At 43.2% G+C, this 260864-nt stretch overlaps 3 protein-coding genes across 16 annotated transcripts; 2 read left to right on the top strand and 1 right to left on the bottom strand.

Moving 5' to 3' along the window:
* The first annotated feature begins 18619 nt into the window (after positions 1 to 18619).
* ksr1 (kinase suppressor of ras 1) lies at positions 18620 to 174728 on the top strand. 10 transcript variants are annotated; one of them, XM_033045676.1, is made up of 21 exons: positions 18621 to 19186; positions 99441 to 99581; positions 124409 to 124556; positions 126219 to 126678; positions 129878 to 130059; positions 135369 to 135438; positions 137979 to 138062; positions 140034 to 140095; positions 141696 to 141802; positions 145891 to 146044; positions 148284 to 148325; positions 148553 to 148610; positions 151172 to 151220; positions 152858 to 153252; positions 154787 to 154883; positions 155880 to 156013; positions 162378 to 162509; positions 163533 to 163668; positions 166416 to 166549; positions 170858 to 170892; positions 173459 to 174728. In XM_033045676.1, the coding sequence occupies exons 1-20, from the start codon at positions 18899 to 18901 to the stop codon at positions 170868 to 170870; spliced, it is 2886 nt and encodes a 961-aa protein (XP_032901567.1). In that variant the 5' UTR covers positions 18621 to 18898; the 3' UTR covers positions 170871 to 170892; positions 173459 to 174728. The 10 variants fall into 10 exon arrangements, with proteins under 10 accessions (XP_032901570.1, XP_032901567.1, XP_032901566.1 ...); XM_033045675.1 differs by lacking the exon at positions 173459 to 174728 and adding an exon at positions 172912 to 173176; XM_033045677.1 differs by lacking the exons at positions 170858 to 170892; positions 173459 to 174728 and adding an exon at positions 172912 to 173176.
* Positions 174729 to 187546: 12818 nt separating this feature from the next.
* lgals9 (galectin 9) lies at positions 187547 to 218074 on the top strand. 5 transcript variants are annotated; one of them, XM_033045673.1, is made up of 12 exons: positions 187547 to 187657; positions 190066 to 190154; positions 193529 to 193736; positions 194971 to 195090; positions 196912 to 196947; positions 211009 to 211044; positions 211951 to 211986; positions 213156 to 213182; positions 213272 to 213316; positions 214024 to 214112; positions 215972 to 216140; positions 217459 to 218074. In XM_033045673.1, exons 1-12 carry the CDS (start codon positions 187619 to 187621, stop codon positions 217603 to 217605), a joined length of 1041 nt encoding a protein of 346 aa, XP_032901564.1. In that variant the 5' UTR covers positions 187547 to 187618; the 3' UTR covers positions 217606 to 218074. The 5 variants fall into 5 exon arrangements, with proteins under 5 accessions (XP_032901564.1, XP_032901558.1, XP_032901560.1 ...); XM_033045667.1 differs by lacking the exon at positions 211951 to 211986 and adding an exon at positions 211138 to 211173 and having other exon boundaries at positions 187572 to 187657; XM_033045669.1 differs by lacking the exon at positions 211951 to 211986 and having other exon boundaries at positions 187572 to 187657.
* A 2684-nt stretch (positions 218075 to 220758) lies between these two features.
* On the bottom strand, positions 220759 to 246958 carry nos2 (nitric oxide synthase 2). Its single transcript, XM_033045666.1, has 26 exons — positions 246673 to 246958; positions 245420 to 245468; positions 244348 to 244470; positions 243569 to 243717; positions 241988 to 242150; positions 241769 to 241860; positions 239587 to 239728; positions 238816 to 238955; positions 238052 to 238226; positions 237191 to 237292; positions 235631 to 235825; positions 234544 to 234626; positions 233612 to 233756; positions 232519 to 232623; positions 231646 to 231698; positions 230733 to 230907; positions 229929 to 230058; positions 229734 to 229812; positions 228676 to 228866; positions 228405 to 228562; positions 226695 to 226905; positions 225225 to 225312; positions 224993 to 225114; positions 223627 to 223775; positions 222233 to 222427; positions 220759 to 221298 (listed from the first exon to the last, which is right to left on the bottom strand). The coding sequence occupies exons 1-26, from the start codon at positions 246771 to 246773 to the stop codon at positions 221248 to 221250; spliced, it is 3366 nt and encodes a 1121-aa protein (XP_032901557.1). The 5' UTR covers positions 246774 to 246958; the 3' UTR covers positions 220759 to 221247.
* Between the last annotated feature and the right edge of the window lie 13906 nt (positions 246959 to 260864).

Below are 260864 nucleotides of genomic sequence, written 5' to 3'. Positions count from 1 at the left end.
GCCCTTTGGCCCACCAAGTCCATATTGACTATTGATCACCTGTTGACACAAGTTCTATATTATCCCACTTTCTCATCCACTCCCGACACACTGGGGGCAATTTCACACAGGCCAAACCTGCACGTCTTTGGATGTAGGAGGAAACTGGAGCACCCGGAGGAAATTCACACAGTCATAGGGAGAACATGCAAACTCTGTAGGAAAGAACTGCAGATGCTGGTTTAATTCGAAGATAGACACAAAATGCTGGAGTAACTCAGTGGGACAGGCAGCATCTCAGGGAGGAATGGGTGACGTTTCGGGTCGAGAAGAAGGGTGTGAAGAAGGGTCTCGACTCGAAACGCCACCCATTCATTATCTCTAGAGATGCTGCCAGTCCCACTGAGTTACTCCAGCATATTGTGTCTATCTACGTGCAAACTCTGCACAGACAGCACCTTAGTTCAGGATCGAACCCAGGTGTCTGGCGCTGAGAGGCAGCAGCTCTGCAAGCTCTGCCACTGGGCTGAACTTAATGTGTGCTTCATGAAAGGAAAGGTGTGACTATTTGGAAAGCCAGGTAGCGTTGGCCAATATTCAGTTAGTTTTAATACCAGTGATTTAACATTTATTTAATGTTGTGTCTAATCTTTATCTGTGTGCTACATGGCAAGACAAATTTCACTACACCATTTGGTGTATGTGACAATAAATGTCCTTTGTCCTTTGTCCTTTAACACAGAACAGTACAGCACAGGAACAGGCCCTTCAGCCCTCTATGTCTGTGCTGAACATGATGGCAAGATAGACTAACACTCATCTGCCTGCAAGTGATCCATATCTCCGACCAAAAGTGAACACTGAGAAAAATTAAGCAGCTGAAAGGTGTTAGTGATCCCACTGGAGAGACCTATGTAGTTCACCGTGTGAACAGTTGCTCACTTGGTATCCCTCCGGCCACCGAAGCAGAACATCTGAAGAAGGGTCTCGACCCCAAATATCATCATTCTGAAGAAGGGTCTCGACCCGAAATGTCACCCATACCTTCTCTCCAGAGATGCTGCCTGTTCCGCTGAGTTACTCCAGCATTTTGTGTCTTTTTCACCCAGAGAGTTGTGAATTTGTGGAATTCTCTGCCACAGAAGGCAGTCAAGGCCAATTCACTGGATGATTTTAAAAGGGAGTTAGATAGAGTTCTAGGGGCTAGCGGAATCAAGGGATATGGGGAGAAGGCAGGCACGGATTACTGATTGTGGATGAACAGCCATGATCACAATGAATGGCGGTGCAGGCTCGAAGGACCAAATGGCCTCCTCCTGCACCTATTTCCTATATTTCTATGTTTCTATCTTTGGTTGAAACCAACATTTAAAGTTCCTTCCTACACATTCCGTTTCAAGCCACACTTAACGAGAACTGTAAGGCATTCACCCCAGTGCAATAATGAGCGACTACTCATTGTGTCAAAGAGCAGGGATATATGCCCTTCGGCCCATCGTGCCCATGCTGACTATCAAATACCATTCTAAACTGTTCCCATTTACCAGTACGTGGTGCAAATATCAACCAACCTGTCTGTCTTTTGACCCAAAACGTCACCTATTCCTTTTCTCCAGAGATGCTGCCTGACCCGCTGAATTACTCCAGCTTTTTGTGTCTATCATTGGTGTAAACCAGCAACTGCAGTTCCTTCTTACACATTTTGACTGTTCTTTCAGGTAGACTGAGTCAAACAGCACGGAAACTGGTCCAGGCCAACCAAGATGCCCCGTCTAAACTAATCCCATTTGCTAGTGTTTGGTCCATATCCCTCTAAACCTTTCCTATCCATGTACCTGCCCAAGTGTCTGTTAAATGTTATTATAGTACCTGCCTGAACTACCCGCTCTGGCAACTTGTTCCATATACCCACCATGTGTAAAATATAACGTAACACGACTTTGAATGAACTCAGAGTTCTCCTTCCTATCCTCAGTCAATATTTTTATTTCAGCTGATATCAGTAAACAATATTATTTGCTAGTTATCACACTGTTTGAGGGTCCGCGCAGTGTGCAAACTGGCTGCACAATTTCCTGTGTTATAATCATCACTGCACTTGAAAAGTATATTGATACAATCAGACCTTGCTGTAGCACAAAAATGGGCACTTTCATCTGACTTAATCCTTGCTAACTGCGATCCCATCTATGCCAATCCCATTTACCGGCATTAGGCCATGTATCCAATACATTTATTTGTCACATGTGCCAGTTGGTACAGTGAAACGTGATCACCATAGAGCCGTACAATAAAATAAAGAACACACCACACGATAGAGTTCAACATAAAACATCCCCACACAGCAGAAACAAACGTTTCTCACTGTGAGGGAAGGCACTAAAGTCAGTCTCTTCCTCTGGATGTTCACCCATAGTCGGGGCCTCCGGAGCCCTCCGCAGTCGCCGCTACGGGCAGCCCGCCGCTCAGGCCCGCTCGCCGGGATGTTGGCACTCCGACGTTGGAACGGGAGGCCAACCTCAGCGGCTTGGACCTCCAAATCGGCCGCTTCCCGCCAGAGTCCGCAATAATGCCTTTCCTATCCATTTCCTTTCCAAATACCTGTTAATGGTGTCATTGTATCTGCCTCCACCACCTCCTTTGGCAGTCATTCCAGATACCCATCACTCCTCAAAATCTCCATTCAATTTCTCCCATCTCTGCCTTTTATTTCTAGATTTAACTGTGCTGGATAAAGATTCAATCACTCCCAACCATGCCCATTATAATGTTATAAATCCCTATAAAATCAATCCAGCTATCCAATCTCTCCATATCACTACAGCCCTCCATTCTAGACACCATCCTGGTGAACGTCCAAGATCATAGAACAGTACAGTTCAAGAACGGGCCCTTCGGCCCACTACGTCTGTGCTGAATATGGTGCCAAGACCATCTTTTATCGAAATGTGTCGGAAGGAACTGCAGATGCCGCTTTAGATGCACCAAAGATGGACACAAATGCTGGAGTAACAGCGGGGCAGGCAGCATCTCTGGAGAAAAGGAATGGGTGACGTTTCAGGTTGAGACATTTCTTCAGTCTCTTTTGTGACCATCTCTGACCTGTCAGTGCGTAATCCGTATTGCTCCATTCCCTGCATATCCCCACTCCTATCTAAAAGCCTCTTAAATGCCACCATCATATCTGCCTCAACCATCAAACCTAGCTGTGCGTTCCAGGCATTCACCACCATCTGTGTAAAAAATCTGCTCCGCACATCTCCCTTCAACTTTGAACCCCCCCCAACCCCCAGCTTAAAACGATGACCTCTAGAATTTGATATTTCCATCCTACACTCTGCACTCTGCTTTCTGCACTCTCTCGACTGCGACCACATCCTTTCTGTGGTGTGGTGACCAGAACTGCACGCAATACTCCAGTGCAGTCTAGGTACTGTTTTGTATAGCTGCAACATGACATCCCAACTCTAACATTCAATAATTTAACCTATGAAGGCTAGCATACAGAATGAAGTGGATAGGCGACATGTTTGGTTGCGACCATTCTTCAGAATGTCACGTATCCATATCCTCCAGAGATGCTGTCTAGCCCATTGAGTTACTCCAGTTTTTTTTGTAAACCAGCATCTGCAGTTCCTTGTGGCTATAGACTAAAGGACCTATTTGTTATAGCATCCACCTCTGTTGCCACTCTCAGTAAGCCATAGACCTGCACCCCCAACATGACTCTGTCCATCGATGTCTACGATCTGTGCTATTTGCTCTGTATGTCCTGCCAGAATTGGACTTCCCAAAGTGCGTTAGCTAACACTAGTCAGGGTTAAATTCCATCTGCCACTGCTCCGCTCAACTCTCCAGCTGACCTGCGTCTCACGAACAACCTACTTCACTTAGCTACAAATCCTCCCATTTTTGTGTCGTCTGTAAACTTACTCAATCAGGCCACTGACATTCACTTCCAAGCAAACAACAAAGGTTGCAGCGCTGATCCCTGTGGTGAACCACTTGTTACAGACTTCCAGTCAGAAAAACACCCATCTACCACAACCCTCTTCCTCTAATCACCCAGCCAATTCCGGATTCAGTTTGCCTTGGATCTCTTGTGCAATAACCTCCTGGATCGGCCTTCCATGTGCGACCTTGTCGAAGGGACGGCTTGGTGGCGCAGCGGTAGAGTTGCTGCTTTACAGCACCAGAGACCCTGGAGTGATCCTGACCACGGGTGCTGTCTATACGGAGTTTGTTCGTTCTACCCTTGACCTGTGTGGGTTTTTCTCCGGGTGCTCCCGTTTCCTCCCACACACCAAACACATACAGGTTTGTAGGTTAATTGGCTTCAGTAAAGTTGTAAATTGTCCCTAGTGTGTGCAGGATAGTGTTAGTGTGCAGGGATCGCTGGTCGGCGCAGACTCGATGGGCCGAAGTGCCTGTTTCTGTGCTCTATCTCCAAACTAAACTAAAAGCCTGACGGAATTAGATATAAAGCACTTGTGGCATTAAGAATGAGGTGAAATTGTATTGTGTTAGTTTAGTTTAGTTCATTATTGTCACGTGTACTGAGATACACTGAAAAGTTTTATTTGTGTGCTATCCAGTCAAAGAAAAGACTGTACATAAATACAATCAAGCCGTCCACAGTGCACAGATAAAGGGTTGAAAAGTGTTTTGGTTCTTTCCTCAAGGAAATGTGCTCCAAGTTGAATGGTATTAAAATAGTTGTGTAGGAAGGACCTGCAGATGCTGGTTTATACTAAAGATAGACTCAAAATGCTGGTGTAACTCAGCGGGTCAGGCAGCATCTCTGGGGAAAAGCAATAGGTGACGTTTCGGGTCGAGATCCTTCTTCAAACGAAGGGTCACATATTCCTGTTCTCCACAGAAGCTGCCTGACCCGCTGTGTATACTCCAGCATTTTGTGCCGACCTTCGGTGCTTTATTATCGTGGAGGAAACTTGCCATGTTGTTTACACAAGAAAAATACCAACTTATTAACCAGCTCATATCGTAGAGGCAGAGTTTTGTCATGTGGATTTTTAAATATCGATTGTCATTGTATCTAAAATCTTTTGTTTTAAAGGCGGCCACAGTGGCGTAACGGTGTCCCCAAACGAAAGAGCAAACTAAACACGTTCAGCTGACACAGATAACAATCTCCAGATTGGAGGAAAAGAATCTGGAATGTGGTTTTGGGTGGACACATTTATTGCAGAATACTTCCAGTAATTTCTGCAGGCAATTAAAAGGTTTGGCAAATGTCTGCTATTTTAGAATGATTTTCTTTCAGAGGATTTGTGTCAGCAAATTGTTAAAAGTACTTTAGAAATATGTTGTGCGACATTGGGCGATTTAAACAGTTTTAATTCTTAGAATTATTCATGTGACATTCATTGTAAGCGAAGACTCAGTTCTTTGAACCGAGAAACATCCAGCTCCAACCCCCAGATTCCAGATCACACCACAGTGAATTTATCTTTTAGTTTTAGTTTTAGCGATTCAGTGCGGAAACAGACCCTTCGGCCCAACGAGTCCGCGTTGACCAGCAATCCCCGCACATTAACACTCTCCTACACACACTAGGGACAATTTACATTTATATCAAGCCAATTAACCTGCAAACCTGTACGTCTTTGGAGTGTGGGAGGAAACCGAAGGTCTCGGAGAAAACCCACGCGGTCACGTGGGAGAACGTACAAACTCCGTACAGACAGCACCCGTAGCCAGGATCGAACTCAGGTCTCTGGCACTGCAAGCTCTGTAAGACAGCAACTCTACCACTGGTACACAAAAATGCTGGAGAAACTCAGCTGCTACACCCACTGAGTTTCTCCAGCATTTTTGTGTACCTTCGATTTTCCAGCATCTGCAGTTCCTTCTTAAACTCTACCACTGCGCCACTGTGCTGCCCAAATCTGCTATATCCTTATCTGCCCCATTCTCTGGGTAAAGGCGACCTTTGTATGATAGTGTAAGATTTGTATTTCATGGAAAAAAGTTACCCTTTCAACTCAGAAACTGCTAAAGGCTTTTTGCGTAAGATTGTGGAACGCCCATTCAATTTACTTTTGGGCTTGTATGGTTGGGCTTGTAGGATGGAACAGTAATGCAATAAGCAAGAGAATTTGTGTTATTCCACATAAATGATGAGGTGAGACCACATTTGGAATACTGTGTTCAGTTTTGGTCACCCTGCTATAGGAAGGATGTCGTGAAGCTGGAAAGAGTGCAGAAAAGATTTACAAGGATGTTGCTAGGACTAGGTTCTAGCGAGGGGTTGGGCAGGCTAGGACTTTATTCCTTGGAGCAAAGGAGGCTGAGGGGTGATCTTATAGAGGTGTATAAGATCATGAGGGGAATAGAAACATAGAAACATAGAAACATAGAAATTAGGTGCAGGAGTAGGCCATTCGGCCCTTCGAGCCTGCACCGCCATTCAATATGATCATGGCTGATCATCCAACTCAGTATCTCATACCTGCCTTCTCTCCATACCCTCTGATCCCCTTAGCCACAAGGGCCACATCTAACTCCCTCTTAAATATAGCCAATGAACTGGCCTCGACTACCCTCTGTGGCAGAGAGTTCCAGAGATTCACCACTCTCTGTGTGAAAAAAGTTCTTCTCATCTCGGTTTTAAAGGATTTCCCCCTTATCCTTAAGCTGTGACCCCTTGTCCTGGACTTCCCCAACATCGGGAGCAATCTTCCTGCATCTAGCCTGTCCAACCCCTTAAGAATTTTATAAGTTTCTATAAGATCCCCTCTCAATCTCCTAAATTCTAGAGAGTATAAACCAAGTCTATCCAGTCTTTCTTCATAAAACAGTCCTGACATCCCAGAAATCAGTCTGGTGAACCTTCTCTGCACTCCCTCTAGGGCAATAATGTCCTTCCTCAGATTTGGAGACCAAAACTGTACGCAATACTCCAGGTGTGGTCTCACCAAGACCCTGTACAACTGCAGTAGAACCTCCCTGCTCCTATACTCAAATCAGGTTGAATGCACAGATTATTTTACCCAGAGTATGGGGTATCAAGAATCAGGGGACATCGTTTTAAGGTGTGAGGGGAAAGATTTAAAAGGTACTTGAGGGGCAATTTTGTTCATGCAGGGGGTGGTGGGTATGGAATGAGCTGCCAGAAGAGGTAGTTGAGGCAGGTACCATGACAACATTAAAATAACATTTTGATAGGTATATCAAATTAGGATTGGGAAAGGTTTAGAGGCTATATTTAAGAGGGAGTTAGATGTGGCCCTTGTGGCTAAAGGGATCAGGGGGTATGGAGAGAAGGCAGGTACGGGATACTGAGTTGGATGATCAGCCATGATCATATTGAATGGCAGTGCAGGCTCGAAGGGCCGAATGGCCTACTCCTGCACCTATTTTCTATGTGTCAATGTGTCTATGTGTATGGACCAAATGCGGGCAGGTGGGACTAGTGTGGATAAGGCATCTTGGTCAGCATGGGAAAGTTGGGCTGAAGGGCCTGGTTCCGTGCTGTATGACTCTGTGACACTATTTGATTTTCTTGATATTTTACACGGCCATTTCCTGCTTTTTAAAATTACCGATAACATTTTAAAATCTGCAAGAGCATTCGCAATACCTGTCACATATGCTCCTCTGTAGAATATGATCATCAAACGCTGAATTTATGTTCCCGGGTGATAATGAATTAAACAGGCAGTTCGCCTTCATGGAACATTAAGCCAACAAACGTTGAATAAAATTATTTTTACTCTTTTGGATTCCACAGTAGATTTTTATCTCAGGAAATTCAAAGAAGGGTCAGTCTGGGGGGGATTTCTCAGACAGCTGTTTGTGAATGATTAGAGCTGTAACCAATCACTCACTGGTGGTTCTGAGTTCTGAGTAGCTCACGAAAATAGCTCTTGAGTTGAAAAAAATCTTGTAACACAAGTTATTTCCTTTTTTAAGTTCAATTTACGACCATGGGTGGCTGCAAGAATTTAATGTCCATCCCTAAGTGCCCTTGAACTGAGTTACTGTTTCAAAGGGCTATTAATTAATCACGTTGCTCACAGCCTGACTGAGTAATGGAAGCTTATAGAACATAGTAGAGAACAGCATGAAACGGGCACTCCAGCCCACAATGTCCATGCCAAACATGGCGCCAAGTCAACCTAATCTCCTCTGCCTGCATGTGATCCATATCCTGCTATCCCCTGCATATCCATGTGTCTATGGGGAGAAGGCAGGAACTGATTGGGGATGATCAGCCATGATCACATTTAATGGCAGTGCTGGTTTGAAGGGCCGAATGGCCTACTCCTGCACCTATTGTCTATTGTCTATCTAAAAGTATTTTTAACACCATTATCACATCTGCCTCCGTCACCACCTCTGGCAGCACGTTCCAGACACCCAAGTAAAACAAATCTTGCCCCACACATCTCTTTTCAACTTTTCCCCTCTGAACTTAAAGCTATGCCCTCTAGTTCTTGTCATTTCCACCCTGGGAAAAAGGGTCTAACGGGCATGGTTCTCTGAAAGAGATGAATGAACCAGATGGGTCTTTTAGTTTTCTGGTCACAAAATTGACACTAATCATTCTAGAATATTGAATTAACAATAAAAAGGGGCTGTCCCACTGCGGCGACCTAATTGGCGAGTTTAGAAGAGTTTAGGAGAGTTTGAAAAAATGTCATGTTGAAGACCTCCTTCGACAATGTAGAAGACCTCCTATGACCTCCTTCGACTATGTTGAAGATCAGCTTCGACTAGCTACGGGAAAATTGGACACCGAATAGTGGAGAGTGAAGACGACCTCCTTCTACCTCCCTTCGACCTCCCTTCGACTATGTTGAAGACTATCTACGACTACCTTCCACTACCCTCGATTACCTACGACTAACATGCCGACCTACTACGACCTACTTCGACTAAACCTACGAGTAAAAAAAGTATCGATTTTTTTCCATGACGATCTTTTTTTACTCACAGGCATTTTTCAACATGTTGAAAAATACGCCGCGACCTAGCTGAGGCCTCGAGTACACGGGGACTACTCTCGAGCATGAAGGAGAGTTACGAAGACCTGCTAGGACCTCGTGTCGACCATGCTGTGGGTATGAGTCGAGGGCAAACTCACCAGAACTCGCGTATTAGGTCGCCGCTGTGGGACAGCCCCAGTTCCCCAGTTACTTAAACTCATGTGTTTGGATTATATATTCAAGTGCATGGCAAAGTGCTACCATACAATAATATTTTCATTATTCATGCAAAGAATGGGCATTGCTTTCAATATGATACCACAAATACTGTAAAATATAACATTCGTGAGCCAAGCTTATACACCATATCTTCATATGTCAAGCAGCATCTCTGGAGAACATGGCCAGGCGATGTTTTGGTTCGGGTACCTTCTTTACATTTATTATGATGGGGCGGAGGAAGAGATGGAAAAGAGTTGGAGGCAGGACAAAGCCAGACGAGTTCTTGGTGGATAGACACAAAGTGCTGGAGTAACTCAGCGAGACAGGCGGCGTCTCTGGAGAAAAGGAATAGGTGACGTTTAGGGTTGAGACTCATCTTCAGACCATTGTACAGGTGAGGGGATTTTACTGTATGTGTAGGAAGGAACTGCAGATGCTTGATTAAACCAAAGATAGAAACAAAATGCTGGAGTAACTCAGCGAGACAGGCAGCATCTCTGGATAGAAGGAATGGGTGACGTTTCGGGTCGAGACTCAAGAGATGGTTGGACAGGCCAGAGATGAAGAGACAAAAAGTGTGAGATAAGGAAAGAGGAGGTGCGATCTGATAGTTTTGATCGTTTTTAGTTTAATATAGTATGTGGTCACGTGTACGTGGAAGGGGACAGGGGAAGGGGGAAGGAAAATATGTCCAAATCCAAGCGGGACGCAGAGAAGAAAAGTGGGGAAGAAAAAGAGGGTTGCGGTTGTTAGTGGTTTAGTTTCCTGAAACTGGAGAATTCAATGTTCACACCATTAGGTGTGTTTTCCATGCTCTCCTGAGGTGCTGTCTGACCTGCTGAGTTACTCCAGCAATTTGTGCTTTCTTTTGTAAACCAGCATCTGCAATTTCTTGTGCCAGCATATTTTTTTACTTGATTTCTTCAAAGTAATGTTGAAAACAGTTTGCAGCTCACTTATATTGTGTAAAATCGATAAGTGTCATACAGCACGGAAAGATGCCCTTCAGCCCAACTCGACCAAGATGCCTTATAGTCCCAATTGCCAGCATTGGTCCCTTACCTCCTATTCATGTATCTGTCCAAGAGTCTTTAAAATCTGTTACAGTACATGCTGCAACTATCTCCTCTGGCAGCTCATTCCATGTACCCACAACCCTCAGAGTGAATAAGAAGGAACTGCAGATGCTGGAAAATCGAAGGTCACGCCCCCCCCCCACCTCCCATCAGTCACGCCCCCCCCCCCCCCACCCCCCCCACCCCCCCACCCCACATCAGTCAATCTGGACTACACTTCTTCCCACCCTACTTCCTGTAAGGACTCCATCCCCTACTCCCAATTCCTCCGTCTACGCCGCATCTGCTCCCAGGATGATGCGTTCTACACCAGAGCATCTGAAATGTCCTAATTCTTCAGGGAACGGGGGTTCCCCTCCTCCACCATAGATGAGGCTCGCACCAGGGTCTCTTCCATACCCCGCAACACTGCTCTCTCCCCCCATCCCCCCCACTCGCAACAAGGGCAGAGTCCCCCTAGTCCTCACCTTTCACCCCACCAGCCGTCACAATCAACAAGTAATCCTCCATCAGTTTCGCCACCTCCAACGTGACCCCACCACTCGCCACATCTTCCCATCTCCCCCCATGTCTGCCTTCCGCAAAGACCGCTCCCTCCATAACTCCCTTGTCAATTCTTCCCTTCCCTCCCGTACCACCCCCTCCCCGGGCACTTTCCCTTGCAACCGCAAGAGATGCAACACTTGTCCCTTTACCTCCCCCCTCGACTCCATTCAAGGACCCAAGCAGTCGTTTCAGGTGCGACAGAGGTTCACCTGCATCTCCTCCAACCTCATCTATTGCATCCGCTGCTCTAGATGTCAGCAGATCTATGTCGGTGAGACCAAGCGGAGGTTGGGCGATCGGTTCGCCGAACACCTCCGCTCGGTCCGCATTAACCAACCTGACCTCCCGGTGGCTCAGCACTTCAACTCCCCCTCCCACTCCGTATCCGACCTCTCTGTCCTGGGTCTCCTCCATGGCCACAGCGAGCAACACTGGAAATTGGAGGAACAGCACCTCATATTCCGCTTGGGGAGCTGCATCCTGGGGGCATGAACATTGAATTCTCCCAATTTTGTTAGCCCCTGCTGTCTCCTCCCCTTCCTCAGCCCTCGGGCTCCTCCTCCTCCTTTTTCCTTTCTTCTCCCCGCCCCCCCCACCCCTCATCAGTCTGAAGAAGGGTTTCGCCCGAAACGTTGCCTATTTCCTTTGCTCCATAGATGCTGCTGTACCCGCTGAGTATCTCCAGCATTTTTGTGTACCTCAGAGTGAATAAGTTGCCCTCAGGTTTCTATTAAATCTTTTTCCTCTCACCTTAAATCTTTCACCTCTCACTTTGTCTGTGAAGGAAGAGGCCACATTGCTTGTCAGGATCATCGCACAACAAAGAACGGTACAGCACAGGAACAGGCCCTTTGGCCCACAGTGTCTGAGCCAAACTTGATGCCAAGATCGACACAAAAAGCTGGAGTAGCTTAGCGGGACGGGCAGCATCTCTGGAGAGAAGGAATCGGTGACGTTTCGGGTCAAGACCCTTCTCCAGACTGAATGTCACGGGAAAGGAAAAGAGAGGTACAGACAATGATGTAGAGAAATAAAGAAAAATGAATGAACGCTATGTAAAAGAATAATGATGATAAAGGATTGTTAGCTGTTTGTTGATGCCAAGATAAATCTTCTTAGATGCATCAGAGGAATCCATTGCAGATCCGTGAAAATAAATCACTAATCCAATAATCTGCATCACGATGTGCAGGTATCACTGAAACATGAGCTCTGTTTCTTGCTCCGCGGAACCTGTCCAACCTGCTGTTCTGGTCCACAGGATTTAATTCCTTATCTAGCCTTTGGCTATCTTGGTTCACGAGGCAATTGATTCAGCAACAAATACTGAGTGGGGCTGATAAAAAAACAGAAAAAAATGCAAGAGTCTCGACCCGAAACATCACCCGTTCCTCTCTCCAGAGATGCTGCCTGTCTTAGTTTAGTTCAGTTTGGAGATAGCGTGGAAACAAGACTTTGGCCCACCGAGTCCGCGGCGACCAGTGATCCCCGCACATTAACACTATCCTGCACACACCAGGGACAATTTTTACACATACATCAAGCCAATTAACCTACATACCTGTCGGTCTTTGGAGTGTGGGAGGAAACAGAAGATCTCGGAGAAAAACCCACGCGGTCACGGGGAGAACGTACAAACTCCGTACAGGCAGCACCCGAAGTCGGGATCGAACCCGGATCTCTGGTGCTGCAAGCGCTGTAATGCAGCAAATCAACCACTGTGCCACCGTGGCCGCTCATGCTGCCTGTCCTGTTGAGTTAATCTGGCATTTTGTGCCTATCCGCAGGAAACACTCGGCAGGTCAGTCAGCATCTGGGAAAGAAGAAGCTGCGTTAGCACTTCAAGTCAATGAATGAATTAATTAATAAGTATTCACATACAAGGAATTTGCCTTGGTGCTCCACCCACAAGTGACAACATGACATACAGTGACAGTTACGAATGACACATAAAACACTAAACATTAATAATAAAGCAACATTGATCAAACATGTGAACCAAACAAAATACCAGAGCAAAAGGAGGCTACAGCATTTTTGGCTATTGAGAAGATAGACACAAAATGCTGGAGTAACTCAACGGGCCAGGCAGCATCTCTGGAAAGAAGGAATGGGTGACCTTTCGGGTCGAGACCCTTCTTCAGACTGAAGAATATATCTTCTTCTTATATCTAAACCAGGATGGATTATGACGGTGTGAAGGTGTTTGTGAGAAGCTGCCTGACCCACAAATATTCCGAGGTACCCGATGCCCCTGTCTTTTAATAACCTAATTAATGAATAAAGACAAATTATTACAGAAGATAAAAATAACCCGTCTCAATACCTGAAGGTACTCCAATGAGTAACAGTGCAATTGACAGGAAAATGTCCAGGTGCGTTGGTATTCTGACTGGAAAAGTATTGTAGTCTGGGTTACTAGAGATCTCATTCATACACTAAATCTCTTGATAATGATTAAGAGAGGGAACATTAGATATTTTTTTCCCCTCCCTTTTTAACACTGCCAATTGTAGAACATAGTGGTCTGATCAGTGGTCTGATCAGATCTAAACAGCTGATCATTATACGTCTACAATTTTCAGTTTTAAAATGAGTGGGAAAAAGTTATCTAATGTTCCCTCAGTTAATCATTATCCAGAGATTGTCGTGAGACCTCGAGCAAGCCAGGCTATGAATATTTTCCAAAACAAGACACAGAGTGCTGGAGAAACTCGGCGGGTCAAGCAGCATCTCTGGAGAACATGGATAGGCAGTGTTTCGGGTCGGGACTGTTCTTCAGACTGATTGTGGTGGGCGGCGAAAGCTGGAACAGAGGAGAGGCAGGACAAAGCCAGGATAGGTGGATACAGGTGAGATTAATATTTTCCTATCAGAATAGCTTACTGACCCTCAGGAACAATATACAAATAACATTCACTAGAAGGACAGTTGTGGTTCAAGATGTTTGCTCACGACGACGGCACGGTGGCGCAGCGGTAGAGTTGCTGCCTTACAGCGCTTTCAGCGTCAGAGACCGGGGTTCGATCCCGACTATTGGTGCTGTCTGTACGGAGTTTATACGTTCTCTCTGAGATCTTTGGTTTCCTCCCACACTCCAAAGATGTACAGATATGTAGGTTTATTGGCTTTGTGTAAATGTAAATTGTCCCTAGTGTGTGTAGGATTGTGTTAATGCACGTGGACTCGGTGGGCCGAAGGGCCTGTTTCCGCGTTGTATCTCTAAACTAAATTAAACTAAACTAAACCACATTTGTTGCAGGCAATTTCAGACAGGCAATAAAGATGGGCCTAATGTTAGCAATGCATTTATCCAGAGAAATGAACAAATAAGAATAAGAACTGGCAAGGTCCTGCAGTGAGATATTGATCATACATGAGACCATAATGACATTGTGGTCAACTAAGGATATGGTTGTGACAAAAACATGCAACATAATAAACTAAAGCAAATACAATTTTGATTGAGTGTGCCCATATTCCATTAACGTGTGACAGGTTAAAATTCTTTAAATCTATTTTCACTTCAGCTCAACCCCTGTGCCCAAAGGCACAGCACTCCCCACCACCCAAAGCATTGACATTAGGTGCTGACTCCAGAAGGAGGAATACTTGATTATCATCAACTATTCCCTTCACCCAGCCAGGCCTTCTTCTTGCAGCTACCATCGGGCAGGATATCGAGAAGCTGAAGCTCCACACTATTAGGTTCAGGAACAGCTTCTTTCCTACACCTGATTTTTAGCTCACATCATGTGATGGCACAGTGGCGCAATGGTAGAGTTGCTGCCTTACAGCACCAGGGACCTGAGTTCGATCCTGACTATGTACGGAATTTGTATGTTCTCCCTGTGTCCGTGTGGGTTTTCTCCATGTCCTCTAGTTTCCTCCCACATCCCAAAGACGTGCAGGTTTGTAGGTTAATTGGCTTTAGTAAGATTGTAAAATTGTCCCGAGTGTGTTGGATAGTGTCAGTGTTCGGGTTGGCGCAGACTCGGTGGGCCGAAGGGCCTCTTTCTGCACTGTATCTCTAAAGTCTAAAATTAAGTAAATCTTATCTCAGCAATGGAATTCTACAGACCTTGCACGACTATTAGCTTGTTTTCCATTGGATTTTGTATGAATGACTTGTTTTTGCACCATTGTATTCTTTTCACTGCCTTGTATAATCTATATATAATTTATAATTAATTTGTGTGATATCTGAGTCCATGTGCCTGGGATGCTGCTGCAGCTTTTCATTGTACCTGTACCTCACTGTCCGTGCATATGACAGTAAACTTGACATAACTGTTAGAGATTCATCAAACAAACAATAAATTGCTGGTTGACAAAAATACTGGAGAAACTCAGCGGGTGAGGCAGCATCTATGCTCCATAGATGCTGCCTCACCCGCTGAGTTTCTCCAGCATTTTTGTCTACCTTCGATTTTCCAGCATCTGCAGTTCCTTCTTAAATAATAAATTACTGGTATTTTCATTGCGTTATTTTTGAGTTCTCATAGTTTTAGGATCATCCTTATTTGGGTTTTATATTGAGAGGTATTGAAAATCAAAGTTGGGAAGATGAATCTCAACAAACATTATGTTTTATTTTAACCACAAGTTGTAAAAATGTGTGGGTTGAAAATAAGGTAATGAAAAGGTTCACAGTCATTGCAACTAAGTAGGCAAAATGACATGAAAAATGTGGTGTTTTTATATTAGAACAGAGAAGATTATGGTGCGATTTGATACTGGTGTTTAAAATTATGAAATGATAGTTCAAAATATATATCTACTTCTGGAGATACAGGATTCCAGAACAAGGTTAAGTTTTAGAAGCTTACTGTAGTAACAGTAAATAAATGGACGGAGTTAGTGACTGAGGCAGGGATTGCCAACGTTGTTTTAAGAGAAATTACATAATTGAATAAGTGGACATTTGGATATTTGGAAGATAATGATCAACGGAAATTGGAAAACTTGCTATCATGTAATTTTATATACAACAATAACCCACTTTTTATGGAAAATATGCTACATTTATATTAAATCAAATAAATTATAGTTGATGAATTAGGACAATTTGTACATCTCAAGTTAAATTTAGTGAGATGAATAAAAATTGCTATTACATTATGCTATTAAAAGCTACCAGACTCAAGAACAGCTTCTTCCCCTCTGTTATCAATCTTCTGAATGCTCCTTCCATAAGCTAGGGAACTGTCCATTCACTTCTATCCCATTGCGGACATTGGACACATTTTCTTCCCAGCTGTTATCACTATCTACCACTTTGATGACCCTTGGACTATCCTTGATTGGACTTTGCTGGCTTTACCTTGCACTAAACATTATTCCCTTAACATGTATCTATACACTGTTAATGGATCGATTGTTATCATGTATTATCTTTCTGCTGACTGGTCAGCACGCAACAAAAAGCTTTACACTGTATCTCAGTACATGTGACAATAAACTAAACTGACCTGAACTGAACTATGGAACAGGCGCACTACAATGCTGAGATCTATGCTCTGCACTCTGTATCTTCCTCTTTGTGCTATTTATTGTACTTGAATTTGACTGTATTTATGCATACTATTATCTGATTTGATTAGATAGCATGCAAAACAAAGCTTTTCACTGCACCACTATACACATGACACTAATAAACCTAAACCTAAACCTGCTGACTAGCACATGTTCAAGATGTGGGAGGAAATTGGAGCCCCAAAGGTAATATCGTGTCGTCACAGGGAGAACGTTCAAAATCCATGCAGATAAATCCAGAGTTCAGGTTCAAGCTATGTCCCTGTAGCTGTGAGGCAATAGAAATACTTGTTCAAATTTACAATAGTTTCAGTTCTATTTTTATTTTGTCGTTCATATTGGTTGTAAAATTAAACTTAGATCAAGCAACAGTCTCTGGGTAGATATTATTGGCCTTAATAGGTCACCAGTAAACTGCAAATTGAAGATAGACACAAAATGCTGGAGTAACTCTGCAGGACAGGCAGCATCTCTGGAGAGAAGGAATGGGTGATGTTTCGGGTCCAGACCCTTCTTCAGACTGAGAGTCAGGGGAAAGGGAAACAAGAGATATAGACGCTGATGTAAAGAGAAACAGAACAAATGAATGAAAGATATGCAAAAACGTAACAATGATATTGTTAGCTGTTTGCTAGGTGAGAACGAGTAGCTGGTGCGACTTGGGTTGGGGAGGGATGGAGAGAGAGGCAATGCAGGCGTTACCTGCAGTTAGAGAAATCATAACAACCGCAAATTGAATCTACTGTTAAATCTGAAGTGACGATGTGGAGTTGGGGAACTTCGAAGAAAGTCAAATGTCAAGAAAAAGAGTGTTTGATTGTCATATGCACCTACAACTGGACAATAAAATTCTTACTTGCAGCAGATGAATAGTTGTGTAAATGCACTCTTCATAGATAATATATAACAAACAAGAAATAAATTAAGTAATAATTTAATATAAATTCAAAAAATACCCAAGTCCTAAGCGCAGCCATAGACTGTCCATAGAAGTTCATGGTTGAAGTTTGTGAGGTGTGGTGTTCAAGAGCCTGATGGTGTTAGGAAGAAGCTATGCTTAAACCTGGTGGTCATGGTTTTCGGACTCATACACCTTCTTCCCGATTATAGAAGTGAAATGAGAGCATGGCCAGGTATGATGTGGGTCTTTGATAATATTGGCTGCCTTTTTGAGATCCTTTCGATGATGGGAGATCAGGACCATAGTTTCAGTTCTATATTTTATTTTGTTGTTCATATTGGTTGGAAAATTCAACTTCTTCTACTTACGTATAGCGTGCACAGCCTAAAGTTGTAGGACAACTTGTTCTATTTGGTCTCATTTGATTGTCCACGCCAGGTTGATTGCATTCGTTGAAACAGGAAACACGTGAAGGTTGCAATCTTCCACCCCGAAAATTAAACTTAGATTAAGCAACTGCTCCTTGGGAGATATTATTGGCCCTAATGGGTCAACAGTAAACCGTAAATTGAATCCAATGTTAAATCTGAAGTGATGTGGAGTTGGGGAACTTCAGAGTTTTAAAGTTGTTGTTTCCGTTACCACTGCATTCCAAGTAATCTGTACAAGCTCCTGTGACCAGCCAAATGACAATGTTTAAGAAAGAACTGCAGATGCAGGAAAAATCGAAGGTAGACAAAAATGCTGGAGAAACTCAGCGGGTGAGGCAGCATCTATGGAGTGAAGGAATAGGTGACGTTTCAGATCAAGACCCTTCTTCAGACCCAAAAGGTCACCTATTCCTTCCCTCCATAGATGCCGCCTCACCCGTTGAGTTTCTCCAGCATTTTTGTCAGCCAAATGACAATGATCAGGTAACTTGGCAGTTATTATTTTGCAGTTTAACTCAGGAAAGACAATAATTTTATCTGTTTGAAAAAATATATATTTTCTAAAAGAAGAAAAGCTATAGAGGTTTTGCAGTTTAATGCAGTAAAGATAATAATTTTATTTGTCTGAAAAAAGTATACTTTCCAAAAGAGGAAAAGCAACAGAGGTTTTGCAGTTTAGTGCAGTAAAGATAATAATTTTATTTGTTTGGGGAAAAAAAGAGTACACTTTCCAGAAGAGCCAAATGCAACAAGAGTTATTCAGAGAGTCCCAGTGCCATGCAGCGAATCTGCTAAAGCAAGGTTCTGTATTGGTCCAAGTTGCGGGGCCCCGGGGTGGCCGGAGGTCGCGCGGAGCCTTGTGGGAGCTGTAGTTCGACGGTTGTCGCCGCCCAGCCCAATGGGCGGCGCGACTACAAGTCCCAGGGTGCGCCGCGCGTGACCTTAGCAACCGCTCGGCCCCTTCTCCCCTCCCCCACCTGCTGAAGGGGAAAGAAGAAGCAGCAGCAGCAGCAGAAGGGAGGAGGAGAAAGGAGCCAGTCCTCGGTGCCGAGCCTCGGATGTGCTGCTAAAGGAGAGATTTGCAAATTTACGCTCTTGCGCTGCACTGCTATTTTTGCATTGGCATTTTTGCAAAAGAAAACTATTAATTTCTCAGTGAGAGAGAAAACTTATTTCTGCAGTTCTTGTTTTCCTTTTTCTTTTAAAAAAGGGGAGGGGGGTTGCATTGAACTGCAAAAGCAGGCCGAATGTTTAGGAATGGCTGAAGAGAACAACAAGGGTCTCCAACCCAAGGGCGGTGGTAGGATAAAGAAGACTGCAGTTGCTGAAGAAGCAGGGGGAGAAGAGGAAGGAGAGGAGGAGGAGGAGGAGGAAGAAGACGAAGAGGGGGAGGAAGAGGAAGGGGAGCTGAGCCTGGTTAAAGCCATGCAGCAGTGCGAACTGAACCAGGACATGATCGACATCAGCATCTCCAATCTGGAGGGGCTCAGGACCAAATGCGCCGCGTCCAACGACCTGACGCAACAGGAGATCCGCATGCTTGAGGTAATATGGTGTCCCCTTTGCTATGGGAGTCCAGACTCAACTGTGATGACCACTGTTCCTTCCAACCTCTCAGACTTGCTTAAAGGTGGTGGATGGGTGCCACAGTGCAGTGCCACAGTGCTGGATGTGTGGTCTTGATCTCTGGTCTGTGGATTTGTGGTCTGCAATCTCCCAACACCTTTCAAATGCAGACCCTGTACACCTTGGGATAAAATGCAAGGAACTGCAGATGCTGGTTTACACACAAAATAAAAGGACACCAAATGCTGGAGTAACTCAGTGGGTCAGGTAGCAGCATCTCTGGAGAACATGGATTGGTAATGTTTCAGACTGATTGTCAAGGGGGGGGGGGGGGGGGAAGCTGAAATGAGAGAGGGCAGTGGAGGAAGGGATTCTTGCATCTGCAGAGCCTCTCAACCTTCCCCTCCCTCTCCTGCAAATTTAAAAAAAACAAGGGCACTAAAAGGAATATACCAAGAGTAGCTTTAAAATGTAAAACAGTCCTTTCTGTTTTCCTAATGCGCCCAAGGGAGCATTTTAGGGCAAGCCGACGAGTTGATCATTGGTGAGGGTGGAGAAGGGGAGAGTCTCACATACTGTACAACCCCCCTCCCCCCCCTTTAAAATTACAGAATATAGATAACAAAAGAGGAAATAAAACAATAGGTTTTAAACGCAACCCTGCAGCGTCTGTTTACTAATGAATTTATTTATGAAGGATTTTCCTATGACAGCGATAATCCACATATATTGCACCTGCTCTGTGCCAAGGGCTGTCAAATACATTGCTGTCTGCGCCTTTTGAGCACATAACATAGACCCCTCTCTTGTCTGGCGTTCACCGATTGATTTTGCTCTCATGTTAGAATTTGCTAATAAGCATATAAATTGCAACAACGTTGTAAATTATTACAAGATTGAAAGGCTTGAAATTGTGTTTAGTTTCTGGTTTGCAAATGTTTTTTTTGTGTTAGCCAAGTTTGTATTGGATACTCATAGAAACTCATAGAGCGAAAGGAGATTATAATCTTCAAATATTACGTGTGATAATTTCAAGTTTTCTCACGATTAGTCATTAATGGTACCATTCGTCGACCTGGCTACCGGTTTAACTAAAACCAACAGCTGTCGTTAACTCTTTATCGCGAACCCCCCCCCCCCCCACCCCCCACACACACACACACGCACACAAACACACATGTTGGTAAGCAGATATGGTTTTGTTTTAAGCAGCATTGCAGCCGAAAAGACGTTCTACTTTGTAGCTGCTGGTGAGGATTCGCTGAAGTTTCACAGATGGCTTAACAATTGTTTTTATGTGTGTGTGTGTTGTGCGTCTTCTATTACGATGTCAGCATTTTTTTTGTTGATCTCTGTAAGCCGCTGTCACAACTCGCTTGGAAATGTTTCTAAGCACGTTCAGACAGACATGAGTGGTGTCATCAGCTATTGAAAAGGGAGGGAGGAGGAGGAATCGCAGTTTCACCCAACACGTCAGGAATACTGCTGGTAATTTTATTTTAAATTGAAGATTATTTGGAAAGCTGTTCGACTGCCCCCTCACCCTTCCCTTTACCTCTTCAAAAATAATCCCAGTGCTAGCGACAGGCCTGTGCTGTGCAGACACACGCACACACGCCGATGAGATCAGCATATAACCCACTTCGACAGACATGAGACGTCGCGACGTTGCAGGACTCGATTGCCTTTTGTAAGCACTTATTTTGAAAAGGGGAGCAATCTTGGGAGCATTGCACACTTTAATATGATATGTTGATCTCTATAACTTTAAAAAATATTTTTAAAGTGAATTGCTCAATCAATGATAACTTAAGATTTGACCAATATGAAGACAATGGTGGTGGTGTGTGGATCATTTAGTCTTGGAAGTTTTTGTTTGAGTCGCGATCAGCTTTGTGGACCTTGGGTGGTAGTAGAACGAAAAAAGCCCTTTCTGGATTATTGAGCCGTGAAGTGATACTGGTGCGAGCTGTGGTGCGTTGCGTGTAGTGTTGCGGCTGTTCCCAAAAATAGAACCCAACTCCTCCTCGTTTAATGAACATAAGTATATGCCACCACCGCAGAAAGGTACAGGGCTGCTTCAAAGCTTTCAAACGCGTGGGAATTTCGCGATTTATAAATGTTTTCAAAGCAGGGGTTTTGACGCTAAAAAAAAACTGGATTTGTTTTATAAAACGGGTTGGTCGTTGAAGAGTAACTACATGTACTGGGTGGGATTTCCTGCATTTTTCGGCCAACTTTTTGCATCCTGTTGGTCGAGGATATTTCTTGTTCGGAACACTAAACCGATTTAACTTTTCAGTGTAGATTTGCCCGACATTGTATACAAATTTGTGTAATAAGTTCTGTAGCAGAGTGTAAGAAGACTGAGTTAGTTTATTTACACTACACTATTCTATTTTTAATCGTTTTTTAAAAACTTATGTAGTGTCTTGGGTTTGAGGATGATTTCATTTTGCTCCAGTTCTTTGCGTTCTGAAGTGATTAATGAGGCCCATGTCCAAATTGTGGCACAGATGGGCGCTTGATAGAGTTGCTCTGTAGTAAATTGGGAGGTAATTTACATTGGATTTTGTGTGTTCCTGACAAGTGGAGCTCATTGCTATCTCAAATGCTGTTACTCCATTTTGCGTTGTCTTGGGACAGTCATATTTCTCAAGGCGGTGTTGAGAAGGTGATTGAATCATTTCCTCCGTTAACCTGGTAAAAGTCTGCTGCGTATATAGAATGCTGCGGGAATATTTGCTCACTTATTGTAAAATACATCACTTCAAGCGTATTGAAGTTAAAATGAAGACAGCAATCGATTCCTGTAATGGCACAATGGCTTATTGAACTTGGAGGTAGAACTGCTTTTTATGCACCTGTACAGCGGTAAAGTTGCTGACCTACAGCTCCAGAGATCCAGGTTTAATCTTGACTGCGCGTGATGTCTGTATGAAGTTTGTATGTTCTCCCTGTAAACCTGTGGGTTTTCTCCAGGTGCTCCGGTTTCCTCCCACATTCCAAAGGTTTGTGGGTTAATTGGCTTCTGTAAATTGTCCCTAGCATGTAGGGTATGGGTTGTTGCTGGTAGATGCAGACTAAGCAGGCTGAAAGTCCTACTTCCTTGCTATATCTCTAAACTTAAACTAAACTAAGCTGCAGAGAGACAGTGATTCTTTGAGGAGATTTGCGAGCATTGTAGATTCTTAACGGTGAAAGGGATGACTGTCAAGACTGCGTTCAACAGATTTTTTTAATTGGGGAATTGAGAGAGACTGAGTTTGCACAGGAAAGTGGAGCAAATGATCTCATTGAATAGTGAACCAGGATGGGGGCTGAGTGGCTTCCTCCTCTATCATTCCAATGTTATGTTTGATGAGGAGCCTATAAATTTGGGAATGCTGCAAGCCAAAATTGGAGGTGGGTAGAGTTCTTGAAGGGTTAAAGGACTGAAGGAGGATAGAGGTGAAGGTGACGGGAGATATGATAGCAGAAATGGAGTTTAGAGACTTGCACAAACTGTACGAAAGGAAATTAATCTGCAGAATAAATTCTGCATCTGTAGAATCACTCCATTAAAATGTTGTTTTTGTGGAAGTGGACAACTTGGACTTTGGTATCATATGACAGGACATGTGGACTGTTATACATCGGCGAGACCAAACGCAGACTGGGCGATCATTTCGCGGAATACCTTCGCTCAGCCGTACGTGAACCAACCTGATCTCCCGGTTACTGGTCACTTTAATTCTCCTACCCATTCCTACACAGACCTTTCTGTCCTCGGTCTCCTCCATTGTCAGAATGAGGCTAAATGCAAATTGGAGGAACAGCATTTCATATTTTGCTTGGGTAGTGGTATGAATATTGATTTCTCTCATTTCAGGTAGCCCCGGCATTCCCTCTCTATCCCTCCCCCACCCAAGTTGCACAAGCTTCTCATTTTCATCCAACATCTCATTTCCCTTATCCCTAACCAGTCTGAGGAAGGGTCTCGACCCGAAACGTCACCCATTCCTTCTCTCCAGAGATGCTGCCTGTCCCGCTAGAGTTACTCCAGCGTTTTGTGTCTATCTTATGTCCAGCTGAATGTTATCTATGGTCTGACTTGTGGAACTTTTTCCAGAATTTTTAGACAAGAAATGTGCTGCTTGTTTGATTGATATCTTTGGGGTGCTTTCTATTTTGCTTTCCACACAATTCGCAAAAATATTATTGCATTTGAGGTGGAGAATGCAGGAAGTCAGATTGACTGATGTATGCTTGTATGGACAATATCTTGCTTTGCCTCTGTTTAGTTCTGTTCTGATCTGGTATGTGTAGTTTGCTAATTTTCATTCTTTATCGTTGTCTGAGCAGTACATTAGTTAAACATTTAAATTTTCCAAATGACTTGTGCCTTGTGCTCACAATCATTTACACATTTTCACATCACAATCTTAAGTCAATCTTAAATCTGAGTCATTCGTAACTGTCACTGTATGTCATGTTGTTACTTGTGGGCGGAGCACCAAGGTAAATTCCTTGTATGTGAATACTTGGCCAATAAACTTACTTACTTAAAGGAACGTTACAGTAAATGAATTGGTCTCAGAATTCAAACTTGTGGCCCATTTCAAAATACTCTGGAAAATTTACACTGATTTACATCGGGGAGACCAAGCGTAGGTTGGGCGATCGTTTCGCCGAACACCTCCGCTCAGTCCACAATAACCTACCTGAACTCCCGGTGGCTCAGCACTTCAACTCCCCCTCCCATTCCCAATCCGACCTCTCTGTCCTGGGTCTCCTCCATTGCCAGAGTGAGCAACAGCGGAAATTGGAGGAATAGCACCTCATATTCCGTCTGGGGACCTTGCGCCCGTATGGCATTAACATTGAATTCTCCCAATTTTGCTAGCCCTTGCTGTCTCCTCCCCTTCCTTAACCCTCTAGCTGTCTCCTCCCACCCTCCCATCCACCCGCCCTCGGGCTCCTCCTCCTCCTCCCCTTTTCCTTCTTTCTCCCCCCCCCACCCCCCATCAGTCTGAAGAAGGGTTTCGGCCAGAAACGTCGCCTATTTCCTTCGCTCCATAGATGCTGCTGCACCCGCTGAGTTTCCCCAGCAATTTTGTGTACCCTGGAAAATCTTCCACCTTGTTATTGCTCTTCTAACCAATTTTAAATCATTTTTGATGCACTGCCCACCCCTACACTGCTCCCATCATACAAAGCATGATTATGCTTTCTGTAATCTATGCCAACTTCTTTGAACTAATTATTCCATATCATGATAACTGGACTGTGGCTGCCCAAGTTGGCAGTGTTCTTTTTAAATTGAATTTGAACACGAGACTTCGAGATCCAAGATTACCCACACATAGAATGAAATTAAAACTAAATGTGCACAGTTTTAGGATCTCTGCTATAATTTAACACATTTGAGCCCCCTTCTCTCCCCTCCCTCAGCACTGTGATTTCTTTACATTCTTTCATGTCTGCAATGGGCACAACATTTAAACCAAAGATAACGGGTACATTAAACCAAAGTCAGACAGATACTGAAAATTGGGACTAGAAAGTTGAAATTCAGAAAGCATTTTTGGTGAAAGAAACTGAGTTAACATTTGAAGTCCATGTCCTTTCATTAGAACTAAAGTAGAACCTGTATTGTTTGTATTGTACTGCTGAAAAAGTATATTTTACTTCAACATCCTTAAGTGCTATATAAACATTTATTTAGTGATAGCGATTATCGAGTGAGATAAAATTGTATAAATTTTCTGCTTGGTTTCCCTCTGATATGTTTGAACATATGTAACTTCATTTGAATTTGAATGGGTTTTACTTTTTTTTAGGGGAACTTTGTAATTCAATTTATCAGTGAGGTAAAATTAGTGACTACATTCAATTAGATCGGTTAAGGGGGCATTTGATTACAATACTAATTGTGTCAGAATAAATTAAATTGTAAATGTTGACTTATTTGCAGCCTATTGAATGTGGGATAACTTAGGAAGACTGCTGCTTGCTGAACTGTTTGTAGGAAGGAATAGATGTTTGGAACAGTATGAAAATGCAGGCCAACATTGCTTTTGCTTCACCTCCTGATGTTCTGCTTATCTCCCCCAGTGTCCCCTTGCACTATCAGAGTGCAGCAGCATCATATTTAGTTGACAAACTCTGTTCTAAAAGTGACATTTGCATTTCTTTCCTGCAAGATTTGGCTTTTGGAGTCGTGCATCGCTCCTTTTCAGTTGACTTCCTCAGTGTTCCCGGAGGAACAATTTCCACATTTTTGATTCATGAAGTTTTCAAGGTTTCCTCTGAATGATAATACGGAAGCTCCCTAGTGTAATCTAATTAATTTTGTGTGCCTTGGCCAATAACCAATAATGGTCATAGACTGTCTGTTTGTTGTGTAGCCATGTAGTTGTGTCAAATATGCTAGTTATTTTTTTACACTTTCTTTACACTTTTTTTTACAAAGTTCTAGCTGGAGAGAAAGCTTTGTTTCAGGATCATTAAATTGTTTCTGGGCTTTTGCGTTGGTTATGCAATTTAATGGTAGCTGATACTTATTATTCACATTGACCATTTGGTTTGTTTCCTTTTTAGTTCCTTAATTTGTGTTGCTTTAATAGAATCATATAGCGTGGATACAGGCCCTTCAGCCCAACTTGTCCACGCCGACCAACATGCCCCATCGACACTAGTCCCACCTACCTGCGTTTGCCCCGTATCCCTCTAAACGTATCCTATCCATGTACCTGTCTAAATGAAACATTAACTATGGTACTTCGATGAGGGCACAAATATGACTTCTGTTTATTTTGGAAAGTTATGATTTGAATTACAGTTCAGGTTATGGGATAACATAATAGCAAGGTATAAATCTGAAGGCCATTGTACATGGTTAGATTAGATTAATCTATGGTCATATATTCCAGGGTGCGATGAAATTCCTTGTTCACATGAAGCTCCAAAATGAACAGAATATACACAGTAATGATAAATACTACAATAAATACAATGAGGAGTGCAAAGCACCAGAATGGTGTAAGGTTATATTGCAATCTGAAGAGGTGCAAAAGAATATTAAAATATAACCATGGAGTAATCAAAAGAGGTATAGTTAAGAGTAAGAATACGTGGCAGCACCTCCGGGAAGGAGGTATGAAACTGGTGTTTGATAGTGTAGGAAGGAAGTGCAGATGCTGGTTTACATCAAAGGTAGACACAAAATGCTGGAGTAAGTCAACGGGACAAGCAGCATTCTATCCAGAGATGTGTTTGATAGTAATGGGGAATAATCTGGATGTCTGAGCTTTCAAGCCCCTGTATCTTCTCCCAAAAGGTAGAAGAGGGAAAAAGGAAAGGCCAGGATGGCAGGCATCCTTGATAATATTTCCAGCCTTTATGATTCAAAGCACCCCGAGGATGGATTGAAAAAGATGGAAGGAAGTGTTGAGCCTTGGCTGTATTCACCACTTTCGGCAGGTTCTAGTGGTCAAGAGCAGAGTAGTTGCCATACCAGGCTGAGGTACAGTGCCCTCCATAATGTTTGGGGCAAAGACCCATAATTTATTTATTTGCCTCTGTACTCCACAATTTGAGATTTGTAATAGAAAAAATCACATGTTAAAGTGCACATTGTCAGATTTTAATAAAGGCCATTTTTATATATTTTGGTTTCACCATGTAGAATTTACAGTAGTGTTTATACATAGTCTCCCTATTTCAGGACACCATAATGTTTTGGACACAGCAATGCCATGTAAATGAAAGTAGTCATGTTTCGTATTTTGTTGCATATCCTTTGCATGCAATGACTGCTTGAAGTCTGCGATTCATGGACATCACCAGTTGCTGGGTGTCTTCTCTGGTGATGCTCTGCCAGGCCTGTATTGCAGTCATCTTTAGCTTCTGCTTGTTTTGGGGGCTAGTCCCCTTCGGTTTTCTCTTCACCATATAAGAATCATGCTCAATTGGGATCAGATCGGGTGATTGACTTGGCCACTCAACAATTTTTTAGCTTTGAAAATCCCCTTTGTTGCTTTAGCAGTATGTTTGGGATCATTGGCTTGCTGTAGAATAAATTGCTTGTCAATGTTTTGAGGCATTTGTTTGAACTTGAGCAGTTAGGATGTGTCTATACACTTCAGAATTCATTATGCTACTACCATCAGCAGTTGTATCAGCAATGAAGATAAGTGAGCCAGTACCTTCAGCAGCCATACATGCCCAGGCCATAACACCCCCACCACTGTATTTCACAGATGAGGTGGTATGCTTTGGATCTTGGGCCTCCATACTTTGCTCTTGCCATCACTCTGATATAAGTTAATCTTTGTCTCATCTGTCCACAAGACCTTTTTTCCAGAACTGTGGTTGCTCTTTTAAGTACTTCTTGGCAAACTGTAACCCGGCCATCCTATTATTGCGGCTAACCAGTGGTTTGCATCTTGCAGTGTAGCCTCTGTATTTCTGTTCATGAAGTCTTCTGTGAACAGTGGTCATTGACAAATCCACACCTGACTCCCGAAAAGTGTTTCTGATCTGTCGGACAGGTGTTTGGGGATTTTTCTTTATTATAGAGAGAATTCTTCTGTCATCAACTGCGGAGGTCTTCCTTGGCCTGCCAGTCCCTTTGCAATTAGTAAGCTCACCAGTGCTCTCTTTCTTCTTAATGATGTTCCAAACAGTTGATTTTGGTAAGCCTAAGGTTTGACTAATGTCTCTAATAGTTTTATTTTTGTTTCTCAGTCTCATAATGGCTTCTTTGACTTTCATTACCACAACTTTGGTCCTCATGTTGATAAACAGCAATAAAAGTTTCCAAAGGCGATGGAAAGACTGGAGGAAAGACTAGGTGCTGAGAGCTCTCTTATACCGACATTAAGGAGGCAATTAAACACACCTGAGCAATTACAAACACCTGTGAAGCCATGTATCCCAAACATTATGGTGCTCTGAAATGGGGGGACTATGTATAAACCCTGCTGTAATTTCTCCATGGTGAAACCAAAATGTGTAAAAATGTCCTTTAATAAAATCTGACAATGTGCACTTTAACCACATGTGATTTATTTCTATTACACAACTCAAATTGTGGAGTAGAGAGGCAAATAAATAAATGATGGGTCTTTGTCCCAAACATTATGGAGGGCACTGTAGATGCATTTCCTCAGAATACTTTGTATAGTGCATCTGTAGAAGTTTGAGAGAATCTTCATGCACACGCCAAATCTCGGATGCCTAAGTAAGTAAATACGCTGATGTGCTTTCTTGATGAACGCAGCAGTGTGACGGGACCAGTTCAGTTAGATGGTGATATGGATGCCTGGGAACCTGAAGCTGTCAACCTGCTCTTTCTGCAACAGTTCTGTTGAAGATGATGACTCACCCCCAAACCTCTAGTTAAGCAACCAACACTTTCATCTGGCTGACATTAACAGCCAGACTGTTGTCCTAATGCTATGCCACAAGGTTCCTGATCTCATCCCTGTACTTCAACTCCTCATTGTTGTTGACCCAGTTGCCAACCTTGGTATCATCAGCAAACTTAAAGATCGAGTTGGCATTGTTGTTGGCCACACAGTCATGGGTGTAAAGGGAGTAGAGCAAGGGGCTGAGCGAACAATCCTGAGGAGCACCAGTGTTGAGGGGCAAGATGGAGCAAATGTTATGACCAATTCTGATCAGCTGGTCTGCCATTAAGGAAGTGCAGAAGCCAGTTGCAGATGTAGGCCCCAAGACTAAGGTGCAGGAGTTTAGAGATGATCTTATTAAGTATTATTGTGTTGAAGGATGAGCTGTAATCAATGACTATATCCCGTTGTAGATGTTCCTATTATCAGGGTGATTCAGAGCTGAATGTAGTGCGAGAGAGATTGTGTTCTCCGTTTACCTATTTTTCCTGTTTTGAAATTGCAAGGGGTTAATATTGTCTGGAAGTTCAATACAGTTGTGAGCCACTGTCAATCTTTCAAAGCACTTGGACTGGTGGCACACGATTTCGGAAACAATGTAGTTACTCCGGTCGGTTAGCCGCTTTCCGAGAATTTATCCTTTTGTGAAAGCAGATCTGATCTGCTACTGAGACGAATGTGACAGAACCAGCACAAGATGAGGGGGAACAGACCAAGGTGTTTGTTCAAAATGGGCGTAAAGGAAACACTAATTGTAAACGGGAAAAACTAATCTCATGCAATGATTATTTTCTATAGTGTCTGTCTGGTTTATTGGCACAGTGAACAAACTCTTTCCAGAAAAATAAACTAAATTGAATAAAAGCGACCTCATCATCAAGCTGTGGCATGACATGAGAATGTAATAGACCAAGTGGTATTGTCTGAAAAGCAGTAAAATAAATACTGTACTGGTAATCATTCCTGGTATGTTATTCTCATAGATTATGCCTTCAGTACCAAAACAAGTTTGTGCACAGTCAACTTTTCTTTTCTATATTCTTTAAGATTTTGAGAGAATTTTCTTCCCGCAGTGCTCTGCTAGTTTATAATACGTTAAACAAACTTTTAAGAAATTTCCCTGGGTCACATGACCTAAAGATCATCTTTCCCTTCATCCCTAATCTTATTAACTTTTAATGATTAAAAGCTGTCTTCTGAGATGGTGTTTTGCAACTTTAAAATAAATATTACCATATGAATTTGTGTGATTGTCAAAGTAAATGTAAATTTTAGGCTTTTTAATCCCCGTCCATGCAGCTTTAATAACAGTAAGTTAGCGTAAGATTTGCACTTCCGCATTTAAAACTCTAAATTAATTAATAATGTTCGAGTGGCGCTGTGGTATTGTTGCTACCTCACAGCGCCAAAGACCCAGGTTCGATGCTGACCACGGGTGCTGTCTGTGTGGAGTTTGTACGTTGTCCCCGTGACTGCGCGGATTTTCCTTGGGTGCTTCGATTTCCTCCCATGTTCCAAAGACGTCCTGGTTTATTGGTTAATTGGCCTCAGTAAAATTGTCCCGAGTGTGTAGGATGCAACTAGCGTACGTGTGATTGTTGGTTGGCATGGACTTGGTGGGCTGAAGGGCATGTTTCCACGCTGGATCTCTAAAAACGAAAGTTGCTTTGCTTCATGTTATTCAGATAGTTTAAAAAAGGTTAAATTACTATGTTGTGGAGTGATTCTGGAAATATAGAACAACTGCATTCAAAAGAAGGGTCTCGATACAAAACGTCACCCATTCCTTCTCTCCAGAGATGGTGCCTGTCCTGCTGAGTTAGTCCAGCATTTTCTGTATATCTTCAGTTTAAACCAGCATCTGCAGTTCTTTCATGCAGCATTCAACAGTGGTCTCCTCTCCAGAGCAACATAATCTATCAACAGCAACAATCTGCTCCATTTGCTCACCCCCCCTTTATGAGCCTGTATCAACATTGGTGTTAATATTGACACTATGCTTGGCCTTAAGATGATCTTCAGCTTACACATCCATGCCATTGCCAAGAGCATTTTTCACCTTTATTTTCTGACACTACACTTGCCTAGGGTAGTGTCCAAGGCATCCATATCACCTAGTTATCTAAAATTCTGTTCCAGACCTACAGACCCAGATGATATCTTTGTCTTTAAAAGTATTTGTTTCAAATCTTTCCATGGCCTGCTTTTCCCTTTCTCTGTAATATCCATCCTGTTATGAGATTTATGAGGTATATTTGACATTTTATATATTCCCAATGTTTGGTCATGCCTTTAGTTGCTTTGTCTTTATTTTGTGGAATTTCATCCCTCTGCCTTTTTTCCATTAAGATTTTCTTTGAAAAATACTGTAGGTTTTTAATCATCTGTCCTAATCACCTTGTGTGGCACATTGCCAAATTTTGTTTCGTATATTCTGTGAAATGGAAGATGTTTTACAACATTAGAAGCATATGATTACAAGAAGTTCTTATTTATCATTTCTAGGCCTTACTCTTGAGTGGCAAGTATTTCGGTCTGTTTAATCTATGCAGTGTTTTAGCGCCACATGTTATTGTGAATATAATGTGCATTTATGCATAACCTGTCACTACACTGCTTAATAATTCATTGCACATGAAGGGATTTGAGATGATTCTATTGGATGTGATCTGTCACAATATTAATGCAATTCTCTTCAACAAAAATAGTAGCAGGCCTGGGGATTGGGAGCATCTTAGAACTCGGCAAAAAAGACACAAAATTGAAAAAGGGAAGATATAATACAAAAATTAAATGACTGTGTATAAACTGTAGGAATTTCCTTGGGTATGTGAACAGAAAAAGACTAGCAAGGGCAAATATGGATCACTTGCAGACTGACAAGATAATTTATAATTGGAAATAAAGAAATGATAGAAACATTAAGCAAAAATAATAGTGATAGTTAAATTGATGAAATTGAAAACCAAAAAATCCTATAACTCAATGATGCACATAACAGAATTTTGAAAGACATCACAGATATTTGTAGAATTAGTGATGTCAACTAGAACAATTCTATTGATTTTAGGATAGATCCAACAGATTTTAGAATAGCAAATGTTGGCCCCCACAACGTGAAAAAGGCGTGAGGGAGAAAAATGCAACTATTCTGTTAGCCAAACATAACTGGCAGGAAAACTACTGAAATATATATTGATGTATTGGAGTCTGAGCTATAGGGAGAGGTTGAGTAGGCTGGGACTCTATTCCTTGGAGCGCAGGAAGATGAGGGGTGATCTTATAGTGTATAAACTCATGAGAGGAATAGATTGGGTAGATGCCCTGCTGCCCCATTGCCCATGCTCCCTTCAAACTCGCTTGTTACTGTTTTCAGTGCTCACTTGAAACCTTGGGCCTTTTTTCTTCGTTCACTTAAACTTAATGGGTTCACTGAGAAAATGATTATTCCCCTGTGTAACGTCAAAAAAGTTAGCTATGTGCTTTGGAGAATAGAATAACCTTGATGGTCCATAAAACCTGCTAATTTGGCATCACCGTTGTCCCCAGCTTGTTGCATTAAGTTTTACTACTTACTACGTCAAGTCTGCCAGCAGCTGACAGTCACATGAGGGATTTGTTACTTCTACAGTTTAGTCAATTGTATATGAAAATATTTTCATGTTAAAGAAATATTGTTTAAGTCTTGTTCAGGTATTTTCTCTAATCTGAATGCCTGTAATGTTGTGTAAAAGTAGACAAACTTGATTAGTGTTAATGAGGTGCAGATTTCATCACCTGGAAATGATTAACCATCATTGTTTTCTCAATCATGTAGCGAAGGAAGGAATAGAACATTAACATTTAACAAGAATATTATTCTATATTATATTTACCATTATTTACATTTAACAAGAATACTATTCTATATTATATTTTATATCATATTATTTACATCTAACAAGAATAATGTAGTGAAGGAAAGAAGGACATTTACATTTAACAAGAATAATATTCTATATTATATTCTATATCATATTTACATTTAACAAGAATAATATTCAATATTATTGTACATTAATATAGAATAATATTAATGAATATATTATTCTCTATATATTCTACATAATATTATTAAATACATAATTTATACATATGTTATAAATAATAATATTTAATAAGAACATTGAACATTTTTTTGTATTTATTGGAGCAGTGTGGTTTGGTGGTTTTAAAAGATAAAGGAATTTGTGCCAATCTTTCAGTTATAGGATATTGAGATTTTCTTTGATGCCAGTGTCTTCATTAGTGCACCAAAATTTTCATTTGACCTGAGGGAACGTACACTTGATGGCTGCTTAAATTGTGTATTGTTCCTCTGATGAAATGGCAGAAGGTTAGATTCCATTCTGTTAATGTTACATCAGCAGATTCACTTGCTGGGATCCATGTTGGATTTAAATATGAATTTAAATGTTGTGCTGATAAGAATCAGAAGTAGTATTAGCATTGATTAGCATTACAATCAGAATGTTGTAATTAGATTACAGTGCAAATCCAGAAATGGCCCCATGCCCAAAACCCAAACTTAATTATCTCAGCCTAATCTATTTTAATTTTTTTTGCAATAGCTTATCCTTGAAGTATAATTGCCATTTTTTGTGCACTTTTGTGTAGTAAACTAAATAAAGCTCATAGTTCTGAACCTTTTAATCTTGTTACTCCCATTATTTTCAGATCCATTGCCCTTTTACTTCATCTCTTGCCATTAGCTCAGGAGGCAAACAGTGAAATAATGATTCACTTGCTCTTCCAATCTGCATTCAGCACCCAGAATACAATGAGGAAACCAGTCTGCAGAAGGGTCCCGACCTGAAACGTCACCCATTCATCTCCTCCAGAGATGCTATCTGACCCGCTGAGTTGCTCCAGCAATTTGTTTTCTTTTTTGTAAACCTGCATCTGCAGTTAGTTCTTTGTTTCTGCACTTGAACCAAATGCAAATGGGGCAACTACTTTGCAAAGCACCCGCATTCAGCCTATAGAAATGACTTTGAGCTCCGTTACCCGCACTTTAAATTATTCGTTTACCTCTTGCGTTACTATAATGAGGCCAAAAGCCTTTCGCACGCCAGCTCACTCGCAAAGAAGAGCATGTTTCTGTTCACAGCATTGATAAACATCATTGTGTTTGTGCATGATCATGTTGGCAGAGAGTTGGCATCACCTTTCATGCTGTTTTATCTATGTCAGGCAGGCCTTGGTCCCTGTTCCTCCACTGTTGTCTTCCAACTCAAGCACCCTTAAGAGGTCTACAGTTTAGCCAATTGTATAAGAAAATATTTTCATGATAAAGAAATATTAAGTCTTATTCAGGCTTGGTTTTATTTTCTCTAATCTGAATGCCTGTGATGTTGTGTGAAAGTAGATTAGTGTTAATGAGGTGCAGATTTCATCACCTGAAATGGTTAACGATCATTGTTTTCTCAATCGTGTAGCGAAGGAACGAAAAGAACATTTACATTTAACAAGAATAATATTTTATATCATTATTTATATTTAACAAGAATGCTATTCTATATTTTATTTTATATCATATTATTTACATCTAACAAGAATAATTTAGTGAAGGAAAGGAGGACATTTACATTTAACAAGAATAATATTCTATATTAAATTCTATATCATCGTCCTATATGCACTCATGTTTTGCATAGAGTTTTCATTGTTGTATTGTAACTGTAAAAGCTCTATCTCGGTTTGAATAGATTTAATTGTGTGTGAACAGCTTGAAATGTATTACATCTTCAGATTATTAGTAAGTGAATATATATTTGAAAATGATATTCAAGTATTATTGCTACTTCTCATAGCAGTGAAATAAATGATTGTTAGTTGCCCTTGAGCAATCATGCTCTGAATAGATTGGAATACAATATAAAATGCGTTGTTAGATAAAATGTGTTGAATTTGATGAGCCTTGTTGAACAGTTGATCTTTCGCATGCCAGCCCACTCAAAAAGAAGAGCATGGTTCTGTTCACTGCATTGATAAACATCATTGTGTACGTGATCCTGTTGGCAGTGAGTTGGCATAACCTTTCATGCTGTTTTATCTATGTCAGGCAGACCTTGGTCCCTGTTCTTCCACTGTTATCTTCCAACTCAAGCACCCTTAAGAGGTTGGTAATTCCACTAATCTTTCATGGCTGCCTTCTGTGTGTAACTGGAGGAAGTCCAGCTGTTTTGTTTTCCTTTCCTGTTATATATGCAGTTCCCCTCTTTGTTCATGTGCTTGGTGACCTGATATTGTTAGGGAGGGCTTAATTACTGAGCTTTAATTTTCCATCAAGTTAACTTTGTTTTTACAATGTGTAGGAAAGAACTGCAGATGCTGGTTTAAATCGTAGGTCGAAGTCTGAAGAATGGTCTCGACCCGAAATGTCACCCATTCCTTCTCTCCAGAGATGCTGCCTGACCCGCTGAGTTACTCCAACATTTTGTGTCCACCTTTGTTATTTACAATAATCTCTCAACTTTCGATTTACGAGTGAATAGCTTAAATGCTTTTTCCTGATTTGCTGGATGGATTTTCCTACATACAAACTTATTAATAATGGAAATTTTTATACGTTTATCTTTTGTAGATCCACATTTTTGGTTGGTTGTGAGATCCACTTACAGGTTCAGTGCTAATAAACTGCTTGAAAATAGATGATTTTGTTGGCAAACCATTTGTGGGGGATTATTCAAACAGCAAAATGCAAACATAACCATGAAGTTTTGTCCATTTTATGAGACAGTAAAATATTAATAGGTATAGAAAATTAAAATTAGGATTGGCCTCCTAAGGGGCGACAGACTGCTGTGGGATGATAGATGAATTAAATTCTCCTTGGATGAACAAGTCTCTGTTCTTTTTTTGTTTTGTAGGGAGCATATTTCCTTATGCTTTCAGAGTCAGGAACTAGTTTAAATTTGATTTGGGAACAGACAAAATGCACCTGCTTGTTAAATGTTTTACTGGAGATTCTGATCCATTTACCCTCAAAGGAATGAAATGTCTGTTGTGGCATGTAAACTGGCACAGCAGGTGTACTTTTGACTGTTTAACCAATTGCAAGCATGGTTTCCCGATTTACTGTGCCACAAGTTTTATACCTCTGCTTCTTCAAGTAGTTGAATGATGGGAAAGTGAGAAAACTAAGTCCCCCACACATAATGAGAACAATTCTATCAAATGTCGCATGCTAGGTTCGAATTAACGAGAACTGATGAGAGTTTTTTCCAGCGATTGAAAGTCGGTGGAGTTGTAATTATGATTGAAATACTTATGGGCTATTATTGTAGAAAAGTTCAGATGATTATGAAGCAGGAAAAAATCTGTACAGATGCAGGTTTTGTGAAACAATGTTTGGAAGATATTGACATAGACTATTGTGTTGTTTAATCTGGTTGAGAACCAAAATCCTTGCATCATTTCTTTTCCCACTAGGTCATAAGACAATGGAGCAGTTTCAGGCCATTCGGCCCATCGAATCTGCTCCGTCATTCGATCATGGTCCATCTATTTTTCCTTCTCGACCCCATTCTCCTGCCTGCTCCCCATAATATTTTGACACCCTTAAAGCGCTTTCTCACGGGGCGACTTGCCGCAAGATGTAACCAGAGTGAAGTGGTCGTGGTCTAGCACGATATCACACAGATAAAGAGTTCCCACGGGTACTTGGCATTTCTGTTATTTGTGCGAGTGACTTGTCCGTCTCCCGAGCTTTCCCGTTAAATCTTGAATGAACATTGTGAATCCCCATTCATAAAAGAGAAGGTAATTGCACGGGAGGGTTAATAATTGACAATCTGCTGCTGCCTGCCCGCTGAGTTAAAAAGTTCCCACGGTCACGATATACAGTGTATCGTGAGTCTTGCGTGGGAACTTTTTAACTCAGCGGGCAGGCAGCAGCAGATTGTCGCTCCCTTCAGTTTCACCCCACCTACACCCCTCTGCTTCCCGGCCATGTGTGTGACCCCTTCCCTCCCCTCTTCAGCTCCCCGCCCATTGCACCGGCGCGGGGGCTTTGCACTGTCTTCACGTCGGCGATGCCAACAGGTCAGTGCCAGTCACCGGAGACGTCAGGACCAACGGGACACCGACCCCCAGGCCCACTGCAAGCACTGAGATCCCAGAGACCCACAGCCAGCAGCAGCGCAGCCCCGTTCCAACTCCAGAGGAACACGCTCCCCGTAGGGACAGAAGCTGATGGTGTGCAAGGTACGTCTTGTTCTTGGGGTTGCGGATGAGGGGGCGCAGCTCGGGCTGTGACGTCTCCGGCCACCCCCCTGTACAGGAGCTGAGACTGGGAACTGTGGGGTTGTTTGCAGTTGCAGAGGGAGGGGGCAAGGGCGGTACAGTTCACAGTCTCAGCTCCAGTCCAGGGGGGTGGCCGGAGACGTTAGGACCAACGGGACACCGACTGCAAGCACGGAGATCCCAGAGACTCACAGCCAGCAGCAACTCTAGCCCAGCCCCGCTCCAACTCCAGAGGAACCCGGGTTGCCGATGAGGGGGCGCGGATTCCTCTGGAGTTGGAGGGACAGGGAGACACAGCGGCTTTTGAGAATGGTGGGCAATCACTTCCAAAGTTCTGCCCACACAGTCAGTATACCTCTCCTACACTTGTCTCCCGCACTAAGATCATCTTGCAGAGAATGATCCCAGCCTAACAGCATGTTCATTCCAGATTACTCACCTTCTGTCCCCTCTGTCCAGCTTCCGGGTTCACCGTTCGCATGAGTTCCCACGGTAAACGCAAGAGTTAATACGGATATCGCACTGGCCACTACGTGCATATAATGTTGCAATCTTCAACCACAAGTGTACAAGTCACTCTTGGAGAAATTCAAACTTGCTTGAATTTTCTCCCGAGTCACCAAGTTACACGAGTACCTGCCGTTAGCGCCACGGTGGTCCACGAATGCCGTACGGTTATCGCACGGGGTTCCCACGATGTTCAACTCTGGTTAACTCTTGCGTCAAGTCGCCCCGTGAGAAAGCGCTATTACTATAGCAATGTTACAACATTTTGAGATTTTAAAAATCAAGTCTGCAATTTATCCCATCAGATAAAGCATAAAAAGAAGTTTAATTTGACACCTAATTCACTTTCATATCTTCAGTATTAAAAAAGTTATGGCCATTTTCATACTTGGAAATTAGCATCTTGTTCCCTATTGATTTTCCATTGACTTAACTAAAAAGCTGTGATCGAGGACAGTCAAAAGCCCATAACCTTCTTAAAAATTAAGAGAACTGAATGAAATTTTCAGTTATTATAGATTCAGTTATTATAGATTCTGAAACAAATATGAAGCAATCTTACTTGGATGACCTGAAATTAAAGCATATAATTAGTTAGTTACCTAATTGTAGCTAATTACAAAATTCAATTACTAGATCTAAACATCTATCAATTTCTTAAGAACAGGTTAACATTTTGAAATAGCCTGTGTCCAAATAACATTCACACAAGAATTCACAATATAGCGTGATTTTTAAATCTCATTGTCATGAATTTATAGGCCAAATGGAAGGAATTTAGTGTTTAATTGCTGTAAATTAATGGCCATTTAAATCATCTTGCGAGTGGAAATTTGTGGAACGCGATCGTTTAGAATGTTGCGGTTGCAGTGAATTTGAACTCCATAATCAGCAGGAAAAATGCTGCCGGTTCGGATGGGTCCCAAGTCACCTTCTCGCAACTTAAAATTTTGATTAAAGGCATCTTAAGAAGCACTTTTTTAATGTAAAAATAAACGGCGTACCTTGCCTTGTCGCCTACGTGAGATCCTTCCCGTTGTCGGCGTTCACGGCTTTAGAAGATGATTTGTAACATACCTACTTACTAATCAGATACTTATCAATCACCACTTTAAAAACACCTAATGACTTGGCCTCCACATCCATTTATAGCAATGAACTCTAACAGATTCACTGGCCAAAGAAATTCCTCCTGATCTCCAATCTACGTCCTTTTATACGGAGGCTGTGCCCTCTGGTCCTTGACTCCCTCACTACTGGAAACATCCACTCTATTACTGTACTTAAATGACTCGACTAATTTGAAGTGAGGTGCTGCCATTTTACATCTTTTTTGGATTATCTAGCACAGTGCTGACTCAAAATGCAGTAAACACGCACGGATTCAAAAATGCAATCTGGTTTCAGCTGTACTTGTATTCAAATGATTTTGATAAAGAACAGCTTGTCTGCAGACAATGAAAACCTCACTTGTTTAATGCTGCCCTGTTTATTACATAATTACTTCAATTCTTGGAAGATCTTAATGTAACCAAAGAAGTCCTGAAAAGGTTTACAAGAGTATAATCAAATAGAAAATTGACAGCAAGCCACGCAAGGACAAATTATCAAAAGTATGGGCAATGGGGCAAGTTTTAAAGAGCATTTTAAAGGAAGAAAGAGCCAGGGAGGTTTGGCAAAGGAAATCCAAGTCGTTGGGTCTGACGGTAGACACAAAATGCTGGAGTAACTCAGCGGGACAGGCAGCATCTCTGTCAGACCCAAGTCATTGGGTCTGACCCTTGATGTTGGATAAGATGTTGAATGGAAAAGCTACCAATAACGGATCCGAATTTTGGAATGCTGAAGAAGCCAGAATTGGATTGGTGCAGATACCTTCATCACTTGTACCGCTTGATAATGCATATAAGGTCGTTTGAGTAACGTTTGGTCTGTGGAGCTTTTTTTATAATTTTTTTTCAAGATATTCCATGTTGGCACATGGGCATTGGAAGACCATGGTCATTGTCAAAATATACTATGTCTTTTTTGGTCCTTGAATCCATTTTGTTGAAGCTGATTGCACAAAGTTTATTTAATTCTTGTGGCACTGTCAATAGCTTAATTTATCTGGCTTTGATCAGATTCCCTTAGCGATAGTTATTCAGCTTTTGTGTTTGACGTACTGAGACAAGCCAAAGATTGAGCTGGTGATTAATGATCGGGTGAGCGGATATTGGTTTTCATTTAGCTGAAATTATCCTGTTGGAAGCAGCTAGTGTACTCTTGTATCTTATGTGCATAGAAGGCAAACCGTTGAAAAGGTTGATTGATACTGAAATGCACAGAACCACAAATGCATTAAATCGAAATACAAAATGTTGAAAATAGGAACATAGTTATGGACAATGTTCTTGCTCCTCGTCCTTGGGATGGCATAATGAAATGTGATTCCATTTTCTCCAAAATCTTAATTTGAGATTGCACAGCGTTTGTTTTGTGGAGCAGTCTGCAACGGAACCCATTCTGGTCCATTATTTTGTGAGTCTGAATGTATGTATCCATATTATTAAGGTGGTACAAAGATGGAAGGTCAAGGACAATCATGGCGCATCGTACTACCTCAACCTGGAGGCTGGGAGCCTCTTTAATTGAGAACAATTGCTTGGCACTCTTAACCTTACAAAATGTGCTTACAAGCACATTTAAAAATAAACCAGACGATGAGTTAAAGAAAGGATGTTACAAAGGCTGATCAAAATCTTGATCAGAGGTAGACTTATAGCCCTGTCCCACGGTGCGAGTTCATTCAAGTGCTCTCCCGAGTTTTAAAAAAAAAACTTGTGGTAAATGCGGAGAATGAACGTAGCGGCTACGTCGGAGCTCGAGGACGTCTCTTAGCGGCTCGTAACGCTAACGGCAGGTACTTGGGAAGACTCACTAATGGCAGGTAAGCACGGGAAGACTCGTGAAGATTTTTCAACACGTTGAAAAATGTCCACGAGAGCCCCGATTACCGTAAATCTCCGAGTTCGAATCACGGCAAACTCGGGAGAGCTCTTGAAATGAACTCCCACCGTGGGACAGGGCTATAAGGATCAAAAAGATCAATCCTTTAGAACCAAATTGGTTTAGGCAACAATTCCAAAATAGGGCCCCAGGCAACATTTTACAATTGACTGGAAGTCAACTTGGAGTCAATGAGATGTAATGGGTGTATGACCCTTGATGTTGGATAGGATGTAGTAAGTAAGTAAATTTTATTTATATAGCACGTTTAAATCAACTCGCATTGAAACCAAAGTGCTTTACATAAAAGATATAATAAAATAAATAATAAAGTTTCCGTACATCCATAGAAAAATTAAAAATCAGAAAAATGACATAACACATTATAGAATTCAACAAGAACGTCCCCTCACAACAGAATCAAAAATTTCCACTGTGGGGAAAGGCAGCAAAAAGTTTAGTCCTCTTCCTCTGAAACACCCGAGGTCGAGGCCTATTTGTGGCCTCTGCAGCCAGTCCGATGTTTTCAGGCCCTCTTTGCCGGAAAGCTGGAACTCCGGCGTCGGGTAAACACTCCTCAGCGGCTTGGAAAATGTCTGGAGCGGCCGCACCCTCCCCGGAGACTGCGGCACCCGTAGTCCTAAGGCCTCGTTGGCTGGAGCTCTGACTCTGGCGATCCCGGATCCCAGGCTCCACGGTGTTCCAAATCCAGCGCCGCCCGCGGCTGGACGCCCCGCAGCCACAGCTCCTCAATGTTGAGGTCGGCGGCCACAGCACTCCGGAGCTTACGGCACGGCGACCCGGTAAGGCATCGCCCACTCCGTGTTGATATCCCATCGCTGTGCCGCCACCGAAGCTGTAGTCCCGGCTGGTCCCGACAGGGAAGGCCGCTCCAGTTTCGATGGTAGGCCGCGAGAAAGGGGCAAAAAGCAGCTCGGAGGGAAGCCGCCTCTCCGACCAGGTAGGAACTTAAAAGAAATAAAGTTTCCCCCTTCCCCTCCCCCACCCACCACATAAAAGACCTCCAACTAACATTTGTTTTTTGACTGGATTAAAAATAAAAAGGGTGAAAGGGCGGACTGCAGGGAGAGCAGCCATACACAACGGCGCCCCACTCCTGCAGTCCGCAAGGTAACAGAGGAGTGGATTTGTTAGTCTGCAAAATAAAAAAAGCATGTTGCTGGGCAGAACTACAATAGTTGACAGGGTGAAGTTAATAAAAGCCGCAGGATATCAGCAGCAGATGGCCTTAAATTCGTTGATGTTACTGCAATGGATGTGATAATGGATCGAGGGTCTGCAGCTCAATTATGGGATAAATAAGATGGTAGAGTTGCAGATAATCTGATTACACTTGAAACACTGGATAGTAAACTCATGGTGATCGTAGTTTTCTGCTTTCATTCTTTAATTGCTCAAAGTTTGACCATAAAGCCCAATTTTTCATTGAAGCGTTGGAAGCCAGATACTTTTGTGGGGCACTGCAGGTGCTGGCTCTTGAGAGGACCTGTGCACTTTAACCTTGCATTTCATGTTTGCAAATTAGCCTTCATCAAGTATGCGACTGATTGCCTTTTGAAAGTTGTGATCAAATCTACAGCCACCACCCTTTTGCTTGTTTCCATGCATCTTATTAGGCAGTTTTCTAGGTTTCAATATGCATGTGTTTGTTTGCACTCAATCCCAATTTCTCAAATCTTCTATTCTTCTCCTCCTTAACCAATCCTTCTAGATTAGTTTAGTTTATTATTGTCACATGTACTGAGGTACAGCGAAAAGCTTTTACTTGTTGCGACTATCCAGTCAGCGAAAAGACTAGTACAATCAAGCCGTCCACAGTGTACAGATACTAGATAATGGGAATAATGTTTAGTGCAAGATAAAATCCAGTAAAGTCAGATTAAAGATAGTTCGAGGGTCTCCAATGAGGTAGATAGTAGCTCAGTTCCATTCCCTAGTTGGTGAGAGGACGGTTCAATAACCTGATAACAGCTGGGAAGAAACTGTCCCTGAATCTGTAGGTGTGCGTTTTCACACTTCTGTACCTCTGACCTGATGAGAGAGGGGAGAAGAGGGAGTGACTGGGGATGAGACTCGTCCTTGATTACAGCTTGCTGCCATTCTGTTTTTTTGGGTTCTGAGATGGCTATTTAGGTCTATGTAGGAGCCACATTTTTCCACAAATGAGGCAGGTTGTGACTGACAGGGCAGGTGAGTAGGTAGTTTGTGCACATCTGAACTCCTTGATCCTTGCTAAATTTCCTCCATATCCTTTGAGGCTTTTTTCCATAATCGCTGCTGCCTGGACCACTATTCTGCTCACAATTTATTACATTGCCTGATTCTATATCGTGAAACTTTAAAAAATGTATTCCCCAAGGCTAGGTCAAGGTCACTTATTTATAACAAGAGAAATAATGTTCCTATTATTGAACGCCCAGGGGATCCCACTGCATATTTTTCTGTCAGGAAAAATATATTTATTTCTACTTTTCCTCCTGCTCTTTAACTACTAATATACCCGTTAGCTCCTCTTCTCCTGTGACATGCAGCACAGTGGCACAGCTAGTAGAGCTGTTGCCTCACAGCGTCAGGGACCTGGTTGGATCCGGACCTCGGGTGATGTCTGCGTGGAGTTTGCACATTCTCCCTATGGCCACCTTTGAGTGTTTCCTGTGGGTGTTCTGATTATCTCCCACATCCCAAAGACGAGCTGGTTTATAGATAATTGAAAGTGGGATGACATAGAACTGGTGATGAAGGAGTGATCGATGGTAGACGTGGACTCAGTAGGCTGCAGGCTTGTTTCCATGCTGTATCTTTCAATCAATTCATTCAATCAAGCATGTGGTTCCAGTTTCCAAGGTGTTTGCTCTGTTGCACTTTATTAAATACACTTGGAAAGATCTTGTATACAACCTCTGCTGCATAAACAATATCAGTCTGTTCTTTCATAAGAGTACTGAAGTCAGATTTTTAAATGAAATGTATAGGAAGGAACTCTACATCAGATGCTGATTTAAACTGAAGATAGACACAAAATGCTGTTCTTTAGATGTCTCAACCCGAATCGTCACCCATTCCTTCCCTCCAGCTGTCCCGCTGATTTGCTCCAGCATTTTGTGTCTACAGATTTTTAGACGCTTGGAATTAAACATATATGCTATGGTCTGCCGTCAAATGAGTTTTGATTTTTGCCTGAGGCAGTGGTTTCTAGAAGTTTTATCATCGAAGATGTGATTTGAGTTTTTCAAACCATGTGCTCACTCCATAAGATTCCAAAAAAGGTCCCTATTAGGCAGTTTTATAATATTGCACATGTCAAAGGATGGAGTAGGAAGAAACTGGAGATACAGGTTTACACCAAGGATAGAGCAACTCAGCAGGACAGGCAGCGTCTCTGGAATAGGGACAGGTGTTGCATTTCCTGTGGTTGCATGATATTACTTGCTTGCAGAATGCGTGTTTGGAACAGTGCAGGCTTGCACAATGTCTCTCGATTACTCTAATTGATGTAAAATTCTGCCAGCTTGCATTGTAAGATTTTTGATAAGGGCCACAAATGAAGTGTAATAAGGGATGAGTCTGATAATTATCAGACTAAAATAAAGATTTTAAGCTATAAACTTTAAACTGGCCTTGCAGTGTCAGAGACCTGGGTTCCATCCTGACTATTGGTGCTGTATGTACGGAGTTTGTTCGTTCACCCTGTGACCTTGTTCTCCCTGCATGGGCTTACTCCGGGTGCTCCAGTTTCCTTCCACGTTCAAAAGATGTGCAGGCTTGTAGGTTAATTGGCTTCTGTAAATTGTCCCTAATGTGTAGGATCGAACAACTGTACGGGTGATCGTTGATTGGCACAGACTCGGTGGGCTGAAGTTATATCTCTATCCAAGTTGTATCTCTAAACTCTATAATACTTTGTATAACAGATCGGAAATATTTAAAATGTAGAAACGAGGAACTACAGTTGCTGGTTTACTGAGAGGGCACACAGTACTGGAGTAACTCGGCGAGTCGGGCAGCATCTTTGGAGAACATGGGTTGGTGAAATTTCATGTCATGACCCTTCTTCAGACTATAGAAGGCTTTGGACCCAAAAAAAAGGTCACCTATCCACGTTCTCCAGAGATGCTGCCTGACTGCTGGGTTACTCCAGCACTTGTGTCCTGAAATGTTAAGAGATCTTCACATTAAATAACTTGGGTCATGCATACTTGTTTTTTTTGGGGGAAGTTGGTGCATTTGGAACTTTATGCAGTTTTTAGAAAGGAAAGATTTTTACATAAATTGCGGCCATTTTAATGGTTTTAGCATTTGTTTAAAAAAATCTGACAGCAAAGCTCAGTTATGACTAAAATAAATTGTCTGAATATCTCTCAGAGCAATGACTCCTATCTTGAGTTTTGTGAGTCTTCTCACTTCTTTCCCCATCGGAAATAGTCTACAGTAAAGCAAACATATGCAAGACTTGTTGAGCAATCCTCGTGAACTCTTTCTGAAATGTTACCATGCGAAGGGTGAGAGGATGAGGTATTGCTCAACCTCTATTGCACTTCAGTATTAGACATAATACACACTGAGACTGTCTTTACATTATGAGAGGCTATAACTTTCCCAAGGGAAATAATGAAAAAAGAGAACAGTTTTGTTTTTTTAAATCATCAAAAATAATAGATTAATTTAATTGCCAAGATCTTTAATTGGTGTTCATTGGCCTTCTTGATTTTGATATTTACTCTTGTACTGCTTTAAGATTGTTTTAACTATGAAATTAAATTTACTGTGACTGATCTTGGTTGTAAAGAATATCACAATTTTCACCTAACGACAATGAACTCACAGGTATGTATTTCAAAGTCGTTATACAACTCAAGAACCAGAGGACATTGATTTAAGGTAAGGAGAAAGATTTAATAGGAATCCGAGGGGCAACGTTTTCACTGCGAGGGTAGTGGGCCTGTTTCCGTGCTGTGTGACTCTGTGACTCAATGACTCAAAGTCCATTTCTTCAGTGAAAGCAAATATATTTTTGGAAAGATATTGTTTCTAAAGGCCCTGTCCCACTTTCACGACCTAATTCATGACCTTTTTTACTCGTGGACATTTTTCATCAGGCTAGAAAAACGCCCCGACCTACTTGATGCCACGAGTACCTACGACTAGCATCACGACCTACCTACGACCTCGTGACGACCATGCTGCGAGTATGAGTCAAGGGCAAACTCAGCAGAGGTCATGAATTAGGTTGTGAAAGCGGGACAGGCACTTAAGTCCTGGTGTTATCGTTTGTCTGGAACTGCACAAAGGATTCAAGTTGCAGATCCTTCACTAATCAATGTTTCCAAAATACAAATCCTCGTGGAATCAAAGCAGCCAACTCTTGCAGAATTCATCAAGAAGTTTTTGCTGCCTTAGGCATGTAAGCACTTGAAAGATGGCTGCACCTCAAATGGCATGTTATACCAGGAGGTGGGTTTGAAACGGGGTTTGAACCTGATGGGGCATTCAAAGCTCTGTTTAAGGATATTGGTAGAAGAGGCATGAAGCATCTAAAATGTTCGTGACAAAACTGGCTGATGTAAATACATTTGCATGCCTGTTTTTCTTATTGATTCCTTTTGCTCATGCTGTTTGGATTATATGCATCAAGATAATGATGATCAGTGATTTAATCAGCTCTATACTCGATATTGTGCTGCAGGCAAAGCATGATTAGCCAGTGACATTTACGTTGCATCTCATGTGGCTATCTGTCTTCCCAGAATTTGATTATTTTGTTATCATTGATAGATGATGCTTGATAAAACCTCACTGGAGTTTGATAACCACAAATCCATCATTTTGCGTATAATGTCAACAACTAACCAAATCAATATAGTCAATATAGAATCTGAGGGGCGAGGGTGGGGGTTCATGGTGTTGGTGTGTGTGTAGGGGGGGGGGGGAGATGGGTGGAGAAGACAAATAACTAATTTGCTCTATGTAATTTTCAGTTATAATAGTTAAAAGTGTGGCTACTATGACGGCTTATCATATTGTTGCCTCAACTAATTTTTATATTAATCTTAAGAACAATTAATATTGTGCTGTTGAATTGCTGTTTACTCAGTACAATTTATTTTGATCTAACTCACTCATTCTTATCTGAAACGAGCTAATTGGGTTAGATATTGTGGAACATGTGCAGACTGAGCTCTGGAAAGTACATTGCTGGAAATGTCCTCCCCCACCCCCGGGTTAAACTTGTAGATTAATTTTTATAGTTTAGAGACACAGCACGGAAACAGGCCCTTCGGCCCACCGAGTCCATGCCGACTAGCGATCGCCCCGCCCCGCACACTATCACTATCCTACAGACGAGGGACAATTTACAATTTTTACCAAAGCCAAATCATGCTACAAGCCTCGAGTGTGGGAGGAAACCGGAGAATCCCAGGCAGCTCACGGGAGAGAACGTACAAACTCTGTACAGGCAGCACCTGTAGTCAGGATCGAACCAGAATCTCTGGCGCTGTAAGGCAGCAACTCTACCGCTGCGCCACCGTGCCCCTGTAACTATCTTTGCAAATTCCCAACCCGATGAATCTATCACAGGGAGATTAGTAGTGTAATTATATTTAAACTATTTTAAAGTAAGCTGTAGGCACTCTACATGTTGCAGATCTGTTCATTGTCCTGTCCATTTATGTTGGATATGTCAGCCTGTGCACTTCCCTCTGGTTGCCTGTTTTTGTTTTGCAGTATTGATGCCTGCTGTTTGTGTTCACTAATCCATGCTCTCTCTGTTGTTTGGCTCGGGGCTGGATCATGACTTCATTTGGCAGATTTATGTGGGACATATTGTTTGTAGATAGAGGTGTCCTTTGGTGATGTGTGACAAATTCTTGGCAGGGTGTCTTGCAACCTTTTTGAGGCAGTTGTCGCCAATTCATAGGTGAGCGATTACATTAAATCAACGTTTTAACTTATCTGTGTGTCACTTTATGCAAGACCTGCTAAAGCTGGGTTGGGTGAGATGGTCACTGCTACTTGGAATAGCTGACATTTTGGCTGAACTTGGAATGGCTGACATTTTGTTCAGATCCTTTGTTCTGCGTATATTGGTAAAGTAAATAACTTTGTTTACAAAACAAATTAGGTGACAATCTAATGAGTTTATCAGTGTGCTATCTTGTTTCCTTGGTTTTAATGTTTTTTGTTTGTGTTACACTGAGGCACAATTTACAACAGTTTATCTTCTCGCAACCAGCTTTTGAAAATGTCTCTGTAACAACCTTGATCCTCGTAAAATACACAAACACATGTACAGAAGTTGTTAATACGGTATTATTTATTTTCCACCTACTTTTAATCATTTTGAACTGATATAAACAGTTTGCTTATAGGAAATTGTAATATTGTTACATTGGAAAAAAATGCAGGCAGTTTAAGGGATAAATGGACAGATTAGTATTGGCCATGCTACTTGACACACCAACATTTTCAGGAGGATAACATTGGAATCCACCATTTGGCTATGATACTCCTACAAAATAAAAATTAGGCAAGGCCCTCTAGTCGCCAACTACTAGTTAGTAATTCCACTTAAATTCTGTGAATGTTGAATGAAAGGAGGCTCTGATTTATCTTAGAAATAGAGGGATATATGTTCCTGTTTTTATTACTTGCACAATGAATAGATGAGAAAGCTAGAAATAGGAGGAGGAGTAGGCCACAAGGGTCCTTGTGCCTTCTCTGCCACTCATTGAATAAACAACAGATCTTTAAACTCAGTCTTGTTTTCCTATTCTAATCTGATATCTTTTGATCCCCTACACCAGGGGTGGGCAACCTTGTTCTGCATAGGGGCCGGGTGGCGGGCCACATCTATCACGTGTTCACATAGATCCCGCCCCCCCCCATCCCGCCCCGGATGGCAAGCATCAAATCCCGTGTTCACAGAGATCCCACCTATTCGAGCACTGGCCCCTAGTTACGGGTGCTCACAAACACGGCGTACCTATGGACCATTGCCTTGGCTCTGTCCTGAAGGCGGTGACTCAAATACTCACACTCATACTTATACTCATACTCCCCGGCCTATTGACTACCCCGATCCCGACAGTGAAACCCAGAGACAGAAGGTGCACGGCTGTGCCGGCGGCTTTTGCGCAAGATGCGGTACAGCCAGAGCTCAGCGCTCGGCCCCGCTTGAGCGCTCGGCTGCTCCGCAATTGCGGCCGCCAGCGCAGGCCTCCTTGTGTCACCATGCCTGGTCGCCTCGGGCCCGGGAGGTACCGGAGGTGAAGGAAGTCTCAAGGCCGGATGACTATGGAAAAATAAATACGCCGGCGGGCCGGATGATTTCGGGTTACGGGCCGCATTCGGCCCGGGGGCCGTAGGTTGCCGACCCCTGCCCTATACTATCCAAAAATCTTACCATTGCAATTTTGAATGCTTTCGGAGACTGAGCCCTCATGGGTAAAGAATATTGCTACACATTGGGTGAAGAAACCTCTTATCTCATCCTACATGGCCCACCCTGATAAGAGGTGTGTAGGAAGGAACTGCAGAGGCTGGTTTAAACCGAAGATAGACACAAGATGTTGGGGTAACTCGGCGAGACAGGCAGTATCTCTGGAGAGAAGGAATGGTGACGTTTCGGGTCGAGACCCTTCTTCAGATTGATGTCAGGGGAGAGGGAGGCACAGTAATCTATATATTGATGAAACTCTCATCTTGTTTGTTTCTTTATCTAACTGTGCGCGTGATGAGTGTGATCCTGAAATTATGACAAAACAGTACACGATAGCACTACAGTTGTTGGCCCACCTTATTCACCATTGTCCTGTGGTGTATTGTATCAAGTTTCGTTCAGATTGATGGTATATTTTACAAGTTATTCACATTTTAATCTTTACAAAAACCAATTTGACAAAAATCTCTTCCATCTGCACTGGAAGTTAGCAGCGTATGATGTCACAATGGGATCTCATTTACATAAACTGCCCGTCAGCATTGTTCCACCCCACAGAGACATCACAATGGGATCTCATTTACATAACAAAACAATCCCTTTTTAAAAAAAAACACAGCAGCGTTCCACCATTACATCACAATGGGAGCTTATTTACATTAAAAAAAAACTCCATATTAAAAAAACACAGCAGTTTCCACCTCACAATGACATCAAGAGTGGTAGGGAGGGAGGGAGGGATTGACGGAGGGTAGGGGAAAGGAGAAGGAGGGAGAGGTGAAGGAGCGAGTAGGGAAGGGGAGGAGGAGAGGGGAAAGAAGAGGGAGGGTGAAGAGGAGGGGGCGGAAGTGCTGGGGATGAGGGGAATTGGAGGAGGATAGGGGTAGGAAGAGGGATGGTGAGGCACGCTTGGAGTGGGTTGCCGTGACTCACATGACAAGGCGATCTCTGGCATCACAACGGGAACCCGTCAGCCGTGTCTGCACAGTTGGGGGCTATGGGTGAATGGTGGAATATTGCGTTCGGGGCCCAACCCTCCCGTGTGACAGGGACTCAACGGGTCCCACTTGGTCTAGTAGATAATAAAGTGTAAGGTGTGAAGATAGGACAAAGGGAATGCAGACCAAGGAAATATTTTTAACATTGTTATATTGTCATAGAAAACATTGTTCGCTGGGAGAAGATGACAACAAAGCAGAGATATTGGGTGTTAGTTATTATTTTCTTGTTGAAACAAGGAACTGCAGATGTTCGTTTACACACAAGGACATAGTGTTGGAGTAACTCAGCAGGTCAGGCAGTATCTCTGGAAAACGTGGATAAATGACGTTTCAGGTCGGGACCCTTCGTCGGAGTCAGGTCCTGACCTGAAACGTCACCTATCGATTTTCTCCAGAGATGCTTCCTGACCTACAGAGTTACTCCTGCACTTTATGCCCTTTAATTATTGGGCTCTATGTGTCTTCCAAACTTGCCCAAGTGGAAAATATTGATTGTGACACTTAATAAATTGCAAAAGGCATTCCAAGAATGTTTCTATCTTCATCGAATCGAAGTAGGTGTGCATGTGAGATAGTTTTTGCAGGGCATCAGGGAAATAAGGTGAACAGGACTGATGAAATTGTACGGTTAGGAGTCGGCATGAACTGGATAGGCACATCTTGTTTTGTAATAAATAATGCTTCATACAAGCATGAGTTTTCCATTTAACAATATGGTCTTGATTTGTCTGGGTGCTATAATGCTACGTTTATTGTAGCCAAAGTTCTTAGCTTGATGCTTTGAGATTTATCTTTGCTTTAAACTGCCATTATGCTGTAAATGTATTTCTGCCATAAAACAAAAGTTGTGTTCCTCAGGTTGTTAAAATCCTGTCAATGGGGGAAACAGGGTTAGAGACTTGATAGGTTGGTTCGCAATGATAAAATCATGTCTAAAAAATTAAGGTCATGGAGAAGAATTAGGCCATCCGGCCCATCAAGTCTGCTCCATGGCTAATCTATTTTCGTCTCAACCCCATTTTCCTGAATTCTCCCCGTAACCTTTGACATCTTGCACATGAAGCTCTTTTTAATAGCTATAGGTTTATTTTTGTTACTGCGAGCTAAATATACTAAAGGTCTGTATGTTACATTGTTTTATAAGAGTATTGTTGCACAAGTTTTAATAGAAGAGATTGTTAATTTCAATGGCTATCCGCCATGAAATTAGCAGCTATCTCAAGATAGAACCCATGTGTGATTACTGCAGGGCGGTTACATGCGAACAGTATTTTTTCACCAAGACAGCTTTATTTTAATGCATGTCAATTTCCACAGTAACTTTTACATGATTTTCTTGTTCCCAATCGAAGTTGAGTTTTAACCAATTTAGCCCAGGTAACACACCCACTGTTCCCAAAGTTATCAGTCATGTTTTATCCAATCAGCAATATTGAAACAGATTCTATGGCAGAAATACGTGGACTATATTTTCAATGATTAAATTAGGGCGGCATGGTGGCGCAGCGTTAGAGTTTTTACAGCGCCAGAGACCCGGGTTCGATCCCGACTATGGGTGATGACTGTACGGAGTTTGTACATTCTCCCCGTGACCTGCGTGGGTTTTCTCCGAGATCATCGGTTTCCACCCACACTCCAAAGACGTACAGGTTTGTAGTTTCATTGACTTGGTATAAATGTAAATTGTCCCTGGTCTGTAGAGTTGTGTTAGTGTGCGGGGTTCGCTGGTGGCACAGAGTCAGGGGGCCAGAGGGCCTGTTTCCGCGCTGTATCTCTAAACTAAACTAAATGGGTGTAGCCCATTAACGCTGAAAAACCTGTCACAGAAGCATCTGGCAAGTTCTATCTTGAACAATCTAAAGACTGGTGCAATATTTAAAGCAATGCATTCAGTTACCCACTTCCCATCTAGCCTGTTTTCTTCATTTCTGTGTACAGGTTTTCAATGCTTTGAAAACAGCTACCATAGAATGACAAACACAAGAATTAATTGAAAGAGCTCTCCAGCAGAATCATTGCCAAAGGCCTGCGGATTATATGTGTTCTCTGGTTACCAGGTCTTCCATTACTGAAAACTGTGTCTCTGTTACTTTAGCCTACTCCTCTTGATCTTGAACCTTTCTATTAAACAGTGCCTGTGTCGCAAGGAGGCCAGCAGCAGGTTCATTAGTCTCCCCGTGACATCCTGCATTTCTGATGTAATTGTGGTAACTTTGGGCTGCTCTTCCTGTGAAGTTTTCCAAATGTTTCCCAGAATCCGACACGGAAATGAAAAGCTGTTTTCGTCCCTGAGTGAGACTGCAAGCAAATTGGCGGAACAGCACCTCACATTTGGCTTGGGTAGCTTACAAACCCAGCGGTATAAAATTTGAATTTTAGGCAACTTCTACAAATCTACATACTCCACTTCCTTCACTAATAAAGTCGGTTAACTAGGTCCACAGTTCGCAATGATGTATCCCTCCTGGGATCACACCTGTCTCTAGTCAACAGTCAGTCTTATCAGGGAACCCCCTTGTCTGAGGTCATGTGTTGCCGTACCGATTTATCGTGGTTTCTTCTTCACTTCCAGTTTTTTGTTTTTTTTCTCTTGTTTTCTCTAATTTTTGAGAAACAACCTGAAAACAGGCCTTTCAGCTCACCTAGTCCACGCTGACCAGCGATCACCGTACATGTTCTATCCTACACGCACTGAGGTCAATTCGCAGAGGCCAATTAACCTACAAACCTGCACGTCTGGAGTGTGGGAGGAAACCGGAGCACCCAGTGAAAATTCACGGTCACAGGGCGAATGTACAAACTCCATATAGATAGGACCCACAGTCAGGATTGAACCCGGGTCTCTGGCACTGTAAAGCTGCAACTATCCCTGCACCACAGTGCCGCACCTCTCATTTGTTCCCCTCGCTCTCCCTACTACAATCAATCTGAAGAAGGGTCCTGACCTGAAACGTCACCTATCCATTTTCTCCGGAGATGCTGCTGCACCCTCTGAGTTACTCCAGTACATTGTGTCTATCTTTGATATAAACCAGCAACTGCAGTTCCTTTTTATTGCTGGGTCACCTGATGAATGTGATTTCTTTGGATAGTTTTAATTTGCAGAATGTCAAGATTATTATTCGTTAAACTTTGTATTCGTTTTGATTTCTTCTTGTGCAGCTTGGCTATTTTTAGTTCAGTTTGATGGAAGAAAGAATAAAAATGCTAAAGGTGGCAAGCAGTGGATGCCCAAGTTATTAAGGGTAAAATATTTGGTGCAGTAAAATGTTGAAATCGTTTCACTTGTATAATCAGCCCCATTCAATTTTTATATTTATATTTCATATTTTCATACGTATTTCCAATTTTATCTGCATATTGGCACAGCTAGTAGAGCTACCGCCGAACTAGGTTCGATTGTGACATCGGGTGCCATCTACGTCTAGTGTGCAGGTACTCCCTGTGTCTGCCTGGGTTTCCTCCGGGTGTTCGGGTTTCCTCCCCAAATCCTAAAGAGGTGCGGGTTTGTGGGTTAATTGGCCACTGTTAATTGCCCCTACTGTGTAGGGAGTGGATAAGAAAGTTGAATAACAGGACTAATGTGAATGGATGATCGATGGTCGGCATGGACTCAGTGAGTCGGAAGGTCTGTTTTCACACTGCATGTCTAATCTAAACTAAATGCAGCCCAAAAGCAAAAATATACATAGTCCCAGAAAAATGTGGGGGGAAAAAATGCCAGGAAACTTAGCTTTCCTCGTGAAAATTTAGTTTTGTTTAAAAGAAGAAAGGAAATGTTCCAGGTAATTGGCATCTCCAGGCGTTTTCCATGTGTGCCTTTGATGTACCGAAAGTTGGGATAGAAAACACATTGCATCTAAATTGTAGATGTTTCCAGTTCCATGTCCACCTTGTTCAAACCTGACATGAAAGTTGCTCCCTCCTCTGTTATTATAGTTTAGCTCTGACTCACTATTGCTGAGCTCTTCAAATAAAAATAGCCAGTCTTAACAATTTTCTAAAATATTATGAAGGAGAGAATTTGAACATGGCTTCAGCAGACATATTTGGTATAATTCAGCATTTGTTTCGATCATGAATAAAAGGTGAATTCAAAGCCCAAGTTTTGTAGTGAAAGTTTATAAGCAAATTTGTAGATACAAAAGTGGGTGGTTTTGCAGGTAGTGTAGATGGTTGTGAAAAATTGCAGTAGGATCTTGATCGATTGGCCAAGTGGGCTGAGGAATGGTTGATGGAATTTAATGCAGAGAAATGAGATGTTGCATTTTGGAAATTCTAACATGGGCAGAACCAACACAGTGAATGGTAGGACTCTGGGTAGTGTTGTGCAGAAGAGGGATCCAGGAGTGCAGGTGCATAGTGTTTAAGAAGGAACTGCAGATGCTGGAAAATCAAAGGTATCAAATCAAAAATGCTGGAGAAACTCAGCGGGTGCAGCAGCATCAATGGAGCGAGGGAAATAGGCAACGTTTCGGGTCAAAACCCTTCTTCAGACTGATGGAGGGTGGGGGGGGTGGGGTGGTGTGGGAGGGAGAAGAAAGGAGAAAGGAAGAGGAGGAGCCAGAGGGCTGAGGGGAAGGGGAGGAGACAGCAAGGGCTACCGGAAATTGGAGTATTCAATGTTTATGCCACTAGGGTGCAGACTGCCCAAGCGGAATATGAGATGCTGTTCCTCCAATTTCCGGTGGTGCTCACTCTGGCCATGGAGGAGGCCCAGGACAGAGAGGTCGGATTTGGAATGGGAGGGGGAGTTGAAGTGCTGAGCCACCGGCAGGTCAGGTTGGTTAATGCGGACCGAGCGGAGGTGTTCGGCGAAACGATCGCCAAGCCTATGCTTGGTCTCACCGATGCAGATCAGCTGACATCTAGAGGAGCGGATGCAATAGATAGGGTTGGAGGAGATGCAGGTGAACCTCTGTCGCACCTGGAACGACTGCCTGTGTCCTTGAATGGAGTCGAGGGGGGAGGTAAAGCGACAAATGTAGCATCTCTTGCAGTTGCAAGGGAAAGTGCCCGGAGAGGGGGTGGTGCGGGAGGGAAGGGAAGAATTGACAAGGGAGTTACGGAGGGAGCGGTCTTTGCGGAAAGCAGCCGGGGGGGGGGGGGGGAGATGGGAAAATGTGGCGAGTGGTGGGGTCACGTTGGAGGTGGCAAAAATGACGGAGGACTATTTGTTGTGTGTGGGCTAGTGGGGTGAAAGGTGAGGACTAGGGGGACTCTGCCCTTGTTACGAGTGGGGGGATGGGGAGAGAGAGCAGTGTTACGGGGTATGGAAGAGACCCTGGTGCGAGCCTCATCTATAGTAGGGGAGGGGAACCCCCATTCCCTGAAGCATGAGGACATTGCCAATGCCGTGGTGTGGAACACCTCATCCTGGGAGCAGATACGGCGTAGACGGAGGAATTGGGAATAGGGGATGGAGTCCTTACAAGAAGCAGGGTGGGAAGAAGAGTAGTCTAGATAGCCATGGGAGTCATGGTGCATAGTTCCTTGAATGTGGAGTCGCAGGTAGATAGAGTGGTCAAAAAGGCTTGTGGCACATTGGCCTTCATCAGCCAGAATATTGAGTATAGAAGTTGGAAGGTCATGTTGCAGTTGTATAAGAAGTTTGTGAGGCCGCATTTAGAGTATTGTGTTCAGTACTGGGCAACGTGTTAAAGCAAAGATGTTGTCAAGCTGGAAAGGGTACAGCGAAGATTTATGAGGATGTTGCCAGGACTAGAGGGTCTGAGCTATAGGGAGAGATTGAGTAGGCTGGGACTCTATTCCTTGGAGTGCAAGAGAATGAGGGGTGATCTTATAGAGGTGTATAAGATCACGAGAGGAATAGATTGGGTAGATGCACAGAGTCTCTTGCCCAGAGCAGGTAAATTGAAGACCAGAGGACATGGGTTTAAGGTGAAGGGGAAAAGTTTTAATGGTAATCTGAGGGGTAACTTTTTCACACAAAGGGTGGTTGATATATGGAACAAGCTGCCAGAGGAGGTAGTTGAGGCAGGGACTATCCCAACACTTGGGATAGTGAAACAGTTTAGACAGGTACATGGATAGGACAGGTTCGGAGGGATATGGACCAAATGCTGGCAGGTGGGACTAGTGTAGCTGGGACATGTTGGCCGGTGTGGGCAAGTTGGGCTGATGGGCCTGTTTCCACACTGTATCACTCTATGACTATGACTCTCCATGAAAGATGGAGCTCAAATCTGAGATTAAAAACCTGAATCTTGCTTATTTTCTCAACTGTGAACCACATTTACTTTCAGGTAAATGGTTTGTTCTGTATAATGAAGGGGTGAAGTAACTTGAGATTGACTCTTCCCCAAATTCAGATGTTTGAGAGTGTTCTGTATTTGTAGTTACTTAGATTTGAAATAAAGTTAGATGATTTTAATTACGCTTATTTTTATTTGGAAGAGGCACAAATAGTTTAGAGGGCTGCACAGTGTGGCAGCAGTAGAGTTGCTGCCTTACAGCGGCAGAGAGGGTTCGATCCTGACCTTGGTTGCAGTCTGTACAGGGTTTGTATGTTCTCCCCGTGACCACGTGGGTTTTCTCTGAGTGCTCCAGTTTCCTCCCACACTCCAAAGCCACATAGGTTTGTAGGTTAATTGGCTTCGGTAAAAATTGTAAATTGTCCCTAGCGTGTAGGATAGTGCTAGTGTACGGGGTGATCGCTTGGTAGGCTCTCTGTGTGCACTTTGCATGTTCTCCCTGTGATTGCATGGGGTTTCCTCTGAGTGCTCGGGTTTCTACCTGCATTCCAAAGATGTGCAGGTTTGTAGGTTAATTGACCCTCTGTAAGTTGCCCCCAATGTGAAGGGAATAAGTGAGAAAGTGGGAATACACAGAACTATTGTGAATGGGTGATCAGTAGTTGGCAAGGACTCGGTTGGTCGAAGGGCTGGTATCTATGCTGTATCTTTAAACTAAATCAAACATATAATCCCTCCATAATCCTTTCATGAAGGGATTCAAAGTAACATTAGCAAATTTGCAGATGAGGCAAAGCTGGGTGGCAGTGTGAACTGTGATGAGGATGCTATGAGAATGTAGGGTGACTTGGACAGGTTGGGTGAGTGGGCAGGTGCATGGCAGATGCAGTTTAATGTGGATAAATGTGAGGTTATCCACCTTGGTAGCAAAAACAGGAAGGCAGATTATCATCTAAATGGTGTCAAATTGGGAAAAGGGGAAGTACAACGGGATCTGGGGGTCCTTGTTCATCAGTCAATGAAAGTAAGCATGCAGGTACAGCAGGTAGTGAACAAAGCGAATGGCATGTTGGCCTTCATAACAAGAAGAGTTGAGTATAGGAGCAAAGAGGTCCTTTTGCAGTTGTACAGGGCCCGAGTGAGACCACACCTGGAGTATTGTGTGCAGTTTAGGTCCCCTAATTTGAGGAAGGACATTCTTGCTATTGAGGGCGTGCAGCGTAGGTTTACACGGTTAAATCCCGGGATGGCGGGACTGTCATATGCTGAGAGAATGGAGCGGCTGGGCTTGTATACTCTGGAATTTAGAAGGATGAGAGGGAATCTTATTGAAACATATAGGATTAGCGTGTTTGGACACGCTAGAGGCAGGAAACATGTCCCCGATGTTGCGGGAGTCCAGAACCAGGGACCACAGTTTAAGAATAAGGGGTAAGGCATTTAGAACGGAGATGAGGAAACACTTTTTCACACAGAGAGTTGTGAGTCTGTGGAATTCTCTGCCTCAGGGGGCAGTGGAGGCCGTTTATCTGGATACTTTCAAGAGAGAGCTTGATAGGGCTCTTAAAGATAGCGGAGTCAGGGGATATGGGGAGAAGGCAGGAATGGGGTAATGATTGTGGATGATCAGCCATGATCACATTAAATAGGGCTCAAAGGGCTGAATGGCCTACTCCTGCACCAAATGTCTGTTGTCTATTCATGGTCAAATCTCACATATTGCTTGTCAGGAAAATAATTTTCACCCACAGTAAGTAACTGGAAATTTGATGTCTAATCATTTTGGGCTCCGAACGTCTGTATCCTGGCTGACTGGCTTCAGAAGCATGCAGTGAAGATGAAAAATTGTACCTTTTAAAAGGGCAAGGGAAATTCCGCTGTGTCAATTTGACCAAATCTGCAGATAGAATTGATGAACACTTTAAAACAACCTCTCATCTTACTTCATACCAGCATTTGATTATTTTATCCCATTTGCTTCATATTGCGTAGAAGTTGTAAAATTAGAAATAAAACTGCGAATAGTATCTTGCCAGTATTGGCAATAGTGTACTGCCCTTATTGTGTTGCCAGTAATGTTTTGACATTAGAGGCTTTAGAGACATTGCACAAAGTTATACAGTATTTTTAATGTTAGTGCATATTAGTAATGCATTGTCATCTGTAACATGATCCATTTATTATGGGGGCAGGGGGACTTTTTCTTTCCTTTTAAGCTCTTGCATTTGAATTTTTAAATCACCAACCACTCTTTGGTTCTGCAGTTGCTGACATTGAAGTTGTATGATGGCTTCTGTTTGGCTTTCGCTCATTTGGCATCTACAGGAAAAAATTACCAGTTTTGCGAAGTGATTGCCTTTGGTGGAATTAATGAACAATTTTTATTGTGATGATGGAAAATAGTGGTTGAGTAAAGAGGATAGGCTAGAATATTACTTTTTAACTAGTGGTAGTCTGACTATATTTCATATGGAAATACACAAGAAAACATCATGAATAAGAGTTCACACTTAATGCACAGATGGAATCTAGTCACAGATTCTCGTTTCTTCTGAAAACTCTGCATTTTATCATACTATCATTTTCTATGATGCAGTGCAGTTGGGCTTCACGTTCAAAAGGAATTGCATCACGTCAATTCTTTAAGAATGATAACCTCTAGCCACTTTCTTAAGACTGATTTAAAAAAAAAGTTTTATCACAACAAAAAGTAGGACTTCCTGAATGTCTACCTCACCTTTAGTTTAGTTTAGAGATACAGCGTAGAAACAGGCCCCTTCAGCCCACCGGGTCCACGATAACCAGCAATCCCTGTAGTAATAATAATAATAATAATAATAATAATAATAAATACTTTATTGATCCCCTCAGGGAAATTCAGATTCCAGAAGCCCCCAACCAACAAACCCACACATTCAAAACGAACGCAGACAGAAAATGCATCAAATACAATGTGGACAATACCTGAGAGCAATAAATTCTTAAAAAGACCAATAATTAACAATTAAAAAAAATGCAAAAACGCATCCCCCTACAGCCTAGCGGTCGGTATTATAAAATCTAATGGCTGCAGGGGTGAAGGATGTCCTGATATATGTCCATTCTACAACGCAGGGAGAGGAGCCAGTTGTTGTTCCGAGTGCTCTTTTGACTCTCCAGAATTACATGGAGGGGATGCCCGGGGTTTTCCAGGGTGACCTGCACCTTGCGCCTCATACGCCTCTCAAGCACATCCATTCCAGAGTCCACTCTCCCTCTAGCACTGAGCTAGCCCGTTTTACCAGTTTGTCCAGCTTCTTGTTGTTTTTCGCACTGATGCTGTTGCCCCAGCAGACATCAGTGTAAAAAATGACACTTGCAACCATAATACTATAAAACATGTACAGCATATCATTACGCACATTGAAAGATTTGAGCCTTCTGAGGAAAAAGAGTCTGCTCTGGCCTTTTTTGCAGAGGGCGTCAGAGTTGACAGACCAGTCCAGTTTGTTATCAAGGTGCACTCCAAGGTATTTATATGTCTGCACCACCGATGTCAGCCCCTGCAGCATTGACCGGCTCAAGGGGGAGCTTGGACCTGCCAAAGTTAACCACCATCTCTTTAGTCTTGGTTGAATTCAGGATGAGACAGTTCTCTTTACTCCAGGCACAGAAGGCACTGGTCAAGTCCCTGTATTCCTCCTCATGCCCGTTCCTTACACATGCCACAATCGCTGTGTCATCTGAATATTTCTGTACGTGGCATGTGTCAGACTTACACTAGCACTATCCTACACACTAAGGAAAATTTACAATTTTTACCAAAGCCAAATTAACCTACAAACCTGTACATCGTTAGAGTGTGGGAGGAAACCAGAGATCATGGAGAAAACCCATGTGGCCACAGGGAGAACGTACAAACTCCATACAGACAGCACCCGTAGTCATGATTGAACCCGGGTCTCTGGCGCTGCAAGGCACCAACTCTACCGCTGCGCCACCATGCCACCCAAACATTGATTGGATGTTAATTACAATTACAATAATTGTAATTAACTTAAAGATGTGCAGAACCATTTTCCCGCATTGGTATGAAGGTCAGCTTGAGTATATTTGGAAATGTATAAGTCTTGGAAAGTTGTTGATTGGTACAATAATGCTTGATTAAAAAAAATCTTGTATAAAGACTGCAAATAGGGCAGTTCATTGAAACTTGCTATGCTTATAAATTAGATCTAGAGATGAGGGGAAGTTGGTTTAATCTTTATGCTGAGAATTTGTAATTTTGTTTTGAGGGGATTGATGTGGAGTAATCTACTTTGTAACTAAAAGCATTGTAACAGATCCCAAAGACCATGCACAAGTATTATGATTTTTTTTTAACATTTGAGAAGCAGACAAGTGTGCTGCTTGGAACTTGCGGACAGAGCTGAGAAGAATGTAGGAACATGCAAATTCAGAGCAGTCACAGCCCCTTTCCCCGTTTAGTCATCTCTCCCATTCAGTTAAGATTGTGTGATGATTGCACCCTCAACTGTGCATCTACCCACAATAACCATGCTTATCGAGATTCTTTCAACCTCTTCCTTAAAAATATTTAAAGCCTCTCATACATTCTTTCTGGAAGAGGGTACAAAGACCTGTAGCCCTCTGAGAGGAAAAAAAAAGTAGACGGTACAATACAATGTTGAGAATTATATTCTGCCCTCTGTACCTTCCCCTTTGCTCTTTTACTTGAGTTTGGCTTGATTGTATTTAGGTACAGTATTATCTGATTTGTTTGAATAGCATGTAAAACAAAGCTTTTCACTGTACCTCAGTGGACATGACAATAAATTAAACCAAAACCGAATTAAGTTCCCAGTGTGGTGCAGCAGCTGAAGTGATTGGACCTGTATTATAGTGGCATTCCATCAGACAACGTTTACTTCATAACCTGATAGTCTAGGCCACCAACCCATTTTTATGGGAAGATTTTTTTGCTAGTCAATAAAGTTACATTTAAATGAGTTTGCAGACATTTTATTAAGCCAGTTCTGTTGGTCCAAAATGTTACCGTTTGTTAGAAATAAGGGCACTGAGAGTGACTCATTTAGAACTAGGTTAAGTTGAAACGCTGCTGTTAAAGACGTATTTAAACATGTACGCCAGGTGCTCATTGTTGTATTATTGTTTACTGCCTGTAGGCAACATACATTTTTAATATTAATCTACTAATGAACAGCTACTCCAAATAAGGAAAGATTGCATTTAATAGTTGCGGGCAATCAACTTTATGTTTGGAACATTTGGGATTCAACTGAATTAATTGAGTAGTACGGGTGTCAGGGGTTATGAAGAGTAGGTAGGAGAACGGGGTTGAGAGGGAAAGATAGATCAGCCGTGATTGAATGGCGGAGTAGACTTGATGGGTCGAATGGCCTAATTCTCCTTCTAGAACATATGAACTTAGGTAATAATAATTGAAATGTTTGGAACGAAATTTTGAAAAGTAGAAAGAAAATAATCTGAAGAGCTCCAAGACTTGCTTTCTGCAAGAAGTGGTCAGGCATGTAAAGGTTGCATTTATCTTGTAGGGTTGAAAGTTCTGAGATGAGTATATTTTCACGCAGGAAGTTTGTATTCAGTCATTTCTATGCTGACATTATTCTGTACTCAATGTTAGATGACGTTTGAACTTGTATGTAGGTTTAAGCATTTGACTTGTTTTCCCAGTGAGTGCAGTTTGTGCTTTTTAAGGATCTTGTATTGTCCACGTGGACTTTGTGCAAGGTCTCGCATGGTAAGCTGGTCCAGAACTTTGAGACACAAGGGGTCCAAGTTGAGCTGGCTAATTAGATCCAAAATTGACATGGAAATAGAAGGGATGGAGGGATGGTTTTCTGATCAGAAGTCTATGACCCACGGTATAACTTAGGAATTGGTACATGGACCTTTTGTTGTTTGTAATATATATCAATGACTTTGGATGCGGATATAGGATGTATGATTAGTATATTTGAGCTTGTTCAAAATTGGTGGTTTTGCAGAGAGCGAGGAAGATTGATGGCAGAATATAAAACTGATGGAAAGTTGGCCAAAGCCTTGGCAAGTGGAATTTAATCCTGACAAATAGGAGGCAATTCCTTTTGGGAATTCAGATAAGGATAGGGCATTTACAGTAAATAGTAAGCCGTGAGGAATGTAGACAGGGACCTTGGGGTCAAGTCCACAATTAACTGAAAGTAACAACAGAGGTGGATAGGCTGGTCAAGAAGGCATCTTCGTGCTGGCCTTCATGGGTCAGGAAATAGAATATTAAAATCGGGATTCAATTTACAACTTTACATACAATGGTTAGACAAGCATGGTGTGTTGTCTGGTCATCACGCTATAGAAAGGATGTGATTGCACTGGAGAGGGTGCATCGGAGATTGCCTGGACTGGAGGACTTTAGTTATCAGGCAACTGAACCATCCTAGCGCAACTAGAGAGCAATCCCAAACTATTATCCACCTCATTGGTGATCCTCAGACTATCTTTGATCGGACTTTACTGCCTTTATCTTGCACTAAACGTTAATCCCATATCATGTATCTGTACACTGTGAATACCTCGATTGTAACCATTCTGCTGACTGGTTAGCATGCAATAAAAGCTTTTCACTGTAGTTCTGTACACGTGACAATAAACTAAACTGAAACTGATAAACTAAACACCCGGGGCCAAAGAGGGAAGAAGGGGTCACCTAATAGTATGTAAAATGTTGAGAGACATGGATGGAGTAGATGTGTAGGGTACAAACATGCTCCCATGCCAGGGTATCAAAAATGAGGGCATAGGTTTAAGGTGAGAGAAGTTTTAAATGAGATCGCAATAGTCAGATTTATTCGTCACATACACAATGAAGTGCAGTGAAATGAACTTGGATGAAAGATATTTTTTACATGAATACCTGCCACTGCCAGGAAGACGGTGGAGCCAGATGGAGGTACTATGTGTAAGTAGTTTTGGGGATTCACTGGAATGGGCAAAGCATAGACAGATAGGGACATAATGCAGGCAAATTGGACAAGTGCAGATGGGCAAAATAGATGTAGTGGGGAGAAGGGTCCATTGATGTGCTGTACTAAGACTCTGCTTCCATTTCAAACCATGTGTAATTAAATGTGATCATGGCTGATTATCCAAAATCAGTACCCCGTTCCTGCTGATTCTGTTATCCCTTAATTCCATTGCCCTAAAAGCTAATTCTCTTTTGCATACATCCAGTGAATTGGCCTCCACTGCCTTCTGTGGCAGAGAATTCCACGGATTCAAACTCTCTGGGTGAAACGGTTTCTCCTCATCTCAGTCCTAAATGGCCTACCCCTTATTTTTAAACTGTGACACCTGGTTCTGGACTCCCCCCAATATGGGGAACATTTTCCCTGCATCTAGCCTGCCCAATCCCTTAAGAATTTTATGTTTCTTTAAGATCCCCTCTCATCTGTCTAAATTCCAATGAATATCAGCAGTCGATTCATTCTTTAGCCCAATCGATCCATTCAGTAACATGAATCAGGAGGACAGTGAAACTAGTTGGAGAACTAAGGTGGAGAGAAGGATAATTGTTTAATTATTTAACTATCCCTTGACCTTCCTATTTCTGTGGCATGAAGAACCAAAAAAATCATCCTGCCATTCAAGAAGAAAATTTGAATGTGCCATATAACCACTTAGAATCTACAAAATGTTCGTTTTTCTGTGGTTCTTGTACTTTTTGGTCAGTGATTTGCTTTTGTGGGACGAGCAATAATTATAATGGAATTTGCATTGTCTTGCATTGAAAAATGTAGTCATCTATATTGGTTAGCAGAATTAGATTGTATTTTTGTGTTGTATGTTTCTAATCTAATGTGTAATCTTGGGGTCCCGATCGAAATGTCACCCATCCTTTTTCTCCAGAGATGCTGTCTGACCTGCTGAGTTACTCAGCGCTTTATGTCTACCTTAGGTGTACACCAACATCCGCAGTTCCTTTCTGCACTATAATATTTTTATATGGTCAATTTTTAGTCTATCAAGAAAGAAATTCCTTAAAACATTTATACTTTTGTCAAAACTATGTAATAAACATGTATAGGAAGTAACTGCTGATGCTGGTTTACATTGAAGATAGACGCAACATGCTGTAGTAACTCAGTGGGACAGGCAGCATCTCTAGAGAGAAGGAATGGGTGATGTTTTGGGTCGAGACCCTTCTTCAGACAGAGTCAGGGGAGAGGGAGAGGGAGGCACAGATAAAGAATGTAAGGCATGAAAACGAGACATCAAAGGAAAATGTAGAATAGAGCACTGTTAACTAGGAGAAGATGACAACGATACAAACATTATTATAAACATTATTATTTCATTACTGGTGGTTATTAGTTAACTGATATTTCATTACTGGTGGTTATTAGTTAACTGATTCATTACTGGTGGTTATTAGTTAACTGATACTCACAGTTGGTTATTAGTTAACTGACATTTATCATGATCTTGATTTCAAATTTTGTTGAGTTCCTGGAGGCACTCTTGCTCCAGAAACGGCGAGTTGTGCGTGCAAGTTATTTTGATTTTGGCTGAAACTCTAGTGCAGTATCAAAAGAGTACTGTAGTTGAGTTAGGTGTAGAAGATGACATGGCAAAAAAAGAGCAGATACTATCTACCATTGCACAGGCCAATATTTACTTTGCAGCCAATTGCTTTAATGGTCTTTTTCACCATTGCTGTTTTCAAAGTCTTCACATTGGGTTAGTTTGTTCTGCCGAACGTGACTGCATATCAGAAAGCTGTTTCTCAAGCACTGACATTCGGTGTAATGCCATACGATTTGAAATCTCTGTTACACACCTTGGTTCTCCTTTCTCCCCTCCTTTGCACCATCTGCTCATCTCACCTCATTTTTACATGCTTCTTATCACCATTGGCCAGATAATCTGTTAGCAGCTGTTTCTCCACTTCATACATGTTTACTTCCCAGCTTCTGCCTCGTTGCTTAATTGGCCAAACTTGTAATCAACCTTCTCATCTTTCTTTTGACTTTGTGTTTATTTTTTTTTAAATATACTTGGTGGCAATGTTTTGCTCCTTTGGTTACAGATATTATAGAAGTGCGAGTTGTATTTTTCCCTTTCTGTTAGCTATTGATATTAAGATTCGATTGATGAAGAACAGTAACTCATGTACAGTGCAGATGATTAGAACTGGGCTGCATTTTGGTCCGGAAAATGCTGGAGAAAAATGCATATTTACATTTTTGTCTATGCACCAATTGTTGCAAAAGAGATATTTAAAAAAAAAGCTGTGACTGAATCCTTTCATACTTCTGTAGGGCCGAGATGGCCTGTTTCCGTGCTGTAATTGTTATATGGTTATATGGTTCTCTGAGGAATACTAAGAAGATCATGGGTAAAATCTCTGGTTCAAATAGAACAGGTTTCAGTAATTGAATTTTCATATCCTCATGGTCTTTTACTGCTACAAGAGTGAACAAGGGTATGTTTATGAACTTTGTAGGACAGAATATTTGTTCTTTTCCATGGGAACGATCTGCATTTCACAGCTTTCACGTCCTTTTGTCAGTCTTCTCTTTCTAACGTCCTAATCTATCAATCAGGCAGCCTCTTCAGCACCTTATATCCATAGCAACCCTAGTAGTACTTCGTTTTATTCTATTCATTCCTTTCACGTCATCTTTACGACTTAAAGCAAGCCTTTATTTCTCACTTTTCCAGTCCTAATGAAGTCTGACTTGCAAATTTAATTGTTTCTCTTTCCACAGATGCTGCCTGACCAGTGTTTCCAGCATTTTCAGATTTCCAGCAGGTGTAATTGTTTTTATTTTATTTTCATGAGCTTCAGTATGCTCTTTTTCTAAAGAGGTTATGAGATAGAGCACACTTCTGAAGTAGTATGTGTAGGAAGGAACTGAAGATAGACACAAAATGCTGGAGTAACTCAGCGGGACAGGCAGCATCCCTGGAGAGAATGAATGACGTTTTGAGTCGAGACCCTACAGAAGTATTATCGACTTTTCTGAAGCAGTATTATCTACGTTTAATGATTTTGCATGCCCTATTTTCAAGATGGCCTACAATACAAGGAATAATGGGTGCAAGGCATTTGGCTGTAGTTTGTTTTCGCATTTTTAGATGCCTGCATCACAGATTCTTTGTCAAATACCATGACAGCAGCTTACCATGCTTAAGAATGCAGGAATTTTTCATATACTGTGCCAATGTCTTGTCATGCTCAATCGAGTTTGCATTCCATGGTGACATTCTTGGTTCCAGACACTGAATCTACGTAGGAAAGAAAATTGGTTTTTGTGGGTCAGGAAGGTAACTGTTTCTTATTGTAGGCAATAGACTCGAGTGAACAAATGAGAAAAAGACTCTTGAGAATTCCCTTTTTCAGGAAAACATATAATTCCGTTTAAAGCAAATTTCTTCCCATAATCTTAATTGGTTATGTATAACATGTGATCTATGCAGAAGCTAGTCTAGCAACTAAAATCTTAGTTTATTTTTCTATTGTAAGATTTGTTTTCAGATTAGCTGATATACTATGCTTCGGTGAAATAATCTTCAGAAGGAGAGGAATTTAAATATGTTTCCATGACTGAGATAGGGATGTGTGAGCTGAATGAATGCCTTGTAAGTCAGATGGTTGGTATTATCACTGGAAGATATATTGAATGTATAAAGCAATTTTTTACTGTTTGAATACTATATAAAATAATTTCCATGTGACTTTTTGCATTAAAATCTCTTTCCTCAATCATAACGCATGCTATTTAACTATCACTTTTATTACAACCTTTATAAGTGGGCACTGTTAAAAGTCAACACTGGTTGTTCACTGAGGTTTTATTTAGGATGACACCTATTGTGTGAGCAAATATTTTTTGATATGCAGTTGTGGTTTTTCTTGAGATGCAACTATGTTCCTTGGTACATATTTCTATATATCTGGAGATGTAGGCAACTTTGGCATGGGAAACATTCATTACTCATCTTTAATTACCATTGATAAAAGTTGGTCTGCCTGTGCCTTAATCTGCTGCAATCCTTTGCTGATGGTATTCCTAATGTTGTATTGAAGGGCTTTAAGATTTAGATCCTGTTGTGATTAAGCAATGGCGGTATATTTGTATGTTTTGGTGGTGTGAGAATTGGACTGGAGTTTTGGGCGAGGATATTTCTATGCCTTTGCTGATCTTTATCCGAAGTGGTGGACTTAGTTGTTGGGAATTGCAGTCGGAGCAAATAACTGCAGCTCATTCCTCAATGCGCACTCCTATCACGGTGCTCCAATGACGAAGGTTCAGTTAAGCTCCTACAAGACATAATGACCCATGGAGAGAAGAGAGAAACATTGAACACTGTCGGCTGAGGTGAAGGTGTGGCTGGAATGGTTTCTGGTGATGGATGGATTACCAATCAGGCAGGCTACTGTTGTCCAAGGTGGAGTTGAAGCTACACACATCCAAGGTAGTGAAGATTGTACTCTCTCTCATCTGATTTGCACCTTGTAGATGACAAAGGACTTGGGATGTCAGGACATGAGTCAACTACTCCTGGTTAGCCAGGCTCTTTCGTACCTTTGTTACCTCAATATTTGTGTGGTTGTTCTGGTCAGTGAATACTGGGTAGGTATGTAGGTAAACCTATTAAAGGCCATGCCTTTGAAAAGGAGATGAGCAGGAATTTCTTTAATCAGAGGGTGGTGATTCTGTTGAATTCAATGCCACAGATGGCAATGGAGGCCAGTTCATGGATATTTTTATGGTGGCGATTGACAGATTCTTGATTAGTATGGGTGTCAAGGGTTATGGGGAGAAGGTAGAAGAATGGAGTTGAGAGGAAAAGATAAACCAGCCATGATTGAATGGTGGAGTGGACTTGATGGGCCGAATGGCCTAATTCTGCTCTTATGAGCTTATTTCCCCAAGTTTGGCCCATATCTCTCTGAGCCTTTCCTATGCAAATACATCCAAGTGTGTTGTTACTGCTGTTGTTGTAGTACCTGTCTCAACTACCACCAGTGGCAACTCATTCTATATACCAATCAGCCTTTGAGTGAAAAAGTTGCCCCTTGGATTCCTATTAAATCTCATCTTCAAGCAACTTGATTTCTGTCTGCATCAGTAATCCATCTGCAATTTTAGTTCAGATTGTATTTCCCCCCCCCCCCTTTTTTTTATTCTTACTCTCTCTGGGGGTGGAGGACATGCCCAGCCTAACCTGCTGAACAAGTACAAAATGCTGGAGGAACTCAACGGTTCAGGGTTTAGGTCCTCTTACTCCACATGTCACAAATCCCATATTAATTCCCTCCCCCTCTCACACCATCCTCCCCTATGCCCCACCTGAACGCACACCCATTTCTCCCCGCCCCGTCCCGTCCCTTTTCACCTACATTCTTTCCTCTCGCTTCACAATTCGTAACACAATCCTTTTGTCTCGCACCTTCTGCCTTTTCATCTTTGACCTTTGCCCACCACCTGCCCATCACACCCCACTCCTCCCTCACCTGTTTCAACCTATTACCTGACAGCCTTTGTCCTGCCCCTCCTTTTCCAACTTTTCCAACTTTCCTTCCCTTTCGCTACAATCAGTCTGAAGAAGGGTCCCAACCTCAAGAATTGAATGTAACAGAACACATGATATCACCGAAGGCGTTGTAATTGCAACATTTTGTACAAATTTGATGGTGCTGCAAATTCATGTTTGATTTGAGCGCCTTACTATTTTTCTGTGTGCTTAAGCAAAGCAAGAATTTCATTGTCCTATACAGGGACACATGACAATAAACTCACTTGAACTTGAACTTGAACTTGAACTTTTAAAGTGGAAATTTGCTTTTTAGTAAAGAATGTATTCCTGAGTGTTTCATTTTGTTCCTTTACTTCCTGCATTTTGATGTTGCTAATTGATTTGTATTTCACTTTATTAAAAAAGATTAGTTGCATCTGACTATACAGACACAGCCTGTCACATGATATCCAAGTAGTTTCTTTGGTAAGAAGTAATTCATTAACTAGTTTTGAATCATCGGCGGTCATTCGAAACGTGTATGACTGTCCTCTCATGGAGGACGCCTGTGCGTGACTTTGTTTGATGTGGGTAGACTGGTGCACAGACAGCCTTCACACGGTCCTGACAGATATGGGTCAGGATCCAGTGGCATGGAGTCCAAGACGACCGGGGACCCTTTTCTGCTGCAGCCTTCATCCGCCTTCCCAGCCGTTGTGATGCTCCGCTAAGGTCAGCTATCATCCTCCGCCTGTTCCACCGTTGATGTCTTGGTTGGATTGCTCTTTGTTAGAGACCTCCACCTCGACCTTACCGCCATGGGTGACTCTACCAGGAGCATAGCTCCAGATGGCATCGCTCTCAGGATCTCAGGACCACACAAGCTTCTACACCACGACAAGGTGACAATCCACGGAGAAGTGCAGGACTGGCTTTCAGGTTGTGTTTCAACATTATAGCTTTGGCGCTCAAAATAAAATTAAAAAAAAACAATCTAGCATTAAATGATTTTTTATAGCATGTTATGATATTTGGATTATCAAGTCCCAAATTTCTGTCACCTGTAAAAGTCTATATCCAGCTGCAGAAGTGAAGAGAGACAAAATGCTGGAGTAACTCAGCGGGACAGGCAGCATCTCTGGAGTGAAGAAATGGGTGATGTTTCGGGGTGAGACCTTTCTTCAGACAGAGTCAGGGGAGAGAGAAACTGGAGGTATGAGAGGTTAAGGTGTGAAAACGGCAGATCAAAACTGACGATCAAGGAATTGTCGTATGGTCTATGGTCTAGTGACAATGAGGCATACAAACGGTAAAAATCAGAAGGACAGTGAAACTAGTTGGAGAACTAGGATGGGGGAGGGAGTTAGTTGAAGTTAGAGAAATCAATATTCATACTGCTGGGTTGTAAGCTGCCCAAGCAAAATACATACTCCTACAGAAATACATCAACTCGGTTAAAGGCGCTCTTTGGTCTGCATTAATGCAAGTTACGTCTGAATATTCTACTAGAATATTCTTCTATTCTAGTAGAAGAATACTATTTGCAATCCTTGCTTCAGCCCTCCTTGGGCCTCTCCTTCACTACTTTTTCTGGTACACGGTGTCTGTATTGGTGCTGCTGATTGTTTTTGTACAGAGCTTAAATGTTTTTCCTCTGCTGCCTACTTCTATTCTGTCTACATTCATGGTATATGTCCTGCTCTTATGAAATCACACCCCCCTCCTCCCACTTATCATTATATAATTCTACATATCTTATGACCAGTATCATTCAAAATACAAAATGTTGGACAAACTGAAGGGTCGAACAGCATCAATGGACAGGTAACATTTTGGGTTGGGACCCTTCTTGAGACTACTTGACTGAGTTTCTTCAGCATTTGCCATGTCTTGTATCTTGATCAATATCATTCTGTAGCAAAAAACTAATCACATCACTATCAACAACACCATTTTTCACGTCACCTGCAAACTCAGCCTCATACCTCCTATACTCGCTTTTTAAGTTGTTAATGTACATTACATCAGCAAAACTCAATCAACTGGACCTTCCACCAACCGTTCCTAATTCCGTGTCTTTTAAGTGTCGATTGATCCTGTCTCAGGATTTTCCCAATAATTTCCCTGCCAGTGACATTGGACTCACTCGCCTTCCGTCCTTGAATAAGGTTTTCACATTTACTCTCTTCTGATCATCTGGAACTTTGCTTATGGATTTAAATATCTATCATTGCCCTAGCAATCTCCTCTTTTGCCTCCCAGATCAGCTGGATCCGGGGTAATTATCCACCTTTATGCCCGCTAAGACATCTAAACCCAACTACATCGACCCGAAACATCCCCCATTCCTTCTCTCCAGAGATGCTGCCTGGCCCGCTGAGTTACTCCAGCATTTTGTGTCTATCCCCAACTACAATATCTTATGGCACCACACCCAAATTACTCCGATGGTACTTAATGGGTCCTATTCTTTCCCTGTTGTGCTCCAACTCTAAATGTATTTATAAGATGTCTTGGGATTTTCCTTAGTCTTATATGTCTGTGATGTTTCCGGGCCCTGTTTGCCAGTTAATTTATTTTGAACTACCCTCTCTTCCCCCTTTATACTCCTGAAAGCCTCTCCCATTTTCAGTGCTTCATACCCATCATATCCTTCCTCTCTTTTCTTTAACAGACCCTTGATATTCTGTGACTTTGAGGATTCTCTTGACTTGCTATCCCTGTCACATTCACCCAGACGACTTGCAACGTAATCACTACAATATAGAAGTCAAAGCAGAGTAAACAGTGCTTTGTAGAACACCTCTTAAATCTGCATGCATGGCCCTGAACTTTAATTTTCAATCCCACTCTGACCTCTGCATTTGGACACTTGGAGAATTCCAGTGAAGCCCTTCATAAGCTTCAAAACAGCATTTCATCTTTTGAGGTGTCACCACTTAATCTTCAAGGATTAACAGTGGCCATCTGAAACAGTTGAATTCAATCTTTCTAGAATCAGCTGGGTCATCAGCTTGAAACTCTAACTCTGTTCATCTCGCCACTGGTGTTGCCTAATCTGCTGAATATTTCTAGTGTGCCCAGTTTTCACTTTACCATGCTTTTACAGGTTAGTGACAGTGCTTGTCAATTCTTGGCCTCTGGAAGGCGACTCCGAACTGTCAAAGCCGCCACAGCCAGACATTAAAAACAGCTTAGGTACACAAAAATGCTGGAGAAACTCAGCGGGTGCAGCAGCATCTATGGAGCGAAGGAGATAGGTAACGTTTCGGGCCGAAACCCTTCTTAAAAACAGCTTTTTTTCCACGAGCAGTAGCTCTACTCAACAGCCAAAAGTCTGTTGCCTCATTTTGCTCTGGTATTTTATTTCACTCTTCACATGTTTAACTTGTAATGGTTTATTTTAAATTGTCTACTGTATATCGTGTTGTTACTTGCGAGCAAAGCACCAAGGCAAATTCCTTGTATGTATACATACTTGGCTAATAAAATGTATTCAATTCAATACAGGGAAAATAAAATTGCCTGAGGCCTTAATCAGAAAATTCTGATCTTTGAAGGTCACCATGTAAGATTCATGTTGTTACTTCTCCAACAATGCCTCTTCTTACCACATTTGTGCCATGAAATCCCAAAAGAATTATCCTCAAGAACCACCACTTCCTCATATACTTCTGAAGACATGGAGGTAGCTTCTACTTCAGAAAATATTGAAATATTCCTGTGAAACTTAATGTCGGTACACAGTACTCCCCAATTATATTTTTATTTTCCTCATCGATCATTCAAAGAAGCAACCTATAAAAAAAAAAAAGGACAGAATTTCGATTCCAGTGTACAGTGGCCGTGTACAGTTCCAGTGTACAGTATCTTTTATCTAGTAGGTTTGTGCTTGTCATGCCAAAGGTAGTTGCGTGGTTGGTATATTATTTTTGCAAACACTGTGAATTTTGTCCTGCATTATGTAGGAGAGAGCATGACGACAGCTGATCCTTGTTTTACAGATGTTTAGGTAATGGAAACTTGCCCTTATGACATCTGCTAATCACTACCCAATAATTTGATATAAGGAACAAAATCAGTTCTCAGAATTTATGTGGGAGGAGGTCAGAAAGTAAGTGAATCACCACAAAATGCAATATAATGCAGCTTGCGTTTCTCAACGCAGCTGTTGTGAATTCACTTTACGGAAAATCACACTACAGACTGCCATAAAGTCATACAGCGTGGAAACAGGCCCTTCAGCCCAACTTGCCCACACCGACCAACATGTCCCATCTCCACTGGTCCCAACTGCCTGCATTTGGCCCACATCCCTCCATACCTGTTCAATTGTTGCAATAATCCCTGCCTCAACTACCTCCTCTTGCAGCTCATTCCATACACCTACCACCCTTCGTTCCTATAAATCTTTCCCTCATCACCTTAATCCTACATCCTCTGGTTCTCGAGGATGCCATTGAAGATCATTGCAGACGATTTATATAAAATAAATATACATACAATGATGCATAAAAGAAATAACAAGATCAATATGCTTACTTATTTGACTCTTTCAAGAGTTTGATAGTCCGACCATAAATGACCAATTGTCATTGTCATCTTGAATGTAGCACCCTTTCCGTGGTTAGTATATTTTTTTCTACCCCTGTTTCTTTTTCTAATTCTGCTCGAATACTTATTTTCTGGAGTTTAATTCTCAAGAAGCAGCTTGATTTAAGACCTATCTGTTCTATAAACATGATCGGCTAACCCATTGGGTAGTTTTCTTTGCATTTGTTCTCGCTTTTACACTTTGTTGCTTTTAATTCCTAATACTTAAGTCTCTGCCGTGCAGAATTTCGGAATAATTTAGGCCCAATCTGATGCTACCTCAAAACATGTGGTACCCCGTTTAGAATTGTGCACCATGTGCTTTGTTTACTTCCAAGAATCATTGTAGATTGAAAGCACCGTGAAGTGGAACTTAGTCATATTATTATGAAGCTATTTTAATATTGACACGTATTGGATTGGAAACATGTACTAATTATAGATACCAGTATGGCCTACAATTCCAGTCTACCACAATATAGAATCATACAACATGGAAACAGGCCATTTGGGTCAACTTGTCCAATTATCTGTGTTTGGCCCATATTCCTCAACCTATTCTATATATGTATCTATCCAAAAGGCTTTTAAAATCTTGTTATCGTACCTGCCTTTACTACTTCCTCTGGCAGCTTGTTCCATATATCCACCACCCTCTTTGTGAAAAGTTGCCCCTCGGGTTCCTATTAAATCTTTCCCCCCTCACCTTAAACCAATGTCCTCTAGCTCTTGATTCCCCTACCCTGGGGGGGGGGGGGGGGGAAACGGGGACAATGCATTTACCCTGCCTATTCCCCTCATGATCTTATACACCGCTGTGAGATCATTCATCGGCTTCCTGCACTCCAAGGGATTAAAATCCGAGCCCGCCTAACTTCTAGTAGCTGAGGTCCTTGAGACCTGGCAACATTCTGGTGTGTGTGTGTGAGTAAAGCCAAGCTGCCAAGTCAGTTAGCAATCACATTTGTTTTCCAAATGAAGTTTGAGTTTTTGTTGCCATTGACTACTGAATCACTTGTTCTCTCATTCGGCATTCTTTTTAAGTTTTTTCAACTTCATATATTTAATACTATGGTACGGAGTTGACTTTTGTAAAATTGAGACCATTTAATTTTGGGTTGATATAGGTTTGCTTAATTCCATTTTGTATTTATATACGTCATGTTTATAATGAGTTTTGATGAAGCCATATGATAAAGCAATTACTTTTAGGTTGGGTGACATCTGAGCTTTTCAGTGGAATGCAGAATCTATTTTAAGCATCCTTACAAATCAATCACATTGGATGATGTGAATATTTCACATTTTCTGTTTATTCGTGTTCATAAGTGATAGGAGCAAAATTAGGCAATTCGGCCCATCAAGTCTACTTCACCATTCAATCATGGCTGATCTATCTCTCCCTCCTAACCCCATTCTCCTGCCTTCTCTCTATAACCCCTGACAGCCTTAGTAATCAAGAATATATTTATCTCTGCCTTAAAAATATCAATCGGCTTTGCCTCCACAGCCTTCTGTGGTAATTCACCACCCTCTGACTAAAAAAAATTCCTCCTCATCATCTTCTTAAAGGAACGTCCTTTAATTCTGCCTCTGAAGGAACACACCACCACCAAAAAGCACTATTTTGTATGGAAGATGCTGGATGTACCCAGTGGGCCAGTGCATCGTTGGGAAGAGAAACAAGCAGTGTTTCAGGTTAGAAACACCTCGACGGAACTGAAGAGGAAACAAACAAAAAGTTAGTAAAGTACAGGGAGAGTGATGCAGGTGGATCTCTGGGGGTAAATCAGGGGGACTATGGGGATATACTGTACATAGGTTATCTACCCAATGAGTGAATGGGAGCAGCTAGAGAGTGAGAAGGTAGATGAAAGAATGCGGGTGCAGTGAAAAGCAGAACAAGCAGATGCGAGGCAGTCAGGCTCTGTATGTTCACCACTCCCTGAGAGATTTAAAGCAAAAAGGGAGAAAAATGAGTTTGGCAAATAACACAGATGGATGAATGATATAGGCCAGGAAATCAATTTGCCCACTTGTTGTAGAATTTAGATGAGGAACTGCACATCACCTTCTGTCTGGGTACATAGCATCCTTTTGGACTCAAGGGTTGAATTCTACAACTTTTGGAAAGTTGATTTACCTGTCTGGATCAGTTTTCCATCTGTGATATTTACTCAGCTTGTTATAGAGTCAAACAGCGTGTAAACAACACCTTGCCAACACCGACCAGCATGTCCATGCTACACTAGTCCCAGCTGACTTTCAATTCCTATGGTCAGGTAAATTTGCAATGCGTTTCAAGTTATATCTAAGAAAACATGTTTTGGTTTAGTTTAGAGATACAGCACGGAAACAGGGCCCTTGGCCCAGGCGAGTCCACATCGACCAACGATCCCCGTACACTAACACTATCCTACACTAGGGACAATTATACCAAGCCAAAAAACATACAAACCTGTATGTCTTTGGAGTGTGGGAGGAAAGCGAAGTTCTCGGGGAAAACCCGCGCAGGTCATGGGGAGAGCGTACAAACTCCGTACAGACAGCACCCATAGTTGGGATCGAACCCGGGTCTCTGGCGCTTGTAAGTGCTGTAAGGCAGCAACTCTACCGCTGCACCACCGTACCATGTTTTAGTGTTGTAACATTACATCGTTCGTTTTGGTTAGCATATAGATTGTTAAGAGAGATTACTAATATTTCTTACATGCCTAATTCATGTTTGTAAGTTGTTGACTTGGAAGATTTAAACTTATTCTGATAAGGCACTTCAGAAGACGACAGGATCTGGAGCCTGTTGATAGCAACTGGTAATTGAGGTGTTAAGATTATATTGTAAACCATTAAATCAAATTTGACATTGAGGAGTATCATATCTTCAAATTATAGCAACTGTCTTATTTAAAGACCAGTAAATATTTTAGACAATACACTATTCAGATGTAGGGATATGTTTTACAAATTTGCTGCGACAAAGACAGGCCACTCTAGGTATTAATTTAGGATGACTTGATAAGCAGTGGTAATTTTTTGAATTAAAAAAAATCTTTAAAAAAAATAATTCTGTTATTTCAAATTAGTACAATTTTAAAGTTCAGTAGCAAATTCAAATAAAACACATGGTCATTTTGCCTACAGCAATGCCGCAAAACATCAATGAGGTGATTACCCAATAAATGGTTATGGTACTATTTATTGAGGAAGGAGTGCTAGCCAGGATTCCAGGAAATTTTCCTGCTCCTTTTTATATTGTGATTTCTAATGTGCATTTGATCTAGTTGCTTTTAACTGAAAGATCAGAGCCATTTATGTCTACAAGTGCTGCGTGCGTTTGAACATGTGATCACCTATCTTGGAGGGAGATAAAAATTGTGTCCTTGACATTTTTTTGGTGGCTATTTCTGAATTTGGTGTTGCCTAGATTCATGCAGTGATGTAACGTTATGTTGGAGTTTATTTTTACTGCTTTGTTTTATTTTCAAACAGTTTCACAACCATATCAGAAACAAACGTCCAATTCGTGCGCCAAGTTCCCTATGTACACTTGCAACATCCAACTCTCTCTCACTTCCGTCAACCTTGTCAAATCCCCGTATCGTTCATGTTAGTCCAATATTCATGTTGGATCAATGGAAGTTTTCTCCAACCAAAAATTGTCAAGATCAGAGCCACATACTCTGTTTGCTGGTCTCTAATGGGGCTTTTTCACGGGGCGAGTTGACGCAAGATGTCACCAGAGTGAAGTGGTCGTGGTCCAGCACGAGTTTCGCACGATATAACGGGGGGTAGATAAAGAGTTCCCACGGTACTCGGCATTTCTGTTATTTGTGCGAGTGACTTGTCCGTCTCCCGAGCTTTCCCGTTAAATCTTGAATGAACATTGTGAAGTGTTGTTAAATCATCACGTGGCACAAATGATGTCACTTTTTTTTCACACACTATAAATATCCTCCCTTGGTTGAATTGGCTCATTTGGAGACATGTTTTACTGTGTATGTGGGAGACACAGATGGACTGAGCACAGTACCTCGGTCTTACTGTGTGTGGGAGAGGGGGAGAAAGAGACGTACACTCACAGAGGCAGAGTCTCTCAGCCTGTGTAAGAGGGAGGGAGGGAGAGAGAGGCACACACAAGGTGGATGTGATATCTCACCTGCCTGTTTCAGTGACAGACACCCACCGCCAGTAAATGAAGACACCCCCATCTGTCTCCCCCTCCTCTCCCTCGACTCCCCCACCTTTCCCTCCCAACTCCAGTCCCGTCCCGACCCCCTGGGAAACTGAATAGAGCAACAATCAACTGCTGCCTGTGCGCTGATATGACAATAAAGGCTACTTTACTTTACTTTACTTTACTGAGTTAAAGAGTTCCCACGGTAGACTGTAAAACTGGGACCCTGGTTCTGGACTCCCCCAACATCGGGAACATTCTTCCTGCATCTAGCCTGTCCAATCCCGTAGATACTGATTAGACCGGTATCTATTTATTTACTTTATTAATGATTTCAATTAAATATTGGGAACATCAGGCCGCAAACGTTATTTCTTGAGTGTTAGTGCTGGACTTTGACTCGACCTTCCTAGTTAGCCGGCGCCTGAGACTGAGCCAAGCAATGTCCAGACCTGACTTCAACACAAAGTGATGGAGGAACTCAAAGGGTCAGGCTCGTCCAACGCTCTGTGTTTTGCTCGTGATTCCTGCGTCTGCAGTTCCTCGTGTCTACAGACCAGAGTTGCCACTTGACTCCGAGATGACCATCACAGAGCATACGGAAGATAGACACGAAATGCTGGAGTAACACAGCGGGACGGGCAGCATCTCTGGAGAGAAGGAATGTGTGACGTTTCGGTTCGAGACCCTTCTTCAGAGTCTCGTCCCGAAACGTCACCCATTCCGAGGGTCTCGAATGAGGTAGGTAGTAGTTCAGGAATGCTCTGTGGTTGGTGTTAGGATGGTTCAGTCACATAAGTGCTCAAATGTAGGCACCGTTTTCGCAGTGGAAGATCCGAGACTGTGCAGCGGGCGATTGTCGTGTTGGCTGGGACTCCTGTTATCCATGCAGGGGATTGACCTCAGTCTGAAGAAGGCTCTCGACCCGAAATGCCACCCGTTCCTTCTCTCCAGAGTTGCTGCCTGTCCGGCTGAGTTGCTCCAAGCAACTGGTGTCTATCTTCAAAGGACTGACCACCGGGCTGGATGTCGGGGCTGGCGTGTTGCGTTTCACAGACCGAACTGTCCAATTAATGGTAACAGATGGGCACTGAGGGAAGTCCCCCCCCCCCTCTCTGTTTATCTGCCCTTTCTTTAACTTTTGTGCCTCTATGCAAGTATCTCTCTCTCCCCCCTCCTCCCCCCTACTTCCACCCACACACAATAATGCTGGAGAAATTCAGCGGGTGCAGCAGCATCTATGGAGCGAAGGAAGTAGGCAACGTTTCGGGGAGAGAGAGATAAGGCAGCCTGAAGAAAGGGTCGCCTGTCCATTTCCCTCCGTAGTTGCTGCCTGGCCCGCGGAGTTCCTACAGTCTTAGAAACTGACAAAAAGAGACACAAACTGCTGGAGTAAAATAGCTCAGCAAGTGAGGTACCTGAACACTCAAAAATGAAAAAGAATGAAAATGTGATTATTTCACCTCCCTTCAACTATTTTGTGTTTCAGCATGAGAGGGATTATAACATTAGAGACATTCATCTTGTAGTGATGTGTTAATGAAGAATTGTAGACATCAATCTGATAGTAAAAAATATATTTATTTAACAATGAGGTAAAACAAGCACTGACAATCAAACTGCTCAGTTACTCACCGTTCGCAGGAGTTCCCACGGTACCCGCAAGAGTTATTACGGATATCGCACGGATATCGCACTGGCCACTATGTTCATACAATGTTGCAATGCTCAACCACAAGTGTACAAGTCACTCTTGGAGAAATTCAAACTTTCTTGAATTTTCTCCCGAGTGACCAAGTTACATGATTACCTGCCGTTAGCGCTACGGTGGTCCACGAATGCCGTACTGTTATCGCACGAGGTTCCCACGATGTTAAACTCTGGTTAACTCTTGCGTCAAGTCGCCCCGTGAAAAAGCCGCTTAAGTCTACCTACTTCCTAGCAACTAAGTCTGAAATGGTCTGTTTTCATCCATGTCAGAATTGTCCTTTGAGTGAGCTTCAGTCCACAGGCTGTTCTGAACAGACTGTTCTGGCGTGATTCCATCTCTATAATGTCACAAGTCCCTTCAGAAATCCCTCATTCACACCTTAATTACCTGAAGATATGACCCTACGACTAACTGAAAACTCTTCTAATTCTGACCTCTTGCACATGTAGGATAGTGTGGTTGGTGAGGAGCAGGTGGGCCGAAGGGCTTGTTTCAGGGCTGTACCTCTAAACTAAACTTGGGGAAAACGGATGGGTGACAATCTTTGGTCAATTCTCATTCCTTCTCCCCCACCCCGCCACCTTTTTGAAGATATCGCCTCCTTGCCAAGTATGGTGCCTGGACCTCAGTTGACCTCTGGTGCCTTGCATAAATACATAGAGAACATCTGTGGGCTATGGCAAACCTGACCCTAAGACCAACTTCAAACAAAAAGACTGCAACCACATCGCGGACTAGAGTAGTAAGATTGCAGAAAAGTCATGTTCGCATGTTCATTATTGTAGTTTGCACAAGTCAGTAGACATAACTGCCTTGGAAATAGAGGATGGAAAGCAAAAGATTAAGCTAAATACACATGTTTAAGCTAAAGACACAGGTCCCAGGCACCTGCTGAAACAAAGGCCAGATATCTCAGAACAAAGACCCTATCGTCCCATTTGGAAGAGGGCAGATGGTGCACAATCCACAATAATGGAATCATTGGAAATTAAGTGGAACTGTAAAGATTGTGCACTTGTTCATAAAATGAATGAGCGAGAATTGACCAAAGAAAGAGTCCACAATGACTCTCACCAATTTCTACTGTTGTACCGTAGAAAGCATCCTAACTGCATCACAGAATGCTGGAGTAACTCAGCGACTCAAGGCCTGTCCCACTTGGGCGTTATTTGCATGTTCTTCTCTCCAGAGATGCTCCCACTTGGGCAAATATCGCCCAAGTGGGAGCATCTCTGGAGAGAAGAACGGTCTGAAGATAGGTCTCGACCTGAAAGGTCACCCATTCCTTCTCTCCAGAGATGTTGCCTGACCCGCTGAGTTACTCCAGCATTTTGTGTCTACCTTCGATTTAAACCGGCATCTGCAGTTCTTTCCTACACTAACTGCACCGCAACTGGTTTAGCACATGCTGTAATCCAAGTCCAAAGACATTGCACAGTTGTGGATGCATCCCAGTGCATCTCACAAACTAGCCTCCCTCTCATAGACTCTATCGTCGTTGCCTCGGGAAAAATTGGGCAAAAGATAGAAAATCTTGAAAGCACGTACTGCCAGATTCAAGAACAGCTTCTTCCCTGCTATTATCAGGCAATTGTGTGGACCTTTCATAAGCTAAGAATGGATTCTTAATCATCCAATCTTGCACCTTTTATATCTGCACATTCTCTGTAGTTGTAACATTATATTTCTGCACTCTGTGTTCTTTCTCTTGTTGCAAAACCTGTTGTACTTGTACGGTTTGATTATACTCGGTTTTGATTATACTCGTGTAGGTATGATTGGTCTGGATATTCAGTATATCTCACACACACATGTCAGCTTCAGTACCATAAATTCAAAGGTGACCCAGGACTCTGCTGTCAATGGCAGTGTGTCAGTCTTTGATTCAAAGTACATTTAAGTTTCTGGGTGATGTCCAGATTGGTTTTCACTGGAATCTACTCTGTGGTTCAAAGATCTGCTACGTGTTTTTAAGCAATAATTCTGAATAATGACCACTTGGAGAAAGCAGTAATTCTTGTATAACTAAACCTCACTAGAACAAAGATAGTAAGATTCAAGTGGGGAAAGGGAAATGAAAGAAAACTGGAATAAAAACATGTGGGCATGTTCCATTAGCCAACGTCTTTTATTTTATAAATATTATTGGAGATACAGCATGGAAACGGGCCCTTCTGCCCACCGAGTTCATGCAAACCGTTCACACTTGTTCTATGTTATCCCACTTTCTCATGCATATTTCTTTTTTTAAATAAGTATATAAACATCTATGCAATACGATTGTCACTTTTTTTCACAATACATGGAGTGTTTAGACGACTTTTCCTGCATATAGTGTAGGAAGGAACTGCAGATGCTGGATAGACACAAAAAGCTGGACGGAGAGAAGGAAAGGCATATAGCTTCAGTTGTAGTATAGTAAATAAAAGGGAATTGCATTCATAATTCCACTTTGAAATTATAGAAACCTTTAAAGTTGATAAGCAAAAATACACCATTTATATTCTGCAATATTTAGCCATTGAGACTTAGTCCTGTCATTGTTCTTTTAATGACTATTTACTTTTGTTTTAGAGAATCGAGATAACATTGTGTGAAGTGTAGAATTTATTCTGTGGTTAAACTTTAAAAACAGTTCATTGATTTTATCTGATTGTAAGGCCATAGGTTTTTTGAATATACTTGGAAAGTTCATTGCTGTATCTTTAAGAGCGATATACGCATGCTGCAACTTAGAAGTAGAACAGGTTTTTATGAGGGCATAATTAAGTAGTAAAATCATGCTCTTAAGAAAAGAGTAGTATGATCTCTGACCCACAAAGTGTGAACGTCTGCTTTTCTACGCGGGGGGGGGGGCCCCACCGGATGTTTAACTGCAGTCACCAGTAGATATTAAGTGAGGATGTTACCAACACTCGAGGCCCTGAGTGAAAGGAGGAGGTTGAGCAGGCTAGGACTTTATTCCTTGGAGTGCGGGGGAATGAGGGGTGATCTTATAGAGGTGTACAAAATTATGAGAGGAACAGATCGGGTAAACCCCATGCATTCTAAAGAAAAGTGAAAATCTCATTGCATAGATTAGGTATGTTGCAAAGCCTACCTGAAGCGTCTTTGAAAATCTGCCGCTGCGGGTGTGCGCGATTTTGGCGCCGTTTAGAGGGGGCGGGTTTAAAACGCGATTTTCTCTAGGCTGTTCAAATCGAAGATGTTCAGCCTAGTTAATTATTAACGAAAAATCGCTGGAAGACCCCGTCGCAAAAGCTATTATTAGTTTTAAAGGCCTCGTATAATAGTTATAGTAGTTTAAAAATCAATCTCTAAACCCGCGACCGCCAGCAACCGCAGGGTCTCATAAAGCAGGCAACTGAAGGAAGGCTGTATATTTTTACATTAAAAAGGGCTTCTAAAGATCCCTTTATACAAAGTTTAATATTGCGAGTAGCTCATTTTGGGCCCACTATATCCCGCAGTATTTTTCTCGGCATTTGGGGCACAAATCTACCGCAATGTGAACGTTCTAAACCAGCGCGTTCCACAGGGACCCACTAGAAAGCTGATTTAAATGGGCATTTATTTACAGCAATTGAACACTAAATTCCTTCCATTTGGTCTATAAATTAATGTAAATGAGATTTAAAAATCATGTTTTATTGTGAATTATTTGTGAATATTATTTGGACATTTAGGCTATTTAAAAATGTTAATCATTTATTAAGAAATGGATAGATGTTTAGATCTAGTAATTGAAGTCTGAAATTAGCTACAATTAGGTAACTAACTAATTATATGCTTTAATTTCAGGTCATCCAAGTAAGATTATTTTATATTTGTTTCAGAATGCTTCAATCTATGATAACTGAAAATTTCATTCAGTTCTCTTAATTTTTAAGAAAGTTATGGGCTTTTGACTGTTCACGATCACAGCTTTTTTGTTATGTCCATAGAAAATCAATAGGGAACAAGATGCTCATTTCCGAGTATGAAAATGGCCATAACTTTTTAAATACTTGAGATATGAAAGTGAATTAGGTGTCAAATTAAACTTATTTTTATGCTTTATCTGATGGGATAAATTACAGACTTGATTTTTTAAATCTCAAAATTTTGTAACATTGCTACATAGATGTTTATATACTTTGCCCAGAGTAGGGGAACTGAGAACCAGAGCACGTAAGTTTAAGGTGAGGGGAGAAGGATTTAATAGGAACCTTAGGAGTAACCTTTGTACACAAAGGGCGATGGGTGTATGGAACGAGCTGCCGTAGGAGGTAGTTGAGGCAGGTATTATCATTGCATTTAAGAGACATTTGGACAGGTGCATGGATAGAACTGTTTTAGAGGGCTATGGGCCAAGTGTAAGGCAGATGGGACTAGTGTAGATGGGGCAAATTGGGACGAAGGCTTGTTTCAATGCTAAATGGTTCTTGAGAAGTGGGAAGCATGTGCGATTTATTAAAATTACACTGTCAAACTGCGACTACATTTGTGTGGATTCAGCTTCAGCGGGGCTATTTGGACACAGCCTTTATTGAAGATAATAAATAAGAATTTAAAATCTGTTGTATTTGCGTATGGGAGATTTAACAGTTCTCGAAATAGCATGTCAGTTTAAATAAAGAAGGGACACAAGAGACAGCAGATGCTAGATCTTATCGACAAACAAAGTGCTGGAGGAACTCAGAGGGGCCCTGATCTGAAACGTCATCTGTTCATTTTCACCAGAGATGCTGCCTGACCTGCTGAGTTCCTCCAGCATTCTGTTTGTGATCAGTTGTAATAATGTGGCGCAATATTTTTTTTTGTTGAATGTGAAAAAAGATTCTGTAGTTTAAGCACTCAATTGTTTTCACATCAAGCCAATTACTAAACTTTATTTTCACATATACCAAGGTACAGTGAAATTGTTTTTTGCATACAGTTGAGTAAAAGTATGTCTGAAGATGGGTCTCGACCCGAAATGTCACCCATTCCTTCTCTCCAGAGATGCTGCCTGTCCCGCTGAGTTATTCCAGCTTTTTTGTATCTACGGTTTAAACCAGCATCTGCCATTCCTTACTAAACTTTACCAGTCATTTTCATTAGATTTGGGGAAGTTTAAGTGAATAGATTATTACTATCTGTAACTGATCAGATGCAGTTTATTACTGACATACTTGCAATGTAATTCAAAGAATAACGCATGATGAAAGATCAGAAATTAAAAAAATATATGGACACGTGCTGGAAATATTCAGTAGTCAGTAGAAATCTATGAAGAGGAAGAACAAGTTAATGTTTCAACGACCTTTCATCAGCGTGGGCCAGGTGAGAAAATAAGTGAGTTTGAAGTTGTGACGAGTGGGGAGAACAAAGGGAAAGTTTTGTGGAGGCCAAGGTTGACGAGGTGATATAGTGTTTTTGGAGCTATCTGGTTAATAGATTAATGAGAGCAATCAGAGAGAGAAAAAACAATCAAAGAATATGCCGGAATTTGGGTGCTGTAAGATATCCAATTAATCAGCATTTGTAGAGCAAAGGAAACTGAGCAAAGGTATCTGGTCTTCCACTTTCAGTGGCAAACACGAATGGCTGGTTATATTAATTGAAAGCCTTGTGTTACCTGAATCCACCCAAGGCATTACCCTAACACAGGTGTTCCCTTTGTTCTCTCTGCTCCCCCTCCCCACCACAGTTTTGAACTGTGTGCAAAAAGGAATTTCACTTTACCTCGGTATATGTGAAAATAAGGTGCTATTGAACCATCTGCAGTTACTAGTTTCTACAGTCGTCATTAACCTGTGAAGCATAAACCATCTAAACATTTTTGATGCAGTCATTACTCCACATTGACGGGCAGAATCAAAATAGAGCAGGGCTTTCTGTTCCTTCTGTCTAAGTGGAAAGCTTAATTCAATTTTATGAAGGAAGATGCTGTGAGGGTTTAACATGTTCTGGGGTACAATTTGTTAAATTTCTTTTAAATTGTGAGCACAACTTAAGTTTTAACTTTTAATAATTTTGTAGATTACAACTGAATCTTTTCTGTTAAAACATAATTATATTTATATTTCTGACTCGCAAACGACAAGTAACTGACTTAAAAGTGAAATAACAGTGAACTGCAGATGCTAGTTCATACCAAAGGGAGACACAAAAGGCTGGAGTAACTCCGCGGGTCAGGCAGCATCTGTGGAGGACATAGACCCACTGAGTTACTCCAGCATTTTGTTTCTGGGGAAGGAGGCTGTTGTGTGTTATATTTCTTAAAATTGAAAAATTCAACATTGAACTTTCCAATTTTAAGCTGCCTCTCTATTCCTCCCATTTATACCTCCAAGAACCCCCTCCCTGTCTCTTCATCTCTATCCTTTGTCCAACAATTTGCCTCTCAAACAACCCCCTCACATGTGTTAATCTATTACCGGCCTTGCTCTGTCCTGCCCCTTCTCTCTCCTACCTTTCCCCGACCCGCACAGTCTAAGGAAGTGTTCTGGCCCGAACCGTTGCTTCTCCATTGCCTGATCCGCTGAGTTACACCAGCACTTTGTGTCTATCTTTGACTTGAGAGTAAAGACTTCTGATACAAGCAGAGAAACCATAAAATCATCAGTTGCAAATGAAAGGAGGCCATTATTCTTTAACACAATAGTGATTAAATATAGCGGCAGCGCTGTGATTGATAGAAACAACAAGCATGCTAAGAATTATACCAAGAATGTGCAGAAAGCATGCTAGGAATTATACCAAGAAAAATGATCTAGGTTAAAGGAAAGAAAAAGATCCAGCAGCGATGATTGAAAAATTAACTACAAATTTGGTAGGAAGGATGAGTTTATATGGATTTTTAAAGATTGAGGCGGAAGCAGTGAGGCTGAAGGTTTCAGAAGGCAGGTGTATGCTGGCATGCCAACATTAGTAGGATGGAGGGAGGAGCATGCACTGAAAGTCATTTGGAGGTCTGAAAGGTGCTGAAAGGAATTCAACCATGGAGCAAGTTGTGAAAGTTGATGAGGTGAGCCAGCCCAGGTTTTAAGTGTAAGCATGTATTGGAAATGAGAAGTGTGAAAAGTACTCAGAATGACTGCCTTCTGAGAAATATTGAATGTTCTTCAGTCTTCATTTATTAACTTTGTATTAACCTGTAAAATATTAACCTGTATAATATGTCTGTACTATATTAACCTGTATAATAACCTTTCAAGAAAGATTTAGATTTAGCTCTTGGGGCTAAGGGAATCGAGGGATATGGGGAAAAAAGCAGGAACGGTTTACTGATTTTGGATGATCAGCCATGATCATATTGAATGTGGTGCTGGCTCGAAGGGCCGAATGTCCTACTCCTGCACCTGTTTTCTATGTTTCTGAATATGCCCCCAAAAATTCCAAATGCTTTACAAATGTATTTTGCTCAGCGATTTAGTCAGGTGATGCACTCCCACTCAAGTGGAATTTACCTATATTCAGAAAGAAATATAAACTGCAAATACTGTAAATTTAAAACAAAAATCTGATCAGGCAAAAGTCAGTATGTATTGAAATAGAAATAAGAGTGGGCCATTTAGCTCCTCGGGCTTTTTTCTGCCATTCATTGAATTCATAAATAATTCCTTATTTAAATACCAATAACACCATTTGCCCCTAAGTAGCTTTGCTAACAAATCTATCAGCCCTGGATTGAAAGTTAACTAGTTATCACAAATGTTTGCTGAAGCATGTGGCAAACATTTTGCTGCCTCCCTTGTGTATAAAATCATGAGGGGAACAGATCGGATAGCTGCACAGAGTCTCCTGCCCAGAGTAGGTGAATCGAGAACCAGATGACATAGGTTTAAGGTGAAGGGGAAAAGATTTAATAGGAATCTGAGGGTTAACCTTTTCACACAAAGGGTGGTGGGTGTACGGAACAAGCTGCCAGAGGGGATAGTTGTTTCTTAAATGTTCCTGTCCAACGTTTAAGAAACATGTGGATAGGAACATGGATAGGACAGGTTTGGAGGGGTATGGACCAAATGCAGGTAGGTGGGACTAGTGTAGCTGGGACATGTTGGCCAGTGTGGGCAAGTTGGGCTGAAGGGCCTGTTTCCACACTGTATCACTATGACTCACCACCACTCCATTTGAGTCAAAGCACTTCTTTCCTTTGCTCCTGAAAACTGAAAAGTTAGAGTCTGTTCCAATTTGTCCCTCAGACGTGTGTAGGAAGGAACTGAAGATGCTGGTTTGTACTGAAGCTGGATACACAATACTGGAATAACTCAGTGGGTCAGGCAGCTTCTTTGTAGAAAAGGAATTGGTGACGTTTTGGGTCGAGACTCTTCTTCGGACTGAAAGATGGCGATGACCTCAGGAAGGGAGTGTCCATAATTGTTGGCTGGGGATGTAGCAATGACAGGGATACAAGGAACAGTGGAACTAGTAGAACGACTAGGGTGGGGGAAGGAGGGAGAGAGAAAGAGAAGGGGGGAATTGTAGGAGCTACTTGAAATTAGAGAAATCAACGTTTATACCTCTCGCTCAAACTTATCCGCTCATGGAAGTAATATTTCTCCATCGGTTCCTTTTTAGTATCTTAAACACAAACAAATCGCACCTTCCCCATCTAAATTCAAGGGAAAGTTTGCGTAATCGTTCGTGTATTTGAAGTGAATAAATATTTATCCCAAGATGGGGTACCTAGAAGAGCTCTCAGTGAGTGATCTAGCCAGGGCTTTGCAAAGCTGCAATGTGACCTATGACCTCTTGTATTGTCAGCCTCTGGACACACAGGCCAATGATTCATTAGCCCTTGTTTCATGTCCTGTTGACGTCTTAATGACATTTTAATGATCTTCATACGTAGATACCCACTCCCCATGGTTTTTCTTTGATCATTTGTAATTTTCAATTATTGCTGTTAGGAAAGCACTCTGTTTTATAGTGGGAGACCTTGTAGTTCTTTTTTGTTTAAATCCGTTGTTTTTATTTAGTCCTACACTTAATATATGAATAGCTCTTTGCAATTTTATGCTTTGATTGTTTTGTGGGCAGCACAGTGGCGCAGCTGGTAGTACTGCTGTGTCACAGCGCCAGAGACCCGGGTTCGATCCTGACCTCTAGTTCTGCCTGTGTGGAGTTCGCACGTTCTCCCTGTGATCAAGTGGGTTTTCTCCGGGTGCTCTGGTTTCCTCCCACATTCCAAAGCCATGCAGGTTTGTAGGTTAATTGGCCATAGTAAATTGACCTTGATATGTAGGGAGTGGATACAAAAGTGGGATAATATAGAACTGGTGTGAATGATCAATGGATGCTGTGGACTCGGTGTGCTGAACGACCTGTTTCCATGCTGTTTTTCTAAATTAAACTAATTACTGGCATTGCTGATGACGCCTTTTTATTTGTATCATTGGCAAACTTGGTTATGTGGTTTTGTATGGAGAAGAAGCTTGAATGCACTGAATTCTCAGCCAAATAAACTTGCCAAAAATAATTACATTATTTAACATTTATTTTAATATTATTTGTTTATCAGAAACGGGGTTTCCTTTTTAGAAAGATTGGGGAAGGATGTCTTGACCATAAAAATGTAAAATTTAAACAATGTTGCAAAATTTCCCGTTTAACAAAAACATAACAAAAATACTATTACTTCCAGTTTTTCTCTTGCCCATTCAGAAAAATCTTATTATTCAAGCTCTTTTTGGTTAGAAATGCTATTAAAGTTGGACTATCTTTTGATATATCAGTCCTATTCCTTCAAACTGTGATTGATAAGGAATGGAAGCGTTTGCCCTTAAAACGCCTTCCTTTACCTGCGTTCTTATCCTTTTCTTCGATATCCAGGGTAAGAATGAGCATACTTCTGGTAAGTAGGTCATGAAGACTAATGTGTTTTTATCATTGGTTTAGATAAAGTACTTGATTAATACATGTTGTAATTTATGCGCTTTGGTATCTCGTATACTTGAGAGTCCAGGTTGGGGAATGGTTAGGGGTTAGTGGGGGTGGGGTGGGGGGGGGGGAAGTATTAACGGGGATTTGTAAGGCAATTATTTTTATTGCAAAGAACGGGAGGTGCCTGGAACGCACTGCCAGGGGGAGGTGGCAGAAGCAGGGAGGGTAGAAAACCTTCAGAAGCATTTGGACAAGCACCTGATCAAGCAGGAATAGAGGAATTCCGACCATTTGCAGGCAGATGAGATTAGTTAGATTGCCACCATTATTGGCACAGACACAGTCGACTCAAGGTGGGCTCCTGTTTCTGGGCTGTACCGTTCCATGCAAATCCAAAGATTATTTTTAAGACCAACTATTTGTTTTTGAGTAATTTTTACTTTTGCGAAAAACACAGATTTGAATAAATATTTTCACTTTCCAATTTACACTCATTTTCCTGTCCCATCAGTACAGCTTTAAATAAAGTTCAAACATCTTTTCTGGGGGGCGGGGGTGTTTTTTTTTGTTTAACATCCCACTCAGTTGTTTTCTTGTTGCATGAAATAGCTGTAAGTACATCTGTATGCCCAGGGGGAATTAAATGGAAAGTTCCCCAGCCACAACCGTTTGCAAAGCAGGGTACCTGGTCCTAAAAATAGCAAGCTGCAAAATAAACTGCTCAGTTGACCGATGTTGTTCATCACAGGATTCTGAGGTTATTTTTAGTTATTGTCAACTTCTGAAGTTTAAAATATGTGGATTTCCAAAAGATGTGTGTGTGGGAGTGGGATTTGAATCTTGGTATTTTGTTTTTATTAGTAGAGCATTCATTTCATTAATGAACTGATCTACATGAATCTTTTACAAAATATTTAATTGAATCCCAAGTCATTTTATTTGATAAAACTTCAACTTTGCAACACATTAGCTTATTACATAATTATCAGAATCATTAGTGCTTATTTTGCATATCTCAAGTCATCACTTGTTAAATTAAGATCCAAATGCTGGAGTAACTCAATGGGTCAGGCAGCATCGCTGGAGAACATGGATTGGTGACATTTCGAGTCAGGCTCTTCCTCCGACCCAAACTGTCATCCCAAGAGGACCCGACCTAAAACGTCACCTATCCTTGTTTTCCAGAGATACTGCTTGGACCCACTGGGGTACTTCTGAATTTTGTGTCTTTCTTTGGTAAACCTTGATCATCGTCTTCTTTCATCTGTGTTTTCTCACCTTATCCGTCCATGTCTCTGTCTCCTTCTCCCCTGACTCTCTGACAGGTCTGAAGAAGGTTCTTGACCCGAAACCTCGCCCATTTCTTCTCTCCAGAGATGCTGCCTGTCACATTGAGTCATTCCAGCATTTTGTGTCTATCGTGTAAACCAGTATCTGCAGTTCCTTCCTTCACATTTCGTCTGCAGTTCCTTATTATTACGTTTATTAAATTGAGCTTTGGCATAAGGATTATCTGCAGTAAATTGTTGTGTTCAAAATGAAAATCCAGAAACGTGCTTTCTCGGGACTCTCCAGTTGTGTACTGCAAAGCATTGAGAGTAAATCGACACAACGTGTAGCGTTAACATTGTTTGTAAGAATGTTAGTAATCTACAACTGTGCATAATGATTTCTCCTGTTGCTGATTTTGTAATTGATTAAATAATTTTCCCCAAACGTTTTAACCTTAGTACCAAGATGTAGAATTGTGCCCGTAATTCTTTACTGGGCATGATGTTGCTTTCAACTGTGAGATAGGAAAGGGAAGGAGAATTAAGAGCCTGTCCCACTTGGCCGTCATTTGAGTCTCATTTGTGCGTCATATGTAAAATAGATCGACACATCGTTACGCGCGAAAATCACGCGTCATCATGCCATCTGGTGCGCTTGACGTCATTAGAATACCCTGCAGCACGCGGCGACACATGGTTACGCATGGTGACGTAACCATGCGTCACCACGTGATACTCGTGAGACGTCGGGACGCAGCGTGCGACGCCTATGTGTCAGCGTGAGTACCCAATGGGGTAGCGTGCATACGCGATACGTCACGCAGGTGGCGCGCGAGGATTTTGTACAGGACAAAATCCTGGAGCGCCGCGCGATACCGCGGGCAACTCCACACTCCTCCACGCCTCTCCATGCGCTGTCCCATGCTACCCACACGCTACCTGTGCGTCACAACACGTCGACCTATTTTACATATGACGCGTAAATGAGGCACAAATGACGGCCAAGTGGGACAGGCCCTTTAGTCAGGTGACTACCTGTGGGAAGCTGTTCCAGATTTTAATGTTATAAAAGCATTGAATCTACAGCACAAAGCTGTTGTGTTGAGATTTATGTTAATTAAAGAAAATGTGTTTACATGACATTTTTGAAAGAACTTCATATGATATTGCACTTTACATGACCCCTGGAATGATTGCAAGCAGGCGGGTTACTGTTATAATGAGTTCAGCAGACAATTTCTACTCAGCAAATTCTGTGAACTTGTGTAGGAAGGAACTGCAGATGCTGCTTTATACCGAAGATAGACACAAAATGCTGGAGTAACTCAGCGGGACAGGCAGCATCTCCGTAGAGAAGGAAAGGATGACGTTTCGGGTTGAGACCCTTGTTGATCTAAACCCGAAACGTCACCTATTCCTTCTCTCCAGAGATGCTGCCTGTCCCGCTTAATTACTCCAGCATTTTGTGTCTAGGTTCAGTGACTTAGTGTTCTTCTGATGCTCTGCTGCTGTTCAAGGCTGATTCACTTGATAGCGTAGCTGCCCCTCAAAACTGGCACAGTTTTGTGTGTGTTATTTGGAACCCTTAGATTTTCAGCGCAATGGTAATTGTGTGCTTCCTCATAAGGTCATAAGTGATAGGAGCAGAATTAGGCCATTCGTCCCATCAAATCTAAACCACCATTCGATCATGGCTGATCTATCTCTCCCCGTAACCCCATTCTCCTGCCTTCTCCCCATAACCCTTGACACCCGTACTAATCAAGAATCTTATCTATATCTGCCGTAAAAAATATCCATTGATTTGGCCTCCACAGCCTTTTGTGGCAAAGAATTCCACAGATTCACCACCCTCTGACTAAATAAATTCCTCCTTATCTCCTTCCTAAAGGAATCTCCTTTAATTCTGAGGCTGTGACCTCTAGTCCTAGACTCTGCCACTAGTGGAAACATCCTCTCCACATCCACTCTGTCCAAGCCTTTCACTATTCGGTAAGTTTCAATGAGGTCCCTCACTGCATGAATTCCTGGCCAAGGAAATGACGAATGGTGTTTTGTGATAGGAAGTTCAGTCCTGCTTGTGAGCTAGCCACCCAGGAAACCTCAGGAAATGAGGAAAAGCTACCCTGTGGTAAATCTAATATCCAATGTTTGTGTATTTGAGCATTTAAATGTGAAAATCAAACTTTACTGTCTTACGATAAACAGCTGCATAAAATTAAAGGTAAATGATAGACACAGTAATGATGCACCAGTCGTCATCATAATCTATCTGATTATGTATGTACTTAATGATCAAAGGGTTCTGAACTGTTGCAATATTCCCCTTTTTTTGTGAGTAACCTCCGATAGGAGAGGCCACTAATTGCAGGTCCTTTACCAGGCTTCAGAATAGACTGGTTGATATCAGTAGCTTTCTCTTGAAGTGGTTCAAGAAAAAAAATGGGATGCTGTACCATTATTTCCTCTCAGTTTGACCTGATTTAACACAATGTCCTTCTTTTTCCCTTTGCTGGAATCATTCAGTCGCCAGGAAGCATTTGTGTAAATATAGAGTTAATGCTTCAGTTTAAGACCCCTCAATTGTCAGTTCAATCTCAGATGGTTGTCTCTTGTTTGTGTAATGTCAACTGCCTCTATTGAATGGCAAACTTAAGACCTTTTTAGCTCCATTATTGTGGCATACTGGTGTACCAGGCAGTGTTATTTTGTCATTTAGGATGTTAATATACTTAAGTTCCACAGAGTAAATGTCCCTTCCAATGGGAAATGTTATGATCCTATATGTTGGTATATAAAAAGGGGAATTTATAAGGAATGGCCACAACAGGATCAAATAAAGCTTAAAAGTTGATTAAAAAAAAAATTCTACACAGGATGTGATTGAATAACATGTCAACAGTTCAAATATTGGTTCCCATTTTGTGGTGATCTCAGCGGTATCTTCCAAAATTATTAAACTCGTGTTTTTGAACAGCTGGTTATTTAAGAAATCATTTCAGTGAAAGTATTAAATTGTGTTTGAATTATTTATTAAACTGGATGTTTAGAATTTATGTGACAACATTTTTGGACTGTCACATTATAAGATCCAATTAATGATAAGTAGTAGACAATCTCTAAAATTACACATGAGGATAGGAATAGGGGTAGGAGTGTTAACCTTGTCGTTCCCCATTTTTAAAATCACATCTAATCAGTAGAGTTGCAGCCTTACAGAACTCACAGCGCTAGAGACCCGGGTTCGAACCCGACTACGGGTGCTGGCTGTACGGAGTTTGTACGTTCTCCTCTTGAATGCATGGGTTTTCTCAGTTCTTTGGTTTCCTCTCACACTCCAAAGGCGTACCGGTTTGTAGGTTAATTGGCTTAGTATAAATGTAAAATTGTCCCGCGTGTGTGTTGGATAGTGTTAATGTGCAGGAATCGCTGGTCGGTGGGGACGGTGGGCCGAAGAGCCTGTTTCCGCGCTGTATCTCTAAACTAAACTGATAATAAACTCATAATTATAAAAATCACCTAGCATCAGCCATTTCAATTGAATAAATAAACGTGGATTGAATTTTGAGATTTGTATTGCTTTTAAAATGTCTTTCTTTTGATTACTTTCGTCTGTGTGGGGCTTGCCTTTACTTGCAGCTAATGTTTAAAAATGTTAATCTATGAGTAAATCTACATCCTGTGGTAGTTAAATTGCAAACACATTGCCATTTATGGCACTAAACCACTATCTAATGGGGAACAACAGAAAGGGCAATATTGTGCAGTACATAATGATGGTGTAAATCCTTTAAAAGTGTTTTTTTTTTTAAACTAATGTCTGCCATTTTAACATTGCAGTTAAAAACAAATTTGGATTTCCTGCCACTGACACTAAATACATTAGGTACAAGGCTGTTGGCACCTTATCTATGCCCCCCTATAAGGTCACTCATCAGCCTCCTCGCTCCAGCAGAGGAAGCCCAAGTCTATCTAACCTCTTATTATTCAAGCCCCCCCCCCAGTTCTGGTAACATCCTCATGAATCTTTTCTGCACCCTTTCAAGCTTAAAGACATTCTATCTACAGTTAGGTGAGCAGATGATCCCTACAATACTTGTGTTGTCTCACCAACGACTTGCAAAGTGATAAAAGCATTTGGCACACTTGCCTTCACCACCTTGTCTGCCTGTGTCACTAATTTCAGCGAACTATGTTTAGTTTATTTTCAAGTGGAACGAGATACAATGAAAAGTGTTTTTGTTGCGTGCTATCCAGTTAGTGGAGAGACAATACGTGATCACCATCGAGCCGTCCACAGTGTACAGATACAGGGTAAAGGGAATAACGGATGGTGCAGGTCCAGTAGTGTCCGATTAAAAATAGTCCAAGGGCCTCTAATGAAGTAGATGGTAGTCAGGACCACAGTAGTTGTTGATAGGATGGTTTAGTTGCCTGATGACAACTGTACCTGTACTCCCTGATCTCTCTCATCTACACACTCTCAGGCCCTGCTATTTACTCTGTAAATCATGCTGTGGTTTAACTTACAAAAATGCAACACTTCATACTTGTCAGAGTTAAATTCCATCTGCCATTTCTTGGCCTGCTTCCCCAGATCATCTAAATCCTATTGTAATCTTAGATTACCTTTCTCACTGTATGGTACACAACCAATTTTGGGTGTAATCCAAAAATATGCTAACCTTGTTAACAAAAGGGAGCCTATTCTTCCCCTAGTTACCCTTTAATATGTTTTAGGTGTATTATTGTCATGTGTATCAAGGTATAGTGAAAATATTTGTTTTGCATGGTTTGTAATCAAAGCAGATAACACTATACAAAGTGCACTTCTATCTACACTTGTCGAATCTATTGGGATTCTCCTTTGCCGTATCTGCCAAAACTACAACTCTTGTCATCCTCAAGGGATTTGGTTGATCCCAGCTGCCTGTACCTGACATAAGCCTCCTTTTTCCTGACCAGTGCCTCCATATCCCTCCTCATACCGTCCCCAAATCATGCCAGCCTTGTCCTTCCAAGATTAATTCCCAGTATGGTGGGAGTGTCATATGCTGAGAGAATGGAGCAACTGGGCTTGTGCACTCTGGAGTTTAGAAGGATGAGAGGATTCTCATTGAAACATATAAGATTGTTAACGGTTTGGACACACTAGAGGCAGGAAACATGTTCACGATGTTGGAGGAGTCCAGAACCAGGGACCACAGTTTAAGAATAAGGAGTAAGCCATTTAGAACAGAGACGAGGAAACACTTTTTCTCACAGAGAGTGGTGAGTCTGGAATTCTCTGCCTCAGAGGGTGGTGGAGGCAGGTTCTCTGGATGCTTCAAGAGAGAGCTAGATAGGGCTCTTAAAATAGCGGAGTCAGGGGATATGGGGACAAGGCAGGAACGGGGTACTGATTGGGGATGATCAACCATGATCACATTGAATGGCAGTGCTGGCTCGAAGGGCCAAATGGCCTACTCCTGCACCTATTGTCTATTGTCTATTGTACCTCACTCCAACAGGAACATGCTGTCCTTGAACTCTCCCTATTCACTTTTAAAAGCTTTGCACTTCCGAACGTCCCTTTACCTGTGAACAAGCACTCCCAATCAACCGTTGGAAGTTGCTGTATAATAAGGTCATGTGATAGGAGCAGAATTAGGCCATTCGGCCCATCAAGTCTACATCGCCATTCAATCATGGCTGATCTATCTCCCCCTCCTAACCCCATTCTCCTGCCTTCTCCCCATAACCCCTGACACACGTACTAATCAAGAATCTATCTATCTCTGCCTCAACAATATCCATTGACTTGGCCTCCGCAGCCTTCTGTGGCAAAGAATTCCACAGATTCACCACCCTCTGACTAAAGAAATTCCTCCTCATCTCCTTCCTAAAGGAACGTCCTTTAATTCTGAGGCTATGACTTCTAGTCCTAGACTCTCCCACCAGTGGAAACATCCTCTCCACACCCACTCTAGCCAATGCCTTTAATATTTGCCTTGCCCCAAATTAGGACCAACTGATGAGTAATAAATTGCAAAGATTATATGGTCTGCTGCAGATGAATGAGATGGAACGTTGAGTACCTTTAAAGTGATACGTAAATGAGCTTTTATACCTTGATATCTGGTTTATCAGAGAGCCAAAACAATGTGCACCCCTTTCTCCTTCACTGTGTGGAATTTGGCACAGTTGCGATTACTCTTTCTCTTTAACAATCAGATAGAATGTGGAGGTAAATGTTAGAATACGTAATTTATTGACGACTATGTGGAGAAAATTCACTGGAGGCAAAACAATGAAGAGAGGGCTAAAAGTCAAGAGAAATTATAACTTGTAGGATTAAGGCCACGTATTTTCAAAAGTTAATTCTTAGTAGAAGTAAGTTATTTGCAGTAATTAAAACTTGTTTTGTTATGAAAAGCACACATACTTGAATGGAAAAGTCCTATTTTAAAAAATGTGCTTAGTGGGCAAGTATGACAAATTCACACCCTATCTGATTGACTACTGAGTTCTGGAGGAGCAGAACAATGTTCACAGGTAACTAAACATGGAGCTGGTGAGAATTGCTGTTCAACTTACTCCTGAATAATGGGGATGTTGCCAGGTGTTGAGGTCGGGAGAGATGGGGGCAGGCCAGGACATTATTCCTTGGAGCGTAGGAGGATGAGGGGTGATCCTTTATAGAGGGATATCAATCATGAGGGGAACAGGTAGAGTGAATGTACAGATACTTTTTCCAAGCGTTGGTAAAAACAAGGGGACATAGGTTTAAAATGAGAGGGAAAGTTTTTCACACAGGGTATACAGAACAAGCTGCAGAGGAGGTAGTTGAGGCAGGTACTATAACAACATTTAAAATACATTGGAACAGGTACATGGTCAGGAAAGGTTTAGACGGACGTGAGCCAAATGCGGGCAAGTGGGACTAGTGGAGATTGGGCATCTTGGTTGACATAGGCAAGTTCAGCTGAAGGCTGTTTCAATGCTGTATGACTCTGACACTATAACTGAAAGCCCTTCCTGCTTTTCTTTACAAAATCTGGCCTATTAATATCAGTTACAGCCTATTGAATTCTATACATCTCTTTTTTAAGGAAGGCATTATTACTGCAAGGGAAAGGAATGTTTATTCTTTATGAAAATCTTCTGTTCCACCAAGTTAACTCAGGGACACTTTGAAGGACAAACAAGTATTTTTCATGATGTTCCCAAACTCACTCTTGCCACAGCTCATTTGTTGCTGAAATCTTCAACGATGTGTTTGTATCTGTAAACTTGGTTATTCCAATACTCTTACGATAGCTTGCCTGTGGACTTCTTGTACGAGTCTGAGAATTTCCAACTCTTCATCCATTATACTTGTGCTTGTTGACCTACAATCTTTATCTTTTCGCATGCCCCCGCAGCCTCACTCCTGCTGTCTGTGACATCTTGGCACCCAGAGAGTGTTGCCCTGATTATACATTCCTCCAGTTCTGGCCCCATGAGCATTCCTGACTTTAATTAGGTGTGATATTAAACCACAAAATCTGCTGGAAACCTCATATAAAACATGTACGAGCAAAGCTGGCCAAGGAGCATTGCAGTCCTGGGAAGAACAAGGCACATTCTGAATCACAAAGCGCTGAACATTGTTTATTGTTCACGTACTGCCATATTTAAATTACTGTGGGGAGGTATGGGGTAACACTTACAAAAGCACCCAACATCCATTATGCATACTGCAGAAAAGGGCCATAAGGATAGTTCATAATGTAGGATTTTGAGAGCACACCAACTCTCCGTTTTTAAAGTCAAATACCTTGAAGTTTATGGACCTAGCAGAATTTAATACTGCACAAATAATGTATAAAGCAAGAAATATTTACTACCAGGTAATATACAAAGTTTAATTTAAAGAAACTTTGTGTTTGTGCAACTATGAAGAGTATGTGTATTTCAATCTGGGGTGAAATTGTGGAATGATTTGGATGTGGAACTCAAGCAAAGCACAAACTTTACTCAGTTTAAGAAGAATTGGAAAAAAATTATTTCCCAGAGGTATAAGAATGAGGAAGGGCTGTGATGACTGTTAAGTTTTAGTTTATTGACACAGTTTGATATTCACGTTGTACATTGAATTTGGATAATAGTTTATAAACTGTATATATATATGTTTGCATGTGTGCATATGTGTGTATATATGTATGTATGTGGCTTATGTACGGATATATGTATGTATATATGTTTTTGTGTGTGTGTGTATATATGTAGATGAGATAAAGTTTGTGAATTAATTGGTGAGTAGCGGTGAAGGGGTAGGAATAAATTAGTGTATACTTCCTCCTACTACTTTTTGATTTAATTTGTAATGTTTATGAGAAGTTATTCAGTGAGGTGTATAGGTTCATTGTTCATTTAATTTTATTGTTATTTTGCTTTGTTTTTAACTTTTTGTTTTACATGTTTGAAATAATATATACTACTACTAATTGCTCTGCTGTCTTGCCAGCAACTATGCTTAATCTCTCTAATTCCCTGCCTAAACTCCACACCATTCTCCATCCATTAAAGGACAAAACCCACATTTGATAAGTCTTTGCTCATCTGTCCTGATCTTTATGTGAGTTGGCATTAAACAAATATTTATTTGGTGTGGAGATTTTCCTCGTTCGAGCTTGGGGATGATTAATTACAATTGGCATGCAACACCAATCAACATTGGTGCTTGTTTAGAGACTGAGAGACTTTACTGATTAGTATTGAGTTATGGACAGTTTTGTTGTGTGAGCTTGTGCCCACCAGGCATTGAACTGAAACTATCAAAACCGGTTCAGTTGGCAGCAGAAATGGAAGATTAATGTGACAACCATCTTGAAAAATTACAATTATCACTCTAAGCAATCTTTCCATTGTTCATGGAATTATATAATATTTGCACCAGAAAGTGCAATGTTAAATAGGTTTCAATTTAAGTCGCATCTGTATATAGTTTGATGTATTCAGTCTGAAGAAGGATCTCAACCCGAAACGTCACCCATTCCTTCTCTCCAGATATGCTGCCTGTCCCGCTGAGTTACTCCAGCATTTTGTGTCTATCTTGAGTGTAAACTAGCATCTGCAGTTCTTTCCTACACATGATGTATTTAGTTCACTATAATATCCAGTTCTTAAAATATTAACGTTTGATTTTGTAGAAGTATAATTTAAACTTGTTGGAATTAGCCGTTTATTAATTGCATTATATTGACCAGCCAGAGTTCATTTTGTGAACTTTTTTTCAACAGGTGAAACTTGTCAAATATATCAGTAAACAGTTGCAGTGCAAGCGCAAGGTACCACCCAGTGAAAGATCCTCTAAATTGGAGAGCTATCCTCGACTAAGTGACTGGTTCCATACCATTAACTTAAGAAAAGAAATATTACAGGTAGGCTGAATTATTCTATCTACACACAACGTTAACAGGTAAAGAAATGTATTGCTAACCAATAGTTTTGAAATTTGTATGACTACCCTTAACATTTCAGGAACAGCTTCTTCCCTGTAGCCATGAAGCGATTAAACACTACAACCTCCAAACAAGCTTTGAACTACATAGACTTGGGGGCATTGGTTTTGTCTTTTTGCAGTATTATTTTGTGTGTGTGTGTGTACGTGTGTGTGTGTGTGTGTGTGTGTGTGTGTATATATTTGTGTGTGTGTGTGTGTGTGTGTATGTGTATATATATATATACACACATACACACATACACACACACACACACACACTCATATATATTAAACTATTTGGCATTTATTAAATTGTATACAGAGTACAATGTTTACATATTCTGTCATGCTGCTGCAAGTAAAAACATAATTATTCTGTTTGTGACATGAGACAAGAAAATACTCTTGACTCTTGAATGTTTACACGTTGAAGCATATCACTTATTTAGCAGTGCAATAGTGCCACCCAAACAGATATTAAATGGGCATTTCATTTGAAGTCTGTTGTGTGTCCAGAAAATGTTACCGTTCAGTTGTTCCAAAATTAGCATTAGCGTAAGAGTTTGTAATTGATTGTCATAACTTGATGTCATGCTCCAAATTATGGTCTTATTATTGAAGGCAAGAAGTCAGTATGCTTTTCTACTGACTTTGTGGTGTCTGCCAAATTTTATATCAGACAAATCTATAATAATTATTTGTGCTAATTGTTGCTGTATGCTCAATGGAGATTGAACAAGTCCTTTCTGAAAATGTTGAATGGGGTTTATGTATTGTCTTTCACAACCCCGGAGTGTCCCAAAGCTCTTTACAGTCAATGAGATATTGTGGTTCCAAGCTGAGGTCAATGTGATCATGATCAGATTAATTATTTTAATGGTGTTAGTTGTGTTGCAAAAATATCCGCCAGATCACTGGAGAGAATTCCCCTTCTCATCCTAGAAATAGTGTCTGGGGAACTTTCTCATCTGCCTGAGAAGAAGACTGTGGCCTCATGGTAATGTCTTATTGAGTCATACAGTGTGGAAACGGGTCCTTTTGCCCAATTTGCCCACACCGACCAACATGTCCCATCTACGCTAGTCCCACCTGCCTGCGTTTGGCAAATATCCCTCTAAACCTGTCCTATCCATGCACCTGTCCAAATGTTTCTGAAACGTTGCCATAGTACTTGCCTCAACTACCTCCTCTGGCAGTGCGTTCCATACACCCACCACCCTTTGCATGAAAAAGTTACTCCTCAGGGTCTTATTAAATCTTTCCCTCCTCAACTTAAACCTATGTGCCAAGGTTCTTGATTCCCCTACTCTGGGCAAGAGACTCTGTGCGTCCACCCGATCTATTCATCTCATGATTTTGTACACCTCTAAAAGATCACCCTACTCATCCTCTCCCTGTAGCTCAGGCCCTCGAGTCCTGGCACCATCCTCTTAAATCTTCTCTGCGCCCTTTCCTGATGGCACCTCCAGCTTCTTCATTGCTCCGCAGGAGCCTTGTCAGCCTCTGTCAATTTGAGCTATCTGAAAATTGATTGAATCGTTGAAGCCTCTCCGGCCACCTCCACCCCCCGCCCCCCCAACACCACTCTCACCCCCACCCCCCTACCCCCATCACAGTCTGCTATTAATGCTATATCTGCACAAATCACTGATAAATATTTGAACAGTAATTTCACTTGATTTAAGATAATGATGCAGAGATGTGCTTACATATTACAATGTTATTAAATGGATTCATACAGGTGACATTGGAAAATGCTTAAAAGCCATTTCATGATCTATCCATTTACCATTTCTTTATTCACCCACAGTATATAATCCACTCTAATCTTTGCCTCTTTAAAAAAAAAAAAAGCAGGCAAGTTATCAGACTGAAGTCTTTAAAATAAGTGACTTCACTTATTCCTATAGTTCAGATCTTAAACATAGAACCTAAAATGCACAATGATGCAGCGTGCAATACACACACCATCTAGAAGCTTTAGGTGAAGTTAAATAATCAGTTTTCAGTTACTTGAATGTGATATGTACTGTGGGAGCTAGATTTCCTTGGATGATAGGTGTCTTGTTGCTTCACCTGTGATTTAAATGTTTTTTATTTTGTATGCTGTGATTTAAAAAAAAAAGTCTATCATGAGTGTCTAGCTGATCTTCCCGATGCTAGAACGGGCTGCAGCTGTCCGCGGTGCCGGATCCGCCGCGCATGAAGTCGCATTTTGCCCGTGCCCTAAAATAAGTTAAAATGAGTTTGAAACCCCTGGCCTATATGAACAAGGACTGCATAGTATTTGAATCGGATGGCCCATACGCTTGACCCATCTCAGCTGCGGATATTGGGGTCTACTGCTTTACTTTTGTGCATGATTTAGATCAGGTGCATGGCATGAACCAGGGTCTTGCATGTTTTCCTATGCTGTGAGAGTCAGGTCATTTATATGGCACATCCACCTATGAGCTATCAGAAGAAGCATCTTCTGAACTAGTTGAATTTTTTCATTTGTAAATCTAGCCGATTAATTTTTCACATATCTGAAGAAGGGTCTCAACCCGAAACGCCACCTATTCCTTTTCTTCGGAGATCTCCCTGTCCCGCTGAGTTACTCCAGCATTCTGTGTCTAACTTCGGTGTAAACTGGCATTTGCAATTCATTCTTATACATTATCATGTTGATATGTTGAAAATAATCACACTGAGAACTTTGCAATAAATAAAAGTGTTATTTCTACGATTTGATAAAGTTAGTTCAGGATTCTATGTTGCGCAGCTGAGCGGTTCTGAGCTGCAGATTTTGGGAAGTGGAAAAATAATAATGCATAAAACATCTGGCTGAAACGATTGCAATATTTTGGCAATGAATCAGTTTTAATGGCCAGTCTATAGGAGACCAGAATATAAATGGATTATTTTGGTTGCTACAGAATGTGCATGTGCAACTATGATTCAGAAGAGCTTATTTATATCGGGTACAGAATTACAAAATGCTTGGTCACTAAGTGGTCCACCATATGTTTGCCCATGCAGTCAGATATTTATGTGACGAAGGAACTGGTAGGTGCTGGTTTACACCGTAGATGATACAAAATGCTGGAGTAACTCAGCGGGACGGGCAGCATCTGAAGAAGCAGCCTGAAGAAGGGTCTCGAGCCAAAACGTCACCCATTCTTTTTATCTAAAGATGCTGCCTGTCCCGCTGAGTTGATGTTTAGTTCTGATTAGGAATCACGATTTCTTTCAATTAATAATGGATAATAAAAATTATTTTTGTGTAGCTTTGAGTGTGCATTGAGATTGATAATTATTGAAATGTACTGATTAAAAATGGTGCTCTTTAACATTGTTTCTATTCATAATTGATCAAAACATGGCTTGTTTCTTTTATAGCCATTATTCAGTTGCTTCGTTTGGCTAATTGTATCCTTGGATACACCATGAGGTTAATTAGAGGTTGAATTATATATGAAGTTTACGTTGATAGAACCCAGCTCATAAATCATTGCCTCCTATCTTGTGAGAAATTGTGTCGGAAGAAACACCAGGAAACAACTTATGTCTTTTCCATACTCTTGTCCCTGTGCACTTGATTCAAAGTCTGTGTTTAATGTATATGTTGTATTTGTTGCTTTTATATATGTACCTAAAACTGGGTTTAGCATCTTTGGGGATGTTGATCATCAATTCATTCATATTTATTCACTTTGTTTCTGTCACTATTTTACTTCCCTTTATCAGTCTACTGAAATTATTGGCTTGGTGGTAGGGAGTTACTAATGTGTGACTGTTAAACAGGAAGTGTGGTTCAATGGGATAGAACTAAAAACTGCCAGTCTGCCGCCACTCCTTTCTAGCTAAATGCAAGCTTAGTCATGTCTGTGCTTTCTTCAGCTTGTGATTGATTTGATTACTTTTTTTTGCTCTCAAGAAATCTGGTTTTCTATTTCCCTCCTCCCTGCTGGAGAGCAAGTCTGGACAGAGTAGTTCAAATCTTATAGCCCGAATATTGTGGAAATTCTGCATTTGTATTACATTTTGCACTCCATCGCTCATGAAAACCCATGACGGAATCTTTTTTTTCCCCTGCTCTCTGGCTGGGAGAACTCCTTCCATCCAGGAACATAAAGATCAAATAGTAGCACCTAATTCACAACTGTAGACTGTCATCAACAATGAAGCCTGGATCAGAAACCAATTTATCCTTCTTGCACCTTTCCAGTGAGGGTTCGAAAATGATTGTGGCGAGCGAGGTAAAAATGTGATAGTGATTCACACTAATGGTTGCATCAAAGAATGGCGCACAGTTCATTAGCTCAGCTCCATCTCTTGCTAATCACAAAATATGTGCGATTAAAAGTTCTACATAGCAAGGAGTTAAATATATTTTTAGAAACAGTAAACACTGGAACTATTCGGGAGAGCAATCTGCATCTGACTGCTTTTATATCTAAAAACATGCTATTTTATTTATTTTCTCCAGAGACAGGCATGCTGACTGTTTCGTATATTCAATTTTTATTTTGCTTTTGGTTTAAAATTACGGAGAAACATTGATTAATAAAAATGGGGAAAGATCAAGGGGCTGGGGTCAATTTACAGGTTTGGTGCTGTGCTGTTGTTAGCGTAGTTTGTCTTTTCACCGGGCAGTAAAATGACTTTTGATGGGCTGCTTGTATGATGTTGTTTGACAACTCTTGTCAGCCGGCACCAATAAATCATCCTCATTTATTATTTCAAATTGAATTATTCCTCTTGGCTCAACTGATGGTCCTGATTGGGAAGGAATGAGCCCTCACAAGGGCTGAATCTTTGGTGCAATTTTAATGGAAGCGTCTGGTGCATGTTTGGCTGAGAATTTAAATCAAGGACCCATTTATCTTTCAAGGTGAACAATGCCCCAATCAGTAGATCAGGTCTAAGCTCTGCAGTCCTATCACATCTAGTTATGATGAGATAGATGATGGATAGTTTCACAGCTATGAGGTGGAGGTTGCCATAAGTGAGTGTTGCAAGTATTTGCAGCATTAGGGCCAAGCACGTGTGTGCTGAGTGTCAGGTTGAAGTCATTGCTATCACGTTAGATCAGATGTTCTAGGTGGATGATTGAACTTGGCTTTCTCTGAAGATGCACACCATCGACAGAAACTGGTCTAGATCAGATATTTCATTCGGTATGGGGTGGCACAGTGGCACAGCTGGTAGCGCCGCTGCCATACAGCGCCAGATACCCGGATTCTATCTTGACCTCTGTGTGGAGTTTGCACATTCTCCCCGTGACCGCGTGGGCTTCCTACGGATGCTCCCACATCCCAAAGACATGCGGGTTTGCAGGTTAATTGGCCCTCTGTAAATTTACCCCTAGTGTGTAGGGAGTGGATGCAAAAGTGGGATAACCTAGAGCTAGTGTGAATGGGTGAGCGATGGCTGATGTGGACTCAATGGGCCGATGGGCCTGTTTCCATGCTGTATCTCTAATCTCAAACTAAGCTATCCACAAGATATCAAGAAACACCTGAGAACACTGATGCAGCAAAGACAGTGAGACCACCCAACATCCTGACTGTAGGACAAAATAATTGTGTTTCAGAATCAGCCGTGGCTCAAGTGGAGCTGTTCCAAATTGTTATGATTATTCACACTGTCACAGCCTGAGTTAGGGTGGCACGGTGGCGCAGCGGTACAATTGCTTCCTTACAGCGCTTGCAACGCCGGAGACCCGGGTTCGATCCTGACTACGGGTGCTGTCTATACGGAGTTTGTATGTTCTCCCCATGACCGCGATGGGTTTTCTCCGAGATCTTAGCATTTCCTCCCATACTCCAAAGACGTACAAGTTTGCACGTTAATTGGCTTGCTGTATATGTAAATTGTCCGTAGCGTGTGTAGGATAGTGTTAATGTGCGTGGACCACTGGTTGGTCCGAAGGGCCTGTTTCCGCGCTGTATAACTAAACTAAAGACCTTTGTAGCACAGTAAACTCAGGGATGATCAGTGAGCAGGCTTAGTTGAGTGTTCAGAATGAGTTGAGTGAAGAGCTCAACAGATGGGGAAGTATCTGTGAAGAGATAAAACTGTTCACTCTTGGGTATATTTTGCCGCAGTGGATTTTGAGCATGCGACTTTCAAGTGCAATTGGGTCAGACAGCGGACAATCTGAGCATAACAACAACCCCCACCCATTCCCCCCCCCCCGATCCCCCCGACCCCTTCCAACTGGATGAAATAAGCAGACCGTTGCCCCACTGACATGAAGATATGGGTAAAGTTGCTTGAGGTTGGCAGACATTTTAAATTAATATGAAAGCGTTGATTTTTCTGTGTAAAAGTTCCACTTAAATCTCTGCTATCTTTAGCGCCCTCTAATTTATTGAGCATTCATCTGTGTAAATTATGTGGAATTCCAGGCAAGTATGTTTTAAGTGCATTGAAGGACTGGTCCTTGAGGAAGATACACAATAAGTTTTATCTTGTATTTTTGGATTATTTTTGCTACTTGTGGAATAGTTAAAAATAAAGTTATCAACTCAAAGCTTTATCTCGTATTGAAGGGGCAGGCATTTGTGTGGTTGGGGGTGTTGTGTGTAACGTGTAATGGCCTTTGAGTGACCCTGCAGTAACAATTTAAGATGTTTAATGTCTTCCTGGATGATAATATTTGAATTTGAGCCGTCATGGGCCTGGAATTCCCTGGAATTAGTGAGTAAATTACATTTCATTTTGAGGAAACTTGGACAATCAACTTGGTGTTTTCAATCTTTATCTGTAGATTTCTTGCCATGAAGGAGCTCAGAGTAGATAATTTGTTTTGGGATACTGGCAACGAGCATGCAAGTGATGTAACTTACCCCACCCAAGCCATTTGAGCATGATCAGAACATATTATACTGGGGATATATCCCAGGCAAGGGATGTTGACATTGGTTTTCCTACTGTGCCAATGCATTTGAAGGATTTTTTGGACTTTAGTCTTTAAAGATACAGCGTGGAAACTTCGGCCCACCGAGTCCGTGCCAACCAGCGATCACCCCTTACACTAAGACTTGTCGCACACACTAGGGACAATTTACGATTTTACTGAAGCCAATTAACCTGCGTCTTAAATTAAAGTACGTCTTTGGAGTGTGGGAGGAAACCAGCGCACAGGGAGAACGTACAAACTCCGTACAGACCACCTGTATTCGGGATCGAACCCAGGCCCATGGCACTGTAAGGCGGCAACTCTACCTCTGCGCCACTGTGCCAATTTTGTACAGATTGCTCTTCAGTGTTTTAAGGTGTCTATGGAAGGTTGTTCATATCACTGAAACATACTGAGTATAGAAATCATCGCTGTTTGGAAAACGATGAATATGTTAGGTTTAAGGTCTTGGCTTCGGATAGCCCTTTGCTCTATTTCTGACTCACAATAAATTCTTGCAGCAATAATAGTCCTTATTGCAGTATGAATTTATCGTGAGTCAAAAATAGAGCATCACTGTTAATAAATGTTTGCTGATTCTTCCATTACGAAGAGCCCAAATCTATTTTTATGCAATTACTTGATTGACGATGGCAGAAAAGCACTGGCTGTCAAATTGTTGTACAGACTTGATAACAGCTTGCTATCCCTGATGGGTCATAACTGCACGACACCGTCCTTGAGACCAGAAGATTAAATACAGTTGTATCTCCAAGTCTGGATTTCAAATTTGTAGCAGTCATAATAGATTCAGCATTAATTGCTTGGAAGTCATAGGACGTACATTAAAAGCCAACTACTCCACTCCAATACTTGGAAGCATCTTATCTGCTGAGTTTTAAGGTATTTACATTGGTAAAGTATGCAGTTAGTGTGGCAGGCTTTGTAGATTGTCTGAAAATATACAGCAAGCGCTCTGCCGGTATTTCTGTTGATTTTACAAAACGTGCAGTTACTTTGAATGTTCATGTCACGTGTCAAGTAATTTCTTTGAAGATATAATATAAATGTGGATGTTTTTCAACATTGATTTTGATTCTGTAATCAACACATTTCTCTCATGCTTATTCATTTCGCGTAGAGAAGTACTCTATCATTGAGAACATTTGAACAGATTTAGTTCCCTAGTTTTTTAAATTTTAATGTGGAACATAGAACAGTTCAGCACAAGGGAAGGGCCTTCAGCCCACCATGTTGGTGCCAACCATGAAGCAGTTTAACTAATCCCACCTGCCTATACATCCTCTGTATCCCTCTATTCATGTGTCTTTTTAAATGTCTCTCAAACATCACTGCCATATCTGGTCCTAAACTTCCTCTGTCAGTGCGTTCAAGGCAACTACCACTCGGAGTAGAAGGAAAATAGCTGGAGGATAGAGTAGAGGGCAAGGGGGCGGCACGAAGGCACAGCAGTAGAGTTGCTGCCTTACAGCGCCATAGACCCGGGTTCGATCCTGACTACAAGTGCTGTCTGTACGGAGTTTGTACGTTCTCCCTTTGAGGGTTTTTCCCAGTTTTCTCCCACACTCCAAAGACATACAGGTTTGTAAGTTGATTGGCTTGGTAAAATTGTAAATTGTTCCTAGTGTGTGTTCGATAACGTTAGTGTATGTGGATCCCTGGTCGGTATGGATTCCGTGTGCCGAAGGGCCCGTTTCAGCGCCCTATCTCTCAACTAAACTAAACTAAATCAGACCATGGATACATAAAATGTATTGTGCCGATAATGAATGTGAGATCAAGCATTGGCCTAATATCAAAATAATCATATTAAAGCCAGGCTAGAAAGGATCATGTTGACTGGTTTTATTTTAAGCTGCCAACATATGTAAAGCATGAGTATAAGAGCTAAAAGAAAAAAGCTGCATGTTTGCTCCTGATTTAGTTTCATTTGTCATGTGTCTTAGGGATTGGCTGCAGATCTTAAAGTCTGTCTGAGCTTTCATTTAGTTTAGAGGTACACGTGGAAAGAAGCCCTTCGGCCCACTGAGTCCACGCTGACTGATGATCACCCGTTACACTAGTTTAATCTTACACACGACAGACAATATAGAGAAGCCAATTAACCTACAACTTGGAATGTGGGAGGAAAATAGAGCACCCAGAGAAAGCCCACATGGTCACAGAGAGAATGTACAAGTAGGAATTTCATTGTTCTATCTGGGACACATGACAATAAAACACTCTTGGCTCCTAACAGCACCAGAAGTCAGGATCAAACCCATCTCTGGAGCTGTAAGTAGGTATGTTGTAAAGCCTACCTGAAGCGTCGCTGAAAATCTGTCACTGCGGGTGTGCGCGATTTTGGCGCCGTTTAGAGGGGGGCGGGTTTAAAACGCGATTTTCTCTAGGCTGTTCAAATCGAAGATGTTCAGCCTAGTTAATTCTTAATGAAAAATCGCTGGAAGACCCCGTCGCAAAAGCTATTATTAGTTTTAAAGGCCACGTATAATAGTTATAGTAGTTTAAAAATCAACCTCTAAACACCAGCAACCGCAGGGTCTCATAAAGCAAATAGCAGAAGGTAGGCTGTATATTTTTACATTAAAAAGGGCTTCTAAAGATCCCTTTATACAAAGTTTAATATTGCGAGTAGCTCATTTTGGGCCCATTATATCCCGCAGTATTTTTCTCGGCATTTGGGGCACAAATCTACCGCAATGTGAACGTTCTAAACCAGCGCGTTCACAGGAACCCACTGGAAAGCTGATTTAAATGGACTTTAATTTACAGCAATTGAACACTAAATTCCTTCCATTTGGTCTATAAATTAATGTAAATGAGATTTAAAAATCATGTTTTATTGTGAATTATTTGTGAATATTATTTGGACATTTAGGCTATTTAAAAATGTTAATCATTTATTAAGAAATGGATAAATGTTTAGATCTAGTAATTGAAGTCTGAAATTAGCTACAATTAGGTAACTAACTAATTATATGCTTTAATTTCAGGTCATCCAAGTAAGATAATTTTATATTTGTTTCAGAATGCTTCAATCTATGATAACTGAAAATTTCATTCAGTTCTCTTAATTTTTAAGAAAGTTATGGGCTTTTGACTGTTCACGATCACAGCTTTTTTGTTATGTCCATAGAAAATCAATAGGGAACAAGATGCTCATTTCCCAGTATGAAAATGGCCATAACTTTTTAAATACTTGAGATATGAAAGTGAATTAGGTGTCAAATTAAACTTATTTTTATGCTTTATCTGATGGGATAAATTGCAGACTTGATTTTTAAAATCTCAAAATTTTGTAACATTGCTACTGTAAGGCAGCAACTCTACCGCCACGCCACTGTGACCAAGGTCATCAACCTTGTGAAAATATAATGTTTTAATTAGTTGCTGTGTAGTTTGCCAATTATTGCAAATAATTTAAATCTCGATCTCTCATGCATCATTGCTAAGTTTTCCTTCTTGTTGTAGTATTTAGAATTTACGTTGGAGATATTGAAAACTTTCAGATTTTATTTTCTCTCCATTCTCATTGCTCCCCAAAAGATCTGAGGCTGCTGACTCACCAAAAAAGGTCTTTTGGGATCTTCCACATGGGGGCGGGAGTATTTAAGAAAATTATTAATTCTTAATTTGTTGGCACAGACAACAAACAGTAAGCTATCTAATAATTTTTGGGTTGTTTAAGAAAGAACTGCAGCAAATGCTGGAAAAATCAAAGGTAGACAAAATTGCTGGAGAAACTCAGCAGGTGAGACAGCATCTATGGAGCGAAGGAATAGGCGATGTTTCAGGTCGAGCCCCTTCTTCAGACTGATGTGGGCGTGGGGGGGGCGGAAAGAAGAAAGGAAGAGGTAGGCTGTGGGAGAGCTGGGAAGGGGAGGGGAAGGAGGGAGAAAGCAAGGACTACCTGAAATTGGAGAAGTCAATGTTCATACCGCTGGGGTGTAAACTACCCAAGCGAAATATGAGGTGCTGCTCCTCCAATTTGCGGTGGGACTCACTCTGGCCCAGGACAGAAAGGTCGGATTCGGAATGGGAGGAGGAGTTGAAGTGCTGAGCCAACGGGAGATCAGGTTTGTTAATGCGAACGGTGCAAAGGTGTTGGGCGAAGCGATCGCCAAGCCTGCGCTTGGTCTCACCGATGTAGAGCAGTTGACACCTAGAGTAGCGGATGCAATAGATGAGGTTGGAGGAGGTGCAGGTGAACCTCTGCCTCACCCGGAAAGACTGCTTGGGTCCTTGGATGGAGTCGAGGGGGGAGGTAAAGCAACAAATCTTTGGGCATCGCAACAAGTATCATGTTTTCATTTGAGAACCATCCCATTCGGTACTAGTCAGAAATTCGGTCTGACTTTTCTGCCCTCTTCTCAATGCAGATCAGAGACCTTTCTTGGAGAGGAGAAAGACTTTAAATTTTAGTCTGTTATTTTGAAACGTTTATTTAATATTTATTGCCTCCACATATGGTCAAATCAAACAACAGCAACTGTAAGTCATCATGATAACCAAGATTCCTCAACATTTGAGGGGTGGTTTAACGTTAGATGTGATCTTCTGCATTCCACTTTGGAAACTGTGAAGATAGACACAAAAAGCTGGAGTAACTGAGCGGGTCGGGCAGCATCTCAGGAGAGAAGGATCGGGCGACGTTACGGGTCGAGACCCTTCTTCAGACGTCTGGTTAATAATAAAATGAACATGTATGGCTGGTGAGGCCAAGTAGATCAGTACTACTTTGAAATGTGTTGCACTTGTGACAGTCTATCACTAGGCTGACCAGTGAACAAACAAGGAACTGTGTGGTCGAGGGCTCCTATATATTTAGAAGAATCTATCATGTGACCATAATTGCAGGCTATCTAATTGAACTGCATGGTATGACGGATGTAGCACAAATCATTCATTTTGATGAAAAGTAATTTAATATTTATGCGTAGGAAGGAACTGCAGATGCTGGTTTAAACCAAAGATAGACACAAAATGCTGGAATAACTCAGCGAGACGGGCAGCATCTTCGGAGAGAAGGAATGGGTGATGTTTCAGCTCAAGACCCTACTTCAGACTGAGAGTCAGGGGAAAGGGAAAGGAGAGATATAGACGGTGATGTATAGAGATATAGAACAAATGAATGAAAGATATGCAAAAAAGTAAGGATGATAAAGAAAACAGGCCATTGTTAGCTGTTAAGGTACACAAAATTGCTGGAGAAACTCAGCGGGTGCAGCAGCATCTATGGAGCGAAGGAAATAGGCGACGTTTCGGGCCGAAACCCTTCTTCAGACTGATGGGGGGGGGGGGGGGGAGAAGGAAGGAAAAGGGGAGGAGGAGGAGCCCGAGGGCGGGCGGATGGGAGGGTGGGAGGAGACAGCTAGAGGGTTGAGGAAGGGGAGGAGACAGCAAGGACTAGCAAAATTGGGAAAATTCAATGTTAATGCTCTTCCTCCAATTTCCGCTGTTGCTCACTCTGGCAATGGAGGAGACCCAGGACAGAGAGGTCGGATTGGGAATGGGAGGGGGAGTTGAAGTGCTGAGCCACTGGGAGGTCAGGTTGGTTATTGCGGACTGAGCGGAGGTGTTCGGCGAAACGATCGCCCAACCTACGCTTAGTCTCCCCGATGTAAATCAGCTGACATCTAGAGCAGCGGATGCAGTAGATGAGGTTGGAGGAGATACAGGTGAACCTTTGTCGCACCTGGACCGACTGCTTGGGTCCTTGAATGGAGTCGAGAGGGGAGGTGAAGGGACAGGTGTTGCATTTCTTGCGGTTGCAATGGAAAGTGCCCGGGGAGGGGGTGGTGCGGAAGGGAAGAATTGACGAGGGAGTTGCGGAGGGAGCGGTCTTTGTGGAAGGCAGACATGGGGGGAGATGGGAAGATGTGGCGAGTGGTGGGTTCACGTTGGAGGTGGCGGAAATGGCGGAGGATTATGTGTTGTATTTGCCGGCTGGTGGGGTGAAAGGTGAGGACCAGAGGGACTCTGCCCTTGTTGCGAGTGCGGGGATGGGGAGAGAGAGCAGTGTTACGGGGTATGGATGAGACCCTGGTGTGAGCTTCATCTATGGTGGCGGAGGGGAATCCCCGTTCCCTGAAGAACGAGGACATTTCCGATGCCCTGGTATGGAATGTCTCATCCTGGGAACAGATGCGGCGTAGGCGGAGGAATTGGGAGTAGGGGATGGAGTCTTTATAGGGGGCAGGGTGGGAAGACGTGTAGTCCAGATAGCCATGTGAGTCAGTGGGTTTGTAATGTATGTCGGTCAGGAGTCTGTCCCCTGCGATGGAGATGGTGAGGTCAAGGAATGGTAGGGAAGTGTCGGAAATGGTCCAGGTGTATTGGAGTGCCGGATGGAAGTTGGTGGTGAAGTGGATGAAGTCGGTCAGTTGTGTGGAGGTGCAGGAGGTGGCCCCAAAGCAGTCGTCAATGTAACGGAGGTAGAGGTTGGGGATGGGGCCCTGGTACGTCTCGAACAAGGATTGTTCAACGTACCCGACAAAGAGGCAGGCGTAGCTGGGGCCCATGCGTGTGCCCATAGCTACGCCTTGTGTTTGGAGGAAATGGGAGGAGTCAAATGTAAAGTTGTTGAGGGTGAGGACCAACTCCGCTAAGCGGAGGAGAGTGTCAGTGGCTGGGTATAGGTTGCTCCTCTGGTCGAGGAAGAACCGGAGGGCTCCGAGGCCATCCTGGTGGGGGATGGAGGTGTAGAGTGACCGGACATCCTTGGTGAAGATGAGGGGGTGAGGGCCCAGAGAGTGGAATGCGTGGAGGCGGCGGAGAGTGTCTGAGGTGTCTAGAACATAGGTGGGGAGGGATTTGACCAAGGGGGATAGGATGGAGTCAAGGTATGTGGAGATGAGTTCGGTGGGGCACGAACACGCAGAGACAATGGGTCTGCCGGGAGAGCTGGGTTTGTGGATTTTGGGGAGAAGGTAAAAACGGGCCGTGCGGGGCTGGGGAACGATGAGGTTGGAAGCTTGGTCGGGCAGGGCGTGGGAATTGATGAAGTCGGTGATGGTGCTAGAAATGGTGGCCTGGTGCTCGTCAGTGGGGTCATGGTCCAAGGGTAAGTAGGAGGAGGTGTCCGAGAGTTGGCGCGTGGCCTCAGCTTTGTAGAGATCGACGCGCCAGACTACCACGGCACCTCCCTTGTCGGCTGGTTTGATGACCCAATCTGGGTTTTTGCGGAGTGATTCAATGGCAGTGCGTTCAGAGGGGGAAAGATTAGAGTGAGACAGGGGAGTGGAGAAGTTGAGGCGGTTGACGTCGCGGCAGTTCTGGATAAAGAGTTCCAGAGCCGGGACTTTATGAGAGGGGTTCCACGAGGAGGGGGTGCGTTGGAGACGGGAAAAAGGGTCATCATTGGGGGGCGAGGACTCCTTCCCATGGAAGTGCGCTGTGAGGCGGAGACGATGGTAGAAGCGCTCCAAGTCATGGTGGGCGCGGAACTCATTGAGATGGGGACGGAGGGGGACAAAGGTAAGACCTCTGCTGAGGACAGACCGTTGGGTGTGGGAGAGGGGGAGGTAGGGGGGATGGTTTGCTAGTTTACATATTTATGCTACTTACGTTCGCTCCTCGACCGACATTTTGTGTGATTTAGGTTGATATAATTAATGAAAGAAGTGGAAAGAGTACAAAAACAAAATATGACAGTCAGATTATAATATTGCCACTCTTCCTTGATGGATGTTACTGAAGCAATAGGAATGATTTGAAGGATAATTAATTAAAAACTATTAATATTTTCCTGGGCGATCTCTATTCAGGAACATTCATAAATTTCAGCAACTTTAGTGCTGTGCATTGCAATGATTACTACTGTGTTTAAAATGGCATGGATTCAGAACACATAGGCCGACAGATGGCACAATGGGCTAAGTGTTCGGCTGGCAACCGGAAGGTAGCCGGTTCGAATCCCGCTTGGAGTGCATACTGTTGTTGTGTCCTTGGGCAAGACACTTCACCCACCTTTGCCTGTGTGTGAATGTGTGTGAGTGATTGGTGGTGGTCGGAGGGGCCGTAGGCGCAGATTGGCAGCCACGCTTCCGTCAGTCTGCCCCAGGGCAGCTGTGGCTACAGAAGTAGCTTACCACCACCGAGTGTGACTGAGGAGTGAATGAATAATGCCATGTAAAGCGCCTTGAGTATTAGAAAGGCGCTATATAAATCCCATCCATTATTATTATTATACCATTGCTCACAATCGGGCCCTCATGAAATGATGTGGGTAGTGAAAGCAGTAATTATATTCCACTATAGTCTTTAATGTCATGGTTTGCCTATTCATTTGCTTTAATGTTGCAACCAGCCAGAAAGCTAGCCCTGGTTCAGTGAATAGTGCAGAAGATCAGTCATGGACCAGCACCAGCTATAAATGAAAACAAGATGCCGATCGATTTAACTTGTGACGCGCAAGTGCTAAATAGTGGATTGAACGGAACTCTGTGATGATTCGACCTCGAGATTAGATTTAATTTGGACCTCCAGCATCCATTTTGAATGGCAGTGGGCAATTAAATAATGATGGGAGGGGGTTCCATAAACATATCCCATCCTCAGCAAACGCAGAGCCTAACCACAAGTCCAAATACAATGCTGAATCTTTGTTATACATCATTGGTCACATCTCCTGGATACCTCACTATCACTAAACCAAAATTTGATGCACTCCATGATATCAAGAAACAGCTGAGAGTATTCAACATAGTAAAAGCTATCGACCAGACAATATTCCAGCACCAGTGTTTCACCAAACCATCTCTGCTCATGTGAAGGCTCCAGTCCAGATGAAAAATCTTGACTGTGCATTTCCCTTCACAGATGCTGCCTTACCCACAGAGCTCATCCAGCAGTTTATTTTTGGCTCCAGACTCTCGTACCTCCTCTCTCTTGTCTCTCCACTGCCTAGGATGTTCTGTCAGCAAAAAACATAACAAATAAGCAGAATTAGGCCATTCAGCCCATCGGGTCTACTCCACCATTCTTTCATTGCTGATCTATCTTTCCCTCTCAACCTCATTCTCTTGCCCCTCCCCATAACACCTGACACCCATACTAATCAAGAATCTAGCAATCTCCATCTTAAATATATCCATTGACTTGGCCTTCACTGCCTTCAGTGGCAATGAATTCCACAGATTCACCAGATTCAATCCAAATCATTTTACACTCAATACGGTGAAATAAGATGCTGGTAACATTATTGCGAAGCACCACTTAGCTGAACAATGTTGACTTTGGGTCTGCACTATACTGCAGACCTCATTACATTCTTACGTCATACAATAAAAAATTAGCTGAATTCCCGAGAAAGTGGCACAATGCTGCAGTTGTAAGAGTTACTGCCTCACACCAGAGACCCCGGTTTGATCCTGACCTCAGCTCGGTGCACGGGTTTCCTCCCACATCCCAAAGACGTGCAGGTTTCTAGCTCAATTGGCCTCAGTAAATTGCCACTAGTGTGTAGGAAGTGGATGAGAAAGTGGGGTAACATAGAATATAGTGTGATCCTGTGTGCATTCGGTGGACCTGTTTCCATGTGGTCTCTGAACTAAAAGCCCTTGTTGTCAAGGCGACAGTGATTTGGTGACATTGGTCTCTGGTAATTGGAGGTAAACGAATGATAGGTCTCTTGAGTGGCTGAAATCATATCTGGTATGAAGGCTTTGGCCTTGGTTATCTCTGTAGAAGGTTTTCAGGACCAATTGTAGTCCCACAATCACATTTAATATTGAGCATCACCTCATTGTGTTCATTTTAATAGTCTATTTAGAAGTCGGATAAGAGAGTGGTGGCAATTGTTAATTTAATAATAATTCGGGGTTGCATGATGACGTGTCAGTGTTGCAAAGCTTAAAATAATCAGCCGAGAAAAGCATAACTTTGGCACATTGACTTGTCAATCATCGTGCAATTTAGAGGTTATGAAATAGTGGATTTTAAAATCTATATTAGATAACTTTCAAATGGTATTGTTAGGTAATATTGCGTTTATTTCATCGATGCTACAAAGCTTATGCATTCAGCATAAGGTGTATTGAGACAACGGTAATGTAAATGCACAGAGGATACCTTTATCATTATTCCCTGTAAGTGTTGATGTCATTACCTTTGGGGCACATGTCAGATAAATCAGGAAGCTAGATTTGTAAAAAATCAATAGGTGAGCTTTCCTCCACCTAACTTCCAAAATCTTGATACTAAAATGCATCAGAGGCGTGGGACACAGAGGAGCAGCTGTAGAGCTACTGCCTCATAGCGCCAGGAACCTGAGTTTGATCCTGGCCTCAGGTGCTGCCTGTGTGGAGTTTGCACTTCCTGCCTGTGACCACTTGGGTTTCCTTCGGGTGCTCCGGTTTCTTCCCACATCCAAAGAAGTGTGGGTTTGTAGGTTAATTGGCCTCTGTAAACTGTAAATAATGTGTAAGGAACGGATGACAAAGTAGAATTGCATAGAATTAGTGTGAACAGGTGACTGATGTAGGTTTGCCAACTTTCTCACTCCGAAATAAGAGCCAAAAGGTCAAAATAAGGGCCATAATTCCCGACGGTAATTCGTTGACCGACTTGGCCGTGGCTGGGTGAATGATGAGTTGGCCTGAGTGCTGGACTGCACACAAAGCCCAGCCGGCGGGCCAGCTGAGGAGTTTTGGACCGGGCGCGACTTCACGCGCAAAATCCGGCACCCCATCCCACTCATGAACCGATGATCGCCCATGAGAAGGTGGTGTTAGCAGTAAGCGAAGGTCCGAAGGTCTGACAGCTGGCCAGGCTGCCGACCGATGGGGTCATGGGCGAGGCGCTACTGCTGCACTCCATGGTCTGCACTACGTCGGAACGGGTGAGGTGGGGCCGGACGCGGCGCTGCAACCCGACAGTCCCCTCGACCCGAGTAGTAGCAGTCAAATATGGGACGAGGGCAGTCCAGTATGGGACAAACCAATTTAGCCCAATATAATGTCCCGGCTAATACGGGACAGTTGGCAATCCTAGACCGATGGTCACCATGGACTCAGTGGCCGAAGGGCACTGAGTCCATCCTAAATCTAAAAGCAGTTTTCTGCTCCATGTTTGAATAATGAAAGATTTAAATTTCCTACATCATGATTTTCAACAACATTTCTTTAAATTAGGTAAAGGAAATAATGCAGGTGAGTGTGAGTTAAGTCTGATTTTTTTTTTTTGCTGATTAAAATATTTCATTATTTTCACTCTTATCTGCCCATGAAGTGTGTGTGTGTGTGTGGTCGGTAAATCATTAAAAATAGGATACATAGTTCACTTGTGAAGCGATGACATTGATTCTGAGCTGATTTGAGGATAAATTTCCTTTAAAATCCGAAAATGTTAATGGAAACTTGCAGAGTAGTTACAACTGTGATGAGCACAAAATGTCAAACCAGGGCAAGAGAGCTCTTTGAGTGAGTTGTCTGATGCTCCATACGTTGCACTAGTATTGTGGTTATTAATTTATTGAATTCCTTTTGTTCATTACGTAAATATTGTCTGTGCATATTGAGTTTACAAGCCTATTATGCTGCCGCAAGTAAGAATTTAATTGTTCTGTTGCCCATTGCATATGACAATTCAATACTCTTGACTCTTGTTGTCTCTTTTGTAATGACTCGTTCTACCTTTATTTCTAACTCTTTTGGCTTTGTTTCAATTGTCAAATGTTATTTTTTTTGCCTGCAAAGTTAAAGGACTATTTGGTAAATAGTAATAGATCTCTTCTGTTTCATGTGCTTGGTATCAGCTTCAAACACTGTCAAGTTGAGTTTAAATGCACAAGTACGTTGAGATACAGGTACAATGGATATCTTTCTTGCTGCAGCATCACAGGCTCATAGAAATCAGACAATCAAAACCTATCCTATAAAAGTATAAAAGTTACACAAATTCTGTAAGAGAGTAAGGAGCAAAAGGATTGTGCAAATAAAAAGATATTAGTGCAACACAATTAAAAAAACCCAAAACAAACAAGTCTATGGTAGTGCAAGAGGGCCTGATGTGTTCCGTTGCTGAAGTAGGATTAGGATTATGCAGGTTGGTTCAAGAGGCTGATAGTTGTAGGAAAGCAGTTGCTCCTGAACCTGGTGGTGTGGGACTTTGGCCCTCTGTACATCCTACCTGATGGTAGCACCGATCACGGCCCGGATGGTGAGGATCGTTCATAGATGCCGCTTTCTTGAGGTAATGCCTTACAGGTGCTTTTGATGTGGGGAGATGGACCGGGCTGAGTCCACCATTCTCTGCAACCTCTTGCTTTCCTGTGTGTTTGAATCGCCTTACTCAGCCATGATACAGCCAGGATACTTTCCACAGGAGGTTTGTTAGAGTACTTGGTGACATTGCGGAACTCTTTAAACTCATAGAAAAGTAAAGATACTGGCGTGCCTTCTTCCTAATTACATCAATGTGCTGGGCCCAACACAGGCCATCTCAGATGTTAACATCCAGCAATTTGAAGCTGCTAACTCTCTGCGCTGCCAACCCACCCCAAGATGTCCTCCCGTCAGCCCCTTTCTGGTCAGCAATTAATTCCTTGTTTTTGCTGTTGTTTGAGCCAGAGGTTGGGTTAATTCGGAAGTATTTGTGTTGCGCCATAACCTTCATGACTGGGTTGAAGACACTACCAGACGGTAGTCATTGAGGCAGGTCACCATGCTCTTCTTGGGCACCAACACGATACATGCCCTCTTTGAAGTAGGTGGTAACATTAGACCGCGGAAGCGAGAGGTTGAAGATGGCCTTGAGTACTCCACCCAGTCTTTCGAACCCGGCCAGGTCTACCTTTCGGGCCAGATGCTTTCAGTGTGATGAGCGTTGGCCTGCACTGGGCCTGCACTCGCTGGAGTGTCGAAGGAAGAGGGGGGAATCTCATTGAAACCTTCCCGAATAGTCGAAGGCCTGGATAGAGTAGATGTGGAGAGGATGTTTCCACTAGTAGGGGAATCTTGGACCAGAGGCCGTAGCCTCAAAATAAAAGGATGTACCTTTTAGAAAGGAGATGAGGAGGAATTTCTTTAGTCAGAGGGTGGTGAATCTCTGGAATTCATTGCCACAGACGGCTGTGGAGGCCAAGTCAATGGATATTTTTGTGGAGATTGACAGATTCTTGATTTGTGAGGGTGTCGGGTTATGGGGAGAAGGCAGGAGAATGGGATTGTGAGGGAAAGATAGATCACCCACGATTGAATGGCAATGTAGACTTGATGGACTGAATGGCCTATTTCTGCTCCTAGAACTTATGATCACTTTTCTTGAAGGATACTCTGATGTCAGCCTTGGGGCCTGAGTTTGCAGGGTTGGGGGGGTTGTGGTGGTTCATGTCAGAGTGTTAGCCTTTCTCCTCCATTGTTCTTCATTAAAAAGGCATTGATCTCATGCAGAGGTGATGTGTCGTTGCCACCTATATTACCCGGATTCAGGTCTCGTTTACCTGGAGCTTAACTTGCTGCAACTTTCACTTGACCATGTCCCATCTCTAAGCCTCAACCCGATCCTTTTATACTTTGTTATTTATCAGCCACATTGCATGAAACACCTTTTAATACGCTATCCATTTCTATTCAATAAAATGTAATTATTCTTAATTCCACTTTGTGCATTAGGAAATGGAGTCACTTTTTCCTCTGCTCTGACACATGGTGCAGGAGAATTGAGTAATGCCAATTTCAAAATCTAGGCTACACCAATCTGTGAATTTGGACAGAGAGTTCACAGAAGGGCAATGAATTGAATGTCACAAAGTGCTGAATTAATCAGCGCTGAGGTACTCCAGCACTTTGTTTTGTTTTTCTTCTGAAACAGCTTCTGCAGTTCCTTGTTTCTTATGAATCTAATGTTCCCAGAGGTTTTTTTTTTCAAAGCATAACAGCTGAGGCAATAAGATTAAGTTTAGCAAATCAGGGACTGCAGCAATAAATTAATAGAGTGTAATCACAACAAAATAAGAAAATAGAAAAGGAATATTTGAAATAATAATTTGGCCTTTTGGCCTTTATCGGTGACACACACTGCCACATTTACAGCTCATTATGGAATGATGAAAGAGAAAAAAGGGCTTTTGGCCCAGCTTGTGTTTGCTGACCAGGATACCCATCTATACTAGTCCCATTTCTCCGCATTGGGCCCAAATTAACCTATCCTATCTACGTACTTGTTTAAATGTTCTTGTGATTGTATCTGAATGCACCACCTGCTGTAGCAGCTTCTTCCAGATAACCACCTTGTCCTGTGTGGTAAAAAATCGCTCCATAAAAAGCTTCTTTAAAAATGTCTCCCCTCTCATCTTAACCCCTGTCCTCTAGTTCTAGCTATCCTTGCTGCTAGAAAAAAGCCATCTCCTCCCAACAGTATCACTAATTGGCATAAATGCACAGAATTCTGCTTGATGTCCAGCGTGGGAGTTTGTTGTCTCGTCTGATCTGTGGTTTTGGAGTGAAACTACTTTGTCAATTAACTGGAGTGACCTGAAGATGCCTTGTCGGACATGGAGGACAATAGTACATAATTACAAAGAACTTCAGATGCTAGCTTATATCAAAGAAAGGCACAAAGTGCTGGAGTAATTCAGCAGGTCACGCAGCATCACTGGATAACATGGATAGGTGACATTTCGGGTCAGGATTAAGGACATTGGACTTTGTCTGTAGAACAATGTGCTGCAATGCTGAGAACTATATTCTGCACTCTGTATCCTCCACTTGCTCTACCTATTGCACTCGAGTTTGACTTGGTTGTATTGATGAATGGTACATCTAATCTGTTTGTATAGCATACAAATTGAAACTTTTCTCTGTACCTCGGTACGCGCAACATTAATAAACCTCAATCTTTATTTGTACTCCAAGAAATTCTGGTGGGTGAATTCTTCCAAAAGTTGGTCTTCAGTGGAAGACAGTCGAGTTCACATGTCACTAGTTCATCAGTGTCATGGCCGACCGTGATATCAAATGTTAGGTAACTGCTAGTGCAAGCCGTTGGGTTATGGGGAGAAGGCAGGAGAATGGGAAGGAAAGATAGATCAGCCATGATTGAATGGCGGAATAGACTTGATGGGCCGAACGGTCTAAATCTGCTCCTGCAACTAATAAACACCAGAAAAATCACTCCTTGTGACATGTACACAAAGGAAAAAGGCTGTGGAGGTCGTCAATGGATATTTTTAAGGCGGAGATTGATAGATTCTTAATTCGTACGGGTGTCAGGAGTTATGGGATGAAGGCAGGAGAGTAGGGTTGAGAGGGAAAGATAGATCTGCCATGATTGAATGACGGAGTAGACTTGATGGGTTGAATGGCTCCTATAACTTATGAACATTTGATTTAGAAAAAAGGGCACTTGGTTTTAATATCCAAATAATATTCTGATGCAATAAATTGTCTTTGTAGTAATGCAGGGGACATGTAATGCATGCTAAACAAATTGCATACCAAGTTTCAACAAATGTATATGAAATGAGTAATGGGGCAATCCATTCTGACAATCTTGGTGGAAGAGGAAACTCTGATCTCAACCTGATTAAATGGTGAAAGTTGCAAAGTTGTTAAACTCTCAATTAGTTTAACAAAAAATAACAGATAATAACAAAAATATCAAAGCTTTTTTTTTTTCTTTGAGAAAAGCTCCCGGGGGGTGTGGAGCATTTACATTAATGGAAAGTTGATGAGACATCAATAATGTCACCGGCTGAGGGTTGATCTGATGGGGACAGCCTGAATGAGGCTTCAGAAATGTGTAGGAAGGAACTGCAGATGCTGGTTTAGACCGAAGATAGACACAAAAAGCTAGAGTAACTCAGCGGGATAGGCAGCATCTCTGGGGAGATGGAATGGGTGACATTTTGGGTCGAGGCCCTTCTTCAGGCTTCAGTATTCTTTGGTCACAGGAATACAGGGGAGATTATGTAACTTTAGAATTTTTAGAGTTATTTGTGGCGAATTGTACTATTGATTGCTTCATGCAGTCGATTCACCATATATAGCTTTCACTCTTAATTCATTTAATGTGACCAGTTTACTCATGTGATTATAATGCATGAGCATACGAACATTCTCTGAACATTTCGTAGAATCTTGAAATGCCTCTGTTCCCTCAAATTTACTGGTGGTTTGCGATATCTGTTGGCTTATCTTTTAAACTGTATGATATCTTACAGATATGTTGGCCTAAATATTTTTCATATGGATTGCAAATTCCACGACAAAAATAAATACAAATTGAATTTGCTGTCTGAATTCTGTGAAGTGTATCTTCAGTTTCCTTGATATCCATCAGATTGGGTAAAACCAAGGCTAGCCAAAAACAATGCTAAAAATATTTAAAGCTGGTTTCGCAAATGCATGCAGCTTGAAGCAAATGACCGAGTTAGTCTGAAGGGCATTTGGTAAGTTTATTTTGGTTTTAAATGCCGAAGTGTTGGTCCTATAAACACAAGCAGCATACTCAGATGATCTATTGCACAAGGAATCCATGACCCGTGTCGAATGATAAAATAATGTAAACTAGTGCATGAACATTTTATGAAATGCAAAAGTGCATTCTTCACAATTTCATACCAACTTATCGCATATTCATGCAGAAACGGGCCCTTCGGCTCACCGATGCTTTGCCGAGCAGCAAGCATCGTGTCCAAACGAATCCTGTTAACAAGCAATCTGTGCGTAGTCTACTGTGCCTTGGAAAATGCGTAGCATTTTATCATAGAACATTTTGCTCCTAAGAATGTTCGGATTTGTTTTAAACAACCGAGGTATGTCCTTCGGAGTAAATCAGCAGAACAGGTAGCATCTCTGAAGAGAAGGAATGGGTGACGTTACTCATTCCTTCTCTCCTGAGATGCTGCCTGTCCCGCTGAGTTACTCCAGCATTTTACGTATATCTTTGGTGTAAACCAGCATCTGCAGTTCCTTGCTACACATTAGGCATGTCCTTCCTTCCCTTGTGATCTCACCAATGTTAACGATCAGTGATTATCACCAGTGCCAGAGATTGTGCTCAGTCCGTTTCTGTCACTTTCGCTCTCACCTTTTCACTCACTCCACTCCTTTCCACACAACCCCATGAAAGTTCACTGAAGCACAATCTGAAGTGGAGAAACTAGCCGATGATTGATAATAGTGTGACTACCACTCCTGCATTTCCAGTGGCAGTCCTGCAATTCTGCTGCCTTGATGCTTTACCAACTGAAAGCAGGATATACAGTTGCTGAGAAGGTATAGAATGTAATTAAAAAATGAGGCCGTTGAAGCCTTTTCCATTAAAAAAAAAACATTGGGTTGGAGCAGCGCAGTCAAATAATCTGCCTGAGGTTTTTTTTATAAGGCAGCTGCACATTTCTCAACTCAAACTGAAGTAATTTATACATTTATGAAAATGGGCTGCGATATCTTGGCTTCTGGAACACGTGGGATGAGGTCACTCGAGTTTGCCACTTGATTGTTCTCTTCATCTGGTTTCTAAGGGCTGTGTTACTGGAAATGAAATGAAGTGACTGGCATTAGACACGGAATCTACTTCCTGCATTCTTAAACAGCAGTATCAAGCCCTGCGATTCAAATGAATTCTCCCTGCATTTGTGACACGGTGATGCAATTTTGTGCTGGGTGATATTTTTGGGGGCAGTCGACTGCTTTATTTACTGCTCTGTCTTCACTCATTCCTGCGTAGATACAGCTAAGGTGAACAACTGTGAGGAGAAACTTTTTTTATTGTTTAGCTTTGGGGGGTAAAAATGTAATATTAAAGTTCTGTTAAAACGCAGCTGTGTCTCAATAAGAGTGAATGTCTTTGTCATGTGAATTGAATTGTTCTGAGTTTCAGTTCTAATATTTGCATGTATTCTGCTGCAGGAGGTTCCAGGTAACCTAACGCTTGATACCTTGCTGAATATGTCGGATACGAAAGTCTGTGAAGCCATGAAGAGATATGGAGCCAATCCTGATGAATGTAGCCGACTAAATGCTGCCCTCTCCTGCTTGAGGAATATAAATGACTCTGGTAATTATACTTGACTAGCTTGTAAATGATTTGAAATGAATTGCAAGTTTCACACTAAATCTTGAGAAGACCACCAAAGTTGGTATGGGCCTCCAAAATATATCTTGCAATTTTTCCAGAATTAATGGTGTTTGCGTTAAGTATCTCATGTGGGCTTTGTGATTTATTGCAGTTCTTTCCTCTAGTAAATAATTGCTTTAGCACCGTATTCTATGAAACGGTTTCATGGAATATGTCATGCATCCTCCAGTTTTGAGACACGATGCACTTTAAATTTGGATCTGGCTTGTTATCTGAACTGCTGAGATGTTGCTTTCCTAAGAGTGGAGAGGTATAATGCAACCAAGTCAGCTGGCTAATATAAAATGCAATGTTCCACACAGTGTGGAACAACTTCATTTCCACAATGAGAGATACTGTTTTGATAAGACTCCAATTTCTCTCTAGAAAATGGGGAATTAAATGAATCTGTTGCTGCCTGTGTTCCAGTTGTCAGTGCCATTCATGTTAGTCTTAATTTTATTTTTTACATTTACCCCCTCCCCCCCATGCTTCTCCATTCAATAACAGTCTGTAACCTGTTTGTAAGATTCTTTGCCTTTGTAATTCAAGATAAGGTTTAGACTTTAGAGGGATATGCGGCAGATGGACCAGTGTAGACGGGGCATCTTGGTTGGAGTGGACAAGTTGGGCCGAAGGATGGGGTGGAAGATACATCATCTCCAGTCACCCGCAACTCATAGTGATCTGGAGTTGATTTCTGGATAGTTGCAAGCATTTATTTGATCTCATTGTGCAAGATGAGCATTATTTCTGTGTTTGTGATCATGAGATAGCGCTGATTATTTTTTTAAATTCCAACCATAAACGAACAATCACAACAATGCGCTTGTAATATTTTATATAGTGTCTGCTTCTGAGGTCTTAGACCTCTGCAAAATAGTGATCAAACGCTCATTTCCACAGCTTACAACTGATTGGTAGTTAACGCTAAAGTCTACGTTTATCAGTTCGCCGCACAATAAAGGAATATCTAACCAAGACACATTGACTTAGTTTGAAGCAGGAATCATTCTAGAGCAGTTAGAAGCAGGAATTCTGGCGTACATTCTCCAACCTATGCATATGAACCTAGTACAGTTTGCCAATTGAAACTCTTGCTGTGATTAGCCAATTCTATATAGATTTAAAAGCTTTCTTGTTCTTTACGATTGAGAACCACGTTCTCTGACTGTTAACTATTGACTTCCAAAAGAAGTGATGAAAAATCACCTAATGTTACAAGCACTGAAATTAGTCTTCCGTGCAAGTATGAATATATGGTTCTTTATATTAATTGACTTTAATCTTATCGACAAACTGATCTTATTTTCCTCCCCTTCCACTTTCATAAAAATCAATTTTGAAAGTTAATATATACAGTGATAAACTTAATGCCTGAACTTGAGAATTAAATGTAAGTGACAATTGCTGGGTTTTTTTCTAACTATCGAACGACCTCACAATTAGTAAATCACTGTCCATTATAATATTTTTGTATTAGCCTTGTTCTAATTTAAGAAGTTTATCACCATATCTTTGAACTGGAGAATTTTGAAGGTAGCATTGCTGTAAACGATAAAAATTGATAAGTGTTTCTATTTTTGACTGTGTTTTGAACAGGCGGTGAGTTGCAAGAAGATGCTCTTCCTTGGACTTCAACTGAAACAAGGCGAGAAAGCAACCCTGCGCTACCTCCAGAGTTGATTTCTTCTGCTGGATCCAGACAGCCACACAGCCCTTCACCTATTCCCAGACTAATTCATCCACAACCACGTTCAGTCTCTGTTTCTGTTATTCCTAGTTCGGATTATGTCTACTTGCCAAATCGGTCAGATTATTTAGTGGACCCCTTTTCACAATCCCCTCTACCAGGCCGACGAACGTCAGGACCTCAAACCATTATGACTACGCCACCGGCCACTCCTCCATCAAAGAAGAAATATCGGTTTAAACCACCACGAACCCCACCACCACCTTCTCGGAAACTCATTCAGCTTTTTCCTGGTTTCTCAGGACTTACCAGAAGTAAATCTCATGAATCTCAACTGGGCAATAGAATAGATGACGTACCAACAATTAAGTAAGTTAAATTTATATGTACTTCAATACAACAAGTACCACTTGCTTCCTTGTAATGAATGAGCATCTGCATCCATCTGTAGTTATTGTTGCTTTTCAATTAATGTCAAATGATGCAATTCATTTTATGGGGGGAATTTCAAGTTAAAATGCTTTGCCTGGCTGGGAAGGTTTATTAGATTTTTTATGAAAAATAGGAATACTTGAGGTTTAAAATTTGATTGCATATCAGTGTTCTCCAGAGGATCTGTTTAAATACTAGCTAAGCTAATAAGTAAGTAAGTAAGTAAGTTTCTTGGCCAAGTATTCACATACAAGTAATTTGGCTTGGTGCTCCGCCCACAAGTAACAACATGACATACAGTGACAGTTACGAATAACTCAGAAAACACTAAACATTAATAATAATAAAACATTAATGATAAAACACCATTGATCAAGCATGTGAACCAACAAAATACCAGAGCAAAAGGAGGCTACAGATTTTTGGCTGTTGAGTAGGGCAATTACTCGTAGATAAAAACAGTTTTTATGTCTGGCTGTGGCAGCTTTGACAGTCTGGAGTCGCCTTCCAGAGGGAAGTGATTCAAAGAGTTTGTGGCCACGGTGAGAGGGGTCAGAGATGATCTTGCCCGCTCACTTCCTGGCCCTTGCAGTGTACAGTTTAATACAGTGCCCTCCATAACATTTGAGACAAAGACCATCATTTATTTATTTATATCTCCACAATTTGAGATTTGTAATGGAAAAGATCACGTGGTTAAAGTGCACATTGTCAGATTTTATTAAAGGGTGTTTTTATACATTTTGGTTTCACCATGTAGCAATTTACAGCAGTGTTTATACATAGTCCCCCCCATTTCAGAGCACCATAATGTTTGGGACACAGCAGTGTCATGTAAATGAAAGTAGTCACGTTTAGTATTTTGTGGAGTATAGAGGCAAATAAATAAATGATGGGTCTTTGTCCCAAACATTATGGAGGGCACTGTAACTTGTTGGAGACATGAGATTCACAGTAATCACATTTTCTTTCATTTTACATTTTTTAATGTATTCTGCTAAAAGATAAATTGCATCTCTCTTTATGCAGGTACGTGACTTAGCATGCAAGGAGGAAGAATGGACTGTATCTACTAATATTGACTAGTCTCTTTTATGATGTGAAAATGCTTGTTTAGTCTGCTGCTAGTTTAGTTTAGTTTAGTTTAGTCTGCTGCTAGTTTAGTTTAGTTTAGTCTGCTGCTAGTTTAGTTTAGTTTAGTCTGCTGCTAGTTTAGTTTAGTCTGCTGCTAGATTAGGCTAGTTTGCTGCTAGCTTAGTTTAGCCTGCTGCTAGTTTAGGCTAGTTTGCTGCTGGCTTAATTTAGCTTCCTGCTAGTTTAGCCTGCCTGCTAGTTTATCATAGCAGTGAATATTAATGCATACTTGCATTGTGTCATATGTAACTCTAAATTTCTAGTGATTTTTTAAAAATGTTAGTTTCCACAAGATCTTTCATAAAAATGCCTTGCTTGTATTAATGGCCCACCAAAATGTTGATAATGTAATGGAGGTTCATTGGTTGAGCTGAACAGTTTTTCTTTGTTACAATGCTGTAACATAAAGCCTTTTAGGTGGGCTGTTTATGGAGGGGAGAAGTAAGAGGCCTCTGTGCTAGTGAGTGCCCATTTGTTTATGATATCTTGCTGTATTTGAGGCCCTTTATATTTTCTATTAACCCCAAGATTTAACAAAATAAAACACTGGGAATATTCAGTTGGGTTGTAACGTTGGTGAATAGAGGAATAGAGCTATTGCTTTAGGTTCATGACCTTTCAGCAGAAATAGTTCGGCCTGAGTTGCTCACATCTGCCCCTTAGTGTTCACTTCTGGATAGTGCAGGGAAGAGAAGAATCATACTTAAAGAATCACACACCTTTTGCCTTTTCATCTGTTGCCTTTGTCCAAACATCTGCCTTCACCATTATCCACCTATCCCTTGCCAAACTTTGTCCCACCCCCACCTTTCTTCCAGCTTCTCCCCCCCCCCCCCCCCCACTCTCCCACCACCACAATCATTCTGAAGGAGGGTCCCAATCCAAAACGTCACCAATCTCTGTTTGTCTAAGATGCTGCCTCACCCGCTGAGTTACCCCCAGCACATTGACATTTTTTCATAAGCAGAGGATGATTGGTGGTGTACAGATTCTTGTCGGAAATACTAAATATTTTGTATTGGTAAAGAAAATTGCAAAGGTCACCAACCCATGCTATCCTACTAAACCGAGCTGAAAATTCACACACACTATTTACCTTTGGATTATTCTTGATCAAAACACTTGCACAATTCCTTGCCTGATGTTATGTTGAAAGAATATTGCTCTTCTTGGCAATGGAACATTTCATTTCAGGCCTCCAAATACTTGATGGTTGACACTACTAGAATTATTATTAAAAAATTTCAATATTCACATCTTGTTATTTTTAGTTAATCCCCATTTCAGTAGTAAATCCGAGGCTATCAAAAAATCATTAGAACGATTCCTCTGATAATAGTTAATCATATCTTAGCAGATAAACAATGTTAATTCTCAGTCAGTGCCAAGTTTGCTGACTTGTTCTTATGGTGCAAGAGGAAATTGGTCGAGGTATCTATTCCATGTCCTTATCCAGACAACAGAGTGATGAATATTTGCTTTCTTTTGAGTCAAATGAGTGGAATTTTAATTGAGTAAATTGTCAAACATGACAAATGTTTCTGTTAGTAATTTAAATAGTAGCCCAAATGTCAAGGATTCCTGTCAGAATCCTTTCATACAAACTGTGCAACCCTCATCAGTTTAGTTAAACTCTCATTCCAAATATCCATGCTCTGATTTCAGTTTACAACAGAGGTGTGTGTAAAATAAGCTCCAATTAAGTGAATTACCTGCTGGGTTTTACTTATATCATTTATTCAAATAGATAAGAGTCCTTGCCGATTTAGCATGTATTTATAAACTCTTTAAGAATTTCTTGAGGATTTTGTCCAACAATTATACATACAATTTCTGTGCACTCAACCACGTTGTCGGATGGTTATGACATAACTACATTATGCTCTGACATTATTGGTATTAGTGCCGAAAAAAATTTGTGACTTGCTGTGCAGTTATGATTATATTGTAGTTCCATGCATTTTTGCAACTGCTTATGTTTATTTTTTGTCTTCCTTCCTAGGTTCGGTAAGAAAAACAAGTTTTTTCTCAATCTGAACATCAATGGCAGTGGCACCAGCTGTGACGATATCGTGACCCGATCCCCCTTATTACCATGTAGGCCTTTCTTTTCTCCGTCTATCGGAAGTTCTTACTGTCTTCCCTCAACGCCTTGTCCATCTGATGACCACAGTTCTCCTAAAAGTTGGTATTTAAACAATAGTATGATGCTGAGCTATGCTTTGTGTTTGGATGCTTTCCATTTACCACATTAGTTTGCTTTTTAATGGCTTATTCCTGCATGACATGCTTGTATTTCTCTTTTTGCATTACTTTTCAAAATGGATGGAATGAGCAGAGAACTAATTTATAGCCAAGCAGATTGATACAGAGTGAAGGGAATCTTACATTTTTTTGAATAATGCTAATTTCATCCCCTAATTCCAAAATTCTAATTTCATCACCTACTCGAAAACAATTAATTTCACTTTCACTTTCCTAATCCCTTCGTTATGTAGTTGAGAAAGCAAGTTAGCTGGTCATACAAGGGGTATGATACTATAAACTCTTGACCAGGTCGCTGATAAAGGTGTGAACAGTCCAAGTGCATTATAATTGGGTGGCACAGTGGCACAGCAGTGGAGATACTGCCTCACAGCGCCAGAGACCCGAGTTCGATCCTAACCACGGGTGCTATCTGTGTGGAGTTTGCACGTTCTCCCTGTGACAGCGTGGGCTTTGTGCAAGCGCTCCGTTTTCCTCCCACACTCCAAGGACGTGCAGGTTAATTGACTTCTGTAAATTGCCCCAACTGTGTAGAATGCGAAGGTGGGATAACATGGAATGAATGTGAACAGGTGACCAATGGTTGGTGCGGACTCAGTGGACCGAGGGGCCTATCTCCAAGTTGCATCTCAGTATTTCTAAATATTTTTAATTATCCAAACTGGGGAAACAGCAATTGGCTAATTGTACCTGTGACCCTGTGAAATGTGTAACTCAGTCCACTGAGCAAACAATCCATGGTACCACTGAGTATACCTGATTAGCTTGCATTTATAATGGATCATCAGGACTGTCATCTGCTGACCACTTACCAGCAGCTGCGGGTGTCTTGCTTACTGCTCTGCACTCTTGTGTCTGCTAAACGCCTCACTATGTTCTGCTCGATGTATTCTGAGCCATGAGGCGTTTGAGAATCGGCAAGGTGCACAAGCTGATAGCGTCTCCTCTCCTTCAAAGGCGATTTGACATGCTGACCTTTCCCAGCTGTGGCTGTTTCTTGAACATAGAACAGTGCAGACGAGCAAAGGGCCCTTCGGCCCACAATGTTTGTGCCGAACATGATGCCAAGTTAAACTGATCACATCTGCCGATATCTGATCCATATCTCTCTATTCCTTACACTTCCATGTGCCTATATAAAAGCCTCGTAAATGCCACTATCGTATCTGCCTCCACCACCACCCCTGGCAATGGGTTCCAGGCCCCCACCGCTCTCTGTGCTGAATAAAAACCCTGCACATCTCCATTAAACTTTCCCCCTCTCAACTTACAGTTAGTTCCTCTAGAGTTGGACATTTCCACCCTGGGATGGGATGAAGGGAAGGAGCACGGTACAACGTACCCTTCAAATTCATATTAAATCTTTTCCCCTTCACCTTAAACTATGTTCCTCTGGGTTTCGATTCCCCTATTCTGGGCAAGAGACTCTGTGCATCTGCCTGATCTATTCCTCTCATGATTTTATACATAATGTGTACACAATTTTAGAAATGTATTATTTTCAGTTATCTTCAATACAGACAGTAATATAATTCGATATACTCTTGATCCAAGACCAGTATTTCATGAGTTCATTGAATCGCAATCTCATTAGGTATGGCTTTAAATGAATGGCTGTGATGAAGAGGTGAGGGCTTTCGAACTTTGTGCTTTAACAACCTACTGAACCTTTCTATTAATTTGGGTGACTAACATTCAGCGGTTAGTTTGGGAGAATAAGCAGGTTAATTATCACAAGAGCTGTACAACAATAGAATGGGCACTTGGGTGTGGGTGCAGTTAATTTATAATCACACCTCCAGTATCATTAAATATAAAACATTTGCTTTTCGCTGCCAGCACCCTTACTGCCAGCATGACGATGCCTAACGTGAATGCTGTAACTCGCTGCTTTTGGATGTTGCATGAGATTGTATTTGTTGTGGAAGTGTAGAAGCTCTTTGTTCTTAATTGGAAAGTGTGGATGGGTAATCTACATTGATTTGCAGTGTTAAATTTAACAATAACATTTCACTTATTGGGCCAGATAGCGAGAATCGACATCTTGCCGAACAATTAAAATTCATGGAATAATTTATAATACTGCAAAACAAGCACATCAGTGAGGTTTATTGTGTTGATTCTTGCACAAAAATCCCAAACACTTTAATATTGTGCATTCTATAAACTCAAATGTGAAATTATGCTTTTTGTTCCTTTTTTATGTTAGTTTCTATTTTACCTCGATTTTATCTCCACTCTTCTTGTCTCTGTGGAAATTAATACTAAAACCATATTTTAAAAACAGAGCTTTGGTGTTGACAGGTTAATCACAGCTGTCTTCAATGGAGTTGGTAAATCTAGTTTGTTGCGGTCAGTCGCTGGGTAATGTTCATGTGGACTGGTCGCAACTACTTTTACATCACTGTTTTAGAGGCAGCAAGATGTGTTACTAGTGCTTCCCTGTCACTATGGTCAGTAAGCACAACACAGCCTAAGATATGTGTAGGAAGGAACTGCAGATGCTGGGTTGCACCCAAGATGTATTCCCTTGCATTTCCTCCCTCTCTGCCCCTCCCCCACCCTAGTCATCCCGCACGTTCCACTATTTGCATTCATATATCACTTCGTTATGACCTCTTTCACAGCCAACAATGGACCATTGTGGGCTCTACCTTTCCTTGGTCATTGGTGCTGGTTCTGATTTGTTCTGAAACATTTCATACCTCTATCATATTTCATATCCCTCCTCCCTGGCTCTAGTTTGAGGAAGGGTCCCGATCCGAAACATCACCTATTCTTTCCTCTAGAGATGCTGCGTGACCCACTGAGTTACTGTGTTTATCTGCAGTCTACAAAATTTTAGTCTGCATGGATCAGCGATTCACTTCATTAGCTGAAGCGAGTGTAAAACTGTTAGTTTAGATTAGTGATATAACATGAAAACAGGCCCTTCGGCCCACTGTGTCCACAATGACCATCAATCACCTGTTTACACTAGTTCTGTGTTCACCCACTTTCTCACTCACTCCCTGGACAATGGTGGCAATTTACAGAGGCTATTTAATTTACAGACCCGCCCGTTGAGCAATTAATCCCATGCCCTGGTTTAAGAGAGAAAGGGAAGTGGGTTGGAACGAGGCAGGAGCATCAACCAATATCCAGCTCATCCTGGCAACAACTTGTATTCCGTGTGTTGGTGGTGGTGGGTGGGGCGATGAAACTAGGAAATGGCCTTGGTCATGATGTGCCAGATGAAAGGGTAAATCCCGAAATCCCATGCCTATAAACGAATATTGGCTGAACGAGTAGAAAGTATTTGGCTCAGCTTATTCAAGACTCGAAGATCAAGGGGAGAAAATCGTTTACCAAAAGCCATTCATTTTACTACTGTTTCTACCGTTCATTTTGCAGCTTTTACACAGTGTATTTGTAAATAACTTTGAACTCAATGATTGAATGATACTTCATTGTCACATGTACCTAGGTACAGTGAAATGCTTTGTTTTGCACACAACCCAGTAAAATCATACAGCAGACCTCACGTAGGCAGCACACAAGAATCGCCATGTGTCTGGCACCGACAAAGTTACAACTTTCATAGAAAATAGGTGCAGGAGGAGGTCATTCGGCCCTTCGAGCCAGCACCGCTATTCATTGTGATCATGGCTGATCACTTTCATTACTGAAAAGATTAAACTTCAAGAATTAAATACACAAGGCTTGTCATTTGTAATTTTTTTTTCTTATGTGTTTGGTAATGTAACTGATATTGTCCTGGTTTGTGTTGGTACTTACATATTTCCTTTGATCAATCGAGTCAATATCATAATCCTAGTGATGAAACCCAACATAATGGTAAAATATGAGATGGGTTGTCCGCAGCCTTACGTTGCATTAACCCAGTGTGATTCACTATGACTGCAATTGTTTGAAATTTAATTTTCCTAAAATGTTTTGTTTCTCCACACAATGCAGTTCCGACTCGCTAAGTATTTCTAATACTTTGTTTACATTGCAAACATGTTGATCATAAATGCACAACTACATCAAACTACCCATTACATTTTGTTTTGAGAAAAGTTGTTCCACGCAGTAGATTTTAAAAATATATATACAGTTCTGCATTGATTTTTACCATTCTTTCACTTTCTATCGGAGATTTATAAAAATAATTAGGTCTTTCTTGTGCAGAGATTCAGGGAGAGCTAGCCAACTGAACAGAGGAAGCACAAAATGCTGGAGTAACTCAACGGGACAGGCAGCATCTCTGGAGAGAACAAATGGGTGACGTTTCAGGTCAAGACCCTTCTTCAGACTGAGAGTCAGGGGAGTGGGCGGTACTGAGATAAAATTTAGTCGGAGACAGTAAGACTGGTCGGAGAACTGGGAAGGGGGAAGGGATGGAGTGAGAGGGAAAGCAAGGGCTACTTGAAGTTAGAGAAGTCAATGTTCATACCGCTGGGGTGTAAGTAACCCAAGCGAAATATGAGGAGATGTTCCTCCAATTTGCACTGGGCTATATTTGGAGTATTGTGTTCAGTTTTAGTCACTGCGATAGGAAAGATGTTATTAAGCTGGAAAGAGTGCAGAGAAAATTTGCGAGGATGTTGCCAAGATTTGAGGGGCTGAGCTATAGGGCGAGGTTGGACAGGTTAGGACTTTATTCCTTGTAGTAAAGGAGGATGAGGAGTGATCTTATGGAAATATATAAGATCATAAGGAGAATAGATCGGGTAAATAGCTGCCAGAGGAGGAAATTGAGGCAGGTACCATAACAACGTTTAAAAGAAATTTGGACAAATACATGGAAAGGAAAGGTTTAATAGGACATGGGCCAAACGCAGGCAGGAGGGACTAGCATAGATTGGTGTATCTTGATCGGCATGGGCAAATTGGGCCGAATGGCCTGTTTCCATGAGGTATGATTCTTTGATTAGTTTTTATTAGTACAGATCAACTTCCCAAAAATTGTTCCATGTCCCAGACTTCAGAAGTTTAAGATTTTCCATTTTAAATCAGTTGGAAATATTTGGTGTTTCATAGACACCATTTTAGTTGAGAAATGTTCTTTTTGCAACGATGTTTTAGCATACATATTATTGGCATCATTGTTCATAATGGCCTGACAGGGCAACATTTATGAAAATAACCATGGTCTTGAATTATTTTAATGCATAAACTCTCAGTGTGTGGCAGTTTTAATTGCTTTAAAAAAATAATAATTTAGCCGATCTCTTCTGTTGCAGACTCGTTACATGTACCACGAGGATCCCCTCAGATGCAACACAGGGATTTTGGGCTCTCCATTACACATAGGTAAGTGATGCGTTAGAATTACTTCAGCATTTTTAGCTTATGTTTTTAAAGTTTTATGCAGTGGTTCCGACGTAATGTACTTTTGTACTTTGTTTAAACCTGTCTTTCAATAAAGCAAGGCAGATGTAGAATATAGTGACATGGTTCAATTTATCTAAATCTATACAATAAAGGACACCCACATTGATTCAAAAATAGCTAATGAGTCAAACAAAGATCTGCGATGTTTTGTTTAAGAAGGAACTGCAGATGCTGGAAAATCGAAGGTAGACAAAAATGCTGGAGAAACTCAGCGGGTGAGGCAGCATCTATGGAGCGAAGGAAATAGGCAACGTTTCGGGCCGAACCCCTTGGGTTTCGGCCCAAAACGTTGTCTATTTCCGTCTTTTTTGTCTATCTGCAATTTTTGTCTATCTGCAATATTTTGTCTCCTTTCTTATTGGAAGTGGCAATGACTTAAAAGGATATTTAAAATCAGGGCTATACCGTGTTGGAAGATGAGGATATACTGTGCATCCCATCTAGTTTGTTACAGCTTTCCAAGGATAGCATTTTGTCTGCTTCATTGATTGGGATTGCAGCTAAACCGATGAATACTATTTTTTTGGATGGAATGAATCGCCTTCCCTTTTTATACACCTAGATAAGCCCAGGCGAATGAAAAGTGAATCCTTCATCTCCTCCATCTATTGAAAGCCATGTAGTGAGGATATAAAATATTCAGGCAAGCTTGCGGAGTGGGGTGTAGACTGTAAAAGAGGAGATGGCAATGCATTATTGATTAAGGAGTCAATTACTCCAGTAATGAATAATAATAATAATAATAATAATAAACTTTATTTATAAAGCGCTTTAAACAACCGCAGTTGCCACAAAGTGCTGTACATGAGAACTCATGGACAAAAAGTTATTACAAACCATTAAAAACCGTAAAACGAAGGACTAAAAACAGTAAAAATTAAAAGACATTAAAAGCACTAAGAACAGGAGCAATGTCTCAGCCAGTGTCGAAAGCCAGAGAATAAAAATGAGTTTTTAGGGGGCATTTGAAGATGGACAGTGAGGGGGCCTGTCTGATGTGCAACGGCAAGGTGTTCCAAAGTGCCGGAGCAGCAACAGAAAAGGCTCTATCCCCTCTGAGCTTCCGCTTAGACCGTGGTACCTCAAGGAGCAGCTGATCAGCTGACCTGAGGCACCGGGCAGGAGCATATAGGTGGAGCAGCTCAGAGAGGTAAGGCGGGGCGAGCCCATTCAACGATTTGAAAACAAATAAAATAATTTTAAAATGAACTCGAAAGTGCAAAATTATGATTAGTTTTCTTATTGCAAACCTCCTAACAGTCAGCAGGAGATAGAGGAGCAAATATGGAGAAAAATATCCGGGAAATGTACTGGGGAAAATACTCAAAGATATTAGGAGGACAAAGAAAGACCCAAACGTATGACTGGTACACACAAGGGTACGGAAAATTCCAAACATTTTAAGGGCAAAGGGGACCCTGGTAGAGTATGGTCCATTAGTGATCGCTATGGCAATGTATGTATGGAGCCAAAGGTCATAAATTAATACTTCTTATCTGTATTAACTAGGGAGAAGAATATTATAGTTGGAGGATTCGTGGAGGAGGTTACGAAATTATAACGCAAGTTATCATTAAAAAGGAGGTGTTAATGGGATGGTTAAATATCTAGAGCTAATGAGGTGCATCACAGGCTGTTAAGGAAGGCAATACAGGAGACTAAATAGAGATGTTTTATTCTTTGCTGAATGTGGGTGAGGTGCCACATAACAGGAGGATTTTAAATTACGATTTCCAATTGGTCGATTTATCTATTTGAGTTCTCCTGCATCACATTTAAGAATGAGAACATTGCTTCTGTTAAGACTGGCAGAAGTGGACTGGCTCTACTTTAGGGTGGCATGGTGGCGCAGCGGTAGAGTTGCTGAATGAAGTCTGTATGTGTTCAAGAAGGAACTGCAGATGCTGGAAGATCGAAGGTACACAAAAATGCTGGAGAAACTCAGCGGGTGCAACAGCATCTATGGAGCGAAGGAAATAGGCGCCGTTTCGGGCCGAAACCCTTCTTCAGACAACATGCGTCAGTTTGTGTGTTCTCCCTGTGTTCGCGTGGGTTTTCTCCAATTGCTACGGTTTACGCCCACACTACAAAGACATATAGGTTTATACGTTAATTGGCTTCGGTAAAAAAAATTGTAAATTGTCACAAATGTGTAGGATAGTGCTAGTGTACAGCTGATCACTGGACGGCGCGGACTCAGTGGGCCAATGGGCCTGTTTCCATGCTGTATCTCTAAAGTCTAAAGACTAGTATTGAGCAGTTTTAAACAATGTGAATTTTATGTTTTTTAAGTGCTATTGCTTTTCTTAAATACACTTGGTAATCATTGCTTTACTATTAGTTTATATTCTATTTGGCTGTAACGTTGCAAGATACTGCTGAATGAAATAATCCTCCACTTAGCTGTGATTAATTATACATCTCTTGGACTAAAAACCCGATGTAATATTTATTTTCAGGTTTTCAACAAAATCCTGGCTCTCTCAGACATGTCAAGTTTGTCAAAAAAACATGATGTTTGGCGTGAAGTGCAAACACTGTAGGTAGGTGACAATGGCTCAGTTATGCTTGTAATCGTACAAATCAGTGGCACAGATGTAGAAGTAAACCTTCAAGGGCCTGTCCCACTTGGCGATTTTTTTCGGCGACTGCCGGCGTCATTGACCGACGTATCAGGGTCACCGAAAGATTTGAACATTTCAAAAAATGTTGCGACATTTGAGGAAAGACCGCGATTCAATACGTCGTCACGCCGCGACTTGTTTAGTGATCTGAAACTTGAGTCAATGATGCTGACAGTCGCCGAAAAAAATCAGCAAATGGGACAGGCCCATTAGAATTGCAAAGCCTAATGGGGTACTTGACACAATGCCTTTGCAAGCAGGGGCAAACTCAGCAATGTCATTAACACATTGATTTACTTAACCAGCGTACATCATCAAGAGTCATCTTTGTGTATTACTTGCAGACCTGACGCTTAACACATTGAACTAATTAGCCGTTGTGCATTGAACTACATAACCTTTGTCCATCACATGAGTCGTCTTCTGTGTGTATAAATATCGTGTTGTGCCAACGAACTTTGGAGATGTGATCACAGCCTTTGACTGAGGCACATCTCCCCTTGGCCAGTAAAATAGACTATCTACTGATGGTTAATGATCCGAGTCCTTGAGTCTTATTACGGATTGAGACTTTAACATAGACAAGCGAAAAGCTTTACCAAATGAGTGACAGAACCTGAATAAATGTCCGTATATGGGACTGGCTGGTAAAGTTACAAATTCAATCCCAGGTCTTTGCTTTGGTTATTGATCTTGGCTGAGGGGCAGTAGTGTGGCAGTCACCCACTGTGTCTGCTACTGATCTCCATCCAGCACTCTGAATGTAGGCTGGACTGAAACACATCCATGCTCGTTAGTATATTGCTGGTACTTTGTGATTGATATATAATCTCAAGAACAAATATTGATTTTTAATCATACATCCTCTCGGAATGCGAATTCTTTGGTCATTTAAATGCAAACAGAGCAAGGGTTTACAAACCCTTAATATAGGTTTAAGGGTTTAATTAACCAAACCTGAAGAGTCAAGAGTGTTTTAATGTCATATATACCAAAATGGTACGATGGAATCTTACTTAAAGCAGCACAATGGGTTTATAAACACAATACTCAATAGATAATATAATAAACAAATATTTAAAAAGTTCAATAAATTAAAAAAAAAACAATATAATGCAAAAATAAAAACAAAGCCCAAAATGCAACCAAGGCAGTTCATAGTTTGACGTTTCATTGGACCTCGTAGTGTTCGATAGCTCGAAGGTCGTTGGAAAGAAGCTGTTCCTGAACCTGGACTCCTGGATCTTCTTCCTGATGCCAGGAGTGAAATCAGAGTGTGGCCAGGGTGGTGTGGGTCTCTGATGATACTGGCCGCCTTTTTGAGACAGCACCTGCTGTAGACCCCTTCGATGGTGGGGAGGTCAGTCCCCATGATGGATCAGGCAGTGTTCATTATTCAGTGCATTAGAGTTGCTGATCCAAGCCGTGATGCAACCTGTCCACACCTGCAGAATTTTGAGAGAATTCATCGACACACCGAATCTCCTCAATCTTCTAAGGAAGTAGAGGCGTTGATGGGCTTTCTTTATAATTGCATCAATGTGCCGGCTCCAGGACTCTTTACGGCGAATTCGGAGTAAACTTCCATAAGGGGACATTACTGTTTGCTCTCAAAGCCTGTTAATATATAATCGGTTAGAACAATCTTTAACTATCTGGAACTGAAGTCAAGCAGGTCATGTAAAGGGTCAACAGGAAAACAGAATGTAAATGAGAGGACTATTACAAGCAAGTGGGCTTTAAGCAAAGCAGTTTTCAGTGATAAAATATTCATGGTAAATCACCTGCTTCCATTCTTCCTGCTGAATTGTCACTAAATGATCAGTAAAAGCTATTGTTTGCCTTAGTTTTGAACATTTAATGCATTTTTATATTATTTTTTGCTTTTAGATTAAAGTGCCACAACAAATGCACAAAAGAAGCTCCTCCATGCCGGATTTCATTTCCCCAAAGTAAGACTTCAGATCATAATATAGATTGCACAAACATATTCCTTGTAAGATGATTTGTGGGTTAGCTTCGACACCTCTCATCTGACTGGTAAAAAAAATACCCTTTGTTGTTTCATGATCAGGCCAGTTCTTACTAACAAAGGAGGTAAATCTCCTGGAACTGTTGAATTCAGTATAGTGATCCGTCCGGAAGGCTGCTGTTTGCCCAGTGGGAAGTTAAGATGCTTCTCCTCAAGCTTGGGTTGGGCCTTGTCATGGAGGAAACCACAGACAGATGAGTGGGAGCGTGAGTAGGGTGGAGAATTAAAAGCGCAATCAACTGGAGACTCAGATAGCCCCGCAGATTGAACGAAGGTGCTCTGTAAAATGATCACCTAACCTGCATTTGGTGTTTGTTCTGAATAGAGGCCATGTTGTAATAGGACAAATGCAGTACATTAGATTTGAGGAGGTGTACAAAATCATGAGAGGAATAGATCGGCTAGATGCACAGTCTATTGCCCAGAGTAGATGAATCGAGGACCTGAGGATATAGGTTTAAGGTGAAAGGGGAAAGATTTAATAGGAATCTGAGGGATGACTTTTTCACACAAAGGGTGGTGAGTGTATGGACCAAGCTGCCAGAGGAGGTAGTTGAGGCATGGACTATCCCAAAATTTAAGAAACAGTTAGACAGATACATGGACCAAATGCAGACAGGTGGAACTGTGTAGCTGGGGCATCATGGCCGGTGTGGGCAAGTTGGGCCGAAGGGCCTTTTTCCACGCTGTATCACTCCATGACTCTTAATTGCAAGTGAATCACTGCTTTACACGGAGGGACTATTTAGGTCCCTGAATGGTAGGGGAAGAGTTTAAAAACATGTGCCACATTTTCTGCAATGAAAGGAGAAAGTGTCTTGAGAAAGGGAATGGTTGGTGGAAGGGGGCAAGAAGGGACAGACTGGCATCAAATGAATGGTCCCTGGGGTACTAGAAGAGAGGCTGATGTGTAATCTCATTGGAGATAGCAAAAAATTGCAAAGGATGATTCATTGCGTGTGGTGACTGTGAGGTGTAATTTGAGAACTGGGAACACTATCCTTGGCCTGAGATGAGACTGAGTGAGAGCAGCATTGTGGGTAGTAGTCAGAGTTTGGTTAAGAGCTCTCAATTATGGTAGAGGGGAACATGATTCAGTAAAGAAAGTGGTCTCAGACGCAGCCATGTGGAAAGTTTCAACAGTGGAGCAGATAGAATGGAGATGAAGGAACAATATAATGGAAGGAGGGTGGAAGAACGTATAGTTGAGATAGCTAGTGAGTTTGTGGGTTTGTAATTTAGTTTATTGTGTACCAAGGCACAGTGAAAAGCTTTTGTTGCATGCTATCCACTCAGCAGAGAGACAATACATGATTACAATCGAGCCATTTACAGTGTAAAGAAACATGATAAGGGAATAACAAGGGAATAACAATGACATATAGTACAAGGTAAAGTTAGCAAGGTCTGATCAAGGATAGTCCGTGGGTCACCGTCGGCACTGCTTTTAAGGACTCGAGTAGCATTCATTGTGTTTTGTCTGAAGAAACCAGTAATTCTTGTTTTCCTTTAATAACCAGTATCAAAAATGAGAAGAACCGAGTCTGTACCATCTGATATAAATAATTCTGTGGATAGACCTGGGGAGCCTCAGTTTGCTACTCTTCCAAAGGTACCTCATAAAAAGGTAACTCAAGCTAGCATTGTTTTTTTTAAGTGAACAACTTTGTAGCTTTAAAACAATTTTTTTTTTTAAATTCTTAATTTTAATTATAAATGTCGAATAAAAGTATTCTAGTGTAACAAAAACTGACCAAACACGTTTGGGTGAACTACTGCCTCAGCTCCAGTGAATTGAATTCAATCCTCGCCACTATTGCTGTCAATAGAGTTTGCACGTTGTTCTCTGTGTGTAAGTGTGCCTTCCACCGGATGCTCTAATTTCCTGCCACTACCTAAAAATGTGTAGGTTCTTGGATTAATTGACTACAGTAAATTACAGTCTGGGGGAGTTGATGGGCAATGTGGGATGCATAAAATGGGGTTTGTGCAAAATCTGTGTCGTGCATCTCCTGAAATGTAACCCCCCTGACCCACGTCATGGATTTTTTTTGGAGCATCCGAGACTGCGGGGAAACGTAATAGAAGTCCAGAACAAGGGGTCACAGTTTAAGGATAAGGGGGAAGGAAGTCTTTTAGGACCGAGATGAGAATTTTTTTTTTCACACAGAGAGTGGTGAATCTCTGGAATTCTCTGCCACAGAAGGTAGTTGAGGCCAGTTCATTGGCTATATTTAAGAGGGAGTAAGATGTGGCCCTTGTGGCTCAGGGGATCAGGGGGTATGGAGAGAAGGTAGGTACGGGATACTGAGTTGGATGATCAGCCATGATCATGTTGAATGAGATGCAGGCTCGAAGGCCCGAATGGCCTACTCCTGCACCTATTTTCTATGTTTCTAAGTATGTAAAATTATGGGAGGCATAGATAGGGTAGGCAGTCAGAATCTTTTCCCCCCAGGGTGGAAATGCTTATAGACGAGAGGGTAGAGCATTAAGCTGAGAGGGCAAAGATTAAAGGAGATGTGCAGGGCAAATTCTTTTTAATAGATTGTTTGGTGCCTGGAATGCGCTGCTAGGGGTGGTGATGGAGGCAGATATAATAATGGTGTTTAAGAGTCTTTCAAATGGAGGGATACGGATCACATGCAGGCAGAAGAGATAGGTTTAATTTGGCATCATGTTTGGCATGTACATTGTGGGTGTTCTGGTGAGCAGAAGGGCCAGTTGCCATGTTGTATGAACCCATGACATGCTGATTGTTAAATGCTATTGTGCCTGTCCTGGCTCTTTGAGCTTTGCATTTATTCCAAACACCTGATTTTTCTCTGTATCCCTTAAACTAGTTATCAAGTACTGTGACTCTTGCGCTCAATGATTCAAGTTAAATAATTCTGTTCATTATTTTATGGTAGCCTCTACACCAGCTACTAATAGGGGAATGAGAAAATATGGATCAATATGACCAATATCATTCTTGACAGATCCTAACCGTTTAGTTTAGTTTAGCGATACAGTGCGGAAACAGGCCCTTCGGCCCACCGAGTCCGTGTCGACCAGCCTTCCCCGCACATTAACACTACCCTACACACTAGGAACAATTTTTGCACCATACCAAGCCAATATCCTACAAACCTGTACGTCTTTGAAGTATGGGAGGAAACTGAAGATCTCGGAGAAAACCCACGTGGTCACTGGGAGAACGTACAAACTCCGTACAGACTGCACCCATAGTCAAGATTGTATTCGGGTCTCAGGCGCTGCAAGTGCTGTAAGGCAGAAACTCTACCGCTGCGCCACCGTGCCACCCTACTTTTTAAAAAGTAAACGCCAGACCTTCCGTTTTTTTCAATCTTATTTTTGAATTTATTGTTGCTCTTTACAGTGAGCAGTTCTGTATGTTTATTGAACTTCATAAATACATAAATCAGAGCTTCCTTTTCATATTTCCTCTTTTTCATTTCTATTTATAAAGACTAGGCTTGTATTCACTGGAGTTTAGAAGGATGAGGGGGATCTTATAGATACATATAAAATTATATAAGGACTGGACAAGCTAGATGCAGGAAAAATGTTCCCAATGTTGGGCGAGTCCAGAACCAGGGGCCACAGTCTTAGAATAAAGAGGAGGTCATTTAAGACTGAGGTGAGAAAAAACTTTTTCACCCAGAGAGTTGTGAATTTATGGAATTCCCTGCCACAGAGGGCAGTGGAGGCCAAATCACTGGATCGATTTAAGAGAGTTAGATAGAGCTTTAGGGGCTAGTGGAGTCAAGGGATATGGGGAGAAGGCAGGCACGGCTTATTGATACGGGACAATCAGCCATGATCACAATGACTGGCGGTGCTGGCTTGAAGGGCCAAATGGCCTCCTCCTGCATCTATTTTATATGTTTCTATGTTTCTATATTTAGATATAATAGTAAAATAGATAAGGAAATGAGGCATGAACTGGTAGATTTTAGTGTTCAGTGCTCTCCGTGGCCCATTTACATTGGCGAGACTACACGCATACTGAGTGACCATTTTGCTGAACACATGCTCTCTTTGCCAAGGCTTGCTGGAGCTCCCGGTTGCTAACCATTTTACTTTCCTTCACATCTCCATGCCGACCTATCTGTCCTCGGCCCCCTCCATTTCCAGAGTCAGGCCACATGCAAACTGAAAGAGCAGCACCTCATATTCCACTTAGGGAGCTTACAACCCAATGGTCTGAATGGTTGAAGGTTTAAAGTTATACCACTCCCCCCCCCACCCATTTCTTCCACCGTCCCTCATCAACCCAGTCTCTCTGCTCTTCTCTCTTCCACCCCCCATCACCTCCACAGTGCCGGATTTACGTATAAGCTAAACAAGCTATAGCTTAGGGCCCCCACTTTCTAGGGGGCCCCCCGAAAAAATTGAAATAAACGGGATGTACATTTCCAAAATATAAGTGCCTTGCACATGCGCACAACCACGGCCAGCACATCATCGGCCGCCCTGCGCATGCGCACTGCAACGGCAACTGGTCGACGCTGGGCACTTTCTCTCTCGCTTTGAATTGTGGGAGATTTGGCCGCCATGGCTGTCCGGTCGCTGGGGGCCTCACAAGTGGAACAGCTTAGGGCCTCTCTTCATCTAAACTCAACAGCCATCCCAAGTCCAATATTTTAATCCCTTCTTTCTCCTACCCCTTCCCATTCTACTCATTTTTACATTTACTCTTTTCCTCATCTGACACCCTTTTGTCTCCTCTTCACATTTAACCTTTGTCACAAGCATGTGACCCAAATGCTATATTTCTCAGCATTTACATGTGACTTTGTTTTTTTTCATTCTCCATGGGCCCTGATTAATTCATCAACCAGATAATTTCATCAGCAGCTTAACACAATAGCATTCATGGCCCTATTTCTCCCATCCACTCTGCAACTTAAAATTAAGTTGTTTTCCCTCCACCCCAGTTCTGAAGAAGGGTTTTCAACCGAAAACACTAACATGCTTCTTTTCCTAAATATACTGCCTGATCTGCTGGGTGTTTCAAACATCTTTTCATTCAAGTTCCTTTCATCTGCAAATTATTTTGATCTTTGATTTTTTTTTTTCTGATGTAATTGGATTTATAATGCTTTGAAGAACTAAACATCCATAAATGTTATACAAAGGGCCTGAAATAAGACTGAATTATTTGGGGTGGCGCAGCAGTAGAGTTGCGGACTCACAGTGCCAGAGACCCAGGTTCATTCCTGACTATAGGTGCTGTCTATATGGAGTTCGTACGTTCTCCCTGTTAGCGCGTGGGTTTCCTCCAGGTGCTCCGGTTTACCTCCCACACTCCAAAGACGTACAGGTTTGTAGGTTAATTGGCTTTGGTAAAATGATAAATTGTCCCTAGTGTGTAGGATAGCGTAAGATCACTGATCGGTGTAGATACGGTGGGCTGAAGGACCTGTTTCCACTCTGTATCTCTAAATTCTATTTTGAATATTGTGATGAATTCTCGAAACATTGAATCAACACCTTTTCCGAATATCTAATTAATGAACCCTTGTTATCTGCATGAAATTGTTCCCAATGTTTTGCAGTAAATCACAGACAAATCTGACTCGCCATCTTGAAATTCAGGAAACACAGTGAAACAAAATTTAGAAGTAACATTGCATATTATTTTTCATGGTATTGCCAATTGATCAATGGATAAGTGATTAAATTTGAATGATGTTTTTCCCCCTCAAGGATCCCGCTCCTTTAGATTCCAGCAGCAACCCATCTTCAACAACCTCTTCAACGCCATCTTCTCCAGCACCCTATCCGTCTTCCAATCCTCCCAGTGCAACTCCACCCCCAAACCCTTCGCCGAAAGGTCACAAAGACAGGTTCAAATTTCCAGGTGAGTATTTAAAATAAAAAGCTATGATGGAAAGCGTTGCATTAGAAACTTGTACCTTGAGCTGGTTTATAATAAGATCAGTTCCTGTGCCGAATTGTAAAATCCAAATTAGTTCTGTTTAGTTTATTTTATTGTCACGTGTACCGAGGTACAGTGAAAAGCTTTTGTTGCGTGCCAATCAGTCAGCGGAAAGACAATACACGATTACAATCGAGCCGTTCACACTGCACAGATACATGATAAGTGAATAATGTTTAGTGCAAGATAATGCCAGTATCTGATCAAAGGTAGTCAAAGGATTGTGGCAGATGATAGTTCAGTACTGCTCTCTAATTATTTAAGAAATAAATTATTGCATAATAATGAAATGTACAATTACTCTTTATATCTTCACTACAAAAATAATGTTGTCACGCTTTCCCCTCTCTGCCATCTCGGTCAGCACTTGACCTTTATTAATAGATAACTAAACAATCTTTTTTATGAACAAGGCTAACATGGGGAAACAAGGAACTGAAGATGCTGGTATGCAAAAAAAGACACCAAATGCTGGAGTAACACAGCTCGTCAGGCAGCATCCCATGAGAGAATGGATAGATGACGTTTTGGGTCAGGCCCCTTCTTCTGAAGAATGTCACCTTTCCACATTCTCCAGAAATGTTGCCTGATCCGCTGAGTTACTCCAGCTCTTTGTGTCCTTATTTGTTGATATTCTGGCGCTGAACAATATCTAAAGGACATTGAAAAGTATAACCTAACCTCTGCTGTTTTCTCACGTTTTGTTTCTTTTAACAGCCTTTGAAATATTTCATACAATCTGGTCACTTATTCATTTTTAAAGATGATGACTCCCCCCTGAATACTTTGTCTTTCTCTGTTTATTCCCTTCAATTTACCAACTTGTTCGCCTTAGCCTAAGCGTTGGCATTCCAACCATTTTGCATAAACAGTCACTAACAGGCCCTATTTCTCCCTTTGCGATCCTCTAGCTCTTTTACATGCTAAATAAACAACTTTGGATTTCTTCCTATCCTTTCTTTGCTTCCTTAATAGCCCTTCTAAGTTTGCATTATGCTCTTTTTCACACTTTCTGATCTGTGAGACCTGTTCTTTTGCTTAATCCTGCCCTTTGTGTACCTGGTCCCTTAATTATTATTGGTGTAACTGGTGTAACTATTATTTTTACAGTTGTGCACCGTTCCTTTGTGGAACATGGTTTACCTGAAGATGGACATAAAGTGCTGGAGTAACTCAGCCGATCAGGCAGTCAGTATCTCTGGTGAAAAAGAATGGATGAAGTTTTGGGTCGGAACCCTTCTTCAGACTTCCGAGTCTGAAGGGTTCCGACCCAAAACATCACCCATCCATTTGCTCCAGAGATATTGCCTGACCCACTGAGTTATTAAATCACTATCTCAGGTATAAACCGTTCTACACATGGTTTACCCTGAACTCTTTGAAACTTCTCTTTAAATGCCTCCCATTACTCTCTGTGTCAATGTATTTTTTTTAATTTTTCCTTTTCACGTTTCTTTAAAATCTTACCCTTATGCATAAAAGTAGCTTTTTATCTCACATGTTTTCAAAATACCGGACCTGAGAATAAATTAAATATTTCTGTTAAGGGTTTCCAAATCTCTGATAGTGTGTTGCTGCAGTTATTAATTCTAAATATTTTGGAGGCTACTTTTGATTTGGTCAAAGTTTAAAAAATGTCCATGAAAATATGTCTGCTTTGAAAATTAATTAATCTGACGTTAAGTTGCTCTTTCTTCCCAAGAACGTAGCATTGAAGCTAAAAATGTCCAAAGATTTGACAGCTAAGATGCGACTTTGTTTAATTTTGGGTAGTTGACAATATTGATACTGTTAGTTTGATCAGAGGCACATTGCTTTGGTGTCAGAGGTCATGGGGAGAAGGCAGGAGAATGGGGTTTGGTGGGAGAGATAGATCAGCCATGATTGAACGGCAGAGTAGACTTGGTGGGCTGAATGGCCTAATTCTACTACTATCCCTTATGACCTTATGGTTGTATCTTACATTTCTGACTGTCATTTTCCGTCGTTTCTCTGTAGGACAGAATATTTTGTGCTGTTCAAACAAAAAATTGCCTTTTTTGAAATCAATAGAAAAATATGTTGGGCGGATTTAATAAGAATGGTATTTGCTAACTACTGTCCTGTAATTTCTTTACTGATACATTATCTATTCTTCTGCCTGTGTGATCTTTTACCCAAGCTGCATACTACTTTCATCATAGACAACAATTTATCTTCCCTGGTGAGTACAAAACCTAGTCTTTTCTTCAAACGTTTCTTTCTTCATCTTTTTCTTTTCAGGCTGAATATTTATTTCTTGAGGGAGAATGCCATTTAGTACATTATTAACCCATGTAGTGACTTTTAAGCACTCGGTTATTTTTATTCAGTCATTTTAGTTGATTAGTTTCGATAGAATTGTACAATAAAGTAAATGACTGATCCTAATTATAGCTTTTTGTTATCTAGATGTTCCTAGCCCTACGTTGCATGTCACCCTGCAGCCTGACAGCTCTGAACACACTAAGTAAGCACTTATTGTACTATGTTGCTCCTTCTAGACCCTGTTTCTTGCATCAAACATGTATGTTAGAGCCCAAAATAACCATGGCGATGACTTACCTAGATTTGTGAGAGAACATGTTTGAAAAATGTCTGAGCCTTGGGAGTAGATTTAATCTGCACAACTTCTTTACTGGAGGGTCATGATGCTAAACGGTGGTGATGGGAATGGGCATTGGGTGGGGGAGGGGAAGAGCAGCTTTGAAATGCTTTCTTAATAGGCAGGAAAGATGTCAATAAAAGCTGATCTGAATATTCCCTATTGAATGGTATTGTGTTTTTATAAGGAAGTAAAAACTGCATGGCTGAATAAGAATCTCATGATCTGGCTAATTATTCAGTTCAAACTGAATACAGTTCCAGTGCATTTTGTTGTTTTCATTTATTTTTTTTTCCCCCCTGCCGAATCAATATTATTGCCATCTGTCGTAATGGAGATAAACATAAAACTTATCTCCAGACGCGTCAGGTTCTTTGTCATAATTGCTTTATTAATTTATGTGAAGGCAGATGAGAGTTGGTTGCGGCATAATGTTTGGTACAGCCATTGTGGGCCAAAAAGCCTGTACGTGGATTTTCCAACTTAACTTTCCTCCTTTTTGTTGCATTGGGTTATACATCACGCGAGAGTGGTGATGTTGATCATATTCAACAAAATCAAAACATGCTGTCAATTTGAGGTGCAACAATTTGCATGGATTTGCAATTCTCTATGATTTGAATTTTGTTTTTCACCTTTTAATGAACTGGAGGTTTTATTTTATTACATTGTTCAATAGGCTTTTATTCTGAGGGGTACAGAAATGTTTCAGTCTTTGTTGTTGAGAATCCAGCAGAGTCCTCTATGGTTTACTTTAGCAGTGAAGCATGATAGTGCTCCTCTTTACTCCATCTGGTGCTAGACGTGAGTGTTATTGCCATGAGAATACCAATCAGTCAGATTTGTCTTAGAGCTCTGTCGATTAATAAATCTGTTATTTTAAAGTTGCTATTGCTAAATAGTTTTTATAACTTAATATACAAGATCTCAAAGGCATTGTTCAGAAATAGGCATAGAAATTAGTTTTATTTCATTGTTACATTGCTCCAAATTTAAAATGCACATTTCAATGTTCAATGGAACTTTATTGTCGCATGTACCAAGGTACAGTTCAATTCGTTTTTTTTACATACAATTCAATAAAAGTATTACTATACACAAGCACAATCTTAGTTAAGTGCAAGTCTATAGAAACATAGAAAATAGATGCAGGAGGAGGCCTTTTGGCCCTTCAAGCCAGCACCGCCATTCATTGTGGTCATGGCTATAGGTGCACTGAGACATTACACAAGAGGTGGCATGTTCCAAGATTCAACTCTGAAAGCTGTTATAAATGTCGAATTCTTAACTTGGCCATAAAGGCCCGTTGTTCTGGCAGCGTTGCAGGGTCAGCCTGGCCAAGTGAAGTTGTTGGTGTCCTCCACTGCTGCTTCACCGCTCTGTGCCGCTACGGTTCACGCCCGATCAACGAGCTCGGCCTCTTGGAGTTGTGCCCGATCCAATTTACTGCAGGACTTTCCTTTTGTTGTACCCGGAGTGATCATCATTGTTCCTCGCTGTACACCATCTCTTCGTTGTACATTGTTGGCCTGTGACCCCACTAAGTCCCACGCTTGTCTTCACTTCTTTCCTCCTTTATCCTCCTCAACCATACCAATTCCACCCACTGATCACAAATCCTTCTCTCCCCTCTGCCAATGGCTAAATTGCGGCAGGCTCTAATGCCCCAAGCTAGTTTTTAACCCTGCCTTAATCATGATGTTTTACATTAGGTTTCAGATACTGCTGCAGCTTGTGGGCATATAGCCAATGCAGTTATTGCTGCGTCAACACAGCTTACTAACGTTGGGACAATTGTGCTGAACTCAGCCTTGCATTGCAGACGCACCACTCTCAACTGGCAAAGACAACATATAAGCACTAATAGCCACAAAATGCTGGAGTAACTCAATGGGACAAGCAGCATCTCTGGAGAGAAAGAATGGGTGACATTTTGGGTCGAGACCCTTCTTCAGAATGATCTGCAGTTCCTTCCTACACATATAAGCACTAATACATTGCACATTATAATACCCGACAAAATGTGAGATCATCAGTCTCTGGCAGACTTGTAACATCCCTTTGTTGTCTGATTCCCGGATCAAGGTCTCTCTTTGCCAGTGTTGCTTCCGAGGTTATAATCCTGACACAGTGTTACTAAATTCTCTATCTCCATCCTCTACTCCATCTCGTTAGTGTTTGTGATCCGGCTCACTACAGCGGTGTCACTTACAAACTTGTAGATGGAGTTGTATCCTGGCCGCACAGTCATGAGTGTATAGTGAGGATAGTATGCGACTGCAAACACATCCTTGCGGGGCAGCGGTGCTGAGAATTGTGTAGGATGTGTTCTCACCTTATCTCATTCCTCTACCTTTATTTCACATATTGATATAATTATGTTTTCAACAGTATAATGACTGTCGAATATGTTCTTGCTTTTGCAGTCCAGTGGAGGAAACTGAATCAGAAGCCGTTGAAGATGTAGATGCAGAGGTAGGTTGACACTGAATAACCTGGACTGTGACGTGTTGGTCATGAAACAACTGTGGACAGGGAAGCTCAGTAAACATTTGGCAATCAAACGAAAATGTTGCACAAAGTGCTGGAGTAACTCAGCGGGCCAGGCAGCGTCTCCAGAGATGCTGTGTCTATTTTGTGTAAACCAGCATCTGCAGTTCCTTGTTCCTAAACACAAATGTTAACACTGTTTCTGTCTTCTCAGGTAGTGTCTGATCTAAACAGTGTTTCCATAATCCATAATATATTCCCTTCGATAGTATTAGTGCATCAGATAGTAGAATATTGTTGTGTAATATTTAGTTTTATTTTTGAAGTTAGTGTAACCATGTACCTGCATTTGAGAATGAAGCTCAACCCACTTGACTAGTGGGGTGCCTCAGGGATCGGTGTTGGATCCACTGTTGTTTGTCATATACATCAATGATCTGGATGATGGTATGGTAAATTGGATTAGTAAGTATGCAGGTGATATTAAGATAGGTGGTGTTGTGGATAATGGAGTAGATTTTCAAAGTCTACAGAGAGATTTAAGCCATTTGGAAGAGTGGGCTGAAAGATGGCAGATGGAGTTTAATGCTGATAAGTGTGAGGTGCTACATCTTGGCAGGACAAATCAAAATAGGACATACATGGTAAATGGTAGCGAATTGAGGAATGCAGTTGAACAGAGGGATCTAGGAATAACTGTGCATAGTTCCCTGTAGGTGGAATCTCATATAGATAGGGTGGTAAAGAAATCTTTTGGTGTGCTGACCTTTATAAATCAGAGCATTGAGTATAGAAGTTGGGATGTAATGTTAAAATTGTACAAGGCATTGGTGAGGCCAATTCTGGAGTATGGTGTACAATTTTGGTCGCCTAATTATAGGAAAGATGTCAACAAAATAGAGAGAGTACAGAGGAGATTTACTAGAATGTTGCCTGGGTTTCAGCAACTAAGTTACAGAGAAAGGTTGAACAAGTTAGGTCTTTATTCTTTGGAGTGCAGAAGGTTAAGGGGGGACTTGATAGAGGTCTTTAAAATGATGAGAAGGCTAGACAGAGTTGATGTGGATAAGCTTTTTCCATTGAGAGTAGGGAAGATTCAAACAAGAGGACATGATTTGAGAATTAAGGGACAGATGTTTAGGGGTAACATGAGATTCACCTGGATGTTAAATGGACTTGCGGGCTTGAGTTAGAATGGGGGGCTGGATAGGCCTGGATTTTTTTCTTTTAAATATAGGAGATTGAGGGGTATATTGAAATATACAAAATCATGAGGAATGTGGATACTCTCAATCTTTTTCACGGAGTTGAAAATTCTAAAACTAGAGGGCGTAGACTTGAGGTGAGAGGGGAGAGATTGAAGAGGGACACCAGGACAACTTTTTCACTGTCCATTTTTGCATTGAGCTGAGAGGAAGCTATAGAAGCGGATACAATTATGATCGTTAAAAGACATTTGTATGGATGTATGGATAGGATGGGTTCAGAAGGACATGGGCCAAGACTAGGCAATGAGGAAAATAGATTTGTGAGGAAAGGCTGGTACCAGAAACAATTGATTATAAATCACATAATTAGTCAATTTGTACAATTATATTCCTGTGTTTGAAATTTCCTTTCAGAATGAAGATCGGGCCCTCGAAGATGAGGAGGCTAGCAAGTCAGAATTGGAGTATGAGACTGATGAGGTGGACGATTTGCCAAGTACAAGACCCCATTGGAAGGGGCCGATATTCCGCAAGGCCAGCCAGACGAGTGTCTTCTTGCAAGAATGGGACATCCCCTTTCATGAATTGGAGGTCGGAGAGCTTATTGGCCAAGGGCGTTGGGGCAAAGTTCACAAAGGACGCTGGCATGGAGAAGTGGCAATTAGGTTGTTGGAGATTGATGGCAATAACCAGGATCACCTGAAATTGTTCAAGAAAGAAGTGATGACTTATCGTCAAACCAGGCATGAAAATGTGGTACTTTTCATGGGAGCCTGTATGCACCCCCCTCATTTAGCCATTATTACAAGGTAGGCAAAATATCAGTGCTCCTTTATATCTTAATATTATTATACCTCTGCTTCATTTTTAATAGGAATCTGAGGGGTAACCTTTTTACACAAATGGTGGTGGGTGTATGGAACATGCTGCCGGAGGAGGTAGTTGAGGCAGGGACAATCCCAACATTTATGAAACAGCTAGACAGGTACAGTACATAGGTAGGACAGGTTTGAAGGTATATTGACCAAACGCAGGCAGGTGGGACATGTTGGCCGGTGTGGGCAAGTTGAGCCAAAGGGCCTGTTTCCTCACTGCATCACTCTATTCATCGTTGTTCAAAACTACTTAAGCCACAATTGAATTTATGCAAAACAGCGGTTATCTTCTTTCCCCAAAATTATTAATTATTTGAAAATGATTTTAAAAAATGGAAATTTGCAATGAGGTATGTAGTGCAACATGCTTGCAATATACTGGCCCTGTCTTGGTGCTAAATTTTTCATTGGCAGACAGCATTATTGGGTTCAACATCAATAGCAGAAACACGTGGTAGTTTGCACATGCTGTTTCCTTTCTGTTTAAATACACTGGCAGACAAATCTGACCAGTTATTCTCCGTGGATAGCTTACAACCCCATGGTATGAACAATGAATTCTCCATCTTCAGGTAATCTTCACAAACCTGAGCCTTGGCCAACCTTGTACCTATCTCTCCCCTTCCCTTCTATCTGTATTCCTAAACAATTCATACCTCTTCAATCGTGCAGCTTCACAATCACAACTCTCCAATCCTTGTGTCTCACACCTTGTGTGTGTTCATCTCTGGCCTTTGTCCAACCATCTGCCCATCAACACAAAACCCTCACCCATGTCCACCTATGACCTGCCATGCTTTGTCCTGCTCCTGCCCCTCTAGCTTTCTTTCACCCCACCCACCCACCCCTGCATTCTGTCTGAAGAAAGGTCCCAACCCGAAATGTCACCTATCCATGTTCTCTGGGGATGCTGTCTGACCCGTTGAGTTGCTCCAGCATTTTGTGTCTGACCAGTTAGCTTGATTCAACCTACCTTCTCTTGCTTGTTCTTTGAAAATGTCAGAGGTTGGTTTGAAGAAGATTGTTGTTTAGCTAAACATGAAATTCCTATCTTGCTTTAGGCTTATGTTTATTATTATTGTCACATATCGAGGTACAATTAAAAGCTTTGTTTTGCATGGTACCCATCAGATCATATAATACTATACCTATATACAGTCGAGTCAAACTCAAGTACAATAGGTAGAGCAAAAGGAAAGATACAGGGTGCACAATATTATTTTCAGCATTGTAGGGCCCCAGTTCCAGAGAAATAGTCCAATGTCCACAATGGGGTGGAAGTGAATTGGACAGTATCCTGGCTTATGGAAGGATGGTTCAGGAGCCTGATAACAGAGGAGAAGAAGAAGTTCCCAAGTCTGGTGGAGCGTGATTTCAAGCTTCTGTACTTCAGGATGGGAGCCTAATTCTAAACTTTAAATGTTGCCAGGTGATTTCAGCTTGTGACCGAATATATTTTTTTCCCCAGTTTCTGTAAAGGACGAACACTCTTCTCATTTGTAAGAGATTCCAAAACCACACTGGATATTAACAAGACAAGGCTAATTGCACAGGAAATTATAAAAGTAAGTCTATATAAGAGGGTTTTAACACAAATTAATATTTCTTAAAGATATATTGTTCGTGCTTTGGAACAGAAGATTAAACCTCAACCTTCAAAAGCAGGCGATGTGGAGAATGCCGAGAATAATAATCTGGAACAAGAACCAAAACTGGTCACTTTCCATTTTAATGAAGACAAAAGGAGATGTGACCATTTCATTTGTGCAAACTAGATTGATCATTTGAAATGTTATGATGTTTGACCCTCATTTATTTTTTTAATCATAGGTAGCTGGGGTTTCTCAACCCTCAGGGAGCCAAGCGTCAAAATGGGGAATAAGAGATAGAGTAAGCTCCTTTACACACTGACTGCCACGGCCAGAGGACTGAAGTGTATCTTTCAGGCTGAGAGGCTTGCTGAGTCATCCCAAGAAAATAGCCACCTGTGTGATTTGACCTCATTCCCCCAACACCATGAAACAAGCATTCTTCCCCCCCCCCCCCCCCCAACTGCAAAGCCCCAAACACAGGCATCTTGTCTATATTGTGATACAGCTTTCTCAGATGGCAAAAGGGTGGAAACTGCACTGAAAGGAGTCCTGCACTTAAACTATGAACATTAGAGAAACCCTATTTCTCCCATCGGACAAGAATTTCCACTCCCCCTTCCTCCAACATGTAACTCTCATCCAATGTTTCTAAAGGAATTATAATTGAAATGTTCCTGATTCATAAGGGTGTCAAAGGTTAAGGGGGAGATGGCAGGAGAATAAGGTTGAGAGGGAAAGATATGGCTTAATTCTGCTCCTATGACTTACGAACCTATGAGTTTCGCTATTTGTACTCTGTGCTTGAAAGGGGAGTCTTCAGTTACTTATCAGATAGTTATTCTTTCATGAACTTTTGGCAAATGAGTTCTATTAAGTTAACGCCCTTTGCTTGCAGTGTAATGATTGTACCTGTGCAGATTTCTCTTCCATCTGTTTTGCACACTTCACAATGGCTATTTTTAATTCTAGGGGATGGGGTACCTTCATGCAAGGGGCATTGTGCACAAGGATTTGAAATCAAAGAATATCTTTTATGACAATGGAAAAGTTGTCATCACAGACTTTGGGCTATTTGGTATATCTGGTGTGGTGCAAGAGGACAGGTAAGATGTGACTGCAGTCACTCGGGCAATCGGTTCTAACAATGCTGAGGATTTTGTCTCCTATTTCCTTGTTATAGCTCATTGTAATGATATTCTGCAAGATCTGGTTGGGCACTATTCGTGTTGTTAATATGTAGCAATGTTACAAAATTTTGAGATTTAAAAAATCAAGCCTGCAATTTATCCCATCAGATAAAGCATAAAAAGAAGTTTAATTTGACACCTAATTCACTTTCATATCTCAAGTATTTAAAAAGTTATGGCCATTTTCATACTCGGAAATTAGCATCTTGTTCCCTATTGATTTTCTATGGACATAACAAAAAAGCTGTGATCGTGTGCAGTCAAAAGCCCATAACTTTCTTAAAAATTAAGAGAACTGAATGACATTTTCAGTTATCATAGATTGAACCATTCTGAAACAAATATAAAATAATCTTACTTGGATGACCTGAAATTAAAGCATATAATTAGTTAGTTACCCAAGTGTAGCTAATTTCAAACTTCAATTACTAGATCTAAACATCTATCCATTTCTTAATAAATGATTAACATTTTAAAATAGCCTAAGTGCCCAAATAATATTCATAAATAATTCACAATAAAACATGATTTTTAAATCTCATTTACATTAATTTATAGGCCAAATGGAAGGAATTTAGTGTTCAATTGCTGCAAATTAAAGTCAATTTTAAATCAGCTTTCCAGTGGGTTCCTGTGAACGCGCTGGTTTAGAACGTTCACATTGCGCTAGATTTGTGCCCCCAAATGCCCAGAAAAATACTGCGGGATATAATGGGCCCAAAATGAGCTACTCGCAATATTAAACTTTGTATAAAGGGATCTTAAGAAGCCCTTTTTAATGTAAAAATATGCAGCCTACCTTCAGTTGTTTGCTCTATGAGACCCTGACAGCTGCCGTTGTCCGCGGGTTTAGAGATTGATTTTTAAACTACTATAACTATTATACGAGGCCTTTAAAACTAATAATAGCTTTTGCGACGGGGTCTTCCAGCGATTTTTCGTTAATAATTAACTAGGCTGAACATCTTCGATTTGAACAGCCTAGAGAAAATCGCGTTTTAAACCCGCCCCCTCTAAACGGCGCCAAAATCGCGCACACCCGCAGCGACAGATTTTCAGCGACGCTTCAGGTAGGCTTTGCAACATACCTATAATATGTGGCTGTGGGCTTCCACAGAAGCGTAGAAATTGTGAGCTGAAGTAGGTCAGTTGGGCTCCTCCAAGTTTGACCTGGTCATCCCAATTCAGCATAAAGTCCCTGCTTTCTCTCTTCATCCCTAACTCCTCCTTAAATATATTTAATGATTTGACCTGTGGTGGGGAAATCCACTGGTTCATCATTCTGTAGGCGAATAAATTTCTCCTCAGTCCATAATGGCCTATCCAGTCTCCATGGACTGTGACTATCAGTTCTGGAGTTGCCCACCATCTAATCTGCTTAGTTCCGTGGGATTTTATAAGTTTCGATGAGGTCCCCTCTTATCAGCCCAGTCTCTCTTCGTATATCAGTCCTGCCATCACAAGAATCAGTCTGAACCTTCACTGCACTCCCACCGAGGCAAGAACATTCTTCCTCAGGTAAAGATACCAAAAATGCACACAATGTTCTAGATGTGTTCTCAACAAGGGTAAGACATCCCCATTACTTTACTCTGCAGTAACTGTGCGCTGTTGCTCTTTGGAGTTTCAACTTCTCCCTTTATTACAATGTGCATGGTGTCCCCATTGAGTCAAGGGATAGTGATCTAGAGCATCAAATTTGCATCATTTCCCCAAAAACGGGATGTTGCCACAAGTCAACAGCCTCGCCCATGGGTTAAAATAAACTGGAGGTGTGAGATTCTGCTGGAAAGAATAAAATTACTGAGCTGTTCAAGATGGAACTGCAGATGCGTGAAAATCAAAGGTAGACAAAAGTGCTGGAGAAACTCAGCAGGTGCAGCAGCATCTATGGAGCGAAGGAAATAGGCAACGTTTCGGGCCGAAACCCTTCCGACGCTGAGCTGTCAGTTTTAGAGAAGCAGCGAGGAAATGGGCCCTTCAGCCCACCGAGTCCACACTGATTCTATCCTACTCATGAAGGACAATTTACAGAAGCCAATTAACCTACATATCCGCACGTCTTTGGCATATGGGGAAAAAACGGAATACCCAGAGAAAACCCTCACGGTTACAGGGAGAACGTACAAACTCCATATAGACAGCACTCGTAATCAGGATCAAATCTGAGTCTCTGGCGCGTGTAAGGCAGCAACTCTACCGCTGCGCCACCGTGCTGCCCCGGGCAACATCAGAGAATCTTCTTCTTCTTGTGTATGGCGTGCACAGCCTAAAGCTGTAGGTCAACTTGTTCTATTTGATCTTATTTGATTGTGCACGCCGGGTTAATCGCATTTGTTGAAACAGGGCGGACCACGTGAATGTTGCAATCTCCCACCCCTTCAGAGAATCAAGTGCAGAAAGTGAACTGTAGTTGCCTTAAATAAGCCAATCATTCAAACCATTTGATGGATATATTTGTTTAAAAAGTAACAGTTTAAAAACTTGCATGCTTATTTTTATTTAGATTAAGGAAGAGTGCACCTATTATTTATTTGAAAGCGATTTAACAACCAAATTTTAATTTAAACGTTGCTTTTCGTTGAGAAGAAATATATTTTTAGTTGTTGTGGTTAGCTGGTTCCTACTACAACAGTTGACTATGAATCATAGCCGTGTGATGAACATTGGGTAATTTTCTTGCTTGAGAAAAAGAGATCAATCATGTTGACCCTTGATGGAACAAGACGGCACCCTCTCCTATGTGTTAAAACAAAACAGAGGGGTCAGATATTGCTGTGCAGTAATAGAATAGAATAGAATAGAATAGAATAGTTTCTTTATTATCATTGTAACATGAACCATGTACAACGAAATTGTAAAATGTCAGCCAGTCAGTGCACCATTCAAACATTTCTAAAAGCTAACGATACATACAAAGTAAAATATTTAAAAAGATAAACAACTAAAATAAATATCATAAAAATAGCACGCATAAACACCCAGCCCTACATCCTTCTGTCGATTTCATGTATGTATGTATCGCCCCTGCGTTCCTTGGCGGCTACATTTAGTGCCTTTATAGCAGTGGGGTAAAAACTGTTCCTGAACAGAGGTTGTAAGTTTCAGGGTTAGAATATGTCAACATGTGTGCGGCAGGGTGGCGCAGCGGTGGAGTTGCTGCCTTACAGCACCGGAGACATGGGTTCGAACCCAACTACGGGTGCTGTCTGTACGGATTTTGTACGTTCTCCCCGTGACCAGCGTGGGTTTTCTCCGAGATCTTCGGTTTCCTCCCACACTCCTGATACGTACATGTATGTAGGTTAATTGGCTTGGTTAATGTAAAAATAAATCTCCCTGGTGTGTGTAGGATAGTGTTAATGTGCGGGGATCGCTGGTCGTCGCGGACCCGGTGGGCCAAAGGGCCTGTTTCCGCGCTGTATCTCTAAACTAAAATTTCTTGTTCTATCTTAAAGTAGTTTCATCTCATAACACTGAAGGCTTTCACAACAGGATCGTTGTCTGTACAGAGTTTGAACCCTCCCCACATTGCAAAGACGTGCAGGTTTGTAGGATAGAGATAGTGTATGGGTGAATGAGTCGCAATTGTCCCTAGTGAGTATGGCATAGGTAATTCTGCCCTTTTTAGTTTAGTTTAGAGATACAGCATGGAAATAGGCCCTTTGACCCACTGAGTTTGCACTGACCAGCGATCCACATATGCAAACACTACCCTGCACACACAAGGGACTTTTTTACATTTATACCAAGCCAATTAATCTACAAACCTGTACGTCTTTAGAATGTGGGAGGAAACCAAAGGTCTCTGAGAAAACCCACGCAGGTCAAGTCAAGTCAAGTTTATTCGTCACATACACATACGAGATGTGCAGTGAAATGAAAGTGGCAATGCTCGCGGACTTTGTGCAAAAAGACAAACAAACAAACAACCAAACAAACTATAAACACAATCATAAACACACACATATTCTTTTACATATTAAATATCGGAAGGAAAAACGTTCAGTAAAATTAGTCCCTGGTGAGATGGGAGTTTACAGTCCGAATGGCCTCTGGGAAGAAACTCCTTCTCAACCTCTCCGTTCCCACTGCATGGCAACGGAGGCGTTTGCCTGACCGTAGCAGCTGGAACAGTCCGTTGCAGGGGTGGAAGGGGTCTCCCATGATTTTATTTGCTCTGGAGTTGCACCTCCTGTTGTATAGTTCCTGCAGGGGGGCGAGTGAAGTTCCCATAGTGCGTTGGGCCGAACGCACTACTCTCTGCCGAGCCTTCTTGTCCTGGGCAGAGCAATTCCCAAACCAGATGGTAATATTTCCGGACAAGATGCTTTCCACAGCCGCTGAGTAGAAGCACTCGAGGATCCTCGGAGACACTCTGAATTTCCTCAATTGCCTGAGGTGGTAAAGGCGCTGCCTTGCCTTAGACACGAGTGCTGCGGCGTGTGATGTCCATGTCATATCCTCAGAGATGTGGACTCCCAGATATTTAAAACAGCTCACCTATCCACAGTATCCCCATTTATCCTCAATGGAGTGTACGTCCTCGGATGATATGCCCTCCTAAAGTCCACGATCAGCTCCTTAGTTTTTTTGATGTTCAAGAGGAGGCTGTTGTCCTGGCACCAGAGTGCTAGATCAGCCACCTCCTCCCGGTAGGCCTTCTCATCATTGTCTGAGATCAGGCCCACCACCACAGTGTCATCAGCAAACTTCATTATTGAGTTGGAGCTGAACCTAGCCACACAGTCATGTGTGTACAGGGAGTACAATAGGGGGCTGAGGACGCAACCCTGGGGCGATCCTGTGCTCAGGGTGAGGGACATTGATGTATTCCCTCCCATCTTGACTACCTGGGGCCTGGCGGTGAGAAAGACCAGGGCCCAGGCACACAGGGGGGTGTTGAGCCCTAATTCCAGTAGCTTCCCGACCAGTCTGGTGGGGACTATCATGTTGAAGGCTGAACTGAAGTCTATGAACAGCACCATCATGTAGCCCCCCTTCTGGATGTCAAGATGAGAGAGAGCGGTGTGCAAAACCTGGGAGACTGCATCGTCCGTGGATCTGTTCGGACGGTATGCGAACTGCAACGGGTCCATGTTGCGAGGGAGGAAGGCGCAGATGTGTTTCTTCACCAGTCTCTCAAAGCATTTCATGACTACCGAGGTAAGGGCCACTGGACGGTAGTCATTTAGACAGGCTGGGGAGGCATTTTTTGGTACCGGTACAATGATGGATTTTTTGAAGCAGGCAGGGACCACGGACTTGTCCAGGGAGAGGTTGAATATTATAGTGAGCACCGGAGCTAGCTGCGTAGCACAGGACTTGAGTACTCGCCCCGAGATGCCATCGGGGCCTGCAGCTTTCCTTGTGTTCACCCGTGTCAGAGCCCGTCAGGTCACGGAGAGAACGAACAAACTACGTACAGACAGCACCCGTAGTCAGGATCAAACCCGGGTCTCTAGTGCTGTAAGGAAGCAACTCTACCACTACCCCATCTTACCTGCCCTTGTTATGCAGGGACACTTTTTTTTGGTTTTCTGCTATAAAACAAATGCATTTTAATTGGATAATATTTTGATTCTCTGGATATTGGTTTAGTTCAGAGATACAGCGCGGAAAACAGGCCCTTTGGCCCACCAAGTCCGTGCCGACCAACGATCCCCGTACATTAGTACTATCATACACACGAGGGGCAATTTACAACAGAATTAACCAACAAACCTGTACGTCTTTGGAATGTGGGAGGAAACCGGAGCACCCGGGGAAAACCTGCGCAATCATAGGGAGAACGTACAAGCTTTATACAGACAGCGCCCTTAGTCAGTATCAAACCCGGGTCTCTGGCGCTGTAAGGCAGCAACTCTACCGCTGGGCCACCGTGCCACCCTAATATCAAGAACCATGTGAATATGTATTGAATCTGACACCACTGTTCCCACATTAACTGCTGAACTTGGTTGAATTGTAAGGTGAGCCACAATTGCTGGCTTTTGGTAATACACATCTGGAGTTAAATGGGGCAGAGGTCTTTGGGAAGACATATTGTAGCTAAAGGTCTTTGCTTAAACATTAGGTAGTAAATGTGGTGGCGCTTGACGTTGACGGCCCAAGTAGTGAAATATTCTTGAACTAAGTATCTGTGGCCTGATTATAGCCATTGGTGTTGGTGCTTTTAATAGTCACTCACTTAAATGTATTTTCTTGTTTATTGCTACTGGTCTACATAGCTTTAATTCTTTAAATCATGTTTCTAATTTTGTCCTTAAAATGACTACAGGAGAGAGAATGAGTTGAAGCTGCCAAATGGATGGTTGTGCTATGTGGCACCTGAAATAGTCCAGGAAATGTATCCAGGCAAGGATGAAGATAAGCTCCCCTTTTCAAAGGCAGGAGATGTATATGCATTCGGGTAAGGTTTAAAGCTTATGCAATGCCTGGATATTAATTGGAATTAATACCTGATCAGAAAATAAAGTATATTTAGTTTAGATGTGTAATTCGAAGAATTTTATTTTCTCAGAAAATCAATCATAGACCAGTTCAGCACAGGAGCAGGCTTATCATCCCAAGATGTCTGTGCCAAACTCTTATCAGGGTGCATATAATCCATATCCATCCATTCCCTGCATATCCATGTGTCTAACTAAAAATCTCTTTAGATGCAACTATTGCAAAGGCAACTATTGTAACTGCCTCACCACCAACCCTGACAGCGCGTTCCAAGCATTCACCACCCCCACGTACAAAATAATTGTCCCACTCACCTACAAGCTATGCCCTCTAGTATTTGATATTTCCATCCTGCCTGTCTACCCCATCCTTTGCCTCTCGTAATTGTATTTACTTCTTTTCGGCTTTCCCTCAACCTACGACATTCCAGAGGAAACAATCCAAGTCAGTCCAAACTCTCCTTATTGCTATTATTCCCTAATCTATGCACCATTCTGTTAAACCTCCCTCTGCATCTTTTGCAAAGCCTCCACATTCTCCCTGTTTTGGGGTAACCAGAACTGTCTGCGATACTCCAAATGCAGTTTAACCAAATTTGTATAAATCTGCATTGTGACTTCCTGACATTTGTACTCAGTACCCCGACCAAATGAAGCTTTTCTCCCACTCTATCTTTTTGTGTTGTCAGTTTCAGGGAGCTATGTACATTAATCTCAAGAGTCCTCAGTACATCAACGCTGTTCGGGCCTTGCCATTAATTGTATGTTTTCCCCTTGCAACACCACACTCGCTTGGATTAAACTCCATTTACCGTTTCTCCAAGCATTCCTGTAGCTGATCTATATTCCTCTGTACACATATTAGATGGTTAATTGTAACCTATGTGTTAATTTTGAGGATCTATTAAAGCTGTCTTTAACATTAAACTTTGTTCTTTTGTGTATAAAAAATATATATTCATTTAATATCCTTTCTTTTGAAGAACTATTTGGTATGAACTCCAAGCTAGGGATTGGCCATTGAAGAACCAACCTGTGGAGGCAATAATCTGGCAAGTTGGCAGTGGGGAAGGAGTCCAGAATCTTTTGGCTCAGATTTCCTTTGGAAAAGAAATAACGGTGAGTGAGTATAAACACAAGGCAGCTGTGTAGAAAGGAACTGCCGATGCTGGTTTAAACTGAAGATAGACACAAAATGCTGGAGTAACTCTGGATAGAAGGAATGGGGAACGTTTCGCGTCATGACCCTTCTTCAGACTGAGCCAGACTTCAGCCTGAAGAAGTGTCTCGACCCGAAACGTCAACAGGTTGCCTGTACCGCTGAGTTACTCCAGCATTTTGTGACTTTCACAAGACAGCTGGTGGTTTCCCCCATCAAGTGATTAACTTGAAGGTTGCGCAAAGATGGTGAAATTTGGCATTTATATTGTCATGCTAAAAGTCTTGACACTTAACACTTTTAAGATAACTTGAATGCAAACTTCCTGTCAATGTTCTTTTGTTCAAGAAATTTGACAAATTGATTTGAGATCCTTTATGATTAAAATATTGTACACTGTTTGAGATTCTCTAAAGTTGCAGCGGTTAGGGTTTTAGAGGTTCCCTCATAGTAATATCTTTGTGGATAAATGATACTTCTACCACATGGAATAGAGAAGCCAGTGTTCATTGTCTACATAGTGCGCAGTTAGTTGAGCAACTTGTTGAAGCATTGCATTTGGTCTTAGTTTATGAAAAATTATCTTCAGCTCTTGTTAGAAGTAACAGTTTTTGATTGTTTTTGTGTCGGCTAGGACTTTATTCCTTGGAGTGCAGAAGGATGAGGGGTGATCTTGAGAGATCTTGAGATCATGAGAGGAATAGACCGGTTAATGCACTGTCTTTTACCCAGAGTAGGGGAATCAAGAACCAGAGGACATAGGTTTAAAGTGAAGGAGGAAAGATTTTATAAGAACTTCAGGGGCAACATTTTTTTACACAAAGGGTGGTCAGTATATGGAACAAGGAGGTCTTTGAGGCAGGTACAATCAAAATGTTTAAAAAAACATTTGGACAGGTACATGGATCGGATAAGTTTAGCGAAATATGGGCCTAACACAGGCAGGTAGGAGATGGGGCATGTTGGTCGGCGTGTGCAAGTTGGGCCAAAAGGCCTGTTTCCTCCCTGTATGACTCTGACTCTCTATGACTACTATGGGAAGACAGGAATGCAGAGTTGAGGCTACAGTCGGATCCGTGGGTAGAGCAAGCTGGAGGGACCGAGTGGTTTACTGTTCCTACTTTGGACGTTCCTACAAAAATTTAAAGTTTAGAGCAAAGGGAATGGGGTGACACACGTAAATGGAAAGCATGGGGGCTGAAAGCTGAAATTATCTTTCCTTTCAAGCTGCAGAATGAGATTATTTTTTATTTACTAATTTACGGGTCATGGGTGTTTCTAGCAGGGCCAGTAATAATTTCTCATCTCTGACTGGCACTGAAAGTAACGGTGAAACACCTTGGACTACAGCTGCCATCATGCTGAAGATACCCCTGCAGTCCTTTTTATTATTGTTTACATGATGCGGATGCCACTGGCACTGTGGGCATTTAAATATCCAAACCAAATTGCTTTTGGGTGAGAAGTTCTAGTCTTAACATCTAGTGACAATGGTGGGTCAGTGACGCAAGGCTGCAGGATGTGTGACTTAGAGGGGAATCTGCCCCATTATCCACTTTGGTAGTCGTATCAAGGGCCTGTTCCACTGTATGAAGTAATTCACGAATTCTCCCGAGTTTTCCCCTGATTCGAACTCGCAGAATGTTCGTAACGAGTCCGTAGAAGTTTGTGGATGTTTTGTAGCGGCTCGTTATGCTAACCGTGGGTACTCGAGGCATCAGGTAAGTCGGGATGTTTTTTCATCCTGATGAAAAATGTCCACAAGTAAAAAAATAGTCGGGATGACTCGTACAGTGGGCCCTTAAGCAGGTGTCGACTTAATAGTCTTGATGAGAGTAGTGTCCTAGGGCCCATTAAGTCCATAATGGCAGCCACAGCACACTGAATGTTCATGTTTATTATTGTCTTGTGTACCACGATACAATGAAAGGCTTTGTTTTGCATGATGTCCAAGTACATCAGATAATAGTCATGAACACAATCAAGTCATACTCCAGTACAATAGGTAGAGCAAAGGGAAAGATACAGGGTGCAGCATATAGTTCTCGGCATTGTAGTGCATCAGTTCCACAGACAATGTCCGCATTGGGGTAATCAGACAGTATGCAAGCAATTGGAAGGAGTGTAGAGAATAATAATAATAATAATAATAAATTTTATTTATGGGCGCCTTTCAAGAGTCTCAAGGACACCTTACAAAAAATGAGCGTGTAGAGGAAAAACATGTAAGGGGAATGAAATAAATAGTAGAGACATGACTAGTACACAAAGTAAAGAGGGAAGTCTGATAACAGAGGGGAAGAAGCTGTTCCTGAGCCTTCAAGCTTTCAAGCTTCTGTAATTTTTGTCCAAAGGGAGAGGGTGACAGTGTATGTTGAGGTGGACTAGGCAATGGAAGGTAAGGCAAGTCAAAAATACTGACAAAACAAAGGGAGTGTGAAGAAGGGTCTCAACCCGAAACGTCACCAATTCCTTCTCTCCAGAGATACTGTCTGTCCCGCTGGGTTACTCCAGCATGTTGTGTCTATCTTCGGTGTAAACCGGCTACTGCAGATCCTTCCTACACAAAACAAAGGGAGCTTTCTGCTATCTACTGGAGCATGACCACAACCTGGTACTCAACAACTTCTCGCATCCCGTGGTCTAAATCCTGCCACCACCAAAGGGGGAAGTGAAACACTGACGACTTATTCTGCTTACTCCATAGGAAATTCTCTCCACGTGCTGGTGTTATGATCCATGTGAAAGACCGACCTTCTCTCAGCTGATGGACATGCTTGAAAAACTGCCAAAGCTGAACAGGCGACTTTCTCACCCAGGCCACTTCTGGAAATCTGCAGAGTTAGTATCCCATCATCTTCAATTTTGAAAACATGCAATGCGATGCTACAGTGTACCTGGCTTTATTTAATTGTTCATTTTTTAAATAATGCTAACTTTTAACGTCCAGCTGTGAGATTATGCTAGCCATTTTTTGTGGACTAAGCAGTTTAACTCCATCCAGGGACGCCGACAGTCCTTTCAGGTGAGGCAGTGGTTTACCTGCACCTCTATTGTGTTCCCAGTTTGGGCTCCTAAATATCGGCTAGACCAAGCGTAGACTTGGTGATCATTTGGCTGATACTTACAGTCAGTTCACCTTTGCCTACATGATCTCCCCGTTGCCAAACATTTAAACTCCATTTCCCACTCCCATACTGTCCTGGGCCTCCTCCACGGTTCGAGTGAGACCACACGCAAATTGGAGGAACAGCACCTCATATTTCGCTTGGGCAACTTACAACCCAGCGGTATGAATGTTGATTTCTCTTATTTCAAGTAACTCCTGTATTTCCAGTCTCCCCCTCCCTCCCCAACCTAGTTGTCCCACCAGTTCCACTGTTCACATCCTTGTATCCTTCTCATTGGCACATCTTCCCCAGTCAACAATGGGCCATTATCGGACTACACTCTTCCTTAGGTCATCTGTTGCCGACCCTGATTAGTTCTGACCTTTTCCCGCCTCCAGTTAATTTCTCCCCCTCTTTTCCAACCCCCCCCCCCCCCCCCCCCAGGAGATTACCACCAGTTTTAAGTATTTTTGGTTTTTCGATGAACAATTTAATCTTATTGATACTTCTTTATTCTCGCTTACAACTAAATGTTAACCTTGTTCAGTGGGTAGTTACAAGCATAAAGATGCAGAGTTACAGTACTTGGCCACAGTTAGAAAATGTACAAGGGTTGATCTCAAGTACATATACTTATTGTATTTACCTCCAGGCCATTTTCTCTTAACGGACATGTTTTTTCTGGTATTTTATCATTTGTTAATGGCTCTGGAGCATATAGATAAATAGGTTTAAATATGCTGCCTGTCCCGCTGAGTTACTCCAGCATTTTGTGTCTATCTTCGATGTAAACCAGCATCTGCAGTATTCTCCGGTGCAGATAAATAGTTTTTTTTTAATTGAGATCTCACAAAATGTAATTAACCATTTACTTCTCAGTCACATCAGTGAATCAACACCTTCACTGTCAATCAGAAGTTAAATCTACACCATAAAGTTTGTCATATGCCAAGATTATTGAAGGTGCATTTTCACTGCAAGCACACTAAAGCAGTCAAAAGTAATTGACACTGTGACATATTTCCTCATGTACAAGATAGCTTTCATTTTCCAATTATCGGTACTTCGGGGACCATTTGTCACGTGGGAGGAGGTGATGGCTTTTGTCGGCTACGAGGATAGATCAGTAGGTAGAAGAATTTTCAATAGTGAGAGTAGCTTGGCTCTTCAAGAAGTATATTTTATTTTAAACAACTTCACAATGATCAGCACATGCTGCTAGTTGAGCCATTGGGTTGCATTTGTTGAATGCACCCTGAGCCCAGTGCAACACCACAGTTTCATCAGAAAGTTTTATTGCAGTCGAGGCAACTTATTTCAATCAATCAATCAATCAATCAACCTTTATTGTCATCTTGCAAAGCAACAGTTGTACAGTGCAAAATGAGTAGACGTTTCCCAGGGAATTTTGTGATGGTTCGCCTTTTTTTGGTTCATACTGATCATCACCAATATTGACGTCAGCTCCAAAATTGTCCCATTGATGTAGCGTTTTAAAAAAATACTGCCTTCATACATTTCGGAATTGTACATTCTCCCTGTGATCTTCGAGGGTTTTTTTTTAGATCTTCAGTTTCCTCCCACACTCCAAAGACATACAGGTTTATAAATTAATTGGCTTGGTATAAATGTAAAATTGTCCCTAGTGTGTGTAGGACAGTGTTAGTGCGCGGGGATCACTGGTCGGCGCGGACTCGGTGGGCCGAAGGGCCTGTTTCCGCACTGTATCTCTCAACTAAACTCTTGGTGTGAATTGCAAATACTCAACAATGCACATCCAAGAAATTTCATTTATCATGTTACAAGCTTATCTGTATGTAATTGCTTGCGTGAATGTGATAAATGTGATTTAATACGTATTGTGTTTTTAATAACTTTCATTCTAAAAGAGAAGTTTATGCTAATACTTTTTCCTCTCTTTGTTTTGTTCATCTTTCTGCATTTCTTTTACAATTCTTGTGTGACCTCTAGTTTTTATGCTTAGTTCCTTTTGTAACTCCATGGGCATTCATCACCCTGGCCTGCTATCCTGCACCATCCTTCTACATCCGAACTTTAATTTGAAAACTTTACCATTCGCTTGTATTTATACTTTGAACACTTGTCAATATTCCTGCCGGTCTTTTAATTTATAATGCCTTTCGAATATTTGAACAATCTTGTCTAATTTGTTTTCATCCATATTCCTCATTTGATAAATGCCGGCATCAAGTCTTGCATCAGAATCCTGCTTTGTAACCTTCAGTGAATTTTTTGAAAGACTAACTCTAACCTTATGTACCTTCTGCTGTTTTTCTGTAGTGTTTCTCTCTCATAAAAAGTAGTCTTGCATTTTCTGAGTGTCATTGTTCTTATGTCAGCAGTGTATAAAATGTGGCGACTAAAAAACAGAAGTGACAATTGCTAATCTTTTTTTTTGCTTTGGGTCACCTTATGGGAGGTGCGGGAGGATGGTTTAGGAGTAATTTACTGTAGATTTCACAGTTAATATATTGCTCATAAAAATGTCGTGGTAAACTGTACAGAAAGTGGTCACCAGTGAAATGTTTTGTTGTCAGGCAGGAAAATAAAATAATTAAAGAATCAAATGGATTGTCTGCCCTCCTCTCAGGGCACAGGATAATACCATATTTGGTTTCATCGAGAGCTAAGGTTGGACTCGTTTAGAATTGTGCATTCAAGTTTGAGCAGCACGTTGCGACTGCCTGACAGCTCCAGTGACTCCAACTCTAGTATTGTCTGGGTGCTGTCTGCACATTGCCCCATAACTGCATGGTTTTCTAAAGATTACCCAACAGCCAGTAAATTGGCTGCTGTAAATTGGCCGAGTGTAGATGAGTGATAGGAAAATTGGGTGGCAAAGGGAGTTAATGGGCATGTGCGATCGAAATAAGTAAGGGAGATGGATTGCGCTGAGGGCCTGCATTGACTCTGAGCTGAATTGCTGCCATCTATGCCATTATGAAATGTACTTCATGAGGTAATGTTAACTTTGGAGGAGTTGCTGCAAGGGGACACTTGAATGAAACTGGAGCTGAAGGAATTAAACTGAATGGTTCCATTAGTGTCTTCTTGAACATAGGGAGGGTTTGGGCAGGCTATGAGCACAGGAGGAAGAGGGGTGATCTTATAGAGCTGTATAAGATTATGAGGGTAGATGCTCATAGTAGAGGAATCAAGAACCAGAGGACATTGGTTTAAGGTGAGAGCAGAAATATTTAGTCAAGAGTTAAGTATTTTACTTGGACAATAAAAGTGTCCCAGAAAGAACAATTAAATTCTTAATAGGCACCTGAGGGGCAACTTTTTCACACAGACGATGGTGGGTATATGGAATGAGCTACGAGAGGGGGATATTTGAGACAACTGCTATGACAACATTTAAAAGACATTTCGACGTACATGGGTAGGAAAGGTTTAGAGGCATATGGCCCAAACACAGGCAGATGGGACCTATAGATGGGGCATCTTGGTCGGAATGGCTAAGTTTGGCCGAAGGTTCGGTGTCCGCGATATGTGATTCCATGACTATGAGTCATTTTTAATAAGGGACTCCAGCAAATACTGAAAACTCGGAGTCAATAGTGGAAAAGAACGGCTCCAAGTAATCTTAACATTAAGGTAATGAAAGCATTACAACAATGGAAACACTATTGTTCAAGAACAATAAAATATATCCATGGCCCTTTTTCTTCAGTTCTACTTTAAATAATACATGAAATGGTTTTTATTGTGTGTACAGAATTTAGGAAGTAAATACGGAGTGTTCCTGTTTCACAAAACTGTTACTTCCACTGTTGTAAAAATCGGTTCAATGCTATAAAGGTATTAAGAAACAGTGAAGTTAAACATGTTGCTGATCAATGTATTGAAAAGCTGTAAATAAAGAACTATGAGCTGTTTGCTAAAGCCAAATCAGCATGTGACTGGTTTTAATTTGTCATCTGCAATTGGGAAATATTTTTAAATGTATTGCTGTTACATTTGGCTTCAAAGGTTTGTTTGCTCATTTCTTAACGATACACTGTGTCTCATTTAGGTTGTCATTCTGAAAAAAAGAAACTGCATCAAGTAGTGAGTAACTGCTTTCACCTTCAGATATATTAACTTCCTTCCCAGCTTCAAAATTAATTTAACATCCAATCCGTCCTTGTAACTTGTAACCTAACATTTTCTCTATCTTATTCAAATATCTATTACAGTAAATAGTTACTTGAGCAGCTTTTCACTGATCTGCAACAATCTTCTTAATGATTGCTGATAATTACTAAGCAGTCATTTTCCAATGAAAATGACGTTTTTTTGCAATATTGCAACCTGCCTGTTTATTGCATTTGACTTTTTAACTGCATAATAACAATTTAAAAAAAGCATTTTTCTATACTTACCTAAAACATTCTAATGTTATGGCAGCTTTTGTGGCCAGCTTTGTTAAACAGCAACTAGATTAAAGCAAAGTCTCTGGCCCTACTATAGGTTGTGAAACAAGGTTTTTAGCTGAAGAATATTTTAATTCATAGTCATAATTCTGATAGTCAAGATTCTGAGGGGACATGATAAGGTAGATGCTGAGAGGATGTTTTCCTTGCAGGGTAGTGGAACAAGTGTACATAGTCTTATAATATAAATTTGCCATATAAATTCGATGAGGAGGAAATCTTTTCAAAGGATGTGTGTATCTTTGGAACTTCAGGTATTCAGTCTTGAATACTGTAACCCTTGATTCTCTTATAATCTTGGATTTATTACAGGATTTGAGAACAGGCATGGCAGGAGGGTTGAAGCCAGGGTGAGATCAGCTATGGAGACACTAGGAAGTGCAGATGCCAGAATCTTGAACAAAACATCAAGTGGTGTGGGAACTCAGCGGGCCAGGCAGCATCTGGGATGTGAATGGACAGATGACGTTTTGGGTCAAGACCCTTCTTCAGACAGGGTCAGATTAGCTATGATCTTACTGCATATTGTGCAACATGGAACAGCACAGTATCGGGCCCTTCGGACCACCATGGATGTGCTAAACATGATGCCAAGAAAAATTGATCTCATCTGCCTGCACGTGATCCATATCCTTCCATTCTCTGCAAGGCCTCTCTGAAAGCCGCCAAAATACTACCCTGTTATGTTCTTGAGTTCAAAATGGCATCGCAAGTGTGCCGGGACACTATTTTAATAATAATTAAATTAGGATTAAACGAATGCTCCTGAGTTACCTAACAATTTTGCCTTGCTGTTTAAATATTTGTCGTCATACATTCCCCAGAATATGCCAAATCAATTAGGAGTCAGAGTCATACAGCAAATCAATTAGGAGTCATCGCCATACAGCCCAGCTTGCACATGCCAACAAAGATACCTCATCAACGCCCGTCCCACCTGCCTGCATTTGGTCCATAAGAGGGGATCCCCATAAGAGGGGATCTTCAAGTTGTATATTTTGTCCTGTTGCCCCGTTTTGTGCACTAAATCTAAATGTTACCATGTTTCCATGTCCTCTACTGTCCTTCAGTAAAATAGCTCAAGGTGAGCACCCTGCAGAGAAACTTTCCACCAAACGTCAGACCATGTGCATTTGACATTCCAAGTTACAAGTCCATTCCAGTGTCTGTCTGATCTCTTTTTTTCATAAGCGAACCTATTGCGTTTGTGCAAGGGCCAGATTTAATTTCAACCTTTTGGTCTATTGGGTCTGGTGTTATTCTGCTTCTAGATTTCTTTCATTTATCCACTTTTCATTTATGTGCGATAATACATTATTTCAAGACTCGCTTCTGATATAATGAGCATAAATGAATGTAGCTGCTGTGTGGAAAATGGATCAGTGGTTCAATCTCAAGGGCTCTCTTAATTCCCAGTCGTAATTTATAATGCGACCCCAAATATGATGCAGTTTTTCCAGTGACTTTGGTGTAAGATTGTGCCACAGTTGGTGATATTTAGAAATGAACTCTGTCTTCTGCCATTCTATTGCCTGCACTAATAAAGGAAATGGATGTTGGAGGCTTGCGATCTGTAATGCTTCTCTGCACAATTTGATTTATTTTATTTTAACTTTGATTAACGCTGAGTTTTCCTGTTTTTGTTTTCTTTCAGGTTGTAGCAGTTGGTGCAAAATCTGGGTCGGCCTTGCATGCATCCAAATTCTCTCCCCTGTGATACAACAACTTTGGCAATCATTTCCATCATTACATTTTCCAAAAGTAACCTTCGGAGACATCCTAATAATTAGCCCTACCCTTCCCGAGCTCCTTAGCCTCTCTGACTTTCTTTCTCTGGGCTGATGGCTTCAAAGATAACCTTGTTTGCAGAAAGCCACCATACTAATGGAATGAGCCTGGGTACTCGGATATACTTCCAACACAAAAAAAAGGTCTGCCACTGAACTGGGTTTGCTTTTACCACTGACTATACTAATGCTACACAAATGCTGAAGAAGCATACAAATTATTTGCACTGTGCTGTGTTTTATACTTTCAAGGTTGTTAATTGATTAGCCATGGTACAACAATTTATTTATAGCTTGAATGTTCTGTGGCTATTTGTAGGTTGGATGTTTTTTTTTACTCCACTCGCTTTCCCTGCAGTGATTACATTTTTTGAAAAGTATGTTAACGAGTTTATTTCTCATGTTCTCTTTCAGCGTAAATAATAGCTAAGATCTCAAGGTTTGAAAGACTTGACCCAGGGAACTCTGGAACAACCAAGCAATCAGAAGCTTTAGTATTGTTATTCTTATTAGTTCATGAGCTATCTGGCAGTGATATTATACTTGAAATTCCTCAGTTTATCAACAAAAAAAACTTGTTTTGATTCTTTTTTATTCTGCGCAGCAATTTTGATGGTGAATGAAAAGAGGAAAGGAAAGGGCTCATGAAAGAACGGAGATTAAATCAAGTGCCTGATCCATCCATCTTTGTACAACATTTGAGGGATGGGGGTGTTTATGTAAAATTTTTGAAATGCTGGAAATGTGAAATGAAAACAGAAAATCTGGAATGTTCAGTAGGTCGGGCAGCTTCTGTGGGTAAATAATCGTTTAGGCTTGTCAGAAACGGGTAAGAGGGTTAAAAACATAGTTTTAAGTAAATGCATATACGTTCACAAAAACTTTCTTGTAGTACTTTCCACACACAGGGGTATATTGATGGCACTATACTTAATGTACCTACACGTAGAAAGTCTGCACAAAAACTTCCTGTACGTAACAGAATAGCATAGTGAAATGTATTTGAAATGCTTTTCAGCGGCATTTTATCCATTGTTTTAATTAAAATTCAACCCGACTAAGGCCAGTGTGAATATGGGAATGTGCTTTCTTTAGATGCCTCCAAACCTGAAATCAATATATTTAGTGGGGTAAATTCAGAGCCAAGATGGAACTGTTACCAGAGTTTCATTGCTGAACAGTCGCCAAATGATCTTGACCATTGCAATGAAAAGATGAAGCAATATTTTGATGAGGTCTATTTAGTTAAACTTTTTTTTAGTTGATAAAGGGTTTTTAAAGATGTACATTTTAAACGTGTCCACCAAATGTTACAATGTATTATGTTGTCATGACTAGAAATGATGAGTGTATGAAAGGCATCCTGTTCAGATTCCCTTTCATCCTTTTGATTCAAACTGCAGTGAGAAATGGATTTTGTGTTCTGCATTATTAATCGATAATCTTTTTTGAACTACTTATGCCTGACCAGTTTCCGGAGGAAAGTTCCTGTAGTTTTTGTCACGTTGTGAAATGACCTTTAATTCCAGTTCAGTCCTCTTTCCTAACCACGCTAGAGCTCCTGACTTACAGCGCCAGAGACCCGGGTTCGTTCTTGACCACGGGTGCTGTCTGTACGTAGTTTGCACGTTCTCCCCGTGACCTGCATGGGTTTTCTCCGAGATCTTTGACTTCCTCCCACACTCCAAAGTCCTACAGGTTTGTAGGTTAATTGGCTTGGTATAAATGATAAATTGTCCCTAGTGTGTGTAGGGTAGTGTTAATGTGTGGAGAACGCTGGTCGGCGCTGACTCGGTGGGCCGAAGGGCCTGTATGCGTGCAGTATCTCTAAACTAAACTAAATTAAACTGAACTTGCTAGTGAAAGGATAGAGGCTTGAGAAATTCTGGTGTGTACGTTTTACATAACCCACACAAGCACAAGGTTGCATGAATTCTGAGCTCTTGATTCTGAGTTATCACATCATAAAGCTCCACATCCTATAATTTAAACCCTTTCGTATTTATTGCGTACACAAGGTTGCATCCAAAAAGTCTGCATTTGATTCCAATATCCAGGGAAAGCCATGCAGTAACTGAGTCCTGTATCCTGAGGTCAAGTTTGATGCTGATGACTAATCTATAAATAAAACCGTGTTCTGTGAGTGTTTACATATAAACCAAATTCTTTCTAATGTGAAACCAGTATCAGAGGTACAGGTGTCAGAGGTTATGGTGGGAAAAGGTAGGAGAATGGGGTTAGGAGGGAGAGATAGATCAGCCACGATTGAATGGTGGAGTAGACTTGATGGGCCAAATGGCCTAATTCTGCTCCTATTCCTTATGACCTAAGCCGACAATTGTTTGAATAATATTTTTCAACAGCTTTGAACTACAAAACTGATAATTAGAAAAGAGTATTTTAAACTACTAATTTACCATGAAGACCACAGATTCTCGCATTTAAGTTCTCGCTGGTTGGCATAAATCTTTTGGTTGGGATTTGCTTTGAAATGTGTGTGTAACTGAGATGAACAATGTTTCATAATAATTCAGATTTTGTGTGGTGAATGCTATTCTTACCCTGTCTGTGAGATCTACATTCGACCTTTGAGATTAGGACTGTTGTTCCCAACCACTGTAAATGGAGCCTTTTTTAACCTTGCAATTCACTTTACACAGTGAGGTGAATTTGTTCAAAATACAAAGCAATTCCTTCTTTCTAACCTTCCATGGATTAGAGCGAATAACTACAAAGATGCAATTCAACAGGGCTTGAAAAAAATGGAAGTATCTGCATTAAATCAAACTCTTGAACAGCTCAACATGCGGTACCATCCATTAATAGCATATTTTTAATGTGTTATGAATTGGAAAATTTAGTACGATGTACAAAATGGTAGTGTGCAGCCATGTATAAATTAGTTCAGCTTAGTTTATTGTCACGTCAGGTGCAGTGAAAATCTTTCGTTGCGTGCTATCCAGTCAGCAGAAAGCCAATACATGATTGCAAAGGTATTGTTTAGGGCCTCTTCTTTGTTCATTCATCATATTATCACACCATCAAAGTCAAATCTGATTATTGGCCATACCATCCCAGGATAGCTGGAATTATAGTTTGATGCAAATGATGAAATCAGTTTAACAAGTGTCATAAATAAACCAACATTAAACATTCTAGTTAGTCAACCACTGCCAAAGAGAAATGGCAGATTTGACATTCATCACAGGCCGAAGTAATTCCTACAAACATGAGGAAGATACCCTGAGCACGTAGTAAAAATTACAGATTCCGGCAAATCTTTTTGTTGGATTTCAGCTCCCTTTAGAAAAGAGTAAAGTAAAATAAACGCACCACTTGATACTTGCTGGCACACTTGTTGCCTGGTTTGCAGCGATGAGTCTGTGCATTTGATGCATGGTTTGCGGTCATGTCTGTGCATTTGTTTACAGCTGGGTCACCTTTCCACTTGTGCCTTGATATGTAAAAGTCAAATGACACCATTACATTGCTGCTCATGCCTCTGTCACTCCCTCCACCTTATCCACAACACACTAAAAACTGTCGTCTTGCAAGTCGGGTCTCTGTATACAGGTCCACAACCAATTTTCCGGCAACTGGTGGTCTGGCCACTCCTCTTTAATCGTGACAAAATCCCCCCCATCTAAAGCCAGTATTGATGACTGTGGAGATATTTGTTGCATTGTGCTGATAGGTTGGGCAAGTTATCACTTGGTATTCTTTCTTCTAGTGAGGCAGCACAGTGGTGCAGCGGTAGAATTGCTGCCTTACAGCACCAGAGACCCAGGATCGATGATGACTCTGGGTGCTGTCTGTCCGTTCTCAACGTGACCGTGTGGGTTTGCTCTGAGTGCTATGGTTTTTCCCACAAAGACGTACAGGTTTGAAGGTTAATTGGCTTTGGTAGAATCAAAAATTGTTTCTGGTGTGTAGGATAGTTCTAGTGTACGGGTGATCGATGGTCGCTGCAGACTCAGTGGGCCGACGGGCCTGTTTCCCCGCTGTATCTCTAAAGTATGACACAGAAATCAAAGAGAGAAATGTGTAAAATATATGAATGATACCAATCGATGCTATTGAGTTCTGATGGTTTAGCATGTCCACCCGGCTGTGGTGAATTGAGATGTTGTAGGTTGTGAGTTGGCGTGGGAGAATTGAGACGATTGTTGAAGAAAGGAAAATAGTGGAAGGAGGTTTGGTGAGAAATTTTAAATCAAGAGATCAAGGGAAGTAATAAAAACCATATGGGACTTTGAGTGTTTGGATATTGGACATGGTATCATGATTTATTTGACGAATCAAAAGCTTTGAAATTCAGTGGTTTACAGCTAGGACAGATAAACCATTCTTCTTCATCATGGAGTTTTATTTGCAGTTAAACAATTCCAGTTTCTGCAGCTCCCAGTTTTAGCGTGGTGTCATTTCAATTAATAAGATCTTGTAGTCCCCGAAGAAAGAATGCAGGATTAGTAAAGATCTGTTTTCATTGTCAGATGTCTACCTTTTCCATTTCTCTGTCTAGGATGCCACGCATTTAAATATAACCGTGAACATCAACCTTCTGAATTTTGTAGTCGGCAGGGCAGTACTCTGCATGTCGCCAATTTGGACAATTTTACTTTTTTATCAAGCCAATTAACCTACAAACCTGTACGTCTTTGGAGTGTGGGAGGAAACCAAAGTTCTTGGAGAAAACCCACGCAGATCACGGGGAGAACGTACAAACTCCATACAGACAGCACCCGTAGTCGGGATCGAACCCGGGTCTCTGGCGCTGCATTTTGCTGTAAGGCAGCAACTCTATCGCTGTGCCACCGTGACTGCCCATATAAACATCAGGATTGAGGCAAATCAAGTTTATAGTCAGCACCTTCATAAACCTTATAAATATTTCATGGAGCGGGCTGCCCGAGGAAGTGGCAGTGGTAGATACACATTGACATTGAAAGGACACTTGGACAGGTACATAGATAGAAACGGTTCGGAGGGATATGGGTCAGGCACAGGCAAGTAGAGTTAGCTCAGTTGGCAAGTTGTAGCATTGATGAGTTGGGCTGCAGGGCCTGTTTCCACGCTGTATGTACTCAGTGGTAGTTTACTTATCGTCACGTGTACCGCGGTACAGTGAAAAGCTTTTTTGTTGCGTGCTATCCAGTCAGTGAAAAGAATATGCGCGATTACAATCAAGCCATCCACAGTGTACAGATAACAAATGCTGCTGTTGGAGTAGAGGTTTAAAAGAGAGGAGTGATTGCAATGAATGATTGTAGATCTGCTTCTGGGACCCGCATGCAGAGAGTCGACTGGCTTGGGCACTGTCTTGTTCGGTCTATGATTCCAGGAAACAACAAATTGACAGGTAGTCAAAAATGCTGGAGAAACTCAGCGGGTGAGGCAGCATCTACGGAGCGAGAGAAATAGGCAATGTTTCGTGTCGAGATCCTTCTTCAGTCTGAAGGACCTTCCATCAAACGTCTCCCGGGATAACGAGCTGGTGATTTTTTTCCCTCTATTGGTTTAATCATAGTGCAACTCCACCATATGAGTTTCTTCGTTACAAATTTAAAAAAATATATATATTTTATTAATGTGCTGGTAACTTTAATTGAACTTGCATGCTACTTCCAGAGGTCTAAAAGTCAGTGATCCCATGAAACAACAATTGAGAGGTTTTTAGAAAAAAGCAGCAACATTTAATTGAAATTATGTTTATAATTTGCAACGAGTTTTATGCCTGGAATAATCTATTCATAAACAGCGTGTCTACCAATGTGATTCAGAGGTTCTCTCAGTTACACATGCAGGGTGTCTTTGTTTTGTTTTGTGACGGTTGTGGATGTATTTCCTTCAGCGACTGTTTATGTGTTTTGCATCTGACGCAGAATGTAATGGGGATATGTTACGGAGGCACAGAATTGTATTGAAACAGAATAGCTTGGTAAACCGCTGGGTTCACTGCAATCTTCAATTTGTGTTAGGAATGTAAATTACATTTTATATTGACTTCTGAAGCATGGTGTAGCATTTTGGTACTTCACAAATTCTGTACATGGTTTCTCTGCTTTTTTTTTTAAAAGAGTGTTTCAGTAATTTATTGGTGGCTTGAACTTTAAGGATAGGTGTTGGATTTGTTGCACCTCGGTGCTCTTTAAATATAACGCTTCCATTGAAAACAAACCCTGTGATAGTGGAAAGCACCATTCTCAATAAGTGGTGCCTCTTTTTTTTTAATTTTATAAGATGGTTCTGCAAAAAGGGGGTGGATAGAACACATTTTCACTCCAGAAAACAAATTAAAATGTGAAAAATGGCTGTGCTGTTTGTAGAATATTACAACAGTAGTTAAAATGCAAGATTGTCTGTAAATGGTGGCTAGTAAAAGTACTCTTTTGTGTAAGCAACTTAATTAGATTTGAATGTGATGTAAATTTGTACATAAAATTATATTTTCTATAAACTGGGTTTGTCTTCCAGGAAACTGTAATTAATTTATGAAAATCTGTTAGTATTAACCAAGGTCTATGTTTAGTTATGCAACTCGAGAATCTTGGTATGCTGGATGAATTCTGTATCAGACGTGTAGGTTTTTGTTCAATGTCTTAATGCTCACAATAAAAATTTCCATTGAACAATTGCCTTGTGTTTTGTAATGTATTATACATCACTATGTATTATTATTCATATTTCTGTGTTGCGTGGTAGTCTAATGTGGCAGATGTGAGGGTGAAGCAAATTATCCACCAACATTCACTTCGAATTGATTGGGTTTACAAGAATGATCCCAGGAATGAGTGGGTTAACATATGATGAGCGTTTGTCGGCACTGCGCCTGTGCTCACTGGAGTTTAGAAGAATGAGGGGGGACCTCATTGAAACATACAGAATAGTGAAAGGCTTGTATAGAGTGGATGCGAAGAGGATGTTTCCTCTAGTGGGAGTGTCTAGGACTAGAGGTCATGGCCTCAGAAATAAAGGACGTTCTTTTAGGAAGGGGATGATGAGAAATGTCTTTAGTCAGAGGGTGGTGAATCTGTGGAATTCTTTGCCCCAGAAGGATGTGGAGGCCAAGTCAGTGGATATTTTTATGGCAGAGATAGATAGATTATTGATTAGTACAGGTGTCCGAGGTTATGGGGAGAAGGCAGGAGAATGGGTTTAGGAGGGAGAGATAGATCAGCCATGATTGAATGGTGGAGTAGACTTGATGGGCCGAATGACCTAATTCTACTCCTATTCCTTATGATTGTTTAAATAGCATTGTATTTCTAAGAGTAGGAAGTTTTGCTGTCCTTTAACAATGGAATTTAGCTTCTGCTTTCCAACAAACAAGTCAAAAGTTTTATTTAGTTTAAAGATACAGCATGGAAACAGGCCCTTCTGCCCACTGAGTCCATGTCAACCATCAATCGCCCGTTTACAACAGTTCAATGATATCCCACTTTCGCATCCGCTCCCACCACATGAGGGGCAATTAACCTACAAACCTGGACTCCTTTTTGATGTGGGAGGAAATCGGAGCACCTGGAGGAGACCCAAGTGGTCACGGGGAGAACGTGCAAACTCCACACAGATAGCACCTGAGGTGAGGATTAACCCCCGGGTCTCTGGTACTGTGTTGTTCTCTGGCTGGGGCACCTGGTGTGAGATGCTGCACTGACTGAACGCTTGGAACTTCTCTTCATGTTAATATAAAATGCAGTTTTAATTTGTGGGGCGTGCAAGACTGACAAATATTGTTTTCCCTGTAATTCGTGAAGATGGATAATGCAGATGAGAGTAATGCCTGTCCATATTTCCCATTCCATTCATATAGGAGCCACACACCATGCTTTCAGACCAGTTTCCTCTTGCGACAGGAGCTGCCTTGACAAGCAATGGATTCATCCAGATTTGTGACAGCACGGTGGTGCTGTAATCAGTCACTGCTTCATTGCTCCAGAAATCCTGGTTCAATCCTGATCTTGGGTCCCGTCCATGCAAACGTATCTCATTCTCCCAAAGCCGCATGGACCCCTCTCCCAGGTAAAATATAGCGAGGAAACGGGCCCTTCGGCCCACCGAGTCCACGCCGACTGGCGATCACCCCGCACACTAACACTATCCTACACACAATGGACAATTTATAATTTTATCAAAGCCAATTAACCTACAAACCTGTCAGTCTTTGGAATGTGGGAGGAAACTGGAGCACCTGGAGAAAACCCACGCAGTTACAAGAAAACGTACAAACTCCGTACAGACAGCACCCATAGTCAGGATCGAACCTGGGTTTGTTGTGCTGTAAGGCAGCAACACTACTGCTGTGCCACCGTGCTGCCCTCAATACTTTAACTCCCTGGAACATGCTAAAGACTTGCAGGCTATAGATAAATTGTCTAATGTAACTTGCCTCTAGTGTAGATGATGGCAGGAAAATCAGGGGGATGAGGATGGCTGGAGGAAGGGTGGGAGAGTTGTTGGACATGTGAGAAATTAGTAGGACTTGCCCTGAGAGTTATAGACTCAATAGCCTGAATGATATCCTATGTGGTAAGGGGATATAGTTTAGGTTTATTATTGACAAGTGTACCAAGATATCTTTAGTTAACTAGCGTGTAGTAAAGTTGCAACATCTATATATTCTGTGCTCCCCAACCCACGAAGGCAAGCATGCTCTATTAGTATTGCCACTCTCGGGGAAGTATGAACTTGGACCCCTCTGTTCTAGAATGCCATTGAATCTTAATTATTTAATGCTCTTAAAGATGCCACCATTTTTCGTGATGTTTTTTATTCCTCTCCACTGCTGCACCTTTGATTCCCAAAACAAACCTTGCTGAGGTGTAGGAATGCTTCAAATGTGTTACTTTAGCATCTGGGATACAGTACAACATTAAATTGAACAATGTGGACCAGAAGATTACATTTTAAGGACACCGTGGGAACAGGTGAGCTATCCAGAGCAATTTTCTTGATGCAGCTCTATAATAGACAATAGGTTCAGCCCTTCAAGCCAGCACTGCCATTCTCTGTGATCATGGCTGATCATCCACAATCAGTACCCCGTTCCTTGCTTCTCCTCTTATACCTTGACTCCGCTATCTTTAACAGCTCTATCTAAATAAGACTTTGGTTAGGCTGCATTTGGAACATCGCATGCAATTCTGGCCACCACATCACAGGAAGAATGTGGAGGCTTTGGAGAGGGTGCAGAAGAGATTTACCAGAATGCAGTCTGGATTAGAGGTTACCAGCTACAAGAAGAGTTCGGAGGATTGTTTTCTCTGGAACGTCACTAGTTAAGGGGAGATCTGACAGAGGTATAAATTACAGAAGCATGGATAGAAGAGACGGTCGGAAGCTTTTATTTCAGGGTGGGAATTTCAAAGACTAGAGGGCATAGTTTTAAGATGAGAGGGGTAATACCTTTAAACAGGGTGGTTCCTGGAACGTGCTGCCAAGGGTGGTGGAAGCAGAAACGATAGTGACATTTAAGAGACATTAGGACACATGGATATGCTGAGAATGGAGGGATATGGATTACATGCAGTGTTTATTTTGGCATCATGTTTGGCACAGATATTGTGGGTCAGAGGGCCCATTCCTGTGCTGTACTGTAATATGTTCTATGTTTAACTAAAGAAGTTGACGACTTTAACATTACTGTATAAATCAGATGTTTGATTGGGAAATTAAGCACATAACCATTCTCGGAATATGAATTGAATTCTCATAATTGAAGTGCAATATTCTGTGTGATGAAAACACTTCATCTGTTCCAAAGAACACACACACACACACAAACACACAGGACAATTTTACATCTTTGGAGTGTGGGAGGAAACCGAAGAACTCTGAGAAAACCCACGCAGGTCACAAGGAGATCGTGGAAACTGCACAGACAAGCACCCATAGTCAGGATTGAACACAGGTCTCTGGCGCTGTAAGGCAGTAGCTCTATTGCTACACCACTGTGCCCCCCCCCCCCCCCCCCCCCCCCCCTGAAGTACACTTCCTTGAAGTTTTAGTTTAGTTTATTGTCGTGTGTACCGAGGTACAGGGCAAAGCTTTTCCAGTCAGCAGGAAGGCAATACATGATTACAATGGAGACATTTTACAGTGTATAGATACATGATAAGGGAATATTGTTTAGGACAAGGTAAAGCCAGAAAAGTCTGATCAAGGATAGTCCGGGCGTCACCAAAGTAGTTCAGCACTGCTCTCTGGTTGTGGTAGGATGATTCAGTTGCCTGATAACAATATTCAGTGTGATGAAAGCATTTCATCTGTACCAAAGGGCAGTCAGTCACATAATTTAGCTCGAGCAGTGATGAAGAAGCCATAACATATTTCCAAGTCAGGATGGACAGAGCTATTAGGGGAGAGGGGGAATGCTTAATGGAGATGTGCGGGACAATTTTTTTTACACAGTGGTGGGGGCGATATGATAGCGGCATTTTAAGAGGCTTTTATACAGGCACGTGGAAGTGCAGAGAATAGAGGGATATGGATCATGTACAGACAGCTGAGAATCATATTGGCCATTTAGGACTGAGATGAACTCTGTAAATCTGTGGAATTCTCTGCCACAGAAGGCAGTGGAGGCCAATTCACTGGATGTTTTCAAGAGAGTTAGATTTAGCTCTTTGGGCTAACTGAATCAGGGGATATGGGGAGAAAGCAGGAACGGGTTACTGATTTTGGATGATCAGCCATGTTCATGTTGAATGGCGGTGCTGGCTCGAAGGGCCGAATGGCCTCCTCCTGCACCTATTGTCTGTGTTCTGCACAAATATTGTGGGCTAAAGGACCTGTTCCTATATTGTACTATTCTGCCTTTTATGGTAAGTAATGTGAAGAGATGTGAAGAGAAAACATTTGTTTTGACCCCACCCCACTGCATCTCCTGCCTGTCATGCTCCTTGGTCTTCTTATCCAGTTCACATCACAAGATTAAAAATTGTTCAGCCAGAGCTGAACACACTTCTCGGCATCTGCATACAATGGCGTCTTGTGCTTCTTGTGCGTGGTGGTGGAAAGATTGATGGAAACAGGGCCGCGACGTGAGCACTCTTTCCTTGACCCCACCCTGCTTGGGTTGAGAGGTTGAGAGTTAGCATGGTGCTGCAGTGCAGCCACACAGCTGCATCACTCCACCTCACTCTAAACCAGTGGTTCCCAACGTGGGGCGTACGCCCCACAGGGGGGCAATTTGATTTTTAAGGGGGGCATCGGGTAAACATATGTAGTTTATGTTTCAGATGTTATTTTGAGTAAATTCCATTTTCTGAGAATGATTTCTTTGTCTGCTCGTGCTAAAATATGGGGGGTGGGGGACATCAGGATTTTAGAGGTGATTAGGTGGGGCATGGCCAAAAAAAGGTTGGGAACCACTGCTCTAAACCCTCTTCCTCTTGCAGGTTTTTTTTAAGAACTTGCTTGATTACTGGTAATAAAAGAACTTTATTGATTACTGGTAATAAAAGAACTTTATTACTGATGCAGAAATTCTGTGCCTGAAACTTTGTGTTACACAACTGTAATTTTAATGCGTCACAATTATTATTGTGTGGGCCTGAGCTACAGGGAGGGGTAGAGCAGGCTAGGACTTTGTTCCTTGGAGAGCAGGAGGATGATGTGGGATCTTACTGAGGTGTATAACATTACGGGGGGGAATAGATAAGGTGAATGCTCAGTCTCTTGCCCAGGGTCGGGGGAATCAAGAGTCAGGCGACATAGGTTTAAGGTGAGAGGGGGAAGAGTCAACAGGAACCTGAGGGGCTACTTTATCCCCCTCTCCCCTAATAGCTCTGTCCATCCTGACTTGGAAATATGTTATGGCTTCTTCATCACTGCTCGAGCTTAATTATGTGACTGACTGCCCTTTGGTACAAATGAAATGCTTTCATCACACAGAATACTGTTTTCAGGCAACTGAATCATCCACAACCAGAGAGCAGTGCGGTACTGCTATCTACCTCTTTGATGATCATCGGATTATCCTTGATCAGACTTTGCTGGCTTTACCCTAAACACTATTCCCTTATCATGTATCTATACACTGTAAAATGTCTCCATTGTAATCATGTATTGCCTTCCTGCTGACTGGATAAACATGCAACAAAGGCATTGCACTGCACCTCGGTAAAGTTGCCCCTCAGGTTCCTCAAAGTGTGGTGGGTGTGTGGAAAGAGCTGCCAGAGGAGCTAGTTGGGTGAAGGACTATAACAACATTTAAAAGACATGGATAGGAAAAGTTTAGAGGGATTTGGGCCAAACACGGGCAGGTGGGACTTAGTGTGGATTGGGGTAATGTTGGCTGGAGAGGGTATCTGGACCGTCGAGAGTGAGGAAGGCTGTCGAAAACGAAGTGGGGGTCCTGTTCAGTGGGGTGAGGGTGGGGTAGGGGGGGGGGGGGGGGGGGAGAAACAGGCAGTAGACAGGACAGTTCAGTGAACTTTTTTAACTTTGTCGGCACCAGTAACGTGGCGACTCTCGTGTACTGCCTCGGTGCGGTCTGCTGTATGATTTTACTGGGTTGTGTGCAGTTCATTGTCCCTGGGTAGATGTGACAATAAAGAATAATTGAGTCATGAGTTTGGACAGGAAGGTCTGTTGCCGTGCTGGGTGACTAATCTGCTACTCTGGCATGGAAAGGGAACAATTTATCCGGTTCACGGTTTCCACAAGCACTGGCCTTGGATTGAGGATGCTTTGCTTCCTCTGGGTTCTGGGGTGATTGGTGACACTAGCGAGGAGCTACACTGACTCTGCGGTGGGTGGGTGACTAGATGTGTGGGTGGGTGGGTGGTTTGGGATCAGATGCTCCTGCATGTTGAGCTGGGCTACCCAGTCTCCTTGTACACTTCAAACACAAGGAACGTCTGCACCAGGCACTGGTTGGCCAGGCCGCTTGCGGCAAGCAGGCCCGGCACACCGCTGCGGTCTCCAGCAGGGCCGGGAAACCACCCGAAGACTCGTTGGTCGGCGGGACCTCTTTAGTCCAGAGGGTGGTGAATCTGTGGAATTCATTGCCACAGAAGGCTGTGGAGGCCAAGTCGATGGATGTTTTTAAGGCAGAGATAGATAGATTCTTGATTAGTACGGGTGTCAGGGGTTATGGGGAGAAGGCAGAAGAATGGGGTTGAAAGGGAAAGATTGATCAGCCATGATTAAATGGCAGAGTAGAGTCGGTGGGCCGAATGGCCTAATTCTGCTCCTACCACTTATGACCTTAGGGCCTCAAACCCGCCCGAAGGCTCGGCAGAAGGCGTAACTGGGAAGGAGCTGGAGATGTCGGATGCGAGGAGCGTGGGTCAGTAGCTGGGTGAACCGGGGTAATGCCTCCAGCACCTTCAGGGTCGGTTACAGGAGGCGACCCCCTGGGCACAAAGAGGGCTAGGAGAGGAGAGGGCGGTCGGTTCACGGGAACTGCTCCGGTACATCGAGCGCGCGGGCTGACTGGACTTTGAACATTGAATAATGGCACCAAAAATGGCAGCACCCGCATGTGTAATATATGCAAAAACAATTTCAGTGCAGTTGCAGTTGCACTTGTGACTATTGAAAGCACTATTGAAAATCCTGGAGATTCTCGGCGACCATTTCACTGGGAGCACCTTCAAATCCACAGGCAAGGTTGTGGAGGATTGGGGAATAGTTTAGTTTCGCGATACCGTCTGGAAACAGCTCATTTGGCCCACGGAGTCTACGCTGACCATCGATCATCCATTCACATTGGTTTTATCGAAGGTAGACACGAAATGCTGGAGTAACTCAGTGGGTGAGGCAGCATCTCTGGAGAGAAGGAATGGGCGACGTTTCGGGTCGAGACCCTTCTTCCTACACACGCTGGTTTAATGTTATCCCACTTTCTCATCCACTCTCTACAGTCGGGGCAATTGACCCACAAACCTGAAAATATTTGTGATCAGAGCACCCGGAGGAAACCCACACGGTTACGGGGGGGGAAACGTGCAAACTCCACACAGGCAACACCCAGGTCTCTAGCGCTGTGAGGCAGCAGCTCTATCAGCTGCTCCACTGTGCTGCATCATTAATGTTGTTCCTGTATTTAAGAAAGGAATATGGAAAGGAACAAGATAGGGCAGGTTTAGAGGGATATGGTGCAAACGCAGGTGGTTGGGACTATTGTAGCTGGGACATGTTGGCCTGTGTGGACAAGTTGGGCCGAAGGGCCTGTTTCCACACTCGATGGAATGAGGAATTGTGGGCAGTGAGCATTAAAGAACAATGTCAGGAAAACTGTTGGAGAAGATTCTTTGGAATATAACTTATTCACGTTTTCAGTTGTGATTTGTGTCAGAAGGAACTGCAGATGCTTGGTTTTCACCGAAGATAGACACAAAATGCTTCAATTGTGATTTGACCCGTTGGAGCCCCATCTGTGGTTGCTGGCGAACCCTTTCCTCCGCCTGGGCTAGCACGCACCGTGTGGGCCGAACAGCCTGCAGAAATCAGCCACTTCCGCGCATAACGGCCTGACGCGCTTCCCCAAAAAATAGCAAACGCAAAGCCTCCTCGCTGCGGATCTCGTTGCAACTGGTCAGTGTGTGGGTGCTTGTGGCTCAAACCATGGACTTCTCGACTCCTCCAACGCCTGTGTACAACCCGGTAAGCACCGAGCCGGGACTTAAATCACGGTCCCGGCACTTTAACCAACGTTAATGCTCACCGCTGTCTCTGCAATACAGCAAAGCCCTTGGACTCCGCCTTAACCTTTAGCCATGAACTAAATCCTCGTTTTGTTACTTGTATTTTGTTTAGGACGACTTTCTCTATTGCCTTCAGATTCAGGGGTTTCTGGAGGCTTTGTGTCTCTGAGACTGCCTCGGAAAGCAAAGGCAGTAAAACATTCCGGCCTGTATATGATTGAAAAAAGCTATGGGGGAATTTTAATTCATTAAAGATGTGTGTTGTAAAGGCAGACTGTTATTTTCAAAGGGCCGCTGGGTGTGGCAGGCAGTCACCGCATGCACAGTTTAGCTGGACTTCTTTATTGGGGTGGAGATTTCTAATAATCTTTCTTGTTGAAGACGGTATGAGTCGACATTTTATTAAAACAACAATTTAATTACTGCTGGTTAGTGTAAACATTGGCGTTTCGGTTCCCGAAAGCTGCCTTCAGTTCCCACACCCAACCTTTGTTCTCTGGTAAGTACAAAAAACCCCCCTGAAATCTGAAATTTCAGATCTGAAAAATCTGGGATAAAGCGGAAATATTAGAGATTATAGCCCGTGGGGCAGCATTGGTGGATATCAACACAGAACAGTATGCGAAAGGAATAGGCCCTTCGGCCCACGATATCTATGCTGACCCTGATGCCAAATTAAGTATATTTCGAACAAGATAGCACAGGAACTGGCCCTTCAGCCCATAATGTCTGTGTTGACCATGATGGCATGTTAATTCCCTATAGAACAGTATAGCACAGGAACTGGCCCTTCAGCCCATAATGTCTGTGTTGACCATGATGGCATGTTAATTCCCTATAGAACAGTATAGCACAGGAACTGGCCCTTCGGCCCATAATGTCTGTGTTGATTATGATGCCAAGTTAATTTCCTATAGAACAGCACAGCATTGGAATAGGCCCTTTGGCCCAAACATCAGCCAAGCATGATGCCAAGTTAATCTCCTACAGAACTGTAATGCCCAGGAATAGTCAATGTTACATCTGAGGGAGGAAGGCAGGTGGATTTTTAATTGAAGAAGGAGTGAATAATGTAAGTGGTGGTGGCTGAGGTGGTTCCATACCTCTGTGGCTCAGGCTTCTGTACCTCTTGTCCAACAGTAGCGACACAGTGATGCAGCGGTAGAGTTGCTGCCTTCCAGAGACCCGAGTTCGATCCTGACCTACGGGTGCTGTCTGTAAGGAGTTTGCACGTTCTCCCCGTGACCAGCGTGGGTTTTCCCCGGGTGCTCCGGTTTCCTCCCACACTGCAAAGAAGCCCAGGTTTATAGGTTAATTTGGCTTTGGCCATAAGGTCAAGGAATAGGAGTAGAATTAGACCATTCAGCCCATCAAGTCTACTCTGCCATTCAATTATGGCTGATCTATCTCTCGCTCTTAACCCCATTCTCCTGCCTTCTCCCCGTAACCCCTGACACCTGCACTAATCAAGAATCTATCTCTGCCTTGGTAAAATTGTATATTGTCCCTAGTGTGTAGGAGAGTGCTAGTGTATGGGGATCGCTGGTCAGCGCAGACTGGGTGGGCCGAAGGGCCTTTTTCCGTGCTTATTTCTAAACTAAACATCCTCTCAAATGCTTCTCATGTGACTGCTGGGATGAGCTCGGATGACCATCGGCGAGACCAAGCATAGATTCGGCAACCGTTTTGCCGAACACTTGTGCTCGATTCGCCAAGGCCTAATGGATCTCTCTGTTGCTAACAACTTTAACCCCCATTCCTGTTCCCACACTGACCTTTATGTCCTGGGCCTCCTCCATTGCCAGAGTGAGGCCACACACAAACTGGAGGAACAGCATCTCATATTTCGCTTCGGCAGCTGACAGCCCAGCGGTATGAACGTTTAATTCTCTAATTTTAGGTAACCTCTCACTAAACATGCATACGTACATGTGTGTTCTCATGTGTATAATGTGCATGTGTACATGCGTGCGTAGGAACGTGTGTGTGCACGTGTATGTATGTACGTACATAGGTTATACGCAAATGTGTGTGTGTACGTACATACGTGCGTGTGTACATGTGTGTGTGTACATACGTGTGTATGTGTTCGTGTGTGTGTGTACATACGTGTGTATGTTGTGTGTGGCCGTGTACATGCGGGTGTGTGGCCGTGTACATACGGGTGTGTGTGTTGCTGCCTTCACTGTGTCTCTCATTGTCTCTCCCTCAGTGTCTCACACTGACCCTGGTTTCTATTTTTGTGAGTGTGTATGTGTGTATACTGACACCTGTGTATACTTGTGTATGTGTGTGTGATGCTTCCTTCACTGTGTCTCTCATTGTCTCTCCCTCAGTGTCTCACACTGACCCTGGTTTCTATTACAGCCGATCCCCTACACGGGGCCCATTCCTGGGAGTTTGCAAGATGGGGACATGGTCCAAATCAAAGGGCGTGTGCTGCCGCACTGTGACAGGTAACCTTCAGCAAAAAGGTCGTGAGCACGATGGCGCAGCGGTAGAGTTGCTGCCTCACAACGCCAGAGACCCGGGTTCGATCCTGACTATGGGTGCTGTCTGTACGGAGTTTGTACCTTCTCCCTGTGACCGCGTGGGTTTTCTCCAAGTTCTTCAGTTTCCTCCCACAGGTTTGTAGGTTAATTGGCTTGATATATAAATGTAAAATTGTCCATAGTGTGTGTAGGATAGTGTTAGTGTGCGGGGATCGCTGGTCGGTGCGGACTCGGTGGGCTGAAGGACCTGTTTCCACGCCGTATCTCTGAAAACTAAAAAGCATGGTCTCGTTAATGATCCAACTTTGGAATCCTTTCTGAATATTATAAAGTAGTGCTTTACGTGGAGGGAGCTCTGCTCACTGACCCGCGGTGGAGGAAATGATTGTTGCCTGGGGCACTGCGCCAGTCAGTTACATTGTTCTCAGTGGTGTCTCGTACCTTGAGTGTTGTTAGTGCTGCCCTCGTAACTGAAGCGGAGAGTTATGGAGTTTAGTTTTAGAGATACAGCACGGACACGGGTCCGGCCCGCCGAGTCCACGTGGACCATCGTTCACCCATTCACACTGCTCCTCTGTTACCCCACCTTCACATCCACTCCCTAAACACCAGGGGCAATTTTACACAGGGCTGATTAACCTACAAACCCGCACATCTTTGGGATGTGGGAGGAAACCGGAGCACCCAGAGGGAACCCACATGGTCACACGGAGAATGTACAAACTCCATACAGAGGGCACCTGAGATACTCTTGCTTTCCAATTCTTGGACTTGGTTGAGGAAGAGTCTTTTTGCAAAGCATCGTAAAGCCTGTAGGAGTTCCTGGTAAGGCCAAGGTAAGGTAGATGATTGGATGTTCCATGATCTATAGAACACAGTGGCACAGCGGTAGAGTTGCTGCCTTACAGAGCCTGAGACCCGGGTTCAATCCTGACTACGGGTGCTTGTCTGTACAGAGTTTGTACATTCTCACTGTGACCCCGTGTGGGTTTTCTCCGGGTGCTCTGGTTTCCTCCCACACTCCAAAGACGTACAGGTTTGTAGGTTAATTGGCTTCAGTAAGAATTGTAAATTGTTCCTAGTGTGTAGTAATATGCTAGTGTAAGGAGATCATTGGTCAGCGTGGACTCTGTGGACCGAAGGGCCTGTTCATAAGGTCATAAGTGATAGGAGCAGAATTAGGCTATTCGGCCCATCAAGTCTACTCTGCCATTCAATCATGGCTGATCTATCTCTCCCTCCTAACCCCATTCTCCAGCCTTCTCCCCATAACCCCTGGCACCCGTACTAATCCACGCTATCTGTCAAACTAACCTAAGCAGTGCAGACACAGGAACAGGCCCTTTGGCACACAATGTCTGTGCCGAACATGATGCGAAGACCAACTCTTTATCAGCCAGCACCCAATCCATATCCTTCCATTCCCTCTATATCCACATGCCTATCTATAATATGAAGATGGACACAAAATACTGGAGTAACTCAGCGGGACAAGCAGCCTCTGGAGAGACGGAATGGGTGATGTTTCGGTTCGAGACCCGTCTTCAGATTATAAGTCCCTTAGACGTCATTATCATATCTGCCTTCTCCACCTGTGGTGGCACCATATAACCATATGACAATTACAGCACGGAAACAGGCCATCTCGACCCTTCTAGTCCGTGCCGAACACATAATCTCCCCTAGTCCCATATACCTGCGCTCAGACCATAACCCTCCATTCCTTTCCCATCCATATAACTATCCAATTTATTTTTAAATGATAAAAACGAACCTGCCTCCACCACCTTCACTGGAAGCTCATTCCACACAGCTACCACTCTCTGAGTAAAGAAGTTCCCCCTCGTGTTACCCCTAAACTTCAGTCCCTTAATTCTCAAGTCATGTCCCCTTGTTTGAATCTTCCCTACTCTCAGTGGGAAAAGCTTTTCCACGTCAACTCTGTCTATCCCTCTCATCATTTTAAAAACCTCTATCAAGTCCCCCCTTAACCTTCTGCGCTCCAAAGAATAAAGCCTAATAAGGCACCATCCAGGCTCTCACCAACCTCTGTGTAAAACAAACATATGCCCCACACATCTCCTTTAAGCTTTGCCTCTCTCACCTTAAAGCTACGCTTAGTTTAATTTACTATTGGCAAGTGTACTGAGGTACAGTGAAAAGCTTTAGTTTGCGTGCTATCCAGTCTGAAAAGTCTGTACATGGCTACAATCAAGCTGTCCCCAGTGCACAGATAGAGGATACAACATTTGGCGCAAGATATGTTCTTCTATGTTTCTATGGGTTATTGATTGGGGACGATCAGCCATGATCGCAATGAATGGTGGTGCTGACTCGAAGGGCTGAATGGCCTCCTCCTGCACCTGTTTTCTATGTTCTATGTTTCTATAAAGTCAGATCAAAGATAGTTCAAAGGTCTCCAATAAGGTAAAAACACAGAAGTGCAGATGCTGGTTTATACCAAAAGATAGACACAAAGTGCTGGAGTAACTCAATGGGTCAGGCAGCATCTCTGGAGAAAAAGGATGGGTAACGTTTCGTGAAACATTACCCAACCTTTTTCTCCAGAGATGCTGCCTAACCCGTTGAGTTACTCCAACACTTTGTGTCTATCTTCAGTATACTGTGGATGGCTTGATTGTAATCATGTCTTGTCTTTCTGCTGACTGGATAGCACGCAACAATAAACTGCGGTACACGTGACTATAAACTAAACTAAATGTATGGATGTGATGGAAGTGTAGTTTAAAAACAGATAGCCAAAGCTTTAACAGGACAGGACTATCTTGTCAAACCTTTGTTCAAATAGCTCATGCCCCTTTACTTTCCTTCATATTTATACGCCGTTCCCAATTTGGCGAGTTTCGCACACTGTGAGATGTGAGCCGATGTTGCGAAATGTCAACTGTTGCGAAAATCCCAAGACAATTTCCCCAGTAAGGTAGATAGATGGGAGTGTGTAGGAAGGAACTGCAGCATCCCTGGAGAAAAGTAATAGGTGGCGTTTCAGGTCGAGACCCTTCTCCAGACAGAGTCAGGGGAAAGGGAAACGAGAGATATAGATGGTGATATGGAACAAATGTGTGAATGATATGCAAAAAAAAGTAACGAAGATCAAGGAATGGTAGAGCCCACAATGGTCCATTGTTGGCTGTGGGCCAGATGATAACGAGTTATGCAGACAATGGAGCTCAACAGGACGACAGTGAAACTAGTACGGCGACTGGGGTGGGGGTCAGGAACTGATGAGATTTCCATTCTGGGACAGTCGACCTTGTCTGTGCCTTATTGTAGGTGAGAAGATGGTGGTCCTGATCTGTCCTCTTGTATTCGCTCAGGTTTCACGTGAACCTTCAGTGCGGCACCATGGCTGGCCATTGCGACGTGGCTTTACACTTCAACCCACGGTTCGAGTGTCCGGGCTACGTGGTGTGCAACAGCTTTGAGAACCAGCACTGGTGCTCGGAGGAGAGGATGTATGAAACGCCAGTGCAGAAAGGAGAGACCTTCCAGCTCCTTATTCTCGTTCAAAATGATTCCTACAAGGTAAGGTGTTCCACTTTTAATTTCTCAGCACATTCGGTCGCAGTTTACAGTCACGGAGCAGTGCGTGAATGAGTAGTTTGTTACGAGAACTATGTCACCCCAGATAATGTTATAGACATACAGCGTGGAAACAGTGTGGAAACAGGCCCTTCGGCCCAACTTGCCCACACCGACCAACAAGGGCGGCATGGTGGCACAGAGGTAGAGTTGCTGTCTTGCAGTGCCAGAGATCTGGGTTCGATCCTGACTATGGGTACTGTCTGTGTGGAGTCTGCGCGTTCTCCCCGAGACCTGCCTGGGTTTTCTCTGGGATCTCTGGTTTCCACCCACACTTCAAAGATGTACAGGTTTGTCGACTAATTGGCTTGGTATAAATGTATATTGCCCCTGGTGTGTGTAGGACAGTGTTAATGTACGGGGATCGCTGGTTGGCACGTACTCAGTGAGCTGAAGGTCCTGTTTCCATGCTGTATCTCAAAGAACTTAAACATACCCCATTTACACTAGTCCCACCTGCCTGCATTTGGCCCATATACCTCTAAACCTTTCCTATCCATGCACCTGTCTAAATACTTCTTAAACGTTGCGATGGTACCTGCATGTAAGCTGTATTGGTGAAAAACAGCTGCTTATGTCGTTCTAGTAACTGGTCTTGGGGTTAGTTTAGTTTTTAGGATACAGCATGGAAACAGGCCCTTTGGCCCGCCGAGTCCATGCCAGCTACTGATTATTCAGGTTCTATATTATCCCACTTCCACATTCACTTCCTACACATTTGGGGCAATTTACAGAGGCCAGTTGACTTACAAACCCGCACGTCTTTGGGATGTGGAAGTAAACCGGAGCACCCGGAGGAAACCCTATGCAATTACGGGGAGAACTCCACACAGACAGCACCTAAGTTAGAATCAAACCCGGTTCTCTGGTGCTGTGAGGCAGCAGCTCTACCAGCTGCGGCACTGTGTAGCCCATGTAGGCAATGGTATGAGGCATCCTCTGGCATCCTCTGGTCTGAGGCATCCTCTGGCCTTAGTTTCCATTTTAACACTAATTATTTTCTCGGCAGCCTTTTTTTTGCACCAAGAGCAACTCATCTTCACATAGCTCTTTCATTTCATTCCATCATAAAGTCAGAATGGTCCAAAGTTGAGTTTGGTCCCCTTGGGAATATCAAAGGATTTTGAGATTGTGATCGCTGGGATCTGTTACCTGTCCCTCTCTTTGTTTCTGTCAGGTGGCCGTGAATGACAAGCACTTCTTGGAGTTCATGCACCGTCTCCCGCTCGCCAGTGTGAACACCATCAGTATCGAAGGCCAACTGGAGGTCATGTCAATCAACTTCATAAAGAAGCAGGCACGTTGAACCTTGTGTCTATTTCTGGCGCGGGTTAGGATTTACTTGGTGTCGGTACAATATCACTACAAGCCAGGAGTCAACGCTCTGCCCTGTCTAAAACTGGCTCTACCTCTCCAGAATTTGGCTTCCTACTAGTCACTAGAGCATCTCAAGGGGTCAGGCAGCATTTCTGGAGAGCGTTGGTGGGTGACGTTTTGGGTCGGGAACCTTCTTCAGACCGATTATAGTAGGCAGGGAGAAAGGTGGTAAAGAGGTAGGGGTGAGCCAAAGCCTGGCGAGTGATAGGTGGATGCATGTGAGCATGGGGGGGGGGGGGGAGGGGAGGGGTTTGGCAGATGGTTGGACAAAGGCCACATGAAAAGATAAAAAGTGTGAGGTAAGGGTAGATGAGGCGTGAAATGTGAAGCCAGAGGAAGGAATGTAGATGGAAGGGGACGGGGAGAGGAGAAATGGGTACAGTGCATTCAGGTGGGGCACCGGAAAGAGAGGGGGATGAAGTGGGGGGGGGGGCCTTCGAGCCAGCACCGCCATTCAATGTGATCATGGCTGATCATCCCCAATCAGTGCCCCGTTCCTGCCTTCTCCCCATATCCCCTGATTCCGGTATCTTTAAGAGCCCTATCTAGCTCTCTCTTGAAAGTATCCAGAGAACCTGCCTCCACCGCCCTCTGAGGCAGAGAATTCCACAGACTTGCAACTCTCTGTGAGAAAAAGTGTTTCCTTGTCTCCGTTCTAAATGGCTTACCCCTTATTCTTAAACTGTGGCCCCTGGTTCTGGACTCCCCCAACATCGGGAACATGTTTCCTGCCTCTAGTGTGTGCAAACCCTTAATAATTTTATATGTTTCTTCTGCCTGCACATGATCCATATCCCTCCATTTTCTGCATGTCCATGTGCCTACTGGAGAACTCCAAACCGCCACTGTAGAGCCTGATCCACAATCACCCCTGTGTTCCAGTCATCCACCACTCTCAGTGTTCATCCATCTGACCCCCCCCCCCCCCCAGCTCCCCCGACCTTAAGCCAATGTCTTTGATGTTTCCACCGTGGGGAGGAAAGGGTTCTGACTCTACACTCTATCTGTGCCGACCCTGTCATCATTTTATAGACTTGCATCAGGTCTCCCCTCAGGTCTGACGTGCCAGAGAAAACAATCCAAGTTTGTCCAACCTCTCCTTAAACTAATACCGTCCAATCCTTGCAGCATGCTGATAAATGTAGATGCAAGGAACTGCAGGTGTTGGTTTACCAAAAAAAAAAGACGCAGTGCTGGATTATCACTCCAAACCTGTCCCGTCCATGTACCTGTCTAACTGTTTATTAAATGTTGGGATAGTCCCTGCCTCAACTACCTCCTCTGGCATCTTGTTCCATGCACCCACCACCCTTTGTGTGAAAAAATTACCCCTCAGAATCCTATTAAATCTTTTCCCCTTCACCTTAAACCTATGTCCTCTGGTCCTCAATTCCACTACTCTGGGCAAGGGATTCTGTGCATCTACCCGATATATTCCTCTCATGATTTTATTCACCTCAATAAGATCACCGCTCATCCTCCTGCGCTCCATGGAATAGTCCCAGCCTACTCATCCTCTCCCTATAGCTCAGACCCTCTAGTCCTGGCAGCATCCTCCTAAATATCCTCCGTACCCTTTCCAGCTTGACAACATCTTTGCTATAACATGGTGCCCAGAACCGAACACAAACGATACTGTGGTGATAACGAGATCTGTGGGCCGAGAAGTGGCTGAGGTGGCTGATGGGAGCTGTAATCTAATATTCACCATACAGTGACAGCCATTCTGTTTAATTTCCAGTTGCAACCAGCAGCTCCGGCAAGCATTGGAAACAATGTGAGTACGAATGAAATATCATCCACGTGTGTTTTCTGAGTAATGTATTCCTTGTGCCTCTTACTCATCTATTAGAGAACAAAATGCGGAGAAAGTTGGCAATTGATTTTACTCCGTTTCGTTTCAGTCTTTGCAGATTTTTCTGTTTCAATATACATTTCCTCTGCCTCTAACATTTGATTGATGAGCCATTAACATTATTGTTTTTCTTGCGTCATTGACATTTTTGACAATTAGCTTTTCCTGCCCCCCTCCCTATAATCAAACTTCCTTTCGATCTCTCTCCTCCCTTGTGTACCTGGAACTGGAGACGGGCTGTGCAGGGAGTTGTCCTTTAGTTTCGAGATACAGCGCGGAATTAATTGATCGCTTTTATGTCTGTTGTGACTCAGTTTGACTATTTGATGTTACCCGTGGCATTTACGTGAGATTGTAGTCTACCTAAAGAGTTGTGTTTCATTTGGTAAAATTCAATTTTAAATCTCTTATTGCAAGTTCCCCGCACATTAACACTACCGTACGCACAATAGGGACGATTTTACATTCACACATTTATACCAAGCTAATCAACCTACAATCCTGTACGTCTTTGGAGTGTGGGAGGAAACCGAATATCCTGGAGAAAACCCACGCAGGTCACGGGGAGAACGTACAAACAAGCACCCATAGTCAGGATCGAACCCGGGTCTCTGGCGCTGTAAGGCAGTAGCTCTACCGTGCCGCTCCTAGTTTTCTGATTTGATTCATCGACTGAATGTTACTGCATGGAAACAGGCCCCTCGGCCTGCCCAGTCCACTCCGACCATCGATCACCCCTTCACACTAGTTCCATATTATTCCACTTACGCATCCACTCTCTACACACTAGAGGCAATTTACAGAGGCCGATTAACCTACAAACCCACCCATCTTTGGGACGTGGGAGGAAAATCTGGCGGTCACAGGGAGAACGTGCATACTCCACATAAACAGCAGCCAATGTCAGGATCGAACCCAGGTCTCTGGCACTGTGAGGCTGCAGCTTTACCAGTTGCTCCACTATGCTGCCTGAGTTCTGGGTACATTTTGGATCAGGCTTTCCAATTTATCCTGAAGCAGATGTTCTGGCCTACTGTGGTAGTCATAGTCATAGAGTCATAGTCATAGTCATACAGCATGGAAACAGGCCCTGACCTTTCCACAGTGTGGAAAAAGGCCCTTCGGCCCAACTTGCTCGCACTAGCCAACATGTCCCAGCTACACTAGTCCCACCTGCCCGCGTTTGATCCATATCCCTCCAAACCTGTCCTTTCCATGTTCCTGTCTAACTGTTTCTTAAATGTTGGGATAGTCCCAGCCTCAACTACCTCCTCTGGCAGCTAATACACCACAATAAGATCATTCCTCATCCTCCTGTGCTCCAAGGAATAGAGTCCCAGCCTATATAAACTCTCCCTATTGCTCAGATCCTCTAGCCCTCGCTAGAGTGCAGGCTCTTGAACCCCGTGGACATGGTCTTGATGGAACGTGAATCACGGGCGGAAATCCCGGGGGGGGAGGGGGGGGGGGGGGGCAGGGGGACACATCTCCTCCCATGTTTTGTAATCCGGATTTCGAAATTCGGTGAAAAAAAATCTATTAAAATCTCCGCTTTACACAAGACAGTGGGGTTGTCATTGTTAAGCGTTTGTTAAATGTCTCTATTAACATCGTATTAACACGATGCGTCACCAATTGTGTTTTGACCTTCAAGTATTACGGAAGGTATTCACGGATAATTTTTCAAAGCTGTCTGACGCGGGTACAATTACCATTTGAACTAATTGGATGAATTGGAGGATGGGAAAGATTTTAAACGGGTATCGGATTTAAACGGTTCAGGTCCTTAAGGGCTCCGGTTGAACGGATTTCCTGGCTGGCTTGCAGGTAAGTCCCTCATTCACGGTCACTCACGTTATTTAGTTTTTTTTCCCCATCTCTCTCTCTCTCTCTCTCTCTCTCTCTCTCTCTCTCTCTCGCTCTCTCATGGGGGACACTGAAGTTGGTTCTTCTGTTTGCCTTTATTTGCTTCAGTTTTATTTGTTTAAGTGTTATTTATCACATTGTAGCTTTTGAAAGATTCACACGGGTATCAGACGTTTTCTAAGGGCTGAATCGGCCTGTTCACGGGGCCTTTTCATCGCCCAGCGCGTCTTAAAATCAAACTGCTGCATCGAGGCGATCGAGGCTTCCGTTGTTAAAGCCCCCGCCGGCCGATTTTCAGCTGCGCCGGGCGATGAAAGGTCCCGCGAACGGACGTTTCAAACCCCACGATTCGAAACTGCTGTTGCTGGAGCTCGGAGTCGGTCACCAACCAGGTCAGCTCCTGATGTTGCCGTCCACAGGGCCCACGGCCACCTAGAAACTGCGCCCCAAATTGTGTCCCCCCCCCCTATTTTGATAGCGATTTCCGCCACCCTGATGTCTGTACAAAGAATATTTTCTGTGTGAATTGCAGATTTTTCCTAGCACTCCCGGGTTTCCAAACGATTATCCTATTGGAAATGCCTTTTTTCAGTTTTCAGTTGTTGCTGAATTACAATATTAATCCATGGAAAATTATCAATCTTCACAAATCAACATTTACAATCCACTAACTGGTTCGCACGCTTTTCACAAAAGCTTTTCACTATTGCATGTAACAATAAATGAAACTAAAGTAATCTAAGGATATTAGCCGAGTTTATTGTCCCGTGAAAAGCTTTTGTTGTGTGCTAACCAGTCAGGGGAAAGATAATACGTGATTACAATCGAGCCGTTTTAAAGTTTATTGATACACGATAAGGGAATAATGTTCATGCAAGGGAAAGCCAGGATGTATGAAAACCCTCGTTATTATAGACCTTTAAAGGAAGAAAGACACAAAAGGCTGGAGTAACTCAGCGGGACAGGCAGCATCACTGGATGGAGGGAATGGGTAACTTTTCGGGCTGAGACCCTTCTTCAGAACCATCTCCATCCAAAATGTTGCCCGTTCCTTCTCTCCAGAAATGCAGGATGTCCCATTGAGTTACTCCAGCATTTTGTGTCTATCTTCGGTGTAAACCAGCATCTGCAGTTCTTTCCTACGTCACGGCCGCAGGGAGATAACAACCAAGCGGAGGGCGCCACAGCCCCCCCCCTGTATTGATAGCAGTCCTGAATATTACTGAGACAAGAAAGGGTTCAGCCGTAGACACATTACGAAGGAAGTTCCACATAATCAGCTGAACCCAAGGTCGCCTACGTCAAACTATGGCACCTTCTGCATTCCTGTTGTGACTACTAAGAGAGTAAACAAAGGGAAACTTAGACACACTGCTAACCTAACAAACCTAATACCTATTACCTCCAAACCAAAACCAACCATAAAGCCTATCAATAATACCATCAGGCTGGGTCTGCTTAATGTTAGGTCTCTTAATAACAAATCATTTTTAGTCAACGATTTTATTACCACCTCTAAACTGGATTTTATGTTTTTAACTGAAACATGGCTAGAACAAAATAACAGTGCAACCATTCTGATCGAGACAGCTCCTCCCAACTATAACTTTTTTGATGTATGTAGATCTGGAAAAAGAGGTGGAGGGGTTGCTGCTATATTTAAAAATGTATTTCAGGGGAAACAGATGTCACTTGGTGATTTTCCATCATTCGAATACCTTTGTGCTGTATTGAAATTTCCCCCAGAGTTCTCCTATTAATTATTTACAGGCCTCCTAAATATTATGCTAATTTTTTCGATGACTTTACAGAATTATTGTCTAGCATCTCCACTGACTTTGACTGTCTAGTTATAACTGGTGATTTTAATTTTCATACTGATGATTTGAATGACAAGGGTGCAAAATAATTTTTTACTATTTTAGACACATTTGAACTGTCTCAACATGTGAAAGAGGCTACTCATTGTAAGGGGCACACCCTGGACTTGATTATCACAAAGGGTCTCAATGTTTCTGATATTTTCGTGACTGATCCTTCATTGTCTGACCACTTCTGTGTTTTCTTTAATATATCTTTTATTCCCGACATACAGACAAAATCAAATACTGTCAAAAAACGGTATATAAATGAACATTCTAATGTACTCTTTAAAAATGCCATCTCCTTGTTACCACCTCTAAACCCATGTTCTGCTGATGATCTTGTAGATAACTTCAACTCCAAAATTGTGAAAGTTATAGATGTCATTGCACCTGTTACGGTTAAAACGATTTCTGGTAAGCAAAAGGCACCCTGGAGAAAAGCTGCTTTTGTAACAGCCCAGAAAAGAGAATGCCAGAAAGCTGAACACATCTGGCGGAAAACAAAACTTCATATTCACCATGACATCTATAAAGAGAGCCTCCGTGCCTACAATTTAGACTTAAAAAGTGCTAGAGAAACATTTTTCTCCAATATCATTAACAACAACACTAATAAGGCAAAAATCCTATTTGCAACTGTTGACAGACTGACCAACCCCCCAACACAAATACCACCTGAACTCCATTCCACGCAGAAATGCAATGAGTTTGCATTATTTTATATAGATAAAATTGAAGGCATCAGACGTGCCATCAATATCACCGCTTCAAACAAAAATGTTGGATCACCACCCTGTTCAGGCAAAGGTAACGTGGCAATGATGACATGCTTTAATGTCATAGACTCTAAAACTCTTGTGGAAACGTTGACACAACTAAGGCCATCCACCTGCTGCCTTGATGCTTTACCTACCAACTTCTTTAAGAATGTTTTTGACTGCCCAGCAATAGACATACTGCAAATAGTTAACAGCTCTCTTCAATCAGGCAATTTCCCAAAAGCCTTGAAAACTGCGGTTATTAAACCTCTTTTAAAAAAGCGGAGCCTAGATGCCTCTATTATTAACAACTATAGACCAATATCAAACCTATCTTTCAATACTTTTGGACAGGTTGGAAAAATGGATGGGGCTCTCAGGCACAGTCTTAAGTTGGTTCAGGTCATATCTACAAGATAGGAACTATTTTGTTTCCATTGGCGACTTTGTATCAGAACCAACCAACGTGTGGAGTCCCGCAAGGTTCGATCTTAGGGCCCTCTTTATTCAACATCTACATGCTCCCACTAGGGCAAATCATGCGAAATAATAATATTGACCACCACTGCTATGCCGATGACACTCAAATATATGTAGCGCTATCACCAAATGACTATCGTCCCATAGATCTGCTGTGCCAGTGCATTGAGCAAGTCAAAGGCTGGATGTGCCAACATTTTCTCCAACTAAATAAGGACAAAACGGAGATAATTGTTTTTGGTGCTAAAAAAGAAAGGCTTAAAGTAACCCAACACCTTCACTCTCTGTTCCTGAAAACTTCAAACAAAGCCAGAAATCTTGGGGTCATTATGGATTCAGATTTAAATTTCGACAGTCACATCAAATCAGTAACAAAATCGGCCTACTATCACCTCAAAAACGTAGCAAGATTAAGAGGACTCATGTCAGCTCAAGACTTAGAAAAACTTGTACATGCCTTTATTACTAGTAGGCTAGATTATTGTAACGGTCTCCTTGCAGGTCTTCCGAAAAAAACTGTCAGGCAGCTACAGCTTGTTCAGAACGCTGTTGCTAGAGTTCTAACAAAGACCAAAACATTTGAACACATTACACCAATTCTTAAATCCTTACATTGGCTCCCTGTATGTCAGAGAATTGATTTTAAAATCCTGCTGCTCACCTATAAATCACTACATGGTTTAGGGCCAAAGTATATCACTGACATGCTTCCACTATATAAGCCTTCTAGACCGCTAAGATCTTCTGAAACCAATCTGTTAGTGATTCCCAGAGTAAATACAAAACATGGGAAAGCAGGATTTAGTCACTATGCAACAAGTAGCTGGAATAAACTTCCTGAAGATTTAAGACTTGCCTCAACTTTGACCACTTTTAAAACAAGTCTGAAAACTTTTATGTTTACTTTAGCTTTCAGCTAAATCTTAACTACATTGCACTTTTAACTTTTGCACTTTTTATAATGCATTTTTAATTTTGCTTTTCTTTTCTTTTAGTTCTATTTTATTTCATTTTATTATTTCATTTTATTGTATGACATGTTTTTATGTGAAGCACTTTGAGTCTGCCTCGTGTATGAAATGTGCTATATAAATAAAGCTGCCTTGCCTTGCCTACACTCTTTCTAAAGGGATTGGTTTTATGTGGACGGATCTGCCGACTTTCACTACCAGGCTGGGCAGCCGAAACCACCGCCGGCCCGTGCCCTCTCCACGGCCTCTTCCAGGCCGAACCTACTGTCACCACCCCTAACCCACACCACCACCTCACCCACTACCACACCATGCCTGCCGTCGTTTAAACCTGATACTTGGGTGACTCGTTGACACTTTGCGCTGCCTCTCCCGCTCAGTTTCTGAATCCGTTCCATTTTGACGAATGCCTGGATTGCGATTTTTTTTTTCTTAAAGTTTTTCCCAACTGTTCTTTTCTTATTAAAATCAAAGCAAAAACCTGCAGACGCCGAAAATCCGAAACAAAATTTGAAAATGCTTGTCAGGCCAGGCAGTATCTTGGGCAGAGGAATGGGGTCAACATTTCAGGTCGGAAGCCTTTGCAGACTGGAAACATTGTCTGCTTGTCTTCCCACAGATGCTGCCTGACTTGTTGAGTTTTTCTTTGCCATATTCTGTTTTTGTTTGAGTTTTATTTACTACTTCTGTTCCATTTTCAGGCTGGTGTCATGCTCCCTCCTCCTGCAGCCAATCCGGTAAGTTCTTTCTGCCTTGCTGCAGCCAATAAGAGCCGATTCCTATTTTGGTGACCCCACGAAGGTCCAATGACAACCTCTGTTTAATTGCAGGCGTTCAACGTGTTTTCCCCTGCTCCGGCCAATCCGGTAAGCTCTTGCTGCCATTCTACGGCCAATAAGGGTTCATTATTTGGGGGGACCCAGTGGGAGGGGATGGGACCCGCTATAACGGAGGGGGGGTGGGGGGGAGGGGTGCCCGGTGTGGTGGAGTTCCCGTTGGGGGAGGGGGATAGGTGGAGGGTGGAGTCCGGTCTGGGAGAGGGGGAGGGGGAAGAGGGGGGGGAGGGGAGGGGTTGTGGTCCGTTGGGGGGGAGGGGTGGGGCCCAGGGGGGTTGGGTGGGATAGGGGAGGAGTGTTGGTAGGGATTGAGTCCGGTGCGTTGGGAGGGTTGTAGTGTGAGGGGGGAGTGGTGAGGGTGTGTCTGGGTGTTCTTGTGGGGGCTGGGGTGTGTGGTGCCCAGTGGGTGGTGGGGCGGGGGGTGTTTTTGGCTGGGGGGGGGGGGGGCAAGTGGGGTGGCATTGAGAACGAAGGGGGGTCCTGTAAGGGGGCTACCGTCAACGAAGTGGAGACCCAGTGGGGGGCCGTCGAGAACGAAGGGGGTTCTGGCGGTGGGGGACTGTGGAGAACAATGGGGGAACTGTTGGAGTGCGAAGGGTGGGGGAGGGGCGGGAAGGGGGGGACGCCTGCCGCCATTCTCGGCGCCAGGCCGAAGATGGGACTGTTCCGGACTTTTGTAACTTTGTCGGGAAACATGGCCACGCTTCTGCTGTATGATTTTCCCGGGTTGTAAACAAAACAAAGCACTGTATGTAGGTACACACGATAATAAAGTAGCATTGAATCATTCGTGCCTCCAGCACGCTCTAATGACATTTTGATTTATTTCCAGGCTGGTGGCATGTTCCCTGCTCCTGCAGCCAATCCAGTAAGTTGTTACTGCCTTGCTACTGCCAATAAGAGTCAAATCTCCTATTATAGTGGCTCCAAGGATGTTCAATGCTCATGGCCAATGATCAATTCCAGGCATGTTTAGTTTAGTTTCGTTTAGAGATACAACGTGGAAACAGGCCCTTTGCCCCACCGAGTCCGTGCCGACCAGCGATCCACGTACGCTAACACTATCCTACACATCCTCGGGACAATTTACAATTCTTACCAAAGCCAATGAACCTACAAACCTACTCATTGTAAGGGGCACACCCTGGACTTGATTATCACAAAGGGTCTCAATGTTTCTGATATTTTCGTGACTGATCCTTCATTGTCTGACCACTTCTGTGTTTTCTTTAATATATCTTTTATTCCCGACATACAGACAAAATCAAATACTGTCAAAAAACGGTATATAAATGAATATTCTAATGTACTCTTTAAAAATGCCATCTCCTTGTTACCACCTCTAAACCCATGTTCTGCTGATGATCTTGTAGATAACTTCAACTCCAAAATTGTGAAAGTTATAGATGTCATTGCACCTGTTACGGTTAAAACGATTTCTGGTAAGCAAAAGGCACCCTGGAGAAAAGCTGCTTTTGTAACAGCCCAGAAAAGAGAATGCCAGAAAGCTGAACACATCTGGCGGAAAACAAAACTTCATATTCACCATGACATCTATAAAGAGAGCCTCCGTGCCTACAATTTAGACTTAAAAAGTGCTAGAGAAACATTTTTCTCCAATATTATTAACAACAACACTAATAAGGCAAAAATCCTATTTGCAACTGTTGACAGACTGACCAACCCCCCCCCCCCCCCCAACACAAATACCACCTGAACTCCATTCCACGCAAAAATGCAATGAGTTTGCATTATTTTATACAGATAAAATTGAAGGCATCAGACGTGCCATCAATATCACTGCTTCAAACAAAAATGTTGGATCACCACCCTGTTTAGGCAAAGGTAACGTGGCAATGATGACATGCTTTAATGATTTAATGTCATCTATCTATCTATTATATAAAAGTCTGTGCCTGTCGCCTGCCGTCCGTCCGGCTGCCTTTCTGCCTTTTGATTTGTTTCCATCGTGTGATGTCACAATGCCTAATGCTCGCAGATGTCCAATCACAATGCCCAATGCTCGCAGATGTCCAATCGGAATGGATCCATTTACATGTACGGCTTCCGGCTGCATTTCTTCCTTTGATTCACTGCAACTCCGAAACCAGAGCCGACATCTTTTCCATTTCAGTAGAGATTTCACTTTTCCTTCTAAGTATCCGCTCCTCATTACATTTCGTCGTGTTTAAGTACACGTTTTTAATCAAATCCTTCCCCCCCCCCCCCCCCCAATATTTCAAAAATAAACTGGCTTCTCACGCATAGAATCAGCACCAGCCCCTGGTGAACGTTCCATCGTGTGATGTCACAATGCCCAATGCTCAAATACATTGTTGCCATAGAGGGAGTACAGAGAAGGTTCACCAGACTGATTCCTGGAATGTCAGGATTTTCATGTGAAGAAAGACTGGATAGACTCGCCTTGTACTCGCTAGATTTTAGAAGATTGAGGGGGTATCTTATAGAAACGTATAAAATTCTTAAGGGGTTGGACAGGCTAGATGCAGGAAGATTGTTCTGGATGTTGGGGAAGACCAGAACAAGGGGTCACAGTTTAAGGATAAGGGGGAAATCCTTTAGTACTGAGGTGAGGAAAACATTTTTCACACAGAGAGTGGTGAATCTCTGGAATTCTCTGCCACAGAAGGTATTTGAGGTCAGTTCATTGGCTATATTTAAGAGGGAGTTAGATGTGGCCCTTGTGGCTAAAGGGATCAGGGGGTAAGGAGAGAAGGCAGGTACAGGATACTGAGTTGGATGATCAGCCATGATCATATTGAATGGTGGTGCAGGCTAGAAGGGCCAAATGGCCTACTCCTGCACTTAATTTCTATGTTTCAATGTTCCCCTCTCATCACCCCTCTCCCTCTCCCACCCATCCCTCTCTCCCCCACCCCCCTTCCCTCTCTACCCCACCCCCTTCCCTCTCTCCCCCGCCCCCTTCCCCTACCCCTCTATCCCTCTTCCACCAGTCCCTCTACCCCTCCCTCCCCACTCTTCCACCTCTCCCCTTACCCCACCCCTCTCCCACCCTCACCCCTCTCTCTTCCCCTCCCTGTCCCACCCCTTCCCCTCTGTCCCTCTTCCACCACTCCCCCGTCCCTCTTCCACCACTCCCGCAACCCCTCCCTCCCTCCACACTCTTCCACTTCTCTCCCCTTCTCTCCTCCCCCTCTCCCTCTCCTCACCCCTCTCTCCCCCACCCCTTCCCTCTCTACCCCACCCCCTTCCCTCTCTCCCCCGCCCCCTTCCCCTCTGTCCCTCTTCCACCACTCCCCTCCCTCTCCCACTTCTCTTCCATTACCCCACCCCTCTCCCTCCCTCACCCCCCCCTCCCTTCCCCTCTCTCCCCCACCCCTTTTTCTACCCCTCTGTCCCTCTTCCACCACTCCCCCTGTCCCTCTTCCACCACTCCTGCTACCCCTCTCCCCCTCCCTCCCTCCCTCCCCTCTCTTCCACTTCTCTCTCCCCCCACCCCTCTCCCCCTCCAATCCCACTCTCCCCCTCCCTCCACACTCTTCCCCCTCTCCCTCCTCATTCCCTTACCGTGCACAGTCTCTGTCTTTAAGAAGGAACTACAGATGCTGGAAAATTGAAGGTAGACATAAAAAAAGCTGGATAAACTCAGCGGGTGCGGCAGCATCTATGGAATGAATTGAATGGTCAACGTTTTTGGCCGAAACCCGGAAGAAGGGTTTCGGCCAAAAACGTTGCCCTTTTCCTTCGGTCCATAGATGCTGCTACACCCGCTGAGTTTATCCAGCTTTTTGTTGTTGTACCAGCCTCTCTCTCTCTCTCTGCCCTTTTCTCTTCTCTCGACTCATGCACGCCCGCTCCAACCCTTCCCCCCCCCCTTCACCTCTCTCCCCATCCTCTTCTCCCCCCCCCCCCTCCCCCTCTCCCTCTCCACCCTCCTCCTCCCCTTCCTCACAAAATATTTTTTGTGGGGGCGGGTCCTCAGTGTGTGTGACTGTTTGTGTAGGCGGCCACGCGCTCTCCATTCAAGAAGACGCTCATCTGTTTGTGGAGGCGCGTGCTTAGTATGTGACCAAAGATCTTATAGCGGAGCTCTCCGCTACAAGATCTTTGTGTGTGACGACACACGCTCCCCCCCCCCCCCCCCCCCCCCCCCCTTTGGTGCAGGAGGCGCGCGCAGCATCTGAACGCTCAGCGAATATTCGAATTCTTCACTAACCGTCATTCTGACTTTGCTTGTGAAGTGAAAAGTCCTGAATTGCATTTGTCTGATGCAGGAAGTTTGTTCCCGATGTTGGGGAAGTCCAGGACAAGCGGGTCACAGTTTAAGGATAAAGGGGAAATCCTTTAGTACTGAGATGAGGAAAACATTTTTCACACAGATAGTGGTGAGTCTCTGGAACTCTGCCACAGAAGGTAGTTGAGGCCAGTTCATTGGCTGTATTTAAGAGGGAGTTAGATGTGGCCCTTGTGGCTAAAGGGATCAGGGGGTATGGAGAGAAGGCAGGTACAGGATACTGAGTTGGATGATCAGCCATGATCATATTGAATGGTGGTGCAGGCTCGAAGTGCCAAATGGCCTGCTCCTGCACTTAATTTCTATGCTTCTATGTTTCCCTCTCATCACCCCTCTCCCTCTCCCACCCATCCCTCTCTCCCCCACCCCCTACCCTCTCTACCACCACCCCCTTCCCCCAACCCCTCTGTCCCTCTTCCACTACTCCCCTGTCTCTCTTCCTCCACTCCCGCTACCCCTCTACCCCTCCCTCCCTCCCCACTCTCCCCCTTCTCTCCTCCCCCTCTCACTCTCCTCACCCCCTCCCATCCCTCTCTCCCCCACCCCCCTTCCCTCTCCCCCCCCACCCTCTTCCCCCTATCCCTCTGTCCCTCATTCCATCCACAAACGCCGTTGGGGAAACAGACCCAACGGGTCTGCACTTGGTCTAGTAGACTCTAAAACTCTTGTGGAAACGGTGACACAACTAAGGCCATCCACCTGCTGCCTTGATGCTTTACCTACCAACTTCTTTAAGAATGTTTTTGACTGCCTAGCAATAGACATACTGCAAATAGTTAACAGCTCTCTTCAATCAGGCAATTTCCCAAAAGCCTTGAAAACTGCAGTTATTAAACCTCTTTTAAAAAAGCAGAGCCTAGATGCCTCTATTATTAACAACTATAGACCAATATCAAACCTATCTTTCATAAGTAAAATCATTGAGAAAGTTGTCCTCCAGCAACTTAATCACTTCCTGGCTTCAACTGGCTGCTACGACAACTTCCAGTCAGGATTTCGACCTCTTCATAGCACCGAGACCGCCCTTATTAAAGTTGTAAACGACATCCGTCTTAACACAGACTCTGGCAAAGTTTCAATATTAATGCTATTAGACCTCAGTGCTGCATTCGACACTGTTGATCACTCAATACTTTTGGACAGGTTGGAAAAATGGATGGGGCTCTCAGGCACAGTCTTAAGTTGGTTCAGCTCATATCTACAAGATAGGAACTATTTTGTTTCCATTGGCGACTTTGTATCAGAACCAACCAACGTGACGTGTGGAGTCCCGCAAGGTTCGATCTTAGGGCCCTCTTTATTCAACATCTACATGCTCCCACTAGGGCAAATCAAGCGAAATAATAATATTGACCACCACTGCTATGCCGATGACACTCAAATCTATGTAGCGCTATCACCAAATGACTATCGCCCCATAGATCTGCTGTGCCAGTGCATTGAGCAAGTCAAAGACTGGATGTGCCAAAATTTTCTCCAACTAAATAAAGACAAAACGGAGATAATTGTTTTTGGTGCAAAAAAAGAAAGGCTTAAAGTAACCCAACACCTTCACTCTCTGTCCCTGAAAACTTCAAACAAAGCCAGAAATCTTGGGGTCATTATGGATTCAGATTTAAATTTCGACAGTCACATCAAATCAGTAACAAAATCGGCCTACTATCACCTCAAAAACGTAGCAAGATTAAGAGGACTCATGTCAGCTCAAGACTTAGAAAAACTTGTACATGCCTTTATTACTAGTAGGCTAGATTATTGTAACAGTCTCCTTGCAGGTCTTCCGAAAAAAACAGTCAGGCAGCTACAGCTTGTTCAGAACGCTGTTGCTAGAGTTCTAACAAAGACCAAAAAATTTGAACACATTACACCAATTCTTAAATCCTTACATTGGCTCCCTGTATGTCAGAGAATTGATGTTAAAATCCTGCTGCTCACCTATAAATCACTACATGGTTTAGGGCCAAAGTATATCACTGACATGCTTCCACTATATAAGCCTTCTAGACCGCTAAGATCTTCTGAAACCAATCTGTTAGTGATTCCCAGAGTAAATACAAAACATGGGAAAGCAGGATTTAGTTACTATGCAACAAATAGCTGGAATAAACTTCCTGAAGATTTAAGACTTGCCTCAACTTTGACCACTTTTAAAACAAGACTGAAAACTTTTATGTTTACTTTAGCTTTCAGCTAAATCTTAACTACATTGCACTTTTAACTTTTGCACTTTTTATAATGCTTTTTTAATTTTGCTTTTCTTTTCTTTTAGTTCTATTTTATTTCATTTTATTATTTCATTTTATTGTATGACATGTTTTTATGTGAAGCACTTTGAGTCTGCCTCGTGTATGAAATGTGCTATATAAATAAAGCTGCCTTGCCTTGCCTACACTCTTTCTAAAGGGATTGGTTTTATGTGGACGGATCTGCCGACTTTCACTACCAGGCTGGGCAGCCGAAACCACCGCCGGCCCGTGCCCTCTCCACGGCCTCTTCCAGGCCGAACCTACTGTCACCACCCCTAACCCACACCACCACCTCACCCACTACCACACCATGCCTGCCGTCGTTTAAACCTGATACTTGGGTGACTCGTTGACACTTTGCGCTGCCTCTCCTGCTTAGTTTCTGAATCCGCTCCATTTTGACGAATACCTGGATTGCGATTTTTTTTTTCTTAAAGTTTTTCCCAACTGTTCTTTTCTTATTAAAATCAAAGCAAAAACCTGCAGGCCGAAAATCCGAAACAAAATTTGAAAATGCATCTTGGGCAGAGGAATGGGGTCAACATTTCAGGTCGGAAGCCTTTGCAGACTGGAAACATTGTCTGCTTGTCTTCACCACAGATGCTGCCTGACTTGTTGAGTTTTTCTTTGGCATATTCTGTTTTTGTTTGAGTTTTTTTTTAAACTACTTCTGTTCCATTTTCAGGCTGGTGTCATGCTCCCTCCTCCTGCAGCCAATCCGGTAAGTTCTTTCTGCCTTGCTGCAGCCAATAAGAGCCGATTCCTATTTCGGTGACCCCACGAAGGTCCAATGACAACCTCTGTTTAATTGCAGGCGTTCAACGTGTTTTCCCCTGCTCCGGCCAATCCGGTAAGCTCTTGCTGCCATTCTACGGCCAATAAGGGTTCATTATTTGGGGGGACCCAGTGGGAGGGGATGGGACCGCTGATAACGGAGGGGGGGTGGGGGGGAGGGGTGGGCCCGGTGGGGGGAGGGCCCGGTGGGGGAGGGGGAGAGGGGGAGGGATGGAGTCCGGTGCGGGGAGAGGGGGAGGGGAGAGGGGGGAGGGGAGGGGTGGGTCCGGTGGGGGGGAGGGGTGGGGCCCGGTGGGGTGGGGGGGAGAGGGGGAGGGATGGAGTCCGGTGCGGGGAGAGGGGGAGGGGAGAGGGGGGAGGGGAGGGGTGGGTCTGGTGCGGGGAGAGGGGTGGGGCCCAGTGGGGTGGGGGGGGGGAGGGTTGGGCCTGGTGGGGGGGTGGGGGCAAAGTGGGGGGTGGCATTGAGAACGAAGGGGGGTCCTGTAAGGGGGCTACCGTCAACAAAGTGGAGACCCAGTGGGGGGCCGTCGAGAACGAAGGGGGTTCTGGCGGTGGGGGACTGTGGAGAACAATGGGGGAACTGTCGGAGTGCGAAGGGTGGGGGAGGGGCGGGAAGGGGGGGACGCCTGCCGCCATTCTCGGCGCCAGGCCGAAGATGGGACTGTTCCGGACTTTTGTAACTTTGTCGGGAAACATGGCCACGCTTCTGCTGTATGATTTTCCCGGGTTGTAAACAAAACAAAGCGCTGTATGTAGGTACACACGATAATAAAGTAGCATTGAATCATTCGTGCCTCCAGCACGCTCTAATGACATTTTGATTTATTTCCAGGCTGGTGGCATGTTCCCTGCTCCTGCAGCCAATCCAGTAAGTTGTTACTTCCTTGCTGCTGCCAATAAGAGTCAAATCTCCTATTAAAGTGGCTCCAAGGATGTTCAATGCTCATGGCCAATGATCAATTCCAGGCATGTTTAGTTTAGTTTAGTTTAGAGATACAACGTGGAAACAGGCCCTTTGCCCCACCGAGTCCGTGCCGACCAGCGATCCACGTACGCTAACACTATCCTACACATCCTCGGGACAATTTACAATTCTTACCAAAGCCAATGAACCGACAAACCTGTGTAGGAAGAAACTGCAGATCCTGGTTTAAACCGAAGACAGACACAAAATGCTGGAGTAATTCAGCGGGACTGGCAGCATTCACTGGACAGAAGGAATGGGTGACATTTCGGGTGGAGACCAGAAACGTCACCCATTCCTTCAGTCCAGTGAATGCTGCTTGACCCGCTGAGTTCCTCCAGCATTTTTTTTGTCTATCTTCAACCTACAAATCTTTACGTCTTTGGAATGTGGGAGGAAACCAGAGCACCCGGAGAAAACCCACTTGATCACAGGAGAACGTACAAACTCCATACAAACAGCACCCGTAGTCAGGATCGAACCCGGGTCTCTGGCGCTGTAAGGCAGCAACTCTACCGCTGAGCCACCGTGTCACCCCTGTTCCCACAACCAGACCAGTAAGTCCCGATGTCTTTGCAAACGCAAGCGTTCGAGGCTGGGATGGATGAACTGTTGGATGGAAGGGTTATGGTATTCATAGAACAATATAACACAGGAACAGGCCCTTCGGCCCACAATGCCTGTGCCGAGAGTGGGGGTGGGAGAGGGGGGAGAGTGGGGGTGGGAGAGTGGGGGTGGGAGAGGGGGGAGAGTGGGGGTGGGAGAGGGGGGTGATGGTGGTGGGAGAGTGGAGAGAGGGGAGGAGGGGGGAGAGACGATACATCAGAACAGCTGAGAAGGCGGTAGTTGACCTCTACGTTGATTTGAGTGCCACATAAAATGTCTCCTGATGAGATTAGTTTACTGATCGTACACTGTGAAATTCTGTATTGGCATGAAGCTTGCAGAGTGAATAGCGTACATACAGTATTGATAATCACAGTGGTCATTACAGCAGAAGATGCGAGGCAGGAGATGACAGTGTGTTCCCGCAGTGGTCTTGTTACACCTCCTAACTCTTTGTTCAATTGCAGGCTTTCACCTTTGGCCCGGCCAATCCGGTAAGTTGCAACCTGTCGTTCTGCCGTTTTATCCTCTGAAGTGTTCAACGTTGGCTCTGTTTTGTGAAGCTGTGGTCTTCTCTGTTCAGTTCCAGGCTGCTCCCGCCTTTGGCCCTGCTATTCCAACCAACCTGGTGAGTTCTTACCTGTTGCATCGACTGATCACCTGAATAATAACCACCAGTTTGCCCGATGTCTTAGAATATAGAACGTAGAACAGTACAGAACAGGCCCTTCAGCCCACAATATCTGTGCCAAACATGATGCCAAGACCAACTCTTGTCTGCCTGTGCATAATCCATAGCCAGCCATCTAAAAGTCTTTAATTTTAATTTTAGGTTTTACTTTAGATATACAGCGCGGAAACAGGCCCTTCGGCCCACCGAGTCCGCGCCGACCAGCAATCACCCCGATTCTACACGCCAGCGACAATTTACAGAAGCCAATTAACCTCCAAACCTGTACGTCTTTCGAGAGTGGGAGGAAACTGTAGCACCTGGGAAAAAAACTCAGGAAACTCATCCTGACTGGGTGCTGTCTGTACGGAGTTTGCACGTTCTCCCCGTGACCTGCGTAGGGTTTTCTCCTTGCGCCTTGGTTTCCTCCCACACTCCAAAGACGTACAGGTTTGTAGGTTCAATTTCTTTGGTAAAAATTGTAAATTGTCCTTCACATGTTGGATAGTATTAGTGTACGGAGTGACCGATGGTTAGCGTAGACTCGGTGGGCCGAAGGGCCTGTTTCCACGCTGTATCGCTAGCGTCGACAGACTTGCATTGCTTGTTGTGGAAGGATTGGGTCCTGAATTTGAATGATGTTTAACACATCTCCCTCCCTCCAGGAAGTACCGTTCACAGGTGTGATTCCCAGTGGGCTATTTCCTTCCAAATCGATCTTGATCCAGGGGTCTGTCAATCCCAATCCTGGCAGGTAGGTGACCTCCTATATCCTGGCTCTAAGGAGCAGGATAATGTTGTGGGAATGTGGGAATGTGAAAGGTGATTCCCCGATATTTTATGTCATGGTTGTGGAGGGGGGATGTCAGGATGGGGGGGGGGGGACTGAGATGAGGAAAAAAAAATCACCCAGAGAGTTGTGAATCTGTGGAATTCTCTGCCACAGAAGGCAGTGGAGGCCAATTCACTGGATGTATTCAAGAGAGAGTTAGATATAGCTCTTAGGGCTAACGGAGTCGAGGGATATGGGAAGAAAGCAGGAACGGCGTACTGATTTTGGAAGATCAGTCATGATAATTTTGAATGGCGGTGCTGGCTCGAAGGGCCGAATGGACTACTCCTGCACCTGTTTTCTATGTTTCTGTGTGTTGGACATAGATTAGATAGAAAAGTAATTGAGTGCAGGATCAGGCCCTTCACCCCAACATGTTCATGCTAACTATCTGGCAGTTCGCCCGGATTAAAAACATTGTTTATTAAAATAAATAAATAAGGTGTATTTAACCTTTTACACCTTATCTTAAATCTGCGCCCTCTAAATCTGTTGCACCTTATTTTAAACCTGGCCCTCTAAACTGTTTGCTCCTTTCAAGAGATGTATTACAGCAGATGTATTAAACCTGAGCCCTACCTACCCTTTACTTTGTGTGCTTTGATCAAGTTCCCCTCAACCTCCTCTACTCTGAGGAAAAGAAGCACACTTCACGTCACGTCCCATCCCAAGCATTGTCCTGGTGAATCTCCTCCGCGCTCTGTCCGTAAGGAGATGATGCATGAAAACAGGCCCTTCGGCCCACCGAGTCCACACAGACCATTGATCACCCATTCTAACTAGTTTCCCACTTTCGTAAATTCATGTTATAGGAGCAGAATTAAGCCATTTGGCCCATTAAGTCTTCACTGCCATTCAATTGTGATTCGTAACCCCTGACACCCGGACTACTCAGGAATCTGCCAATCTCCACCATAAAAATATCTTGGCCTCCACAGCCTTCTGTGGCAATGAATTCCACAGATTCACCACCCTCTGACTAAAGAAACTCCTCCTCATCTCCATTCTAAAGGTATGGTCCTTTTATTCTGAGGCTATGGCCTCTGGTCCTAGACTCTCCCACTAGTGGAAACACCCACACTATCCAGGCCTTTCTCTATTTGGTAAGCTTCAATGAGGTCCCCCCCTCATTCTTCTAAACTCCAGCGAGTACAGGCCCAGTGCTGACAAACGCTCATCATATGTTAACCCAATAATTCCTGGGATCATTCTTGTAAACCTCCTGTGGACCCTCTTCAATGCCGGCTCATCCTTCCTCAGGTACTGGGGCCAAGATCACCTTTGGGGCCTTTCACATCCAAAGGGCCTGTTTCCCCACTGTATGACTCTATCACTCTAGTAAGGGGGTTGTTCCCACTGTTCTGTGCAGCACGGTGGTGCAGCGGTAGAGTTGCTGCCTCACAGAGCCAGAGACCCGGGCTAGATCCCGACTACGGGTGCCGTCTGTACGGAGTTCGTACGTTCTCCCCGTGACCTGCGTGGGTTTTCCCCAGGTGCTCCAGTTTCCTCCCACATTCCAAAGATTTACAGGTTAATTGGCTTGGTATAATTGTAAATTATCCCTAGTGTGTGTAGAATAGTGTTAGTGTGCGAGGATTGCTGGTCGGTGGGGACTCGGTGGGACGAAGGGCCTGTTTCTGCGCTGCACAGGTCAGACAGCATCTCTGGAGAAAAGGAATAGGTGGTGGTTTGTGTCGAGACCCTGCTACAAACTAGACTAAACATCTCCACTGCTGCTTGTGGTATTCTGAACACTCTTTGTTTTTCTTTCCTCTCCACAGCTTTGTCATTAATCTGAAGCCGGCAAATTCCAGAGACATTGCCATTCACATCAGCGTTCGATTCCGCGACGAACAAGCTGTGGTGCGGAACAGTTTCCTGCAGAACTCCTGGAACAGCGAGGAGAGGGCTTTGGCCCAAAACCCATTTGTACCCGGACAGGCGTTTGAGGTGAGTGCGGTCTCGGAGTATGTTATTGTGAGCCATGTGGTGACGCGCGGTTCTATCATGTAGTTTAGTTTGGAGATACAGCGCGGAAACAGGCCCTTCGGCCCTCCGAGTCCGCACTGACCAGCGATCCCCGTACACTAGCACTATCCTACATACTAGGGACAATTTACAATAATTCGAAACCAATTAGCCTACAAACCTGTGCGTCTTTGTTCCTGGTGTTCCTTTTAAGGGAAGGAAGAGTCCATCTTTCCCTCTGGATGTGTCTTCTGACCACCTTAATAGCCCTGTCCCACGGTGCGAGTTCATTCCAAGAGCTCCCACGAGTTTAAAAAAAAAATCAAATTCGTGGTAAGCACGTAGAATGAATGTAGCGGGTACGTCGGAGCGCGGGGACGTCTCTTAGCGGCTCGTAACGCTAACGGCAGATACTCAGGAACACTCGCTAACGGCAGGTAAGCACGGGAAGACTCGTGAAGATTTTTCAACATGTTGAAAAATGTCCACGAGAGCCCCGAGTACTGACGAGCGGCCATTACCGTAAATCTCCAAGTTCGAATCAGGGCAAACTCGGGAGAACTCTTGGAATTAACTCGTACCGTGGGACAGGGCTTTAATAATATTCGGGCAAGGAAAGTGAGCATCGTAGGCCGAGTTGGCGTTTAATTGCCCGTGAGGTGGTGGATGGTGAGCTGCCTTCTTAGTTTAGTTTAAAGTGTGTATAGGATAGTATGTAGGATATTGGGATCGCAGGTCGGTGCGGTCTCGGTTGGCCAAAGGGTCTGTTTCCGCGCTGTATCTCTAATGTCTAAAGTAAAGTCAGCACAGAGCTTGGTTTGGAGGACAACGTCCAGGTGGTGGTGTCTCCATGGAGTTGGCCTCTAGCTGGTAGAGGATGTGGGCTTGGAAGGTGCTGTCTGAGGAGACTTGGTGAGTTGCTGCATTGCGTGCTGTAGATGGGACACGGTGGTGCCGCTGCTGCTGTGTGCGACGGTGGTGGACGGGGGGGTGTCTATGACACCGGCTGCTCTGGCCTCTGTGTTGTGGAGCTTCTTGAGAGTTGTTGATGCTGCATTGTTGTTGTTGACGCTGCATTCACCCAGGCAAGAGCTGCGAGTTCCATCACACTCCTGACTTGAGACTTACAGGTGGTGGACGGACTTTAGGGAGATAGATTTGGGCAGAATACCCCGCCTCTGGCCCACAGTTGTGCCGTTGGCTCTACCCTATCCCCAAGAACCAAGTGTTGAAGATGCCTGTCGTAACCGGGCCACCCATTGATGTATTTTCTCTCTCTCTCTCTCTCTCTGTCTGCCAGGTGACCATTCTGTGCGAAGCTCAATCCTTCAGGGTCTCTATAAACGGCAGGCAAGCCTTTGACTTCCAGCATCGCTACCAACCAATCCAGCAGATCAACGAGCTGCAGATCGAAGGGGACGTGACTCTCTCCAAAGTCCTCCTTTGAAGCGAGGAGCCCAAAGGAGGGCTTTGAGGTGCTGGGGTGAAGCATTAGTGGGAAGCTCAGTAAGACTGGCAACAAGCAACAATTATACAATAGTTCAATGTGAGTCGTCCATCTGATGGAGAAGATTGTAAATGATCACACGCATGGTTAAAATCTTCCAGATCCTTTCTGCTGGATATTTCTTTACTTGAGCGGATAAGGTTTTCATTATTCTTGAGTTCATGGGGTTTTTTTCCGTAGAGGGTGGTTCAAAATGTCTGGAGCACAATTGAAGATGGTGGCTCCATCCACTCTGTATCTGTACCCAGTCTCTGCGATTGCACCCTCTCAGTTCAACTTTGTTCCCCTCTTCCCTTTACTCACAGTGTATTCACAAGATCATCTTTGTTAATCCCAGTGGTCACTGTCAGTCGTATGCTTTGCCTCTGAGCTTTGTAACTGCAATAAATCCTCCAGAAAACCACCAAAATACTGCGTACATCTCATTGCTTTGATGTGTTTTAACTGATTATTCGTTTCCAAGATACTTAGTACAGCTTAAATGTACAGAGTGGAAACAGGCCCTTCAGCCCACCTGAACCGTGCCTGCCATCGACCACCCGTTCACATTAAGTCTATGTTGCCCCACTTTCTCATCCACTCCCTACATGCTATGGGCAATTTACAGCAGCCAATTAACCCTCGATTCCGCACGCCTTTGGAATGTGGGAGAAAAACCGGAGCACCCGTGGAGAACCCACACGGTCATAGGGAGAATGTGCAAACTCCATACAGACAGCATCCGAGGTCAGAATCGAACCGGGATCTCTGGAGCTGTAAGGCAGCAACACTGCCACAGTAACATCCTTTTACCAGCTGTATGTAAAGAGCCCAGCACAAAACCTTACCAATATATAGGATCTTTTTTCATTCCATAATGCAGTTGTTTTTCTAACAACTAAGAACTTTTATTTAGTTTACTCTTTGTTCAGAGATCCAGCATGGAAACGGGCCCTTTGGCCCACTGAGCCTGCGCAGACCAGCGATCACCCCATACACTAACACTATCCTACATTCTCGGGATAATGTACAATTTTACCGAAGCCAATTAACCTACAAACCTGTATGTCTTTGGAATGTGGAAGGAAACCGGAGATCCTGGAGAAAACCCATGTGGTCACAGGGAGAACGTGCAAACTCTGTACAGACAGCACCCGAGGTCAAGATCGGATCCGGATCTCTGGCGCTGTAAGGCAGCAACTCCACCGCTGCGCCACCGTGCCGCTCTAATGAAAGAAACATAGAACATAGAAACATAGAAATTAGGTGCAGGAGTAGGCCATTCGGCCCTTCGAGCCTGCACCGCCATTCAATATGATCATGGCTGATCATCCAACTCAGTATCCCGTACCTGCCTTCTCTCCATACCCTCTGATCCCCTTAGCCATAAGGGCCACATCTAACTCCCTCTTAAATATAGCCAATGAACTGGCCTCGACTACCCTCTGTGGCAGAGAGTTCCAGAGATTCACCACTCTCTGTGTGAAAAAAGTTCTTCTCATCTCGGTTTTAAAGGATTTCCCCCTTATCCTTAAGCTGTGACCCCTTGTCCTGGACTTCCCCAACATTGGGAGCAATCTTCCTGCATCTAGCCTGTCCAACCCCTTAAGAATTTTATAAGTTTCTATAAGATCCCCTCTCAATCTCCTAAATTCTAGAGAGTATAAACCAAGTCTATCCAGTCTTTCTTCATAAGACAGTCCTGACATCCCAGGAATCAGTCTGGTGAACCTTCTCTGCACTATGGCAATAATGTCCTTCCTCAGATTTGGAGACCAAAATTGTACGCAACACCAGGTGTGGTCTCACCAAGACCCTGTACAACTGCAGTAGAACCTCCCTGCTCCTATACTCAAATCCTTTTGCTATGAAAGCTAACATACCATTCGCTTTCTTCACTGCCTGCTGCACCTGCATGCCTACTTTCAATGACTGGTGTACCATGACACCCAGGTCTCGCTGCATCTCCCCTTTTCCTAGTCAGCCACCATTTAGATAATAGTCTGCTTTCCTGTTTTTGCCACCAAAATGGATAACCTCACATTTATCCACATTATACTGCATCTGCCAAACATTTGCCCACTCACCCAGCCTATCCAAGTCACCTTGCAGTCTCCTAGCATCCTCCTCACAGCTAACACTGCCCCCCAGCTTAGTGTCATCCGCAAACTTGGAGATATTGCCATCAATTCCCTCATCCAGATCATTAATATGGTTGGTGAATGTTTCTTCAATTAATAGAAAACCACTTTTAAAATCTATTGAAGTTTTTAAGGGTGCATTGAGTTATATAGAAGGGGCTAGAACCAATCAACATGATGGATTTTGATTTTTGTGAGGCATTTTGACAAGATGGCTCTCAGGACATCACTGGTCAAAGGTCAATGCTCCCATCGATCATATTGTGGGGCTGAATCCATGACCTCTGACTTGGTGTTAATGTGAGTCATGGTTATCTCAAAGCAAGTTGTCTTCAATTCTGTCTGGATTATAGTGGTTCATTCCTAATGAGTCTGTCCCATTTAGGCGACTTTCGGCGACTGCCAGGGACTAGTTTTAATGGAATTCACCTACGACACCAGGCGACAACCTACATCAACCTACGTCAACCACGATTGTCGCCACTGTCGCCAAAAATCTTTCACCATGTTGTAAATTTTGCGGCAGTCGCCTGTAGTCACCCAAAAAATCGCCTAAGTGGGACAGGCCTATTGATCTCACTTCTTCCCCTTCCAGTCCCCGTCCTTCTGCACTGTGTGAAGTGAACGCATGTTGTGGCCTTAGTGGTTACAAGACCATTCAAAGTGTCACCAGAAAGGCAAAGCAAAGAGTGGCGCAGTGGTAGAGTTGCTGCCTCACAGCGCCAGAGACCCAGGTTTGATCCTGACTACGGGCGCTGTCTGTACGTTTTCCCTGTGACTGCGTGGGTTTTCTCCGGGTGCTCCGGTTTCCTCCCACACTCCAAAGACGTACAGCTTTGTAGGTTAATTGGCTTCGGTAAACATTGTAAATTGTCCCTAGAGAGCGTGTAGGATAGTGTTAGTGTGCGGGGTGATCGGTGGACCAAAGGGCATGTTTCCGTGCTGTAAAAGTAAAGTCTCAAGTCAGATCAGATACAATTCAAAGTGCTTTATTATAATTTATTATTACACACTAATTATTACACATAGCAGCCCGCTGCCACTTTAATTTTAACTATCCAGTGAACACCACATACTAACTCTTATAAAGTGCATAATAAATTAGGACCTTCATCAGCTCTTCCATGCGACGGTTGTCCTATTTGCAAATCTAATTTTCCAAAAACTGATCCTAAACACTATTAATTGAACAGAAGGGAAGGCAATTGCTGCAGGGTTCATTCGTAAATGCAAAGTGCTGTTTTGAATTCCTCTCGTTTTCCATTTGTGTTTGTGATTGCGTGTGTGAGATTGAATCGTATATGTTATAATACAGGTTAGGTCCATTTTGGTCCATCGGGCAGCAAGCAGAAATTTGGATGGCAAAATAGCAGTACAGTGAAGCCTTGTCATCAAGCCTTTTCCTTCATCCTTAGCGATTGAGGCAGTCTCTCCCTCGGTGCCAGGTGTAACAATGGTGCCGTCATTTCTGAAACGTTGCCCCGAAAATATCTTCGTGATAGCGCTTCTGGTTCTGGAAAATATTTAAAATAAAACATGGAATTAAAACAAAAATCACAATGTGGGCCGTTCATTTTACAGCAACGTGGAGATGTTCTGAAATTAAGTACAATTTCATTTCTCGGGGTGGGGTGGGGGGGGGGGGGGGGGGGGGGATGGTGGGGTATGTGGAGCGAGCTGCCAGAGGAGGTAGTTGAGGCAAGTACTATATAAACATTTAAAATACACATGGATAGGAAAGGTTTAGAGGGATATGGGCCAAATGCAGATAGGTGGGACTAGTGTCGATGGAGCATCTTGGTCATGGGCAAGTTGAGCCGAAGGGCCTGTTTCCATATTTTGGGTGGCTTACACCCCAGCGGTATGAATATTGACTGCTCTAACTTCAAGTAACCATTGCCTTCCCTTTCTCTCCATCCCTCCCCCCTTCCCAGTTCTCCAACTAGTCTGACTGTCCTCGTTTACCTTTTATCTCTGTTTGCTTTGTCGTTACCTTCTCCAAGCTAACAATGATCTCCATCCCCTTTGTCTCGTTTTCACAACTTCCTTATCTCTGTATCTCCCCCTTCCCTGATTCATTCGGAAGAAGGGACTCGACCCGATGCTGCCTGTCCCGCTGAGTTACTCCAGCATTTTGTGTTTATTTTCGGCCCGTTTCCATTGTCAGAGTCAATTGTGCAAAAGAAAGGCTCAGAGTAATGACTCTATGCCCACGAGTCTTTGACAGTTCCTCTCTGGCAATCTCTTAATAAGTAATGTGGAACCTTCAGGGAGTGAGTGTGTGTGTGTGTGTGTGTGTGTGTTATTGGTTTGCTTGGTTGGGAGATGCAACAATGGGAAGGTCTCTCTTTGCCTCTCATAGACAAGGCTGACCAGCATTGTGAAGGGGATTAACTGGAAAGTGGTTTCTGGTCCTTTTCACGAGGGACGCCAAGCATCAGACCTACCTTCAACTCTGTGAGGAATTCCTCAGCATCTTCGATGCTCATGTTCCCCTGCTTGGCGACGATGGCCTTCAGAGTGTCGGTGACGTCCTGTGCCATCTTGATCTCGCCGCAGATGTAGATATGCCCCTTCTCTTTGTGCAGGACGCTGTAGACCTCAGATGCCAGGCTACCCCTCAGGATATCTTGCACGTAAGTCTGGTTGGACAGAGACAGAAGCGAGAAGGTGAAGATTGACCTTGCATTAGAATTAACTGGAGATAAAACTTTGCATTTGTATAGCACCCAACTCATCCGAGAAACATGAGCAGACGGCTATTCATGACAGGCTCTTATTGGACATGGTCTTTTCCCACCTCCAGCTCTTCACACACTATTTTAAATCTGAAGAAGTGTCCTGACCTGAAATATCACATATCCTATCTCTCTAGTGATGCTGCCTGAACCACTGAGTTACTCCAGCGCTTTGTGTCTATCTATTCAAGCCTGTCGTACGAGGATGCCCAAAGTCATCCTCCACACTATATTCCCACCCAGTCTCTATCCCTTTTGGTGTTCACGCATCTATGCATCTTAAGACAAAGTGCTGGAGTAACCTAGTGGGTCAGGCAGCATCTGTGGAAGGAATGGATAGGTGATGTTCCAGTTCGGGACCCTTCTTCGGAACAGTTCAAAACGTCGCCTGTCCATGTCCCTCCACAGATGCTGCCTGACCTGCTGAGTTCCTCCAGTACATTGTGTTTTGCTCAAGATCCCAGCATCTGCAGTTCTTTGGTGTCTCTATGGATCTTAAACCCCGGGATACCATTCCGTGTCAGCATACAAAAACTGGGATGTCACTGAGTACTTTGATGTTGTTTAATAGAGAGCCAGAATCCTAGGAAATGAGACCGATCGGCAGTGCCACTGAGAAATACCAGATAATAGTAATTAAAATATTATCTTCTTCATCCACAAGACTTTAGAGACATTCTGCACCAACCAGCGATCACCCCGTACACTAGCACTATCCTACACACAAGAGGCAATTTAACAATTTTTACCGAAGCCAATTAACCTACAAATCTGCACGTTTTTGGAGTGTGGGAAGAAACCGGAACACCCAGAGAAAACCCACATGGTCACAGGGTTGAACATGCGAACTCCATACAGACAGAACCCGTAGTCAGGATTGAACCCAAGTGAGGAAGCAACTCTACCGCTGAGTCACTGTGCTGCCCCAAGAGGAGGCAAGGTCCTCGGGATGGCATCAGACAGCTGTTTGACTAGTTTTCAATGAGGTGCAACAAGTCTGTATGACTCAGTGCCACCACACAGAGTAAACAGAACACGGGGGAACGTACAAGGTAAGAAAAGCAAAGGCCATCATCATTGCTGATTCAGAAAGGTCAACTTACCTTTTTCATGCCTGGCTCCCTGGAATAAGCTGTGTAAACCCCCTTGAGGACTCCTTGGTTCTTCAGTTTAAGCGTTTCTTCTTTATAAATGTGATCCAACTGTGAATCCCGGCAGCCAAACACCAAGGTCATCGGCCCGCCTTTGATGCCTGAATGTCACAAAATAAAACAAATAGTCAACCACGATGCAGATACAACCTCACCTTTTGCTTATCGATAACTAACGGTCATAGAGTGGTACAGTGTGGAAACAGGCCCTTCGGCCCAACTTGCCCACGCCAGCCAACAATGTCCCACCTACTCTCGTCTCGCTTTAGACTTGGGGTGGCATCTTTACAAGAGGCAAGATGGGGGGAGGTGTCGCCCACATAACTGCGGGAGTTAGTGGGTTCGTAGTACAAGAAGGGTCCAGACCCGAAATGTCACCTATCCATGTTCTCCAGAGATGCTGCCTGACCCGCTGAGTTACTCCAGCACTTTGTGTCTACTAGAAATACAAACAGTGGTCTTCCTGTGCGGCTGACATTGATACATGTGAACAGCAGGTGGAGCTAGACATCAGTCCCTGGGTTTTCTTCCTGGACCTGTACCTAAGCTGATTTCTCCTGTCAGAAATATCTGTTTTGATTCCATTTTAAGTTTTCTAACATAACCTATATTGTCTCGTTCTGCATACATGTACTATCCTTTTTTCACATGAATAAACTCCCTGAAGGGTCCATAATTAAGCTCAGTGTAAGATTGGTGTGGACGGGTGGTTGATAGACTGGGTGGGCCGAAGGGCCTGTTTCCATGCAGTATTTCACTATATTGCCTGTATCTGGGCATTAATGAATACTGGGAAACATTCTATGATTGTTACATCGAGCTTGCAAAAGGCATTAAGATTGTAATGGAGAATTTGTCTTAAAGTCAGACGTCTCTAGTAGGTCAGGAGGACTGTAACCCAGAGACCACCTGTATAAATACATAGGTTCTAGTAGCAGATTTAGGCCATTCGGCCCATCAAGGCTACTCTGCCATTGAATCATGTCCGATACATCTCTCTCACTCAACCCATTCTCCTGCCATCTCCCCACAACCCTTGACATCGTTGCTAATCAAGAATCTGCCAATCTCTGCCTTAAAAATACTCAATGCCATTAGTGGCTAAGAATTCCACAGATTCACCACCCTCTGACTAAAGAAGGGCCTCTCCTCGTCTCTTTTCTAAAGGTACGTCCTTTTATTCTGAGGCTGTGCCCTCTGGTTCTAGACTCTCCCCACTAGTGGAAACATCCTCTCCCCATCCACTCTACCCAGGCCTTTCCCTGTTTGACCACGGTCTGTACAATCTTGGCAAGAAACGCAAGGACTTGCGACGCACCTTGTTTTTCCTGGTCATGCTGCCGTTGTTGCCAAAAGCTTCTGAACGGTGCAATACCCGTCCCGGGGCCGACCAGAATGCAGGGTTTGGTTTGGTTCTTTGGTAGTTGGAATCCTGCCGTGCTAGAATAGTAACGAGAGATCGGTTGTTAGTTTCCGGCTGTTTTGCTGCATTGCATCCAATTCAAAGCTTGAAAGCCATGGTGTTAAAGAACCAGTTACAATTGGCTTACCTGCGCACGTAACACGGAACGATTTCATCTTTTTCTAGCGTGTCCAGCCAGGTGCTACAAACACCATGATGCATGGGGCCTTGTCCATCTAAATACAAGAGGAAAGCATAAGCCAAATGCAGCTCCAAGTTTCACAGCACAGTGATGTAGGTCATGGTTTACTTTAGTTTGGTTTGGAGATACAACGTGGAAACAGGCCCTTCAGCCCACCGAGCCTGATCAGCGGTCCCCGCACACTACCACTATCCCACACACACTGGGGACAATATATCATTTTACCAAGCCAATTAACCTACTACACTAGTTCCATGTTATCCCGCTTTCTCATCCACTCCTTGCACATTAGAGGCAATTTACAGAGGCCAATTAATGTACAAACTTGCACGTCTTTAGAATGTGGGAGGAAACCGGAGCTCCAGGAGAAAAGTCACGCTGGTGACGGGGTAACGTACAAACTCTGTACGGACATCACCTGCAGTCAGGATTGAACCCGGGTCCCTAGCGCTGTAAGGCAGCAACTCTACCACCGAGCCGCCCATGGACTTGCTGAGGTAGCCTTGTTAACTCTTAACATCCTTACTCTGCTGTGACTCGGGTCCACCCATTTGTCCTCCCATTTAAGTGATAGGTTGGTAACTTAATTGACCATTGAAAAAATGCATCTAGTGAATGGTAGAACCTGGGTGGGGGGGGAAGAAATTGATGTGTAATGTTTGGGAGAATTATAAGGCATAGCTGGCAGAGCTGCTGCCTCACAGCGCCAGAGACCCAGGTTCAATCCTGACCTCTGGTGCTGCTCATGTGGAGTTTGCACGTTCTCCCTCTGACCGGGTGGGTTTCCTCCAGGTGCACCGGTTTCTTCCCACATCCCGTCAAAATTGCAGGTTAGTTGACCTCTGTAAATTACCCCCAGTGTTGGAAACTAATGGGTTTCCTCCAGGTGCTCTGGTTTCCTCTTACATCCTAGAGATGTGCAGGTTTGGAGGCTAATTGGCCTCCGTGCCTGTCGTGTGTGGAGGAGAAAGTGGGATAACGTGGAACTTGTGTGAACAGGAGATCGATGGTCGGTCTGGCCTCAGAGGGCCGAAGGGCCTGATTCAATGATATATCTTTCAATCAAAAATACAAGATTGGTGTAAATGTGCGCCTGGTAGTTGGCACACACTCAATGGACCGAAGGGCCTGTTTCCAAATCACATAATCCATGGCATGTCCAAGTCATGTTAATGAGAGCACAATTTAATCTATACAACAGCACTATTTAGTTCTTTAGAAAGGACAAAACTACTCTTTAAAAAATGAACTGTTCCACTGAATCAATATTATATCCCTGCACATAGCAACTGGAATCTAAAGTTCCAAAGAGCAGTTACATCCAAATGCTTAAGATGCATCTTAATATTGTGGCTTGGCTACGTAAGCCGGCCCTACAATGTAACGGCTGAACAGGTACGTGGCGATTGTCTTTACCTTTTGTCTTGTAGTTCACAACGGCAACAGTCAGGTGGACCTCCCCCGGGTTCATGTCCAGTGAGGAACTGATGGAATAATATCGGGGCTTGAGGGCCATGAGCTGGGTGAAGAGGAACATGGCCGGGCAGTGGATGGACGGGAATTCCTCCAGCACCTCCAGGGTGGTAGGGCTGTGGAAGGACCTCCACGTCTCATACTCCTGGGAATTCTGCGGAGGAATGGCAAGCCAGGGTTAGGTAGGAACTGGTTGGGATTGCAACCTTGCACGCATTGATTGAATCTTCATCTGAGCCAGAGGGTGACATGTGTACCGACATATCATTGGGTCCCATCCACTGCGTTTACATTGAGAATGCTCAGAACCAAAATCACGCAGAGGAAATCCATATTTTGTCCCAGTTTTTTTTCCAGAAGTCAGGAAATACTCCCCCCCCCCCCTCAAAAAATGTATTCAATTATTAAAAATTAATATTTACACTACAATAAAACAAGCCAGAACCCAACAGGAAATACTTTCTAGTGGAAGGCCACCGAACCAGGCACCACCAGTCCCTGCCTTGTGGCTGTGTAGAAAGATGACCTGCAGGGTAACCAATCATCCCTCCAAACACAGTCACCTTGTTCTTTGCTTGCAAAGAACCCTAATCTAGTTGGTAGACAAACATACTGGAGAAACTCAGCGGGTGCAGCAGCATCTATGGAGCGAAGGACCATAGATGCTGCTGCACCCGCTGAGTTTCTCCAGCATTTTTGTCTACCTTCGATTTTTCCAGCATCTGCAGTTCTTTCGTAAATCCTAATCTAGTTGACTGCTGCGATCAATGGATTTGCCAATTTTGTGTACCAACCCCCTATATCCTCCCCCTCTCTCCTTCCTGTGTCCCCTCTCCCCCTTCACCATTGCGCATGCATGTCCCTCACTATCCCGTCCCTCTTTCTTCCTCCCCGTTCATTTCCACCTCTCTTCCTCTCTCTGCCTTTATGCTTCACACCTCTCTTCATTTGACACCGTTTCACCTCTGACCGATGTCACTTACTCCACCCATCTGTCAATAACCCCCTCCTCACCTATATGCACCTATCACTCGCCGGGTTTTGTCCTACCCCCACCTCTCATTGCCAGCTTTCTCACATTCCCCCCATATACAATTCGTCTGAGGAAAGGTCCCCGACCCGAAATGTTGCCTATTCATCCTCTCCACAGATGTCATTTCATTTCACTGCACATCTTGTATGTGTATGTGACAAATAAACTTGACTTGACGTGGCCTGACCTGTTGAGTTCCTCCAGCACTTTGTGCTGTGATCAAGATTCCTGCTCTGTAATCAACGCCCTTACCGTGCGGCACGGTGGCGCAGCGGTAGAGTAGCTGCCTTACAGCGCCAGAGACCCGGGTTCGATCCTGACTACGGGTGCTGTCTGTATGGAGTTTGTATATTTCGCCCCGTGATCTACGTGTGTTTTCTCCGGGTGCTCCGGATTCCTCCCACACTCCAAAGACATACAGGTCTGTAGGGTATTTGTAACATGCCCCTAGTATGTGTTGGACAGTGTTAATCGCTGGTAGACGCAGATTTGGTGGACCGAAGAGCCTGTTTCCTTGCTGTATCTCTAAACTAAACTAAACCCTGTTTGCAACTCATCTGCACTCCTAGTGAAATGACACCAGGTGCAGACCCGACAAAGAGCCCGAGGCCTGGACTCACCTGGCTCAGTTCCAGGAGTCGATTCTTTTCTGACTCCTCCGTGGCAAGCTGGGCAAATTTCTTCAGGAGATGCTGAGAAGGTGGGGTGGTGATGTCCAAGAAGTAGGTGAAGGCCTCTTCGAGAGTACATGGTGGGAGCCTTTCATCAGCTTTCCAGTCTGCAGGGAGCAAAGGACATTTGGCCAGTTAGTTCAAACTCCTTGGGTTGCGAAGGTTTTATTCATTGCGTGTGTGGAAGGGATTGAGCCGAGGTTTGGATAGCTACACTTACCCTTGGCGGTGGTGCCATTGTTGACCTCCACCTGGACACACTGATGTGGAGTTGGTTTCTCCTTCAAACTCTTCATCAGGTTGGTGACGAGGGCTTCTTGGTTGCGAGGGAAAAGTCCGACGTGCTCCCCAGGCTGATAGTGGAGGTTGTTGGGTTCTTGGCAGCTCAGCTCCATTAGGATGGTGGAACGACTGTGAACAGAGAGACCAAGGGATTAGCGCTCAAACAACGATTATTTAGATAGTTTAGAAACATAGAAAATAGGTGCAGGAGTAGGCCATTTGGCCTTTCGAGCCTGGCTGATCATCCAAAATCAGTTCCCCCTTCCTGCTTTTTCACCATATCCCTTGATTCCGTTAGCTCTAAGAGCTATATCTAACTCTCTCTTGAAAACATCCAGTGAATTGGCCTCCACTGCCTTCTGTGGCAGAGAATTCCACAGATAGTTTATAATACAGCATGGAAGCGAGTCCTTCGGCCCACCGAGCCCATGTTGACACCGATCACCTGTTCATACAAGGTCTATGTTCTCCCACTTACTCAACCACTCCTGAAAAGTCTTTATTTAAAGCTAATTTACAATCTATTCTCAGGAGTTTCTTTACCATCCTTCAATTCATTATTCAGCTTGAATTGAAACTGAATTCAGTTCAATTTCAATTGAAATCAAATTGAATTTTGATTTTTGACATGAATTATCACTGAATTTTGAATTCAAAATTCAGTTTCACGGCTTTTTCCTTTGCGTAGTCGAGAACTGTTCTGTTCATTGACCTTTCCAGCCCTTCTCTCACCAAAGTTTGATTGATTGAAATATACAGCATGAAAACAGGCCCTTCAGCCCACTGAGTCCTCACTGACCACTGATCGCCCCTTCACATTAGTTCTATGTCATCCCACTTTCTCATCCATTCCCTCCACACTGAGGCCAATTAACCTGCAAACCCGCACGTCTTTGGGATGTGGGAGGAAACCAGAGCACCCGGAGGAAACCCACGCGGTCACAGACTCCATTGAAAGGAACGTTTTTTCTCGCTTGAACAGTCGTGTCACTCTACCTGGATTTTAAGCTCTGAAGGTTCTTCTTTGATTTTAACTTCATTGGCAGAATTTTCTTTCCTTGCATCTTGGAGAGAACTGAGGAAGAGAAGAAAGCGCAACTGTTAATGGTGAGCTCGAATCAAAAAGCACAAGGCAATGCGACCACAGAGGGTGGTCACTGGGGCAAAAAGGCGGTGAGCAGATATAGATACCTGAGCACAGATCCAACGCCCGGGTCTCCATTACGAATCGATACCTGCTGGGATCCCACACGCTACTTTTGCTGGTCTTGAACTGTCCGAGCTCCACATTACCACGCACGTGGAAGACTTTGCAGGCTGTCTGTTGGGAAGGAAAGGAGGGATGGTGACCAATTCCCCAAGGTGTTGTCCCCAAGGTGTTTACATGCTTTGTTTCCTCCCCTCAGGAGTCTAAGTGATGAGATGAAGGATTGATAGCACCAAGCCACGATGTGGCAGAACAGAGGGAGGCACGGTGGCCAAGCTGGTAGAGCTGCTAGGGACCCAGGTTCGATCCTGACTACGGGTGCTGTCTGTACGGAGTTTGTAGGTTCTCCATGTGATTGTGTGGGATTTCTCCGTTGTGTTCCAGTTTCTTCCCATACGCCAAAGGCTTACAGTTTTGGAGGTTAATTGGCTTCTGTAATATTGTAAATTGTCCCTAGTGCTTGTGTATGGGGTGATTGCTGGTCGGCGTGGTCTTGGTGGTCTAGAGTCTAATATATTTTCTTTCTCAAGTTCACTTTGAAAAATTACTGCTGCATCTCCTTCTAGTAAGTACATTTCACATCATGCATTTATAGACTATCGTGAAGATATAAAATAAACCAGGGAATATCACAGGAACACTGATATAACAAAATGGTGTACTTAACACCTCATCATATTTTGCCAATTAACTAAACTGCATCCAACCCCACTGCTATAATATCCAGTTAATGACTCTACAGAAAACTGCCACGGAAGTAAACAGTGCCAAGTGCGTCTGTGATCTACCTTGAAAGTGGCGATGGCCCAGTCCACAAATGATTCCTCCTGCCCGCCGAACTCATCTCCTTCACCTGTTGCTGACATGCGAATGGCCCCGAGTTGTTCCAGCTTCTTGTCGAGGGTGTGAGCAAACGCACAGAACTGGGGATACTGGCGGGACCCCAGGCCAAAGATGCCATACCTGCAGGCGGGGGAAGAAGAAACACAGGTCTGCCGTTAGTTAATGTGCAGTGGCTCAACTGAACGGTTGATTGATTGAAAGACACTGCATGGAAACATGGCCCTTCGGCCCACCCCATTCACATGCTATCCGGTTAAGCTACAACCCCGTGCGTCTTTGGGACATATAGTGCTGGAGTAACTCAGACTGAAGAAGGGTCAAGTCAATTACTACATCAATTGGCCTCTGTTCAATGCCCCTTGTTATGGCGGCACCGTGGTAGAGCTACTGCCTCATGGTGCTGGAGGCCCAGGTTCGATCCTGACCTTGGGCGCAGTCTCTGTGGAGTTTGCACCTTCTCCCCGTGACCGAGTGGGTTTTCTCCGGGTGCTCCGGTCTCCGCCCACATCCCAAAGACAGGCAGGTTTGACCCTCTGTAAATTGCCCCCAGTGTGCAGGGAGTGGATGAGAAATTGAGATAACATAGGACTAATGCGAATGGGTGATCGATGGTCAGCGTGGACTCGGTGGGCCGGAAGGCTCCAAAGTAATCTAAACTAGGTGGGTGAAAGCGGAATTAGCTGGTGTTCATAGGTAGCTGAGAATGAATAGGATATAGGGAAATAAATGGGACAATGGGATTTCTCCATGGGCTTGCAAAGACTAGATGGATGGAATGGTCTCCTTCCATGCAGAAAGCAAGATATGATTGGAAACTGCAAAGATGAGCATACTACCCCAACCGGGACAAATCTTTACCTGAATTTGAATGCCATCAGCAGCTTCTTGTTAAACAAGGATTTCTTAAACACCTGCAAGGAAAAATAATATAATTTAATCAAAAGAATAGATGCTGTACCATCGGAAAAGAAACTTTATTTAAAGAGAATTTACAATGCATCTTCATGTGTTTCTTGATCAACATTCAATTTTAGTCCAAATCCAGTTTCATGACCCTTTTTCCTTGTTTATTAATTCATTGATCATTCCAGCTCTTCTCTCTCAAGTGTTTAGATTGATTGAAAAATATAGCATGGAAACAGGCCCTTCGGCCCACCACACCCATGCCAACCCTAGTTCTATGCTATCCCACTTTCGCATCCACTACCTACACAATCGGGGCAATTTTTACAAGAGGGCCAATTAACCTACAAACCCGCACGTCATTGGAATGTGGGAGGAAATCGGAGTAACCTGTGGAAACCCATGTGGTCATGGGGAGAACGTGCAAACTCTGCACAGACAGCACTTGAGGTGAGGATCGAATCTGGGTCTCTGGCTCTGTGAGGCAGTGGATCTACCAGCTGAGCCACCCTAATGACCCTGTCAAAGGTCATTACCCAAACATCTTCTTCCTCTTCATCTGACCCTCCAAAGGGGTCACATACTGCTTAGTTCCATCTCACGTGGTTGTGAACCATTTCGAAGACGGAATTTTTCTTCCTGAATTCAAAGGCCAATCACTCTACCATCAAACTACAAATAGTGGTGTCCATGTAACACCAGTCTCTGGGCGTACAGACTTTGATCTTATTGACTACCCAAAGTCTAGATGGGAGGAATTAACTTAGTCCCATTTGTTTAGTCCTGTTGTTGGGATTTGATAACCTTTGCCAAGTACAGACAGCTTACCTCTCCATTTCCAGGTGAATCTCCATTGCCAAAGGTACTTGCTACCACCAAGACTAGAGACTCCTTGGCCAGATTATTCATGTCATAGTCATCCATACAAACAACCTAATGGTAAAGGAGAATCACAATGTCAAGGTCACAGTGGATGTAAAGGTTGATTCTTAAATAAAGCACTCTCTTCATATGCCCTGTTATCGAGCATATCCAAATAAATCCATCACATTTGATGAGGAGGAATTTCTTAAGTAAGAGGGCGGTGAATCTGTGGAATTCATTGCCACAGACGGGTGTGGAGGCAACTCCCATGGATATTTTTCAGGCAGAGATAGATAGATTCTTGATTAGTTCGGGTGTCAGGGGTTATGGAGAGAAGGTAGGAGAACAGGGTTAGGAAGTAGATCAGCCATGATTGAATGGGGCACAGTAGACTAGATGGGCCGAATGGCCCAATTCTTCTCCTATCACTTATGAACATGAACTTATGACTGTTTATCGACACATGAAAACTAATGCTTAACCTCAACTACTACAGTTAAAGTATTTCCCTCTACATTTTCTGACCTATAAGCAAAATACTACATGCTGGAGTAACTCAGCTGGTCAGGCAGCATCCTTGGAGAACATGGACAGGTGATGCTTTGGACTGAAGGGTACCGACTCGGAACATCACCTATCCATGTCCTTCCGAGATGTCGCCTGACCCGCTAAGTTACTCCAGCACTCTGTACCTTTTTTTTTGGTAAAGCAGCATCTGCAGTTCTCTGTGTCTCCAAGTAAAGTACAACCCTTCGTTCCGCCTCAACCTCTGAAGGGTTTTGCATTCCCTCCTCATGCGCCTGGGCAGTTGCTGGTAAGTTGTGAGCAAGTCTATGTTGCAAAGTCAATTGCCCAAGTCATCCTGAGGCAATGGTGTGGCATCAAGCCAAGTTTCAAAGTTCCCCTGGGACATATTGTGTGATCTAATCATTGGCATTACAAATTATTGTATCACTATTGGCACATTACAACTGCAGCATAGTCTCGTAAGTGCTTCCTTGTTTGTATGGGCATTGTGCCATTGAAAAAAACCCTGTTTCTACACTGTTTGACTTACCTTGGCGTTGAATGCACCGTTGAACAATGTGCACAACCTTTTGGCAAAGGTCTCAGATTTCCCCGTTTCTGTGGCGTAGAGAATGGTTGCTTTCGTCCTCTTGGCCATGATCTTTCGCATCAGAATGGAAGTGAAGAGAGCGGCCCTAATGGAAAAAGCAACGTCATTAACAACTGGCGCTCCTCGGCCCTCACTACTCGTATGCCTGGGAGGCGATCATATAGAGTCAATGTGGAAACAGGCCCTTCGGCCCAACTTGCCCACACTGACCAACATGTTCCAGCTACACTAGTCCCACCTGCCCGCGTTTGGTCCATATCCCTCCAAACCTGTCCTATCCATGTACCTGCCTAATTGTTGATTAAAAGTTGGGATAGTACCTGCATGAATCATCTCCTCTGGCAGTATGTTCCATACACCCACCACCCTTTGTGTCAAAAAGTTACCCCTCAGATTTCATTTAATCCTCCGCACTTGCTGCCCTCTGCCACACCACTACTGCATAGATTTAAATAGAAGTCTTTAGACTTTGGGCTGTAGAGATACAGCACGGGAACAGGCCCTTCGGCCCACCGAATCCACTAACACTGCCCTACACACTAAGGACAATTTACAATTTTTTCGACCAAAGCCAATTAACCTACAAACCTGGACGTCTTTGACGTGTTGGAGGAAACCCGGTGCACCCGCAGAAAACCCACGCAGTCACGGGGAGAACGTACAAACTTTGTAGATTAATTGACTTCTGTAAAGTATAATTCACCCCTTGTGTGTAGGATAGTGCTAGTGTACTGGGATTGCTGGTCGGCTTGGACTCAGTGGGCCGAAGGTCCTGTTTTGAAGTTGTGTCTCTAAAGTAAAGAAAGGTAAAGGGTGGCACACAATGTGCACAAAAAGCGTTAGAAAAGGAATGAATGTTTTGTTAAACTTACATTGATAATTGTTTGAATTTGATCTCATTCTTCTTTGGTCTCAGTCTTTCATCTTGCCAGTTGTGTGTTTTCCAAGCCTCAGTCTGTGAAGATAGAACATTGGTCAGAGTGAGGACTATCATGTAGCCTTGACACCGAACAACACGGTCTTTCACTTTTACAATAGGCCTGAGACAGTGGACATTTACGATCTAATTGTCTCTCAGGCTGCCAGCGAATTATTCATCGATACTGGCACTGTACCACAGTAACCTGTATGCATCTTACCATTGACACCTCTGGCCCAGTATGCTCAGCCCACCGAGTCCACACCGGCCATCGATCACCCGTTCACACTCGTTCTATGTTATCTCACTTTCTCATCCACTCCCTACACACTAGGGGCAATTTACAGAGGGCCAATTAACCTGCAAACCTGCACGCCTTTGGTATGTAGGAAGTAACTGGAGCACTCCCAGGAAACCCACGTGGTCACAGGGAGAATGTGCAAACTCTGTGCAGAACAGCACCCGAGGCCAGGATCGAACCTGGGTCCGGTGTTGTGAGGCAGCAAAACTACCCGCTGCGCCACTGTGCCGTGCTTCCAGGAGATATTGAGGCCAATTATAGAACGCCAAGTGGCACCATTATTGTAACCAACCAACACATCTGCATGCTCCCCTTGGCTCCATTTTTGTCAAAGTAAGCTGTGACCTTTCCATTTAACTCAGATTAGTTTAGAGATTCCGTGTACCTAGTTGCATCCCACACACTCGAGGGACAATCTACAGAAGCCAATTAACCTACAAACCAATTAACCTACGAACCTTGGAATGTGGTAGGAAACTGGGACACCCAGAGAAAACCCACACAGTCACAGGGAGAAGGTACAAACCCGAGGTCAGGATCGAACGAAGGCCTCTGGCGCTGTGAGGCAGCAATTCTACAGCAGTCTTTGGAATATTTAGACTTAAGAGATACAGAGGCACTTCTGCCCACCAGATAGGCGCCGAACTAGCGATCATCCCATACACTAGCATTATCCTACTTCCAGGGACAATTTAATAATTTTTTACCAAAGCTAATTATCCTACAATTAATCATTTACCTGATAATAGTAGAAGGGGCTGAGGATGTAGTTGAGGATTTCCTGGTGGAAGACTTTTGTGATGCTCCCGGAGATTGGAGGCACCAGCCAGACCCAGTCGCCAGGGCAACCGCCCCTCAGCCTGAACTCGTTCTCCAGGTGCTTCATGAAGGATTGGGAGGCCGTGTGGTGGTCCATGATGGTGACGTTCTGTTTCTGAAAGCAGAACATGAAAGGTCAACGTCAAGGAGATGCACGGTGGGTGGCGAGTAACAAACAGGCAACGCCTCAGACAACCACACGAGGTGCTGGTCGGGCAGCATCTCCGGAGAGCATGGACAGGCGACAATTTGGGTCTGGACCCTTTTTCAGACTCAGAGTTGAAATGTCGCCTGTCCATGTTCTCCAGAGATGTTGCCTGACCCACTGACTTACTCAAACACATAGTCTTTTCTTTGTAAACCACCATCTGCAGTTCCCTTGTGTCTACAAACCCTCAGACAACATTGATGTAATAATCCACTTTTTATGAACTGTTTTTAACGTATTAACTTACTAACGTATTAACTTATTTAACTTATTTTATCAGTTAGTTGTTTCAGCCATCTCAGCCCATCAAACCCTATACCAGCTCACGTAATCCCATTCCTCCTTAAAACTCAAGGGAGTGAAGGGCTGTCTTGTGCAATAAAGTTGGGAAAACATCGATTTAAAGTTTTGACACTGGAGCTTTACATCAGAGGATGTTTCTCAGTGCTGGGGGGCAGGGGAGATATAGTGGGGGATAGGATGGGGGAGGGATTTATGGTGAAGCAAATGCCAGCAAACAATGAATAATAATAAAATGGGTCAGAAGGGCTCCTATACCTATTCCCACCATCAGATGAGATCATGCAATTGGTTCTACTATTCTTCACATGGCTTCTCAAACAAAAGGCGGCACACTGTGGAGCTTCTGCCTCGCAGCGCCAGAGACCCGGGTGCGATCCTGACCTCGGGCGCTGTTCGTGTGGAGTTTGCACGTTCTTCCTGTGACCGCCTTTGTTTCCTCCATGCGCTTAAGTTTCCTCCCATATCCCAAGTTGTACGGGTTTGTAGATTACTTGGCCTCTGTAATTGCCCCGCGTGTGTAGGGAATGGGACGGGAAAGTGGGATAGCATAGTGTGATTACCAGCGTGAATGGGTGATTGAGAGTCGGCTAGGATTTGATGGGCTGAAGGCCCTAGTTCCTCACTGTATCTCCAAACTAAACTAACAAGGTGCATCAGGAAGTCCCAGTTCAGAATTATATTGTTCCGACTCTGGAGTGCCGTACGGGGAAAACTGGGAAGAGCAGAATTTGTCCCAGCGAACTGATCTGAACTCTGTTTGCAGTCATTTTGCGACCTGACCCGACTTTGTTCGACCCCATACGAGACTCTTTCCAAGACCTAATAATTGACCAAAGTCCTAGCAATGCTCCAGTAGATAGGTTAAATCATGTGGTTAATGTGAAGAGGAACAGAACTTCCTGAAAAACAGGGAGGAAATGTGGATATCCTCCGCACAGTTATGGTTCTGAGCATTATTAGTTCTCTCACCTGGAAACTGTGGATCACAGCAATGTTAATCTCCACCAAGGCCTTATCTTTCCACAGGGATGACAGCTTGTTTGTCTCCAAGCCCATTTTCTTTCCCACTTCCTGCAAGGCAGAAAAATCAAAACTTAAATTCAACTAAATTAAAAATTAGACAAATTCCACATTTGGTACTTCACTTGTTTTTACGATCCCTCAGACATTGGGCCAAATTGAGACATCAGCTGCTGAATATCGTCCGGTCCCAGTAATGTAGTTTCCAATTAGCTAGCTTGCTTCCTAACTAGTTAATGCCACATTACTTTGTCATTATCAGATTATGTACCCTGTTAAACAGGCAATCAGACTATGCGATCTCCTGGTTGCCAAACACTAACTCCCCTTCCCATACTGACTTTTCTGTCCTGGGCCTCCTCCACTGTCAGAGTGGGGCCACACACAAATTGGATGAACAGCACCTCATATTTCACTTGGAAAGTTTACAACCAGTTGTTGATTCTCTAATTTGAAGTAACCCCTGCATTCCCCTCTCCTATCCTCTCCCATCCTAATAGTCCCACTAGTTCCACTGTTTGCATCCTTTCATTACCACCTCTTCCCCAGCCAACAATGGGCCATTGTGGGCTCCACCCTTCCTTGGTCATCTGTTGCCGTCCCTGATTTGTTCTGGTCTTTTCCTACCTCTAGAGTCCCTCTCCCCTCCTTCCTCTACTCTCAGGCTGAAGAAGGGTTCTGTCCCGAAACGTCACCTTTCCTTTTTTCTCCATAGATGCTGCTTGACCCGCTGAGCTACTCCAACATTTAGTGTCTATCTTAGGCCGTCAGGCAATGAATGTCCTTACAACCAAATGCAAACGATCGTACCTCCAACACGTTGTAGCGCTGAACATCGCAGAAGTCTCGGACACCGATCTCGGAGCTCATGTACCAGCCATTGAACGGGCATCCAGGAAACTCCAGACCTCCAACCTCCAGCAGCATGTTGGCCACAGCAGGCAGTGCGTACCACCGAAGTCCCATGTCCTTAAACCACTCGTACCTGCAAGTACAAAGGGAAGGTAATGCTCTGCCTTCTATATTTTAACATTAATTATATTTTAATATGTGGACTAAGGTTCCAGCTGCCATTGTCATTTGGCCTACATTCAGTAGACTGTATGAAATTGTGCATTTGGGACCAAATTTGGGGCAGCACAGTGGCGCAGCGATAGAGTTGCTGCTTTACAGTGCCAGGGACCCGCATTTTAATCCTGACCATAAGTGCTGTCTGTATGGAGTTGGTACGTTCTCCCTGTGACCATGTGGGGTTTCTCCGGGTGCTCCAGTTTCCTCCCACATTCCGAAGACGTGCAGTTTTATAGGTTAATTGGCTTCAATAAAAAATTATGAAATTGTGTCTAGTGTGTAGGATGGTGCTAGTATACAGGGACCCCTGGTCAGCGTGGACCTGGTGGGCCGAAGGGCCCGTTTCCTCACTGTATCTCTAAACTAATCTAGTACTAGTAGTGTGTGGGGTGATCACTGGTCGGCACAAACTCACGGGGCTGAAGGACCTGTTTCGGCACCGTATCTCTGAAGTACATTAAATTAAAGAGAGGGTGAGGGTTTGAGACTCAGCAAGAACTTACGTTGGATGCTCGATCGCCACTTCAAGGGTCAGTTCTGGTGGAATTTCAAACATGTCTGGATCTTGGCCATTGGCTTGAAGAACTAACGGAAGCACATCGAAGCGGCCATATCGAGGTGTCCAGCCCATGTTTATACACAACTGAGAAAGAAGCAGATAAGCTTATTCAGAGTGAAGCATTAATAACATGATACCTTACCAAATACCTTACTAAGACCTGGCAGGGAGAACATTAGGATATACAATCTGTTGTATATATCAACATACTCGCAGGCACAAGGAACTGCAGATGCTCAGTATAGAATACGAGTTTAAATGTTGGGAGGTCTGAGTATAGGAGGATGAGGGATGAGTTTATAGAGGTGTACAAAATATGGTAAGTTGGGCTGAAGGACCTGTTTTCCACTGTATGGCTCTATCATTCAATGACTCAGCTGTCTTGAGCAAATAACAAGATGCTGGAGTGATTGAGCGAGTCCAGCAACAACTATGGATGATGACAATGTGACTTTTTGGGTTGGCACCCTTGTGTAGACTGAATGGATAGGCAAAGTTTCAGGTTGGGACCCATCTTCAGAATGAATGGACAGCTGATGCTTCAGGTCTGGACCCTTCTGCAGACCGAAGAAAAGTCCTGACCTGAATCGTCACCTATCCATTTCCTTCGCAGATGCTGCCTGACCCACTGAGTTTACTGAGCCGCAGTCTTGTGCTGCAGTGATATGCGGTGAACTGCATTGGTGCCAGTGACTGAAAGAGCATCTTCCTTTACCTGCGTGAATGCCACGCCGGCTGGGTCGCCGATGATGGAGCCGTCAGGCAGCTGATATCCTGCGTATTTGAGGAGCTGGCTGTTCCACACCCTGAAGTCGTGCTTTCCATCGCTCCTCTGAGGGAAGACGGTGATGGTGGATCTACGGACCAAAACGATCGCACAAAAATGTCAAATGAGCAAAATAAAACCCTGTCCTACTTTAGCGACTGCAATATGGCAGCGGTAGAGTTGCTGCCTTATAATGCCAGGGACCCGGGTTCGATCCTGACTACTGGTGCTGTCTGCATGGAGTTTGTAACGTTCTCCCCGTGACCTGCATCGGTTTTCTCCGAGATCTTCGGTTTCCTCCCACACTCCAAAGACGTGCAGGCTTGTAGGATAATTGGCTTGGTGTAAATGTAAATTGTGTAAATTGTCCCTAGTGTGTGTAGGATGGTGTTAGTGGGTGTGGGATCACTGGTCGGGTCAGACTCGGTGGGCCGAAGGGCCTGTTTCCACGCTGTATCTCTAAACTTATACTTGAGTACATGGAACATTCTCTTGGTATTTAATGAGAGAGAGTGGGCTTAAATGTGGCACAGCTGGTAGAGCTGCTGCCTCACAACGCCAAAGACCCAGGTTTGATCTCGATCTCGATTGCTGTATGTGTGGAGTTTGTTTGTTCTTTGTGTGGTCGCATGCTGTACAATTTGTTGGTTAATTGCCCCCCAAACGTGTAGGGAGCGGATGAGAAAGTGGGATAACATAGAACTAGTGTGAATGGGTGATCGATGGTCGGTGTGGAATCGGTGGGCTGAAGGGCCTGTTTCTATACTGTATCACTAATCTAAACGAAACTAAGAGTGATGGGTGCCTGGAACGGGCTGCCAGGGTGGCAGTGGAGGCAGATAATATAGAGGGGTTTTGACAAAAATACGAATATGCTGGAAATGGAGGGATGTTTAAGACAAGGTTGGACAGGTACATGGGCGGGCCAGGTTTAGAGGGATATGGGCCAAACGCAGGCAGATGGGACTTGTGTAGCTGAGGCATGTTGGCCAGTGTGGGCAAGTTGGGCTGAAGGGCCCGTTCCCTCGCTGTATGACTCTATATGGATCAGATGGGCAGGCAGATAAATGTTGATCCTGACATCATGATCAGCACAGACATTGTGGGCCGAATGGCCTGTTCATGTGCTGTATGGTTCTATGTTCTCTATTTATCATCTCATCTTAACAAGGTGAGATCCTTCCTGCTGTAAGCCTGGCAGGACCAGTTCTCCTGCTGTGCTAACTGTTCACACTGTCACAACCATGTACCATTGTGCAAAAGCAGTTCTATTTTCTCTCTTGCAAATTAACCAAGAGTCATAGCTCTGCAATCCATTGATGTCGTCAGGGAGATTTAAAAAAAAGATTTGAAATTGCCAACAGCAAGATTTCCTATTACATCAGCATACAGCATAACAGGACCCTGTGTGCTGTTCAAAACACGAGTCTTAAGAAATGGTGACTCAAGAATTTAAATGGCACTTGTACAGATAGAGGAATGTGAAAGATTTATGGGCTAGCTTAGAAGCGGCACCTTGGTCGGCATGGGCAAAATAGCCTGTTTCTGCACTGTATGATCAGCTCTATGTAAATAGAACCTGTGAATAGGGTTTCAACGCGAGTTGATTTAAGCGTGCTATATAAATAAAGTTTACTTACTTACACGTAAACAAACCCTGCCCCTTTAAACTTTATCCCTCTTAACTTAAAGCCATGCCCTCTGGTCTTTGGCAGGTAATAGGTGGGGGTGGGCGTAGGGGGTTGACCGGCAGCTTATTGGACAAAGGCCAGAGAAAGACCACCCTTTGTGTAAGCCACATGGCTTCCATGAAGCCAATTTTCTATCTGTTCAGCTATCTCTCCTTGGATCCCATGCGCTCCAACCTCCTAGAGCAGCCTACCAGGCAGAACCTTGCTGAAATCCATATATACATCTACAGCTCTGCCCTCGTCAACCTTTTCGGTCACATCTTCAACAAAACCCAATCAGATTGATTCACAGAGGTAATCTAAACGTGGAGAATTCCGTGTCCATACAGTTGGGTTGTGAGCATATTCAACGTCTAGGTCCAATGTGTAATAGTTCGTCTCGGTGCAACTGACAATGAAACACTGATATCTAAACAGCCCCCATTTCACGGCGCTTGTACCTTAGGTTGCCATCGTTGGACGCGTATTTGAGGTGTGTACAGATGTGTTCGAACATCTCCTTGGTCGTGGTGCATTTCCGGGCATCAAATAGCTGCAAAGACACGGGACACAGACACGAGGTTGAGTCGGGTGTTGGTTTGCGGGTCGGCAGCGAAGGCAGAGCCGCGTTAGGAGCCGCCCATCGCGGGCAGAGGAGCGAAGGGCGAGGGGCTGCCTACCTGGAGATTGGACCACTGGATGCGGCCGATGCAGCGCGGGGCGTTGCGCCAAGCTTGCTTGGCCGAGAATGTCAGCTCCTCCAGGGTCAGGTCGTACGAGCCAGTGTCGGTGATGCTCTTTGTCACCTGCTCCAAGCGAGCGAGGTGCTCTTCTGTTTTGGGGCTGGTGGGGAAGAAAGGTCACTGCGATTAAACCGGGAGACCAGACTCTCAAATGAATTCCTCTTATTTTTCTCTCTATTAGAGCTCTTGGGGCTAGTGGAATCAAGGGATATGGGGAGAAGGCAGGCACGGGTTATTGATTGGGGATGATCAGCCATGATCACAATGAATGGCGGTGCTGGCTCGAAGGGCCGTATGGCCTCCTCCCGCACATATTTTCTATGTTTCTACGAATTGGTCATTTTATTGAAGGCAACCGGGCGCAGCGGTAGAGTTGCTGCCTCACAGCGCCAGAGACCCGGGTTCGACCCTGACCACGGCCGCTGCCCGTACGGAGTGTGTACGTCCTCCCCGTGATCTGCGTGGGTTTTCTCCGGGAGCTCCGGTTTCCTCCCACACTCCAAAGACCTGCAGGTTTGTAATTGGCTTGGTAACATTTAAAATTGCCCCTGGTGTGTGTAGGATAGTGCTCGTGTGCAGGGATCGCTGGTCGGAGCTGACTCGGTGGGCCGAAGGGCCTGTTTCCGCGCTGTATCTCTAAACTAAACTAAACAGAGATGCAAGAAACTTTCTGTGTCTATCAACCACCACCACATTGAATAAGTATTTAACTCACAATAGACAATAGGTTCAGGAGTAGGCCATTTGGCCCTTCGATCCAGCACCGCCATTCAATGTGATCATGGCTGATCATCCCCAATCAATACCCCGTTCCTGCCTTCTCCCCATATCTCCAGACTCCGCTATTTTAAGAACCCTATCTAGCTCTATCTAGCTCTCTCTTGAAAGCATCCAGTGAACCTGCCTCCACCGCCCTCTGAGGCAGAGAATTCCACAGACTCACCATTCTGTGAGAAAAAGTGTTTCCTCGTCTCCGTTCTAAATGGCTTACCCTTTATTCTTAAACTGTGTGTGGCCCCTGGTTCTGGACTCCCCCAACATCGGGAACATGTTTCCTGCCTCTCACCCCAAAACCTTTTAGCGTTTACTGTAGATCTCGTCTGTACGTCTTTTTTTTTTTTTTTTAACATTTGACAACCCTCCACGTTTGCAATTACCACTGATTAGGTGGAAGCGACCCTGCGCGGTAACTTGGCTGAACCCCGTCAGCGGAGTCGTGACGGGAGATCTACAGGGACGTCCTGGTGGAGCGTCCAGTTGGGCAATCCGTCCCATGGGCACCTGTCGCCGGCCCCGCTTTGTTCTGGCCTTTCCCTACCACCAGTTCCCTCCCCTTCTACTTTCAGCTTGAAGAAGGGTCCAGACCCGAAACGTCGCCCATCCATTTTTTTCTCCTCCAGAGATGCTGCCTGCGACCCACTGAGTTACTCTGTGAGATCTCCACACCCAACGCAGGTGATGACTGGGGAAACTGGAGGACCACCAGGCTTATTCCAACTGTAATCTCGCCCTCCTTACCTTTTGAACGATTGGTAGTATTGATTGATGAAGTCCAAGGCTTGCGGCAGGATTTCCATGGGTGGAATGGCCTTATCCCGAGGTCCTTTGGTCATGGCGTTAGGGGTCATGAGGGAGCCCCGGCAAGCTGTCGACTGGCACGACATGTTCTAGATAGGACACAGGTAAGCATTTTCTAAATAAGACTCATTAAACTTGTTGATCAAACAAGGTCGATCAAAGAACTTTGTAGGAAGGCGCGGCAGATGCTGGTTTACACCGAAGATAGACACAAAATGCTGGAGTAACAGCGGGACAGGCAGCATCTCTGCATCAGACAGGCAGGTTCTCAGTCTGGAGAAGGGTCTCGACCTGAAACGTCACCCATTCCTTCTACCCAGAGATGCTGCCTGTCCCGCTGAGTTACTCCAGCATTTTGTGTCTATCTTTGATCCAAGATCTTGCCCCGGTTCCATCCAATGTACAGAAAAAACAGAAGGCGGATTATAGCAGGAGGATGAGTCACACAGAGACATAGCTCAGGAAACAGGCCCTTCTGGGCACTGAGTCCGCGCCGACTAGCTACCACCCATTCACTCAAAGAGTCATGGAGTCATACAGTCCCTTCTGTTTAATCCTACCGTTTTTTTTAAAATTCTCCCCGCAATCTCGTCTTCCCCCAATTACCCCCCTCCACCCTCCACAGGTTATGAACAATTTAAACACACACACGGGTTTTGGCGAGGTGGTAGCACAGTTCACCTTTTGCTGGCCGATGGTTAGGTAGATATAACCCTTACCTTCACCGCCTTGTGATGCAGAGTGTCCTGTAGAATCGCCCCGTCCTCCACGTTAGACAGCTTCACAAACTTGGGGGCGAAAGGACAGCGGGCGACCTCTTTGACCTCTTTGATATGTTGCGGCTGTTCACAACGAGATCAAAAACTTCACGTTAATTCGTTGCGGGACACACACCTCGCCTTTCAAGCAAATATCAGCTTGTAGCGAGACCTTCTCTCCAGAGAGTCTATCTTAAATATAAGTTGTTCGTTGCATTCATTCTAAATGAAGTAGCCGAAACACCCCGTTCTCTACTATTCCAAACGGTACACGCTTGAGAACGCAGACCTCTAGGTTCAGGAGATAGACGCTAAATGCTGGAGTAACTCAGCGGGTCAGGCAGCATCTCTGGAGAAAAGGAACGGGCGACGTTTCAGATAGGAACCCTTCTTCAGATCTGAAACGACACCTATTTTTTTTTTCCAGAGATGCTGAGTTCCTCCAGCATTTTGCGTCTATCTTCGGTATAAACCAGCATCTGCAGTTTCTTCCTACACCTCAAGATTCAGGGACAGTTTCTTCCCACATCACCAACTAGAGATCGGTCCTGACCTCCCGTCTACCTCATTGGAGACACTCGGACTATCTTTAATCAGACTTTATTGCACTTTATCTTGCACTAAACGTTATTCCCTTATCCTGTATCTGTACACTGTGGATGACTCGATTGTAGGACGCAATAAAAACAAGCTTTTCACTTCACTTCACTGTACACGCGACGATAAACTAAACTCAACTAAAAGTGTGGACGTGATTAACGTGGAGTTTAAAAAAACGGATATCCACAACATTAACAGGAGGACAGAACTACATTTTCAAACGTTCGTTCGTATATCGCATGCCCCCTTCCTTTCCTCAATATTATACGCCGTTCCTAATCTGGCGAGTTTAGCACACGATGAGCCGATTTAATGCCAAATGATTCGAATATCCCAAGACAATTTCGTTAGACTAAACGCGCCCGGTCGGTGTTATGTACAACGGAATATTACGAGTCAACGAAATTTACGTTAGAATAAACCGTGGACTCACCTCCTGGGTACACTTGGCCTTAGAAGGTAGGATGAATCCATTGCCGATACTGGGAAAATAAATCGGATTAGGAATGGTTAGAACGATCTTGATGCTGAGCATCACTACTTCCAAGAGGGAGACAGTTTGAGCACTTCATTTGATAGAGTAACAAGCAAAGATCCTATAGCAAGCTCCGCTATAGGATCTTTGGTAGCAAGCATTAAGACTGAACGGAAAAAAAGGCACAAAGTGCTGGAGTAACCCAGCGGGCCAGACAGTATCTCTGGAGAACATGTTTCGGGTCGAGAAGGGTCTCGATAATGTTTCTATATAATGTTCTCCAGAGATGTTGCCTGACCCACTGAGTTACTCCCACCACTTTATGTATTTTTTTGTGTAATAACCAGCACTTGCAGTTCCTTGTTTCTGTACAATGTTCTGCCGAGTTACTCCGGCACTCTGTGTCTTTTTTCTAAATCACAATTTCACGTTGATTAAGACTCCTCAATTATCTAAATACCTGCCGTCTCCAGCTAACTTTTTTTTTAATATAGTACGAACAATAACATTTAACGAACCCCCTGTAAGAAACGAACGCCTTGTTTCCAATCAGTTGGCAGTAAGTGGAGTTAACCCTAGTTTTTCCATCTCCACCTCGTTCATTTTTTTAGGAGACTCAAACACACTCATGTCAGAATTTCTCGTTCGTTCCGGGATAGTTACGTTAACCATATAACCATATAACAATTACAGCACGGAAACAGGCCATCTCGACCCTTCTAGTCCGTGCCGAACAAGTATTCTCCCCTAGTCCCATACACCTGCGTTCAGACCATAACCCTCCATTCCTTTCCCGTCCATATAACTATCCAATTTATTTTTAAATGATAAAAACGAACCTGCCTCCACCACCTTCACTGGAAGCTCATTCCACACAGCCACCACTCTGAGTAAAGAAGTTCCCCCTCATGCTACCCCTAAACTTCTGTCCCTTAATTCTCAAGTCATGTCCCCTTGTTTGAATCTTCCCTACTCTCAGTGGGAAAAGCTTATCCACGTCAACTCTGTCTATCCCTCTCATCATTTTAAAGACCTCTATCAAGTCCCCCCTTAACCTTCTGCGCTCCAAAGAATAAAGCCCTAACGTTGTTTGCGAGCGAACTGGTTTGGGCGAGAGAGGGAGGTTTTCCTATTGGGATGACTCCACACCGGCCCTTGCCCACTCTCCACTCTCCCGGCAAGACCCAGTATTGGTCCAAGTCGCTCCTAACCTTGTATCTTCGTTGTTGTTAACATCCGCCGTTTTGGTCTCCCTCGGCTCGTACTTTCCCCTATACTTGGGTTTCATGAGAAAACTCCACGGGCAAAGCATCTCGGCTGGCTTTCGGCTGCTCGACGCTTCTTTTTAAATTAAAATAAAAACAAGTAAACGGATCCTGTAAAACGAGAAAAAGTTTAGCGGCAACAGACAGACTTCTCACTCGGGGAAGAATGGAAAATGTTCTTCTCGAGATTGATTCTACAAGTCGTGCCTCTGCCCACTATCAATCTACACTGAAGATCTATCTGCACTACAGACCCTATTTATGCACCTGCTGTAGACATTAATGTTAGTCGCCGCCCATTTCATGACACAGGCAGATTAGTGTAACTCAGGAAAACCCCCAAATCATTGTAACGTTTCCTTGCTCGGCTCTTCCGACAAGCCAAAACCAAAACCCGCCCATTGCAACATCGCTGGGACATTTGCGTTAGCAACCCGAGCCAACCTTGCGCTGATCTGTCAGCAGCCCGTGAAGCTTTTCCATTTCAACTTCATTCTTTTTTTTCGCACTCAAAACTTGCATAACTCCGCTCAGCGAGCTGTAAAGGTTGAATCTATGCCAGATAGATTAGCGCTTCCTCTGACCACACCTGATAGAGGGAAATACAATGATAAGAGGCGGGGAATAAAATAGAGTAGACAGTCAAAGGTCTTATTCCCCAGGGTTGGAACTGTCAAAGACAAGAGGGCATTGTATTAAGTTGAGAAGGGCAAAGTTGGTGGGTGACTGGAACGTACTGCCAGGGTTGGTGGTGGTGGAGGCTGGTACCATAGTGGCGTGCAGAGTGATACAGCGTGGAAACAGGCCCTTCAGCCCAACTTGCCCACGCCGACCAACATGCCCCAACGACACTAGTCCCACCTGCCTGCGTTTTGCCCATATCCCTCTAAATCTATCCATGTATTTGTCTAAATGCCTCTTAAACGCTGCGATAGTCACTTAAACACTTTGTGTCCAAAAAATTACCCCTAGAGCAGGGAATGGAGGGGTATTGATCGCGTGCAGGTAGGGGAGATTAGTTTAAATTGACATTGTGAAGGACCTGTTCCCGTGCTGTGCTGTTCTGTGTAAGAAAGAACCGCAGAGGCTAGTTTAAATCCAAAATGCTGGATCGCGGATCAACACTATCCTACACCCACTAGGCGCAATGTTTACATTTACCAAACCTGTACGTCTTTAGAGTGTGGAAGGAAACCGAAGACCTCGGAGAAAACCCACGCAGGTCACAGGGAGAACGGTACACACTCCAAACAGACAGCACCCGTAGTCGGGGTCGAACCAGGGTCTCCTAGCGCTGTAAGGCAGCAACTGTACCGCTGTGCCATCCACAGTTCTTCAGCACAAACCTGAAACAGGGGCTCCAGATACCCCTGGGGCAATTTGAGGAAGTGCTGGGAGAGAGAGGGGAGGCGAGGGTGTTTTTTCCCATTGTAAAATGTACAAACAGGGCCATGGAAGATAAAGCACAGGGACAGTGACCTTCGACCCACAATGTTTGTGTTGAACATGATGCCAAGTTAAACTGATCTTATCTGCCGGGCTGTACATGGTCGTTGGACAATCTTGATCTAGGTGACGGCTGGGAACCCTGCAGCCAGGACTAGCGGCTTTTCTGGCAAGGGCTGTTCCCCAATGCAGCTCCTGCCATGCATAGACACAAGGAACTGCAGATGGAATTTTGGGCAATAAGACACAAACTGCTGGAGTAACTCAGCGGGAAAGGCAGCTTTTCTCTGGAGAAAAAAGATGGGTGATATTTCGGGTCGGACTGTAAGTCGAGGTGAGGGGAACTAGAGTTAGGAAAAGACCAGAACAAATCAGAACATCTCTGACGTTACGGGTTGAGACCCTTCTCTGAATAATACTCACAAACCAGGTGAACGTTACCGACAATTTAGTGATTTTTATTGTCATTGTTTACTGAGGTTGGGTCTTTTAATTCCAGATGTACTTCACGCCTTGAGTTTAAATTTGAACTCCCTCTCCTTGAAATGATGGGCAGAGTTACACCATCACTGATCCAAGATGCGGAGAAGGATAATCCTAGACTGCTCCCAAACCTCAGTCCCAGTGTGTTGATGCCCTAACGAGTTTATGCAAGGGAAGGAATGACCACGATGGACAATTAACACATCACCCCCTTCTGCCCACATCCCTTCCCCTGTCCCCACAGTCCACGCCTCGTCTCTCCTTTTCTCACGGCCTTTGCCTCCTTTTCATCTCTAGCTTTTCACCGTAAAGTCATTCACCAGCCGCCAACACAAAGTGCTGGAGTAACAAAGTGGATCAGACACATCTCTGGTGAACATGGATAAGCCACGTTTCGGATCGGGATCCGTCTTCAGTCTTTCGCCAGCTTATATCAGTACTACCTGACTCCTGCTGTCATGTGTCCCATGAACTCCCAGAGAATACAGACACCTTGTTCAGTGTCGAAACAGAGATTCAGTGAGGCGGGGGTGGGGGTGGGGGGGGAGGACACAATGTTCGTGCAGAACATGATGCCAAGTTAAACTGATCTCATCTGCTTGTATATGATCCATAACCCTCTATTCCCTGCAGTTCCATGTGCCTATCTAAAAACCTCTTAAACAACACTATCACATCTGCCTCCACCACCACCCCTGGCAGCACATTCCAGTCCCCCACCAATCTCTGTGTTAAAAACACATGCCCCGCACATCACCACTAAACTTCCTCCCCTCTCACCTCATAGTTGTGCACTGAGATGAATGTGGTTAATTTTGTCACAATGTAACAGCTTTAAAATAAATTAATCTGCTATTTTCCCTTGTGCAAAATATGGTAAATCCAGTTTCATAATTTTACAATGAAATCTCGATACTTGTATAAATATTCACCCAGTGTTAAAATGGTACCCCACCCTATTTCGCAGAGCAGTCATTTATCAGATCACAAAGGTCATATATGAGTATTAAAGCCAACTGCTACCTCCCATGCATAGCAGGTTGAATCATGTAATAAGTGTAGTAAACAGGTCAAATTCATTAGCCTTCAGTTTATTGCATACAGTTTATTAACGTTCATTCAATAGGATTCATTGTTTAAGAAGGAACTGCAGAGGCTGGAAAATCGAAGGTAGACAAAAGTGCTGGAGAAACCCAGCGGGTACAGTAGCATCTATGGAGCGAAGGAAAAAGGCAACGTTTCGGGCCAAAACCTTTCTTCAGACTGGGTGGGTGGGGGTGGGGCACACCCAGCTCCATAGATGCTGCTGTACTCAATAGGATTCATTGCCCATTAGGCAAGAGGTACAGACGTTTTACAATGGGTAGGAAGTTCTGACCAATATTCCTCCTTCAGAAACATCACCGATGTCACAATATCTGGTTCTGAAGAAGAATCTGAAGAAGGGCCCTGACCCACACCGTCACCTCTCCGTTTCCCTCTACAGATGCTGCCCGACTCGCTGAGTTCCTCCAGCATTTCGTGTTTCCCTCAAGATTCCAGCATCTGGAGTTTCTTGTGACTCCAGATATCTGGTTTGTTTGTCTCATGTGTGGACTTTGTCTATTTTGACCATTGAAAGTTTATCTGCTTGACTGGTACACCTGCAGTTCAAATAGTTAGTTTTGGCAACGTGGGGTTTTAAATGTGAGAAGCACGAGAACAAAAACTCCATAAATACAAATTTGTTTATTTCTGTTGTGTTCCTTTGGCAGCAAGTACGTGCATATATGTAGGTGGTATAAGTTTGTGGCATCACTGTTGATGTTTGTGTTACCAATTAACTAAAGATTAATTGAAAACACATTCACAAAGATGTTCAATGATTCAATGCTTTCTTAATTGCCAAAGTACAGTGAAATACTGCTTTGGCAGACAGATCAACGAGACTGTGACTATACACTAGCGACACAGTGGCACAGCAGTAGAGTTGCTGCCTTACAGCGCCAGACACCCGGGTTCGATCCTGACTACGAGTGCTGGCTGTATGGAATTTGTACCTTCTCCCCGTGACCTGCGTGGGTTTTCTCCGGTAGCTCTGGTTTCCTCCAATGCTTCAAAGACGTACAGGTTTATGGATTAATTGGCTTGGTTAAATAATAAAAATTGTCCCTAGTGTGTAGGATAGTGTTAAGGGGCTGTCCCACTGCTGCGTCCTAATTGGCGAGTTTAGAAGTGTTTAGGAGAGTTCGAAAAAGTGTCATGTTGAAGACCTCCTTTGACTAGCTTCGACTAGCTTCAGGAAAATTGGACACCGAATAGTGGAGAGTGAAGACGACCTCCTTCGTTCTCCTTCGACTTTCCTTTGACTATGTTGAAGACTATCTATGACTACTTTCGATTACCTTCGACTATTCTCGATCACCTATGAATAGCATGCCGACCTACTGCGACCTACTTCAACTAAACCTGCGAGTAAAAAAATATCGATTTTTTTCCCATGGCGACTTCTTTTACTCGCGGGCATTTTTCAGTATGTTGAGGCCATAAGTAGGCGGGTACCACTCTCGAGCATGAAGGAGAGTTACAAAGACCTCCTAAGACCTCCTAGGATCTCGTGTCGACAATGCTGCGAGTATGAGTCGAGGGCAAACTCTTCTAAACTCACCAATTAGGTCCCCGCAGTGGGACAGCCCCTTTAGTGTGCGTGGATCGCTGGTCTGCGCGGACTCGGTAGGACGAATGGCCTGTTTCCACACCGTATCTCTAAACAAAATGGGAAAAAAAAGCGCTATCCCCTGGTTAGTACAGAAGGTACAGAATAGTCCACAGAGTCTATATGCAAGAGGTGCCTTTTAGGTATGTACAGGTATCAGGAGATTCAATGGTTCTTTATTGTCACCTATGAACAGCACAGTGAAATTCTTTGCAAAATCCACAGATGCACAGTCGCCATATTTTGGCATTGCTTACGAAGAAAAAGAAAAAGTCTAAAGTCTAAAGTCCAAAGACTGGATCTGGAACGTGCTGGAAGTACAGGAGTGCTCCCGATTTAGTGTAGTTGAGTTTAGTTTAGTTTATTTTCACAAGTTCCGAGGTACAGTGAAATGCTTTTGTTGCGTGCTAACCAGTCAGCGGAAAGACAATACATGATTACAATCGAACCATTTACAGTGTACAGATACATGATGAATGGAATAACGTGAATAATGTTTAGTGTAAGATGAAGTCCGATCAAAGATAATCCAAGGGTCTCCATTGAGGTAGATAGTGGTTCAAAACTGCTCTCTAGTTATGGTGGGATGGTTCAGTTGCCTGATGACAGGTGGGAAGAAACTGTCCATGAATCTGGAGGTGTGCATTTTCACACTTCTAAACATTTTGCCCGATGGGGGAGGGGAGAAGAGGGAGTTGCCAGGGTGGGACTCGTCCTTGATTATGCTGCTGGCCTTGCCCAGGCAGCGTGAGGTGTAAATGGGATCAATGGAAGGGAGGTTGGAGTATGTGATGGTCTGGGCTGCGTCCGGAATTCTCTGCAATATCTTGCGGTCTTGGATGGAGCTGTTCCCAAACCAAGCTGTGATGCATCCCAATAAATCCAGGTCAGCCCGGGTAAGCCCCAGGCTGCTACAAGCCTGCAGATTAGACTAAATGGGGGGAAAAACGCTATCTACAAGATCACCATATATTCCTTGCGAAATATGAGTCATAGTAAAGTTGGCGACTCTAAGTCCAGCTCTAGCTCCAAAGTGACCCTGAATCAGTCATACAATAGTCAAATGATGCCTCTGGCAACTGCTTTCTGTTTTAAAGAGAAATAACAGAAATTAGATATTTTTCAACAATCACGCGTTTTTGGTCTCTCTTACTGTGTGAGAGCATTTCATCCAACTCGGAGCAACGTACTCACTCTTCTGTAAGTCAGACATCCATGTGATGGTCTGCCAAATGCAAGAATGGAAGACATAAATAGAGTGGATGTGGAAAGGATGTTTCCACTGGTGGGAGAATCCAGGACCAGAGGTCACAGCCTCAGAATTAAAGGGCGCTCTTTTAGAAAGGAGGTGAGGAGGAACTTCTTTAGTCAGAGGGTAGTTGATCTGTGGAACACATTGCCACAGAGGGCAGGTGTGGCCAAGTCAGTGGATATTTGTGAGGCAGACATAGACAAATTTGTGATTAGAATGGGGGTCAAGGGTTATGGGAGAAGGCAGGAAAATGGGATTAGGAGTCAGAGATCAGTCATGATTGAATGGCGGTGTGGGTTCGATGGGCCGAATGGCCTAATTCTACTCCTATAACGTGCAGATCTTCCCAGATGATATTCTAAGCCACTGAAGTCCTTTTGAAGTGCAGTTACTGTTGTAATGCAGAAAGCACAACAGCCATTTCATGCACAACTCCTGCAAACACTAATATGCCAACAACTGGATATTCCGTAATAGTGATGTTGATTGGAAAATATTTTTCTTGTGGTGCAGTGCATCAGAGAGGCAGAGTAGTACCTTACAGCGCCAGAGACCCGGGTTCGATCCTGACTATGGGTGCTGTCCGTACGGAGTTTGCACGTTCTCCCCGGGACCACATGGGTTTTCTCCGGGGGTTCCGGCTTCCTCCCACACTCCAAATATGCACAGGTTGTAGGTTAATTGGCCTCTGTAAATTGTCCTTAGTGTGTAGGACAGAACTGGTGTATGAGTGATTGTTGGTCGGCGCGGACTCAGTGGGCTGTAGGACCTGTCTCCACCCTGTATCTCTAGTCTAAATAAGCTGGAGGAAACCCACGCTGTCACAGGGAGAAAGCGTAAACTCCATACTGACAGCACCCAAGGTGGGGATGGAACATTGTGAGGCAGCAGCTCTATCCACTGTGCCGACATCCAGCACTGGATTGTAGGCAATCTTCTGACTTGCACTCAGCATCTTCTGACACACAGGTGAGAATAGTATCCATTAAGGACACAGGTGAGGTGACACAAGGAATTGCAGAGGCTGGTTCACAATAAAAGACACAAAGTGCTGGAGTAACTCAGCGGATCAGGCAACATCTCTGGAGAACATGGATAGGTGACTTTTCCCTCAGACTCAGCTAACATCACTGCAGCCACTGGATGTGAAAACTAAGTTTGACCTCATTGTTACGTAGGTAAAGTCCTTATCCAAATAAAGCTGAGTTACACCCTCATAAATACATTTTGTGGAAACGCTTATCTCTGAATCATGTGGACTCAATCAAGCAGTTGTCAGTGAATTCTTTCTGTTTGGAATTGAGATAAGAGTTGGTACTGGCATCATGTTAGGCACAGACATTGTGGCCGAAGGGCCTGTTCCTGTGCTGTACTGTTCTATGTTGAAACAAGGAACTGCAGATGCTGGTTTATAAAAAAGGACATAAAATGCTGGAGTAACTCTGCGGGTCAGACAGCATTTTGTGTCTATCTTCGGTGTAAACCAGCATCTGCAGTTCCTTCCTAAACATTCGACACAAATGTTCCATAACATGACTTGATAAATATGACCACCTGGTGGCGCCCATTCCCAAGTGCTGAACACTTGGCCTTTTCCTGCACTGTTTGACTGAGAAGTTTAGTTTAGTTTAGTGTAGAGATACAGTGTGGAAACAGGCCCTTCAGCTCACTGAGTCCGCGCTGATCAGCATCACCTACACACTAGTTCCATCCTACACACTAGGGACAATTTACAGAAGCCGATTAACCTGCATTCACTCTAGTTTATAATCTTCTGCCCAGGGGATAAGTCTGTGTTTGTTTGTTTGTTCATTTGCTCCGATGAAGTCGCTGTGCACATGGCAGCCAGCCAACAGTCGCTTGTCTGTTTCTTTTTGTTTTCACTTTTAATCGCAAGTTCTTGTGCACCTTGTGTGTTGTGACTGTCGGCAGACCAATTTCCTTCCGGGGATGAATAAAGTTTTATCATAGCGTATCGTATCGTTAACCTGTATGTTTCAATGAAACCTTTTCACCCCTCTGCCTCTTGCCTCCTTTAAGCCAACTCTTTTAAAGACTTTTGCCTCTCTTCGGGTGTAAACCAGCTGCTGCAGTTCCTTCTTACACACTTTGTCTTTTTAAACTTTTTCGCTATGCCGCGAGATTAGGTTCTGTTTGAGACTGCTGTCCTTTTGATATCACAGGGACCCTGTGACAGGCTCGTTAACAATGAAATAAATTTGTCGATCAAACATAATGTTCCATATTTCAAAAATAACCTTTATTCTGAATAAAAAACATATACAAGACAAAAAACGTGCAAATTTCCTAATACATTCTCAGTTTCTATACATTCAATATTGCTGCCCCCCACTAAGTGTTAGCACCTTCCTTTTTTTTTACATATCACCAGAGAGCAGTCTTGACCTCCCATCTACCTCATTTAAAAAATCAAATTCTTTCTTTATTTATTTAAATTTCTTTTTTTTAAATTTCAAAAAATGGATTCAATTATTAAATATAGTATTTACCATACAATAAAATAAGCCAGAACCCATCACCATAATACAATACAAACACATATCCTAAATAATCTACGACACAACTGTGTTACAATCCTTATTGAGGATGCATTCAACACCCTGCGGTGCCCAGCGATCCCGGAACTCCCCCAGGGTGCCCGTGGACAGGGGCCTAGTCCCTCTCTAACCCATCTACCCTATTGGAGACATATGAACTACCTTTACTGGATTTTATCTTGCACTAAACATTATTCCGTTTATCCTTTATCTGCACACTGTGGACAGCTTGATCGTAATGTGTAATTTTTTGCTGACTCAGTATTCAGTATTCAGTATTTACTTTAATGTCATTTTAACTGAGTACTTACATACACAGATGAAATGAAAAAATGTTTTCTCAATCAGTTCCCATCAGTGCTGTTAATAAAAACAGAATAAATACATATAGCTTTAAAAATTAAAATGACCATATCTAAAATAGGCCTAAAAATTGAAATAAAAGCAGACATTCAGACCGAACAGTGGCTTTGCTTTGACAGGTGCATAGCTGTCAAAGTATGGGCGAGGTTAGATGTGTTGGTGTATGATATATGGGGAGGGGACACAGTCCGTTAACCAGTCTTATTGCCTGTGGGAAGAAGCTGTGGAGCATCCTGCTGGTGTTGCAGCTGATGCCCCTGCACCTCTTCCCAGATGGCAGAATGGAGAAGATGTGGTGTGATGGATGGTAGGGGTCCTTAATAATGGAGATGGCTCTGCTGATGCCCCGTTTCTGATAGATCTCCAACAGGAAAGGGAGTGGGGCACCAATGATCCTGCTGACTGTCTTCACTATCCTATTAAGTTGGTTTTGCTCATACGCCTTGCAGCTCCCAAACCAGGAAGTGATGCCGTAGGTCAATATACTCTAGATGGTGCCCCTGTAGAAGGTCCTTAGATGAACAGTGGGGAGACCTGCTTTCTTTAGTCTCCGGAGAGGGTGGAGCCGCTGCTGAGCTCTTTTGATCACTGCTGTGGTGTTGGTCACAGAGGTCAGGTCATCCGCCAGGTGGAGTCCCAAGGACTCAATAGCACGCAACAAAAATGCTTTTCACTGTACCTCAGTACACGTGACAATAATAAACAAAACAAAATAAGCCGGACCCCCTCGCCACTCTTGTGGCCCCCTGGGGTGATATCCCTTCCCTTCTTTGAGGGGTGCCCCATCGGACTCTGCCCCTCGATACCCAGCAGCGGAAGGACTCTTATGCAGTGGTCCTCCCCAACAGAGCCTTGGCGTTGGCTGCACCGAGCTTCAGTGCATCCCTCAGCACGTACACCTGCAGTCTAGAATGGGTGATTTGCCAACATTCCCCGATGGACATCTCACTGTGTTGGGAAACCAGGTATTGGGCATCACAAGAGCATCTTTTGAATCACAGAGGGAAATCTGCTCTCTCTGAGATACCACCAGCACAACAGTTTAGTTTAGTTTAGTTTATTGTCACATGTACCGAGATACAGTGAACAGCTTTTTTGTTACGTGCTATCCAGTCAGCTGATAGACCATACATGATTACAATCGTGCCGTCCATAGTGTACAGATAGATACAAGATAAAGGGTTTAATGCTTAGTACAAGCTAAAGTCCAGTAAAGCCCAATTAAAGATAGTCTGAGGGCCTCCAATGAGGCAGGTGGCAGGCCAGGAACGCTCTCCAGTTCGTGATGGGATGGTTCAGTTGCCTGATAACAGCTGGGAAGAAACTGCATCCTGAATCTGGAGAAAAGAATGGGAGAAAAGGGAGTGTCTGGGGTGAGACTCGTCCTTGATTATTCTGCTGGCCTTGCCGAGGCAGTGTGTAGATGGAGTCAATGGATGGGAGGTTATTTTGTGTGATGGTCTGGGCTGCATCCACAATTCTCTGCAATTTCTTGTGGTCATGGATGGAGCTGTTCCAAACCATGCTGGGTTGCCCAAATGGCGTACCGAAGTCAGCGATTTTCTAGATTAGATTAGATTAGATTATTTAATGACCACACAGTCAAGCTGGTGGAATTCATATTCAGTACAGGATGTCACACAATAGGCTGATTCCCGTCAAACATAACATAAAACACAAACAACATACAGTATCCAGTACATTCACGAGGTGGCTATGTGATATTGTCATAGAGTGTTCAGAGTTCAAATTGCATATGGATAGAAACTATTTTTAAATCGTGATGTTTTGGCAGGCAGTGAGCAGTAGCGCCTTCCTGACGGCAGCAGGTGGAAGATGTGGTGAGCTGGGTGGGAGGGATCAGAAATGATTTTCTTCACCCTTGACACGGACCGTTTGAGATTGAGTGATTCTATTGATGGGAGGGGAGTGCTGATGATTTTGGATGCTTTGTTGACAATGCGCTGTAGTTTATTACGGGAGTGAGTGTCTAAACTGCTGTACCAAACTGTTATTGATGAAGTGAGCATGCTTTGGATGATGGCTGTGTAAAATCGGATTAGGAGATGTTTCCTCACTCTGAACTTCTTGAGCTGACGGAGAAAGAAGAGTCTTTGGTTGGCTTTTTTATAAATGTGATCTGAATTGATTTTCTATTTGAGGTTATTGCTTATGTGAGTGCCAAGAAATTTGAATGAGTCAGTGGTGGATATGGGTTCGCCAGAGATGAGTAGGGGGGTCTTGGGTTGTGCCTTACGTCTGAGATCAATGATAAGTTCATGGGTTTTTGATGTGTTGAGTAGGAGGTTATTATCTGTGCACCAAGTGACTGCTTTGTGTGTTTGAGTGCGGTATTCTGTTTCGTTGTTGTTAGAGATGAGACCTATGATGGTTGTGTCATCTGCGTATTTGTATATTTTGACTGAACTAAATCCCAACATCCCAACATCCAGAAATGATTATCATGTGCATTGTTTGTGGGAATCTGTCGTGTACTAATTGGTTGTTATGTTCCCCACAATGCATTAACACTGGTCACATAACAATCTTGGACACCCTGAGCCAATGCAATAAACTGTACAAATGTTACCTTTTATTTAGTTTAGTTTAGAGCTACAGGATACAGGCCCTTCGGCCCATTGAGTCCACGCCGGCCATCAATCACCCATTCACACTAGTTCTATGTTATCCAAATTTCACATCCACTCCTTACATATTAGGGGCAATGTTACAGAGAGCCAATTAACCAATTAACCTGCACGCCTTTGGGATGTGGGAGCAAACCGGGAACACCTGGAGGAAACCCACCCGGTCACAGCGAGAATCTGCAAACTCCGCACAGACAGCACCCGAGGTCAGGTTCGAAACCGGATCTCTGGCACTCTGAGGCAGCAGCTCCACCAGCTACATGCTGCCCTTAGTTTTGGGAAATGCCAAAACTGGACAGGATTTAAAATGACAACTTCTCCCGTCAGATGTACGCTGGGCCAACGCTAACACCCAAATGATGTAAATATTATTAGCTAGAAATTATGTCAGGGCCATTACATTGCCGATAAAACCACTCTGTGAGTCCCGTGGGGTCTGAATCAGTTGTGTTGACTCTGGGAATTCCAATAGCAAAATATTGGATGAGTCAGGTCTTGTCTGTCAGTACAACTGGGATGAGGTGAGGAAAAACTTTCCCATCTTTCACCATCCTTCTGCTTGGGGACTTCACATCCACAACCACATCTGAAGAAGGGTTGAGAGGCACATAAAAGCACAGAGGGTCTGCTGCAATAGTGGTAGAGAAGCTGCTGTCACTTTAGACTTTAGAGATACAGCGCGGATACAGGCCCTTCAGCCCACGTCCTTCTGACCAGCGATCACCCCATACACTAACACTATTATAGACAAGAGACAATAGGTGCAGGAGTAGGGCATTCGGCCCTTCGAGCCAGCACCGCGATTCAATGTGATCGTGGCTGATCATCCACAATCAGTACCCTGTTCCTGCCTTCTCTCCATATCCCTTAACTCCGCTATCCGTAAGAGCTCCATCTAACTCTCTCATGAAAGCATCCAGAGAACCAGCCTCCACCACCCTCTGGGGCAGAGAATTCCACACATGTTCTACGTTTGAGAAGGATGAGAGGCGATCTTATTGAAACATATAAGATTGTTAAGGGTTTGGACACGCTAGAGGCAGGAAACATGTTCCCTATGTTTTGGGAGTCCAGAACCAGGGGCCACAGTTTAAGAATAAGGGGTGAGCCATTTAGAACAGAGACGAGGAAACACTTTTTCTCAGAGAGAGTTGTGAGTCTGTGGAATTCTCTGCCTCAGAGGGCAGTGGAGGCAGGTTCACTGGATGCTTTCAAGAGAGAGCTGGATTGGGTTCTTAAAGATAGCGGAGTCAGGGGATATGGGGAAAAGGCAGGAACGGGGTACTGATTGGGATGATCAGCCATGATCATATTGAATGGCGGTGCTGGCTCGAAGGGCCGAATGGCCTACTCCTGCACCTATTGTCTATTGTCTATTGTTTTCCCAGTTTCGTATCCATACACTCAGGGCTATTTACATTTCTACCAGGCCAATTAACCTACAAACCTGCACATCTTTGGAGTGTGGGGGGGAAACCAGAGCACCCAGAGAAATCCCACGTGGTGAGAACGTACAAACTGCGTACATACAGCACTCATAGTGAGGACTGATCCCGGGTCTCGGATGCTGTAGGGGAGCTAGTCTACCTCTGCGGACTGTACCGCCGTGAGGCGGTGGTTGGTCAATGGCATAGTAGAGGCCTTTAAAATTATTAAACGATTTAACAGGATAGATATACTGCAGAGAAAATGTTTCCAGAGATGGGTTTCGGCCCAAAACGTTGCCTATTTCCTTCGCTCCATAGATGCTGCTGCACCCGCTGAGTTTCTCCAGCAATTTTGTCTACCTTCCAGAGATGGGAGTCTCAAAGACTAGAGGATGTACGTTTAAGGCGTCTAATTAAGAAGAAGCTTTTTAACCCTGAGAACGTTGAACACAGAGTGGACATGGGACTACAGTCTATCATGTCCTGCCCAAGTAGAGACAATTTGGGGGGCTTTGGTTTTGTTTATGGAGCAATAAATCTACCAGTTCTGGAAAGGAAGGGAGGCACTCATAACAATTGCAACGAAACTAAACTGAAACAATTGTTGATTCAATGGGCAACTAATGGAATGGAGGGACATGGATTGATTTCGACCTCGAGATTAGATTTAATTTGGACCTCCAGCATCCATTTTGAATGGCAGTGGGCAATTAAATAATGATGGGAGGGGGTTCCATAAACATATCCCATCCTCAGCAAACGCAGACCCTAACCACAAGTCCAAATACAATGCTGAATCTTTGTTATACATCATTGGTCACATCTCCTGGAGACCTCACTATCACTAAACCAAAATTCTGGAAGGAAGGGAGGCACTCATAACAATTGCAACGAAACTAAACTGAAACAATTGTTTAATTGTTTAAGACCTTGTGGGCCAAAGGGCCTGTCCCTGTCCCTGTGCTGTACTGTGCTATGTTCCTCTAATATCACTCAACGTTTCCAAACCCGACACCAGTAAAAAAGGACAGACTCAAAGTGCTGGAGTATCTCAGTGGGTCAGGCAGTACCTGTGGAGAACATGGATAAGTGGCGTTTCAGGTTATCACCTTCAAATAAGGAAAAAGCCTTTTGGCCCACATTGTCAGTGTTGAGCATAACACCAAGATACATTAATCTCCTCTGCCAGCACATGATCCATATCCATATTCACCGCAGATAGACAGGTATTATTACTATTCAGTCTGAAAAAAGTTCAAAAAAAAA

Source organism: Amblyraja radiata, chromosome 28 (genome assembly GCF_010909765.2).
Source record: "Amblyraja radiata isolate CabotCenter1 chromosome 28, sAmbRad1.1.pri, whole genome shotgun sequence".
Classification (NCBI taxonomy): Eukaryota; Metazoa; Chordata; class Chondrichthyes; order Rajiformes; family Rajidae; genus Amblyraja; species Amblyraja radiata.
The sequence above is the reverse complement of the archived record's forward strand: the minus strand, read 5'-3'. Positions and strand labels throughout refer to the sequence as shown.

Excerpts from the sequence above, each read along its gene's own strand:
- ksr1 (XM_033045674.1), top strand. The coding sequence starts at position 18,899 with ATGGCTGAAGAGAACAACAAGGGTCTCCAACCCAAGGGCGGTGGTAGG. Across the intron at positions 99,582-124,408 it reads TAAGAAAAGAAATATTACAG|GAGGTTCCAGGTAACCTAAC; the intron begins GTAGGCTGAATT and ends ATTCTGCTGCAG. Across the intron at positions 135,439-137,978 it reads GGGCTCTCCATTACACATAG|GTTTTCAACAAAATCCTGGC; the intron begins GTAAGTGATGCG and ends ATTTATTTTCAG.
- lgals9 (XM_033045673.1), top strand. The coding sequence starts at position 187,619 with ATGGACTTCTCGACTCCTCCAACGCCTGTGTACAACCCG. Across the intron at positions 196,948-211,008 it reads CGGCAAGCATTGGAAACAAT|GCTGGTGTCATGCTCCCTCC; the intron begins GTGAGTACGAAT and ends TTCCATTTTCAG. Across the intron at positions 216,141-217,458 it reads TACCCGGACAGGCGTTTGAG|GTGACCATTCTGTGCGAAGC; the intron begins GTGAGTGCGGTC and ends TCTGTCTGCCAG.
- nos2 (XM_033045666.1), bottom strand. The coding sequence starts at position 246,773 with ATGCTTTGCCCGTGGAGTTTTCTCATGAAACCCAAGTATAGGGGAAAG. Across the intron at positions 245,469-246,672 it reads AACAACAACGAAGATACAAG|TATCGGCAATGGATTCATCC; the intron begins GTTAGGAGCGAC and ends TTATTTTCCCAG. Across the intron at positions 232,624-233,611 it reads ACGGTGCATTCAACGCCAAG|GTTGTTTGTATGGATGACTA; the intron begins GTAAGTCAAACA and ends CTTTACCATTAG.